This window comes from Misgurnus anguillicaudatus, chromosome 8, assembly GCF_027580225.2.
Source record: "Misgurnus anguillicaudatus chromosome 8, ASM2758022v2, whole genome shotgun sequence".
In the NCBI taxonomy this organism is placed as follows: domain Eukaryota; kingdom Metazoa; phylum Chordata; class Actinopteri; order Cypriniformes; family Cobitidae; genus Misgurnus; species Misgurnus anguillicaudatus.
The window spans coordinates 32,146,618-32,434,975 of NC_073344.2; the positions used below are offsets into that span (position 1 = coordinate 32,146,618).

Genomic DNA, 288,358 nt, shown 5'->3' on the forward strand with positions numbered 1-288,358 from the left:
TGCTCAATGGAGGGTGATCTGGGATGCATTTACAGATGCCCTTTCTTGCCTGACTGTAACCTTTCTTTCATGTTTATATTGTAATCTCAAGGCATTGTTTTATCTGAACTGAAGAGACTGCCTTATTCAAATGGCTTTAAATGTAATGCATGTACACTTTAAGTCAGACTTGACGAGTGCAGTGCCACTAGTATGCTTTGATTTGAAGACTTCTGCAATAAAGACTACTGCTCAAGGAAATCCAAGTCTCCTGGGTCTTTCTTAAAAAAGGTTTGCAACAGTGGTTGCCTTAAAATGTAGGTTAGCCTAATGAACAGTTAGTGACGTCATGAACACTACGTCCATGTTTTTACAGTCTATGTTTTTTTAACGTTTTTTGAGTTAAAGGTGCAATAAGGGAGTTTTAGTGCCATCTAGTGGTAAAACTGTGAATTGCAACCAATGGCTCAGCCCAAAGGTCGCCCACCCCACATAGTAAAGCTAGTAGCAGCCACAGGACAAACATGTCATCGCCTGAGACATAGTGAGAAATGCACTCTATACACTGTAAAAAGTAAATGTTGGATTAATCTTAAAAAATTACTTTGGCTAAAAATGTAAGATTTTTTCAACCTATATTTTCTCACTTTAAGTGAAAATATAAGTTGAAAATGTTTAAATATTTTAGGTGTTACCAATTGAAGTAATTAAAAAAATGTCACTTCAAATTTTCACATAAAGTTAGAAAATTATAAGTTGATAAATTTCAGATTTTAGACGTCACCAATTTAAGTTATTTTATAAGGTGATCCAAATTTTACTTTTTATTGTGTAGAATGGTTTAGGGCTTGAAACATGACGGCAATTTAAAGGATTAGTAAATTTTCTTAAAAAAAATTCAGATGATTTACTCACCATTGTTCAGTCGAGAAGAAATTGTTTTTTGAGGAAAACATTCCAGGATTTTTCTCTTTTTAATGGACTTTAATGGACCCCAACACTTAACAGTTTTAATGCAGTTTAAAATTGCAGTTTCAAAGGACTCTAAACGAGACATAAGGGTCTTATCTAGCGAAACGATTGTCATTTTTGGCAAGTAAAATAAAAATATGCACTTTTAAACCACAACTTCTCGTCTTCCTCCAGTCCTGTGACACGCCATCACGTCAAGAAGTCATGGATGACGCATGGGAAACTCCGCCCCAGTGTTTACAAGTGTGGAGAAAGAGGACCATTCTGACGTTGTTGTATGTGGAATGATACTAATTAATGTCTTTGTGTCAGTTTATTGTTTAAATGGTCCGCAAATGTGTGTTTCATATATGTAACACGTGACCTTTCCACGTAATTACGCAAATACATTAGGTTGCGCTGGCTCGTCACACAGCCGGAGGACCTTTTCATTCTCTCGCAAAACTTTTGCGTTACCTTTTGCGTCCCCCTGAGAAATTTTTGCGTCCCCCGAGAAACTTTTTGAGTTTGCTCGCAACACTCTAAAAATGGTTGGGTTGAAAACAACCCAATTGGCAACCCAGCGCTGGGTAAATATTGAACAGAACACATGCTGGGTTAAAGTAACCCAGCACGTTGGGTAACACATTTTAACCCAGCAGGTTGGGTTGTTGTAAAAACCCAACATGTAGTCATTTTAACCATTTATTGCTGGGTTATTTTTATCATGTGCTTTATTGTAAATCAAGACCATTGTGAACACCAAATAAATGTTTATTTGACTGCAAAATAACTACAAACTCTTACATTTTTACAGTTGGCAGTTGCAAAATCATTTAAAGGACTTACTGACATCAAGTACAAATATATTTATAAAATATCATAAATTATGCACATTGAAGTAAAAATGTAACAGGTTGAATCAATTTGTTTAAATTTGTGAAACAATGTAATTGTTAAATTAAAAGTAAAATCATTCATAGATGTGTAAAGTTTTTTAACAGAACAAATGTTTTAAGTTTCACAGTATGGAATGTATTTGACATTCACTTAATTTATTAAAGTTACTCCTCACAAAGAAAGATGTACAAAGGAAACGAACAGCAGAGATTTCATCCATTTGGAAAATGACAGACTACAGGAATTCCCATGCCCAGCCAGCAATGACATGTGGGGCCCAGATGAGGGCTTCATGGGTGGCAAATGTGGGTCCCATTATGGGCTTGCACCCGGGATCCACATTGGGGCAAGCTGTGGAAGCCCAGACGTACTAAAGTGGGACCTGTAAGGGTACTGCATGGGTCTTAACTGGGCAATTCATGTCAGAACCATTTGGGGCCCACCTGCCCAAAGGGGTTTAAAGTGGGCTTGCACCCGTGATCCAACCATGGCTACCCAGATGGGCTTTAAATGGGCTCTGTAAGAGTCTTATGTGGGTCCTAACTGGGCAATTCATCCCAGACCCATTGGGGCCCCACCTGCCCAAAGGGGTTTAAAGTGGGCTTGCACCCGGGATCCACATTGGGGAAAGCCGTGGAAGCCCAGACGTACTAAAAGTGGAACCTGTAAGGGTACTGCATGGGTCCTAACTGGGCAATTCATGCCAGACCCATTGGGGCCCCACCTGCTTAAAGGGCGTTTAAAAAGGGCTTGCACCCGGGATCCAGCCATGGATGCCCAGATGGGTTTTAAGTGGGACCTGTAAGAGTCTTATGTGGGTCCTAACTGGGTAATTCATGTCAGACCCATTTGGGCTCCACCTGCCTAAAGGGTTTTTAAGTGGGCTTGCACCAGGATTCAACCTTGAATGCCCCTATGGGCTTAAAGTGAGCTCTGTATGTGGGTCCTAACTGGGCAATTCATGCAAGACTTATCTAAGCCCAACCATGCCAAATGTGTCATAACTGAAAACAGGAAGCAAATGCGAGTTAATTTTTTTATTGCAAAGGGATTTAACAGAGTTCTGGAGCTGGGCTTGTGACACAGGGACCAAGATGATCAGCTAAGTGAAGAGTATGAATTGGGTGAGTCCGGATGGTGAGATAATCCACATAATATCCAACAGGAACAAGAGACACGAAAGGAGGTACGCGCTGACAGGAACAACACACCACAAAGCACGAGACTTCAAACAATGATCTGACAGGGAATATGAGAATCGGGTGAGTATAAAAGAGGGGGGAAATGACAGTTAATTATATAGACAATATAATGAAAATTATGTAAAAAAATCTGTAAGACTGTAATTGATTTCTAAATCGAAAGATGACTGAACTAAATGATAAAAATTTAATCCATCTCAAGAAATGGATGCATGTCAGTCAGTACCTGTCATTTCATCTGAAGGGGTATGTCCTTTATCCTTATCTTCTTTTAACATAGTAAATATTATATCCTAGAGAAAGATATAAATATTACTCCTGTTTTGCAGCATCCAAAATCTGAATCTGTATCGCCAGTACCTAATGGCTGCTGCATGCGCTTGGTGTCTGTCTGTCTGTCTGTCTGTCTGTCTGTCTGTCTGTCTGTCTGTCTGTCTGTCTGTCTGTCTGTCTGTCTGTCTGTCTGTCTGTCTGTCTGTGTGTGTGTGTGTGTCGCGCGCCAAGGGTATATTACATACAAGAATAGATAGATCCATCAATTTAGATAAATAAAAAGATACATTAAATACAAACAAACAAAAATAAATAAAATATAATAATAATGAAAATACAATAGTTAAAATAAAAAAATGAAAGGCCTTGCTGAATCACAATAACTTAAATGTATTAAACAAATACACAGTTATAACCGCTTTCTTGTTTGTACTCTCCTTAATAATGCTTATAAATATCACATTTTTAAGTACCATAGAGAAAAGTATAATTAAGAGATTGATAATTTAAAACTTATTTTCCAACTTCTTATCAAAAAGCCAAATATTACATATTACTTTCTTTTTTACAAAGAAAGTTGGACAACACATTTATAAATGTACAAACCTCCCACCAGTGGCGGCTGGTGACTTCTCTTCCAAAGGGAATTCATTGGAGTGCCATGTGTGTTGCTTGTCGTTTCAAAATATGTGTTCGTTGCATCATGTGAACCATGTGCATCATGCATGCGTCTTGTCAAAATACGTGCCTGCTGCACACGCGTCGAAAGTGATTATGTTAAAAGAGACGCTCACGTTAACAAAATACTCGCAAGACACTAACTTAACAGTAAACTCTGATTACACATGAGACTAAGCGAGTATCTGGGAAACGCGAGTGTCACTTTTGTCATAAACCCTTTAGACTGCAGCAGGCACTTGACAAGACACGTGATGCACATGACGGGCCAAACACACATTTTAAAATGCCACGCAAATGCACCGAGCCAAGAATGCCAGAAAATATGCTGTATTTTCTGTTTCTGGATGTAATGAACAAAATGAACCATTTACATCGATATCTGGGTCATCTTAACCTTATATTACCGATATACACTGCGGTGACGTCAACAAACATATATGTGTGTTTGTATTGGCCTTTTTGTGATTGCTTGCAGTGTGAATTTGGAGAGAGGTGTGGATCCAGAAACAGATTTTTAGCTATAGTCCTGATGTTTTAGTGAACTGCGCATGTTTTGTGAAAATGTTTTTAGCATGTGAAAATGCTTTTTTGTGGTCTAATTGGTTTAGGAACTGGTTTACAATGGGTTTGAGAACTTCGGCTTCATTTACATCCCTGTAGTGAGAAGTAGAATTTATATAATAACAAATGGTTCCTTTTGGTGGTGAGAATTCTTTTAATGTTAATTTAATGTTAATGTATGAATCAAAAGATAGAAAGAAAAAAATGTGCATGATGTAATTGCTTTTCCATAAAGGAATCTTAAGGCCTTAATGAATAGTTTTTGTAGAGTCAATCTTCTGAAACCACCTTATTATTTGTGCATGTAAGTAAATGGTAGTTCAGCTTCACAAAATCTTAAAGGTAGGGTGCATGATTTTTTTTGAAAAACACTTTGGAAAAGGAAGGCGGGCCAAGTACCAAAACACACATGTAGCCAATCAGCGAAAAGGGGCATGTCTACTAACCGACATTGTTGCCTGGAAGGTCCAGATTCTATTGGGTGATTTATAATATCAACACTGGCTTTCAGAGATCATGCACCCCGCCTTTAAGGCAAACATGGACAGTGGTATTTAAAAGTCTGACACCACCAATTCAAATTCATATTAAGTTTGGCATTAGAAATTTGGTTAAAACCTTCTGAGTGGAAGTTGAATTGAAAAAAATGCATTACAGCTTTCTAACATTATTACGTCATATTGCTTTAATGAGCATGCACTTAAGATGGCATGTTTGTGCAAAACATCATTGTGGCGATCCGTGTATGAAATGTGAAAGCGCCAGCGTATATACCCAACCCAGTAAATATAACACATGATCAGGGATTTCATATATATGCCAAAGCGTTCATATATGGGTGATTCTCACGAAAACTTGGTTTTAAAAATGTCAAGCATGAAAATGTAAAAATTGCTTAAATTTACTAATTTTCCCCACCAGACATTGAAAAACAAAGTCTGGAGTAAATGGGAACATTAATTTAAAAACGTTTACTTATCATTTAACACTTTTTGTAACATAATTTTAAAAAATTGTCCTAAAAAATCTCATTACCACAACAGTCAGAAAACATCAACACTGACATATTTTCAAAATGACATGACAAACCTGAAAGAACATAATTTGGAGATTCTGCATTTAAAATCAAAGTATTATGCTTATATTAATTAAATTAACATTTAATAAGCATCTGTTGCGGTAATGATAATCAAATGACAAGACAATATTTCAAATTAACTGTAAAAAAAATTATCTTACCTTGTAGCCATCTTGAAGTAACTGGTCCATGTGCTTCGTCACTCAAAATCAAACTTTATTAAAATTCTGTATGTGTGCTTAAACTGTTCTCAAAAAGTGTTGCGGAGGATGAGAACATCAGGCATGGACACATCATTTTCCTAATTTTTCTTCATTATTATTATACATGAATATTCAGTAAATATTTTTTCTGTCATCTAAAGTAGTCTAGCAAAACATCCATTTATTTTTTTTCATAATATTTTTGTGTTAATTTGATTAAATTACAACATAGCGCATGTTCAAACACAGCCGGACACATTGCGGTAATGAGAATTTCAGCAGAAAATGAGATCAAATTTCCAATTATAAATTCTTATGTTGAAATCACACATTGTGCAAGGTAGAACACAGTATTGTGTTAATTCTGATGCTTTTTAATGTTACTATATTACACATTTTAAAGCTAAAATCATTAGTGCCGTGGTGTTTCAATGGTTTCGTGAGAATCACCCATATATGAAATGTATTTATTGATGTATTTACTTTTTAACCCTAAAATGTTTTTTTTCACAGGTATAGTCAATGTGCCCTCAAACTTTTGGACCCCTGTGTATGCATTTATCCTTTTCACAGATTTTTTTTGTGTAAGAAAAGAGAAATCACACTTTTATGCTCCCCCTATATGTGCATTATTAAGTCACACGTGTCTTTGTCAGTCTGCAGCTGTGTTTCACACACGCTTTAGTTTCACTTTTACTTTCTTTTGACAGACTAGTACCCAAAGACACAGTCAACAGTGTAAAAAACTGAACAATGCACCATTGATATTGTGATTTACAATCTGAAAGGTCTAACTGGGCAACTGCTGCTTTCCTAAACTCTCAATAAGTGTTTTTTTCTGATCAGCTGTTTAATACGAGGAAATTATGGTAACCGAGACTAAAGTTATTTTAAAGCTGACAGCCTGTGCAATAAGTGCATTATATCTCTTATATCAATACTTTTTAACAGTCCGTCCGACCCATGTTGTGACACCACCCTCATCTGACCACTGACCCCTTATATTTTCCTATATGTAACTACTTAAGATATACTTAAGATCATTCTTGCATTTTTATTTGTTTTGTATGTGAACATTTGCTTTTAGTTATTTCAATGCTCTATATTAAACTGTGCTTTAGATAACATCTGTTTATAAATTTGTATGTTGTGCGTAATAATTTAAAATGATTGCGACATGAGGAAATGATTGTGGCCTGTAGAGTTTAAACAGAAGCTCGTGAGATCGTTCATCCATAACACCCCACCAAACACACACCCATACACATACATAACAAAGAGCAGAGCAGAACTGTATGCAAACAACACAATAATGTGAGAAATTCAGTGCTTGCATATGAACTTGAAAACTGATTTCTGATTGATTGTCCTGAAGGTTCTGCAGAAGAAGAACAATGGCAATGAACGCAGCATCACAGCCCAGCCGAATGGACCGCAACAGTAGCTACCTTCAGGTAAGCTGGTGTGTGTTTTAGTCATATTTGCTGGTTTTCAGATGGTGCAAATCAGACCAAATCATAAATTAGTACAATTGTGGACAACACGTTAAAAAGAAATTTTAAATAGATGGAGATCATTTTCACTGATGCAACAGGATCATTGCTACATTCGTGTAAATATTTCCAGTAATGTCACATGTTATGGGGTTCGTGTGTGTGTGTGTGTGTGTGTGTGTGTGTGTGTGTGTGTGTGTGTGTGTTGACTGCAGCAAGGCTTGCTGCCCAGACAAATCCATTCAAGTGTTCCATAATGTATGTCTCTCTCTCTCTCTCTCTCTCTCTCTCTTTCTCTCTCGTACTCTTTTTCCTTAAATAGTCTTTCCCCCTTCTTCTTCCTGCATTTATTAAATCATTCAATCTAAACAGTTGTGCACTTTGTTCCTTTCTAGTTCTCCAAGTTTATCTTACCTTAAAATTACATTTACTTGTTACTCTATAAAATGTCACTCTAAACAAAGAATTTATCCAGGATGTTGTCTGTTTATGTCTGTTTTGTTACCGTATCTAATGGCCTGCAATTTAGTTCAAAATAGTCCCCAATTGCAGGCAAACATTTTAAGCCCAGGAAGTGATTCAAAACATTGACACGTGTTCATGATGGTTACGTTCTATTGGTTTGAAAGTGGTTGTGGTTGAGTGGCACTAACAGACTGCCTGGCAGAGTTTGTTACAATCATTTGTATATCAACTCGACACACAAGTGTACTATGCAGCAATGTCAGATAATATTGCAATATTGCATTGAAGGTTTGGAAACCTGCATAGCTACTGTACACGCTGGCAACCACACAGCATGTCATGCAAATTAGGTAAACAAGCTTCAGCTGGTTTAAAATGCCGCTGCTAGAGTGCTAACTCGATCTAAGAGGAATACCACATAAGCCCAATTTTGGCATCTTTACACTGGTTACCAGTTAAATATCACATACATTTAAAAATATTGCTAATTACCTATAAATCCTTAAATAGCCTAGCACCTTCGTATCTTCGAGAACTTTTATCAGAATACAATCCATTGCGTACACTGCGGTTGCAGAATTCTGGTCACTTAATTATCCCTAAAATATCAAAAGTGTCTAAAGATGGTAGACTTTTTTCCTACTTAGCCCCTGAGCTCTGGAATTATTTACTAAATTTACTAAAGAATCAGACGCAGTTGATCAATTTAAGTCTAAATTAAAGACATATCTCTTTAACAAAGCAGTCACATAATTCGTCTGGAAAATATACTTATGCCGCAATAGTTAGCCTGTCTGGAACTAAGCAGATATTCAACCACAATACTGTATGACACTTGCTTTACATGTGAACGGCCCCTACGGACCTATACATTATTTTAAATGTTTTAATTCCTATAAAATTGTATAAAATAGTATCTATTATGTAGTATATCCTCTATAGAATCAGCTGTCTGGCTCTCTCTTAACTCTTTCCCCGCCATTGACGAGTTATCTCGTCAATCTGCAATACCGAACTTATAAAAACGGAAATATTGCCCTAGGGCAAACAGCTGTATGTCCGTGTATGTTTTAAAGATCGCTCTGCATCTGATCTCTATCAAAAGTCCTTCACAAAAATGTAATTATCTCAGCTTTTTGCTCAAAATTTGGTGTTTTTGATGAAACTTACACATATTTGAGAGGTGATAAAAACAGAACACATGAAGGTAGGATGAAACAGATTTTTTTGTTTGAAAGCAGAGGGTCTGTTCTATTATTTCATATATTGTATGTTTATATATTTAAAAAGAAGCATTTTATGGAAGGCATTAAACTTTTGTGAAAATAATGAAAAATGCTGGCGGTGAAAGAGTTAAGGTTTTTTTCATCCTAGGACTTTTTCCTCCTGACTAAAAAGTCAGTTTTTTTTCTACTAGGAGTTTTTTTCAACCCCTATGAAGTCAGCGGACATTGGCTTAACTTTGAACTCTTCTATATTTTACATTATTACTACGCTCACTAGTACAGTTTCATCTTAGACGCTGTACTCTGATTCTTATGTTGTCCACCGATATTTTGGTTTTCTCCTGCTTTTATTAATGTAAAGCTGCTTTGAAGCAATTAAACAATTGTGAAAAGCAATTGAATTGAATTGAATACACACACAGACACACACACACACACAAACAAACACTCATACACACAAAATAGTTTGGTTGTCCGTAGTGTAGTTTAGTTTCATTATTTAATAGCACATTTGCATGCTTAACAAAAACATTTATTTTTTTATCCGTTTTAAAAGTTTTTATCCGTAGTATTTTACATAGTTAGTGTAATTATTACCTGTTATTGGACCTTAATCTGGTAATTTTTTGTTATTGGTACATAAAACGTATCTGTCCATTTTGCATGAGTTTTCAGATATTGTAATGCTGCGTATATATCTTTTTTGTTTGTAAGTGTTTTTATTTAAAAAATTTATTTTAGATTTTTTTTTAAATTATTTATTTTTAAATTATTTATTTACATTTTATAATTTATTTATAATTTTTTGTCATATCACGAACCCCTTGCAATTTGCTGCGAGCCACTAGGTGCTCACAAATCCCAGTATGGAAAACTCTGGCATACAGTATTTAAAAATACAGTAACTCAATATTTACATTAATTCATAAAAAATGTGTAATAATAAAAACAAACAATCATGTTATTATTGTATGGCACAGGATGTGTTGTGTTGCCATGCTAAGTCCCATTTTCTGTCATAGAAAAAAAATGCAGGAAAGTGACTAACTGCTTCCTGTTTATGGGTGTATATCAGAGGCGCTTGACACTGTTATGTTTGCATACAAACCTCTTTCAACTTGTGATAGAAATAATTTTTAACCAGTTTTTAATCTTTTCCTTGCTGTTTCTTAGACTATATGTTATATATTAGCAAAATCTTACATATGCCTGTCAGTCAAACAAGATTTTGTGTTTCTCCATGCGCAGCTGGTGGATGCTTTCACATGGTCACTGGGATCACTGGAGCAGCAAATGGTTGATGCACAAGAAACAAATGATGATCCAGTCAAAGATACAAATCCCTCTTTACTCATAGAGTGAGTACACATATCACATTTTCTATTCTGTATATTGTTTACATTAAGACCATAATTATGCTTGAGGGCCTTACTCTTATTATACATAATACTAAAATCATTACAGAGTAAATGTAAACTAAACATAGGGTTTGTCTCATTTCCACTTCCAAGGCTATACTTACTTTAAGGCTATACTTAATTAAACTGCAATAACATACAGCTACAACAGATTAAGTCTGGGCCATACATAAGGATCATACTGTACAAATAATTAAAAGCACAACCTTTATACATTAGAAATTAAAGAAAAAAACACTTAAAGAGTCAGGTCAAAGTGTCTGAATATTTTTGGGTCCCAGTTTTACTGGTAGTCCACTCTATGAAGAATTTTGGGATATAATATGTCCCAGTTCACTTTATTTTGTCCTTCTATTGACTATAGTGTCCTGCCTAATTTTTGGTTTGACTGTAATATTTTACAGTAAACAGCAGAGGGCAATATTGCTTAGTGAATTAATGTGAGATGGCTGTTTATATCATTAAAGACATGAAATCTGTAAAAAATACTTTGCTGCCTTAAAATTATTTGTTAAATCAACTCAGATTTACAAGTCATGTCAACAGAGATGAGTTGTCACGTGTCAACTTAATTTTTTAAGTTATAACAACTCATCTCTAGTCAAGATAAATAATAGTAAGTCGAAATGACTTGTAAATCCTAGTTGATTAACTATAGTGTATAAACTAGGGCTGCAAAATATTGTTTCGCATCAACATCATAATGCACGCATTTTCAATATTCACATTCAGAGCATAAAACTGTTTTGGATGCCTTTGCCAGTGTTTCAAATGGCAGAGAAAAATCACAGATGTTAACAACTTCAAGTGAAGTCATCCAGTATTTATCCTATTTAAGCAATATCGCTCAAGTAGGAGTGTGATATAGCTCTATATTATCATGGCTGTGATTAGGCAAGAGGCACGAGGCCGCAGGCCGAGTGCCGGAGGCAATCACAGCCGTGATGATATAGAGCTATATCACACAACTCCGAGAGCGATATTGCTTTTATACAACAGTTCCCACGGCCCACGTTTGAAAAACGAAAACTAGAAAACAACAACAGAGTTATTTTAAAAGCCTCTTTGTTTGAGAACTACTTCTTCCGCCACGGATTTGAGGGCGGCCAGAATGACAGGTGACACTTTCGGCTGCTTTGAATCTCATAACAACTCAATGGACGGAAAAGCCGTTACTTTATATTACCATTTCTTGGTAGTGTAGTTTTAAGATTAGTTCAGTCGAGAATGTATATGTATTATATTTAAATCTGCAGTCGATTAGTAAAGATAGCGCCTGTTTGAACGTTTGCTTAGTGAGATTCGGTACGAATGAGAACCAAAGCATGAGCGGACGTCAGTGTTCACTCGCCCCGATGACCACCGCCCTCTCTGGGCTACATCTCTGACAGGGATTCCCTGGCTCTCATGTTGGCCTTGTTTGTTTATGATCGTCAAAATGAGATCAAATCAGCAGTATTTGGTGTCATGATCAAACTATTACTTGTTTTTTTATTCATATTTAGTGTCTTTTGTGTTGTTATTGTTTTGGCGCAAGGTAAAAGTTAATAAAACTATACTTGTATAACGTTACTTTTGCTTTCTCATTTATTCTTAACGTGATACGAGCACTCGATTATTATTATTAAACTTTGTTCTTGTCAGTACTATATAAAACGGTTTTTTATAAGTGTCAGAGAGATGTTTTTGCATGCTGCTTATAAATATATCAGTGGCGATATCTCATAACATGTTTTAATAGTCAGGTCACGATAAAGTAAATGATCAATGTCCACATTTAAAAGCTGCGGGGCTTACCTGCAGTTCCACGGTGTTTTCGCGTTCTGATAAGAGATATAGCTCCAGAAAAAAACGAGTGTTTATATTCCTCTTTCCAAGTGTTAATCGTCCACACGATGTGACAAGACATTACTCCCATTAACTTTAACGTAACATCCAAGAGCGCTGATCTTTGACGGAATAATAACTTCCGATTGGGGATTCACAGACTGATTTATGAGCTAGTAAAATAATGAGACACACAGAGAGTGTTTAAAAACAGGGCGTCTGTGTTTTTCCATTCAGAGATGAGCCTGTTTAGGACCTCCATTCACTAAGTGGCGGAAGGATACGAAAGGTGAGGCGGTTACAGTGCCGTTATCAGCACAATATCGCATAGCTCTTAGCCAATCAGATTCGAGAACCAGAAAGAACTGTTGTATAACGTAATATACATTGCAAAAAAATATATATGAAACTACAATGAACACTGCACTCATCTTTTTGTCTCTCTGTAGGATAGAGGGAGCGATGACCAGTGTGTGTCTACAGTATCCTGCTGCTGATGGTGATGGTGTGGGTACGAGTCTGAGTGTGTTGGATAAACTGATACACACACACCCCATCTGGCTTCTGCTTTCTATCGACCAGCACGAGGTCACTGACATCCTACTAAAGCAACCAGCTGGGGTACAACAGGAAGGGCTGCTCTTTACATCTCTACATAAAAATAAATATAAACACTAGATTTTTATAAAGCTCAAAAATATGTTATATAAAAGAACCTATGGTTATTCATCAGAAATTATGTGTGAAAACCAATCTTTAAAAAACATCCTAAATAATGTAAAGAACAGTCCGTAAAGATATAAACTTGACATCTTTAATATTAATCGAGTAAGGTGAGTGAAATCAAACTTTGATGCTCATAATATCATTATTCGAAGACTTTAGCCTGGATTTTACAGGGTAAGATAAAGTTAATGCATTACTGCAAAAAAATAATAAATATGTGATTGCAAAAAGTATTTGAACACCCAAGTGACACTTTAAATATATTAAAGTGCCTTATGACTACTTTTCCACAAGATAAATAGGTGTATGAGTTCCATAAAGCATGTTTCAAAAGTTGTTTGCTCAAAATAGCTTGTAGGAAAAGATTGTTACCCATCTCTAGGAGCCTCGTTTCAGTGCATTTCAGATTGTGCCGTTTTGAGCTAGTCATTACATATTTATGAGCTGCTGCTCCTTTGATCACGCCCCACTACTAACGTCATGTGCGCGTGCATAGTGATATCATGAGCAGTACAGACCATACTGTGTTATTATTTTATATATTATTATTATTAACGGTTTATGTTGCCAACAGACAAATCATGCAGAAAAGTATCACTAATAAGTACACTACAGGAGAAGAAACTCATGACACACAATGATTCCAGAGTCAATTGTGATGTAGCAGTCTCAACAATACACTCGTTTTCCCTGGACAATACTAACATATTCCCGTTATAAAGCATTTTCAAACGCATTATTTTCGCAAATTACAGAAATTAAGACCCGGCGGGGGATGTATACTGCTTGTGGATCGCGTGCTAATTGCTAGAAGCTAGCGGGAGGTCCGGACCGTAAAGTTATAAGAGGCTCGGGGGTTAGCCTTGTCAGAAAAGCCGGGGCAGTAAGGCCCGGTCTCGGTTAGTTTGGCAAAAACTTTTAGTTTGGCAAAGCACTATTACTTAGTTCTTGTAGAATTGTAAAATAAAGCCGTTAAATATTTTTTTTAACTTTCGAAACCACGCTGTAAACTATCTAGCCTGTAAAAATATCTATATAGCCTACTGCTACAAACAATTTTAACACCACTATACATTTAAAAGGTATAATTTACGGGATTAGCATCAATGTATGATCTCTGTTTTGAGATACTCTAGCATCATAAATGTAGTATTTTGTGACAGAAGATGACAACATGCAAAATATAACGTGACTTCTTAGCTTTTGTGTTGATACAACGATCGCGAATCGAATCCAGTCTGTTTCAGATGTGTGAATGATCCATTAAAGTCCAATAAAATACATCCAATGACCATTTTTGTCCACAAATGCGTATAATCCGTGAAATATAGATACATAGTCTGTTGTTTACATCAGATTTCGCATGAACGTGTTATCGCCTACAATCTGAGGACAATTTGCTTCGTAAAACACTGTATATGAGATCACATTTTATGTTTAAATAAACACGCGTTTAAACTTTGTTTTTAAAAGTAGGCGGGAGTATAATCCATAATATCCAAATAGCACTGTTATTTTCGTGGGCGGTTTAAATTAAAACGTAATGTGACGAAACGGCTAGTTACGTCACAATGGAGCTGAGTTTGAACTCGCCCAATCCGAGACTCATGGCAGAGGACATTCAGAAACCTGTATCTCACTCAAAACAGCATGGATGGATTTTTTTCCAAATTTGTATGCGTGTGGAAGCATCAGAGACACAAAATAACACCCCAAAACCCAGAAAAAGTGAGTTTTTCATAATATGGGCACTTTAATGTCATAGGGTAATATAATTAACATAAAAAATGTTAGTGGAGCATTCCATTGTTAATCTGCTGTTTGGTTTGATGTTTTGTTATCTATGCTATAACATTTTTTTTACTGTACAAGGTTCCAAAAATGTTCTTCCTGTTCAGGTATTTCTGGTGTGGAGGTCACCTGTCCTTCAGAAGAAAGTCTTATCTTTCCACATGGATGGAACTTCAGACTCCATCATTCACGTCCCAGTCAAGGAGAGCCAGTATAGTATGTTGTTATCATACCAAGAAATAAGCTGTCTCACAAATGATAAACTGCACACTATGCACTTAAAGTGCATTGTGTCATTTTTAGAAGGATGCCCTGACAACATTAGGATGACAGAATTTTCATTTTTGGGTGAACTATTCCTTAACGGTATACTCACACGGGACAGAAGCGTCAATGCTTGACGTAAGGCTTGTCTGAAGCGTGGCCAACAGCCAATCACAGTGGCCGCTACACATGCTCCGGTCTTCCATAAACGTAATTGGCTGGCTCTCCCTAGGTTATTTGCATAAGGCGATCTGATTGGCTGAGCACGTGTTGTCGCTTGAAAAGTTGAGAAATGTTCAATTTCTGCCATGAGCAACGGCAGTGACACGGCGCCGACGGATCCACAATTCAGTTCGGCAACGCATGACGTCACCTATTAAAAGTGAATGGGAGGCGTCAACGCTTACGCCCCGTGTGAATGTACCGTAACTCTTTCCCCGCCATTCCTTTAACTCTTTCACTTAACATAGTTCATTTACTAAGTGTACTGAAAAAAGTGTGTATTAGTGCACTTTTTTCAGATTCATTTGTTAACTCTTAACACCCCACCCTGGACCTCACTAATGTTCAAACCCTGGCTACGGCCATGATAACTCCTCAGTTTGATGGTGTCTGAGCTTATGCTGGACAAAACAGATAACACTGACATTTGCCCTCGACTTGGAAACCGCTTTCGGTTAGTAAAAAATCATTAAGCCTTCCATTTGTGGCGATACTACTCTTGTGCACAGTTACAGGTGGTGTGTGTGTAAATCTTAGCGACATCTATATGTGAGATTGCGAATTGCAAACAACAGCTCACCCAGCTCAGTTAACTTATGTTATCCCAGGTGAAAAAAGTGCACGAAAACACACATTTTTAGGTACACTTAGTAAATGTACTATTTTCTTGCACTAATTCTGTAGCTAATATACCAAATGTGTCTTTAGTATTTCTTAAGATTAACTTGGGATAGTTCACCAAATATGAAAATTCTGTCATAATTTTCTCACCCTCATGTTGTTCTAAACCTGTATGAATTTCTTTTTTCTGATGAACACAAAAGAAGATATTCTGATAAATGATGGAAAGCACACAGTTGATGGTACACATTGAATTCCATCATATTTGTTTTCCTACTATGGAAGTCAATGGTTACAATCATTTATCAAAATATTTTCTTTTGTGTTCATCAGAAAATATAAATTCATACAGGTTTAAAACAACATGAAGATGAGAAAATGATGACAGAATGAACTGTTACTTTAAGAACATCTAAGTTTATACAACTACGCTATTTTGAGACACCATTTATTTCAATACATGTAAAAATCTATTTAGGTATTACTGGTATTTAGTATACGCTTTCATGTGCACTGAAGTACTGCTAAAGTAGAACTTTACTTTTAATTAGTATATTGGTAGCATACTGTAACTTTACAACTTTACAAATGTACTTGCTCTTACTTAAGTGTAATTTTAGTACTTTCAAGTATTCTTTATTTTACCTGGGATGTAATGTATTCTCTCTTAACCTTTTTACCATTTTACACTTCGGGTATACACTCGGTCTGTTTGTTTTGGAGGATGGACTGTTGACTAAGGGTAAGCAGTAAGCAGTAACCTGCCTGCGCCTTATTTTATTACAGCTTAAGTGCTGGTCACCCAGTGTTGCCAGATATTAGTACGAAAAACAAACAAAAAATAGCCTACAAAGAACAAAGTTCAAACACTAACACTAAACTACATCTAATCATTACTTTAGAAATATTCCATTAATTGCTAAAACACTACATCTAAAGCGGATTTTTATTAATGGGATCTGGCAACAATGCGAGTTCTGCAGCACCCGCCCCTTCGCGGCCTATAAGTCAACCTCTGTCATTTTACACTTAACTATACAGTAAACTCATCTAAACTTAATGATATACACAGATGCCAATATGAGTCATTTTGAAAATTAGTCATTCAGAGACTTTCAAATTTTATTTTTTAATATGAAGAATGTACTGAGGTCCGGACCTCTGTGACCTCATACCTGGCTAGAGCCATGGGCGTAATGGTCTCTGCATGTAATAGGTCGACCCCAAAACTTCAAACGTTGAAAGTGTCTAGTGTCATTTTTTAATTGGGTACTACTTACAGTGCACTTTTTTATTTCAGTGTGAACACAAAATGACGTGGAATAGTGTGCAATTTGGGATGCACATTTAATAGTTATAAGTTTGTTCTAGAAGTACAGTATTTGCTGTTAAACGTCACAACAGTTACCTGACACCCGGCGTGTACAAGCAGTTCCAAAAATGTCCCCATCTGGATTATCAGACACACCCATGTTTTGGCATGGACACAACTGCCTGTGCTATAGTACAGGATGTGTTACAAAAGGTTTATGGGCGCCCTGCCTGCCAAACATAGCATGCCCAAACTAAAGGGATGCCTTAAACTCCATAGCTTTAATAGTGGACAGGATACTTTATACTGTACATATGATGATCTGGTTCTTTAAGCATTATTCTTTATTCCTAGCATTTTCTCTGGAGGAATCGGGAATTGGTTTTGCTGACCTCTTTCACCTTGTGGCCTTTTATTGTATAAGCAGGTAACACTTTTGAAAATGCAAAATCTTAGACAGTGGTTAGATTAACCCTTTCCCCACCATAAAGGTAACTCGTCAATTACAGTGCACCTATTTCATTGCTAAAAAACAATGTTATGTTGTGTATTTGGTATAGTACAATGTGTTCCCGTGGTTTATGGTTTAAAAAACACATTATTATCCACATACCATACATTTTTGTAGCTCCAGATTTCACTCTATTTCTGAAACGCACAGATTTGAAAAGCTTTGTGTGCTTGATTGGCCAGCTAATCTGTACGTTGTGATTGGCCTGAATACCTCGGACGTTATGTGATGCTACTTACCGTGTTTGAAAAATTCAGTCACAATGCAATGCTGACAGGAGTTAATTTACAGGCGTCCAAAGCGGGTGAATTATGATAATGTCAGTCTTTACTACATCACCAATCCCAGGAAGTAAACTGTTGCCTACAATCCATGTGTTTGTTGTAATCCTAGAAAAGAGATTTACGTTGGACATGATAACTTGCGTCATTGTTTACTTTGGGATTTGTACCTTTTGCATATCATTAACATGTACTAATACACACTTACACACCAAAGGAAATGTGAAAACGTGAATCGGACAATAGGTGCTCTTTCAGATAAAATGTTTTTACAGTAATCTATAAATTCGCTATTATCCACTAGGTGGCACTCTTACAGTACATTCACACGGGGCCCAGCGTTAACGCTTCTCATTTACTTTAAATGGTGACGTCATGCCGAACTGAATTGTGTATCGGCTGGTGTCGCATCATTGGCATTGCTCAACTTTTCATGCGCCAAACCAATGCGTCAACCAATCAGATCGATTGCTGGCCACTGTGATTGTATCTTTATATATTTATAGAAGAACATTCTGAAAGACATTAAACTTTGTGGAAATCATAAAAAGCTGCCTCTTACTGTCACCTTTTTAAAAAATGCTGGCGGGGAAAGAGTTAACTAGTCGTGTTTGCAAAGATATGCTTTATTTATTCCTATTTTCTTGCCATGCGTATCTTTTAACCTTTTTGACTGTGTTTGTTTCATGTTAGGGACATACTGCCGTGCACTCTGAAGCTTCCAGAAGCCGTTTGTTTAGCCGAAACACTATCTGATCTGAATGAGGTGACCCAGCGAGGGGCAGGTACAGTACTGACCTGCCTGACCCACTTTTATATAATATTTAACTATATTAAGTATAGTTTTAGAAAACACATGCTTAACATTTTTTATAGACTGTTCCCTGTAGATTCTGTAAATTGCTTTGGATACAAAATATAAATAAATAAATGAATATTTATATATCATTAAAATGGAATTTTTAAATATGTATATATGGGTGATTCTCAAGAAAACTTGGTTTTAAAAATGTCAAGCATGAAAACGTAAAAATTGCTTAAATTTACTTTTTTTCCCACCAGACATTAAAAAACAAAGTCTGGAGTAAATGGGAACATTCATTTAAAAACTTTTACTTATCATTTAACACTTTTTGTAACATAATTTAAAAAATTAGTCCTAACAAATCTCATTACCGCAACAGTCAGAAAACATCAACACTGACATATTTTCAAAATGACATGAAAACCTGAAAGAACATAATTTGGAGATTCTGCACATGCATTTAAAATCAAAGTATTATGCTTCTATTAATTAAATTAACATTTAATAAGCATCTGTTGCGGTAATGATAATCAAAATGTTTCAATATTTCAAATTAACTGTAAAAAAATGATCTTACCTGGTAGCCATCTTGAAGTAACTGGTCCATGTGCTTGGTCACTCAAAATCAACCTTTATTAAAATTCTGTATGTGTGCTTAAACTGTTCTCAAAAAGTGTTGTGGAGGATGAGAACATCAGGCATGGACACATCATTTTCCTAATTTTTCTTCATTATTATTATACATATTCAGTAAATATTTTTTCTGTCATCTAAAGTAGTCTAGCAAAACATCCATTTATTTTCTTAATATTTTTGTGTTAATTTGATTAAATTACAACATAACGCATGTTCAAACACAGCCGGACACATTGCGGTAATGAGAATTTCAGCAAAAAATGAGATAAAATTTACAATTATAAATTCTTATGTTGAAATCACACATTGTGCAAGGTAGAACACAGTATTGTGTTAATTCTGATGCTTTTTAATGTTACTCTATTACACATTTTAAAGCTAAAATTATTAGTGCCGTGGTGTTTCAATGGTTTCGTGAGAGTCACCCACATACTGACTTTCATTTTGACTTCATATTTAATCAATTAGCAATTTATCCAAAGATGATGATGAAAATTATACACCAACAGATCATGAAAACCCCAACCGATGTATTATAGAAAATCTGAAAATTTTTGCATGACTGAAGTCATGAATATTGAGCTGAACAGACAAAAGCCAAAGCAGAAGTGTAACTCAGGAAGAGAAATAAGAGACAGAAAGAACATATAGTTAAAAGGAAGTAGTAGGAATAGACATTTATGGTAATACTATATATATACAGTTGCACAACAATCTGAGATTAATAATGTATATGAGCTTTTATAGCTGGAATAAACATTTTTAAAACACAAACATTATGACATAACATATCTTAAAGAAATATGTCAGATTTTTCCTGGACTAATTAAACGTATGGGAATTTGTGATGTTGACAGCATGCGACCCTGTCTGTGAAATCAAGGCTAATGATGACGAAATAAACATACAAGTAAATAAAATAATGATTAAAATCTTGGAAAACTAGGAAGGATTCTCTCCTTTCAAATGCTGAGGGCGTGTTCTCTTCAAAACCACACCCACTTGTGGGAAAGCTGCCGTCTCTCTCAACTTTTAAATTCCGTTCCAACAGATACCAATCCTATTCTGCGAAATGGGGTTGTCCCTTTTTGACCCGATGCTGGGTTAAAAATAGCCCATCATTTTTATGAGTGTATATGATATAACACAGTGAAATGATGGTAGTGAGAAAAGGGTATTGTGTTTTCCACACAGATTTTTGGAGAACAACACTGTAAGTAAACTGTGTTTGACTATAAATTTCATTTGTCAGTCCATCACAGCTGTGGTCATGCAGGCCTGCTATCCTGTTCATGTTATTATTAGCCAGCTGACATTCCAGATAGTGTCAGACTGTGTGAGCCAATTGGAGCATAGAGGTTACTGAGGCAGAGTAATATGTGTGTTGTGGGTTTGACTGAGTTTGCAAATCGGTAGACACACACATATTCACTTTATAAAAATACAGACTAACAACTACTTGTGTTATCTCCACTGTGTCCTAGAATAACCAGAGTTTGACTTATGTGCAAAGTTATCAGCCATACCCAAGTAATGTTTTCTGCATTTGTTGTTAGAGTTTCAAGTCCATTGGAAATTTCATGACGACAGAGTCTATCCAAAAAGATTTAGTTCAAATAGAAACTGTGTAGATGCCAGAGAGCCGGAAAACAGTGTGAAATGGGTGGGGAAATGGAGAGAAAACAGGGGAGGAGAAAGAGGAGGGGTTCCCTGTGCTCTGTGAAGTCCACCTCCTTATGCACACTGTCTGTTTGGATAAAAGTGACTCACTGAGGCTTTGGCTTGCTCCGCTTGGGTGTGTTTGTATGGCATTTGTGAATCAGTCTTCTGACACGCAGAGAGTTTGCTAAACTTCTCTAAGAACTTCAGTGGACGTTAGGACGACAGAAATGAACAGCCTGGCTATAATCAGACGTCGTATACATTCATGGTGGTAGGAAGATTAACTGGGTATGTTTGCTGCTTTCGTATTTGTGATGTTTTAATCATTAACTACTTTTTTCCAGCATTCTGGAAGTCATCTCTCAACAATCAACACGGGACACTTGGTATTTCAGAAAGTCCTCTTGTTCAAGAGGAACCGCTGATCTCCTTGCCCGGCAACTGTCCTGAGGATCCATCTCACTCCTGCTCAAATACATCAAAAGGTGTGAAAAGTTGCTCCAGCAGTGCTTTGTCTTTTACCAACCCGGTCTTCCTTCAGACGCAACAAGTGATCGCAAAAGACCCAACAGCAGCCAACGGAAAATCACGTCCACCTCCTCCACCTAGACCTCCTCCACCTCACATTTTGATTGATACACCTACTGCACCTCCAAGTCCGAGGACTATGCCTTTAAGCATCGGCTTTAACAGACTAAGTCAGAGATCACAGGCTAGCACCATGTCCAAGGGATCCAAACAACCTTGTACCAAGAACCCTCCTCCGCGACCTCCTCAAGCGCCAGACATTGACAGTTACCGTTGCACTATCGCTTTGGATGATGATACCATCTCTAGAGCCCTATCTCGAGCCAATCTGCCCCATACTCCTTTAAACCAAACCAGCAACAACATCCTGCGACAATGGACAGGACTAGAAGAGAAAGGGCGAAGTTCAAGTGGCCGAAGTTTGTCCACGTCCTCGTCCGACTCCTTGGATTCTTCCCCACACCCTCTTCCTTTGAACCTGTCCCAGAGCACGGGTCAAAGGCTCTCCACGGACGACAGCAGTGATGAATACGACGAAGAAGAGGAAGACTACGGTGTTGGATTAGAGAGAGACTTACATCTCCGGCTACGTAGTTCCCACAAGTCAAGGAGACTCCTGGCGGTGGAATTAGCGGGGGCTCGTCCGAGATCGTTCGTCATCTTTCCTCGGGCATTAAGGGGACACTTCCGTAAGGTCAGAGGTGTCCTCAAAGTCTTGGCTACACCTGAGAGACGCATCTTGCTACAGATCATTGAGCTGGCCCAGGATAAAGGCTCCTACTTTGGTTGCCTGGTGCAGGACTACTTGAGCTATGTGCAGGAGAACAAAAACTGCCTCACGTCTTGTCAGGATCTTCTGCAGACGATTCGCCAGTTCATGACCCAGATGAAGGCCTATCTCATACAGAGCTCAGAGATAAACCCACCTATTGAATCTTACGTACCCGAGGACCAGATTGGTAAGATGATTTCGACTTTGTGTACAGTAAAAATTATCCAATCTAGTGCATGATGTAGTGAGATTTGTTAGGTTTTTTGGAAGTACAGTAAGTTGCAGATGGCTTGGGATTGTTTTACCTTTATTAGTTCCAAACAAGTCCTGGCATTGGAGGCATATCTAGAAAAAAGGCGTTGGAGTTATATTGCACAAAGGTTATTCTGTAAGGATTTTATGACACCTCAAACACATGTATGCTTCACTGTTGATAAAAAAACATTTCTTCAGAGCAACTGGGCAATGGCATGCAGACATCTTTGATGTGAAATACATCTGCATATAGATGTCTGCACACTGACATTTAGATGCATCTGAAATAGCTGTCAAGTTACTTAGATAACCACAGATATGTAAAGAGATCCTATAAGTCACCTGGTTTGCATGAACAAGTTTACGCTTGACAGCTGCTGTCGAAAAAAATTATAAAGAATAAAAAGCAGATATGCATTTGGCAGACATATTTTTCCAGTGACTCACAGTGGTATACATTTGATCCTTATACGTGTTTCCTGGAATTAAACCGCCAACTTTTGCTTTTTACCACTGAGCTACAGGAACATTAATCTCTCACACAAAAGAGAATTGTAATCTTTTCTTAAAATTAATGAATTTGGTATTAAAAGCTTCATATAATGTCTAACTGTGACTAGCTGTATCTTAAAAAAAAAGTTTAAAGGGAAAGTTTAACTTTTCTAAAGATTAACCTTCTCGGTGGTTAAGGGTGGTTATGAGGCAATAAACAAAGCTTGAAGGCATGAATTCTGATGCTTGAATGCAAGTTGAATCACATCACGGGTTATGCTTGAATAATTAAACCTAAGGTGAACCCTAAACCATACAAAGCTGTAGTTAGCAATGGCTCAATTCTTACATTCATTCCTCCATATTATGTTTGCATAATTTTAGCAAAAGTTGTCCTGTTAATGACACCTTTAGCATTAACTAACACAAACTAACAATGAACAATACTTCTCCAGCATTTATTAGTATTTGTTCATAATTTTGGCATTTACTAATACGTTTATAAAATTCAAGCCTTGTAACTGGTTAAATTAGGTAATGCACCATGAACTTAGATTACTAACTTTATTGACATTAACTAACATTAACAAACAAACCTATATTTTACATTGATTGTTCATGTTAGTTAATGCATTTATTAATGTTTACTAATACAACCTTATTTTAAAGTGTTTTACAATTTTTGTCTTTGTTTTGTAACTACAATTTTTGATCTACAATGTTGATAGATTTTTAGCAATGCGTGGTTACGCAATAGCAAAGGTTATTTTGAAGAACAAGGCCTGTTGAAAGTCTGTGTCAGTTGTATAGAAGTCATAAAGATGATAATATTTAATCTCAGTTACAATAGTGTAACACGGGAGTCAATGTGGGTGTGTTTGTAGGTTTAATGATTAAATCTGTATATGTTCGTTGGTAACCTTTGTAAGTTGTTGAATGTCTGCTTTAAAATATTATTAGGAATCATATTTTAATATGAACTAAAGCCTTATATAGCCTAACATCAACCCCTTGAGTCACCTTAGTACACCTTTGTACCTAAAGTATGCATATTAAGATCTTCAAGGCACATATTGGTACCGTAGGTAAATATTGGTACATACATACCTGTACCGAAATGGTATGACGACCTTTTAAAAAAATACTGTCCCATTTACAGCCTTTGTACCTTTTTCTGACAGTGTATACACTGAACATTGTATGCTCTAAGTACCGGTATATTTAGAATAAAAAATATTTGGTTATTTGTCTAATTTCTTACTTCAGCGTTCCCACAGATCATGGAATTTATGGAATATCAAGGAATGTTATAAAGTGTTTTCCACACATTGAAAGTCAGATTTTTTTGTCATGAAAGTCTTGAAATATCAGAGATTTAGTTTTTCGCTTCAAATTTTTGTTCAAAATGTAATCTGCTTGTTGTGACATGAGGAATGTCGTTTCCGGGTGTAAGCCCCCACGGATTTTAAGTGAAACTATTATCTAAACAGCTGTTTATTGAGGGTATGCATTGACGTCACTTTTCCACGTGACCATGCCGGAGAACGCCCTGTTGAGTGGCAAACGTTCAACAAAATGGCTAGTTTTTATAGCGGCTGCTGCGAAAATGCCAGTAAAACTGACTATTATCAGCTTAATTAAAATTTAGTTGGACTTAATAGCAGAAGTGGACAATACTTAGTTACATTAGTTACATTTTCCAAGCATCTGTGCTTTATTGGGGTGTTTGTATTGGGGAAAATGTTACTTTACTACATTCTAAAGAATATAATCATACTGTGTATTCTTTAAAATTGCATATTAAAATGTATTTAATACCTAATTACATTTAAAGGACAAGTTCGGTATTCTACACTTAAAGCCCTGTTTTCGGATTGTTTGTGGTGAAATAGAACGGTTTTGACTGAAATTTCGACATGTGCGGCTGCCCCGAGAGTTTTCGGGTGTTTGTGTTTCGCCTCCCACCTCTACAATGGGTTTAGTGGTGCACTGGAGCGGTCCTTCCTAGAATGCATTAAACTTTCGTTTACAAAGACGTGAAACTCACCGAGTGGTCAGGGGTGTTCAATGATATGCTCACACAAAAATCGCTACAAAAGATGCTTTCCAACAGGTGTTTTAGCATTCGATGTTAACTTGTGGACCTATTTTTCCAAACGCCTCACACCCGTATATTCTTCCACTGAGAGCTTGAATAATAGACACTCCAGCCCAGGTGGTGGCGCTAATCCGCCATTGCCAATTGCAAGAATACAAACAAAGTTCCCGGTGCGTAATACCGTACCTCACAGCACATCTAATACAAGTCAATGGAGTTGGCAAAAACTACGATAAAACCTGTTGGAATGTGTATTTTGCAGCGATTTTTGTATGAGCGTATCAGTGAACACCCCTGACCACTCTGTGAGTTTCACATCTTTGTAAACGAAAGTTTAATGCATTTTAGGAAGGATTGTTCCAGTGCACCTACAAACCCATCCCAGAGGTGGGAGGCGATAGAACAAACACCCGAAAATTCTCGGGGCAGCCGCACACGTACAAATTTCAGTCAAAACTGTTCTATTTCATCATAAACAATCTGAAAACAGGGCTTTACGTGTAAAATACCGAACTTGTCCTTTAAATTGTGTACTTTTACTCAAGTATATGTACTGTATGTACAGATAATGTACTTAAATATTAAATGTAAAACAAAAACTTGTATTTATGAAATGTAATAGAATAAAAATTATGATAATATGCTTTGGAATGTGTTTTCCAAAGAAAAAAACGGATAAAATACAAATACTTTTGTATCAAACCTCTGCTTGATAGTGACCCTAGCAACTTGTCAACCCGCCTGTGGTCTGTGGACATTGGCATGAACGATCTATTTACTTCTCCTTTCAGTGTTTTTTGGCAGTCTGATAGCTCTGAATTCTTGTTAATCTGTTAGTACAGTCTAACGCACAACAGCTTTTTCCAATTTAGACGCATTTTCCCCGTGTTTTCGCTGATATCACACTGTAGGCTACACAAATGCTGCCGCTCTGTCTTTTGCCACTCAGTGGGCGTAACCGCAGTCACTTTCGCCGAAGGTGACGTCACGTGCATACCCTCTATTGGCATTGTTTATTAATTTAAGAATATTTTTATAAATTTGCGTCATTTAGACATAGGTCATGAAAATTCAGCTTTTTAGTCTGTGAAAGTCAGGCAAAAGTCTAGGAATTTGACATTTGGTTGAGAGTAGGAACCAGTGGCGGCCGATGACTTCTTTTTCGTGAGCGCACGATGCGAAGCTCGTCACAACATGTATGTAGCCCGTCATGTGTGTGGTTCGTCATTTCAAAATATGTGTTTGGCATGTCAAGTGGACTTATGTGTATCACATGTCATGTCAAAATAAGTGCCTGCACTGCAAAAAATGACTTTCTTAGTTTTTTTGTCTTGTTTTTAGTGGAAATATCTAGGATTTCTTAGGTTGGGCTGCTTTTTTGTGATGAGCAAGGCGACCTGAGAAAATAAGTCTAGTTTATATACAAAATATACAGTTTAAGTGAATTTGTGGTTAACACAAGCAAAAAAAAATCTGCCAATAGGGTAAGCAAATTTTTCTTGAATTTGGTGTTTAAGAAAAATGTTTTTTGCTTACCCCATTGGCAGATCTTTTTGCTTGTTTTATTCACAAAATCACTTAAATTTGATATGTTTGGTCTAAAAACTAGACTTATTTTCGTTTTGCTCATCAAGAAAAGAAATCTTTATAGAAGAATTTTTAGATTTTTTTTACTAAAACCAAGACAAAAATACTAAAAACATTTTTTTTCTTGAAAATAATTTTTTGCAGTGTTGCTTTGGATAAAAGTTTCTATACACTGCAAAAAATGACTTTCTTACTTATTTTACGTATTTTTGTCTTGTTTTCAGTAAAAACATTATTGTATTTTCTTGGTAAGCAAAATGACCAAGAAAAATAATTCTAGGTTTTAGACAAAAAATATGAACTTTAAGCAAATTAGTGCTTAAAACAAGCAAAAAAGAATATGCCAATTGAATAAGAAAAATACTTATTAAGTTATTAAGAAGATCTTACTTATTCCATCGGCAGAATTTTTTGCTTGTTTTAAGCACAAATTTACTTAAATTTTATATTTTTTGTCTAAAATCTAGACTTATTTTCCTTGGTCATTTTGCTTATCAAGAAAATACATCTCAATTTAAGAAGTTTTAGATATTTTTGCTGAAAACAAGACAAAAATACTAAGTAAAAAAGTCATTTTTTGCAGTAAATGACCTGAAATAATTTTTTTAAATAATGGCCCACGCGGATAAATTGTTCCCCATGAACACTGCAATATTTTATTAAAAATAAGAATAGTCAGTTTTGATTTCATGGGACCTTTAAAGCTTTAAAACTCTTTTTCTCTTTATATCAGATGCAGTATTGGAAAAGGCAATGCATAAATGCGTGCTGAAACCTCTGTACGGTTCGGTGCAGTCGGCCCTGCATGATTGCCAGGTGTCCAGCGGGGAGTGGCGGAGACTGCAAGAAAATCTGGCCCTGGCCAAGACCAAACAGCCCAGAGAACTGGGGGCAAACGCAACAAGACCACCAGACACCCACGCCATTAACCGGATCCGCAGAAAACTGGCAGCCATGTGCAGGATGTACTCGCCCGAGCAAAAGATCGTGGTGCTGTTGAAAGTGTGCAAACTCATCTACAATATTATGCAAGATCACAAAGTGCGTACGGGTGGAGTTGTGTCTCGAGGGTTCATTTAATGGTTTATGGGCATGTGATCAGAGAAAATATGTGCGTCATGTAGAAGATACTTAATGAAATGATTTGGATGAAGATCACACACGAATGTTCTCTCTGTCTGTTTTCAGTGCGACTGTTCGGAGCGGATGATTTCCTGCCCATGTTGACGTATGTGTTGGTCCAGTGTGACATGCCTCAGTTGGACACAGAGATCTTGTACATGATGGAGCTGATAGATCCACCATTGCTACATGGAGAAGGTGCGTTCACGTGTTCCTCGTAGGAATGCATTAAAAAAAATGAGGGCTGTTGTTTGATAAAACATTTTCTAGTTTGCTTTCCTGGTTGTAATGAATTTCAGTATCCTATGTGACAGAACAATAGGTGGAATTTGACAAGCGATAAACTTTTCCCATATTTGATACACTTCCTAAGTTCAGTTCCCCACAAAGTAATTTCCTCTCGGGTGTGTTTGTCCTGTTTCCATAGACATCCGTACTGAAGCTATTGCTGTTGTTAAAAAGATGTATTGTTAAAGATGTAAATTAAAAATCTGCCAATGGGGTAAGCAAAAAAATTCTTGAACATTTTTCTTAAACACTAACTTCAAGAAAAATTCAAGAAAAATGTGCTTACCCCATTGGCAGATTTTTTTGCTTGTTTTATGCACAAAATCACTTAAATTTGATATTTTTGGTCTAAAAACAAGACTTATTTTCTTGGGTCGTTTTGCTCATCAAGAAAAAGCATCTTAATATAAGAAGTTTTTGATTTTTTGCTAAAAACAAGACAAAAATACTAAGATTTTTTTTCTTGAAAATAATTTTTTGCAGTGGTGTAAGCAATTTTTTCTTGAATTTCTCTTGAATTTAGTGTTTAAGAAAAATGTTCAAGATTTTTTTGCTTACCCCACTGGCAGATTTTTTTGCTTGTTTTATGCACAAAATCACTTAAATTTGATGTTTTTGGTCTAAAACCAGACTTATTTTCTTATAAGCATCTTAATTTTAAGGATTTTTATATATTTTTACTGAAAACAAGACAAAATATAAGAAAAAAAATAATTTTTGCAGTGTAGTCTTGGATTAATCTAATCCGCCCCATGAATTTATTCATTTAAATTATTTATTTTTAAATAATTTTTAATAAAAAATGTTTGCAGATACTTTTATTGAATGGAGTAAAAGTGGGAAATATTATGATCAACACTTTCAAATGCAATCTGGTATAGCCTTATTCACTACCATTCAAAAGTTTAGGGTCACTTGACTAAAAATGTTTTTTAAATCTTTTCAACATATGTTTTTTATATCTTAAAAATGTAATTAAAGGTCCACTGTGTAAAAATTAGCGGCATCTAGCTGTGAGATTGCGAATTGCAATCAACGGCTCAGTCCACAGCTCACCCCTCACTTTCGAAACGCATAGAGAAGCTACAGAAACCACTACAGGATAAACACGTCATCGTCCGAGACAACGTATTGACAAAACGTGCTCTATTAAACAGTTTGTCCATTTAGGGCTACTCTAGATACATGGCAGTGTAAAATGGTGACTTCCATGTAAGGAGACGCGCGGTATGTAGATAAAACGTCTCATTCTAAGGTAATAATAAGGTCTTTATACACCACTAATAATATAGTTATGTATCATATATTGCATTTTTGTCAAGAGATCCTGCTAAAAGTTACACAATGCACCTTTAAATGCATGGGTTACTATACACTGGCCATTACGTTTTACTTTCACAAATAATGAAGAGAAGCAGCCAATCAGAAATCAGAATAGATCTCCTTTAATATTGTTTAAAAAGCATCTCAGTATAAAACTTCTTGTAGCTGCTAAATAAAATGACATTTTAAAATGACAAAAGTACATTTTTGCAAACTCTAGACAAAGTTTTATAACTTATTTTATTTACTTGCCGTTTTTTTTAATCATTCAAATTAGTCTTTTTGACATTTTTCTGTGCTGTGACAAACTCAGAACTCATTTAATATTTGACGTTATACAGACTTTAACCTAGAAAATATATGACCCAACCATGGGTTGAAACAACCCAGCATTTTTTATACTTTGAAGACTTAATAAGTCTTTAATATATGTATACTTTATTTCTATATAGGAGGTTATTACCTCACCAGTGCATATGGAGCAATGTCACTGATTAAGAACTTCCAGGAAGACCAGGCTGCCCGAATCCTCAGCTCTACAACACGTGACACACTCCACCAATGGCACCAAAGACGTACCATGCAGAGAAATCTGCCCTCTGTGGACGACTTTCAGGTAAGAGTCTGACCTTCAGACAGTGGTGGCTCGTGACTTCTCTTCCGAGGGGCGCAAATTCAAAATATGTGCTCGGCGCATCATGTGAACCATGTGCATCACGTGTCTTGTCAAAATATGTGCCTTCTGCACACGCGTCGAAACCGTTTATGATAAAAGAGACGCTCGTGTTCACAAAATACTCACAAGACACTCCTTTAACAGTAAACTCTGATTACGCATGAGGTTATGCGAGTATCTGGCAAACGCGAGCGTCTCTTTTGTCATGGACCCTGTAGACGCGTCTGCGGCAGGCACAGCAGGACACGTGATGCACATAATGTTCACTTGACGCGCCGAACACATATTTTGAATTGACGAACCACCCACATGACGGACTACATCAGTGCTTCTCAAATAGTGGGGCGGGACCCCCAGGGGGGGCGCGCAAGACCCCGGGGAAAATACTTCTTCAGGAAGTGATTTTTCCCCCTTCACTTAAAGACATCACGCTGATAAGCCGCTTGTGTTTTTTATTATTATTTATTGATTATATTTAATTTAATATTTCAGTATCAAATGGTCAAAAAATATTATACTTTAAATAAGGATTGATTTTTTTATTTCAGGCAAATTGATGCATTTTAAGTCTTTTCTGTTACAGACTAAAAAACAATTTTAATAAAGTTATTCTTTGTTGTAAGTTGATCCGATATTTCCTTTTTTGTGTTTTCTTTTTGTGTTTTCTCAATGTTAATAATGATAAAATGATTTTCAGATGTGTAATTATATAGAAAAAATATACTATTTACAGTCGCGGCGGAGAGTTGGGGGGGCGCAAAATGTTTACCTCTTCCTAGGGGGAGCGTGACAGAAAATAATTGAGAAGCACTGGACCACATACATGTTGTGACGAACTTCGCATCGTGCGCCCTTAAAAAAGAAGTCACCGGCCGCCACTGCCTTCAGATGCTTATGCTTTTTATCTGAGGTCAACATCTGCATTTTTTCTGACTGTTTACAATCGTACATATAAGCTTGAATTTCTGCATGAATGAGATTTAACCGCACACAAAACAAAAAATGCATTTTAACTCTTTCCCTGCCATTGATGTGTTATCTCGTCAATTGAGAGAAAACGCTTCCCTGCCAATGATGCTTTCCTGACGAGTTTTTACCATAATTTATATTTCCGCTATTATCCACTAGGTGGCGCTCTTACACAGCTTATAAAGAACTGAAGCATTCACTTATCCTAAAACATAGAAAACTCTGTGTAAGTTATGATCATCGCTCTGAATCTGATCTCTAACAAAAGTCGTTTACAAGAATGCAATTATCTTAGGTTTTTTTTTTCCGTTTTTAAATCTACACATATTTAAGGTGTTATAAAGAGATTAAATAAACATAGGATGAAAGTTTTTCTGTTTTTTTTTTTTGTTTGAAAGCAGAGGGTCTGTTCTTTCATTTAATATATTGTATGTTTATATATTTATATAATTTTTTTTTCTGGAAGGCATTTTGTGAAACTTGTGAAAATCCCAAAAAATGCTGGCGGGCAGAGAAAGGGTTAAATGGAATATAGAGGTGCTCTATGTGTGCCACTTTATTCATTCGTATACAAAAATTCCTATTGGATTTTTTTTTATATTTGTGTTCCACAGAAAACGAGTCTACACTAAATATTTGTTGGTTCAACTTGAAAAAGGTTACCTGGTTGCCTTAAAATTTTGAGTTAATTTATTCAGAATAATTAAAGTGGGTAGTGGGTACTTTTTTCTTTTGACGATGTATGTCTCCCCTTTCTCTTTTTTTTAACAAACCCTGGTGTATTTTGTTGTACCCGTTTGATAAGGTATGCATTAATTAAATATAATAAAAAACACAAAAAATGAGTTAATTCAACTTAAAAATATTTGTTAACTCAAATAAATGTTGTGTCAACTAATATTTTTAAGTTGAATTAACTCAAAATTTTAAGGCAACGAGGTAACATACTTTTTAAATTATTTTTACAGTCTAATTTTATCTGTAATTCATGTTTGTGTATTTGTGTTCAGAATTACTTGCGTGTGGCTTTGCAAAAGGCAGACAGCGGCTGCACGGCTAAAACCCTGCAGGTACGGCCCTACACCACCACAGAAGAGATGTGTCGTCTTTGTGCCCACAAATTCGGCGTGTCCGATCCTGAAAACTACGGACTTTTTCTCTACACGGGCGACAGCAGCCAGCAGCTAGCCGCAGACACGTACCCTCAGAGGATTAAGGCAGAATTACACAGTCGGCCAAACCCTCCATCATTTCACTTTGTCTACAGAAAGACACAAACATAAAAGGCATTCCTGCCTAACAGCATCGTGGGAGCTGCCTTAAAGACCAAAGGTTTTGCCTTTTTGGCAAAACCAGAAAGACTTCGGTGTAGCGTAAATGCAAGACATTTTAGGAATGTGTAGTGCTAAATGAAAGAAAATAATTAGACTTAAAGTCTTTAAAAGAGTTGTTCAGGTAAGGTCAGAGGAGATAACTAATAGTTTATTGATTTGGGCCTTTTAATGCTTTATAAAAGTAATGATACACAAAGTGATACCAAATGTTTGAAAGAAATGTTTTGTAATAGATACAACCACTGAAAAATGTAAGAGACCCCAGTTTTGGAACGGTTCCTAAAATACATTATTGTTGTTTAGTATTGTATTTTAACTTTTTTGTCTGTTTTCAATTTTTTTTTTTTTTTTGGCAAATAAATGCAATAATACTTTTTTTATTTAATATTTGGTAGAAATGTTCACAGAGACAAAATTCCTTTTATCTAAACAAATACCTATAAATAGTAAATACAAAAAAACAGAAAACATTGTTGAAGTGGTCTCTTAATTTTTACATGGCTGTATATTATGTGTTTGGCATTGTCCGAAATATGGTATTGAATCCTGAGGGGAAGAAGAGTCTATTCAAACCTATTTTTTTCTGTATGTATTCAGTTTATTATGTACCTCTCTCCAAAAAAGTTTCTAATATATTTTTGGTTTCAATTATTATAAATGTATATATATATATATATATATATATATATATATATATATATATATATATATATATATATATATATATATATATATATATATATATATATATATATATATATATATATATATATATATATATATATATATATATATATGGTAAATGTTGCATTCTGGAGAGTCAATGACTTACATTAACAGAATGATGTGTGACTTTCTTAAGTACTGTAAGCAACATTTTTTAGATAAAGCTTGGTGATCATGTGATTTTTATTCTCTTTTTTTCACAACAGTGGGATTGTTTTATTGAATCTTTGCACTTTGCTCCTTAAAATGTAACTGTTGTTGAATAGCGTTTTCAGATTGTTTTATAGTGTTTTCAAAAGATAATATATATATATATATTAGTAATATCTATGATGCATTAGGTGCTGAGAACATGAATATTATATTTCACCTGCACTGTAAAAAATAAAGTTGGTACAACTTAAAAAAAGTAAGTTATTTGGTTGCCTTAAAAATTTTAGTTAAAGGTGCCGTTCTTTCTGTGTTTTTGAAGCTTTGATTGTGTTTACAGTGCGCAATATAACATGTGTTCATGTGTTTCACATGTAAAAAAGGCATTATTTTTCACACAATTTACTTATCTGTATAGTGCTGTTTTCACTGCCCTAAAAACGGTCTGATGTCTTACTTGTTCTATGAAGTCCCTCCTTCAGAAATACGTATCGAGTTCTGATTGTGTAGCTTGTTTACTGTGTTGTGATTCGATAGCAACTTAGCTAAGCAGAGCCGTTTGAGGCAAAGCTGGGCGACTGATATATTCATGTGGGCGGAGTTTAGTCAAATAACTCTTTTATTGTCATCATTCAATCGGGAAGTAGAGGACTGTTGTCCACACCGGCCTTTCGCTGTAGGCTTTGAAAGAGGAGTTCTGTTAAAGAAAATATATCACCTGCAGTGAACTTTGAGCTTTATCATTTTGCAGGTATTATTTATGCTCGTAACAGCAACATTACACACAAACTAAAGTTTGAAAATGGGATCAGGAAGAACGTGACCTTTTATTAATTCAAAAATAAAACAGAAGTGATTTAAACTGCAATTCATCGACTGGCCACTAGAGGCTGGCTCCAAAAGGGAGTCAATTCTCATAGATCCCTATGTTAAAATCCCCAAACTTTACAGCAGAAAATTGAAACCATCAGCTAACTCCAAAGGTCACCCGCAAAGTAAAGCTAGTAGCAGCCACAAGACAAACATTGGCCTCTATCATACATCCGGTGCAATGCAGCGCAAAGCGCGACGCAAGTGTATTTTGCTAGTTTCGACCTGGCGCAATTATAATTTTCACGTTTGCCATGTTGTTTAAATAGCAAATGCATTTGCGCCCATATTTGTGCCCATGGGCGTTCTGATTTAAAAACGAGATGTTTTACGGTGCTTTGTGGCGCGTTGCTATTTTGAGGCAACTAAAATGCAAGTCTACACTAGCATTTTTAGTAGCAGTCAAAAAATAAAAAATAAGTTAAAAAAATAAGCATAAAAATATTTTCGCTGCTGTCATTATTTCCAGACATTTTATGTCCAGACATTTTATATTTTATATGAAGATGATACTTAAATATTTTGCAATGTTGGAATAGTGGGTTAAGTAAAGGAAATTGGATCTTGCACACTGCAGGCTTTCAAGAAAAAGTAAAAAAAAAAATTGGGGGCCCGTGCCCCAGTAGAGCTTTATGGCTAGCAACGCCCCTGGGCGTTACCAAGTGAAGTTATTTTATAAGCTGATCCAACTTTTGCTTTTTATTGTGTGGAACGATTTGTCCGTTTAGGGCTTGAAACATGACAGCGACTGTGAATGTAGATAAAAATGGCTCATTCTAAGGTAAAAAAAAAACATCTGTTTATTATGTAAGGTCTTTACTAGGTGTGCAAAGGATCACAAAACTCACGGTTCGGATCACATTACGTTTTTTGAGGCACGGATCGGATCATTTTTCGGATCAGCAAAAAAAAGTATGGGAAAAATCTAATAACAAATCAAGAAATTACAAAAATTTATAAAAAAGAACAAAGTTGCACATTACGTAAGGTCTAAAATCATTAGGTACAGAAATCAAATAATTAATAACACTGCATTTATTGTATTAATTAAATGTAATTATTATTTTTTAAAGCTTCAGAAGTGATTTTCTCTTTGTCTTGGGTTGTTTGATTAACATTAATGACACAGACTTAAGTAGGTCAATTGAGGTTACTGTCTCTTTAAGACCAAATATGCACAGACTGCATATCTCTCCGTGTGTGCACTACTCAGTGCCCTTAAACGAGCGCACACACACAGACAGAGGGCGAATTACAAACGGTGCAGCATAACAGTCATCCCACATATAACGTTAAGTTGTTTTTCATTGCTCTATTAGCCAAATGTGTTTTAATACACTACAGTATGAGAGAGAGCAGCACAACTCTCTGAAGTTTAAACATCAAGAGTTCTGATCTTTAAGATGATTACGTCTGACTCAAGCTGGACCGGATGCATTTAACAGCACGTGCGTTTGTGTGTAAAGTAAACTGATCACTTTAGCACCTTTTTGCAGTTAAACTGTTCAAAATCACTTGAATGTTAACATTTGCAAACCTTTGAAACACTTACAAATGATAAACTTTCCCTATTTAAATGTGCGCATTAATCCGCAAATCACATGCGAGAGAAAACACACTCACATTTAAATAGAATATTTCAAAAACAGCAACAAAAACTTAGATGAAATGTTGCATACATTTTTTCTATGACGCTAAAATTGCGTTAAAAAGTTTATATTTGGTTGCTCCAACCAGGCAGCTAATGCGCATGTGCTCTTTTAATGTGTCTCTGGCTACCAGTCAGGAACTTCTGCAGTGAGACGCAATGACTTTACCTTTGACAATTGGCTCTTTTATTTAGAAGGCGGGACCCATTCCGCCGTACTGCGCATTTTGCACTGACTTCTCTCATTTTTATAATAATACCTATTATGAAATGACCATTTTGCTGTTATATCTAAAGTTTTCGCGATCTGCTCAAAGAGCACAGAGATGATGATAGCAAAGAAGTAAAGCTAACGAAAGCAGCCACTGAACGAGCAAACGTTATTATAATCCAAATGGGCAAACATTATTAAGCAAGTTGACCCGATACACAACAAATTAATGTAAAACTGCGTTATTAATCACCATGACTGTAAAGTGGACTTTTAAAGCTGGAATAAGCATTAAACATTTCAATCGTCAAGAGAGGAATAACATGATGGAACTTTCTTGGAAATAAGGATTGTGCATCACACAGTCAGATACAAGGAGGGAGAAGACTAACTTCTATGGGTAAGACAAAAAGTTTAATTTTCGCTACTTGTTTATTGACTTATTAATAACATTTAGCTAAAGAATATTTGCCGGTCAGGTCTGTGTCTTCCCGGACGGGTTCGGGTCCAGATTTTAAATAATAGACGGGTCCGCGTCGGATCCGGGTCCAGCTTTTAAATAATAGACGGGTCCGGGTCGGTTCCGGGTCCAGTTTTCAAAACAACAGACGGGTCCGGGTTGGTTCAGTGTAGCACATTTACGGGTCTGATCAGGCTCGGGTAGGAATTTTTGGACCTGTGTAGACCTCTAACCCTCTTGTTGTATTTGAACTGTTTTTTTTATTATTTTTATTGTTTTATTGATTTTTCTATTTCGCACCTTAGACAGAATTGTTCAGCGAAAAAAAATATTAAAAATACTTAAAGGAACAGTATGTAGGATTGTGGCCAAAACTGGTACTGCAATCACAAAACTTGTGGCTAAAACTGGTACTGCAATTACACAACTAGTGGCCAATACACAAAATGACAACATAAACATCAGTTGAGGGCTGCAACTCCACTTTTTAAATGACAATATCCTGGCCAGACCACTGTTGTCAGTGATATAAGTATTTGAAATGAAAATGATTTCTTAATGTCTAGTGAAATATCAGGGCCATTTGATTAATTGATATACATTTCTTACATACTGTTCCTTTAATATGACTGAATCAATACATTAGCTTACAGAATGCCATTTTAAAGTCGGATCCATAAGAAAACAGTTACCAAAATTAGTAGCCTACTCCGTATCAGTTATTTTTAAATCACAGTGTCACCCCCAGAGAGGGGAAGAAGGTGTCTTAGAGCTCCTAACTGTTACAACTTGATGCAGCATCCGCGCTTACTCCGTAACCATGGCACCCGCAACAGCACCACTGCTGTCGATACTCAAACAAACCCTTCATGCATTAATATCTCTCTGCCACAAACACTACAGGAACACACGTCACTAAGTTTCGTATCTAACGCGTTGTTATCAATCAAAACCTTCCCCGATGCGCGAAACGTTTACAATGCGAACGGACAGCTGCGGTTTGAAAGGTCGTTGTGCGTGGCGTAGTGACGACGCGCGCAGACGACGCGTCCACGCTACGGAGATCCAGTTGACGACAGAGGCAATGAGGGAGGGGAGGATCCCTGATGCTGATGCGCTTCATTCGAGGACATCTGCGATCCGAGACGCCCGAATCAAACCGGTGGAGCCGATGATGGTCGCGGTGCTCGCATCGGCGCATTCCGTGGCTTCCTCCGAGTGGATCATCTGCCTGGATAAGAGGTGAGAGAGACCAAAGCCTGTGTACATTTTTAATGTCTGCAGGGTCTGCAACAAGGTGACAGTAACCGAATGCCGAGAATTCCCATCTCGCATGAGTCACCTCCAATCCAAACGGCCATGCACAAATGTGCATTTCGCGCGAATGACATTTTAAAAGAGAAAATATGTATTTCTTCCAAAATGAGGATAATGTTGATCAGGTTTCAGTGAATGGCACGACTCGTCTCATACAACCATTTTGCCGGTTTGATCACGCGTGCGCATCTTTATGCAGTCTGCTATTGCGCGTGCTTTTATTCATTTCTGGGATGGCACAGGGATGTTGCATTACTGAAACTGACTCACTCTTTTGTTCAGTGTGTTTGTGGTTGTAAACCCAACGTGCTGCAGATTATTAAAGCCAGATGAGTTAACCTGTCAGGAAACTTATAACTGGCTTTTGTCGGATGCTTGCAAAGTTGTATTTTTATAAACATGCACAACTAGACCATTAGCTCACTGAGACAAGTAAAGCTATTGATTTTCACTGAGAATATGTGATACTTTGAATCACAGCCCCTCCTAGCCCAGACACATCCCTGCAGGTTACCATGGCGATGGGAGGAAAAGTGAGATCACCTTACTGGATGAATGGGTCTGCCAAGGGTGATGTTTTAATGGACTATTTAAATCTCATCAAGGAGAACGTCTTTATACGAATCAATGTAATGCTTCTTAAGGATATCTATGGTCCCACTGGCACGCATTTAACTCAAGACGATCCGACTTCAATAAAAGCGCACACACGTTCAAATACAGACTGCAATGTTTGATGATACTGCACAGCACTGTGCTGTCCAAGCAGTTTTTACACATCACTGACATCGTGATGTTGCATTCTTGAAATTGAAAATGAACAGTAATACACAAAATTTTCCTGACACACTATATGGTCCAAAAATGGTCCCAAGCTGTCACTGGGGCGGTATCCTCTCAAAAAGTATACCTGTGTACCTAAAAAGTTCATATTAGTACATCAGAGGTACAAAAGAGGTACCTAAATGGTGCATAGGACCTTTCTTAAGGGTACTGCACCATTGACAGCTTGGGATCAATTTTCTGATATTGCATATAAACTAATTTCATGGTTCTTTTACTGCTAGTTAGTTTTTGTCACTGTAGCTGCGTTTCCATTACAGATATGCACAACATTTTAGCATTATTTTCTAAATGTTGACGACAGACTATTGCGAAATGATGGCATTTCCATTAACCGATGATATGTAACATCGCGATAAGTCATTCCAAACACCCCTTCGACTGATGTTGGTAGGTTTACTAATATCACATCCACCACACTATAGGGCATTATTTTTAATCGAAGGAGGCGTAAGAGTATTATCCAAACTTTAATGCCAAGGAAAGCCCCTTATACTTAGGAGCGGCAACGTAGAGGTGTTTCTTGGAGCTAATAGTACATTATTTTAAACCATAAGAGATGCAGGAGTGTTATCCAGATATTATTGGCAAGGAAAGCCTTTTATACTTGGAAGCAGACACGTATTGAGGTGTTTCTGGGAGTTTTTAGTACATACAGAGTCATCTTCAAATAACTATTATGTGACTAACTTGCATCAGGTGACCTGAAAATGCAAATAAACTGTTGCCATTGCAGTTTTTCCAAATACATCTTTTCCGAATTGCCTGATAAACCACCTCATATGAGCGTAAAAACTTTTTTGCGATATATGGCAGTTTTTGCGAAATTGACGTGTTTCCATTGGCCATATTTTCAATGTCAATTCGCGCAATTTAAAGGGTAATGGAAATGCAGCTTGTGATCTTATTGTTACACTCTCACTGTACAGAAAAGAGCCACATGGAAATAATAAAAATGTCCCATCTTGGATTTCATGGGAAAAGAACAGCGTAGACCTTTTAAAATGACATTAAAGAGCAGCTATGGTCCGATTTTACATCTCCTTTGGTGTGTAAGTGTGTATTAGTACATGTTAATAATATGCAAAAGGTACAAACCCTAAAGTAAATGATGACGCAAGTTATCTTCTCCAACGTAATTCTCTTTTCTTGTACTACAAACACACAGATTGTAGGCAATAGTTTACTTCCTGTAATCGGTGATGTAGACAAGACCGACATTATCATAATTTCTCCCGCTTCTGACTCACAGCCTGTAAGTTAACTCCTGTTAGCATTGCATTATGAGCGAATCTTTCAAACATGATAAGGAGCGTCACATTTACGGCTGACGTCAGAGGTATTCAGGCCAATCACAACGTACAGATTAGCTGGCCAATCAGGGACAGTTTTGTACAAAATCCGTGCGCTTCAGGAAGAGAGTGAAATCTGGAGCTACAAAAATGTACGGTATGTGGAAAATAATGTATTTTTTAACAATAAACCACGCAAACACATTGTATTATACCAAATACACCAAATAACTTTGTTTCTTAGCAATGAAATAGGTGCACTTTAAGGCTTAGTTAGTTTTTACATTTTTACAAGATGTAATATAATGCTGTGTTCTCCCCAAAAGCAAAGCATTGTGTTCCTCGCTCCTTCGCCCAGTGCGAGTTTGCGTCTATTCGCATCTTTGCTTTGAATTTGTTTGTCATCTACTCGCCCAAATCGTTGAATTTGCATTTGGTGTGTACACCCAATAGGTGTCAGTTGTGCTTAGAATGTGCCTGTGAAGTTTCAGCTCAAAATACCCCCAGATCATTTGTTATAGCATCTCCAAAATGCCCCTACACTCTTAAAAATAAAGGTGCTTCACGATGCCATAGAAGAACCTTTTCTGTCTTAATGGTTCTTCAAAGCACCTTTAACATTTAAAGAACCTTTCTGCTTCACAAAAAGTTATTTAAGTTGAAAAAAGGGTTCTTCAGATTATAAAAATATATAAACAAAAATGGTTCTTTAAAGAACCTTTTACTAAATGTTTCTTTTGGAAACCAAAAAAGGTTCTTCTATGGCATCACTGTGAAAATCCTTTTATTAAGCACCTTTATTCTTAGAAGTGTATTTGGGTGGGAGCAAAATATGTGTGTACCTTTAAAGGCCAAGTTCGGTATTTTACACTTAAAGCCCTGTTTTCAGATTGTTTATGATGAAATAGAACGGTTTTGACTGAAATTTGTACATATGCGGCTGCCCCGAGAATTTTCTGATGTTTATTGTATCACTAATGGCTGTATAGGTGCACTGGAAAAATTCTTCCTAAAATGCATTAAACTTTCGTTTACAAAGACGTGAAACTCACCGAGTGGTCAGGCGTGTTCACTGATATGCTCACACAAAAATCGCTGCAAAGGACGCATTCCAACAGGTTTTATCGTAGTTTTTGTCCAACTCCATTGACTTGTATTAGATGTGCTGTGAGGTACGGTATTACTCCGCGCCGGGAACGTTGTTTGTATTCTTGCAATTGGCAAAGGCGGATTATCGCCACCAACTGGGTTGGAGTGTCTATTATTCAAGCTCTAAGCGGAAGAATATACGGGTGTGAGGCGTTTGGAAAAATAGATCCACAAGTTTTCAACGAATGCTAAAACACCTGTTGGAAAACATCTTTTGCAGCGATTTTTGTGTGAGCATATCAGTGAACACCCCTGACCACTCGGTGAGTTTCACGTCTTTGTAAACGAAAGTTTAATGCATTTTAGGAAGGATTGTTAAAGTGCACCTATACACCCATTGTAGAGGTGGGAGGTGATACAATAAACACCCGAAAATTCTCGGGCCAGCATCATATGTCCAAATTTCAGTCAAAACTGTTCTATTTCATCATAAACAATCTGAAAACAGGGCTTTAAGTGTAAAATACCGAACTTGTCCTTTAAGTGCAAATGAGCTACAGCTCCTCACTCCCTTATAAACAGACAGTCAGCTCTTTTGGTAAAAACAGTTCTGATTCCTGTGAATAAAGTCTGAGACAATAGTATATATATTTAGCCACATTAGTGCTACAATGTGCTAACAAACACATTTAGAAAAGCTTTTGGGTAAAATTAACCAGTCAGTCAGTGGTGGTCGGCGGCCTTTGTTAGTTTTAGAGAATTAAAAACAGTATGTCTACTGAGACTACTTTGGTTTAATAGGGATTAAAAAAGAAAGAGAAGGTGAATTTTTTTACATTGTAGTGGTGTTGTGTTCACACGCTGCCAACACACATTGATATCCAAACACTTTGTGAAAGTGGATTTTGCATAATAGGTGCCCTTTAAAGAATGTTGAAGGTTTCCTACAGAACCGAAGAAAACCAAAGTGCTTTTTCAAAAGACTCTATGAAAGCGGAAGGGAATCTTAACAATAGACTGGAGATGTAAAAATGTTAATGAAAAGCATAAAATAGTGAGGGAGACAGCTTTGCACTATATACTGTAAAACATTCTGAGTCCATTCTGTGCCATACTAGTAATGTATTTCCACTTCAGTAAATCTCAACACATCCAATTCCCACATCCATCAGAGCACAGACTGACCGCTCTGGATCCCATGACATCAGCCCGGTGTGGTTCAACATAACCTGCAGGCAGAGAAATAAATATAAATGCAACTGGTTTAACGGTAATTTAGTTGTGTATTTAATGTACATAATAATATGTGCAGTTCCCGAGTGAGCCGGTTATCATTGCTGATGTCATAGTGTTCGCGTGAGTTTCTCAGCTGACCTGCTTTGCTTGATAGTAGAAATGATGCCGATGGCTGTTTTTCTGTCATACATGGATACAACTGCATACACCAAACATCTAAATGCACACAGAAAAGCTGGCATTATGCTTTATGTTTTTGAAGTGTTCGAAAAAGTGAAATACAAAGATGGAGAAAAAATTTTAAGTCCTTAACCACAGTTTGATTCAGTTACTTCTTTGCTTCCATTTAGGCACAATGAGGTGCTTCAAAGATGCTCATTATCAAATCATTGGATTATATGACGGTAGCATACGTGTTTTTTGTTACCCTGACCCTAATGTTCTTTACATTATGTAGGAGGATTTTATGTTGGACTTATCATTTGATTTCTAATTCATTGCATATAAGGATGTAATATAAATGGAGTGCAGCTTTTTACGTTTATTCAAAAGCTGCCGCTGGTCTCTTGTATTCGGTTTTTTATGTGTGAGTCATGTAACTAGATTAGTTGTCTCACTACCTGGAAAAGGTTTATAAAATGATTAAATCTCGTCTTTTTGACGTTTTCATTTCCCCAAGTTATTATCTCCATAGCAACTAGAAATTCATACCCAAAAGGACTTCATTAAGCAGACTTCATTAAGCGAAAGCAATTTATTCACACAAATGCACGCACATGCACAAACATAGACACACACACACAATATGTTTAATGAGATCTTTTTAAAGCCATAATCCCATTTATCCTGTTTAAAAAAAAAATTATAAAATTTGTAGCATCTTTTGCAGGGATTTTTGTGTGAGCATATCAGTGAACACCCCTGACCACTTGGTGAGTTTCACGTCTTTGTAAACGAAAGTTCAATGCATTTTAGGAAGGACTGTTCCCGTGCACCTATACAGCCATTGTAAAGGTGGGAGGTGAAACAACAAACACCCGAAAATTCTCGGGACAGCATAATATGTCCAAATTTCAGTCAACTGTTCTATTTCATCATAAACAATCTGAAAACAGGGCTTTAACTCTTTCGCCGCCATTGACGAGAAGAGAAAACGCTTCCCTGCCAATGACGAGTATTTCCGGCTTTCCGCAATACCGCTATTATCCACTAGGCAACTTTTTAAAACCGGAAGTATTGCCCTAGGGCAAGCGGCTGCATAGCCGTTTCTCAATACCAAGTACGCCAAGTTCGGACTTGTGTCCTTCCTAGTTCGGACTTGCAAGTTCAGACTCGGAAGAACGAACTTCTGACGCGAAATGCATTCTGGGAAACTTCGCTGTCATAAGTCCACACAAGTCTCCTCTGATGCATCCTCGATAAAATGGGCGGATCAAGAACACATCCGGGGATTTAATGTGAACTTGGGCTTGATGCGAACTTTGAATTGGAACAGTACTTGGGCCGCGACTGATGACGTTTCACAAGTCCACAAGAACGCAAGTACAGACAAGAACGCATATTTAGAAACGGCTCATGTCTGTCCGTGTGTCTCAATTCGTTCCCTAGCTCCCGAGGTCGTGAATCAGTATATCGTGTACACAGGTTCGGGCACTGGTAAGGACCCTAGCTCACTTCACATTGGGACGATGTTCACTTATTTTTCTGTCACGGCTGCTTAAGCGCGTTGTAATCACTCACAGATGTTACTCATCAACAACCGGCAAAACCAACATCTTTCTGACTTAATTTTAAAAACAGTACAGTGTGAAAAATGCTGTCATTATTCTCTTACATATCTGTGCATAAAATTGGAGGCATATAATTACATTTTAAATGTAATAAATATATTTACAATTTTAAATAAATATTATTCTTTTAAATATTGAGTAGATTGTGGTCCCTTACTGTGTAGCAATGTGTGTTTATATTTACAACTAAAACAAACGTTTGTCTTTATAAAAGTTCTGTAACATTTCATAAAGTTTATTGAGTTGGATCACGTGATGTTCGGTTGGCGAGCTTCAGAAAAGGTCACGTGATTTCTGGTTAGGGAACATAGGGATCATCGATGCTCACTGGTTTTTGCGTTGCATTGTGGGAATTTTTAGGGAACGAACGTTCCAGTGCACTGAACGGATTTTGCGATTGAGACAGCCCTTAAAATGGCCGACTCCCTGATCAGTGCCCTGACTACTGAACAAGGGAGCTGATTGAGACACACGGTGTGTCTGTTTTAAAGATCGCTCTGAATGGGATCTCTATAAAAAGTCCGTCACAAAAATGGAATTATCTCAACTTTTTACTCAAAATGTGGTGTTTTTGCAGAAACCTACCCATATTCAAAAGCTGATTACAAAAGAACTACTAAGGTAGGATGAAACGTTTTTTTTTTTTTTTTTTTGAAAGCAGAGGATCTTTCATTTGGTATATTGTATGTTTATATATTTAAGAAGAACGTTTTCTGGAAGGCATTAAACTTTTGTGAAAAACGCTGGCGGCGAAAGAGTTAAGTGTAAAATACCAAAGTTGTCTTTTAACCCTAAAAGAAAACTTTATACATTTAAAAATTTTCATAAACATCATTTAGTTAGATTTATAAGCTGTTTTCCATATGGTGACCAAAAAAATGTCCCTGGTATTACATAAAAAACTACTGGGATTACTATTTTGTGGGTAAATCTGGTCCCCACACCCAAACGGTAAAAAATATATATTTTCAAATATAATTTTAAATATATTTTAAAATATACAAAAAATGGCCAGAAGTATATGTACTGAAATATATTTTAACTTAAGATATGTATAATATCTTTAAATGTTATTATATATATATATATATATATATATATATATATATATATATATATATATATATATATATATATATATATATATATATATATATATATATAACAGGTTTGAAAAGATTACAATTAAATATATTTTCAGCTGCAAAATTGCACTTAATTTTAGATAAGTTTTTATACATATTTATACATTTTTATACTTACACTTTATACATTTTACACAAACTTTTATATTTTGGTCAGGAGAAATATATTTTTTGCCATATGGGTTGTTAAATTAGAAATGACACATATATGTTAATATATGAAGGATATATGAATATATTTTTTAAATTTTAAATATATTTAATAAAGCTTCACCTTTCTAGAAAATGTATTAAGCATATATTTAAAACATATTTTTGGCCAAATAATTTTTTTTTTTTGCTGTATGGGTGGGATTAACAGGTGTAATAATATCATTAGCATTATTATACAGTGAGATGAGGAACAAACTCTATCATTATTTTTTTAATTATCGACAATTTCTCAACCTGTCATACACCATGAAAGAAAAATAACGTTGCTGCCTGGTTTTACCTATAATTCTTACCTAAATTACTAAACAACTCTTTCCCCACCATTGACGAGTTATCTCGTCAATTAAGAGAAACATTTTCCTGCCAATATTGCTTTCCTGACGAGTTTTTACTGTAATCTGTAATCCCACTAATATCCACTAGTTAGCGCTCTTACCCAGTTTAATAAAAACTGAAGCAAAAAGGAATTTAGTTAATTTTAAACTCTGTGTATGTTTTGATAATCGTTCTGATTCTGATCTTTAACAAAAATTTAAAAAAAAAGTTTGCTCAAAATGTGGTATTTTTGAAGAAACCTACCCATATTTAAGAGGTTATAAAAAAAGAACAAATAAAGATAGGATGAAAGTTTTTTTCCCCGTTTTGTTTGAAAGCAGAGGGTCTGTTCTTTCATTTGATATATTTGTAAGTTTATATATTTATAGAAGAACATTTTCCTGGAAGGCATATTGTGAAACTTTTGTGAAAATGCTGTCGGGGAATGAGTTAAAGGCTCCAAACTGCTTTATCAGTTCCTCTACACAGCTGGCTTGTCACCGAAATAAAAGAATCTTCTAAACACAAAACCTCTTGGCAATGACAAAAGACCTTTTCCTTTATTTTTATTCATTCTTCTATGCTTTTCTTTTGACGGTAAAGCACTGATAAAAATTGGTGCCACACATATGAAGACTAACACTTTGTCACAATGCACAATGTCCTTATTGGTGCATTCTATCTGACACAACATTGTTTCCACGAACGTCACGGTCACATGCATTGTCACACCTTCAAAATTTATCTTGTAGGTCACGTTGGCAATAAAGACTCTGTCTAGACCATAGCATTTATTTGTTTGTTTTGCAGGCCAGCAGAACGCTCGGGGGAGGACGTGGACATCATTCTGGCTCGGCTGAAGGGCGTGAAAGCCTTCGAGAAGTTTCATCCGAATCTTCTGCAGCAGATCTGCTTGTGTGGCTTCTATGAATACCTGGAGAAAGGCATCACATGTAAGAACCATGATTGTTATCTCTTATGAGAAAGCTTTGGATTAATCTACACTAAAAACATGCACATTTGTATTCGTCCACAGTATATCGGCAGGGCGATATCGGTACCAGCTGGTATGCTGTCCTGTCTGGTTCTCTGGATGTAAAAGTGTCAGAGACGGCAAACCATCAGGTAAGCAGAAATATATTCTGGATAATTTATAGTTAGAGAGACAGGCTCATCCGTTTAAATTATATTAAGCCTTGAAGTTCTGTATAATTAAGGGCGTTACCACTTGAGTGACCATTGCCGCTGCTGTCACTAGCTTCGAGCTATAGGCGGGCATGGTCACCAACCAGGCACCTTAGCTCCACCCACCTCTTTGCCCATTTTTGGTTATCAGGGTGACGTGCTGCCAAGATGGCAACTTTGAGCTTCAAAAATGCTCTTCAGAAATAGTTCATTGTGCATTTACTCATTTAATTAATTTTTAAACCCCATTCATTTAATTCATTTGACATTCATACAGTATATTAAAGAGGCTGGGTTGCACTTGCTTATACATACACAATTGTGCATAATGACTAACTCAAGGCTTCATGTTGTTTTACACTTTCACACTTCTGATCATGCTTGTCCTGCAGTGATGAATGTTGCACACAGATGAATCTCTGTGCATCTGCAAATTCCAGACTCCGGCTCAATGCAATATTAATGGTTGCTTATCAAGTTTCATGGTGTGATTCACTAGACAGCCTGCCATTGTCACGATGCTCTGATCAAATGAATGTCAAATGCCAGACAAAGAAAACAAATGTGTGCCTGTATGAAAACCTGGTGCAATGATCTGTTTAAACCTCACTCTTAAAGTATGCATAAATTTACATAAATTAGAAGAAGATCCATTAGCATTCTATAATTAGCTCACAAAGATGTAATGCCTCTTTTCTTCATAACTGGTAAAGCATGGACATGCATATTATTTTTAACCCAGCGTTGAGTCAAAAAGGGACAAACAAATTCAGCTGTTGGGTTAAATTAACCCTGAAAATGTATACATTTGACTCAATGGGCCCTATTTTAACGATCTAAGCGCATTGTCTAAAGCGCACGGTCTAAAGGGGCGTGTCCGATTCCACTTTTGCTAATTTAATGACCGGAAAATGGTTTATGCGCCAAGTGCATGGTCTAAAAGGGTTGTACCCATTCTTGTAATGAGTAATGGGTGTGCTTTGGACGTAACGTGCAATAAACCAATGAGAGTCTCAGCTCTCACCCCCTTTAAAAGCCAGTTGCGCCTGGCGCCATGCTTATTCCCTATTTAGAAAGCAGAATTTGTAAACTGAAAAACTAAGCTGAGGAAGAAGACCACAAGTTTAAGAATAATGTAAAAAATTGTGTTGTTTTCATTTTTTAATTACACATTACGCTGGGTGTATGATAGAGCCCTATGTGTTTAAACAACAAAGCACGTCGGGTTGAAACTACTCAGCGTAGGTTAAATTAAAACCCATGGGATGGGTTCATCTTTTTTTTACCCAATGCTGGGTTGAAAATAACCGAATGTGGGTTTAAATCTCAGGAAATGCACATAAAAATGTATACCTTAAGTTGCCTCTTAAATAAAAGTTTCTAACAAATGCATTCATGTAAAAACTATCTTCCTTCTCTTTCCTGGTCTCTAAAGTCCCTCTCTTTTCTTCGTTCTGCAGGATGCTGTAACAATCTGTACTTTAGGGGTCGGGACAGCGTTTGGAGAGTCGATTTTGGATAACACCCCTCGACATGCCACGATCGTCAGTCGAGAAAACAGCGAACTTCTGCGCATCGAACAGAGGGAGTTTAAGAGCCTATGGGAGGTTTGTGTGTGTGTGTGTTTATCAAAGGTGCTGTAAGTGATTCAATACCTGACAGACATTGACAAACAACAACAAACTGCCTGACAGATTTCAGTCAAATATGTGTGCTGAGAAATCACTCATCTCTATGGCAGCGTTAAAGGTCCACTGTGTAGATTTTTAGCAGCATCTAGTGGTAAGATTGTGAATTGCAACCAACGGCTCAGTCCACAGCTCCCACATCTGAGACAACGTAGTGACACAATGCGCTCTATAGAGCATTTTGTCTGTTTAGGGCTACTGTAGGAACATGATGGCACAAAATGGCGACTTTCATGTTAGGGGACCCACTGTGTATGTAGATAAAAATGATTCATAAAGGTAATAAAAACAATACAGCTCATTTTGTAAGGTCTCTATAAACAACTGATAATATAATTATGTATATTTCTGTCAAGAGATCCTTCTAAAAGTTACACAATGCACCTTTAAAGGTGTAGTTTAATAACTGTATGGATTATATTTTTTATAAATGAATGCGCTTTTTCCTTTAAAATTAGGGCACAATGCGTATGAGATTTTAAAGCTGAAGAATCAAGATTATTTAACTCTTTCCCTGCCATTGACGAGTTATGTCGGCATTTAAGAGAAAACGCTTTCCTGCCAATTTTTACGGCGATCCATATTTCCACTATTATCCACTAGGTGGCGCTCTAACCCAACTTTTAAAACATTAAAGGAATAGTCTACTCATTTTCAATATTAAAATATGTTATTACCTTAACTAAGAATTGTTGGTGCATCTCTCTATCATCTGTGTGCGTGGGCGTGGGCGCTGGAGCGCGCTGCGACACTTCGATGGCGTTTGGCTTGGCCCCATTCGTTCAATGGTACCAATCAGAGATAAAGTTAGAAGTGACCAAACACATCAACGTTTTTCCTGTTTGGGACGAGTGGTTGTGCGAGCAAGTTTGGTGGTACAAAATAAAACGTAGCGCTTTTTTTAAGCGGATTTAAAAGAGGAACTATATTTTATGGCGTAATAGCACTTTTGGGAGTACTTCGGCGCAGTAACACCCTCCCTCTCCCATTATGAGAGTGAGAAGGGGAGCGGACTTTTCAGGCGAGTCGAAGTACTCCCAAAAGTGCTATTACGCCATAAAATATAGTTCCTCTTTTAAATCCGCTTAGAAAAGCGCTACGTTTTATTTTGTACCACCAAACTTGCTCGTATAACGACCATTTTTCTATATTTTACTATGTTTTTACCTCAACTTAGATGAATTAATACATACCTATCTTTTTTCAATCCATGCACTTTGTACAGCGCGTCGTGAATGTGTTAGCATTTAGCCTAGCCCTATTCATTCCTATGGCTCCAAACAGGGATGAATTTAGAAGCCACCAAACATTTCCATGTTTTCCCCATTTAAAGACTTTTACATGAGTAGTTACAAGAGTAATATGGTGGTACAAAATAAAACTTTTGTTTGGAGCCATAGGAATGAATGGGGCTAGGCTAAATGCTAACACATTCAAGAAGCGCTGTACAAAGATTAAAAGTGCACAGGTAGGTATGTATTGATTCATCTGGGTTGAGGTGAGAACATAGTAAAATATAAAAAACGGTGGTGTTTTCCTTTAAAGGGTGGGGTTTTGGGGGAGGGTCTAATTTAGTGACATAGTCTGGCAGAAGGTGGCAAAACATCTCTTACAGCTCCTTTAAAATCAAGCATGTGTAGAATGTCATATGACCACACTACTATTATTGTTTTGCCAGTAATGTTCTGTATGCTGTATTCAATATTTTAAAAAGTGCCTGCTACACCTATTAAAACCAGGTCAAGCTGGTTTAAGCTGGTGAGTCAGATGGTCTCCCAGCCTGACCAGCTAAGACTAGATCGTGTGCAGCTGGCACATCGGGCCACTGGAGGGCGTCCTCTGATCTGATAACAGACAGCTGGTTTCTCTGAGCTGTATGGCAAATCTTTTCTCCTCAGACTTTCATTGAATCTTTATAAGAGCTGTTCTGTAATCTCCATTAAGTGTAAATGCTGTGCATGTATGCTGATGCTTTAGTCACAGATTTGTCATGGCATTGTTAATCTCAATACTATAATAGGGCAGGCTATCGTACAAAAGTGTTATGGATAATATGCTTTGTGGTATTAGAGTTTGTATGGCACTGTCTGTAATACTTTCAGCGCGTGGTTTCTGTGGAGATTGGGTGATCTGTGCGATAATGACTTGAATATGATGATTATTTGTGATCTGTTTATGGATTTAACAGGAAGTGACTGTGACTCATTGTGTGTATAGACACAGAGGGTGTCAGGCTTCTGTTATTAACACTGCTTGTGTAAATAGTATCACCCATCTCTCACAGCTTGCCAGTGACCATATGTGCTTTATATCTGTTTCATATCACACTCTCTCTCTCTCTCTCTCTCTCTCTCTCTCTCTCTCTCTCTCTCTCTCTCTCTCTCTCTCTCTCTCTCTCTCTCTCTCTCTCTCTCTCTCTGCATTAGACTGTGAGTCTGTTGTGTACTGTAATTGTAGCAGACACACTAAAGCCAACATGCAACATAAATTATGTATCATCGTCTGCAGCATCAGTGAAACAATGTGCGTGAAGAAGGTCTGTCTCTCTCTAAAAGTATCAGATCCATCATGAAATTTAACCCCAGGATTCGCTGAGGGGATTTTTTTCGAGTAGAAGTAAAAAATGGCTTTTTGTATTTCATTTTCTTTTCACCGTGGTTTTCATCTAGACAACATCAATGAATGGAAAGTGAAGGGTCGCACAAAGTAGACGGGAATATGTTTTCTTTTAAAAGTTGTTTTGAGACATAGGATAGCAAAGCCCACAGCTCGTGAATAAGTTCGGTTTCTGCTTTTTCATGCAAAAATGATTTACAGAAGAAGCACAGCAGTAATATAAGATTAACTATACATAACTTTTACATACAGACATGCAATACAGATATCAGAGAAAGGGTACAAAATGGTTATCAAGAAGTAAATTATAAAAAAATATAAATTATGATACATTTGTTTTATAAATGATGAATTATATATATATATATATTAATAAATTATGAAATTATACATCATTATATATGTGTTATTTATACTTATGTGTATATTATATAATCAAATAAATTTGTAAAATAATATATTTGATATAACATGATTAATAATATGAAGTAAACTATTTAAAGTGTATGAAGTAGGGGAACAAATGATGTTTCAAAAAATCTTTGAGGAATAGTAAATACTATAGTAAACTGCAGTATACTTTAGTATTTACTTTAATAAAACATATTAAACTGTAGAATATTATTGTAATTACTACACTTTTTTGTTAATGTATACTATAGTATTCATCTATACATTGATTGGGTGATTCTCACGAAAACTTGGTTTTAAAGATGTCAAGCATGAAAATCTAAAAATTGCTTAAATTTTACTTTTATTCCCACCAGACATTGAAAAACAAAGTGTGGAGTAAATGGGAACATTAATTTAAAAACTTTTACTTATCATTTAACACTTTTTGTAACATAATTTAAAAAATTAGTCCTAAAAAATCTCATTACCGCAACAGTCAGAAAACATCAACACTGACATATTTTCAAAATGACATGACAAACCTGAAAGAACAAAATTTGGAGATTCTGCACATGCATTTAAAATCAAAGTATTATGCTTCTATTAATTAAATTAACATTTAATAAGCATCTGTTGCGGTAATGATAATCAAAATGTCGTGTAAGCATTCCGACAAGACAATATTTCAAATTAACTGTAAAAAAAATGATCTTACCTGGTAGCCATCTTGAAGTAACTGGTCCATGTGCTTGGTCACTCAAAATCAAACTTTATTAAAATTCTGTATGTGTGCTTAAACTGTTCTCAAAAAGTGTTGCGGAGGATGAGAACATCAGGCATGGACACATCATTTTCCTAATTTTTCTTCATTATTATTATACATGAATATTCAGTAAATATTTCTGTCATCTAAAGTAGTCTAGCAAAACATCCATTTATTTTTTTTCTTAAAATTTTTGTGTTAATTTGATTAAATTACAACATAACGCATGTTCAAACACAGCCGGACACATTGCGGTAATGAGAATTTCAGCAAAAAATTAGATAAAATATATAAATTCTTATGTTGAAATCACACATTGTGCAAGGTAGAACACAGTATTGTGTTAATTCTGATGCTTTTTAATGTTACTATATTACACATTTCAAAGCTAAAATCATTAGTGCCGTGGTGTTTTAATGGTTTCGTGAGAATCACCCAATTAGGTGTAGTAAATACTGCAGTATACATTAATATTTATTTTAGTAAATCATAGTTACTGTACTACACTTATTTGTTAATGTATAGTATCCTGTAGTATTAATTAGTGAATGGATAAACTGTAGTAAACACCGTAGTATTCTTTAGTATTTACTCTAGTAAAGCCATAGTAAACTGTAGTATATTATAGTAATTACTGCACTCATTTTGTTAATGCATACTATAGTAGTCTGATATCTATAGTAAATTAATGAGCTGTAGTAAACACTGCAGTATACTTCAGTATTTACTCTAGTAAACAAGTAAATACAGTAGTATATTATAGTAATTACTACGCTTTTTGTCAATGTATACTATACGTAGTGACCTGTAGTATTACCTATAGTGAATTGATAAATTGTAGTAAATAGTGTAGTAGCCTATACCTTAGTATTTACTCTAGTAAAGCCATAGTAAAGTGTAGTATACTGTACTATATTATAGTATTTACTACACTTTGTTAGTATACTATACTATATTATAGTATAGTATTCTGTTAACTATAGTAAATTGATAAGCTGGGAGATACTTTAATACTTACTTTAGTAAACCATAGTAAACTGTGGTATATTATAATAATTACTACACTTTTTTGTTAATGTATCCTGTAGTATAAATATAGTGAATTGATCAACTGTAGTAAATAGTTTAGTAAACTTTAGTATTTACTCTTATATAGCCAGTGTTGGGGAAAGTTACATTTAAAAGTAATGCATTACAATATTAAGTTACTCCCAAAAAAGTAACTCATTGCGTTACTTAGTTACTTTTCATGTTAGTTGTGTTTACGTTACTTTTAAGTTACTTTTGCGTTACTTTTTCTTGGCTGATGCTTGATCTCTTTCAGGCCTTGCAGGTGTTTTTTTATGACTGAAAGTTCTGCATTTAGAAATTTCATATTTCATCACAAAAACATCGAGCTCGGGTCTGCCATCTCAGTTTCTGACTCATTTTAGTTTAATTCAGTAAATAAACTTTGTTTTATCAAATAAAAAAAAACTAAACAAGTAACTTGCATTACTTTTTTAAAAAAGTAACTCAAATATTAATGTGTAATTCGTTACTTTACTTGTTACTTCAGAAAAGTAATATTATTACGTAATGCACGTTACTTGTAATGCGTTACCCCAACACTGAATATAGCCATAGTCAACTGTAGTATACTTAAGTAAATTTTAGTAATTACTATACTTTGTTAATGAATATTATAATGTTTTGCAAATTGTAGCTGCAGTAAAAAGGCAGTATACTTTATATTATTTATGTACTTAATATATTTACTATACTAAACTGTATAATACTGTAGTATACTAAAGTAATTACTACACTTTGTTAATGTATACTATTGTAGTAACTATAGTAAATTGATAAGATATAGTAAATACTAAGTATATTTAAGTAGTTACTATAGTAAACAGTAGTACATTATAGTATATCATGGTAATTACTACACTGTGTTAATTTATTATACTACAGTATTCTGTAGTATTAACTACTATAGTGAATCAAAAAACTAGTAGCCTACTTGAATAATATCTACTAAAAAGTTTCAAAAAGCCCTATAGTAGCTAGGAATTTTACTGCAGTTTACCATAGTAAATAGTAAACTATACTACGGTATTTCTCAATGTGGGAAGTTTATATGCATGGGCTTGTCTGTAAAGTGCAAGTCATAATCCTGTATCAGTGTATACTGGACTTAAAAAGGTCTTGGAGCATCCGAACCGACTGATTCACAAAGACAGTCTGTCCACCTCTCTAATGTGATAAAGGTGATTTCCCTACAGCTGTAGAGCACAAACACAGCACACACCGCTGTCTGTTCAGTGTAAATACGATTTAACAACCTTAATAATTGATGAGGGCAGAAGCTTTTGAGAGCCTTTTAGCGGCCCATAGTCTCCCTCGCTCTCTCTATTAGATGGTACAGGGTGAATAGAGTGAATGCAGCTCTTTGATTGGCTACAGCTATTGCCTGGCAACGGCCACTGAAGTCCAGTCAGATGCTCGGCCGGACTCTGGATCACATCATCCATACGCCGAATTGTGTGCGCATAGTGCCAGATCGCATGGGTTTGTGTGCACCAGGCTGGAAAAGGTTAAAAGCTTTCTGGGTTTTGCTAGATGATGCTGGGAAGTTGGCTGACCTTAGGTAGTCAAGAATCACGTCTGAAGGGGTTTACTGTTGGAGACTCAAAACCAGGGTGAGTCTTGTAGGTTTACTATCTTTGATTTTTGCTAAATGCAATGTGGATATTTTTCATATTTTATACTTTAGATTTGTCTTTAGTAGGATATATAAGTGGATTTGTATTCAGGCAAATAGTTTAAAGGCAAAAGGTTGTTAAAGTTTGTGTGTATGTGTTATAAGCAAGGACCGCACAAAATTCTGTTACGTTTATGCTTCAAAAAAGCTTATTTTAAGTTTAAAAACTTGTTACATCTAATTCCTTACACTTTTCTCAACTTGAAAAGTTTACATTGAAAATAATTAATATTATCTTATTTAAGTTGAGAAAAATTTAAAGAAGTTAACGCAATTGTTCTACTTTGATCCAAAGACATATTTTTCAGTTTATTTTTCTCTGAAAATAAGTTTTATTTCCTTACACTCTTAAAAAGTGCTAGAAAGGGTTCTTCAGAGAGATGCCATATATAGAAGAACCTTTTTTGGTTCCCTAAAGAACTTCCACTTTCAGTCTTAAAATAAACATTTTTTTCTTATCTTAACATACAGTAGAAGCTTTTAAAGAGACACTGCGCTTTTTTGAAAATATGCTTACTTCCAGCTCACATAGAGTTAAACATTTGATTTTTACCATTTTGGAATCCATTCAGCTGATCTCCGGGTCTGGCGCTACCACTTTTAGCATAGCTTAGCATAATCCATTGAATCTGATTAGACCTTTAGCATCGCTCTCAAAAATAACCAAAAAGTTTCAATATTTTTCCTATTGTAAACTTGACTCTTCTGTAATTACATCGTGTAACTAGGACCGACAGAGAATTAAAAGTTATGATTTTCTAGGCAGATATGGTTAGGAACTATACTCTCACTTTGGCGTAATAATCAAGGTTGCTGCTGTAACATGGCTGCAGCAGGCGTAGTAATATTACGCAGCGCCTGAAAATAGTCCCCTGCTATAGAAAGTTATTAAGGGGACTATTTTCGGCTGCTGCGTAATATCATAACAAAATATCCTTGATTATTACGCAGAATGAGAGTATAGTTCCTAGCCATATCTGCCTAGAAAATCGCAACTTTTAATTTTCCGTCGGTCTTAGTACACATTCACAATACTAAGCGTCGCGAGCCTCTGCTGATCGCGTGCGTGTCTCAACAGACGAACGAGGCTTTTATAGTTGACTACAGAAGAGTCAAGTTTAAATAGGAAAAATATCCGAACTCTTCGGTTATTTTTAGCGTGATGCTAATGGTCTAATCAGATTCAATAGACCATGCTAAGCTATGCCAAAAGTGGTACCGAAAGACCCGGAGATCAGCTGAATGGATTCCAAAACGCTAAAAATTAAATGTTTAAAGCTTTGTTTACAGTTGCGCTTTGGTCCGCAACGCGAGTCTCCGCTGATTGCGCGCACATCTCAACAGACGGACGAGGCTTTTATAGTTGACACACTCGCTATTGCACTATTCTTTGAAACGCCAGGGGGCGACGCGAGCAATCAAGTCAAAAACTAACACAATGAAGAGGATTAGAAGAAGTCGTCCGCTGGAACAACCCTGGTGCTTCAAACATCAGAACTTAATATATAAACATGAGAACATGAATAAAACAACACTCTCTTAAATATGTCTTTATTATCATTTAATTAACATTTTTACTAAACAAGCAGTACAGACATCTTAAGGTTTGTATTTTATTCCTCGTCTAGTTGTTCATTCAATACAAATATAAGCCAAAATTCGCCTTGAGTTTGGGCATTTTCGGATGCAGAGCCGCCCACGCAGTTACAAAAATTGCCGTGCACACCTTCACGCGAAATGGGGTCTCGCCCACCCAACGCGCACGACCGCCCACTCCGCGTTGACATCATTTTTGCCACGCGCACCAACGACAGCCTAACTCTAGGGGAGCTGGAAAATGTGTATATATTCAAAAAAAAGTGAAGTACCACTTTAAGAAACAAAAAGTTCTTAGGATGTTCTAAGCATCATGAAGCACCTTTATTTTTAGGAGTGTAGGAGCCTTTTTTATTTTGCTTCTCAAATTATTTCTGTTTTGAGGATGTTTATGAAGTTCTACTAAAAATGAGACCGAAATCCTAATTCAGATTGCGATGCATTTTGCTATATCTGATAGATGTTAATGACGGACTAAAAAGTGCGAGGTGGACATCAGCTGTTGTGTGGTTGTGGATGTGAGATGAATATTAAGGGCTTTCTCGATCTCCGAGTCGGTTCTGTGCCAGGCGTTAGGAGACACCGCCTGACCTGGCGCCCGGAGAGGAAATACACTTGCACTGTGTGCTTATGTGCTGTTAATTACATAATCCTCACTGAATTGCTTAACCTATGTGAAAGCAGCCAGCTGGAAGGAAGAACAGTGTGTCACTTTTATCGTGTTTGTATGCATGTGTAGAGATGTCAGGGAAAAGTGAGTTGGCCTTTGTGTGAGTCTGAGGAAGCAGGAAGGAACAGGGTATACAAAGTGTAGTTGTGTGAATGGAACAAAGCCGGTCTGAAGGCGGCAAGAACCAGAGGTTGAAAGTCTACAAACTAGGATTTGTTTTAGACTAAAGATCATCTGGAATGTTTTTCTTTATCAAAGACATTTCTTTCTGCACAATATTATTTAAAAAAGAAAAATTGACCTTTCAATATTTTGTTTTTCCACAGTGTATATTGTGGTGAATAAAATACTGGATGACTTGGCCAGATGACTAAATAAAAATAATTGTGAAAGCATACAGACAGTATAGTAGTTGATGTTAAATTGATATATTGTGCAGCCATTCTGTCCTCAACCCTTATCAGTGTAGAGCGCACACTTTTTCTGAGCTGTACTGTGTTTGAAGCTGTTATTTTAGGTTCATTACATCTGCATTGTTTTAATCCACTCAGATGCCCTTAATCCTCCAGGCAGCATGTAGTGAAGGATCCTGCAGGGGTTACACAATTATCCATGTACTAAAGAAGCCTTACATACACTTTAAAGGGACAATATGTACGATTTATATGTCCAAAAATCACTATCACAGTGTTATGTTTTGCACGTGCATATCAACAATGTTTGCATTAAGATGATTTGACGTTTTAAACAGTAGGGGAGTGCGGGGTAAGTTGTCACAGTATTCATAACTCCAACACTAGAGGCACTTTCTCAAGAATCAAATAGCCACTTTGTGTGACGACTTCTTCTGTAGTCAACTTCGTGTTCACATGTGGTCAAGATCGCTCTAATCTGACGTTAGCACCAATTTATTTTATTTTTGGCCTAAAAAGTAAAAAAAAATTGCCCTTTATATTTTATGCAATACAACTTTGTTAGGTATCAATGTTAAAAATTATTATTTTGCACAAAATAGAGGAGACAATAATATGTCTTTTGATACTTCAGATTTTGCTATGTTGAGCTAACCCTGAGATTTAGCCAACATTAGCATACATGTCAGTTTGGGGCAAGTCGCCACATGCTTTTCACACTGGAAATAGTTAACCCTGGGTTATTCTAAACCCCGGGTTAATGGAATCCGGGGTTATCTGTTTCACACTGTTCGTACTTAACCAGGGGTTAAGAGATAACCATGGGTATTCTGACGTTTCACACTATGGATTCCTAAACCCTAGTTCAGGTGTCTTGATTAGCTGCTTCAGCTGTGTTTAATTAAGGTCATACCATTTTAACCCTGCAGGGCATGTATGCTTTTCTGGGGGTAAAGGCCCATAAAAGGATTATGGGGTCAATCAGTCGTTTGAAAAAAACTTTCCGAAACTTGTAGGAAAATACCGAGCCCCTAAGGTTTAGTTTAGTTTCATGTGCTCACGTGAACCTTTCGCATGCTCACGTGAAACTTTCGCTTGCTCACATGAAAAAAATTAAATAAAGTTTAGTTTCGCGTGAAACTATTGCGTTTAGTTTCGCGTTTAACTATCTCGCGTGCACGTGAAACTAAACTTTATTTATTTTTTCTCCATGTCTTAGGGGCTCCATAGAAAAGAAGACGTAAGTTTGGCACAGAAATACTACACCACAAGCGTAACTACTTTTTGTACAATTTACTTATGTTTAGCATCAGAGTTATAACTCCTAAACTGTGTAAATAAGTCAGAATGGAATATGTAATATGAATGTAATGAAATAGCATTTAACCCCCTTTAACTCCTTCACCGCCATTGATGAGTTATCTGGTCATTTATGAGTTCAGATTTAACTAATAAATATGCCTTTCTGGACAAATTTCAAAGTGAAAGTGTAATACCGCTTTTATCCAACAAACCGAATTTATCAAAAACGGAATGATTTATTTTAACTGCCTTTATGTTTGATAGTCATTCTGAGTCTGATGTCTAACATAAATTCCTTTACAAAAACGCAATTTTTTAAGCTTTTTGCTCAAAATGTTGTATTTTTGAAGAGAAATATCCATATTTCAGTGGTTAAATTAAGTGGAAAAATTAAATATATAATGAAACGTTTTTTCCCATTTTGTTTGTTTGTTTATAGACATTATTGTTTGTTTGAAAGCAGAGGGTGTGTTCTTTAATTTGATATAATTTGTATGTTTATATATTTATAGAAGATAATTTTTCCTGCAAGGAATTTTGTGAAACTTTTGTTAAAATCACAAAATGCCGGTGAGCAACTTTTCTCAAAAAGGCTGGCGGTGAATGAGTTAAGTTAAATTAACTCAAAATGTTAAGGCAACCAGGAAACTTTCTTTTTTAAGGTGAACCAACAAATCTTTCTTAAGGGCCGCGCAATATCGTGTCTTTTGCATGCCCAAGTTTGTTATTTCAAATGTAGGCGCGCGGTACCTGCACGCTATGCGCGCTCATAATGGAAGGGATGCGGCCGTGGGGCCCACGTGGTGCAACGCGCTCGTTTTTTCCAGGTGCGTCTGCACCGCATCGAGTTAAAAAATCGCAACTTTTCAGAATGCCGCAAGCATTGAATGACAAGAACCTACGCACATAGCGTTTTCCACGGAATATGGCGCCAATCAGTCGTTTGAAAAAAACTTGTAGGAAAAAGGACACCCAGTAAGTTTGGCCCAGAAATACTCCATCCCAAGCTCAACTGCTTTTTTGACACTTTGCTTATGTTTAGCATGAAAGTTACAACTCCTAAACTGTGTTAATAAGTCAGAATGCATGCAATACCATTAACCCCCCCCCCCCCTTAAGTTAAATCAACTCAAACTTTTAAGGCAACCAGGTAACTTGGTAGTAACGTCTAGTGCACATCGCTCTGTTGTTGATTTTGTCAAGCCACCCTGTAAGCTTACATATCAATGGACATGATTTTTATTTTTATTTCAAGATCATGATTTGTAAGTCCTGTCAGATCGATTCCCATCAACATTTAAAGGCGGAGTCCACGATGTTTGAAAAACGCTTGGGAAAAGGAGACGGGCCGACTACCAAAACACACTTATAGCCAATCAGCAGTAAGGAGCATGTCTACTAACCGACATCCTTGCCGGGTTGCGTATGTGTGGGGCGATCTATCAACAGAAGGTCCAGATTCTATTGGGGTAGGGGCGTGTTTGTTTAGGTGATTTCAAATATCAACATTGGCTTTCAAACATCGTGGACTCCGCCTTTAAGGTAAAGAATAGCCTAGGTGCCAGCCGAACTTAGCCCTGCCCACAACATTTCAGGTCGGGAATTGAGTATGATAACGTCAGGCTAAGTGAAGACTAAAACTCCCATCATTCCACACATTTTAATCATCATCAAGCTGGGGCCGTTATGGTTGTTTAGTGACAATATTAGTTTAGTGGTGAAAATTACATTATTATTGTGCCTTTAAAGTGTAAAAGCCCAACTTTTACTTAAATATAAATTCTGGTTTTAAATATAATGGAACCTTTCATACCTACTTAATTAAGAAATATATATTCTCGGAAAACTAGTTTTAATGTCACATGCAATTTTATTTAGCAGACACTTTCATCTAAAGCCCCTTACAGTGCATTTCAAGGTAACTAACCACCCATAAATCCTGGGGATCACACCAATAGATTTTCGCAGTTCATTTGATGCAAAAACACTGATTAGGTCATTGATCATTGGATTTGTTTTGTGCTGATAACAGCATCCACACAGAATGAATACATCAGCCATTTTGAGAAGCTGTGAAACAGCTGCATGCATTTGCAGGTGCATGATGATGTGTGTGTTTGAACTGTATGTGAGTTCTGACGGGTATCTGTGAATCTCATTCATTGAATGCTGCATGAATCCCCGTGTCACACATCACCATGGTGACAAGAAGGGAAAAAGAATAAAAAAAAACATGAATATTCATATTGTTGCCAAGGCGCAAAAGGCTTGAATCTGATTGGTGGAGCTGGGGTTTTACTACAAAGCTTTTGCCTTGATGTTTACCTGTGAAATGAATTAAGGTTTTGTTGTGTGTCTTGCAGAAATACAGACAGTGTATGGCAGCGCTTCTGGCCCCGCCGTACGGAGCGATGGATAGCGGAACAGCTAATGACAGTGAGTAATGCACACAAACATACATGACATGGCAACGTATGACATCATGATTCTTTCTCAGCTATTTCTTTCTGGTTCATACAGGAATGCCAGACAAGGACAACACAGACACACTCAATTTTATGTCCAAAAACCTCAACAAGGTATGACTTTCTGATTTCCAGTCATCCGTACTATCAGCATGACTAACATCTGATTTGATTAACACTACAGCTGCGAAAAAATAATTATGAGACCACTCCAGTTTTGCCTTTAATTATCAATAAGCAACAAAAGCAAACCTCAGAAGAGACATAAATTCACCCAACAAAAAATGTAAAAGACCAACAAAAAGTATCTTACAAAAGTTAAATCAATATACTGTTTAATGTAAATGAGTGGGTAAAATTGATTTTACATCTTTTTGTAACAAATTCTCAAGTCTTCAAGATACAGTATTTTCTTGGAATGCATTTTTTTAAACTTTTGTGAAAATCACAAAAAAATCTGGTGTGAAACTTTTTAAACAGTTAAAAATGGTTTAAATGAATTAAAACTATTTTAGCCTAGTCTACCTATTAAAATATTAAGATTAGATAAGTAAAATAAGAATTCTCATAGTTCTGTTTCATTTATAAAATACGTAATACATTTTTACAGATTTTTTTATCTAAGCACAAAGCATGAATATAAAGAGTTTTGTTGCAAAACGAGATAAATCCATTTTTAACATTTTTGTCAAAACATGTTTATTATTATGTTTTCATGTTATTATTTTGTTTTATGATGCTACATAGCTGTATTTTTTAAGTTATGAAGGTTTAAATCAAAACAAACCAACTGCAGTTGTATTGAAATTAATTGGAATGTACAACCAAAAAACGAGATTTCTGAACAATTAAAAAAACGGTGGTTATCTCGTTTTGCAACGAAACTCTTCATATATTGACTGTGAATAATGTGTTATAGTCAACCCAGTCTCACGAAATTTCGTTATATAGTCACATATTTTTTTTTTCTTTTTTCGTGCTATTATCACGAGTTTTCGTTTTTTTTCATGATAACGAGTTCCTGTTTTTGTGTGATTGTTACGTGTTGGTTACTCAACTGTTTTGTCCTATTTTCTTACCATTGTCGCTTCGGTCCAGGGCCAGATCTACTTAAAATGACATCCCTAACCAAATCCAACTCTAACCCTAACGCCAGGCGACATTTAAAAAAATAAATCAGAAAAAATAGTATAAACCAATATATAAAGTAACATTCTAATGCAAGCACCAAATCTAACCCTACACTGTCAAAAATAAAGGTACGAAGCCGTCACTGGGGCAGTACCCTTTAAAAAAGGCCCTAATATGTACCATTTAGGTACAAATATGTTCTTTTAAAGGTACATTTTGGCAGTTCAAAGTACTAATATGCACTCTTTGGGTACAAAGGTGTGCCTTTTTGGAGGGGTACTGTCCCAGTGACGGCTTTTGTACCTTTATTTCTGAGAGTGTAAACCGAAGCAACAATGGTTTAAAAATAGGAAAAAGCAGTTGAGTAACCAATAAGTGATAATCACACGAAAACAGGAATTCGTTATACGATCACGAAAAAACATGAAATTTCGTGATAATAGCACGAAAAAAGAACAAAAAAAACACGTGACCATATCACGAAACCCCGTGAGACTGGGTAGGTTATAGTACACGGGGCGAAAGCGCTAACGCTTGACGCTTGTCTGAAGTGTGGCCAACGGCCAATCACAGTGGCCGCAACACATGCTCCGGTCTTCCATAAACGTAATTGGCTGGCTCTGCCTAGATATTTGCATAAGGCGATCTGATTGGCTGACGCACGCGTTGCCGCTTGAAAAGTTGAAAAATGTTCAACTTCTGTCGCGAGCAACGGCAGTGACGCAGCGCCAACGGATCCACAATTCAGTTTGGCAATGCATGACGTCACGCATTAAAAGTGAATGGGGAGCATCAATGCTTGCGCCCCGTCTGAATGTACCGTGAAGCAATTCTAATAAATTCTAATTCATTCTAATATAATTGTAATTCTAAATTGGTATTGAGTTTTTTATTTTTTTTTATTTTGTGTATATACTATATTTTGACTTCTGTAAAGCTGCTTTGAACCATGTAAACTGTGAAAAGCGCTATACAAATTGATTTAAATTGAATCAAATCAAACAAAAGACTAGAAGCACGTAGAAGCACTAAAGCAAAACACGTTTTTTAAGAGAAATGTCATTTATCAGCGAACTGTTTGTTTTGATGATAATTTGATAGTAATTCTCATTTGCATGCACATAACTCAAGACTGCAGGCTGTCCTCACCTGTTCACACAGCGTTATGTATTCACTGAATTTAAAACGACATCTGCTGACAGAAGCTCCTTAATCTTATTTACACCGGCAAACTGATTGAAGGCGTCGTATCACAATGAACGTGTGTTGTTTAATGTATAACTGTTTGTTCTCTGTTCCTGTCTTGGATCTTAATTTAGGTCCCAACAGAAAAGATTCTGAGGGCAGAAAAAGTCTTGCGTAATGCTATCCTGGCCAGAGCTCCTCACATGATCAGAGACAGAAAATATCATCTGAAAACCTACAGGTGCATGCAATAATGAATAAATGAGATCTTGTTTGATAATCTATTCTTTTAATATTCTTTTTAAAATGTATAGACTATGCTTATTGTTTATTTCATTGACAAAATGTTAAATGCTTATATTGCTAAATTATTTAATGAATAGCTAGAAGTGTAGTTTTGGTTTTACGCATACAATTTTATTTTTGGATTTTTGTAACTGTGTAGGTCACGCTTGCATACATGTGAAATATCATTGATGTATTTATTGACTTTATATTTTGGGGTCTGATGGATAACACACGATTTGCGTTTGTGTTTACAGGCAGTGTTGTGTCGGCACTGAGCTGGTGGACTGGCTACTTCAGCAGAGCTCATGTGTTCACAGTCGAGGTCATGCTGTGGGAATGTGGCAGGTGCTTCTGGAGGAAGGGGTCCTAAACCACGGTACACAACAAACACAAGTGGGCTCTTTAAACAACAAAATTATACTCGTCTCTTATCTGTCATTTCTTTCTTGCGGACAGTCGACCACGAGCTGAACTTTCAGGATAAATACCTCTTTTACCGTTTCCTTGATGATGAGGAGGAGGATGCGGTGTTGCCTAGCGACGATGAGAAACGCGAAGCTGAGGAGGAGCTGCAGGAGACTCTCCTCTTCCTCTCTCAGATCGGTCCTGATGCACACATGCGAATGATCCTCAGGAAAACGTGAGTGACCAAGAGCGCCCCCTGCAGTATATCAGATATAGGATGTTTACTTGAATGTACAAGTCCGATACATTTGTCTTTTACCCCTCCATGAATTGTTCTTAAAATAAAGGTGCTTAAGTCATCGTGATTTATTTTTAAATGGGACATATCATGAAAATCAGACTTTTTCATGTTTAAGTGCTATAGTTGGGTCCCCAGTGCTTCTATCAACCTAGAAAATGTGAAAAAGAACAACTCATTAACTTAGTTTTGGTAAACCATTGTCTGCAAGCATGTGAAAAAATAGGTCAATGAAATTTGGCTCCCCTTGTGATGTCAGAAGGGGATAATACCGCCCCTTAATCTGCACTATCCAACCACAGCACTGCCATTAAATAGTGCAAAGATCAGCTCATTTGCATTTAAAAGGACACGCCCAAAACCCACATTTGTGCTCAAACCTACAAAGTGGCAATTTTAACATGCTATAATAAATTATCTATATGATATTTTGAGCTAAAACTTCACATACGCACTCTGGGGACAACAGAGAATTATTTGACATCTTAAAAAATGTCCCCTTAAAGTGTCTTGTAATTAAAGTAATATCACACACGTGTCTCATACAATCAGATTCAAGTACTGGATGGTCTAATGCATAATATTTCACATCTCTAATAATTTCGCTTTCTTCAGGCCAGGTCAAAGAACCGCTGAAGATCTGGAGATCATTTACGATGAACTGCTGCATATCAAAGCTCTCTCTCATCTCTCAAACACTGTAAGATCTCACATTTTCATTAAGAGTTTTGTTTGCATCAGTCTGCATGTTTACACAATGTCTCATGTGTGCTGATATAAATGTGAGCTGTGAATGTGCTGCCCCCTGCAGGTGAAGAGAGAGCTCGCTGGTGTCCTTATCTTCGAGTCACACGCCAAAGCAGGCACTGTCTGTAGGTTTGAATGTCTCTTTAAGAAAGTTTACAAATATGATTTGTACGATTTATGACCAGACCTTGTAATTTGGGGCTGTTTTGGTTGGGGGCTGTTACAAGCTGTGACCCCCAGATCGCTAATATTAATATTTTTTTCCTATTATCGAAAGCTCTGTACCTACAGGTGCTGATCATATAATTAGAATATCATAAAAATTGATTTATTTCACTAATTTCATTCAAAAAGTGAAACTTGTATATTATGTTCATTCATTACACACAGACTGATATATTTCAAATGTTTCTTTCTTTTAATTTTGATGATTATAACTGACAACCAAGGAAAATCCCAAATTCAGTATCTCAAGGGTGCGGTTATCCCTATTGCTTGTACACTTTTTTCTACCACATCTTTTCCTTCCCTTCGCCTCTCTATTAATGTGCTTGGACACAGAACTCTGTGTACAGCCAGCCTCTTTTGCAATGACCTCTTATGTCTTGCCCTCCTTGTGCAAGGTGTCAATGGTCGTCTTTTGGACAACTGTCAAGTCAGCAGTCTTCCCCATGATTGTGTAGCCAATAGAACTAGACTGAGAGACCATTAAAAGGCCTTTGCAGGTGTTTTGAGTTTATTAGCTGATTAGAGTGTGGCACCAGGTGTCTTTAATATTGAACCTTTTAACAATATTTTAATTTTCTGAGATACTGAATTTGGGATTTGAGTTGTCAGTTATAATTATCAAAATTAAAACAAATAAACATTTGAAATATATCAATCTGTGTGTAATAAATATAATATACAAGTTTCACAGTTAAATAAATCAACTTTTTGATGATATTCTAATTATATGACCAGCGCCGGTATTTATAAAGGATCTCAGTGTTTGTATTGTAAAACGTGAAAAATATTTTTGCATTTCTAAATACATAACCTCATGCTCTGAGTATGCTTGTTTTCTGTGTCTCAGTGTTTAATCAGGGGGAGGAAGGCACGTCTTGGTACATTATCCAGAAGGGATCTGTTAATGTTGTTATCTACGGCAAGGTGACGTGCATGAGCTTACATAGTGGATTTGCAACATGGGTGGGGTTCATCCCTTTTTAACCCAACCCAGACAGCAGATGACTCCGGGCCAGATCTGCACTGGAGCTGCTGACATGGGCGTGGATCCGGTGCGGATTCGACCCAGAGTCGACTGCTGTCTGGGAAGGGTTCAAAGTTTTTTGACTAGGTTGAAAGTAACCCATGATTTGGTTTGATATTTTGTAAATTTTTATCTAATGTAATGGCATTCATATATTTGTATGTGTGTATAAAGTCTAAATCTTTTTAATAACAGAAAACAATAAAATTCGAATAACATTGCAATATTGTGGTCTTTCTATTATATAATATATTTTTGCAGATACTGTAACATTATTTAGAGTTTGTCATACTGTCCCCTCCTGTCTGTATTTAGGGTGTAGTATGCACACTGCATGAAGGAGATGATTTTGGCAAACTGGCCCTGGTGAACGACGCCCCTCGCGCTGCTTCCATCGTCCTGAGAGAAGACAACTGCCACTTCCTGAGAGTGGACAAAGAAGATTTTAACCGTATACTCAGGGTACACCTACATACACAACATGTCTTACTTTACTTAGCACTTTAGTCATAATCTAGTTTACATTTAGGTTTCAGATCACTGCGTCTGTATGGAGGATGAAAAATGACAGTAGTATATACAAATACATAAGTGTATATAAATGAATAAATACATAAATGCAGGAATAAATCAATAAATGAAGAAATACATAAATAAATAAAGGAATAAATAAATAAATGCAGGAATAAATAAATAAATGAAGAAATACATAAATAAATAAAGGAATAAATAGATAAATGCAGGAATAAATAAGTAATTAATTAAATGCAGAAATAAATTAATTAATTAATGTAGAAATACATAAATAAATGCAGGAATAAATAAGTAACTAATTAAATGCAGAAATAAATAAATAAATGTAGAAAAACATAAATAAATGCAGGAATAAATAAATAAATGCAGGAATAAATAATTAATTAAATGCAGAAATAAATAAATGTAGAAATACATGAATGAATAAATAAATAAATGCAAAAATAAATAAATAAATGTAGAAATACAGAAATAAATATATAAATAAATACATAAATGCAGAAATAAATAAATAAATGAAGAAATACATAAATAAATAAAGGAATAAATAAATAAATGCAGAAATAAATAAGTAATTAATTAAATGCAGAGATAAATAAATAAATTAATTAATGTAGAAATACATAAATAAATAAGTAATTAATTAAATGCAGAAATAAATAAATAAATAAATAAATAAATGTAGAAAAACATAAATAAATGCAGGAATAAATAAATAAATGCAGGAATAAATAATTAATTAAATGCAGAGATAAATAAATGTAGAAATACATAAATAAATAAATGCAAAAATAAATAAATAAATGTAGAAATACAGAAATAAATAAATGAATAAATACATAAATGCAGAAATAAATAGGTAATTAATTAAATGGAGAAATAAATGCAAACATAAATAAATAAATATTTTGTTTTGTCAAAAGTATTAACTTTTAATTTTATTATTTTTGCACCACTACATTTATTTCTACATTTATTTATGTATTTCTACATTAATTTATTTATTAATTCCTGCATTTATGTATTTATTCATTTATTTATTTATATACACTTAAGCCATTTTTCGTCCTCCATACATCTGCATTATAAGGCCATTTTTTGTTAACAAAATGCAAAAAGTTTACTTTTCAGTGATTTTATCTGTGTGTGTGTAGGACGTTGAAGCAAACACAGTACGTCTGAAGGAACATGATCAGGATGTTCTGGTGTTGCAAAAGAGTCTTCGGCCCTCCAGCCATGGAAACATCCCCGTCCATTTCAAGTATTTATATGTCTCAATTCATCCTTAAATTTCTTTGCGATCTAATTCATCCACATTTGTATTAAATTGATTTTCTACGTCTGTATGTGTCACGCAGGTACACTGTGATGTCTGGCGCTCCAGAGAAGATCCTGGAGCATCTACTGGAGACAATGCGACTGGACATTCATTTCTCTGAACCAGGTACCGTAACTTAATTAAAAACCTTAAATTGTTTAATACCCCCTAATAGATTTTCAAATGAAGTTTTTTATTCCCACAGATCCGGCTCTTGATGACTTTGTGCTAATGCACTGTGTCTTCATGCCCCAAAGCCAGCTGTGCCCTGCCCTCCTCGCCCAATATCCTACTAATCAGTCTGTCTGTCAATAAATCAGTCAAATTTTGTGCAGTAGAATGTAAAACTGTATTTACCTAGATGAATAATAAGAGTTCTGTTCACGACTTCTAATGCAAACCTCTTCTTTGGCACCTTTAACAACTGAGCCTGATCCATTATTTTAAAATATTGCCATCTTTTTTCTTACTGTTTTCTGATGTATTCCCAGTGCACTTGTTCCTTAGCATGTGTGCACTTACCACTCTCAGGCGTCTCAAGGCTCAGAGCAGGAGCGTCTAGACTACGCCGTGGCCACCAAGAGACGGGTGCTCAGTCTGGCCCTGCGCTGGGCTACCCTGCAGGGCCACCATCTGCTGGAAGATGATACAGCGCTTAGTTTTCTGGAGGTCAGAAACACATGCAAACAGACGCCAGCATGTCCTCACTTATTGCCTGCCTACACTGACACGGCAGATTCACAGGATTTTAATCTAGTAGTTCATATGTGAAATCTAGCTAAAGTGACTTTTACATTAAATAATGTAAAGATATTTCTGTAGAAATATATTCTAAATTAATGTGAAATTAATTATTGAAATCAAACTTTGTAAATATCATTATTAGATTGTGATTATTCAACCTGGATTTCACAGACAATAGTCCCTTTCACACATACAGTCTTTACTGGTAATTTACTGGTAAATTGCCGTTAACATGTCATGTGTGAACAGAACCTTTCCGGTAAATCAGTGCTCCCAATTTACCAGTAAGACAGGTTGTAAGATTACCAGTAATTTACCGGTAAGCGCTATGTGTGAACGAAAATGATAGGATTACCGGCATTTAGAACGGACAACGTCAGACCGTGCTGACAGCTTCGGACCAATCATAGTGTTTTAATACAGATGACGCGTTTACCCCCGCACTGTTTACGGACGTTTCCACACACATGCTGCTTGAAAGTTGAGCACACCTGAAGTTTACGTCCACATTTTTTTCACCAAAGTTGTTTAAAACAGCTTACCGCCGAATTGCCGACGTCCTTAGCACGCCCTCTGTGAAGCCTAACGTGCAAACAGTAGTGTTGTTAAAAACGCATTTTCGGTTTGACGTCGTCTCATTCAATGTTGTTTGGTCGTGAATGATGTCTTACTGGTAAAATAACGGAACGCCACTGCGTGTGTGAACAGCACATTTTTGTATTTACTGGTAAATTCATTCTGGTAAATTCATGGTAATTTACCAGAATTACTGTGTGAAAGAGGCTATTGTCACATATGCGGTTGTATGTTTGTGCAGGAGCTGCATGGGTTCGTATCTAATGATGCGAGAGTTTTGCGTCCCCTGAAGGAGCTTCTGCCCGAGCTGGAGAGGATCGTAAAGCAGTAGTAAGTTTTTTGGCTGTGAAAGCATTAGTAACTCTTTCCCCGCCATTGACGAGTTATCTCGTCAATTAAGAGAAAATATTTGCATTAAAAAACCTTGTTCCTGATTAGTTTTTATGTTACTTTGCAATACGGCGATTATCCACTAGATACCCAATTTATGAAAAAACTAAAGCCAAAGCGTTATTTACTAATTTTAAACTCTGTGTATTTTTTGATAATCATTCTGAATCTGATCTCTAACAAAATTCCTTCACAAAAATGCAATTATTTCAGCGTTTGGCTAAAAACATGTATTTTTTAAGAAAAATACTCATATTTGAGAGTTTTTAATCAGAAAAAAAATATAGATATGAAACCCATTTTGTTGTTTTATTGTTTGTTTGAAAGCAGAGGGTCTTTTCTTTCATTTGATATATTTGTATGTTAACATATTTTTAGAAGAAAATTTTCCTGGAAGGCAACTCTTGTGAAAATCACAAAAAATGCTGGCGGGCAACTTTTAAAAAAAGTGTTGGCGGGGAATGAGTTAAAGTGCATTAAATAGCTGTTATCAGTGCCTGTGCATTTATGCATCTCTTCGTGTCTCTCTTTCTCTCAGTCCAGATGATGCGAGAACTTCTCAAAAAAAGGTAATTCAGCTCTGCTTCTTATTTATCACTGATGGCTGGAAAGCACATATTGTGATGAATTGGTTTAGGCGAAGCATACAGACGTTTGCTTTGATTGATGTTATTGTTTGACATCATATTTATGGCTGTTTTTTGTGTAATCTCTCAGCATAAAGTTCTCCTGCGACAGTTCAGCTCTGGGGAAGAGAGGCTTGCGAAAAAGCAACCAATCAGGAGCTTTGATGACAGTAAGGATCTGTGCTGTACATAACAGCATCAATTATTAGTTTAAATAAATTAAATAACTTACATGAGTAAGTATGGTGGTACAAAATAAAACGTGGCGATTTTTTTTTTAAGCGGATGACAATGAGAACTATATTGTATGGCGGAAGAGCACTTGGTTTGCGGCACTTCGACCTTGGCGTGCAGTAACATCATCACTCCTGACCAGTGTTGGGGAAAGTTACTTTTAAAAGTAATGCATTACAATATTAACTCATTCACCTCCATTGACGAGTTATCTCGTCATTTATGAGTTCATATTTAACTAATAAATATGCCTTTCTGGACGAATTTCAAAGTGAAAGTGTAATACCGCTTTTATCCACCAGATGGCCGAATTTATCAAAAACGGAAGTTAAAAAGATTTAATGATTTATTTTAACTGCCTTTATGTTTGATAGTCATTCTGAGTCTGATCTCTAAAATAAATTCCTTTACAAAAACGAAATTTTTTAAGCTTTTTGCTCAAAATGTTGTATTTTTGAAGATAAATATCCATATTTCAGTGGTTAAATTAAGTAGAAAAAGTAAATATATAATGAAACGTTTTTCCCCCATTTTGTTTGTTTGTTTGTTTGTTTATTGTTTGTTTGAAAGCAGAGGGTGTGTTCTTTAAGTAAGGGATAATGTAGAGGCAGCCGGTAGTTATTGGGAAATAAGCCCCGACAGTGTGATCAGGACCCGACGCGAAGCGGAGGGTCTTGTATCACACTGAAGGGGCTTATTTCCCAATAACTACCGGCTGCCTCTACATTATCCCGCTTATTACACGGCTACTTGCCACATAAGAAAAAAAACTGGACATGAATTTTAAACATTTTATTGGCATATTTGTTTTCAATTAACATTTTTATCCTTCCGCGAAACTTTGCACAGATGCATAAAATGATCGTAATACCTTATTAAGATCCGCTGCTTCATACTTGTGTGTCTCCATTTTTTCTCTTTTAGCCAGTCTTTGAGAAGTTTTAATCCCCATTCTGTATTTTTGTGTGTGTTGGCTTCGAAGCTGTCATGCTCTATTTTGTCAAGTTCAGTCTCAGTAAGCTGTCTGTGTCTTGTCGTGGTTGTCCAGTGTTTGTCACAAGATGGCGCCAAACAGACAGTAATCTTTATTGATCTTTATTGGCGCGGAGCGATTTCACTCGTGCAAGTAGTCCGGCTATGCGTTATTAATTTGGAGCGGTTATTATTTGAAAAGAACGAACCTGCAAATGTCTCAACTGACCAATCAGAATCAAGCATTCCAGAGAGCCGTGTAATAATTTGATATAATTTGTATGTTTATATATTTATAGAAAATAATTTTTCCTGCAAGGAATTTTGTGAAAATTTTGTTAAAATCACAAAAATGCAGGTGGACAACTTTTCTCAAAAAGGCTGGCGGTGAATGAGTTAAGTTACTCCCAAAACTAATTGCGTTACTTAGTTACTTTTCATGGAAAGTAATGCTTGCGTTACTTTTTAGTTACTTTTGCGTTACTTTTCTTGGCTGAAGCTTGATCTCTTTCAGGCCTTGCAGGTGTTTTTATGACTGAAAATTTCGGCATTCAGAAATTGCATATTTTATCACAAAAATGTCAAGCTCTGGCCTGCCATCTCAGTTTCTGACTTAAACTCTTCCCATACAGGCGTGTACGCATAGAGTGCATAATATGACTATGTTTTGTTTAATTTAGTACATAATTTTTTTATCTATTTAATTGAACTCAAAAAGTAACTTGCATTACTTTTTTAAAAAAGTAATTAAATATTAATGTGTAAATTTAAAAAGTAATGCATTACTTTACTCGTTACTTCAGAAAAGTAATATTATTACGTAATGCACGTTACTTGTAATGCGTTACCCCCAACACTGGTCCTGACTACTCCCCTTCTCGCTCAAACTTCTGTCAATATTGCTGCGCCCGAAGTCGAGGTGCTGCAAACTAGGTGCTCTCCACCATACAATAAAGTTCTCATGCCATGCTTTATTTTGTGCCATCATACTTACTTGTGTCTTTAAATAGGGAAAACATGGAAGTGTTTGGTGGCTTCTAAATTCATCCTTGTTTGGATCCTGGGGAATGAGTGGGGCTAGGCTAAATGCTAACACATTCACAACGCGCAGTACAAAGATTAAGTTCACGCATTGATAAAAGATAGGTATACATTCATTTGTCTAAGTTGAGGTAAGAACATAGTAAAATATTGAAAAATGGTGGTGTTTTCCTTTAAATGTGATGTTTTACTCAAGATGCCTTTGAAGAAGCACAACCATGTCCACCGCATATACAAATTGACCTAGACTAATAAGCCAAACCACTTTGTAACTTTTTTTTGTAACACTTTATCCAGTTATAATCCAGTTACCTCTACCCAGACTATTCCGACTATTCCCTCTCTCTTAATCTTTGTTTTATATGTGTATGTATGTTAATCTTTGTTTGTATGTGTGTGTAGTACTTTTGAAGGTTTACTGTAGCGATCACACTTACACCACCATCCGTGTTCCTGTGCTGGCCACGGGTAGAGAGGTCATCGCGGCAGTGGCGGATAAACTGGGATCCACGGAAGAGCTGCTCTTGATAAACCTCAGCGCGTCTGGAGGTGATCCACAATGCATCCCAAAACACACGTGCACATGCAGAAGCAGTAAATATTAGTTGCCTTTGGAGATAACACAAATAAATATATTGTACCAAACTTTGGTGGTGTTTTGTTGGTTTAGCAACACTTAGTTTTTTATTTTTTAAAGCAGATCTATTCCTGTAATATATGGCCAATCTCTTCTACTGATTGCAAATATCTTGTTTATTTATTTATTTATTTGGTGATGGTCAGGTCTTATCTCTGTCTGGTCCCGCCTTGATTTTGGTTAGGGTTACAACATACTCTGGTCTTGGTCTTAGTTTAGATGCACTGTAAAAAAAAATCGGTAAAAAATTACGGCAGCTGGGGTGCCGGAGAAATACTGTAAAATAACAGGCATAATAATCTACAGAAATTTTCCAAAATACAAAAATGTTTTTTTTTTTCTGTAATTTTACATGGTTTAGACTACAACACATGCAAATTCTATATTAGTTTAAAGTTTAGGTTGTCTGAATATACAAGATAGGAAACAAAGTTAATCAAACCTGTTGTACATTAATTGGCTCTGATTTCTGATCTTGCAATCTCACACTTATTTTTGTACAGAAAAGCAGATTTTAAAGCCCAATGATGTATCAGTGTTCCAGTCACTGGGAGTAAATGGACGATTGTTTGTCTGCTCCAGAGAACAGATTGACTTACTGGTAAGATCAAATATACAGTGAAACCAGAAATATTTGTGCATGTTTAAAAACGTATGTGACCACAAAACCAGTCATAAGTCGCACGGGTATATTTGTGGCAATAGCCAACAATACATTGTATGGGTCAAATTATAATTTTTTTTAAGGATATTATTAGGATATTAACTAATTTCCCACCAGCCATTTTTTGAAAAGTTGCCGGCCAGCATTTTTTGTGATTTTCACAAAATACCTTCCAGGAAAATTTTCTTCTAAAAATATAAAAACATACAAATGTTAAATGAAAGAACAGACCCTCTGATTTCAGACAAGCAATAAACAAGCAAACAAAACAGGAAAAAAAGTTTCATCCTATGTATATGTTTTTCTCTGCTTATAAACTCTTATATATAGGTATTTTTCTTTAAAAATAAAAAAATTGTAGCAAAAAGCTGAAATAATTGCATTTTTGTGAAGGACTTTTGATAGACATCAGATTCAGAACGATTCCCAAAACACAGACTTTAAAATTAGTAAATAACATTATGGCTTCAGTTTTTTTATAAATTGGGTAAGTGCGCCATCTAGTGGTATTGCAGATTAACAAAAAATTCATCAGGAACACTTTTTTATGCAAATGTTTTCTCTTAATTGACGAGATAATTTGTCAAAGGCGGGGAAAGAGTTAAGTATAGATCATGTTGCACAAAGATATTTTGTACATTTCTTATTATAATTTCTTTATATATATATGTATTTATCATACATTGTGTTGCTAAGGACTTAAAGGAATATTCCATTTTCTTAAAAGAAAAATCCAGATAATTTACTCACCACCATGTCATCCAAAATGTTGATGTCTTTCTTTGTTCAGTCGAGAAGAAATTATGTTTTTTGAGGAAAACATTGCTGGATTTTTCTCATTTTAATGGACTTTAATGAACACCAACACTTAACACTTAACTAAACACGTAACAGTTTTTTTCAACGGAGTTTCAAAGGACTATAAACAATCCCAAACGAGGCATAAGGATCTTATCTAGCAAAACGATTGTCATTTTTGACAAGAAAAACCACAACTTTTCGTCTAGGTCCGGTCCAGCGCGACCTAACGTTAATGCCTAGTGACGTAGGGAGGTCACGTGTCACATATATAAAACGCACATTTGCGGACCATTGTAAACAATAAACTGACACAAAGACATTCATTAGTATCAGTTGACATACAACAACGTCGGAACGGTCCTCTTTCAACACACTTGTAAACACTGGGGCGGAGTTTCGCGTTCGTCTTCTGTGACCTCTTGACGTCATGACGTATTGCGTGGGGTCACCTGGCGCATCACGACCAGATCTAGACGAGAAGTTGTGCTTTAAAAGTGTATTTTTGTTATTTTTCTTGTCAAAAATGACAATCTTTTCGCTAGATAAGACCCTTATGCCTCGTTTGGGATTGTTTATAGTCCTTTGAAACTCCGTTGGAGAAAACTGTTAAGTGTTGAGTTAAGTATTAAATGTTGGGCTCTATTAAAGTCCATTAAAATGAGAAAAATCCTGCAATGTTTTCCTTAAAAAACATAATTTCTTCTCGACTGAACAAAGAAAGACATCAACATTTTGGATGATTTGGTGGTGAGTAAATTATCTGGATTTTCTTTTAAGAAAATGGAATATTCCTTTAACGGTTTTCTCAATATTTGGATTTTCTGCACCTTCAAATTCCAGGTTTTCCATCTCAGCCAAATGTTATCGTATCTTAACAAACCATACATCAAGATATATACATTATAGGGTTTGTATTTGAGTGCATTTACTGACTCTATTTATGTGCATATAGACTCCTCTTCCAGAGCAGGAGGGTCCATCTACCGGGTCTATGTCCAGTTTTGAGCTAATGAGCTCTAAAGATCTGGCCTTCCAGATGACCCAGTACGACTGGGAGCTTTTCAGCTGTGTGCATGAGGTAGGCGCATGCACGCTTATATCTAATATGCACATACAAATGAGATTGCGAACCCACAGCGTAACTTGACCATGTGTGTGTGTGTGTGTGTGTTTGCAGTACGAGCTCGTGTATCACACGTTCGGTCGTCAGGCGTACAGACGTTCCACAGCGAATCTGGAGCTGTTCCTGAAACGCTTCAATCAAGTTCAGTTATGGGTGGTCACCGAGGTTTGTCTGTGTGGAACCCTAAGCAAACGCGTTCAACTGCTCAAGAAGTTCATCAAGATCGCCGCCCAGTGAGTTCTCCACCGCACAAACTCACCTGAGCACCTGATGAATAAGATATGATGTGATTTATTAACATGCAGGCTGCATTAACAAATACTTTGTTCCCTCAGCTGTAGAGAGTTTAGGAATCTAAACTCTTTTTTCGCCATTATCATGGGCATGTGCAACCCAGCTGTCAGCCGGCTCAGCCAAACATGGGAGGTCAGTGCGACGTAACATAATCAACGAAAGGAATTAACAATACGCAAATACGGAAATTGATGTATATTGATGTGCATGTTGTATTTCTTCTTTTGTGTTAGAAATTGCCCAGTAAATTTAAGAAGTTCTACGCAGAGTTTGAGAGTTTGTTGGTGAGTCTGTTTCAAACTGTTTCATTTTGAATTTCCACATAAATGTGCATAACTTTTAGAAGGATCTTTTGACAGAAATGCAATATAATATACATAACTATATTATCAGTGGTGTATAAAGACCTCACAAAATAAACTGTTATGTTTTTATTACCTTAGAATGAGTCGTCTTTATGTACATACATCGTGGGTCCCCTTACATGGAAGTCGCCATTTTACGCCGCCATGTTTCTACAGCAGGTCTAAACGGATAAAACTGTTCTTTAGAGCATGTTTTGTCACTACATTGTCTCAGATGATGACGTGTTTGTCCTGTGGTGGCTACCGTAGCTTCTCTATGAAAGGGAGGGATGAGCTGTGTAATGTTTGAGGCGTCTACATTGTGTGTGTACTCGCTTCATTTGCGTGTGAAAGCCGCACGTGAAATTCTAGTCATCGAGACATTCAACACGGAAATTTGCGTCATGGGAGGGGCTTCTGCGACTCTGCTCACTTCTTGTAATCACGTTACTACTAGAGCATGCTCCTGATTGGTTAACGCAGCGCATTTTTCGTCAAGGTTCAGATTTTTTAACTCGCGCGTTCCCGCGGCAATGCTCAATTTGCGGCATTCACACGAACTAGAAGCGTGAATGAGGCGAATCGCATCTACCGCGCTAAACGCCTCTTTCGACGCGTCTTCACATTGACTTAACATTAAAGTCACTCATACTTGATGCCTCTATCGCGGTTGGCAGCTCAAACATGCATTTAAGTCTGGGACTAGGATAAGCCCTGTGGGAGTTAACATGATTTTAGTGTGATGAAGTCACTTACTAACCTAAATTATGTGGCTATAATTTTGAAACGGTGTGTACTATCTTTACAGGCCCACTTAGATCCGAAACCCGAGGTCCGACACGAGACCCGAACGGGAACGCATAGATTCCAATATTCTCAGATTGGTTTCAAGCCTCAGGCCTATAATCTTTTATAATCACTCTGTCTATTGCATATCGTGACATTTTACTTCCTCTGTGGTTTAAGCTGTTCCAAGTCAGTATGTGTAGCTTGAATTGTTTTGCCAAGTGTTTAATGTAAATGCAAATATCAGATACGAGTCACTTTTAAAAGATGGTGTAAGCGGGTCATCAAAAAAATCGGATACAGGAAACAAATCGGGATCATGCATCAAGATTTGCAGTGTAAATCCAACCAAAGTTTCATGTGTGCCTCGGACATGGGCAGGGTATTATATTAGCGACCTCGGGTCTTGGGTAATTTAAAATGAATTTGTTTTTGCCAAACGGATCTGAGAAGACCAGGTGCGTGTGGGGAGGCAGACTGCATACACGCCGGTGAAAAAAAGGCCACTCGGTCGGACTCGGGTCTAATTTTTTCTGGTTTGTCTTGGGTCGGGTATTTCTTTACATTAAAAAAATATATATGTATTAATGCATGTCGGGTTCGAGTGAAAAGTGATTTGGGTCATTTTGGGTTGGGTACATTTTGAAAAGACCTCTAGTGTGTACTTTATCATGCATCTCCATTCACTTCCATTGTAATTACAATTGTTGCATTTCTTTAATAAACTAAGAAACATGTTTTGTATGTTTTATTTAAGTAACATAATGTTAATTGAGCTTAACTTTCATTGAAGTAATTTTTGCTTTAAAGCAATATTCCAAAAATGAAAATTGTCTTTATTTACTAACCTTCTTGTCTTTTCAAACCTCTATGAGTTTTATTTTTCATTTGAACACAAAGCACAACCTGCTTTTTTCACAGAATGAAAGTGAATAGGAACAGGGCACAATCTTGTCCGTATTTTACAATGTGGCTACTTGTATGACCACATTTGTACGTTTTTGTACGTTTTGTTTTTGCCTCTGTGACATTGGGGTTAGGGGTTGGATTTTAATTTTTTTTCTAATAATCATATATTTTGGTACAATTCACTTTGTATGAATTCAATAAGGGCTCTTGACTTTATTCACAATGATTGCATCCCAAAAAGGAACTTAATTTTTTATTAAATGTTTTAAACAAAATATATTTTGCTCTTAAGATGTTTGTTAATTGTTTGTTAATTGTCTGCGCTTCCAGGACCCATCCAGAAATCACCGCGCATACCGCCTCACTGTGGCTAAAATGGAGCCGCCAATCATTCCATTTATGCCCCTCCTCATTAAAGGTATGGGTGTGGCCTATTCTGAATGGTTGTCACAAGCATTATAATATAATATTGATAAATAAACATAACAAAATTCACAGTTAAGTATGCTCTCTTATCAGATATGACATTCACTAATGAAGGGAACAGGACCTTCATCGATGGCCTGGTGAACTTTGAGAAGATGGTGAGGTTTCTGCTATGATCTGAGACTTATGATCAGCACAAATGTGTTGGATGAGAGATTGTCTGAGCTAGAACACTGTGTTGATATATTGTTCTCTCCTCAGAGGTTGATTGCTAACACAGTCCGGGCGGTGAAGCACTGCAGGAGTCAACCCTTCAGTAAGTCAGATAAACATCAGTCTGTTGTGTCTTTACAGTCCAAACTATGTCTTGTAGCGAGCCTAGGTTGAGCATTTACTGTATTCACAAGGGCACATATTATGCATATTTTTACAAGATATAATATAAGTCTCGGGTGTGTCCAGAATGTGTCTGTAAAATTTTAAGTTCAAAATACCCCACAGATCATTTGTTATAGCATGTCTAAAATGCCTCTATTTGGGTGGGATCGAAATAGCGCTGTTTCAATGTAAGTAAGCGCTTTTGTTTAAAAATAGATCTGATTCCTGTGAATACAGTCTGAGACAATAACATATTTAGTGCTATAACATGCTAACAAACACATTTAGAAAAGCTCTTGAGTAAACTTAACCAGTCAGTCAGTGGCTGTGGGAAGGGTTGGTTTGTGTGACATCACATTAACAAAAGAATTTAAACAGCGTGTCCAATGAGACAGCTTTGGTTGAATGGGGATTAAAAAAGAAGGAGAGGGTGGATTTTTTTCATTTATGGTTTTTGGGTTCACACACTGCCAACACACATTTATGTCCAAACCTTGTAAAAGTGGATTTTGCATAATATGTGCCCTTTAAATTCACTAAAGAGGCTGTTATTAAAGCAATAAACCCCGAGAAGCAGTGGGTTACCAGTGCATTTTAAAACAGCTAAGGGGCGTTGTTAGGCACGACGCGAAGCGGAGTGCCTAAAACCCCCTTAGCTGTTATAAAATGCACTGGTAACCCAACGCTTCGAGGGGTTTATTGCGTTTATAAAACGGTTACTTCATATGCATAACGTTTATAAAATAAAACCCAAATAAGTTGTAATTATATTTGTCAGGAAATGGGGAACACAAAACACGAACCCAGATACGGACGTAACAACAAAGGGATTTATTATGAAAACAGGGGAAAAACAGGAAAACAAAACCCACGAGGGGGCAAAACAAGACTAGGGAAACACGACACTAAACTAATACTAAACTTGACAAAAACTAACAATAAACTCTACAACAGATTACACAGATCAGGACTAAGAACATCAAAAAACTCACAGGAACCGACAGGGCATGAGACAAGACGAACGTGCACTGGACAACAAACACAAGGACTCTTAAATAGGGAGAAAGTAAATTACAAACACCTGAAAATAATTACAAGTAAGGGATCGGGGAAAAAGTGACGAGACCCGGGAAATGCGTGGTCGGAATAAACCAATACTACAACCACACATTTCCCACATAGAACATATGTACTGTGAGAACCCTGCCATGCTAAACTAGATCTAAATACCAACAGGATCCGGCAGGATTCTGACAATATTAGTACAAATATTACTCTTCCGCCAAACAAAGTAGTTCCTCAGAATCAAGTGTGACTGAAACAGAGCGCAGTTCCCAACCAACCAACACAAACGCAGCAAAGACACAATGAAAATATGATTTAAGACTGTGGTGTTTATTTTTATAAATCAACATTCATCTAATTTATACATTAACATTTATATTAATGTACAAATTAGATGCAAGTGTTGAAGTGATGATCAAATATGCCTGGAAGCATGCTGAACTCTTTCCCCGTCAACGTTTTTTTTTTTTAAGTTGCCACCCAGTTTTAGTTTAATGCCTTGCAGAAAAACATAAAATATCAAATGAAAGAACAGACCATCCGCTTTCAAACAAATACAAACAAAAAAACATTTCATCCTACCTTTATTTGTTCTCTTATCACCTCTCAAATTTATGGAGATAATTCCATTTTTGTGAAGAACTTTAGTAAGAGATCAAATTCAGAGACATGAACAGTACTACACGGTGTTTTCAGTGAATGCGTCAGTGTTTAAGTTGGGTAAGATCGCCACCCAGTGGATAAAAGCAGACGTATGAACTTGAGTTATAAAATCCTCAGACAACGTTTTCTCTTTATCGACGAGATGACTCAACAATATTTATTGACATTCATCTGGATATCGCCATTAATTGTGCAATTGTAGACAAATTAAAAATATGATTAAAGACTGTGGTGTTTATTTTCATAAATCAGTACGCAGCAACAGTGGCGCAGTGATACTTATGTAATGTGGTCTGAACCGTGAGGTTACCGGTGTATTTTATCACGGCTTAGAACGCGTTTCAACCAATCAGAATCAAGAACCAGAACTGGCCGTTTTATAATAAAATATACGGAAGCCAAAAGTATTGGATATAACAAGATCCTTTTACTATGCATAGGGGACAATGCAATGTTCAATATGGCCGCTCTGGTGGTCCTTACAGTTAAAGGGGACATTTCACAAGACTTTTTTAAGATGTCAAATAAATCGTTGGTGTCCCCAGGGTACGTATGTGAACACCATATAGATAATTTATTACAGCATGTTAAAATTGCCACTTTGTAGATGTGAGCAAAAATGTGCTGTTTTGCAAATGATATAAATGGCAGTGCTGTGGTTGGATAGTGCAGATAAAGGCGCAGTATAATCCCCTTCTGACATCACAGGGGGAGCCAAATTTCAATTACCTATTTTTTCACATGCTTGCAGAGAATAGTTTACCAAAACTAAGTTACTGGGTTGATCTTTTTTTACATTTTCTAGGTTGATAGAAGCACTGGCGGCCTAATTACAACACTTAACCATTGAAAAAGTCAGACTTTCATGATTATGTCCCTTTTAAAGGGATAGTTCACCCAAAAATGAAAACTGTCATCATTTACTCACCTTCATGTTGTTCTAAACCTGTATAAGTTCCTTATTCTGTTGAACACAAAAGAGGATATTTTGATAAATCATGGTAACCACACAGTTGACGGTACCTATTGACTTCCATAGTAGGATAAACAAATACTATGGAAGTCAATGGGAACCGTCAGCACTGTACTTACAGGAATATTCCATTTTCTTGGAGGAAGAATCCAGATAGTTTACTCACCACCATGTCATCCAGGATGTTGGCGTCCTTCTTTGTTCAGTCGAGAAGAAGTCGTGTTTTTTGAGGAAAACATTGCAGGATTTTTTCTCATTTTAATGGACTTTGATGGAGCCCAACATTTAATACTTAACACGTGGCAGTTTTTTTCGGCGGAGTTTCAAAGGTCTATGAACGATCCCGGGGGAGGCATGGGGGTCTTGTCTAGCGAAACGATTGTCATTTTTGACAGGAAAAAGACAAAATATGCTCTTTTAAACCACAACTTTTCATCTAGGTCCGGTCCAGCGCGACCTAACGTAAATGCGTAGTGAGTAGGGAGGTCACGTGTTACATATATAAAACGCACATTTGCGGACCATTGTAAACAATAAACTGACACAAAGACATTCATTAGTATCAGTTGACATACAACAACGTCGGAACGGTCCTCTTTCTTAACACTTGTAAACACTGGGGCGGAGTTTCGCGTTCGTCCTCTGTGACCTTTTGACGTGATGACATATTGCGTGGGGTCACGCTAGCGCATCACGACCGGATATAGACGAGAAGTTGTGCTTTGAAGGTGGATGTTTTTTATTTTTCTTGTCAGGAATGACGGTCGTTTCGCTGGATGGGGCCCTTGTGCCTCGTTTGGGATCGTTTGTGGTCCTTTGAAGCTCCGTTGAAAAAACTGTTGATTGTTAAGTATTAAATGTTGGGCTTTATTAAAGTCCATTAAAATGAGAAAAATCCTGCAATGTTTTCCTCAAAAAACATAATTTCTTCTCGACTGAACAAAGAAAGACATCAACATTTTGGATGACATGGTGGTGAGTAAATTATCTGGATTTTTCCTTTGACATCATTATTCAAAATATCTTCTTTTTTGTTTAACAGAATAAAGAAACTGGAAAAGACAGAAATATCTACTCTTTCCTACAAATTTGCATAGTAAAGAGGGACTTTACTTAGAATTCTGGGTAACTTTAATATGGGAGAAAAGATGATAAAATTATGAAATACTTTAACTATTTTCTCTCTTGACCTCTGTCAGATGCTGAAGCATCTCCAGCGAGTAAGAATCCACATGAAGTGAGGAATTACGTGCGACAGTTAAACGTGATTGACAACCAGAGAAGCTTATCACAGATGTCCTTCAGACTGGAGCCAAGGCGGGGCTAAAGACCAATGCTCTCTCTCTCTCTCTCTCTCTCTCTCTCTCTCTCTCTCTCTCTCTCTCTCTCTCTCTCTCTCTCTCTCTACCAGTGTATATCCAGTTTACAACATCAAACTTGATTAAACCTTACATCTGTATGATGACTGTATGTGCTATCACTGCCAACTGAATCATATGTTAAGATGCATCCTCATGTGTATGCTTGATTGTGTGCCTGTATGATTTGCATGTTAAAGACTTGATCTGAAGGTCAGTTTGGCTTTGATAGCAGGCATTTGAGCATCCATAAGATGAATGCACTAAGTTGTAAGAGTTTGTGTTCTTCAATCAGTTTTAGGATAATGTGAGGCTCTTCATCTTGTTCAGTGTCTCTTGTGATAAAGCGTTTCATGACACTGTAAACCTGCTGCCTCTGTATTTCTATAAACCTGAACAATCCTACAAATAGCATAAAAGTGTAGTGCAAGGCACATGTGATTCATACAGATAGCAAAGACACAACAAGGTGTCGTTCGCCACAAAAAAACTCCAAAGCCTCAGTGTCCAATAGTATGTTATTTTACGTCTGTTATAAATGTCAGTATTCTGGCTCAAGGACTATTTTATACCACCGGTTAAATTGTGTGCTAGTAACTTACCTCCTGCCATAGCCTGTAGCATTATTGATGTCATTTTGTATATTGAGTTATATTTGTATATTTTTGGACCCATTTTGCTAAGTTATCATAATTGGTCTCACATGGCCTATACTGTATGTTTGTTCTCATCCCGCCTTTTGGAAAAAGTGAGACGCTGTCTGTGTAGGACACTTATTTTCTTTTAGGAAAATGCCTACGCCTACCTTGTAAATAGTATAAGCTAAATAAATGTATTGTTGAAGACTTTATGTTGCCGTGATTTGACTAAAGAGTAATAAGTTCAATATGCTATATGTTTTAAAATATGAATATATAAACATTAACTTATACATTTCTTAAATAAAATTATTATAAATATATATTTAATTTAAATAAAAAATATTATGTATATTTGTGTACTCCTAAAAAGTTGAATATGCCAATCTACATATATTATATGTTATATAGATAGATAGAGGATTATTAATAATTAATATGTATTATTATTTTAAAATATGGTAAATATTAAAAATAAATGTATGTTTTACTTCTAACAAGTTCAAAAAGCTAATGCTAATAAAGCATAATCAATTGTATTAATACATTATGATTATGTTAATATTAATTAAATTATAGATTTTTTGGTAACACTTACAATAAGGTTCATTAGTTAACATTAGTTAATGTATTACCTAACATGAACAAACCCTGAGCAATACATTTGTTACAGTATGTATTAATCTTTGTTAATGTTAGTTAATAGAAATAAAGCTTTTGTTTGTTCATGTTAGTTCACAGTGCATTAACGTTAACAAGATTTAAATAAAGTATTAGTAATTGTTGAAAATAACATTAACAAAGATGAACATGCTGTATAAGTGCATTTCATTATTAGTTCATATTAACGAATTAACTAATGTTAACAAATGAACCTTATTGTATATGTTAACGATTTTTTTTTAAATAAACTAAATATGTTGGTTAATGTTTTAATAAAAAATATTGTGTACGTATTTTCTGACCTTTTGGCTGGCTGGTTCAGTTTCTGTCCGTGTAGAGGCGCTATTGTCATTGTGGTAACTGTTTCGCAGTGATCATGGAAACTACGAATCCTAGTACGTTAGCTAAGCTTATTAATATTACTTGCATAACGCGTCGCCCGCCCTAGCGTGTCTGATTGGCCAGAATGCAGCCTTTGGTGGGTGGACGCAAGTCAGCCGACGAATCATCAAATCCTACTGTTGTAAGATTATGAATATTAAGTAGTCTGTATGACAAGGTGCTCTGGCAGTGTAACGGTTGCTTGTCTTAATAAATATTCATGAGCCAGGCCTTTACCATAGTAAGATTGATAATTTGGCCGCTATCTCCAAACGAGTGTCCTCTTATGGAAGTTCAGTAACAGGAGACGATGAGGCTCCGCGTTTTATCTCAATACCGGGATTGTTGAGAGAGCAACAGGCAACTGTTTTTTTACCGGACCGAACTGAAAACACGTCTTACAGGTAACGTTATGAACGCATGACTTTATATGAAAACACATGATGCTATCGGTGAGTTAATTAACAGTACAAAAAATAATTTTGTCATTACGTGCTATGAAGTTAACACAGCAGTTGATTTGTTTTCATGCTTATTCGGTGTAACATTATTCTAGTCACATTTGATCAGTAGCCTACAATAATAAAAACCTTTTTTTAAATGCATATTCAAATAATACTTTTGTTTGTTTGTTTGTGCATTTTCTTACACGTGTGCAATAACTGATGATGACGTCGATGTTGTGATAGGTTAATAATGCAAATGTATGTAGTAAACTGAAATTTTCCTTTGCTTATGACTTACTAGTAAAATGCTTTTTTATTAACTTTACTCAATTAATAATCGTTAAAAGAATATAATGCGTATTATAGTTAATGAGCTAGTTATTATTATTATATTACTAGTGTTTTGTGGATGTTTTTGGACATTGTGAAAATGAATGGAAGTTAATGGTATGAATGAGCTGTTTCTCGTCAAAAATAGTTGAACGTGTGACAGGTTTGCAATCTGTTGCCCCCTGATGTCACAGTCCACGGGCCACAGTGATGATATGTAGGTTGTTTTTAGAGACTGAGTGCTATATAGTGACACAGGTGGGTCACTCTTAACTGGGGAATCCACTCTGAGGTCATATATTTCAGGGAAGGGTGACGCATAATCTAGGAACTGTAGGAAGACATAGACACCGCACCACATTTCCCCAAACAAAAGTGGAAGTGAAAGAAAAGATAATGGAGCTTGTGCACAACTTTTTTTTAAAGAACACAAAAATGTAAAATAAATACAGTATAGGACTGTTTTTCTAAGTAACATTAGAAGAGGTAGTTAATCTTAAATGTTGATGTTTCTTTGTTAATAGTGTCACTTGCTGTGATAGGTTTATTTCAATGGGCAGTTTGGCCAGTCATATTTAAATTTATGCGTCTGCTTTATCACAGTGCATTTAAAGGGGACATTTCCCAAGACTTTTTTAAGATGTCAAATAAGTCTTGGTATCCCCAGAGTACACGTGTGAAGTTTTAGCTCGAAATACCATATAGATTATTTATTATAACATGTTAAAATTGCCACTTTTTTAAAATGCAAATGAGCTGATCTCTGCACTAAATGGCAGTGTCATGATTGGATACTGCAGATTAAAGGGCGGTATTATCCCCTTCTGATATCACAAGGGGAGCCAATTTCAATAACCTATTTTTTCACATGCTTGCAGAGAATGGATTATCAAAACTAACTTACTTGGGTTTATCTTTTTTAAGTTTTCTAGGTTGATAGAAGCACGGGGGGACCAATTTTAGCACTTAAACATGGAAAAAGTCAGATTTGTCCCCTTTAAGGTATCCATTTTATGTGTTCCCTGAAATTGAACCCCCAAATTTAGTTGTGCTGCTAATGCAATGCTTTATCAATTGAGCTACAAAAACACACAGGAAGACTAATTGTAGGATTTACACCTAACGGTTATATTGAGATCAAATGCCTTGACTTTAAACCTGATGTGCCCCCATGTATCCAACATAATCGTCTCTAGGATGAAGTTAGGCTCTTTTGACTTAAGATATTATACATGACATAACTGCTAGGTCAACATTGTGAGTTTTGCTGACACTTTTTGGCAGCAACAACAAATGATTGTAAAGCAATTCATCCTATAATCGCCATGAAACGGAAGTAGCAGTTGTCTTATTTTCCCTGTGGTGACGTGTATTTAAGTTAAATGGCTTGTGAAATGAAAAAAGGAGGGACGGGAGTATAGGGCTTGGGCGTCGTGACGTCATTACTTGTCGTGGCGGCCATGTTGGTTGCCTCCTTTACTGCTGCGCTCCATGCTGCGCTCTGTTTATAGACATACTTTCTCTCAATCGTGTGTCTTAATTTGATTAATTTGTCGTTATTTTTTCAACCATGGTAAACCGTTGCTGTATTAATAATAAAGTAACACATTAAAAGTAATTTACATTAAAAATGACAGATATGAACAAAACTTCATTATGTTTTATTCAATATCGGAAACCAAACATTAACCTCAACCCCTCAGTAATGTGTATACATGACATATAAATGACATTTATATATACGACAGTGAAGTATAACATCTGAATATTAATTTATATAGCTTAAGTCAACATTGAACATAAGGGAAATGTCCCGGTTTACTCGCCCAAAATACGGGAACATTTCAACATTCATCTTTCTGTTGCTATCCCTCTGCTGACAGCAAAAACTGCTGCATTAACTAAGCTAGTTGTGAAGCTAGGTCATACGTGACTTTGCTTACAGATTGGCGTGAAATCGTGCTCTTACAACAACCACGCTGTTATCTTAAATGACTCTTTTTTCATATGGATCCCAACCGTTAATAGTTCCGATTTTGTCCACATACCGGTCCCTGCTTCCCTGTTTAACGTATCCCAGTAAATTACACATACTTTTCCGGATTTTAACATCTTTTTTCTTTCTTTTAATTCTCCCAACTCTGCCGCTTCTCCTCGTTCAACTTGCTGTATGATTACATTCGCGAGGCCACCAACATGGCCGCCACGTCCCAGAATGCAACGCGGCGCCCAAGCCCTATTTGTCCATGGAGTGTTGGGTCATGTTGCTAATTGCTAAACGCTGTAGTCTTTTCTGGGCCCCACCCACCTGCAACACCATATGACCGGAAAAGAGAGACCATTTTGAGGAGGGGAGCAGGTTTGCATTTTTGATAAAAGATTATGAGGCCACATGAATTAAAAAAAAGAACCCTAACCCAAATTTAAGCCGTAGCTGTGTCCAATCTAGTCAGGACCACTGTTTTAATCCTAATCCTACCCACAAATTTAACCCTAATCTCAACATTTTACGAGGTTTAGGTCGTAGCATTATCCCATCTAGCCAGAACTGCTGTTTTAATCCTAATCCTAACCCCAAATTTAAACCCAACATCTCATGAGATTTAGGCCCTAGCTGTATCCCATCTAGCCATAACTGGTTTTTATTCTAATCCTACCCCCAAATTTAACCCCAAACCCAACATCCCACGAGATTTATGCTGTAGCTGTATCCCATCTAGACAGAACCACTGTTTAATCCTAATCCTACCCCCTAATTTAACTTTAAACTCAACATCTCACAAGTTTTAGGCCGTATCCCATCTAGCCAAAACCGCTTTTTAATCCTAATCCTACCCCCCAATTTAACCCTAAACCCAACATCTCACAAGATTTAGGCCGTAGCTGTATCCCATCTAGCCAGAACCGCTGTTTTAATCCTAATTCTACCCCCAAATTTAACGCTAAACCCAACATCTCACAAGATTTAGGCGGTAGATGTATCCAATCTAGCCAGAACCGCTGTTTTAATCCTAATCCTACCCCCAAATTTAAACCCAACATCTCACAAGATTTAAGCCGTAGCTGTATCCCATCTGGCCAGAACTGCTGTTTTAATCCTAATCCTACCCCCAAATTTAAACCCAACAACTCACGAGATTTAGGCCATAGCTGTATCCCATCTAGCCAGAACTGCTGTTTTAATCCTAATCTTATCCCAAAACCTAAACTGAACATCTCACGAGATTTAGGCCAAACTGTATCCCATCTAGCCAGAACCGCTGTTTTAATCCTAATCCTACCCCCAAATTTAAACCCAAACCCAACATTTCACGAGATTTAGGCTCTATCTGTATACCATCTAGCCATAACCGGTTTTAATACTAATACTACTCCCAAATTTAACCCCAAACCCAACATCTCACAAGTTTTAGGACATATCCCATCTAGCCAGAACCTCTGTTTAATCCTAATCCTACCCCCCGATTAAACCCTAAACCCAACATCTCACAAGTTTTAGGTCATATCCCATCTAGCCAGAACCACTGTTTAATCCTAATCTTACCCCCCGATTTAACCCTAAACCCAACATCTCACACGTTTTAGGTCGTAGCTGTATCCAATCTAGCCATAACCGCTGTTTTAATCCTAATCCTACTCCCGAATTTAACCCTAAACCCAACGGCTCACGAGATTTAGGCCGTAGCTGTGTCCTATTTAACCAAAACCATGCCACGCCCAGTTTATGAAGGAGGAAAATGTAGTAATAATTTAGCTTTTCAAAACTCTTAGCTCTCTATTAGAGTTTGGATTAACACTTAAAAAAGTCTGTTGATGCCACATAAACAAGTGGACAAAATTATTCAATGCTGGACTTCATTTCACAGTCTGTACAGTCTAGACAAAAGTGGCTGGAATCCACATCCAGATGTAGAAAAGTAAACAGAAGGAAGATACAAAGACATGGCAAGTCATTCTGGAGTTATAGGAACATGGTGAACCATCGCATTGTAAATCACACACGTAGGGTTGACATTTCACACAGACCTCTAATCTCTTCATGGCTGTTTAACTTTAACTTTAGCGGCGTGTGCTTAGGCTGATTATTATTGCTTACAATTTGGATTACGGATTTGAACAAACCCAATTTGGCATGCAAATCATCGCCTAGCATTTGTGCTACAGACATAAATGTACATCAGTACCATATAAGGAGGGAACTGAGCCATGTTTAGGGAGCCGACTCAAGAACCACATCAAGATGCATTAGCAATAACACAGGACACCAGAACAACCACATAGATGTGGAATAGTTTGGTATTTTGGAGGTGACATTTGCATGTGGCACAGACGCATTTTCCATGACCCAAGTTCGATTTCTGGCTCCTTCGACCCCTCTCTCTATGCTGTACTTTCCTGTGCTCTCCTAAACAGTCTGTTGAATAAAGGCGAAAATGTTCCCCCACCAAAATTATTTTGTATATTTATACTAATGGCAGCAAATGAGATTTGCTAAAAGTGAAGCGAGTTTTATACAAAATTTATGTAAACACTCTGACACTCTTCTTATAGGTTTGTGCTAAAAAAGTTGAATATCATTCTTCATCTTTCAAACTAAAATTTATTAAGGAATAATACAAATATATCCTATTCTATTTTTTAGGAGTTAATAATTAAGTTCCAGAGCAAAGACCTGTTACTGCAAAACTGATCCGTTAAGGAAAACCTTTCCTTTGAGGCTCGCCAACACAAGTTTGTATCAACAAAACTAAACAATATCTTTGGAAACTCAAATAAGAATTGGCAGCACAGTGATTCATTTTGAGCAGAAAACTTAATGAATTTATGTTTTTGATTTAGTACTTGAAGTTACTTTCAATACATTTGATAGCAACTTTAGAGGTGCAATGTGGGACTTGCAGTAATGGGACAGCTCACCCCCCTTCAAAATGCATAGAGAAGCTACGGTAGCCACCACGGGACAAACATGTCATCGTCTAAGACAACTTAGTGACAAAGCATGCTCTATAGAGCAGTTTATCCATTTAGGGCTACTGTAGAAACATGGCGGCAATTTTGGGGACCGGCGGTGTATGTAGATCAGCTTATTGTAAGGTAATAAAAACAATACATTTCATTTTGTAAGGTCTTTATACACCACTGATAATATACACTCACCTAAAGGATTATTAGGAACACCTGTTCAATTTCTCATTAATGCAATTATCTAATCAACCAATCACATGGCAGTTGCTTCAATGCATTAAGGGGTGTGGTCCTGGTCAAGACAATCTCCTGAACTCCAAACTGAATATCAGAATGGGAAAGAAAGGATGATTTAAGCAATTTTGAGCATGGCATGGTTGTTGGTGCCAGACGGGCCGGTCTGTGTATTTCACAGTCTGCTCAGTTACTGGGATTTTCACGCATAACCATTTCTAGCGTTTACAAAGAATGGTGTGAAAACATCCAGTATGCGGCAGTCCTGTGGGCAAAAATGCCTTGTTGATGCTAGAGGTCAGAGGAGAATGAGCCGACTGATTCAAACTGATAGAAGAGCAACTTTGACTGAAATAACCATTCGTTACAACCGAGGTATGAGGCAAAGGATTTGTGAAGCCACAACACGCGCAACCTTGAGGCTGAAGGGCTACAACAGCACAAGACCCCACGGGGTACCACTCATCTCCACTACAAATAGGAAAAAAGAGGCTACAGTTTGCACGAGCTCATCAAAATTGGACAGTTGAAGACTGGAAAAATGTTGCCTGGTCTAAAGAGTCTCGATTTATGTTGAGACATTCAGATGGTATAGTAAGAATTTGGCGTAAACAGAATGAGAACATGGATCCATCATGCCTTGTTACTGTGCAGGCTGCTGGTGGTGTAATGGTGTGGGGGATGTTTTCTTGGCACACTTTAGGCCCTTTTGTGCCAATTGGGCATCGTTTAAATGCCACGGCCTACCGGAGCATTGTTTCTGACCATGTCCATCCCTTTATGTCCACCATGTACCCATCCTCTGATGGCTACTTCCAGCAGGATAATGCATCATGTCACAAAGCTCGAATCAATTCAAATTGGTTTCTTGAACATGACAATGAGTTCACTGTGCTAAAATGGCCCCCACAGTCACCAGATCTCAACCCAATAGAGCATCTTTGGGATGTGGTGGAATGGGAGCTTCGTGCCCTGGATGTGCATCCCACAAATCTCCATCAACTGCAAGATGCTATCCTATCAATATGGGCCAAAATTTCTAAAGAATGCTTTCAGCACCTTGTTGAATCAATGCCATGTAGAATTAAGGCAGTTCTGAAGGCGAAAGGAGGCAAACACAGTATTAGTATGGTGTTCCTAATAATCCTTTAGGTGAGTGTAGATAATGTATATTATATTGCATTTCTGGCAAGAGATCCTTCGAAAGTTAAACATTGCACCTTTAATCATATTTAAGCTATACATTTTATTGGTATGCTTTGAGTTTAAACCTGCAACCTTGGTGTTGCAAACATTACACTCTTTCAGTGGAGCTACAACACCACAATGCATTTGTTGTTACAGGCATATACAGTATGACCATTGCTAAAAACCTAAAAATGACCAAATATCAGTCTACTTTTTCTTTGCTCTTTATCATGTTTATATAAATATTTCTGTCCTTTTTTTTACAGTTTGTCACAGCGTATGTCAGTATGAGATGTCGTCCTCCAGTGCTAGCTTCGTTCAGATCCGCTTCGATGACATTCGCTTCTTTGAGAACTGTGGCGGCGGGAGTTTCGGGTGCGTTTACCGGGCGCATTGGATCTCGCAGGACAAAGAAGTTGCAGTAAAAAAACTGCTTAAGATCGACGCAGAGGTACGATTAAATTCGCATAATTTAAATACCCCTTTTCCAGTGGGATTAATAACCAGAATGGCTATTAATTTGGTCAAATGCTGAAAACACATATTATGGGGAGATTTAAAGGACTTTGAGGTTTCTGTGTTTGCTTTGGGATATGACATCATTTCCTGTCTTGCTTCTGGTTCACTCATTAGACTTTTTATAGGTTAAGATAGATGTAGTGCCGTGCCTTTAAATGCTAAATACAGTTTTCCATCCCTCCCCCTGTGCCCTATTGCTTAATTCTCCATGTCTAAAGCAAATTCGATATACTGAAAGTGTAAAATGTAACATGTTAATGTGGGGTGAACGTTACTGTCAGTATTGATATGCATGCTCAGCATCTTTGCCGGATTCTCTTTCACTGTTTACCAGAATTTAGCAGAGCTACTCTGCTTTCCTGGCTTTAGCCATTCGGTTTGAATCTCACTGGACATGTCCCACAATACTGCTAATGGCTGCCTCTTCACACACATTTCTTCTGCAATATTTGACCTGACATACTGTAATGAAAAAATAGTTTTATGACATTGATGCAGCACTAATTTGAGTCTGAGTGTTTCAGCGTGGTGTTTGTCTTTCACCTCTGCGTGCGTGTGTGTGTTTTTTCCTTCACCCCATCCAGGCTGAGATCCTCAGCGTCCTGAGCCACAAAAATATTATTCAGTTCTATGGAGCCATTTTGGAAGAACCGAACTATGGCATCGTCACAGGTAATTTGCTTGATGTGTTTTGATGTATGTACATTTCTGCAGTGCAAAATCTAGCAATGTCACATGAGAAAGAGGGCATTATGTAAGAGATAATGTACATCATATGTATGTACTGTAATGCCAAAATAAACCGTGACAGGGTTATCAGGTCTTCTGTCACCTTGAAGGGGTTTATTTTGCGGTAACAACCGTCTGGAGGTACATTATCTGACTACTTGCCACATGAGGAAGAAATTGAATATAAAATTTTGCTTTGAAATATTTGATTAGCTCATTTGTAACAAATTGAAACAGTAGGGCCGGACTCACAGTACTCGCATGAGCGGTGTGTTATCAAGACTTTGAGAAGTTAAGACCAAGGAAGGGCACGAGAGAGTCAAGACCAGACCAGCACAACTTAAATTCACCTTAACCCTAAAAAGGCATAATAATAAAAAGAAAATGCAGAGGTTAATTTTATGTGTATGAATTTTCTTTGGTTTCTTTGAGCAAACAAATACAAATACTAAGGAGCCGGATATAAAAATTGTTTATGTAAAATCGCTGTCACATTTGCAATCTTGCTCATATTTTTAAGAACAACTCTCTTGCTCTTGTGATATTGCTTAATTATATCAGATATTATAATATCTTACACAAGTACTTTTTACAATCATATCTTTGGGTATTTATATACATTTTGTTGCAATTTTTGATCCCATTTTGATTCCTATTCATTTCTGCATGCAGTCGATACCGAGACTTAAAGGGATAGTTCACCCAAATATAAAAATTCTGTCATCATTTTCTCACCCTCAGGTTGTCCCAAACCTGTATTACTGTTTTTGTTCTGTTGAACAGAACTGAAGATTTTTTTTATAAATGTTTGGGGCACCATTGACTTCCATAGTATTATTTTTTTCTACTATGGAAGTCAATGGTGCCCCAGATCCGCTAACATTTATCAGAATTTTCATTTTTGGGTGAACTATTCCTTTAAGATCGGTCTGAAGACCCAGACTGGTCTCAAGTACTACAACACAAATTAAGGATAGAGTGAACATTTCTATGCAGATGTTTAGATTATAACTTGGTAATTCAAATAAAACTGTGATATCTTTCAAAATGAATCACTTCAAATGTCTGTTTAGCTGCAAAATACTATTGAAATAAATATTGTAGATGCATAGTTCTTATTCCATAAAGGTTTAGTGAACCATCATTTATACTAACTGTCTGATAATGGTTGTGATTCTAATATTAACACATTGTAATACCTTACTCTCCATGCTGTAGTGTTGTGATTATGAATAGATTAAATGCAGAGTGAATGCAGTTTAGGAGGGCACACAAACAGCTATTTTATAATCCTATTGTAGTATTTGTCTCCAGGGATGGAAATGTGCTTGCAAGCACATTTATGTGGCCAAATCATTTTCTGAATAATCACTAATGGGTGGTTTCCCAGACAGGGATTAGCTTAAACAAGAACTAGGCCTTAGCTTAATTAGGAAATATAACTAGTTTTAACAAACATGCCTTAAACATTACTTGTGTGCATTTTGAGGCAAAGATATGTCAGTGCAAGTTCTTAAATTTATTTTAGTCTAGGACTAGTCTAATCCCTGTCCAGAAAACCGCTCCAACATGTGTTTAGTAAATCTAATACTTGTGCATACTGCTAACCCTGTTGCTAATTTATGTCTTAATACACTCAATCATCTGTGATACTATAGGCATATGATAGATGTAAAAAATCCTGTTAAATTCGCTTTTCTTTCTCCTTGTCTATCTAAGATTGATTATTTGACATGTTTTTGGGACTTTGGCTTATCCACCGTATCCCCCAGAGTTAGATAAGTCCATACATATCTTTTTCATAACGCTGTATGACGCACCCACCGCTAGCCTAGCTTAGCACAAAGACTGGAAGTAAATGGCTCCAGCTAGCATACTGCTCCCAATAAGTGACAAAATAACGCCAATATTTTCCTATTTATATGTTGTGATTTGTATAGCCACAGCGTGTACAAATAACAAAGACACAGCCATCTTTTAACCGTACACATACTGGGAACTATATTCTCAGAAGGCGAAGCACTACTACTTGGGCGGAGTGATTGTATGGACTTATCTAACTCTGGGGGATACGGTGAATAAGCTAAAATCCCAAAAAGTTGGCGTGTTCTTTTAATAATTATTATATAGCCTACAGAGTCCAACATTTTCACACACCTACCAATAATGCAAATAGTGTTTTCAGGAGAGTAAGTCAGCATAAAGAGTTAATATGATATTGCTTCTGAAATGTATGTGTTATATTGTAGAATATGCCAGCAGAGGATCGCTGTATGATTATTTGTCCAGTACTGAGAGCGAGGAGATGGATATGGGTCAGGTGATGACATGGGCCATGGACATTGCTAAAGGTTAGTGCCTGTATAAGTGTTTGTGTTCATGTAATAAGATCGCTAGCATCTTCTTTAGAAGTAAATATGGTGTTTCATTGAATTTGTGTCTACTGACAATATCCAACAGTGGATAAACATGCATCACAGGAGAATTGTGACTCTGCTTGTGAAAGCCCAGCTAAGGTCATTTTTTGTGATTTACTGTTTAATGTAAAAATATAAAGAACATCCTGTGAAAAAACAACATTGTTATTTATTGCTTAATAATGAGATATAAAAATATCTAATGCAAGTACTTTTTTACAATCATATCTTTGGGCATTTGTATACATTTTGTCGCAATTTTGATCCCATTTGATAAATAAATCCCCTATTCTTTTCTGCATGCAGTCGAGACAAGACCAAGACCACCAAAAATGGTCTTAAAGGGATAATTCACCCAAAAATAAAAATTCTGTCATCATTTACTCACCCTCAGGTTGTCCCAAACCTGTATAATTGTTTATGTTCTGTCGAACAAAATAAACCTTGATGTTTTTAATATTGACTTAATAAGGTCATGTTTAAGATTGAAAACAATGTACTTTGATGCTCCGGATCTCATAATTAGCCTGAATTTCACAGACAGGGTTACAATTCTGATATATTTTAACATTTTCTAACATAATTTATTTTTTATGTCTTAAACATTTTTAAACAAAATGGCTTATTCATATATCTTGCTACAGCTAATCTCAGTGTTTTATGTATTGTAAATGTATACAAATAGATAATATTTATATTATATAATTTAATATTTATTTCAAACAACACGTTGCCTACCTCTACAAAATTATATTCCAACTTTATTGTAAATTGAAGCACAAAAAAATATATAATTGAGTGAATTAGCTATAATTCTTAAACGTAGTGATATACACATCAAATAAATATAGACGGTTTCATCGGATGCATGTGATACACGTCTGGATCCGAACCTTACTTCCGTGGCCGGTTGCATAAACATAGCCGTGACGTTAAGACTGCGTCTTAAGTATGATTCTGACTAACTAGCAATTAGTTGGGACTAATCAGTCTTATTATTTGGATTTAAATTAGACCAATCTACCTTTCTATGTAACATACTTAAAACAGTTATGATCAGTCTTGAAGAAAAAAATTCATGACTAACTTTTAAAGCTAGTCTTAAAGTTTTATGCAACCGGCCACTGGTTTCGTTTTTTTAAGATCTGACTAGTTGCTAAACTGATCTCTTGAACAAATGCCTCGTCGAAAATAACAAATGTTTTGGTTTCCTAGGTAATCTATGTGTTGTTTTTTTTGCTTGTTATATAAATAAACTACGTTTAAAGAACTTTGTTGTTTTTTATTCTTAGTGGAGTTTACCGGAAGTTACGTGCAGCCGCTTGTTTATGTTGTTACTGCTGAAACGGTCTATTAAAATTATATATTTAAAATTTTCCTCTCATCCATTTACATCACCATAGTTTTGTTTTACAATTGATTTTCATGGTTTAAAATATGCAATAAAATTTATACAGAAATCTTAAATTTATGCACAAAAGTGTATTATGAAGAAATGGTGAAACATTTCGAAAACGGTTTTATTATGAGCTATTATGTTAATTTGAATAAAAATCAACTTAGTTATGATCAAGAAAAGTGCACATTTAAAGAATCAAGCTGTGTGAATCTGTTTGTATGATTTGTATCTCTGTAGGCTTGCATTATTTACATGCAGAAGCCCCAATGAAAGTCATTCATCGAGACCTGAAGTCAAGAAATGGTGAGTTCTCAGCTGCGATGTGAACAGTTTTGCAAACGTCTTCGTCTTTTATAAAGATTTTCAAACCATTCTGTATTTCTTTTCTAGTTGTGTTAGCTGCAGACAATGTATTAAAGGTATTTATTCCTTTTTTTCCACTTGTCCAACTGATAAATGTGATATTCACTGTGTAATATACTTGTTGTCTGTGTCAGATCTGTGATTTTGGAGCATCTAAGTTGGTTTCTCACACAACGCACATGTCCCTGGTGGGCACCTTTCCTTGGATGGCACCTGAAGTGATCCAGAGTTTACCCGTCTCAGAAACCTGTGACACATACTCATACGGCGTGGTCAGTACTAATATATTCACATGAATATCTGAATATGTCCCATAAAAAATGACGATTAAAATTGAAGCACTTAAAATTGAATTGCTAAAAGGAATTTGTTTTAAAGAAATAATGAATCCAAAAGTAATAAAATATATTATTATTAACGCATACAGAGTAAACTTGTATTCCTGCTATAGTACAAAAAAATATGATTGTCAAAAGATTTGCACACTGTGTTTACTAACAAATGTAGTTTGCACTTTTGAAGATTTTTATAATCATAGACAGCAGACGACTTTGGACCAAATCCGCACCGGAGCCGGCTGCTGTCTGATGATTTTTGTGATGCAAAGAATTGTATTTAAGAGTTAAAGGGACACTCCACTTTTAAAAAAATATTCTCATTTTCCAGCTCCCCTAGAGTTAAATATTTCATTTTTATCGTTTTGGAATCCATTCAGCAGATCTCCGGGTCTGGCAGTACCACTTTTAGCATAGCTTAGCATAATCCATTGAATCTGATTAGACCATTAGCATTGACTCTTCTGTAGTTACATCGTGTGCTAAGACCGACAGAAAAATAAAAGTTGCGATTTTCTAGGCAATATGGATAGGAACTATACTCTCATTCTGGTGTAATAATCAAGGACTTTACTGCTGTAACATGGCTACAGGAGGCGCAATGATATTAAGCAGCAGCCGAAAATAGTCCCCTTAGTAACTTTCAATAGCAAGATATTTTCGGGCACTGGGTAGTGTCATTGCGCCTCCTGTAGCCATGTTGCGGCAGCAAAGTCCTGGATTATTACGCCGGAATGAGAGTATAGTTCCTAGCCATATCGGCCTACAAATTCGCAACGTTTAATTTTTTATCTGTCTTTGTACACGATGTAACTACAGAAGAGTCAAGATTTAAATCGAAACTTTGGTTATTTTTGAGCGCAATGCTAATGATCTAATCAGATTCAATGGCTTATGCTAAGCTATGCTAAAAGTGCCAGTGCCAGACCCGGAGATCGGCTGAATGGACACCAAAATGGCAAAAATCAAATGGTCAACTCCAGGGGAGCTGGACAATGGGTATATTTTCAAAAAAAGTGGATTGTCCCTTTAAGATTAGATTCAATTTATATATAGTTAAATATAATATTACTGTATGTGTTTCGACTGTTTAAATTGTTAATGTAAACGCAATCCAGTGTCATTCGCACCATATATGTTGACGTTGCTGTATGCCATCTTTGTTTACTCCTTTTACCGAGACATGTCTATGTGAACGTGTATTTATTTTCAGATTTATGGTTTGTGTTACAGGTATTGTGGGAGATGCTGACCAGAGAGGTGCCATTTAAAGGTTTTGAGGGATTGCAGGTGGCCTGGTTGGTGGTGGAAAAAAACGAGGTGCTGTAAAGTACAATCCCACAATCCTTCACTGTTCTTAACAGAGGAATCCTATGACCATACAACCACCACATGAATGTTTACAATATCTATGCGTTTACACTGGCATTGAAGTTACGCAGATCTTAACCTCATCGACCACCTTTGGGAGTAATTGCCCAACATTGGTGTCTTGACCTCCCTGATGCTTACCTATTGTAGTAAATACTGCGATATGCACAATATTTTTATCTTGTATACCTTTTATATATATTGAGCTTTTGTGCACATTTCTTTTAGTCAGTCTCATTCTTTTTACCAAGCTTATCACAGTGCATTTTGGGATTGCCACAAAGCATACATGTGATGATGGATGGCTTGCAAAAAGGTATCTTTGTAGGAAGCATCTTTTGGAAGAGCCTTCACATGGACATTTTAAAATGTTGTCCACATAGGGTTTCGCAACAGTCGGGTTTCTCGTTCTTTCTGTGGGCAACAGAACAGTGTGGTCATGGATTCCATTACAAGCTTTAGTGGGTTATTTATAGTGGCCTGAGCTAAAAGCTTTGCTCTGTGCACATACAAGAACCCATGCAAGTTTTACTGAGTGCCAACACACTTTACAGAGAGTAAAGCTACATTGGAGTATGCATTAGTATGTTGCCTTCATCTGAAGATCAGATTAGACCACAGTGATTTTAGTGGCGTAGGGAGAAGTGGGGAAATCTTTTTAGGTAAACATCCCAGTCCAGGAAAGAATGAGAAGGACTTATAAGAGATTTTGTTGGCAAGGCAGCAATGGGAGAGGTCAAAAGATGAATGAAACTGATGTTTTAGTTTATGTCAATTTCCCAGGAGGAAAGAGGAGTTTCCATGCTGTCATTGGCTTATGATTATGTGTATGTGTCAGATTTAACATAATAAATGTTATAATATATTTACATGATCTATTTGAGCAATTTTAGTTAGTTTATCGAATGGGTTTCAGTGATTTAACTCAAATCCTCTGGAGTGTGAATTTAAATGTATCACTTGATAGCCTTAAGCTTGACGTATAGTTCGGTTTTTAAACACATGCAAGGATGCAGTGAGCGTGAAGCCCAGAGTCTTTTTTTTGTGTGTGCGAACGTACGCGCGCAGTTGAACGCACAGCCTAGCAAAGTAACCTGTATTTATTTTTACGTGTACACAACGCATGCTCATTGCGACAAAATACAAAACATCTCCTGGTCTACATACTACTTCTCCTCTATGCGATTGCGTGACCTACAAGTACAATGTACGCAGGGTTTCCAAAAATTTCAAAAAATCATTCTTCTGATGAAAACTGTGCACGGCCACTGTACCATACTTTAACCTTGACGCAAATTTCGTCATCAGAATAGTACACGCGCACTGTACACACACACAGATTTTTGTAACTGCGCATACTTTGTACGCATAGGTTGCGCATGCGCAGACAGAAGAATGAAGTAGGTAGCCCAAGAGATGCACTGCATTTTCTGCATCTCGTGAACAACTTCTGTGTACACGTACGAGTCAAATAAACGATACTTTGCAAAGCTGTGCATTCAACTGCATGCGTACGTTTGCGTACACTTAAAAATAGACTAAACTGCAGACTTAAGGCCTAAGTTTAGTGCCGTATTTAAACATACGCGAGGGTCCGCGTATAGTGCGTATTGCGCAATTTTCATCATCAAAAGAGTGCGCGCGTATTGTTCACACAAGGCCGGATTTTTCAAACTTGCGTACATTGTTCAAGTCAAATTAAGGATGCTTCCAAGGCAAGGTTCGACTGTGCATACGTGCGTGTACACGTAAAAAAACGTACTATAGCCCGGGAGATGCATTGCATTTTGGCGCATGCGTCGAATGTCTGTATACACATACGAACCAAATAAACTATGCTTCGCAAGGCTGTACGTTTCGACCGTGCGCGTACATTTGCGTACACGTATGAGTCAAATAAACTATGCTTCGCAAGGCTGTGCATTTCAACTGTGCACATACGTTCGCGTACGCATAAAAAAACTGACTATACTCTGAGCTTAAACAGTGGTCATGTAAAAGTCTGTGTGCACGTTCGAGTCAAATAAACTTTCCCTTGGCAAGGCTGTGCGTTCGACTGTGCACTTAATAAAACAGACTATACTCTGTGCGTAACCAGGCGTATTTTGTCTGTGTAGGTCACACATGCGCGTACAGGAGAATGTATCATGTAGCCCAGGAGATGCATTGCATTTTGGCGAATCAAAGAAACTATCCTTCGCAAGGCTGTGCGTTTCGACTGTGTGCGTACGTTTGGGTACACGTAAATAAACAGACTATACTCCAGGCTTAAACAGTGGTCATGTAGAAGTCTCTGTACACGTTTGAGTCAAATAAACTTTGGCTTTGCAAGGCTGTGCGTTCGTCTGTGTGCGTACGTTTGCATACACGTAAAAAATAGACTATATCAAACTTGGTTACACACGCGTGTACAGGATAATTTAGTATGTAGCCCAGGAGATGCATTGCAATTTGTCACAATGAGCATGCGTCGAACGTCCAACACACAGATTTACACTTATCATTTAAGATGTGTAAATTTAACCCAGTGGAGCACTTAGCAGCAGTTGTTTTGGGAACTATAATTGGACTCGTGCTTTATGTAATGGCCTCTATAATGAGTTTTTGAAATGGATTCTAACGTGCCTGCTGTGTTTGTGCCATTTATGTGTTTCAGAGGCCGACCATTCCCAGCAGCTGCCCCGCCAGCTTCGCAAACCTGATGAGAGTGTGCTGGGTTGCCGAACCCAAGGTGCATGATGGGATAGAGCCAACATTGAGCTCATATACAGTATAGCAAAGGGGGGATGTCACTCAAAATCATGGAAACTATTTAAAGAAATTTAAAAGTCATAATTTTTAACAAAGAGAAACAAAAATATTTAATTGGTTTGTGATCTCTTCAGGAAAGGCCGCAGTTCAAACAGATCCTAAGCACGCTAGAGACCATGAGAAATGACAGCAAACTGCCAGACCAGTGCAACTCTTTCTTACATAACAAAGCGGAGTGGAGGTACGTACAGTGTGGACATACAGCATTGTTAAATGGTTATACAGTTTTATATGCCACAGGAACATCAAAGTGTTTTGCAGTGCACCAGGACACATTTGTTTTGAAAACATGGGACCCAAAACCTAAATGCATGCACTTGGTAACATAGCACAACAGGTAAGCAATGTGACCCTTAGCCGAAAGAACTTTGGAAAGAGGAAACAACTTGAGGAGGACTTCCACTCTAACAAAGCTAAACTGCATGAAGACAGATATCCCAGAAATGAACTGAGAGGAATGGAAAAAGAGAGGGAGAGAGAGAGTCAGGGTAGTGCAAGAGGGAGGGTGAGAAATTCTGGAAACGCTCGTCATGAGAGTGGTAGAGAAATCAATTCCAGCTGGAGGGAAGTTTTGAGAGTGTGTGTGGAGAGATTTTGGCAGGGGTTGATATGGCGGTTGGGGCAGAGGGGATGGGGACATTCTGGCCTTCCGTCACATACCTGTTTATAAATAGCTGCGTGTAGTTTTTTTGTGGGGGGTTTTATTGTTTAACATACACCCCCACCTGCTGGCACAATTAGAAAATGCAGGCATTTATGTTTCTGTGCCTTTAAATCCCCCTGTAGTCAATAATTTTATCATTTAAAACCCATCTTTGGGCATCATGACAGCATATGTAAACATTTTTCCTACGACAGTAATTTCTTCATTCTTTAAAACAGCTTGAATGTCACTCTACACCCTTGCCTCATTTAGTATACACAGAACTATGAATATGCGAATTAGTCCCCGCCTCACGCAGTCACACAGCTCGGACCATAGATATGAATATGCTACTTAGTCCCCGCCTCACTCAGTCGCAAAGCTCGGACCATAGATATGAATATGCTACTTAGTCCACGCCTCACTCAGTCGCAAAGCTCGGACCATAGATATGAATATGCTACTTAGTCCCCGCCTAACTTAGTCGCACAGCTCGGACCATAGATATGAATATGCAAATTAGTCCCCGCCTCACTCAGTCGCAGAGCTCGGACCATAGATATGAATATGCGAATTAGTCCCCGGCCCGCCTCACTCAGTCGCACAGCTCAGACCATAGATTTGAATATGCAAATAATTCCCCGCTTCACTCAGTCGCAGAGCTTGGACCATAGATATAAATATGTCAATTATCCCCTGCCTCACTCAGTCGCACAGCTTGGACCATAGATATAAATATGCAACTTAGTCATATGAATATGTGAATTAGTCCCCGCCTCACTCAGTTGCAGAGCTCGGACCATAGATATGAATATCGAAATTAGTCCTCGCATCTCTAAGTCACACAGCTCGAAACCATAGTTATGAATATGCAAATTAGTCCCTGCCTCACGCAGTCACACAGCTCGAAACCATAGTTATGAATATGCAAATTAGTCCCCGCCTCACGCAGTCACAAAGCTCGGACCATAGATATGAATATCCTACTTAGTCCCCCCCTCACTCAGTCACAAAGCTCAGACCATAGATATGAATATGCTGCTTAGGCCCCCCCTAACTTAGTCGCACAGCTCAGACCATAGATCTGAATATGCAAATAATTCCCCGCTTCACTCAGTCGCAGAGCTTGGACCATAGATATGAATATGTCAATTAGCCCCTGCCTCACTCAGTCGCACAGCTTGGACCATAGATATAAATATACAACTTAGTCATATGAATATGTGAATTAGTCCCCGCCTCACTCAGTTGCAGAGCTCGGACCATAGATATGAATATAGAAATTAGTCCTCGCCTCACTCAGTCACACAGCTCGAAACCATAGTTATGAATATGCAAATTAGTCCCTGCCTTACTCAGTAGCACAGCTCAGACCATAGATATGAATATGCCACGTTGTCCCCGCCTCTACTCTGTCGCACAGCTCGGACCATATGAATATTCAAATTAGTCCCACCTCTTTCAGTCGCAACTTAGGCATATGAATATGTGAATTAGTCCCCGCCTCACTCAGTTGCAGAGCTCGGACCATAGATATGAATATAGAAATTAGTCCTCGCCTCTCTCAGTCACACAGCTCAAAACCATAGTTATGAATATGCAAATTAGTCCCCGCCTCACGCAGTCACACAGCTCGGACCATAGATATGAATATGCTACTTAGGCCCCCCCTAACTTAGTGGCACAGCTCGGACCATAGATATGAATATGCAAATGAGTCCCCGCCTCACTCAGTCGCAGAGCTCGGACCATTGATATGAATATGCCACGTTGTCCCCGCCTCTACTCTGTCGCACAGCTCAGACCATATGAATATACAAATTAGTCCCACCTCTTTCAGTCGCAACTTAGTCATATGAATATGTGAATTAGTCCCCGCCTCACTCAGTTGCAGAGCTCGGACCATAGATATGAATATAGAAATTAGTCCTCGCCTCTCTCAGTCACACAGCTCAAAACCATAGATATGAATATGCTACTTAGTCCCCGCCTCACTCAGTCGCAAAGCTCGGACCATAGATATGAATATGCTACTTAGTCCCCGCCTCACTCAGTCGCAAAGCTCGGACCATAGATATGAATATGCTACTTAGGCCCCCCCTAACTTAGTCGCACAGCTCAGAGCATAGATTTGAATATGCAAATAATTCCCCGCTTCACTTAGTCGCATGGACCATAGATATGAATATGTCAATTAGCCCCTGCCTCACTCAGTCGCACAGCTTGGACCATTGATATAAATAAGCAACTTAATCATATGAATATGTGAATTAGTCCCTGCCTCACTCAGTTGCAGAGCTCGGACCATAGATATGAATATAGAAATTAGTCCTCGCCTCTCTCAGTCACACAGCTCGAAACCATAGTTATGAATATGCAAATTAGTCCCTGCCTTACTCAGTAGCACAGCTCAGACCATAGATATGAATATGCCATGTTGTCCCCGCCTCTACTCTGTCACACAGTTCAGACCATATGAATATACAAATTAGTCCCACCTCTTTCAGTCGCACAGCTCGGACCATAGATATGAATATGAAACTTAGTCCCTGTCTCTACTCAGTCGCACAGCTCGGACCATAGATATGAATATGCGAATTAGTCCCTGCCTCACTCAGTCTCACAGCTCGAACCATAGATATAAATATGCCACTTAGTTCCTGCCTCTACTCAGTCGCACAGCTCGCACCATAGATATGAATGCGAATTAGTCCCCGCCTCACTCAGTCGCACAGCTCGGACCATAGATATAGATATATGCCACGTAGTTCCCGCCTCCACTCAGTCGCACAGCACGGACCATAGGTATAGATATATGCCACGTAGTTCCCGCCTCTACTGAGACGCAGAGCTCGGACCATAGATATGAATATGCAAATTAGTCCTCGCCTCACTCAGTCGCACAGCTCGGACTATAGATATAAATATATGCCACGTAGTCCCCGCCTCTACTCAGTCGCAGAACTTAAACCATAGTTATGAATATGCAAATAAGTCCTAGACTCACTTAGTCGCACATCTCGGACCATAGATATGAATATGCGAATTAGTCCCCGCCTCTACTCAGTCACACAGCTCGGACCAGAGATATGAATATGCGAATTAGTCCCCGCCTCACTCACTCACACAGCTCGGACCATAGATAAGAATATGCGAATAATCCCCGCCTCAATCAGTCGCACATCTCGGACCATAGATATAAATATGCAAATAATCCTTGCCTCACTCAGTCGCACATCTCGGACCATAGATATAAATATGCAAATAATCCCTGCCTCACTCAGTCGCACATCTCAGACCATAGATATAAATATGTGAATTAGTCCCCACCTCTACTCAGTCACACAGCTCGGACCAGAGATATGAATATGCGAATTAGTCCCCGCCTCACTCACTCACACAGCTCGGACCATAGATAAGAATATGCGAATAATCCTCGGCTCAATCAGTCGCACATCACGGACCATAGATATAAATATGCAAATAATCCCTGCCTCACTCAGTCGCACATCTCGGACCATAGATATGAATATGCAAATTAGTCCTCGCCTCACTCAGTCGCACAGCTCGGACTATAGATATAAATATATGCCACGTAGTCCCCGCCTCTACTCAGTCGCAGAACTTAAACCATAGTTATGAATATGCAAATAAGTCCTAGACTCACTTAGTCGCACATCTCGGACCATAGATATGAATATGCGAATTAGTCCCCGCCTCTACTCAGTCACACAGCTCGGACCAGAGATATGAATATGCGAATTAGTCCCCGCCTCACTCACTCACACAGCTCGGACCATAGATAAGAATATGCGAATAATCCCCGCCTCAATCAGTCGCACATCTCGGACCATAGATATAAATATGCAAATAATCCTTGCCTCACTCAGTCGCACATCTCGGACCATAGATATAAATATGCAAATAATCCCTGCCTCACTCAGTCGCACATCTCAGACCATAGATATAAATATGTGAATTAGTCCCCACCTCTACTCAGTCACACAGCTCGGACCAGAGATATGAATATGCGAATTAGTCCCCGCCTCACTCACTCACACAGCTCGGACCATAGATAAGAATATGCGAATAATCCTCGGCTCAATCAGTCGCACATCACGGACCATAGATATAAATATGCAAATAATCCCTGCCTCACTCAGTCGCACATCTCGGACCATAGATATAAATATGCAAATAATCCCTGCCTCACTCAGTCGCACATCTCGGGCCATAGATATAAATATGCAAATAATCCCTGCCTCACTCAGTCGCACATCTCGGACCATAGATATAAATATGCAAATAATCCCCGCCTCACTCAATCGCACATCTCGGACCATAGATATGAATATGCGAATAAGTCCATGCCTCACTCAGTCGCACAGCTTGGACCATGGATATGAATATGCAAATTACGCACATCCACGCCTCCACTCCATATGTAAATAGATGCTATATTCAGAATGTAACTGCTAAGACACACAATGCATACGTAAGCTGCACGTTTGCAGCACTGATTTGTTTTAGCACTGATGTTAACAGGTTTGAGAATTCACACTGCAGGTGTGAGCATCACAGGAGAAGAGCAAAGCAGCTGTGCTGCGATCGTTTCAGAGTCGAGACTATATGTCATGCATACATAATATCTATGGCTTAAACTACTGATCCACCTGTTCAACTGTGATGATGTGATGGGTTACATCGAAAAAATGTTCATGCAACTTGAGCTGTATTTTCCAATGACATAGCAATTAAACCTGATCCATAATTTATTGAAAGTCTTGACCTGTGTCTCCTCTCTTTGTGTGAGCTTGTATGCTAACAATGCAGTTCACACCTCTACTCTCGTATGATAGATGTCGCTGTTGTTCCAACTGCTATGCATTATTTATTTGTAAACTATGCAGTTCAAGCACAGAGAATGTGCATAGAGAGGCACAGTTTATAACTTATATAAATATTATATATTAGTATGCTTTCACCTGTTTTGGGCCTTCGGGTCACTTAAAATATATACTCCCGAGTTATTTTTTAATGCTTTAGCATGCTTTTAAAGCATGAGAAGAGTTGATCAACATTTATTCCCCAATCTTAATGACAAGACATACGATAAGTGTTTTAGCATAGATTAAACTTTGCTACTTTGACAAAATAAGATTTAAAGCTTTATTATTGGTGTATTTGCATGCAAGCACGTCAGATGTTTATAAGTGTGTGCGTTACAATTTCTGTCTCTTGTCTCTGTAAGGTGTGAGATAGAGGAAACGCTGGAGCGATTGAAGCAGTTAGAGAGAGAGTTGACCTGTAAAGAGCAGGAGCTGGCAGAGAGAGAGAGGAGATTGACCGAGTGGGAAAACAGACTCATGGAAAGATCTCGATCCTGCACTCCGGTAAATCTCATCACGTTCAAATACTGCATACTGCCCAAATGGAGTATACACTTTTATAGTACAATGCATGAATTTCTGTATGTGATAAAGTAGGAACCTAAAAACTACATAACCATGAATTTTAAGGTACTACATTTACATAGCAAAAACAGTGACAAACAATTTCAGCTTGTTATTTGCTGTTTTAGTGACTTTGAACCACAAGGGGGAGACAAATCTATTATTTCTTTCTTAATGACCCTTTCTTTAACTCTTTCCCCACCAGCGTTTTTAAAAAAGTTGCCAGCCAACGCCAGCATTTTTTATGATTTGCACAATTTTAATGCCTTCCAGAAAATGTTCTTCTTTAAATATATAAACATACAATATATCAAATGAATGAACAGACCCTATCGTCCTATCTTCATTTGTTCTTTTTAACAAGGACTTTGTTAGAGATCAAATTCATCAAAACATACACTGAGTTTTTACTGTTTTTGGATCAGTGGATGCTTTAGTTGGGTGAATGCTTTTAGTCATCATTTGCATGGAAGCGTTTTCTCTTTATTGACGAGATAACTCGTCAATTGCGGGGAAAGAGTTAATGTAATATTCAGAAAGTAGCTTCCAGTCTCAATGACTTGTTTGTTTCGAGTTAAAATGACTATTTTCAAAATTGTTGACTAATCATAACTTTCCACAGATGTTTTCACACATTTCACCCATGGCGGCCACACTCAGTGCCGAGACCTTCTATGAGGCTCACGTGGAGGAGAGCAACAGCTCAGAGGTCAGCTGCCAAATTTCATCCAATGGAGATCTGGGCCAGGCAAGCCTTCAAAAGCTCATGCTGGGGTTCGGAGGTGTGTTTGACCTGGACATGGATGTTTCTGGCGGTAACCTCATCCGCCAGTCGGGAATGCAGGTGAACATGCAAGCTAAGACGAACTCCTCCAAGTCCTGCAGTGTTCGCGAGGGCCGCAAAATGAACATGGCTATTACCATGGATGACTTTGGCTGGTCCGACGACGATGACAGCGATTAGTGGAGGGCAGAAGGGGGCGATGGGGTGGGGGTCAGAACTGGTTAAACTAAGATGAGCTAGTTTAACTTTGGATTCCAATGATGGGAATTAGTTTAAATGAATAATAATCTAAATACTTTAAAGATTGATGCACCCAAATGCAGTATATTTAATTCAGACCAGAATGTTATGCTACTTTGGCAGAAAGGAAATTCTGATAATAACGTCTAACCAGTAGTGTGTGTTTTTTTTTTTATTGGGTACTACAGGGTACTGCATACTGTAGATGACCATATATGGCAGGATTTACCATGGTTAGGAAGGATTAGCTGAGATTTTCCCTGTGAGACGGATGACAGAGTTCATATTTGCAATATTTATGAAGTGTTAGGTCGGTGAAGTATAATGGGATTTGTGAAGCTGTGTTTTTGTAAAGCCCAAAAGTTTTTATAAAATAAAGGAAACATTTAAGAACGTGTGTGAAATGAGTCAAACTACAAATAAGTATTTTACCTATATTAATGCAATACAGTATTAAATATCAATTCAGTCTCTTGACTTTAAGAAATTATTTAATGTAAACATTATTGCTCATACTTATGGGTAGGGATACCCAGGTGAAAAAGTGCACAAGCATACACTTTATTTACACTCAGTAAATGTAGTACTTTCATGTCTTCTATAGTATAAATATAGTTTGAACTTAAAATAGACCACATACGTTTATGTTGGGTGAACTCCGATGTAATGTATTAAACAGCACACTTCTTGTTCGCCTGCAGGGTTTGTTTATTGACTGACTCTCTGCAGTCATGTGACACGTGTCCGTTGCATATGTGACTGATAAGTGCGCCATAAAAACGGACAGGTAGATGACATCAAAATACCGCGAGAGCGATTCGACAAATCATACGGAGAAGTCTGATTTCGAATCGCTCTCGCGGTACTGTGATGTCATCCGCCATGAAGTCAAACAAGCCTATTGCAAAGAGGCCACTTTGCGCCTGACATCTGTCCACACTTCAAAAGATAAGCGACATAAAGTGCTACTTTGCTGGTACACTTTATAATCCATAAATACTGAAAGGGCAAACCATTTAAGTTGCTGTTTAAACGCCTTAAGTTATTTGTAAAATGATGCGTAGAGGTAGAAACCGTGCTTAATGTCTTACGATAATTTCTCAAAAGCGCGTGTGTGATTCATAGAACGAATGTACGCACAAAAAACGCGCGTACGCCTCACTTCAGATCTCCGCCTTTAAACGAAGCATAATAATTGTAATTTACATATTAAAGAGCCCCTGTCACTATTTAAATCCTTTTCGAGCAGCAAAAATGGCTTTTATTTTCAAAAACTGCCACACTCAGACGAGCATGTCTGCTTAGACAGACCCGATTCTGACTAAAAGGTATAAAGCAACGGGCAAATCTCGCGAGATGTTGTGTTTAGGGGTTGGATTAGGATGGAAAAACAGTGGTTCTGGCTAGATAGGCTACAGCTACGGCCTAAATCCTTTGAAATGTTGGGAATAGGGAGGATGAAAACTGCATTCATCCGGCGAAATTTAGGCCGTAGCTGTATCCTTTCTAGCCTCAGACCCTGACATGAAGCTAATGTTATGTATACATGCTAAGGTAGTGAAAATTGTGCCCATGTATTTCCTAAAATCTGTAAAACAGGACCAGTTTATTGAGGTTTCGTCAGACCACAGAAAAGCTAATGCGGAGAACATCAAATGCATACCTATTTTGCATTTTTGTATTCCACTTTTTATTCATATAAAACATGCTTTACTTTAGATTAGCACTGCTATTATGGCCCTTAAATTCTGAAAATAGGCTTCATGTACTACCCCCCAAACTGTTCCTAAAGATTAATTTCATTTACATTGTGCAACCCACGCATGTGTAACATGCCAGTATTTTAGGACACATGCTTACCCTGCAGTTATTATGCTGATGCTCCATTTTTGGCACATGTATGGAAACCGCTTCTCCTTTCTTAGCAACACAAATGTACACTTTAGTTGCAAACATAATGCCACATAGAATTAAAAGGCCATCTATGAACTTATCAAAATTTTGCAACACTCAATGCCCCACCTTGTCTTATAAAAGGTAATTCAATTTTATTTGTATAGCACTTTTCACAATTAGTTAATTGTTTAAAACTTGAACTTCACTTATGCAAACTCAAAAGAAAAAACACAGCAAAGATTTACTCTTGTTTTGCATTTTTATTTTTGCAGGTGATACCATTGCATGGAATGTGACATTAAAAGTGAACTCCCATATTCAAGGTTTTATGTGTGAGAGACAAATAAAATCTTGAAAAACAGCAAATACCTTACATTTTTTAATTTTTTTGTAGGTGATAGCATTAAACACCATCGCACGGAATGTGACATTAAAAGTGAACAACATTAAGCTTTGATAGTTGTCTTGCTGGACTGGAGCAAGCACCTGCCAGGTGGTGACATCTTAATATTCCTCTCCTTCTTCATCCTCCTCTCCGACGCTGTCTGTGCCGACCTCTTCATAATCCTTCTCCAGAGCAGCCATGTCTTCTCTGGCCTCAGAGAATTCACCTTCCTCCATACCCTCACCCACATACCAGTGAACGAATGCTCTCTTGGCGTACATCAGATCGAACTTGTGATCCAGACGGGCCCAAGCTTCGGCGATGGCTGTAGTGTTGCTCAGCATACACACGGCTCGCTGCACCTTAGCCAGATCTCCACCAGGAACCACAGTTGGGGGCTGGTAGTTGATGCCCACCTTGAAACCAGTGGGACACCAGTCCACAAACTGGATGGTGCGCTTGGTCTTGATGGTGGCGATGGCAGAGTTGACATCTTTGGGTACGACGTCACCACGGTACAGCAGACAGCAAGCCATGTACTTGCCGTGACGTGGGTCGCATTTCACCATCTGATTGGCTGGCTCGAAGCAAGCATTGGTGATGTCAGCGACCGACAGCTGCTCGTGGTAGGCCTTCTCTGCGGAGATCACTGGGGCGTAGGTGGCCAGAGGGAAGTGGATACGTGGGTAAGGCACCAGGTTAGTTTGGAACTCGGTCAGATCAACATTCAGGGCTCCGTCGAAACGCAGAGATGCAGTGATGGAGGACACGATCTGCCCGATCAGCCTGTTGAGGTTTGTGTAGGTGGGGCGCTCGATGTCGAGGTTTCTACGGCAGATATCATAGATGGCCTCGTTGTCAACCATGAACGCACAGTCGGAGTGCTCGAGGGTGGTGTGGGTGGTAAGGATGGAGTTGTAGGGCTCGACCACAGCTGTGGAGACTTGTGGAGCTGGATAAACGGCAAACTCGAGCTTTGACTTCTTTCCGTAGTCGACAGAGAGTCGTTCCATGAGCAGGGAGGTGAAGCCAGAGCCGGTACCACCACCAAAACTGTGGAAGATCAGGAAGCCCTGGAGTCCAGTGCACTGATCAGCCTAAAAAACAAAATGGGGAACATTTTGTTAGGGAGAAATACCTAAAGTATTATCAACTAGAACCATCATATTATGCACATATAGAAGTACGGAATAAAATCATTGGTGCCTAACCAGTTTGCGTGTCCTGTCCAGCACCAGGTCAATGATTTCCTTGCCAATGGTGTAGTGGCCACGGGCATAATTGTTGGCAGCATCTTCCTTACCAGTGATCAGCTGTTCAGGGTGGAACAGTTGGCGGTAGGTACCAGTACGCACCTCATCTGCAAAAAAACAATCAGTTGTACGTTATACGTTATTATAAACGTCTTACAATTTCATGCTGGCAGTGACATCCCATGCACATTTGGCTACAAATAAGCATTTAAACGACAATTACCGATGACAGTGGGCTCCAGATCCACGAAGACGGCTCTTGGGACGTGTTTACCAGCTCCAGTCTCACTGAAGAAGGTGTTAAAAGAATCATCTCCTCCTCCAATGGTTTTGTCACTTGGCATCTGACCATCTGGCTGGATACCGTGCTCCAGGCAATACAACTCCCAGCATGCATTGCCCATCTGGGCGCCGGCTTGGCCAACGTGCATGGAAATACACTCACGCTGTTACGAGAAAAAGAGAAGTTAACATTACAAATGACAAACATCAGCAATCTGTATAAACATCTGATATAAAAAAAGATGTTTACAATATTTTACAAATTATAAAATGGACAAAAAAAGGATGCAAAATGGGATGTCAACATAAAAAAAGTGTCAGATTACCTAAATTAGATGCATAAAAATAAATTATGAATAAATTAGGTACATAAACAGGCCAGATGGGAACAGAGCATAACCTTAGCAAAGGACGTTTACTCTGTTTTCAGATGGAAGCTTGCGTGTGAATGGTGCTTTTGTTTGAATGCTGGGTGTCGGCATTATGGTTTTCCCTTTAACCATTCTTGACATGAGAAACAATGAACCTGATGGGTATCACAGTTACTAAACATTACGTCATTAAAAAAACCTTCTGAACTCAATGACATAGCCCGTTTCAGTGGATCAATACGTCATTTACAGCTGCATCAGATGACCAGGCCCGCAGCTCTACGTGCACGAGCTTCAATGCTGACCGAGCTCAAATATACGCCCTGAAACACGTGGACACTAAATTACAGCCGAGATGTGGTTTGGGGTAACAAAAACAGGGCAGTGCTCGTTTCACCCCCACCCATTTTTCTGTGTAATTAGACGAGGAAAAAACGGGAGCCGGGGGGAACTTGATATCTGACCGCGCCTTAACTGCGCGAGCCATTATTCCCGGCTTCGGACACGCGCTCTGATGCGCATCTAACAAAAGGCTTTTGAGCCTTCACAATTTATACGCGATTTGATTCATATATGTATATCACGATATGTACATCCACAAACGGTTGTTAGATTTAACCACAATCTTTATATTTTGCCCGTTCCTACAAAAGTGCGTCACTCAGACTTCCAAGAGCGCCCACCGTTGCTCGTGCGCGCGCCCGCGGGAGGGCGGTTAATTCGCGCGCGCCCATTGTTGTATAAACGGCCGATATCAAACATAACTAAACGTTTAAAATTTGATCAACGTTTAAAATCTATTAATACCGAAATTATACTTTGTTTAAAATAGGCTAATGTTCGAGAACACTTCGTTCGTGAGAACAACACATTCTCCGGCTGTTTAAAATAAAACTGACAGAGAAAATGAATAATCGTGCTATTTTTGTTGAAAAATTAATTATTAATACTCACCATTTTGTCAGATATTCCTTCACACCGACGTTAAGGGTTCGGAAATGGAAGGCAGTATAAGCGCGGAAGCGACCGGGCTGTGTTTATATAGACCCCGCGCGACCGGAAAAAGGGGGGTGGGACTATCGCATCCCCATTGGCGGGAGCGACAGTTGGAGAGGGAAAGAGGAGGGAAAAATATGGGCGGGGCTTCATTTGAACCGACCCCCATTCTTCAGACTGAGAAGGCGGCCTACTGTGGAAGGATGGAAAAAACTAAGGTAAAACAAGAGAAGTAATTCTTAAAAATAATGTTAAAAGAAGCACAAATATAGGAAAATACCACGCTCCCACATAAAAAAATATTGCAGTGTACTTTAGCGCCGACATTAGTAAACTAGTCAAATAGATACAATAAATATTTGGGAACCTTGCCATAGTAAAATATTAAAGTATACTACTACAGTATTACATAAATATACTACGCTTTTTAGTTGATACTACAGAATAGTGTAGTATACATTAAAAAGTGTTATAATAACTATAACACACTGGAGTATATTATGTTATTTATTTGAATAACTATCATAAACCCAGTCAATATACCAGACACATTAGTAAAAACTTAAATGTGGACAAAACTAAATATTTTAGAAGCATTTAGAAAATATGGTAGATCATTGCATTAGCATAAGGTCTTATGAGTTTTTGTGCTAATGCTATTAATAAAATGTATAGCCTACATTTTAATGCTCTGTAAGTCGCATCGCTAACTGCTTTGTATAAAAGTGTCTACAAAATGTAAATGTAAAAGGGGAGTTTTACGAAAGTGACATGGTATGGGTTTATAAGTTAAACATTTTAAATTGACAAGCTTTACAATTTATGAGCTAGCAAGGATGTAACCATTTAGGATCAACTAAGGCCCTGTAGATTTGTGCATGTGCACTGTTCAATGTCAACACTTGACCTAAATTTGAAAGGATCACTATTAAAGTTTTAGTGGGCCAAATACAAACTTGCTTCACGGAGGTAAAACAGGTCATCCGTTTTTAAACAGTGTTGCTAATGAAACTGTTACAGCATTACTGTAGCTTATTGGTTAAGCATTGAGTTAGCAGCACACAGGTTATGGGTTTGATTCCCAGGCAACACACAACTGGAGGAGAGTGTGTGTGCTGTGTAAAACAGTGGTTTTCAAACGGGGGCCGCGAGATGGTGCCAGGGGGGCCCCAGTTTTATGACATTTAATCAAATAAATTTATTTATCATGAATTCTGTGCAATTAAACCTCTAGAAATTAGGCTACTAACCAACAGCACTACTTTCTATCATTTAATATGTTTTGTTTAATTAAAAGTTAAGTTTTAGAACAGTTTTTTGTCATACATTTTCTTTGGGGGGCACGAAGGTATGCGCCGTACACAAGGGGGGCCGCACGCTAAAAAAATTTGAGAACCACTGGTGTAAAATATTAACATGTAAAACACATTGACACTCCCTCCTTACCCTTTTCATGCACAAAGATTTGCCGCTTGGATAAGTCCAAATGTTTAGAGATGGCCTCAATGGAGAATGTTTGGAATTTCGGGGCTGGCGGTGTTGTTAAGCAGAAGGGCATTATGTTAAAATTAGCATACAAAGGGAAATACACTAAAGAGAGAAAAGTTGATATTTATTCATATGCCTTATGTGACAAAAAGAGACCTTAAAAGCCATTTTATGTGGGTTAGGTGAAAAGGAAGCTTGCTTTGCATTCAAATAGATGATCCTCAATGTAAATTAGGCCATTGTTTGTGGAATTCACTTTTGTGTGTTTGCAACACATTGAAAAAAGCCTTTCTAGCATATAATTTGCTACACTATTTAAGGGTTCCCTTTACAAATTAAAGTCACCATGGAATTGAAATTAATAACTTAATATTTTATAGAATATTGTAGTGTTTTTTTCTTTTAGAAATTACTTATCTCTGATTTCATTTTTTTTATGCATGCGCCCTCATAATCTTTAATGAAAAACATTAACCTCCTCCGCTTCGCTCCTCGAAATGACTTTTCTTCACTTCCTGTCATGAGGAATGCCATGAGGGCGGGGCTATCAGAGACTTGCCCTACATTTTTATTTTGTTTTTAAAGCAATTTCATTTGGATATACGTCACGATGCAGAAGACAATTGCTAATTCTGTGTCATGGTGACTTTAAAGAATTACTCCACTTTCTAAAAAACAATCCAGACAATTCATTCACCCCATGTCATCCAAAATGTTGATGTCTTTCTTTGTTCAGTCGAGAAGAAATTAAGTTTTTTGAGGAAAACATTCCAGGATTTTTCTCAATTTAATGGACTTTATTGGACCCCAACAGTTCACAGCTTAAACGCAGTTTAAAATTGCAGTTGCAATGCAGCTTCTAAGGGCTTTAAACGATCCCAAACAAGGGTTGAGGGTTTAATCTAGCAAAACGATTGAACGGCAAGAAAAATAAAAAATATGTACTTTTAAACCACAACTTCTCGTCTCTGTCACTAGCCGTGTGACGCACCAGCCCAACCTCATGTAATCACGTCAAAAGGTCATGCATGCGAAACTACCGCTCCAGTGTTTACAAATGTGGAGAAAGAGGACCGTTCTGACGTTGTTGTATGTGGAATGATGATAATTAATGTCTTTGTGTCAGTTTATTGTTTAAAATGGTCTACAAGTGTGCATTTCACATATGACTTTTCATTTGACACGTGACCTTTCAACGTCATTGCGCATTACGTGAGGCCGCGCTGGCACCTCAAACGGCTGGTGCAAGACGAGAAGTTGTGGTTTAAAAGTGCATATTTTTAATTTTTCTTGCCTAAAATCTTTTTTCTTTCTTGCGTTTTGCTAAATAAGACTCTTATGCCAAGTTTGGGATCGTTTAAAAGCCATTTGAAGCTGCGTTGAAACTGCATTGAAACTGCAAACTGTTGGGGTTCAATAAAGACTATTTAATTGAGAAAAATCCTGGAATGTTTTCCTCAGAAAACTTAATTTCTTCTCAACCGAACAAAGAAAAACACCAACACCCCAAATGACATGGGGGTTAGTAAACCATCAGGATTTTTTAAAGAAAGTGGAGTAATCCTTTAAAGGGACACTCCACATTTTTGAAAATATTCTCAGTTTCCAGCTCCCCTAGAGTTAAACATTTGATTTTTACCGTTTTGGAATCCAATCAGACGATCTCCGGGTCTGGCGGTACCAATTTTAGGATAGCTTAGCACAATCCACCGAATCCGACCAGACCACTAGCATCACGCTCAAAAATAACCCAAGAGTTTCAATATTTTTCCTATTTTAAACTTGACTCAGTTTTTTTTGTTCTAAAAACGTTTCCCTAACGTTGTTTTCCAAGGTTTGTCTTTGCGAACATTAGGGGAACGTTAAACTAACCTAAAAATAACGTTCTATTTCTGTAAAGAAAACTTTCCTGGTTAACCAAATACAAACCTTGGAAAATAATATTCTATAAAAAAAACTAACGTTAGGAAAACGTTTTGGGAACCAAAAATTGTAAGCTGGGTATACTCGGATTCTGGCGTAATAATCAAGGACTTTGCTGCTGTACCATGGCTGCAGGAGGCGCAATGATATTACGCAGCATCCAAAACCAGTCCCCTTGGTAACTTTCAATAGCAGGGGAATATTTCTGGGCAGTGCATAATATCATTGCGCCTTCGTTTTAGTGTGATGCTAATGTAGGGTGACCATACGTGCCATTCTTCCCGGACGCGTCCTGGCCAGGATTTCGGGTTCGCCTTCCGGAAGTCGTAATTTTCGACCGCATACGTTATAGATGATTATTATTATTATAACAGAAAAGCAACCATTACATTTTAGGGTAAGAATGAAACTATGATTGTATGTCTTATGTTTTTAACTGAATGGCGTATGCTGTCAACAAATACGACTTCCGGAAGACGCACCGAAATCTTGGCCAGGACGGGAAGAATGTCACGTATGGTCACCCTATGCTAATGGTCTAATCAGATTCAATGAATTATGCTAAGCTATGCTAAAAGTGCCAGCGCCAGACCAGGAGATCAGCTGAATGGATTCCAAAAAGGCAAAAATCCAATGCCCAACTCTAGGGGAGCTGGAAAATGATTTTTTTTTTTTAAAGTGGAGGGTCCCTTTAAGTTTCCCAATTTGTTTATTGATTCACAGCTCATTGTTTTAAGGGCTTTGCCTTTGAATTTACTTTAAACTTGTGTTTTTGGCTATAGTTAAAAATAATTTCAATTGTTTTAGAAATTATGTCAATGTTACAGATAGGTAATTCATTAGAGGGCACTTTTAAGCAGATGCATTTTTTGACAAATTTCTGAACTTTAAGTCTGTTCAACTCAGACATGCTGAAAAAGACTTGCCTGACCCATCCTGTCTAAAGTCATGCAAATTTTGATAAAATGTAAAGCAGTTGTTAATTGTTTGCTTGGTGCTGTTTCAATGTGTAAACCTTAATTTGCATTCTCTTAGTGTTTAAGCAGTGGGAAGCATAGACTTTAAACGAGTCTTTTGGTGGCTCAGCAATGCCCACAATTTATTTCAATCCTAAAATACCCAAACAGCTTTTAGCACTGAAGTGGTTAGCACTGTAACAATTTTTAACATGTTTGTTACTATCCTAACCAGTGTTATTTGCTGGTGCAAAGTATTTTATATCATTAGAATATATTTAGTAAAAATCAAAGCAAACAAATAAAAAACAATTAAATGAGCATAGGGAACATAAAACAATATTTTATTCATCTGAAAATACTGTTTGTGAAACTTATGATTCACTTATTTCCTAACATATCAAAAATGTATTTAATATTCCTCCCCTTCCTCTTCTCCCTCCTCTCCGACGCTGTCTGTGGCCACCTCTTCATAATCCTTTTCCAGAGCAGCCATGTCTTCTCTGGCCTCAGAGAATTCACCTTCCTCCATACCCTCACCCACATACCAGTGAACGAAAGCTCTCTTGGCGTACATCAGATCGAACTTGTGATCCAGACGAGCCCAGGCCTCGGCAATAGCGGTAGTGTTGCTCAGCATACACACGGCTCGCTGCACCTTGGCCAGATCACCTCCCGGCACAACGGTTGGTGGCTGGTAGTTGATGCCGACCTTGAATCCAGTCGGACACCAGTCCACGAACTGGATCGTGCGCTTGGTCTTGATCGTGGCAATGGCCGCGTTGACATCCTTCGGCACGACATCACCACGGTACAGCATGCAGCAGGCCATGTACTTGCCGTGGCGCGGGTCGCACTTCACCATCTGATTGGCTGGCTCGAAGCAAGCGTTGGTGATCTCGGCAACGGTCAGCTGCTCGTGGTAAGCCTTCTCAGCCGAGATGACTGGAGCATACGTGGCCAGAGGGAAGTGGATACGTGGGTATGGCACCAGGTTAGTTTGGAACTCTGTCAGATCAACATTCAGGGCTCCGTCGAAACGCAGAGATGCAGTGATGGAGGACACGATCTGCCCGATCAACCTGTTGAGGTTTGTGTAGGTGGGGCGCTCGATGTCGAGGTTTCTACGACAGATATCATAGATGGCCTCGTTGTCAACCATGAACGCGCAGTCGGAGTGCTCGAGGGTGGTGTGGGTGGTAAGGATGGAGTTGTAGGGCTCCACCACAGCTGTGGAGACTTGTGGAGCTGGATAAATGGCAAATTCCAGTTTCGACTTCTTCCCGTAGTCGACAGAGAGTCGTTCCATGAGCAGGGAGGTGAAGCCAGAGCCGGTACCACCACCAAAACTGTGGAAGATCAGGAAACCCTGGAGTCCAGTGCACTGATCAGCCTGCATAATAAAGTCATGAGTTTGTGATATCTCTACTCAAAAAGCATTTTTTTTTGTCTGAATATCATGTTTTTTACTAATGTCTCACCAGTTTGCGTGTCCGGTCCAGCACCAGGTCAATAATCTCCTTGCCAATGGTGTAGTGGCCACGGGCGTAATTGTTGGCGGCATCTTCCTTACCAGTGATCAGCTGTTCAGGGTGGAACAGTTGGCGGTAGGTACCTGTGCGCACTTCATCTGCAAATAAACAATCATTTGTATTTCATAAACATTACAAATTACTTTTTTACTATGCACTGTTGAAACGGTTAATACACCGTGCACTTAACTGTGAAAAAGTACAGAATTGAAATTGAGTCATATAAACTGTTATTAAATTAGTGTCTATACCGATAACAGTTGGCTCCAAGTCAACAAAAACGGCTCTTGGCACATGTTTTCCAGCTCCAGTCTCACTGAAGAAGGTATTAAAGGAGTCATCTCCGCCTCCAATGGTTTTGTCACTTGGCATCTGACCATCTGGTTGGATCCCGTGCTCAAGGCAATACAACTCCCAGCATGCATTGCCCATTTGCACACCAGCCTGGCCAACATGAACTGAGATGCACTCACGCTGAGAGGTAAAAATTCAAGCATGTTTAAAAACGTTTCTTCTTAAAGGTATTTTGCTCTATTCAAATAACAAAAACATCAAATAACTTAAAAAGTTTCATAGTTATACCGACAGTCAAAAACAACATGTTTTACAAGCAAAATGAGTCATGAAGACTACAGTATGAATCAACAATAAAGTCAAGCTAAATCATTCACTGTTACAATTAAATGATTATTAATAAATGATTAAACTTAAAAATCCTACCATTGTGAAACTTTTCTTTAGCCGACGTCAGGAGATCGGTTGAGAAATCTTGTGTACGGTCTCTGTTAGGATGCTATCGCTTTATAAAGAGCAAACTGATGCCATGGTAACGTGGTTTGTTGTTGGCAACAAAGGGGTTAAGTCAAATTATGTGAACAGCTGCTGTTCCGATTTTGAGGTAAGCCAATCATAGACGAACGCGCTGACAAAACAGGCTCAGTCACATCCCAATGCTTCCAGTGTCAGGCAACGCACACATGGTAACGGCAACACTAAACCATCCATAGAGATTAATATTTAACCATGCACTGGTGGATCATAGATGTGAAGAATACAGTGTTGTTTCTGATGTAAACTTAATGTTTAGGAAGCAGTGTAAAATTCTCATGACAGATGATGAAATGCATAATAAAATCAATGGACATAGGTTATTTTAAACCTAGCATTGGGTCAAAAATATACAAACATAACCCTTTGGGTTGTACTTTAAACTATGCTGGGTTGTTTTAAATCACACTGTAAAAAATATTTGCTACCTTACATTTTTTGTGAAATCAACTCAGATTTACAAGTCATGTGAACTTACTATTATTTATCTTGAGATGAGTTGCTACAACTTAGAAAATTAAGTTGGCCTATATTTTATAACAACTCTCTAGTCAAGATAAATAATAGTACATTGAAATGACTTGTAAATCTGAGTTGATTCAACAAAAACAAAATTTAAGGCAGCAAATAATTTTTTTAAGTCCATTGTTGGGTCAATTATAAACATTTTCTGGGTTAATTTAAATGTTTGTCCCTTTTGCCCCAATGCTGGGTTAAAAAAATGTTTTTTTTACTTTTGTAAGCTGATTTGGATAAATGTCAATGTCATATTAAAATATTTAATAAAAATGACTCTTTATTGCAGATTTGGCAAATCTGAACATAGTTTGTTGAGATGTTTAAAATGCTGTGGAATTTTTGGTCTTTGTCTTAGAAGAAATATCTGTAATGCAGGAGACTTAAAGGGATAGTTCACCCAAAAAATGAAAATTCAGTCATCATTTACTCACCCTAAAGTTGTTTTTAAACCTGTATACATTTCTTTGTTCTTCTGAACACTAAGGAAGATGATTTGAAGAATGTTTGTAACCCAGCAGATCTGGGGCACCATTGAATTTAAAGGAAAACACCACCGTTTTAAAATATTTTACTATGTTTTTACCTCAACTTAGATAAATGAATGCAAACCTATCTTTATTCAATGCATGCACTTTTAATCTTTGTACAGTGCTTCGTGAATGTGTTAGGATTTAGCCTAGCCCCATTCATTCCTATGGCTCCAAACAAATGTTTTATTTTGTGCCACCATACTTACTCATGTAATTACTTATGTAACAGTCTTTAAATAGGGAAAACATGGAAGTGGCTTCTAAATTCATCCCTGTTTAGAGCCATAGAAATGAATGGGGCTAGGCTAAATGCTAACACATTCACGACGCGCTGTACAAAGATTAAGTGTACGCATTGAAAAAAGATAGGTATGTATTAATTAGTCTAAGTTGAGGTAAGAACATAATAAAATATTGTAAAACGGTGGTGTTTTTCTTTAATAGTAGGAAAAAAGAATACCATGGAAGTAAATGGTGCCCCATTTGGTTATTAACATGTCTTCATTTGTATTCAGCAAAACAATTGATTTGGAACAACTTGAGGGTGAGTAAATGATGACAGATTTTTCATTTTCAGTGAACTATCCTTTTAAACTAAATCTTACGGGAAGCTGTGCATATTTTATGAGGTGGCTATATTAATTCAAATGACCACATTCGTACGTTTTTGTATGACTCGCCACTGTGACTTGGAGTTAGGGGTGGGATTTTGTTGTTGTTGTTTTTTCTAATAATCGTACGTTTTTGTATGATTAACTTTGTACGAGTTAGCCAGCTCAAAGTTTCCGTTTGCTTTCCATTTAATATCATTACCTTTTAGAAGAAACCGTTGAGATTAAAGAGATGTCATCTGATCTTTTTCCTAATGAAATCATGATCTAGATCACCTCCCAGAACACCTTAGCAACCGATTAGCATGCAGCAAGCATCAATTACATTTTCCGTCTTTGCAGATTTTCTTTTCCTTGAACTCTCTATGTTCTCTTTTAGAATTCATTTCGGGTATGTAATACCTAGCAGTACATCTTATTATCCTATTTCTGTCTGTCCTAATACATACTTCAAGCTTGGCAAACTGTACCTAAAGCACAAGCTATGCATTTGTCTATTAAGCCTGTAAACTATACTATTGTTAACAGGTGGCCATGGAGCCCAAGAACAAACATTTCTCAACCGAGGACAAAATGTTCCCATGACAATAAATGCACATAGCATGTAATTATTTTAGAGCGTTGTTAAACCGTATAGGTGACTCCAACTCTTTTATGTTTGGCATCTAATAGATCCTAAAAGAATAGTCTATTCATAGCATGTTTTGCTGTTTCTTAGCAGTCATAATTGATAGACATATTAAGAAACAAGTAAGCTTTATGGACTAATTTGTGACTTTATTAAACAGTACATTGATGAACAAGAGGACGCTAGCTTCTCAATGGCTGCCAGAGAGGGTGTTACAGCAGCATGTTATAACATGGCATCACAAGCTACCAAAATGCCACAGGACATTATTTTTCCCTGTCTAAAAATGCTTACATGTCATTTCTGTGGTGCATCTTATAACTTTACATATTGTCCAATATGGCATGTTTTAAAATAAACTATGGAGCGGTTTCCCAGACAGGGCTTATCCTAGTCCCAGACTAAAATGCATGTTTGAGCTGGCGTAATTTAAAAACGCCTTGCATTGATATATCTTAACATATCAGTTGTTTGTCTCACACCTGTAATGTTTTTTGTAAGGTTTGCTTATTTCCTGATATAACTAAGGCCTAGTCCTGGATTAATCTAAACCCTTTCCGGGAAACTGCCCCAAAGACTTATAATCTGTCAATCTTATATAAGGGGTTGACTATTAGAAATATTGCTTCATATTTGTGACCCTGGACCACAAAAATAAGTGTCGTAAGTTTTTATGCCAAAAATCATTAGGGTATTAAGCTAAAAATCATGTTTCATGAAGATATTTTGTACATTTCCTACCGTAAATATATAACAAATGCATATATTTTAGGAATATGTGTTGCTAAAGACTTAAAGGAACAGTGTGTAAGAAATTTATATCAATTAATCATAAAATGGCCCTGATATGTCACTAGACATTAGTCCCTTTCACACATACAGTCTTTACTGGTAATTTACTGGTAAATTGCAGATGGGTTGCCGGTAATCCACAGCAGATCCAAACTTATGCTATCCACTGGAAACATTTTGTTCAAAGTTAAATGAACATCCAACATTTACAAGTCTTTGTCTTCACAGAACAAAACTAGAAAAACAGCATCAAGCAAAACATTCTGGGAAACAAAATCTGAAGCAAAAAAAACAGAATAAGTTTGATGATGATTTCTGGTTCCCAGAATGCTTTGCATGAGGCTGCTATTATATAGTTTTATTCTGTAAAGACAAAGACCTGTCAATATCCAAAATTCATTTAACTTTGAACAAACTCCTGCCAGTAAACAACATAAATCCAAATCCACGGCAAATTACCGGCAACCCAGCTGCAATAACATTGTAATTTCTACTGATTTTTTTTCACTGACAACAGTGGTCTGGCCAGGATATTGTCATTTAAAAAGTGGAGTTGCAGCCCTCAACTGATGTTTATGTTGTCATTTTGTGTATTGGCCACCAGTTGTGTGATTGCAGTACCAGTTTTAGCCACAAGTTTTGTGATTGCAATACCAGTTTTGGCCACAATCCTACATACTGTTCCTTTAATTCAAACAACTTTAAGGAAATTTTCTTAATAGTTTTTCAAATATCTCGCCAAATATTGTCCTATCCTAACAAACCATACATCAATGGAAAGTCGATTTATTATATTTATTTTTAAAAAATTGACCCTCAGGGTTTTGTGGTCCAGGGTCACATTTATTAACCACACGAGCCCAAGTTGCATTGAACTACGATGTGAATCGAAACTATAACAAACACTTCCTTGAGGTAAATGATCTGCAATTTTTGTAAAATGCAAAGTATGTCTGCAATTTGCCGTTCAAAGTAAAACATCCCTCTCACACCTCCTCATAGAAATCTGAGCCTAATCATCCAAAAAGGTCATTCAAGAACATTGATGTTAGAAAGAACAGTGAATAAATGTTCCCCGCAGCCATTATTTCAAAGGCCCTACAAGCATTTCAATATTCAAACTGGATTCAAATACAGAGCTTTGAGATGAATCAAATATGAAAATCACAGCTCTAATATGTAAACAGCTCAGAGGCAGTGAATGATATCTCTGGAAGTACAGACTGACAATTTCAGACTTTATAATAAACAAACAGCAGCAAAATATTTGTAAAAAAAAATCACCTCTAAGTGGGATTCAACACTCTTTTGGCATATCAGTATATTTGTCAGAAAAAATTTCAGGGCTCAGTGTTTCATAATACATTTTCCAGATCAACACCAAAAACACCAAAATAATTTAAATCTGTGAATTGTAATGAAAATACATTTTGAACAGTTCTGTAAATGGACAGCAGAAGATGGACTTATCTCCAGTTTAACAATAAAGCATTTATTCACCACTCCATAAAGATCTATGAAATACTCAAGACAAATGCAAAACAATGTTTATAAGCTCTTCAGTTTTACAGTACGTCACTAAAGGGTTGTCAAGTGAATCGCTTTGTATTTAGTGGTTTGTCCCAAAGTATACATTTAGTTTTCTATCCTTTGGTGTCTTATACCCGCAGACATCAATATTTAAACAAATATAGAATATAAATATGAAATGATTGATCGTGTCATATTCAGAAAAGTCAAAGAGAGTCGGTCAGACGTTCACATTCGCATTCATTCAAATGACCAGGAATTAAAATAAATAACCAAAAGTCAGATGATGATACCACTGACCCAAACAAAGCATAAGAACAAAGTTAGTGTGAAATAATGTGTTGCTCCAATGCCCTTAAAAATTCACTTTAATGTCAATAAATGGGACCACAGTATATAGAATAGATTGAGAAGCCCTTATTTTTGAAAAACCACGAGAAAATAAAGCGTGGAGATGATAGCGTTCGATTCTGAGGAGAGTCCGATGGTCGTTCCGCTTACAGTTTCTGGGTGAAGTTTTCAGGGAAGACGCCTTTAGCTAGCAGGTTTTTGTTCTGAAGCCAGTGTGACTCTTTTACGCCCATTAACCAGCCATCATCCTGTACTCACAAACAGAACAGAGAAAAGGTCATTCAGGTTGGTCTCAACGCATGTGTGTGTATTTATTGTAGATTTGATAATGCATGCATGTTTGCGTTGCTGACCTGTTCATCTGGGTTGGCGAAGGGAAGCACGAGCACAATGTCACCAGCTTTCAGATCGAGTTCATCGTTGTCTGTTGCTCCATAGTCATGCACTGCTTTCACCTAGCAAATATCACATTCATTTAAATCAGTTTGGGGACGTTAGGGATATGTAGTAAATTTACTTGAAGATATTTAGGAATATGTGTCTTAAAGGGAAATTCCACTTTTTTTGAAAATATGCTCATTTTCAAGCTCCAGCTATTTTATTTTTACAATTTTGAAATCCATTCAGCTGATCTTCCCGGGTCTGGCGCTAGCACTTTTAGCATAGCTTAGCATAATCGATTGAATCTGATTAGACCATTAGCATCGCACTAAAAAATAACTAAAGAGTTTCGATATTTTTCCTATTTAAAACTCCTCTGTAGTTACATTGTGTACTAAGACCGACAGAAAATTAAAAGATGCGATTTTCTAGGCAGATATGGATCAATACTCTCAAATTGGCGTAATAATCAAGGACTTTGCTGATGTAACATGGCTGCAGCAGGCGTAGTGATATTACACACTGCCCGAAAATAGTCCACTTGGTTACTTTCAATGGCAGGGGACTATTTTCGGGCACTGCGTAATATCTGCTAAAAGTGCTAGCGCCAGACCCGGAGATCAGCTGAATGGATTCCAAAATGGTAAGAATCAAATGTTTAACCCTAGGAGAGCTGGAAAATGAGCATATTTTCAAAAAAAGTGGAATGTAACAATGCACAGATAGATAATATACCGTATCTCTAAAAATAAAGCTGCAATCCTTAACTTTTTGGTTAAAAAATAAACAAAAATCAATTATTAAGCAAATACATTAAGCAGTCCTTCCAGAAAAACGCAGAGTTTTTTGTGATTGTTGCGGGCAAACATCCTCGATTTTGCGGCACGTTTTCTTAAAAAATGCGATGGAATATGCAGGATATTTATGCAATTTATGCGATGGAATTGCGGGAATTTGCAAAAATTGCGGAACTTGCAAAAACTGCGGAAACTTGCAAAAGCTGCAATATGACATTCACGTCACTTCATAACGTTCCCATGGCAATAGAGGACACGGCTGCGCTTTTGGGAAGTAAATGCAAAATTTTTCAACTTTCTGCTAATATATATGTGACTTTTTGCTACGAAAATGCGGAGATTATGAAATCATGCAAGCCCCGCATATTTTGTGCGCGGAAATATGCAAATAATTCTGCAAAAGTGCATCGTATTTGGAAAAATGCAGCCCCGCATAAATATGCGGACTTTGGCTGATTATGCAATATATCGTGTGACCGCGCAATATATCGCGCAATCGCGTTTTTCTGGAGGGACTGATTAAGGGGTGGTTCATATTTCAAGTCTTTTGCCTGTGCAAAATGTCATGGTTAATGTAGCCTCGTGGCAAGCGTGCTCAAATGGAGAGCGGCGTGGTTGCGACACGCTTGCAACATGCACACGCTTGCAATGCGTTCTTTTATCCAGCCGTGTCAGAGCAGCATCGAGTTAAAAATATTTATAAAATAGTTATAAAATAACTTTTCAGAATGTGCGTCCTCAACGCAGGTCATGTGACACGAACCAACCAATCAGAGCGCAACTGCCCAAGTGCGTTGGAAAGGAGGAAAACGGCACAGTTATGTTTTTAGACACAAAATGTGAACCGCCTCTAAAATTTGCAGATTCTCAACGGTAAACTTATAATACCGATTTATATGTTTGGCTGTCGGGTACGATTTTGTGGGAAATGTCAGTTTGATGTCATGTGACTTACTCGCACTAAACAAACCGGACAACACCCATGCGCTTGACCCCCAAAACACAAGTCGTTTGACAGCGTCCATGAGAAGTCGAGACGTTATGAGGCGTACACACCAAATACAAATTCAACGATTTGCGCGAGTAGATTACATACAAAGTCAATCAAAAAATGCTAATAGATGCAAACTCGCGCAGAGCGATGCGAATAGCGCGAAATTGGGCAGCAATCGCATCCTAATGACGAAATCGTGCTCTAGGCAATCGTAGTGAATGTGAGTCCCACAGAGTAACGTACGTAAAGCAACCTGCAATTTTATGTTTTAAACATAGATGGTGACAGAGAGGTAAAAGTTATAGATTGCAGCTTTGAACTACTGTCTGAAGAGAACATGAAATGATGACCTCGAATCATTTTGTAAGAAGCAACTAGCTACCTAACAAACATTATTCAAGGCCAGCAAAGTATGTTAGTAGTAAGACTAGGTTTTGGAACCAAGCAAATGTGTTGAGTTCACAACACACCTTAAACAAAACAGAGGGTGGCAGCTCAGCATCTGAAGAGCCATTTGTCACTGTTGGAGCTTCATTCTACAAAAAAAAGAAATAAAAGGAAAAGTTATGACACTTAAGCAACAAATCTGCCATATAAAGAGAAATAAATTCAGCTCCCTCACACAAAATTACCACAGTTGACAGCACATACATCATCCTAACACACCCTACACACATCCACGTTCCTAAAGCATCTTACACTCTGAGGCTCCTCCCACTGAGGTTGCTTAGACTCCGCCTCCCACACTTGGGCATTGCCATTGTGTCCTGCATCTGCGTGCTGCTCTTGCCCTACCTGAGACCCATCCTCATCCCAGAACTCCACGGCTCTGTCCCACTTTGTGTGTGTAGGAGCAGCCGTTTTATTATCCCAACCCTGCTGCTCATCCCAGCTAGGTGGTTCATAAGGATGCACGGCAGGAGCAGCATCAGCATCCCAGTTAGTGGCCTCGTAGGGCTGGCTGTACTTTTGCACAGGAGCTTCATCATGTGACTTCCACTGCTGAGATGAATCTGCAGTTGGTGTATGATAAGGCTGGTGTGGATGAAAGGGATCGTTTTTGGGATTTCGGGTGGTAAAATATGGGGCAAGAGGGCCAAAGGTTCACAAAAGGACAGGGCAAATTAAGGCGGGATGGGGAAGAGACGTCATTTCATCACCCAATCAAAACACTCTCCCTGTCTGCCTTTGGTTGGACAAACAGATAGCCCAGCCTACATCATGTTTATGTAATATCCTTCTTTGACCAAAATGTGTGGTCATATTTGTTGGTTTGAATCAATCAAATTAATCTAATCCAATGTGCTACTATAGTACATTTCGACAGTAAATTTTGAGTAACATGGGATCAAGTGCTTTGTTTGATTGGATTTGAACCAGATGGTAAACCACAAAGCTACCACACCCTCGTCATGTGACATTGAACGTGACATTATAATGGGCTTTGCTATGCAAATCCCCACTATTTACATACAGTCGATGTGTTCCCTTAGCTCAGTTGGTAGAGCACTATGTTGGCAGCACAAAAAAAATCATATAGGAACACATAATGATAACGTATACACAATAAATGTGCTATAAGTCGCTTTGCATAAAAGTGTTTGCCAAATGCATAAATTAAATGTAAATTTAAAGACAGCATAAACCCAGGGAAATTAAATGTAAACCTCCTCCTTGCATGTATTCTGCATTATATTGTATAGCTTGTTTCTAATATACTGGACTCGTCTATTAATTTTTGTCTAAATGTTGATGAAAGCAACATCAAATTGTTGTTTGTAGCTTAATGTATAGCAAATACGCCACCACCAAATCACGAACATCCGGCAAATGTAATTCGTCGCAAGTTCTTACCTCCCATGAATCCCATGAAGGCCCCTTTCACAATGCAGCACAAAATATAAACGCAAGATACATCTATTACCATGCCAAATACTACTAAAATCTCAACATCAGTATTAGTATTAATGATTATAAAAGTGTTGAACACTATTGACTGCACTAAACATGAAAGGGATCCATACATATCAAATATGTGACCCTGGACCACAAAACTAGTCATAAGGGTAAAATTTTTTACATTATCTGAAAGGTGAATAAATACACTTTCCATTGATGTATGGCTTGTTAGGATAGGATTTTGGCCAAATTTGTCCAAAATACAACTATTTTTTAACATTTGGAATCTGAAGCTGCAAAAAAATCGAAATATTGAGAAAATCATTTTTAAAGTTGTCCAAATTAAGTCTTTAGCAACACATATTACTAATGATAAATACAGTTTTTTGTATATATTTTACGTTAAGAAATTTACAAAATATCTTCATGGAACATTACTTAAAGGTGTAGTGTGTAACTTTTATAAGGATCTCTTGACAGAAATGCAATATAAAATACAAAACTATATTATCAGTGGTGTATAAAGACCTCTCATAATGAAGTGTTATGTTTTTATTACCTTAGAATGAGACGTTTTTATCTACATACACAGAGGGTCCCCTTACATGGAAGTCGCCATTTTGTTTCTACAAAAGCCCTTAACGGACAAACTTTTTTTACTAAGTTGTCTCCAACGATGACATGGTTTTCTGGTGGCGGCTACCGTAGCTTCTCTATGCGTTTCTGTGAACTGTGGACTGAAACGTTTGTTGCAATTTGCAACCTCATCACTAGATGTACTAAAATTACACACTGCACCTTTAAAGGCGGAGTCCACGATGTTTGAAAAATACTTTGGAAAAGGAGACGGGCCGACTACCAAAACACACTTATAGCCAATCAGCAGTAAGCAGCGTGTCTACTAACCGACATCCTTGCCGGGTTGCGTATGTGTGGGGTGGGTCTATCAACAGAAGGTCCAGATTCTATTGGGGTAGGGGCGTGTTTGTTTAGGTGATTTCAAATATCAATATTGGCAAACATCGTGGACTCCGCCTTTAATATCCTAATGATTTTTGTATGCCATACAATGTTTTGTTGGCTATTGCTACAAATATACCCAAGCTACTTATGACTGGTTTTGTGGTCCAGGGTCACATATTTCAGACAACATACATTACACACAAACTATAGGGTTGCAACAAAGTACAAGAATCCTAAATCAATTAGATACTTAGCAGGACAATATACGGGGTTGTGTAAAAGAAATTTGAACGTGGTCAAATGTGGTAGAAAGAGCTGAAGATAAAGTCAGTCAAAATGTAAAAACTTCTTACTGTTCTATTAGTATTGTCATTGGGAATTAGTGCAAAATCAGATGTCATGCGTCACTTGCAAGAAATAAATGCAGATTTTATTAACATTCAATTATTAATTTTAAAGTATAGTCCTTTGACAGCCACCTGGTGGGCTGGAGCAACACTTGCAAAACATTCTGATAAAATCTCCATGGTGCCAGTTCAAGAAAGCTTGAAAGCACTGGGATAAAACAATGTTTACTGGAATCCTTGGCATGCTGAAGAAGTCTGCATTGGTTTTTGTAGAGACTGGCTTTAAAGGAGCTGTATGTATGTTTTTGACTATTTATAGTCAAATATTTGAATATTTAGGAAACATGGTCAGTTATACTCCGTCACCAGAGGTCGCATTTATGGGCAATTGCGGTCTCATTTAAAGGGATAGTTCACCCAAAAATTAAAATTCTGTCATCATTTTCTCATCCTCATGTTGTTCTAAACCTGTATGAATTTATTTTTTTATGAACACAAAAAAATGATGGTAAGCACACAGCTGATTGCAACCACCGACTTCCAACAAATACGATGGAATTCAATGGGTACCATCAACTGTGTGCCCACCATCATTTATCAAAATATCTTCTTTATCATCATTTTTCACAATACTTCCAAAATATTTGTTTTCCTACTATGAAAGTCAATGGTTACAATCAGCTGTGTGCTTACCATCATTTCTTAAAATATCTTCTTTTGTGTTCATCACAAAATAAAAGAAAACCATACAGGTTTAGAACAACAAATAATGACAAAATGAGACCGCAATGGCCCATAAATGCGACCTCCGGAATGAGCCGCAGATTGACTTATAAAATTGTTTGTAATTTGCAGAAAACCAAAAACATTGCAAACACAAAAATGAGCAGATACACTTATGCTTTCCATCATCAGATATGCGTCTGGCAACCTGAGAGGTGGACTGGAAAAAACGTCTCCAGTATTATGAAATTAGACTGTGTGGTACCAAGTTTAACCGCTATTTAAAGGGTCCTTTAAAGTGGCCATGGCACAAGACTTTTTAAAGATGTCAAATAAATCTTTGGTGTCCCCAGAGCACATATGTGAAGTTATAGCTCAAAATACCATATAAATAATTTATTATAGCATGTTAAAATTGCCACTTTGTAAATGTGTTCAAAAATGTGCCGTTTTGGGTGTGTCCTTTAAGGGCGCACTCACACTATCCAAACCAAACCGCGCTCGGGCGCGTTTGACCCCCAAAGCCTGGTTCGTTTGACTAGTGTGAGTGCTCTGTTCCGCGCCCGGGCGCGGATTGGTTAATCGCGCCGCGGCCGGGTTGCAGAGGTGGGCCGGAGCGCGGTTCACTTGGGCTCAGGCGCGGAAGGCTGTGGTGTGAGCGCAATCGCGCCTGAGCGCGATTCAAAAGGTGAAGACGTCAGTTGCGTGACCACTCACCTTCATCTGCCTCCGTAAAAAACCTTTTGATGCGCGCAGCGGGGTTACGTGAATGTCCGCGCTGCGCACGTGACAGATCAACTAAGCAATATGATGACATGTGAGAGGACTGTCTGTAATCGCGCACCAAACGACTCCGAATAAAAAAACACAGACCTATCATTACGGTGGGTTCCAGTGTTCAGTGAGAGCTTTACTTCCTGCTTTTTTCAAAACAATCGCATCTTAATGACGTTAGCGCGCCCGGACTCGGATCGATAAAAGTACAGTGTGAGTGCGTGCTCATGGGGGAAGTAGGGAGGGGTGACATTCGCGCTGGGGCATGGTTTGGTTTGGTTTGGATAATGTGAGTGCGCCCTTAAATGCAAATGAGCTGAGGAAATTCAAACACTGATCACAATGATGGTGGTTTGTTGCAATTAAAACTCAATAGTGCTTTTCTCTGCACTAAATGGCAGTGCTGTGGCTGGATAGTGCAGATTAAAGGGTGATATTATTATAATAAGAGCTCCTTATGACATCATAAGGAGAGCCAAATATCAACAACCTTTTTCATATGCTTGTAGAGAATGGTTTAGCAAAACTAAAGTTACTGGGTTGATCTTTTTCACATTTTCTAGGTTGATAGAAGCACTGGGGACCCAATCATAGGACTTAAACATGACAAAAAAGTCAGATTTTCATGCCATGGCCTCTTTATCGTTAAAGATATAGGGTGGTGGAAACGGGTGAGTAATGTAGTGTTTAAAGGAAAAGCAGATCGCAATAGTTTGCAATAACTAAATTATTTTAATTCTTTAAAAAAGATTGGCACAAGAATGTTAATGCTCTTTATCATTTGTTATATGATTTGCAGTTTATAAATATTTCCCCCCAAACTGAAAGGATTACCGCGCCACAATATTTAGCAAGTTATCGCAGTTCCCTTCAAGATCGTGCAGCCCTAAAGTAGATGTATGGACAGGTGTAGAGGCAGGGACAAGTATGAGTTTATGAAGGAATGAACGGATATAGGAAGTGTTTAGATGAGAAAGAGAGGGAATGATTTGACCCCTGACCTGTGAAGGGGTTGTAATATTATTATCCAGAACAAGTGTATCTTCTATCAGGTCAATGATGTTGTCCTCTATCACCTCCTGAGATGAGGTCGGTCTGCTGGGCCGTGAAACCGGCGGGTCTTCTCTGGACTGTCACACAGCACACACATGCACATTCATGCGGATAGTGAAAAAAAAACACACGGCACACTGGGTTAAAACACACAAATATCGAGATTAAGGGTTGAAGCACCAATTGTTTTGTGCTTTCTTTGGCATTAATATAATTTTCCTTCATTCAGGATATTGAGATCTACTACATTTAAAGTTGTTAAACAAATAAAATAAAACACATAAGGGCATCAGAAACATTCATAAGCACAAACGCGCACATTACCTTTGGCGGGGATTTGGGGACGTCTGACCCAGAATCAGACCCAGAGAGATTGTGGTTGGGTGCCGTTTCACTGCATAAAAAGACAAAAAAAATCTATACTACAATTGAAACAAACTAATTCATAGGCGTCCTGTCTAAAATCAACCTCTAGGTGGAAGCACAGATCAACTTAAAAAGCCAGATAGGTTAAAATCATTACCATGCAACTCCACAAATGTTATGCCCATGCGATTATTTTACGTCTCAGCATTTACAAACGGTTTCACATGTGTTAGTATGTCTTGAATTCAATAAATGCTGAATAAACAAAGATGCACTAAAACAAAACGTGTAGTCACCTTTCCTCGGTGCTGGCTGCATTGACATCTTTTCTGTGGGGTTTTTCGGGGAGGGATTTGATTTAATTGAAAAGGAAACTTTACAGTGGTTTCTATAAAGAGAAGTAAAAACACGTGCACTCACTTCACTTGACGCTGCTCGTCCAGTTTGGTCATAATGTCGCTTAGATTCTGGTTCAGCTGCGAATAAGAGAAAAAGTTTGTGAAGTAAGCAGAAATAATCTTATTAGTGTTTTGTAAATAAGAAACTATTATTGGTTCAGTTTGCCCATGTCCGTGTGAAATTTCTCTTCCAGGCCAGCAACGCTCTGGAATGTGTTAACATAGAGGCCAACACGACTTTGGAAAAAGAAGGAGCTCAGTTTTATTCACTAGTTTAGGATAAAGGATAAGATGTTAAGATGGTTATTAATGTACCTGTTCCACAGGGTGGGAAGTTCCTCCTGAAGCTCATAGTTGATCTCTTCAAAGACCTTCTGAGCTCTCCCCAACTCTTCCTCAGCCTAAACACAAACAAACACACCAACACACACAGTTATTATCATAAATACACTATCATTTCCTGTGTTTACAGTATTTACAGTCCTACAGCTCAGCCCACAGAGCATGAAGCTGGATAAACAGCACTTCTATATTTTTTATGGTTTTATGCCTTTATGGTTCCTGTTTATGCTAATGTACATGTATTTTGCAATAATATTATGTTTTTTATATATTAATATGCATAGGCGCTGATTTCTTTTTCCGCCGGTGGGTGCTCTGCACAACATCGCGCAAAGCTTAGGTTGCTTAGCAACGGCAGATGCTAAAGGAGCACCCAAGCGCTTTCGTAAAGATGAGGAAAGCGGCACAGTCACGTTTTCCGCGTGGTTTTATGCACGAAATGTGAACCACTGTAGATATTACAACTTACAAGATCCACCAATCAGAGAAGTTCCTGAATTTTTAAAAGCGTTTTTGATTAAAATTAATTGAGGGGATCGGCGCCTATGCTAATGGGTACTTACTATACATGTAACAGTGCAAAATTGTGCTATAGAAATAAATTAGATTTGAATAAATTCAATTCTTATCAAATACAAAAAAATTAAAAGCACACATAAGGTCATATCTAAAAGCATATGAGTTTTTTTGTGATTGTTGCGGGCAAAAATCCTTGATCTTGCGGCACATTTTCCTAAAAAATGCGATGGAATATGCGGGATATTTATGCAATTTTATGCAATGAAATTGCGGGAACTTGCCAATTTTTTTGCATCTTTTCAATGACGTTCACGTCACATAATCACGTCACTTCATAACGTTCCCATGGCAACAGGGTTCCCACACCTTAGTTAATTTCAAATTCAAGGACCTTTCAAGGACTTTCCAGGTCCAATACCCTCAAATTCAAGGACTAAATATGGGGACACATTTCAAGTAAGAGCAAGGTTACATCGTGTTACATTTTAGGATACATTGTTACAATTCCCTTTCAAGGGAACTCATGCTGCGTCACTGCGGTGACACTTTGGAGACGCCTCCAGGGGTAAGTACGTCTGAATGTGTATATCAAATTCAACCAATGATGAGGCTTAACGACAAAGACAGGGTGATGCGGGAGCCAGGAAGTATATCACTATCTGAAATATTGCCAAAGACGGCTTTAAAGGGACGCAGGAGTATGGCAAGGGAGACGCAGGGTCTCGTTCCATTCTTAGGGAACAACAGTTACATACATAATCCGAGACGTTTTCATGTGTCAAACATAACTATGCAAAAAAGCATTTTGGTATAAATTAACATTCGCATACAGAAGATATAAGCATTTAAAGCGAACAGTTTAGCACGTGTGCTTAAAAAGTCTTAATTTTTTATGATATTATCCTACACTACACAGGGAATAATATGGATTTTTCCCCCCCAAAAAACTTCTTGCATAAAATATATTCAAGCACTTTCAATGACCTTTATCTATGTATGTATATTTTAAAAAACTTCCCAGGGCCCCCCAGATTTACAAACTTTCAAGGATTTTAAGGACCCGTGGGAACCCTGGACATGGCTGTGCTTGTGTGAAGTAAATGCAACATTTTTCAACTTTCTGCTAAGATATATGTGATTTTTGCTAAGAAAATGCAGGAATTATGAAATCATGCAAGCCACGCATATTTTGCACACGGAAATCTGCAATTTATGCTGCGAACGTGCGGCATATTTGAAAAAATGCGTCCCCCGCATATATATGCGGACTTTGGCTTATTATGCGTTAAATCATGCGGTTGCGTTTTTCTGGAGGGAATGCAATAGACAGAAATACACCTTAAGAATAATGCTATGTAAAAATATAATAATAATATTAAAAGACATCACATTAATTAGGTCTGGACTGTGAGTGGGTGGGCGGGGTTAGGCAGGTTAGGGGAGGGTTTACAGGCTGAGTGACAGACGGGTCACCTGGTTTCTCGAGAGGTTAGTTTGAGCGATTTGATGCGCTGTGATTATTCCCTGAGCCCAGCCAGGAGCTGCTTTTTCCACCAGAGCCAATGGCTAGACATGCATAAGAAAAGTAATATCCAGAGAAAAGTTAAAGAGAAACAAGCAAGGAGAGAAAAATAAAATAAACACAAAAACAATTAAAGGATTAGTCCATTTTCTTAAAAGAAAAATCCAGATAATTTACTCACCACCATGTCATCCAAAATGTTGATGTCTTTCTTTGTTCAGTCGAGAAGAAATTATGTTTTTTGAAGAAAACATAGCAAAATTTTTCTAATTTTAATGGACTTTAATAGAACCCAACATTTAATACTTAATTCAACACTTAACAGTTTTTTTCAACGGAGTTTCAAAGGACTATAAACAATGCCAAACGAGGCATAAGGGTCTTATCTAGCGAAACGATTGTCATATTTGACAATAAAAATAACAAATATGCACTTTTAAAGCACAACTTCTCGTCGTGTAGATCCGGTCGTGATGCGCCAGCTGACCCCACTACGTCACCGCAATACGTCATCACGTCAAGAGGTCACAGACGACGAACGCGAAACTCCGCCCCAGTGTTTACATGTGTTGAGAAAGAGGACCGTTCCTACGTTGTTGTATGTCAACTGATACTAATTAATGTCTTTGTGTCAGTGTATTGTTTAAAATGGTCCGCAAATGTGCGTTTTATATATGTAACACGTGACCTCCCTACGTCATACGCATTTACGTTAGATACCGCTGAACCGGACCTTGACGAAAAGTTGTGGTTTAAAAGTATATATTTTTTTATTTTTCTTGTCAAAAATGACAATCGTTTCGCTAGATAAGACCCTTATGCCTCGTTTGGGATTGTTTATAGTCCTTTGAATCTCCGTTGAAAAAAACTGTTACGTGTTGAGTTAAGTATTAAATGTTGGGTTCTATTAAAGTCCATTAAAATTAGAAAAATTCTGCAATGTTTTCTTCAAAAAACATAATTTCTTCTGGACTGAACAAAGAAAGACATCAACATTTTGGATGACATGGTGGTGAGTGGGTTGTCTGGATTTTTCTTTTAGGAAGGTGGACTAGTCCTTTAACCGTTTTGTTAGCTTGCGCAAATTTCATCATCAAGCAAGATAATGCAAAATGGAGACATAAATGTTTACAAAGCTTGTGCAATCACACAAATACTCAAGCATATTAAAGCCCTCACAGTTATAGTTAGTTACCAATATTAGCAGACAAAAGGGCAGATATGTTATGGAATAAATAAGGGGTGCATGAGATACAGCAAACGTGAGCAAAAAAGTGAGCATCTGGTACTTTGGCAATTTTGGCCTCATCCTTTTTCTTGGCTTTCTGTATGGAGGCAAAGTGATGCCTGGCACTGTCAAAGTCGACCAGCTTCCTTTCACGCTTTGCAATGCGAGCCTGCAGGGGAAGTCAGAGATATATAAAATATGATATGTCCAAACAAAGCCAGTGTAAGATAGCAGATTCACAGTTAATAAAAAGTCTAAGTGGTTCTTCAATGTGATTGACTGTGAGGTTGTGTGAGAGTTGCTGAATGGTTGCTTTAGTGTTCTGGGTGGTTTTCAGCATGTTGCTAAAGTATTTTGGGCAGGGCAGTAACCACCACAATAGACATTATATCAGAAACAGCCCAGCTGTACACCTAATGTTTGATTATTTTAATATGCATACATTTTAGTGGTTTGTTGGTGGTTTCTTATTACCCAGAAGCCCCCCTTTATATCTATATACCTTTCTGATACCTTGATATGATTTATGTGCTTTCTTACAAATGTAACAAACCTTTATATCTGGAAATTGAGCCAAGTATGTATCCATGGTAACGACGGCATTATCCAAAAGCTCCTGGTGAAACTCTTGCCACAGGTGGTCAGTGTTCTGTAAATGATAAACACAATCAGACATATTCACCTTCATACAGTATGTTACTACTTTCCCACATATTCACACGCGCACACACTGACAAACCACATGTGACATGCTACTCTATGTACCGCCTCTATTACTATATACAACAAGAAGTACTTTTAATATCACGTCTACTGTAAACTACACCAGGCATCCTTCTCTCTCTATATGGTCTATTTAAGGCAGTGGTTCTCAAACTTTTTGGCATGCCACCAACCCCATTTAGGGTGCATTGCTTCGCCCCCCCCCCTCCCCCCAAAGAAAATTTATGACATAAAACATTCTCAAACTTACAATTAAAATTAAACAAAACATATTAAATTATACAATGTAGCGCTGTTGGTAGAGGTTTTATTACACACACAATTTATAATAAATTAATGTCTATTAAAAAAATGTCATAAAACTCACGCCCCCCAGTTTGAGAACCACTGGTTTAAGTAATTTGTCATGTTTACCTCCAGATTATTATCCATTTCTCTCTCTATCATTTCCTTTATTCATGGAGAGATGGATGAACAGAAGGAAGGGACCAAAATTTTAGAAAATAGAATGAGTCGATAGGGATTTAATGCTACATTTAATTTTGATAATCCACTTTAGACATTCTACAAACTATGAGCAACTTTGCAACTACATATCAAATAACTCTCATTACATAAGTATAGTGTTAAGACCGAAGTATGGTCCATTTTTTACGTGAACAGTGCGTGTGAAGCAATTTTTCGTCGTCAGAAGAGTTTAGATTTTTAAATTTTTGAAACCCTGCGTACATTATATGTGTTGGTCGCGCATGCGTGTACAGCAGAATGTAGTATGTAGACCAGAAGATGCATTGCATTTTGTTGCAAGGCGCATGCGTCGAACATCAGCGTAAACGTACGAGTCAAATAAACTATGCTTTGCAAGGCTGTGCGTTCGACTGTGCGTGTACGTTCGCATACACGTAAAAACACTACACTGCCGGATTTAAGGGTGGGGATGAGGTTAAGGGAAGTATAATAAAGCTGCGATTACGCGACAATAATGTAGTTAAGGACGGAAACGTTTTTTCTTTGCGTTTTTAATTAATTCACGTACACACGACAACGCTGTAAAAAAGATCTGCGTTTACATAAATCTGCGAATGCGAATAAAAATGCTGTAATACAAGTACCAGCACAATAGTTGGTGATGTTACTTTGTAAAGAAACACTACACGCCTGCACACATCTAATAAATACAAATAATCAAGATGTCAAAAGCATCAAACAACTTTGTTTAGACGGACGATGAGGTAGGTTTATTACTACTAAGTGACCCTGGACAATAAAGCGGCAAAAACAGCCACTATTGTTACTTGTACTGATGTAGACTGATATTAACACATGCACATGAAGTCACCGCTATCACGTTTACACAAACACAACAAGGCGTAGTTTAAAAAAAAAACATGCACTTTGAAACCCGTCTTCAAAAGTTTGCCTTCATTGAAAATCTACTTACGGTATACTGTCCATGTCCAGAAAGGTAATAAAAACATCATCAAAGTAGTCCATGTGACATCATTGAGTCAGTTAGAATGTGTTGAAGCATCGAAAATAAATTTTTGGTCCAAAAATAACAAAAATGACGACTCTATTCAGCAATGTCTTCTTGTACGCGTCTGTTGCGAGACTAAAGTCACGTGACTGTATGACATGTTTGCGAAGTTTTTTTTCAAACTTACAGCGTGCGTCTCCCTCAGACTGTAAACGAAGCCCAGGGGCAAGAAAATAAAAAAACCCAGCTGGGGCGCAACAGATAACATGTCAGCCACGTCGTTATCCGCGTCACTGCAGTCGCATGACTTTAGTCTCGCGCATGCGCTTCATAACTGACGCAGAAGAGAAAAAATGCTGAAGAAAGTCGTAATTTTTGTTATTTTTGGACCAAATTGTATTTTCGATGCTTCAACACATTCTAACTGACCCACTGATGTCACATGGACTACTTTGATTATGTTTTTATTACCTTTCTAGAGATGGACAGTATACCGTACGTAGATTTTCAATGAAGGGTCAACAAGCTCTCGGACTAAATATAAAACATCTTAAAATGTGTTCTGAAGATGAATGGAGGTCTTACGAGTTTAAAACGACATGAAGGTGAGTCATTAATGGCATTATTTTCATTTTTGGGTGAACTATCATTTTAACACATGCACTAGGTTGCCCACACGGAGTCTGTGAGTTGCCCACCAAAACACATTCTACTAATAGCCTCAATTTTAATATTTATTTATTACATATTTTTTATATTAGCTTGGCTTCTTTTATGTATGTTTCAGTGTTTCCTCTAGGATTTTTTTCAGCTGTGGCGGCAGGGGGCGCCCATGATAATTATAAATGTACATTATTTTTTTTAAAGTAGAATATAGGCTACAGTAAACTAACATGTATTTTTTATCATTTTCATGCTGTCATTTACTTTTCCTTATATTTATAGCATATTGCTTTTCTATGTTTGATCTTAAATGTATTTTCTTAAAAAACGTTACATAGCTACGTATTTCATTGTAGTTTTAATGTAGTGTGCATTGCAAGTTGTGCTCGTATTTAGCGTTACAGAGCTGTTGCAAACTCTCGCACAGTCCTGTTTGATAATCCGCACCGCTGTGATTGACCGAACATCCATCAGCAGCAATTTTATTTCACACCCGGACCATTTGACATAAAGACCCCGAGCCGGTCACACCGCAAATCGCGCAGTTGAATAGAAACTTTTAACGGTCTTCAGACAGATCTTAAACACAAAGCACGGGGCCATTTAAAAACGAGTCGAATTTTGGTCTTGGATGTTAGACCCGCATTTCACTCTTGTCTATTGAGTCCCGACCTGCATCTACAACGCAAATGACGCACGAAAAGCCTATTATTACACCCGTTACATCAAATATTATGCGGTTCACCCGCGGGTACCCCGACCGTGCTGTCTGAAAACAGATAAAACAGTCTCACCGTCTGCCTCAAGTTTCTATTACCAACGTTCTTCTCTTCCACGGGAATAATGTAAGTTTCCTTACAAACAGATTCGACTATTAATGTCTTGCAGTCGCATATAAGTAGTATTCAGTATTTAGCCTTTTGTTTTTGGACAAATATCATATCATTTAATGTGAAACTTTGTGAGTGTCAATCTAAAGCACAGAAGATTGATTGACAGCTGATCGGTCAGCAGCGCGCTACTGCGCTTATAGTCTATATTCTGAATAACTAATGACCAGATAAGTTGATAATATGAGTACAGTGATTCCAAACGGATGTCCAAAAAACCGAAATCGAAAGTTTAATAATGTCTTTTCTCGCAGCCCTGCGCTGCGTCCGTGTATATGCGCCGGTGAACATCAAATGCGTGATGACCTTGCACCTTAAATTACCCTAAATTTATAGTCATAAAGATAAAAGAAAAATAATATTCGAAACTTCAAATTATGTATTTTATTTGTGTAAACTCACAATAAGGATAAAAGTTTGTGCTTATTTAAAATCATTAAAAACATGACGTGCTTTCTGCTGCTTTGGTCAGCGCGTCACAAAAAAACAGAAACTCAAATACTTTTTTATTCGTTTTGTCAATTTAATTATTATTTAAGTGTAACATATTTCGTATAGGCTTATTTATTTTATTATTATTTCTCAAAACAGAGACGTAGCCTAATCTGTTGATTTAAATCTATTTGTTCATTAAACTAAACCCATGGAAGAAATTATGATACTTTTTAGGAGATTTATTTATAAATGAGTTAACAACGCGAATCCAGAAAGGAATTTATTTCTAAGACAGCCAGTCTGGCAGGGCGGACATTTCTGTAGTTTTTTTGCGAGCTGCCGCCGTGGGTTTTGTCTAGAAGGGATACAGCAAATGCCGAAAAGTTAAGGATTAGATTTGGAGGTAGGATTTTTAGGATGAAAACAGCGGCTCTGGCTAAATGAGATACAAATACATCCTACAATCGTGTGAAATTTTGTGTTTAGAGTTGGGTTGGTTGAAGGATTAGGATAAAACAGTGGTCATCCAGTGAGATTTCGTTTGCTGTATCCCTTCTATCCACAACCGCAGGCGTTGCGGGGATGTTTTAGGCATGGCGGGCCGCCACGGTAGAATGTATATAGCGGAAACACTGTGTTTACATTTCAAACAATGATAAAATAAAGTAAAAAAAAAGTTTTGAGTAGACAATATCAAAAAAGTAGCCTTCTAGATCCATGTTTTATCCATTGTGGTAGCCCTTTCTCACAAAAAGGTTGGAGACCCCTGCTCTACAGGATATTGTTTGTCAAAAGTCAGAGGTTTTTTGCTTAAAAGTCTCAATTATGTATCATCTATGTATGTAGTCTTAGGCGTCTGTCTAAAATTAAAGAAATAAAAATGGACAAAGACAAAGTTTTACAGAGAGTATAGAGCCTAAATCAGTGTTGATAGAAAATTCAGATTTGCAAATTTGGACTTATGATCTTAAACATGACCATCAAAGATTTCATTAAAATCTAACGTTAACCGAAATGTCAACAAAATGACAGAAATGATTACCGGTGACTTTTTCACAGGAGCCAAATCTGAGACACAAGATTTATGGACTTGAGTAAAAGTGTCAGTTTGTTCTCCATTTCATTTCACTGATGTCTAGCAGAAACAATAGTGATATTGAGAAGATCTCGTTTTATTCCCTCTGTGACTTCTCACACACATCTCACACAACCCACACAGAGGTTCATTTCACACACAAAGTCTGTCTGTGATGTGCTTACACACCTCCACGAGGGAGTTGACCTCCTCTTTGCCAAACCACTCGGGGTCGTAAATGTCTGCCAGACAGTCGTGCAGACGCTTTGAACACTCGTGCATCGCTGCAGAAACAGAAAGTGGGTCAGACATTGACACGTTCACGCGGATATTGGCGAACAGTCAGTCGCTCAACTTTCAGAGAAGTGAGAGCTTTTGTGGGCACAGGAGGAAGTTCAGGGGCATCTGTTCCCCAGCATTACAGTTTTTAATGAGAATGCTCTGCATTCATTAGTTCTTAAAGGAATAGTTCACATAAAATGTTGTTTTGCTATACGTTTCTGTATGCTGTCTGTCTTTTTAAACCCATATGATATTCTTTCTTCCACAGAACACAAAATGCGAATGTTATGGCTGCTCTTTTCCAAACCTTGAAAGTGAATGGGTATTGCGACTCTCCGGTTCAAAAACAACATATCAGTATCATAAATGTAAACCATAACTAGTGCTCTGTATTTCACTGGTTGTCAAACTAAATTTAGCTTCGTTTAAGAACATACATGTCTTGTTTTGACATCAACATGAGATTTGATATTTGAGGCAGAAGTGTGTAAAGTTGTGTAACATTACAAAAAAGCAAAAGTTCAGTCTGTTAATCAGTGGAGTTTGGAGGGGGGCTTTGGGGGCTTAAAGGTGCAGTGTGTAATTTTTAGAAGGATCTCTTCACAGAAATGCAAAATAATATCCAAACTATATTATCAGGGGTGTATAAATACCTTTCATAATGAACCGTTCTGTGTTTATTACCTTAGAACGAGACCTTTTTATCTACATACACCGAGGGTCCCCTTACATGGAAGTCACCATTTTGTGCCGCCATTTTTCTACAGAAGCCCTTAAGTTGTCTCCGACGATGACATGTTTGTCTGGTGGCGGCTACCGTAGCTTCTCTATGTGTTTCAAAAGCGAGGGGTGAGCAGAGGATTGAGCCGTTGGTTGCAATTTGCAACCTCACCACTAGATGCCGCTAAAATTTACACACTGCACCTTTAAGCCCCTACACTGTAAAAAGTTGGGTCAACTTAATAAATTACTGCAATTGGTGACACCTAAAATTTGTTTAATGTCTAAATATTTGAGGTGTCATCAAAGAAAAAAATATTTTTATGAGTTTTTATACTTTACATTTTTAACTTAAACTAAGAAGTTACCAAATAATTTTTTTAAGTTGATCCACGTTTTACAGTGTACAAGTGTTTTGTCAAAAGCCCCTTTCAATCTTTTGAGGATTGGACATTTTTAAGGTTAAAAAAGTAATAGATACATTTTTAAATATTACTATTTCAATTTTTTTCCTAGTACACAAAAAATCTGTCTGTGGACTGCAGTACATCGGCGGTTATTTTACGTGTAGTTTATTCCGCTTAACCCAGCTGTGAAATTTGTTGTTGTGTCCATAGATATGTATTAAGGCTAGATGTGTTACGGCGGAGTCTCTAACGTCATCACCTGGCAGCCATCTTACCACAGGCAGCTCGTCACTCGTAGCATTAAGTTTTAATGGTGCAGGTACTTTTAAATGACCATAACTTGCTAAATTTTCTACCAATTTTCAAACAGTTTGGTTTCTTACAAATGTTATTAACGTGGCTATAATTCTGGATGCTTTAATGTTTCATAAATTATTTTTTTTTGTATAAGTATGCAGTGTCACAGGTACATCTTTGATGTTTATAACAAACCAAACCTTTGAAAATCGGTAGAAAATTGAGCAAGTTATGGTCATTTAAAAGTACCTGCACCATTAAAACTCAATGCTACGAGTGAGTGAGCTGCCTGTGGTAAGATGGCCGCCAAATGCGGACGTTCCACTCAATTGGCCAGCAGCGCGGGCGAGACATCTAGCCTTTATTCATATCTATGGTTGTGTCGAGTTGTTAAACAGTACGGTATCTGTTCAGGCGTGCAGGTGGCACTGTTGACAACACACAGTCATTGTAAATCATCTTTCATCATTTACAAAAAGTCATTATGGAATATACTAGTGATGCACCAAAATTAAAAACCTGGGCCGAAACCAATACCGAAAGGTCTGAATGCTCTTGGCCAAAACCCAAATATGACTTTATTTTTAAAAAAAAATTTAAGCTTTTGTAAAATTTTATTCTATTAGACATTCATTTAATGAATCTGAGTTGGACTACAAACCAATAAAATAATCAAACTTTTTTAAAAGTAACACAAAAAAATTGGATGAAAAATAACAATTAATTAATTTAAGAGTATAGTCTGTTTTTTACGTCTACGCCAACGTATGTGCATGGTCGAACGCACAGCGTTGCAAAGTCGTACTTCTACACATATGTTCACCGCATGCACATTGCGACAAAATGCAATGCATCTTCTGGCCTACATACTACATTCTCCTGTAGGCACATGCGCGACCCATGCGTGCAATGTAGGCAGAGATGTAAAAATCCGCCCGTTGCGTGTACAGTGCGCTTGCACTATTCTGATTGACTCTTCGGACCCTCGCCTACATGTACAAAATTTACCATATTCGGCCTTTAGTTATGCAACAGAATCCAATTTAACAGCTTCTTATCTAAATAATGTAAAGTAAAGTAATGTCAACGGCCTTGAAATGGGCTCCATTGATGTCATTACCTGCCACATAACAGCCCAGCATGAGTTACCGAAAACTGTGTAACTGTGTCATCATCAGTTACTGACAAATAACTAAATGAAATCTGAGAAGCTGATTTATTTTCAGATTATATTTTTAGCCGTTTATTTTCAGCTGTTCATTTTTAGCCGTAAAATATTCAGACTGAAAAAAAAAAGGCTAGATTTACTTAAAAATATAGTGCATCACTTTGCATCCATTTAAGTTTCACGTGGAATTTCAAGCAATTTATGTAATTGCCCAAAATTTCAAGTAAAACTTACTTAAAAAATGGATGCAAAAATGATGCACTATATTTCCAAGTAAATCCAGCGTATTATTTTTACAGTGTAGTGTCTGAAATTTCAGTGCATCCCTAGAATATACTGCATACACAGTATACCATGAGAAAAGCTACAAAATTTTGTCTGATATCACTTTTTGTGTTTCATGGAAGAAAATCTTTGTTTGGAACACCATGTGTGATTTTTACAATGGGGTGAACTTTTCCTTTAAGAGGAAGCCAAAAACGTAGAACAAAGCCAGAAAACACTTTCCACATGTTTATCGCCTAGAAATACCTCTGTTACAAATTGAAAAAGCCACAGCGAGATGGAAGATAAAGTATGTTTAGTTACAAAGTCATGTTTCATGTTTTGAAAGAAGTTCATGTATTTAAATGCTCATATAATGCATTCTGCAAAAGGCTGTAGTTAAATACAAAAGCACATGTGAACATACAAAAAATTAATGTTATCCATTTTCCACTTGATTGTTGTATTTGTATCTCTTTAAAATTGCATAATAAGCATTAATAATTAATAATACTTTACACAAGGGTATGTGTAAAGTAAATCAACTTAAATGAAATTATACACACACAGCTAAAAGTTGCTGCCACACAGCCTTACTTTTGACTGCCACCAAATACGCCTTTAAGTCTCTCTGGAGTTTGGTGCCGTCAGCCTGTGGATACATATCAAAGGCAAAATAAAGAAACCATCATCATTCAGATATTTAAGAAGTAATATAAAGGAAACCAGAGATGGGTCAAATGTCAAAGGAAAGCTGTATATTAAGCACGGGGGTCAGAGAGGGTAAACGTCAAGGGTCTTACCAGCTGCTTGTTAAAGTTCGCCACCTCCTCTTCGAAGGCCGTGTCTTTCGTCTCATCAGCCTTACCCAACTTCTGCAACACCTGTTTGAGAAAAAAGTCAACATCACAACTATGCTCACAGATTAACACAGAAACTCTGTATTACTAAGTTGACGGCTCAGTGCCATAACACTGTACATTAGCATGTGTACACATACAGTATGTTAATTAAGCTAGACACAAGATGTGTTATTTTAACACATTCGTTTTAATAGTGTGCAAAAGGACTACTAAGCTTTTCATCATGGTCACTGACAACGTTATTGTTAAAATTGTATTGTATATGACTTGTGTCTAGTTAAGGACAACACATCTTTGTGTTATTTTTGGAACAACACACTTTGTGTTGTTTTAACACATCTTTGTCATATACAATACAATTTTAACAATAACTTTGTCAGTGACCATGATGAAATGCTGTGAATTTGAGCTCTGTGTATATGAATTAATAGAATGTGCTTTGGTGGGCACCTCACAGACTCTGTGCGGTGACCACGTTGGAGACCATTGGTTTAGAGCAACACGAGAATGTGTAAATGAATGTGTAAATCATTTTTGGTTGAACTATCTCTTTAAGAAAAGATTTCTTAAGAAAAGTGTCTCGGATCACTTGTCACCACAACAGGCACAGAAAGTATCACTTCCACGTTCCTCTTCCCTATGATTAATGCTGACTTAAATTTGCAATAAAATGAAACCTAATCGAGGAAGTGTACAAGAATGTGAAGCTTATGAATATTGGATTTACGCTTGAATTTTTCAATACAGCCACTACAACTATTTCACATCAGTTTTAATATTATTACTTTAGTTTATAGCGCATTGCTCTTCTTTCTGTCTAGTGTGTCTATATCCTTTTCTGTTTCCTCAAAGATCATTTCCTTTTCCTTTTGAACTTCTAGCGGCATATTAAACAAGCTATGTCATATATGTGACCTAGATAGTGCTGGTGTTCCCCGGGCAAGTTTCTCATTATGTAACACCAATAAAAAGCTCCAAAGAGCTCTCAAAGCAGATCTTTAAAATTTAACCAAAGTTGTCAATAGTTTTGCTGTGTGCATACATCTAAAGGTTGTTGACCTTCTCTCTCTGTGGCAGAAAGCCCCTGATCATAGCCAACTCCTGTTCCAGGATTATCTGTATTAGGTGATAATGATATTTTGATATATACAGTGGGACTGAAGTTCATGTAGCACTCCAAGATACTTATTAATATACTAACATGGTGCAAGTGCAATCTACCCTGGTAGTACAATGGTACTATGTCAAAAACCCATAGTACTTTTTGATGTTACCTCGCAGTGCTACTTATGGAAGGTTATGCGAGAACAAAATTTTATCATAACTACAGTCAGCAAAAAAAAGGGATCATGTGATAATCGACTAGTCGACGATAGCCAGCTGCAGAGATGATGTATTTTTGTAGGCGAAACCCGAAAACTAGAAACGAGATAGCTTTATTTTGAACAGGGTTTTTGTTAAACACTTTAAATAAGATCTGTGGTTAACACAAGCTCAAGATATTTTCTCGTTTCGTTCTAGATATAACACACCAGTAACCACACTCGTAATTTTTTTAAAGTTTTACTGTTCTTGTTAACATGTTGCTGCATGTGATTCAACTTCATCATGCAGAACAATCTTATAGATAATGCGACATGGCCACAATTCCCAAAAAAAGATTATTTCCTTATCAATTCAATAAATATTAATAATTAATTTTAATAAACTTGACTTCGCTTATAGCCTAAGGTTAGCTTTTTAATTCTTTTAAATTTATAAAGGTTGTGTTTATTTGCAATGTTGGGGGTAACGCATTACAAGTAACGTGTATTACGTAATATTATACAACAGTTCTTTCTGGTTCTCGAATCTGATTGGCTAAGAGCTATGCGATATTGTGCTGATAACGGCACAGTAACCGCTTCACCTTTCGTATCATTCCGCCACCTAGTGAATGGAGGTCCTAAACAGGCTCATCTCTGAATGGAAAAACACAGAAGCCCTGTTTTTAAACACTCTCCGTGTGTCTCATTAGTTCACTAGCTCATAAATCAGTCGGTGAATCCCCAATCGGAAGTTATTATTCCGTCAAAGATCAGCGCTCTTGGATGTTACGTTAAAGTTAATGGGAGTAATGTCTTGTCACATCGTGTGGACGATTAACACTTGGAAAGAGGAATATAAACACTCATTTTTTTTCTGGAGCTATATCTCTTATGAGAATTCGAAAACACCGTGGAACTGCAGGTAGCACCGCAGCTTTTAAATGTGGACATTGATCATTTATTTAATCGCGACGTGACTATTAAAACATGTTGTGAGATATCGCCACTGGTATATTTATAAGCAGCATGCAAAAACATCTCTCTGACACTTTTATATAGTACTGACAAGAACGAAGTCTAATAATAACCGAGTGCTCGTATCGCATTAAGATGAAATGGTAAACCAATAGTAACATTATAGAAGTATAGTTTTATTAACTTTTACCTCGCGCCAAAACAATAACAACACAAAAGACACTAAATACGAATAAGAAAACAAGTAATAGTTTCATCATGACACCAAATACTGCTGATTTGATCTAATTTTTGACCATCAGGCCAGCATGAGAGCCAGGGAATCCCTGTCAGAGATGTAGCCCAGAGAGGGCGGTGGTCAGCGGGGCGAGTGAACACTGACGTCCGCTCATGCTTTGGTTCTCATACGTACCGAATCTCACTAAGCAAACGTTCAAACAGGCGCTATCTTTACTAATCGACTGTAGATTTAAATATAATACATATATATTCTCGACTGAACTAATCTTAAAACTACACTTTGTGACCAAGAAATTGTAATATTTAAAAACGGCGAATCCGTCCATTGAGTTAATATGATATTCAAAGCAGCCGAAAGTGTTACCTGTCATTCTGGCCGCCCTCAAATCCGTGGCAGAAGAAGTAGTTCTCAAACAAAGAGGCTTTTAAAATTACTCCGTTGTTGTTTTCTAGTTTTCGTTTTTCAAACGTGTGCCGTCGAACTGTTGTATAAAAGCAATATCGCTCTCGGAGTTGTGTTATATATATCACACTCCTACTCGAGCGATATTGCTTAAATATTACTTTTTTGAAGTAACGAGTAAAGTAACGCATTACTTTATAAATGTACACATTAATATTTGAGTTACTTTTTTAAAAAAGTAATGCAAGTTACTTTTCAGTTTAATTTGATAAAAAATATGTACTGTATTAAACTGAGCATAGTCACGTAGAATTACGCAGTTTGGGTCAGAAACAGAGATGCAGAGCTTGACATTTTTGCGATGAAAATATGCAATTTTTGAAGGCAGAACTTACTTTATGACTTAGTCATAAAAAACACCTGCAAGGCCTGAAAGAGATCAAACTTCAGCCAAGTAAAAAAGTATGCAAAAATAACTTAAAATTAACGTAAGTATTACTTTCCATGGAAAGTAACTAAGTAACGCAATTAGTTACATTTTTTGGGAAGTAACTTAATATTGTAATGCATTACTTTAAAAAGTAACTTTCCCCAACGCTGTTCATTTGTGAGGATTATATTGATGGACAAAATATGCTAGCATCATAACCTTTTGTTGATTATAGACGGTTTCAGCAATATCAACATAAACAAACGGCTAGACTTCCAGTTAACTCCACTAAGAATCAATAATAGTCAATAAGTCTTTTTAGAGTAGTTTATTTATGAAAACAAGTAAAATAAACAACAAGTAGTCAGACCATTAAACAAACAGAAAACGGAAGTAAAGTTCCGACGCACGTGCGTCCGATGAAACCATCTATACTTTGTTACTAGATTTGTTGCGACAATTCCAAAGCCTATAAAAAAACTATTGACTTTTGATCATCCTTACAGCTCTCTGTTCGTTTGTAGATGTGTGAAAGAGAAACAGCAATTGTCTGGAATTGTTTTAGGGACAGCTTAAGCCAAAACAATTCAATAAATTCGAATAAAAAACAACTTCTAGAGATATCACGGTAACCTCTAATGTCCCTGTGGCTTCCTCTTGGCCTACATTAATAAAATCATTGTCAGCTGCTCTCCTCTTGAGGAATGTATGAATGCATATTACTGTACAGGGAGCGTCTGAAAGCCAATCCAGAATGCATTACACCCCATCTTCTTAAAATACAGCGGCTTGGGTCTGTGTCATTATCAGATATGTTGGGATCAGATCTGGTTTGGTGGGTATGGTATGAGATCTTCCAGGAAGACTGGATATGACTGAACACCCAGACATGCAGTGAGCTGGTGGTTGGCCAGATATTTAGCAGATGCTAGCCAAGCCAATACGCCTTATTCAGTCTGCCGCCATGTTGATTTCAAAACGAGGCTCTGAGGGATGGACAACCAGAGTGTCTGCTTTAAATTATTGTTTTGTACCGTGATGCTGGTCATTCATCCATCAAAACACAGAAAATTCATCGTTTACAAATTTTCACAGGACAAAGAACCTCAGAAAACGTGGATTGTTCAAATTAGAAGGTACATATGATTTAATTTGAGATGAGAATAGCGCATCGTTTTGGATATTAGCCTGTTGGCTAATCACTAATTTTTCATGTTGTAAGCATGTTTACTTTTCTTTAAAACACCAGTAACAATGCAATATTTTATGAACTATCTCCAGTTTGTATAGAGCATATCAGTATGTCCCCTGTTTTTTCTCAGTTATATTTTTTTAAGACATGAACATTAACTTAATAACGTGTGATTGATTGATAACATTATTTAGTTCGTTGTAGGGGTGGGCCATAAACCAGTTGGTATGATTAACTGAAATTAGTCAACCGGTAGAGATTTTGGACTATCCTCTCTATCGAGGTTAGGGGTCCACGTCACGTTGCTGTGCGCATGTTGACGAAAACGTAACGTTTGTACACGTATTTAAGCACCGCAGTTTTAAAGCAAATGATTGAAACCATAGACTGTAAAAAAGATAGACGACATGAAGTAGCTTCCTTCTATTGTAATGAATTGAAGACAAAATATCAGACCATGGCCATGTTATGCAAAAACGTCAGTTTGGAGCCAGGGCATGTGCAGAAGGGATTGTTCGTGGAGCCGCGTTATCAAACTTCCACCCAAATGCTTGCGCACCCAACTCCACCATGCCCCTTGATCGTCTCATTTGACTGGCTTGCTAAAATAAAGTAAGTTAAAAACAACTCATTTGGTCGGTGTGAAATAACACAGGAATCGAAAATGAATAGTTAGTTATATCTTCAATCTTCCCTCCAAGCATCGAGAGTCCGCTCAGAAAAGCTGTCATTCACAAATGTCAATCATAAGACACGCCCCATTTCTATAGCATCAAATTACCAGCTAAAATGAAACTTATCACAAAAATTAACAATTGAACATATATTAGCGTGATAACAACCACCTTAAAGGAGCAAAACCATCTTTTGGAAAATTTTAAAAGTGTAATTAATTTTTTTATTTTGACCCGACTCGAGTTCGTTTGCACCAGGGGCCAATCAAAAAGCCAGCAGCTTCACTTCTTAAGATGTATGAGGCACACCCAGTGCTATATGCTCGCACTGTTTCTATGAGAGGAGCGCGAAAGCCGCACTTCTGCTGTTCATTAAAGGTACATTCGCATTATAAACAATTGTGTCGCTGTTTGTCGCTCATCTCTTTCAACGAGATCATAAGGGGGCATTTCTAAATCTGGTTGTTATAAACAAATGAGTAATGTCCACTCCAGTAACTGACAAGACATGGATGACGTGAATTGGTAGTTGCTCTGGAAAGTGCTTTTATCATTGGCATAAAGTTAAACTTTTCTCAACTTTTCCACGCGAATGGACACGTCCCATCCTGTCACCAATGGTCAGTGTCGCTCGTGTCCCTGGATGTTGCCAAGCTTTTATTAAAATTAATGAGATCGCGTCGCTCTGCTACTGCGAAGGCAGCTTAAGCTTGTGACCATTTTTGCCGCTTTATTGGCCTTAAATGCACATATGTGTCAAAAAGTATCCTCATAAATACAACGATTTAGGTTATCAGAGAAAGTAAACCGTTAAAAAAGTGAATACATGTGTCACAGTAAATTGGATCCGGAGTGACTTTGGTCTTAAAGGGGAAGTTACCTAATTTTATCTGTCACTGCTCTTGACTAAGTCACTTTTCTACCTTTAATGAGTTATCATGATATAGACCCCTTCACAGTTCACGTCACAGGCGGTTCCCACTGCGCATGTCGGGGTCAGAAAAGTCATTACAGCAGATTGAGTTGCGTATTATTCGGTATCGTCAAAAATGCCTACTTGTGTAGGCTGTGTTTGTAGTGCTCACTTCATTTCAGGTAAGTCATCACTTTTTCAGCTCTGTTAGATTACACTAGAAAGTAGGGCTGGGATAAACAATTATTTTTTAAACGATTAATCTAGCGATTAATTTTTCGATGCATCGATTAATCTAACGATTCATTTTATCAGTCCGATTCGACTTCGATTCGATTCGATTCTCGATTATCTCCCCATTAATTAACTAGTAGCAATTTATACATGTTGATTTACATATCTGAATGTAAACATTTCAATATATGTTCATTGCTCTTAAAATTTCAAAATAAAAAAAGACTATACAAGTGCAAAATACTGCATTCTTAGTCAGAGGTAGCATTCAATAAAGCGTTTGCAGCTCATACTGTGCAGTTTAGTAACAGTATAAAAATCTCAAGTTCAAATTACTTTATTTTACATGCATTTATGAGCAAAACCTCTTCAATGTGCCTTTTGATGGTCAGTAACTTTTATAACTTGATTTGTTTAATCCACATTGTTTTCGTGCTGTTCTAGTCCATTTAATGACAGATATAAACACAATTATAGACTTAAGAAGCACATATATTATTAAATCTCTTTCTCTTAAGTTTGTTAAGATAGACTAGGACTCATTTACTGCTGTACAGAGAGTGAATGACTAGGACTCATTTACTGCTGTACAGAGAGTGAATGAAAGCGCAGTCTTCTGGCAACAGTGACATATTTCATTGCTTTCTGTTACATTGCTCAAAGTCATGACTGTTTAAAACACACTTCACATTCATGATTTTAAGGTAAAATGACACTTTTTCGCGTCAATCAACGAGCATTTAAACCATAAACAAAGCACTTTCACTTTAATTGAGCATGAGCAGCGCAGCAGAACCGACGCAGAAACGATTGCAGCACTGTTGCTACAGAGCCGCGAGCCTGCGCTGCTCATGCGGCGGGGTGCACGCTTGTTAACATGGGTGCTGAAAAAAACACGCGCCGCACGTACTGCTACTTGCTGTGTGAAACCGGCTTGGACTGAAGCCACTCGCGTTGCTACTATTCTACGGCGCCGCCTTTTTGGATCTGACGTATTCTACGGCGCCGCCTTTTTGGGTCTGATGAATCGACGCGCATTTTTGCGTCGACGTATTTTTTGCGTCGACGTCGTCGATTACATCGACGCGTTGTCCCAGCCCTACTAGAAAGCCTAAATGGTATGAACAGTTTGACCCCATGCTGCGCGCGCACCCGATAGTCATTCAATGTTTACAAACCTTGAAGGGGTCTATAAAAGGAATTGTATTGTGATATAAGATTTTGGTCATATCGCTCACCACTAGTTTGTTGTGCAAATAGACCCCTTCACGGTTCACGTCACAGGCGGTTCCCACTGCGCATGTCGGGGTCAGAAAAGCCATTACAGCAGATTGAGTTGCGTATTTAAGCAATATCGCTCGAGTAGGAGTGTAATTTAGCTCTATATCATCACGGCTGTGATTAGGCCAGAGGCACGAGGCCGCAGGCAATCACAGCCGTGATGATATAGAGCTATATCACACGACTCCGAGAGCGATATTGCTTTTATACAACAGTTCGACGGCACACGTTTGAAAAACGAAAACTAGAAAACAACAACGGAGTTATTTTAAAAGCCTCTTTGTTTGAGAACTACTTCTTCTGCCACGGATTTGAGGGCGGCCAGAATGACAGGTAAAACTTTCGGCTGCTTTGAAGCTCATAACAACTCAATGGACGGAAAAGCCGTTTCTTTATATTACCGTTTCTTGGTCACAAAGTGTAGTTTTAAGATTAGTTCAGTCGAGAATGTATCTGTATTATATTTAAATCTGCAGTCGATTAGTAAAGATAGCGCCTGTTTGAACGTTTGCTTAGTGAGATTCGGTACGAATGAGAACCAAAGCATGAGCGGACGTCAGTGTTCACTCGCCCCGCTGACCACCGCCCTCTCTGGGCTGCATTTCTGAAAGGGATTCCCTGGCTCTCATGTTGGCCTTGTTTGATTATGATCGTCAAAATGAGATCAAAGCAGCAGTATTTGGTGTCATGATCAAACTAGTACTTGTTTTTTTATTCATATTTAGTGTCTTTTGTGTTGTTATTGTTTTGGCGCGAGGTAAAAGTTAATAAAACTATACTTGTGTAACGTTACTATTGCTTTCTCATTTATTCTTAACGCGATACGAGCACTCGATTATTATTGTTAAACTTTGTTCTTGTCAGTACTATACAAAACGGTTTTTTATAAGTGTCAGAGAGATGTTTTTGCATGCTGCTTATAAATATACCAGTGGCGATATCTCATAACATGTTTTAATAGTCACGTCACGATAAAGTAAATGATCAATGTCCACATTTAAAAGCTGCGGTGCTTACCTGCAGTTCCACGGTGTTTTCGCGTTCTGATAAGAAATATAGCTCCAGAAAAAAACGAGTGTTTATATTCCTCTTTCCAAGTGTTAATCGTCCACACGATGTGACAAGACATTTCTCCCATTAACTGTAACGTAACATCCAAGAGCGCTGATCTTTGACGGAATAATACTTCTGATTGGGGATTCACAGACTGATTTATGAGCTAGTAAACTAATGAGACACACGGAGAGTGATTCAAACAGCGCGTCTGTGTTTTTCCATTCAGAGATGAGCCTGCTTAGGACCTCCATTCACTAGGTGGCGGAATAATACGAAAGGTGAAGCGGTTACAGTGCCGTTATCAGCACAATATCGTATAGCTCTTAGCCAATCAGATTCGAGAACCAGAAAGAACTGTTGTATAATATTCGTTATCGTCAAAAATGCCTACTTATGTTGTGGGCTGTGAAAATCGCATCAGGTCTTCCGTTAAGTTTTCGCGATTCATGCACAAAAAAAAAAAACAACATCTGCGGCTCCAAGCAATTAACGTGCAGACTGGAACAATGCAAATATCAAAGAGGCTTGTGTTTGTAGTGCTCACTTCATTTGCGGTAAGTCATAATTTTTCAGCCTTGTTAGATTAAATTGGATGGTATGAACAGTTTGACCCCATGCTGCGCACGCACCCGATAGTCGTTCAATGTTTACAAACCTTGAAGGGGTCTATATTGTTAGAGGTAAAACCCCATTTGAACCCTCAAAGTTGTGTATTAATGTTATTTAGTTAGAAATTAATCCTGCTTCTGTTGATTCCAGAAAAACGTACTGGAGAAAAGTTTTTAACATATTCATGCCTTGTGTTTTTTATAATCTGTACAAACTGGAGATATGTACTTAGTTATAGGACTATCTTAGTGTTTTAAAGAAAAGTTAGCATGCTTACAACATTAAAAAATTAATGATTAATTAGCCAACATGCTAATAACAAAACAGATTGTATGTACAAATTGCACTGTTCTTATCACCAAATTCCATGATTTCTGAGGTTCTTTGTCCTGTGGAAATTTGTAAAACTATGTATTTTCATTGGCTGACTGAAGAGAACAAAACAATAGGTTTATAAAGTGCACACTCTGGAATGGATGTCCATCCCTCAGCCTCGTTTTGGAATCAACATGGCGGCAGGCTGAATAAGGCGTATTTACATTACATTTCAACAGGCATCTTCCATAAAAGCACTTCCTTCCTGGGTGAACTATTTCTTTAAATTAACAGTGTCGAGTTTAGGCTGATCCTGAGTCAGCTGTGTTGAATTTATCCAGCTCAGATCAGACCAAGCATTTGTCCAACAGCTGATAGATTCCTCAGTGTGTGTGAGGGCGCGACAGAGAAATCCAAACATTTCAACAACTGGCAAAAGGACGCATATTCAATTTCTATTGGTTTATATTTATGCATTTGGCAGACGCTTTTAGACTTACAGTGCATTGTTTTATCATGAAAATCGAACTTATTTTAATTGAGCTACAGGAACATGAATATATCATAGACTTTTCTTGTTCAGATATGAAATTAATTTCTATAGACTAACCCTAAATCTACATTTGTGTGTTAATATTGTCCCCAAAGTATACAGCTAAATAAAGCACACACACATACAAACGCCCATTGCCAGCGATTGGCCCCATTAGTCTGTTAAACGAGCTTACAACAGATTTACCAGGAGCCACCAAGATTTACCGACGCTGGTATAAGTGTGTCTCAGACAGCGTTTAACTACTCAGTGTGTTTCCCAAGATATAGAAGTCAAATGTCTCTTCAAATGTGTTTTATAGAGGCCCCTGGTCTTTAGTTCTGGTCGATGGGTGCTGGTGTTCAATTACAGACCCAAAAATACCCGAGACCACTGCGGCTGGCATTCACACACGTCGGGTTTGTCACACAAGAGCTTTCTGAGGATTAGCTCACAGCTACAGCCTGTCTGCTATACATAGCCCTTACCAAACACCGCTCAATAGCTCAATGAGGACGGACAGGTGTGCAGGAGGAGTGCGGAAGATTTTGATTGACATGTCGCCCAATCAGAGCAGAGGTCAGGGGACAATTCGTTTAGGTTCCTAATCTGGGAACAGGAATGTTCATGATAACACAGCAACTGGCCACGCTCATTTTGGGAATGTCAAGGAAGGAAATGAATGTGTGACTTACAGTAGAAAAAATCTGAAATAGCTTCAGACTGAGTATGAAGATGGACAGGTTGTATGAAAGAGAAGAGGAGAGGGCGATAAAGGAGGGCAGAAAACTCGGGCTGGTTGCCAGAAGAGGATCATATTTAACTCTCTTCTATTTGGCTGAAAGGCCAAAAGGAAACTGTGACCTTTTCAAAGCAATCATACAAATAGACTGTGTATCACTCGGGAGTCCATACCCATTCAAAAAAGCAAAATCAAAAAGTTGTAGGTACAGTATAGTCTAATGATGACATGACCTTACTTCACAGAATGTACCAGAGATGAAACCAAAAGACAAAATCACTAAAACAAAATTACTCTCAGTCACTCCCAACTTTCTCAAGGTCTTGCATGTATCAAACAAGAAGATATCAGTCATGTATCAGAGCGCTCGGTGCACAGAGCAATCCACGGAGGATAAACATTACAAGTCTAGCATGCAGGACAGATGAGAACCGGACTTACACAAAAACACAGATGCCGAGAAATAATCTCTTAACTCTTTACGCATCTATATGATTATCCAACTAATGACACCGCTTGGTTTATAGTAACAGGAAATGAACTATCAACTCTAAAAATCTCAAACCATTTCTTCTTCCTTCCTAATGTCAAATAAATAATTAAAAAACCTTGGCATGCAGTAGAGACATAAACAGTTGGGGGGATTACTAAGATGGTAACTGTCATAGAAGAAAAATAGAAACTAGTTGCTTTGTCAAATGAGGGGCTCTGGTGTCCAGCTGTGCATTTTGGAGGGGGCGTCATTTAGGTTGTTTAGGGTGGAAATGACACTTCCTGTGTTCAGCTGTGGGTCTGTTTGTGTTCAAGCAAAGTTTAATGCCCTGTGGCATAAACCTAAACTGTTACGACATCGCCATTTCCTACCTATCTCCATATCCTGCAGACAGCCGGTGATTCATTGTGTTCAATGTAGTGGACTTTACATCAGTGTTAAAGGGATAGTTCACCCAAAAATGAAAAATCGGTCATTATTTACTCACCATAATATTGTTTTAGACCTGGATGAATTTTGTTTTTCTGATGAACAGAAAAGAAGATATTTTGATAAATGATGGTATAAGCACACAGTTGACGGATCCCATTGAATTCCATAGGATTTGTTTTTCCTACTATAGAAGTTGATGGTTACCACCAGCTATGTGCTTATCATCATTTATCAAAATTTCTTATTTTGTGTTCATCAGGGAAAAAAATGAATATAGGTCTAGAATGATATAAGGGTGAATAAATAAGACAGAATTGTATCCCTTAAATAGAAGCCAGTTCCAATTGTGACAATTAACTCTAGTCTAAAATAATAATAGGATAATACTAAATGATGATGAAGATATTTTGATAAATGATGGTAAGCACACAGTTGACGGTTCCCATTGAATTCCATAGGATTTGTTTATCCTACTATGGAAGTCAATGGTTACCACCACCCTCAGTATGTGCTTATCGTCATTTATCAAAATTTCTTATTTTTTGTTCATCAGAAAATAAATGAAAATAGTTCTAGAACGATATAAGGGTGAGTAAATAATTTTCATTTTTGGGTGAACTATCCCTTTAAATAGAAGCCAGTTCCCATTGTGACAATTTACTCCATAGTGTCACAGCATTACCTGCTATAGGGGCATGTTGTCACAAACTTGTGATCAGCAAATTTTAATTTTTGTCCAAAATATGGCACCATTCTTTAGCCATAAAACTTTAATGTATGTTAAATATACCCTATCCCATCCCAAATTAAAACAAACCGATAAACAGTTAATGGAGTAACCGTGTGACAGCCACGATGTCCTTTTTTATATCCTGTGCACAACTACTTTGCTAACATAAAAATTAAATAAAAACCTTTTATATATTATGCCAATATGTATTATTAATAATGTGTTTATAAGCAAATATCTACACAATATGTACACAAAAACATCGTCTATGGATCGTGTGATCTGAGGTAAAGTTATACCATCATCGCCTTTCATCTCAAATTATCCAATCAGAATTCAGAAGCAGTTAATAAAAAAGTTTAAAAAAATGACTTCAACATAAAAATATGACCATAATTTTCTCTGCGCATGGCTGCGCGTGAGTAACTTAACACACGCGAGTGAGTAACTGTTATTTGTTTTAATGCGTTTCATATGTTGTCTTGTAACACTTAAGTTAACGTTACAGTCTCTACAGTAAACGGTGTACCTGATCATTGATATTTAACCATCTGATAGCACACTAGTTTAGCGTAAAGGTGCACATGTAAACGCATATAAAGGTAATAATTTGCTTACCTTCTCTTGCGCTCGGGTTATCCTCTTCTGTACATTACTCGCCAGTTTTCCAGGGCTCACCCCTTTCCCTATCTCTGCCATGTTTAGAGTACCTTCAAGTTTCCAACGTGAATAAATAAATAAATAAGAAGTCACGGATGAAGTAAAGCGCGCGCAGAAACAGCAGGACAGGCAAAAAAGTCACTTTTGGAGAACGCTTGGACAGGAGGTCGCGGGTGAAGCCTCTTAAAGAGACAGTACGTGGTTTAAGACGCGGTGAGACCGTTTACGGTTTCAAAGCCGAGCCGTATCACAAAGTTAACCTTGAAAATGGTTAAACAGCCTGAGGTCTATGGGATTTCGTTATGCGCCTGTGGCGACTAGAGAGAGAGAGAGAGAAAGAGAGAGAGAGATGGAGAGAGAGAGACCTTCTCCAAATCCGGATTATGTTTCCACTCCTTATTATAGACGCTCTCTTAAAGGCGCAGGTAAACACAACCGCCAGCTGGAAAGATGTTGGATGCCCCACTAAAAAGATCAGGTAAGACTAGCCTAAGCTGGTCTCCCAGCCTGGTTTTAGCTGGTTTAGATGGTGTAGTAGGCTGGTTTTAGAGGGGTATTAGACACTTTTTATCTTATCTGGTCAGGCTGAGAGACCAGCTGACAAACCAGCTTTGCCAAGCTAGGAGGACCAGCTAAGACCAGTCAGCCGGCTTAGCCAAGCTTCAAGCCTGATCAAGTTGGTTTAAGCTGGTGTGGCAAAAGGGTCCAAAACCCCTCTAACCCAGCCTGCTACTTAAGCTAAAACCAAGCTGGGAGACCAGATAAGACCAGTCAGCCAGCTTAGCCAAGCTTCCAGCCTGGTCAAGCTGGTGTGTCATAAGGGTTCAAACCCCCTCTAAAACCAGGCTGGGAGCCCAGCTAAAACCGACCAGCTTAGGCTGGTTTTAGCTGGTCTTTTCTGTAGGGTGGCTCCCACAAATTTCTTGCCAGGATGAATAAGTAGCTGGCTTAAGATGGTCCTCCCAGCCTGGCAAAGCTGGTCAAGCTGGTGGGTTAGCTGGTCTTCCAGCCTGACCAGCCAAGTCCAGCTAGACCAGCTTAAAAGGTGACCAAAACACAGCTAGACCAGCTTGCTACACCAGCAATACCAGCTAAAACCAAGATGGGAGACCAGCTAAAACCAGCTCACCAGCTTATGCTGTTCTTATCTGGATTTTTCAGTAGGGTGAATCATGCCTGTTAAAAAACAACAGCTAGGTTTTGATTTTAGCTGGTCTCCTAGCCTGCTATAGGTGGTTTTAAAGGGGTTTTGACCACTTTATAAACCGGTCTTAGACTGGAAGACCAGCTGACCCGGCAGTTTAAACCAGCTCTAGACAAGCTTTGCCAGGCTAGAAGGACCAGCTAAGACCACATACGGATAAGAATCCACATTGAATGCACTTTAAATCACTTTGGATACAAACATCTGCCAAATGCATGAACAAGGTTGACTAAACTTGGTAGTCTTCATCCAATTCGCCACCATGGCTTTTGAGGTCAGGTTAACTGGAAAGGTGACACTACCTGAACTGTCATGTTTGCATTGTGTTATTAGTAACAGGAGTTGTGTGTCTTTTGAATGGACTGATATATCGCATGTGTAGTAGAATTCCCATTACACCTGATTAAACTAATTTGATCGTCGCTGTACTGGGCTTCATCTACCAGCAGGGGGCGATAAAATCACATACATTTCCATAATAAATCTAAATACTTAAATAATTCTAAAAGATCAAAAAAGAGACAAAAGAAATCATTTGTGTAAACTTTAATTTCAAAAATATATATTTTAAATACTTTACTCGAATACCTCAATCATATCTTAATGATACATATCAGTACTTTATAAAAATGTTTTTAAATTAGTTGAACAGTCGAAAGAATCGAATAAGGAAAGACATTGGATTACGAGAATAGGGACACAAACATACATAAGACACAAAACAATAATTGGTCTCTTACAATTCCCGTAAGAAGCAAGACCAGAGGTCACTATGTAATCTTTTCCAGTTAAAATTGTAATTTTGTTTTATCTCTTATCGTAGCTTAACTTGCAGAGACATCTATAAATAACTTAATTGTAGCCGTGTTTTCCTCTGTGTGCTCTGTTTATTTGAGAGGCATCCTTCACGGCAACATTGGCTCAACCAATGGCATGCTTTTGTGGCTGGATTATCTTTTTTCCAACCAACAGAAGACAGGAAATGTTTGGGAACATATTCATTGCCAAACCATTCGGTGCCACTAGTAACGCAGAAATGACACCTTTTACATTGTTAAAAAATTGTCTTTGCTCACTTTTTCTAAACCCTGAGCTTCCAACATTTCAATGAAATTATTTTGTTTCAATCCATCATCTTTCATGATCTTCTAATGCCCACGAGTGAAACAGTTCTGGGTCTAGCACAAGTGATCCCACTCTCAGCAGTACTCGAGAGTACCAGTGTAAGCCCGTCTTATTGATATGATCAGGTCCGGTCCATTTGTACAGCAGACGGAGAGGAGCAAACGCCCAGTGAGCCAGCTGTTGTCTGTTTACCACTGCGTAACACGAGGTCATGACCCCATTCACCACCAAAGTGCCATGGGCAGTAAGCGGGGCATAAGCACCCTGGTCCTCGCCCACCTCCACTCGAGTGACACGTGAAATGCGCTTTTTGGGTTCTCCTACGTTTCGCTCGTCCACGGTGAGCAAGCACTGCCCTGGGTGCACGTCACTGGCGTAGGCCGTCCGGAGGTCTCCTTTTATTGGCTGGTCCCCTCCGGAGCAGTTCCCAAGCCACACAAACAGTAGATGAGCGGCCGTTAAAGAGACACTGACACCGTCCTCAGTGCTGATCACAAAAAAGGGCTTCTGGGTAACAGGGCTGCGGTCCAGGAAGGTGAGGACGTCGCTGTAGGTGAGGTCACCGGTCCCGTCGCTTTCTGTGGAGGCCAGGACACGGTCACCTGCTCGGAGCTCACGGATCGGCTTCTGGGTCCCATCCTCCATCGCCACCAATGCCCCGCCAGGAAAACAACCCCCTGTTTTTACTGCTACGGAGTGATCTGAATGAAGGACAGAGATAGCAGGACGAGGAAAGAAAGTGATGATGGAGGAAACAAAACATGTTTCATTTAAGGATATAAAGGATTGATACAATGCCCAAGGCCCGGTTTTCCAAAGCAGCTATCTTGATTGATTTAACATAACAGTTTTGACTAGCTGATATACCTCTGGCCTTTAAACTCTTCATTCATTGGTCAGTCCTATGGTGTCTTCCTCAGTGATTGGTTGAGGTGAGATTAGCCTGCGTGCCGATGTACCAAAGCCTTATCTGCCTCCTCAAAGGGATGTTGATGTTGGAGCGCCGCCTAGTGGACTTTATCTAACTTAACAGGCACTGCCTTTACATCTTTAAAATTACAATATATACATAACAATATACAATTTATGTATAAGCTATAAAACTGTATTCCTATCTGATCACGTCAGGGACTCGCGTAACGATCTGGGCAGGAAGAAAAGATGAAAGAAGATCGAAAGGAAAAAGAGAAAATAAAGATAATGAATGTTTATGAAACACAATGCAAATATATAAACAAAATGGTAAAGTACACTACTGTAAAGGGTGGGACAAATTAATTTCATAAGTTGGACTCTTAAGCCACACTTAAAACAAATGAATCACAATGCATTAGAATCAGGTCACATCTGTAAACACGAGGCTGGACTTTTCTTGCATTACCTTTTACAAACCTAAGAAACATTTTGTGAAATATTGTGCTTGTATTTCTTTACACTGGCTTATTTTCAACCCAGCGTTTGGTCAAAAACAGACAAACCCAGCTGTAGGGGTGAATTAACCCAGAAACGTTTAAATTTAACCCAGCAATGGGTTAAAACAACCCTGCTTGGGTTATAAATAGGGTTCGTCCTATTTTACCCAAAGCTGGGTTGAAAACAACCCATGTATGTTTCTTCTAGTGATGCACCGATGTATCGGCCGCCGATATTTATCAGACGATATTTGATGAATTTGAAACCATCGGCATATCGGCAATAGCACGTGAAAGGCCGATACCGATTGTTTATTAATTAACTGCATAAAGAAATCCATTATATGTAAAAAATGAATTAATGTTGTTAATAAAATAAATGCTGAATAGCAAAAACCACCTTTGAAGGTTGTCATGCTGTCTTATTATATTTGTTTTAGCTTAATTTGTGTTGGTCAGTTGAATGTTAATTAGATCCAATCCATGTTCAGTAAAAATAATTTGATGCAGAAATAAACTAGCTAATAGACCAACTGTATAGTATTGTATACAAGTGTTTAATATCGGTATCGGCCAGAAGTTGTATGTTTAAATCGGTATCGGACCAAAAAAATCCTATCGGTGCATCCCTAGTTTCTTCATATTGATTTGATGTTTTGGTTGTTATCTAATGCAATTCCTTCCATGCGGTGTGTGACTTAATAGTGCCCAAATCCAGTGGCGGCTCGTGACTGCTCATACGAGGGGCGCTAATTCAAAACAAGTGTTCGGAGTGTCGTGTGTGTTGCTTGCGTTTTCAAAATATGTGTTTGTTGCGTCATGTGCATCATGTGTTTTGTCAAAATAAGTGCCTGCTGCACACACGTCAAAACAGTTTATGACAAAAGAGATGCACACGTTCACAAAATACACGCAAGACACTCCCTTAACAGTAAACTCTGATTACGCATGAGATTATGCGAGTATCTGGCAAACACGAGCGTCTCTTTTATCCGTAAACCCTTCAGACGCATCTGCAGCAGGCACTTATTTTGACAAGACATGTGATGCACATAGGATCACTTGAAGCGCAGCGGCAGAACACATATTTTGAAAAAAAGGAACCACACACATGACGGGCTACATACACGTTGTGACGAACTTTGAATCGTGCGCCCTTGTAAAAAGAAGTCACCGGCCGCCACTGCCTAAATCATTCCTGGGGGCCACTATAGGAATATGGATCATTTGCTAATCCGTGCCTCATGTTTTTGTTTTTTTTTTGTTAAATAAAATGTTTATCTCTATAGCATGGATTAAAACAGCATAGTGCTAATGGTGAATGAAGCCTGAGACAGAAATGAAAGAAAGTCAAAGGAGAAGAAGAAATTGAGAGCAGATGAGATGTTATAAAAGTGCATTCAGTGCTGCCCAAGATTAGGATGCTTTCGAATAAGCAAAATATTTATCAGAAATACCGCTTGTGAATCAGACCTGGCTTACAAGGTGCTCAATAGCAGCCATCACACAACCAACATGCTCTTCAAGTGCACTGCTCTGTATCCACGCGTTATCTTACTCCAAGCTTCTTCGTTAGTTAAGGTTAGATTAATAAAAAACTGTGAAATATTAAGCTCATGCCCATCTTTTTGTTTTAACTTCGCTTCAGTTCCTCAACACAAACTTACCTGATTTGACGCTGCAGTGAATGTGGCCTTTGGATTCGTAGTAGACCCAGTCGAACCCGGCCTCCACGGCCAGACGGGCCAGCATGGCGTACTTGCTCCGGTCACGGTCCGAGGTAGTGATGTCAACCGCTCTGCCCTCGTAATGCAGAGACTCTTCAGAGTGATGCCCGTCCTCATCCCATCCCTCCGTGACACGTAGGCGTACACCCGGCCACACGTTCATGACTGAGATGGCCAGTGAGTTGAGTTTGTCCATACAACGCTACAAAAGAGTTGCCAAATACAAAACATAAGTCTAACTTGTAACTGTAAAAGTGATTGCATTGACAGTATGTTTAATGGGGACATATCATGAAAACCTGACTTTTTCTATGTACACTCACCTAAAGGATTATTAGGAACACCTGTTTAATTTCTCATTAATGCAATTATCTAATCAACCAATCACATGGCAGTTGCTTCAATGCATTTAGGGGTGTGGTCCTGCTCAAGACAATCTCCTGAACTCCAAACTGAATGTCAGAATGGGAAAGAAAGGTGATTTAAGCAATTTTGAGCGTGGCATTGTTGTTGGTGCCAGACGGGCCGGTCTGAGTATTTCACAATCTGCTCAGTTACTAGGGTAATTTCTAGGGTTTACAAAGAATGGTGTGAAAAGGGAAAAACATCCAGTATGCGGCAGTCTTGTGGGTGAAAATGTCTTGTTGATGTTAGAGGTCAGAGGAAAATGGGCCGACTGATTCAAGCTGATAGGAGAGCAACTTTAACTGAAATAACCACTCGTTACAACCAAGGTATGCAGCAAAGCATTTGTGAAGCTACAACACGCACAACATTGAGGCAGATGGGCTACAACAGCAGAAGACCCCACCGGGTACCACTCATCTCCACTACAAACAGGAAAAAGAGGCTAGAATTTGCACAAGCTCACCAAAATTGGACAGTTGAAGACTGGAAAAATGTTGCCTGGTCTAAAGAGTCTCGATTAATGTTGAGACATTCAGATGGTAGAGTCAGAATCTGGCGTAAACAGAATGAGAACATGGATCCATCATGCCTTGTTACTGTGCAGGCTGCTGGTGGTGTAATGGTGTGGGGAATGTTTTCTTGGCACACTTTAGGCCCCTTAGTGCCAATTGGGCATCGTTTGAATGCCACGGCCTACCTGAGCATTGTTTCTGACCATGTCCATCCCTTTATGACCACCATGTACCCATCTTTTGATGGCTACTTCCAGCAGGATAATGCACCATGTCACAAAGCTCGAATCATTTCAAATTGGTTTCTTGAACATGACAATGACTTCACTGTACTACAATGGCCCCCACAGTCACCAGATCTCAACCCAATAGAGCATCTTTGGGATGTGGTGGCCCTGGATGTGCATCCCACAAATCTCCATCAACTGCAAGATGCTATCCTATCAATATGGGCCAACATTTCTAAAGAATGTTTTCAGCACCTTGTTGAATCAATGCCACGTAGAATTAAGGCAGTTTGAAGGCGAAGGGGGGTCAAACACAGTATTAGTATGGTGTTCCTAATAATCCTTTAGGTGAGTGTATGTATAAGTGCTATAATTGGGTACCCAGTGCTTCTATCAAGCTAGATAATGTGAAAAAGAAGAACCCAGTAACTTAGTTTTGGTAAACCATTCTCTGCAAGCATGTGAAAAAATAGGTCATTTAAATTTGGCTCCCCTTGTGATGTCAGAAGGGGATCTTATTACAATAATACCCCTTAATCTGCAATATCCAACCAGGGCACTGCCATTTAGTGCAGAGAAAGAGTGAAAATAATTGAAAGCACAGTTGAGTTTCCAGTTTAACAAACTATGATTATGGCGATCAGTGTTTGCATTTCATTAGCTCACTTGCATTTAAAAGGACACATTTTTCCTCACATCCATAAAGTGGCCATTTTAACATGTTATAATAAATTATCTTTATGGTATTTTGAGCTAAAACTTCACTTACTCTGGGGAAACCAACTATATATTTTACATCTTAAAAAAGTCTTGTGAAATGTCAGCTCCGGGCCGGAGCCGCACCGGATCCGCTGACTCTATCCCGGATCCGGCCCCGAGTCGTCTGCTGTCTTAATTACATATAGTTACGGTGAAACACTTGTATATTGTCTGGGGTAAAGAGCGACTTAATTTATCATTGTGACACAAAAGGTTTACAGATAAACCACAATAGATATAAAATGACGGTGTTGACCCACTCAAATGCTGAACTGTGATACATAAGTTACCAATTAAAGAAACAGAGGAAGGCGTCTCATGCTTTGGTAAGTAAGAACACAAGGCCATTGTGGATTTCCTGCAAGAAATATGGATTTTAAAGAGCTCCTGTCGAAACCCCCGCGGCGACCGGTTGCTGGGTGAAAGACGCAGTGCTTACAGACAAATATAAACGTGAAAGCCATTTGTAGAACTGACGCAGTTGTGGTTCAGACATACACACTCGGCCCACAGGCTGATAAATCCCCGTCATAACTAGAGGCCGTGTGACATGCAAGGTCACTGGATAACCACCAACTAAGTGGTCACAAATTGCTCGACGACAGAAATGCTTTGATGGCGCTATTCTGGATCCTCGTGCCATCAAAAATCTATTTCTGTACTCAAACTGGAGTCCCACCTTTTCAACTTAATAGTTGCTGTTAAGGACCTCTGTTTAACCCATTTGATGTACAGAGTAGACACTGTCAGAATATACTCTCTACTTTCATACAGTATGGATATATCTGACTGCGAAAGTCCAGAAGGGGTTAACAGTGGGCAGAGACAAATAAAAAAACGGAGATATTGAAAATAAAAAGCCAGCGTGTTTTCATTGTTCTGTTGAGTCTTTCTGGCACTGAAACCAAAACATACAGAAGCAAATGCTGAGACTGTAGTCAACACAACAGCTATGATAATACATTCTCCCACACTAAAATATGCGTACATTACTAATAAATTATAAGGTCACCAAAAAAACCTTTCGGTCAACATTTATTCGCCCTCACGTTGTTTCAAATCTGTGTGATCCTTTTGAATCACTATAAAATGAATGTTCCTGTTAGGCTTATATTGAAACAAACCATACATGTACAGTATGCATTTGGTAGACGCTTATCCAAAGCGAGTGCATTTCTTTTATCAGTATCTGTGTTTTCTGGGATTGAACCCATGACCTTTATGCTCTACCTATTAAGGCACTGCCAAATGTATTTTTTGGAGAGATCCGTTCCAAGATATCAATACATACCTGCATACAATGAAATGGTATCTGATTGTAAAATAGTGGTGAAAGAGAGATACTGTGGTTTTAATGGCATTGATACGTCATGTACAATAGATTTCTGTTATTTCTGAGGTTTGCCATATGAATATTCTGAGAATAAAAAATAACTTCAAACGTCCTCGCCCTCTTTAGAAATTTAGAGATTATTAAAAAGTTTTTTCTCCCAATTGTTTCAGTAAAATGGGGCAAGACGATAAGACTGCAGAACCGGTTTATGCTGACCTGCAAAGGGAAACAGTAGTTTATGGTTAACTAGAACTATGCGCATTTGGCATAATTTCAGATCCCATATGCAAGATAATGTCTACTGTTTATGGATTATTTGTAATTATTAATTATTTGTGTATTTATAGATATGTAATATAAAAATATTAGTTTTTAATAAAGGAGCTCCAGACTGGCTGATAGGAATAGATTCACGCGGAGCTGTAATAGATGCCTATTCACATGGCGGTGTGGATTTCAGCTCCTATTTTTTTGTCGTTGCGGTTGCAAAAGTGAACTGGACTTCATAAATCAGCCCGTGAACTCTGTTAGTTTAGCTTTCAAAGCACAAAATCGACGGGTTTTCAGGAGGAGAGCTTTTACGCTGACCGCGGTCTACGCAAACATTCACCCCGCGCGCGAGCGCCTGTGAAAGCGCTCGCCGCCGACTCAAAAATAAGAGAAATATGTGTGCAATTAAGGCCCAAATGCTATTTTTACACAAAAACAAACAGAAAACAGGGAATTAAAAGGAAAAACAGAGCTGGGGTTGTCTCCGGCGGTCGCCCTCATAAATCGCGTGAAGGTCAGGTAAGCTCGCGCGCCGGTGAGGTGACAGGTAAAGACGCGGGGCGAGATGTACACGCGCACTGTTCGGTTCCCACGTGGGTCGGGCATTCAGGGGAAAGAGCTGATATAAATACTTCTGGTGAGGGGGTGACTGAGTCAAATACGTCGTAAAAAATACCTGACGGTTCAAAGAGTCGTTAATCACGCGCGGCCGCGTTTAAGCATAAGGGAAAACATTAAAACAGTTCGGGTCATGCTCGATCTCAAAGAAAAATGTTTTCTTTTCCGATCGCGCTTGAAACAGCGACGGCACTGTTTTAATTAAACGTTTCGGGTTTCGCTCGCATTTTATTGACAGTCGCCCCTTTGCGCTCATTCATTCACATAAATCGAGCGCGAGACCCGTGGGAGAAAGTTCAAATGTGCGGTTATAAAAAAAAACCCCGACGACTACTGTGTCTTTAATTTGACGAAACCTTCCCCCATTCTGTTATGAAAAGTGAAAGAGCAGAAACCTTGAATGAACTCAAGGACACTTGTAGTTTTCACAGAGGAAAAAAAATCAACTAGTACGCAACAATAGTAAAAGAAAAATGCCCAAAACAAATGCATAAGAAGACTTTACATTGTAGCCTTTAAGTCTGTATTTGTTACGTAAGTGTTGGAGGTTCGAAACCCATAACAATGAATGGATATTGTGAAACTGATCAAAACAAAATAATGCACTTTGGCGCGCTTTATGCTTCTAAAAGATTAAGATTTAAGTTTCACTAAATGTTCTTTAAATGTTTGACTAAAAAAGGTAAGAAAGAAGTAGCTGTTTTAATAACATTTGACCTAAAAGGTTCTTTGGAGAACCTAAAATGTTATTAAAAAACATCACCCGAGTTAATAAGCAAAGATTTCAGAAAATGGTTACCTGTAAATGGAAGCAAGTTCTTTGATCAATGACTTATCAACATAACCTGACCTAACCACATGCCGATCCGAGATAAGTTTATTGTCTCTCCCGATAACCTGAGACAGATTAATGATTTTCAGAACTTCCTTTTGCGCTTTGACGACCCGCATGGCGCATGTCTGCGTTTGTCTCACCTGCGTCATCATCCGGTCCGCACCTGTGTTCTCCTCATCCTTGAAGATGATGTCCGGATTGTAGTTGGGTTTTAGTTCTTTAAAGCGCTCGGAGTTCCGCGTTATCTTCCCTTCATATCTCCCGCTTGCCCCGAGCGTCTTTTCCGCAACGTTTGGGCTAAACTGCTTATAGGCGAGGGGCGTGAGCTTCCTAGGAGTCCGTCTCTTCCCATAACCTCTGCCCGGTCCACAGCTGTCATACACCGGCGAGAAAGACAAGATACACCCGGTGAGCAGCGCCACCGCTATGGAGAGTCTCATACCAACCAGTGCCAGCGGGCACTCCAAGAATCTGGAGTGTCAAAGATGGTAAAGATGATGACCTCCTCCCCCTATAATCTCAGCTTGTGTCCACACGCAAGATCACTGGAGGGGGAGGAGGACCAGTCTTTTAGGACGGTGATGTTGCGGGGCACCTAGCGCTCACCATCCTTTTGCGCACCCCGGGATTTGGAGACGCATGCGTTTTTGGTTGCTGCCCGTCCTCTCAGGTCTGTTAAAGTCGCTTTCTCTCAGTCCACGCGGAGACAGGGGGAATAAATAGAGAAGTTCCGTTTATCTTGGCAAGCACGTTGAGAGTCGTCTGCAGGCGGATCCTGGCTGCGCAGAGTCGCGGTCAGAGTGTGTCCCCGCAGTGGTTTCTGGCGCCCGGCTCGGCTTTTTGAATGCTGCGCTGTGGCGCACGGGTCTCAGTTGAGATGGAAATGGAAGTGACCCGAGATCAGATGCGACTGTAACAGACCGCACCCTGCCAGTCCTGCCCTCTGTCTGCCTCTGCCCTCCTCTCCACCCCTCCGGGCAGACGCGCTTTATCAGCTCCGCGCTCCCCCTGCACCGCAACCACCGGGTGCCAAGAGGCGACACAAACAGGAGGCGCATTACTGGACTCTCGGATCCTGATGTCTGTAGTCCTTTGAACCTTAGCAATAATTTACTGCCCGCCAACGGCACGTCAGAAGACACACAGACTTCAATGACCTCTGATAAAAGTCATGGTATTCATATTAACATAATGGTATTTACTATACTCCTTTCTTCCTACCCTCATACACAAACCTGTTATTAGAGTAAAAGCAAAACATGACCAATTTACATACATCATTATTTGGACATCCCCAGTCTGTCACATGCTAAAAAATTAGAAGAAATTATACAAGAATGAATGATTAAAAAATAAATGATTAAAATAATTTAGAAAAAATATTTCCTGCATATACATTTTGTTTTAAATATCGCTAATGTACATCTTTGTTTCTCCTTGTGTCTTCATATCTGTGTTGCAATAATGCAAACGTGTGAATGCTGTAGAATTTTTTTTAATTTAAAATATTTTTAATACATTTTTAATAGCAACCTACGGATGCACTGATTTATCAGCATATTAACAGTGTTTTTGTTAACATTAAACACCCAGCAACAGCCATCATGGCACACCGTCCCTCCTAAGAACTTTATTGTCTTTACTGAAAATACATTAACTACTGAAGACGACTCATAAGATAAAAGCCAGAACTATTACCAAATGATACTGGTAGGAAAATGATGACAGCTCTGTGTCTCTTTCAGTGGTGCAGGCATTTTTCTGGCCCAGCAGCGTGACCACAATGATGACAGCGTGAAGATGTTGCTGGGATTGAATACATTTTAATTAGAGAGTCTTTTGGCCAGTCATCAGAAAATGATTTGAAGACGGCAAAATCACTTCTTATTTAAACCCTTCTATCAACCTCAGCTAGATTTAAGGCATCATGTACTGCAACAGCAGAGCCAGACTTTTGTCATGAAGTCGTGGTGGACTTTACAGCCTGTTCCAACCAAAAACTGCCCAATTAGACAAGTCGGAGCCATCCGGATATACTCGCTGTGAAACTCGTCTGCATTATTTGCTCAGAGTGTAGAAAGTGGTTAGAATTTCGATCCATTGATTTCACGGAAGAAGAATTCACTCGTCCTCGAAGCTCGTCCCATTTACTCGCTCGATCGTGATTCAAACTAAATTCTGAATATCTGCTAAAGATTTAATGCAGGGGTGTCAAACTCATTTTAGGTTGAGGGCCGGATGGTAAATAACGTCACCATGTGAGGGTCGGATAACTTTTTCAAACTTTAGTGTGCTGATAAGTGTTTTAACTAAACAAACTACAAAATAATTAGGAAGAAGACTAGAAAAACACAGCTTTGTGAAAACAAAAATTTCATAAATCCTCACACTCAATACTCATATTGTACAATAACACAAGTTACATCTGTAAAAACCCACTGGTCTTAGATTGAAAAGCGTTAATTTAACTTCCTTTGTATGTGACCTCATCAAAATGATACCTTATGCTCTCTGTATTGCCAAAATCATTCATAAATCATGAACTTTTTTGGAATATATTTGTCATTTAGCAAAGAAAATGCTAGATTTGTAAAGTATTACAGTACCTAGTACAGTTTAAAGTAATAAAACACATGCATTATGCTTTTAAATCATTACATTTCTTCGACCACAAGATAAACATCACCAGTTTTGGGGCAGTTACTACACTTATTTCTAGACCTTTGTGTGCCTGACCAGCCACGACATTTAAAAGAAACCCACTGCTGTTCGTCGTGTCGCCATCGGGATGGTTAAAGGGATGGTTTACTTTCAAATGAAAATTCTGTCATCATTTACTCATCTTCATGTTGTTGAACACAAAAGAAGACACTCTGAGAAACTACGGTAAACACACAGCAGACAGTGACCACTGACTTCCATAGTAGGAATAAAAAAAAAATGATGGAATTTAATTAATACCGTCAACTGTGTGTTTACCATAATTCATCAAAATATTTTCTTCATCATTTATCACAATACTTCCAGAATATTTTTTCCTACTATGGAAGTCAATGGTCACTATCCGCTGTGTGTTTACCATCATTTCTCAAAATATCTTCTTTTGTGTTCATCAGAAAAAAGAAATTCATACAGGTTTAGGACAACACGAGGATGAGTAAATGATGACCGAACCCTCACTCCAAACTGAACCATCCTTTCAAAACTCATTCAGAACATCAGTGACTTTTTCACCCGTCTCTTTTAATGAGGCGTTTCTAAATCTGGTTGTCCTAAACAAATGAGTACCATCCACTCCAGTAACGGACGAGAGAAGGATGACGTGAACTCCACTGGAAGTCGCTCCCGAAAATCGCTCATCGTTTGCATCAAGTTAAACTTTTCTTAATTTTCTCGCATCGCTGGACATGCCCATCCGGTTACCAACGGTCACTTTTGCTCGTGTCGACGGAAGTCGGCAAGCTTCCATTGAAACGAATTAGATTGCGTTGCTCTGCTATTGGTCATTAACATTGCTAGTGGTCTGAATGGGGCTAAGGCAGAAACTGATTAATTCATACACGGTATGCGGTGTAACCATGCCCTCAGAAATGACAGAATGTTTGGGTGCACGAGGACCCCGTGATGTCCGCCTGTGAAACTGTTTTGCTGTTTTTCCACATATCTCCTATATAAAATGGACACACTCGACTTTTAAAATATGTATTCAATATTTAATAATAAATCATCATGCGGGCCAGATCAGACACCTTTGTGGGCCGTGTTCGACCCACGGGCCGTATATTTGACACCACTGATTTAATGCCACAAATTGTACTTTGCATTTTTAGCGGCTATGCATTTCAATTAGTTTAAAGAAATGCATTTAGTAGACGTTTTTATACGAAGCAACTTACAGTGCATTCAAGCTATACATTTTTATCAGTATGTGTGTTTTCCTTAAAGGGACAGTAAGTAGGATTTACCCCCATCTAGTGGTGAAATTGTATTTTGCATTCAAACGAATAGTGCTCTCTAGCACCTCGCTTTTCCAAATGCGTGTTGCAACTACGGTAGTCGTTATGTAATCACTGATCTCCTTGTGCGTTTCAGCTGGTTTGCGTGTCCTGAATGAAAACATGTTGTGGAAACGCGTTTGTAGGCTAGTGCTTTTTGTCCCTCTCTGCTATTATAGTTTATCAGTATGGCGAAACGACATGGAAGCCCGTTCAATGTAAGTAAAGAGAAAAAATTCTAAGCTTACAAAGAAAAGTAAGATCACTGGCAGAGGTCATTCGACACCAACGAGGACAGATTTATGAATAAAGACATTGATTTTGATTAAGAAAACACTTAAAAACTACTTACTGTCCCTTTAAGGATCAAACCGATCACCTTTGCTCTGCTAATGCTATGCACTACCACCAACTGAGTTATAGGAACTTAAATGCAGTATTTTATTTATGATGTTTAAGACACAAATTTTAAAAGAGCATACATAATAAAACCCATGATAAAAGTTTTAAATACCATAAAAGAACAACATAAAAGATCTATGTTAAAAAAGTGTCCATAAAAAGCATCGGAAGTTTAAATGGTCACCGAAAGAGTCCCACTGCTTTCTTTTTCTTCGGCCGTGAGGTCGTACGTTGCTCAGAACCAACAGCAGCAGCAGATGTTAGTGGTACAGTCTGAAAAACATTTTAAAAATGTTACTTTTCTCAGGTGTATGTTTCAGCCATTTTGTAGCTTGTTTAGATACACACTTAAATCTTTAAGAACAGCTATTTCATTGAATTTTCAGAACATGTTGGTTGATTAAAACGGTTATGTTTGGTTTACACATGGTTTATCACACTCTGGTTTTTCACAGGTAATAATCAAATATATTTCATAAAATTATTAAGCTCAGATGCAAAAGCCGCTAAATTCCACCTCCGATAATGATAGTAACCGAATGCTCTCGGTACATAAGTTCATCAAATATGTTTGCTTCAAATCCGATTAATTCTGAAATACCGGTTTGTTTGCAGAATTTATCAAGAGTGCACTTAAAGGGTTTGTCATCTGAGCTCTTCGATTGTAAAGCAGAAACAAAAAAAGATGACTGATTAAAGATCAAACCTGTTCACTGTCTGCCTCCCGAGTTCTTCCTGTTGCTCTTTTAACATCATTCGGTTCTCTGGAAGCTGATGGAGCTGCCGTACCTGCACAGGACAACAACCAAGATAAACATTTCAAAGCATAGTTTACCTCAAAATGAAAAATGTTGTTATAACCTTTATAACTAATTTCCTCTATAGAACACAAAATAAAACTTCTTTATGACTTCTGCACTAAAAAAAACATTGTGTTAGCAGCGCAAAGGCCATGGATTCATATCCACATGTATTAACGAATATATGTACCATTGAGAGTACTGCAAGTTGCTTTGGAGAGATGTAAAATGCGTTAAATGCACAATATGTAATTTTCGCCGCTAGAGGTCGTCATAAAAAAAAACTGCAGCTTAACTCTTTCCCAGCCATTGAGGAGATAACTCGTCAATTAAGAGGAAACGCTTCCCTGCCAATGACGAGAATTTCCGGCTTTCCGCAATACCGCTATTATCCACCAGGTGCAACTTATACAACCCGGAAGTAACGCCTCACTTGAAAGAGAAAGAACTCTGTGTATGTTTTAAAGAGCTAAAGATTTGATCTCTCTCAAAAGTCCTTTGCAAAAATAGAATTATCTTAGCTTTTTGCTCAAAATTGGGTGTTTTTGAAGAAACCTACTGGCTGTTTACACTTGGCATTAACATGTGTTTTCGTCGATCGGATCACAAGTGGACGACGTTAATGCCAGGTGTAAACGGTGTTCAAAACGTTTTGAGCTCGTCCACTTTCAACCACATCCAGAGGTGGTCGAAACCACTTTCGATCGGATCGCTTTGGAGTTGCGGAACGCACATGTGGTTGAATGCGTTCGAACAGCCACATGCGACCGCCTTCTCTCCGCCCATTTATCTAATCTGAGGTATTAAACACAAGTTTTACGTCTTTTTTGACTTCTGGCGTGAACATTCGGTGAACAGCGCTATTTTTAGCCTTTCATTGATAAAACTAAGCGGATCTCCGTAGTTTCGTTTTGAAAGCGTGTGAAAGTTGCGCGATCCTATTTCATCAATTGCGCTGAAAATTCAAAGAAAGCTCTTACATACTCATGTACAAAACACTGTGCAGCATGTTTACTTGCTAAACAAGCAGCGAACTCCGACAAAATATTAGTTTGCGTCCATATAAACTCATAATTACTCCCGCTCAGGTTTGAATGACAGCAGAGAGACTCGCCCACCGTCTCAAAGACCACCCCCTCATAGTATTCAGCACAGAAGCGGTCGAAAGTGGACAAAAGAGACGGATTTAAATACCAGGTGTAAACGTAATGTGTCTCTCTCGTCCACTTGTGATCCGATCGATGAAAACACATCTTAATACCAAGTGTAAACAGCCCCCTACCCATGTTTGAGAGGTGATAAAAAGAGAACTAATGAAGGTGGGATGAAACAGGTTTTTTGTTTGAAAGCAGAGGGTCTGTTTTTCTCATTATTAGATATTATTTGTGTGTGTGTATATATATATATATATTTTTTTTTTTTGGAAGGCATTAAACATTTGTGAAAATCATGAAAAATGCTGGCGCTGGCTGGCAACTTCTTTTAAAAACGCTGGCGGGGAAAGAGTTAATGATGCTATGAAGGAGTGTGGAATGATGGGACTTGTAGTCTGCCAATTGGAAATCAGTCCGACATCACTCATGACAAATCATGTGCATGGATGATGTAATGAAATAAAGATTTATAACCGCCAACAAAATGGCTCAATAGAAACAACATTAGAGTGCCGTGCTAGAAGCTACATTACTACTTCCAAATATGCTGCCTGGCAGATCAGTCGGCGTATGACATCTTGCAAGAGTGACTCGATAGTACAGTTTTCGGATCGCTTTCGCAATACTGTGATGTCATACCCCAATCAGCTGCATGAAGTCTAAGTGGGTGTACACACCAAACGCGAATTCAACGATTTGCGCGATAACATAAAAAATTAATGTAAAGACGTGAATATACGCAAACTCGCACGGGGCAATGCGAATGGCGTGAACTGGGTGGCGCGACTGACACGAAAACATATATTTGCCTCAAACGCTTCTTTGAGCAAGTTGAACATTTCTACTCGCGACTGACGCGAAAACGTATATTCGCCTCAAACGCTTCTTTGAGCAAGTTGAACATTTCTACTCAAGCGAAAAATTTGGATGACATAAAGTTAAATCCCACAAGTAATCTAGAGCGAGGAACATGATGCTTGGCGTTTGGTGTGTACGCAGCATAACACATGTATGATTTCTACTGCAGTAAAAGCGGAAAGCAAGGATAATGCGGTCAGTACAACACCGAGCGGTGACCCTATGAGCAAATTCAGAAGCTGTAAACATTTCACACATGTAGACATGGACAAAATATATGACACTGCGCTAGTAAGTTTGGAAATTTAAATGCAAAAGTCTAACATATTAACATAAATGAGGTCTTCTGATATAATAGAGAGCTTTGTGAGAGAAACATATAGATATGCACAATTTCATTTGTTTAAAATGGCATCATACAGGTGTGATTTCAGGGACAACTGGTAAAAAGTCCTGAAATTAAATATTTGACTTGTGTGTTTCCACAGTAAAAGACATACTGTATAGGCTTTTCATTTGAACTATTTCCCTTACCCGTGTAAATGTGTGCAAGATGAACACTTACAGTTAGTGTTTGCGTGGACATCATGATGATCTTCAGAGACGGCGATGTCCTCTGCAGCAGGACTGCTGTCACGTTTACGTTTCTGAGACGTTTTTACCGAGTTCACAGCCACATACAGCTCCTGTAACTCTGATTCGAAACCCAAACTGTCCAGCGACGCACTCATCTGTGAAATTGTCTGTGAGACAAACGAAAAAACTTGTGAAAATTCATTCAACATCAGTTCTTTATTTGTCTAGACATTTAAATGACTACTATTAAAAATACAGCTTGAAAGACAAAATAACAAAATCTTACTATTTGTCAAGCTTAAGTTTTATTGTCGGCACTGGTAACCGCATGGCCAGCGAGCTCACCCGAGGTCGATTTCGGTCTATGCGCTCCTTTGCCGATCCTGCTCCCCTATCGCCACCCTACACTTTGGTGTCATCACTCCACTATATTATCCAAATGAAGGTATAAACCCCCTAAAATATAACTTGAAAAAGAAAAGCTTATGTTTTAAGAACATGCCAAACCTAATGAGAACCTACGAGGGTACGACTTCCTCAAATACCTCCTCCAGAGAAGTATGAGACAGACTGCCCTCTTTTCCTGCTCTTTTACTGACTTTTGAGTCAACACAACTCAAAATAGACAATATTTACTTTATTAACACATGCACCTTGACTAATTATGCATAAATAATTTATACATGTTACTTCAAATACAGAAAATGTGTGTCATCGTAATCTTTCCTCAAATTTGCCCTGCCTCTTAAATATTTTTTATATAGGGCGAAAATCGAATCGAAAATTTGGTTCATTAGTTGTTGGTATTCAGGCCGTGAATAGTCATTGGAGATATTTTTGTCAAAAAAAGATATTTTGATAAATGATGGTAGGCACAGTTGATTGACATTTATAGTAGGAAAAACATACTATGGAAGTCAATGGGTACCATCAACTGTGTGCTTACCATCATTTATCAAAATATCTTCTTTTGTGTTCAACAGAAGAAAGAAACTCGAACAAGTTTAAAAAGTTGATTATGATAGAATTTCATTTTTGGGTGAACTATTCCTTTAAATCAATCCATCCCCCATTTTTTTCTTTGCATATTGTTAGATTATGTTAGCTAATACAGTGGTTCTCAAACTGGGGTCTGGGGCCCCCAGGGGGGCCACAATATGGTGCCAGGGGGGCCCCAGTTTTATGGCATTTTATAAAATACATTAATTTATCATAAATTCTGTTAAATTAAACCTGAAAAAAAATAAGGCAGCACTACTTTGTATAATTTAATGTTTTGTTTAATTAAAATATGAAGTTTTAGAACAGTTTTTGTCATAAATTTTCTTTGGGGGGGCCGCGAAGGAATGCACCGTACACAAAGGGGGCCGCACGCTGCAAAAGTTTGAGAACCACTGAGCTAATAGATTAACTAATATTAAAAAATACAACTTTATTGTTACTACCAAAAAGCCGAACATAGTAAAGTAAGTAAAGAGTAAAGAAAAGAGTTCAACAGGGTAACCGCATTGATGTTAAAACGATGACTGCATTCAAACATCCTCAAACACAATCTCTCTTTACAACACAGAGGACAAATTCTCAAAATTAGCAGCCCAAATATTGACTCGGTGAGATTGGTGACCACTGCCTGAATAAAGGGACCCCTAAATATGCGTGTAGACATTTGGGGTTTACGCTGATTTATTTTTATTATTTGCTTGTTTAAATAGCGTAAAAATAAATGTGTGCTTTGAGTTGCTCTTTGGGGACAGAGAGGGCAATGTGAAGAGAGCAGCCACAGTTCATGAGCCTGCACTTCCCGTCCTTATAATAAACTTAAAAAAATATATATTATTCACTTAAAACCTTTAGAACGGTCGGTAGGCCTACATTGCTCTGTATTTGTTCAAGGTTTTATTTGTGTTTTCACATAATACAGAACAAAGTATCACAAACGTTTAATCACCCTCAAAACATACATAGAAGTCAGTATACATAATAAAACATCTGTAACACATTGCTCCGTATTTCTAATAAAAATGTAAATAAATTATGCTAATTAAAACTATTGACAGAATTTTAATGTGTAAAAATACTATTTCCCATGAATTCTTACTTCTGGTAAAATACAATTTAATGTGTATGCTACATTATCGAATGCAAACACCAATGTCATTGGCTGTCACCTGTGTGCGTCACAGAGGAGGCGTGTCTAGAAGACAGAAAACAGCGGTTCACATGTGTTGGTGCATCATGTTGATACACCTATTCATAGCTGGTAAACAGCATTGGCTGGTTTTTAGTGGTTTGGGGATGAACAGTGTTGGCTTCATGCTAAACTTTCAACCAATGGAAGATTACAGAAAAGTCTCATGGCACCAGTGTGTGAACAAAGTTAATAAGACAGACTTTGATGCAAACTTTGCATTCAAGAATAAGTACATAATGTTAAATGTCAAGGCCGCCACACACTATAAGAGACTCGGACTGAATTTGGGCAGATTTTTTCCCTAACGACAATCTTAGAAGTCCAGATCGTCTTGGTGGTTGTAGCAATTCTTTTTTGTGATATTTCTGTGTTGTCGTTAAAGGACAAGTTTGGTATTTTACACTTAAAGCCCTGTTTTCAGATTGTTTATGATGAAATAGAATGGTTTTGACTGAAATTTGGACATATGATGCTGGCCCGAGAATTTCCAGGTGTTTGTTGTATCACCTCCCACCTCTACAATGGGTGTATAGGTGCACAGGAACAATCCTTCCTAAAATGCATTTAACTTTCGTTTACAAAGACGTGAAACTCACCGAGTGGTCAGGGGTGTTCACTGATATGCTCACACAAAAATCGCTGCAAAATACGCATTCCAACAGGTTTTATCGTAGTTTTTGTCAAACTCCATTGACTTGTATTAGATGTGCTGTGAGGTACGGTAGTACTCCGCCGCTGGAAACGGAAATGGAGATGTTTGTATTCTAGCAATAGTCAAAGGTGGATTATCACCACCAACTGGGCTGGAGTGTCTATTATTCAAGCTCTCAGCGGAAGAATGTACGGATGTGAGGCGTGTGGAAAAATAGGTCTACAAGTTTACAACGAATGCTAAAACACCTGTTGGAAAGCATCTTTTGCAGCGATTTTTGTGTGAGCATATCAGTGAACACCCCTGACCACTCGGTGAGTTTCACGTCTTTGTAAATGAAAGTGTAATGCATTTTAGGAAGGATTTTTTCAGTGCACCTATGCAGCCATTGTGAGGGTGGGGGGTCATACCACAGAAACCAAAAATTCTCGGACCAGCATCATATGTCCAAATTTCAGTCAAAACCGTTTTATTTCATCATAAACAATCTGAAAATAGGGCTTTAAGTGTAAAATATTGAACTTGTCCTTTAAGAGTGACTGAATTTGCTCGAATGTAAGAAAGAAAATAGTTTGACCACGAGACACTTTGTGAGATTTTCTGTGTTCTCATTCGAGACTCAGGTTGTTTGTGAAGGGAATCCTTTGGGGTGTAGTGTGCTGCCATGATCACATAGCGCCACTTCACACATTATAGGAACCAAATGTTGTTAAATCATCGTTTTTTTTAATTGATAAATTGATAAAATCTGATACGATTTTTAAAATCTTCTAGTGTGGCCTAGTCTTAAAGGTGCCATAGTATGTAAAACTGTATTTACGTAGGCATAGATGAATAATAAGAGTTCTGTACTTGGCACTGACATATCGTGAGCCTCAAACACGCCCCGTTTCCTCCTTATGTAAATCTTGTGCATGCAAAAGACCGCTGGAAACACGCCAATCTCAACTGTGACGTTACAGTCGAGATGTACGCCCCAAACATTAAATTAATTACAATGTTGTTACAATGCTAAAAACAAAGTTGTGACTGCTGAGTTAGCGCTATATGCTAGTTAGCGTTTTGGAGGTCCATACTAAAAAAACACACACTTATCACTTAGAAACGTTCATTAACAATCTAAAAACAATAAGTTATTCCTCAAATTCTGTGTCTTCGTCTGATGAAGGCTCGAACATAAGGTCTGTTTACACACACACAGAGCTACTAAAATGAGCCACTCTGAGAAACAGCCAATCAGAGAGGAGCTTAACATTATTATTCATGACTCTTTTAAATAAGGTAATAATAGACCATTTCATTCTAGGGGGAAATTTTAGGGCTGTAAATGGACATGTATAACCGTTTCTGGAAAATTTTTGCACTTAAAAGGTCCCGTTCTTTGTTTGATTTTGAAGCTTTGAGTGTGTTTACAGTGCGCAATATAACATGTGTCTATGTTTTGTGGTAAAAAAACACATTATTTTTCACAGAATTTACTTATCTGTATACCGCTGTCCTAAAAACGGGCTGATCTCTTCCTTGTTTTATGAAGTCCCTCCTTTAGAAATAGGTATCGAGTTCTGATTGTGTAGCTTGTTTAGTGTGTTGTGATTCGATAGCATCTTAACTTGTCATTAGCTTAGCTGGCGACTGATGTATTCCTGTGGGCGGAGTTTAGTCAAAAACTGTTCTACTCATGTCACTAAAACAAGGAAGTAGAGGGCTGTAGTCCAAACCGGCCGTTCGTTGTAGGCTTTGAAAGAGAAATTCTGTTAAAGAAAATATATCGCCTGGCCTACCCAGTCTCCTGAGGTTGCGTATAAATAGCACGAAGTGTAAAACTCGTGCAATACATACGCCAAATTCCACTTTGGCGTGCATATGATACGCAAGTCCTTCCCATTCACTTAAACGGGGCATCTTTTTTTGTCGTTTTGTTTATTGGTTTCTCAATTTTTTTCTGTTTTTTAAACCATTTTCGCTTGGGTTTAAGGTTAGATTTTAGATTTGCTTAATGAGGTTATTTAATATACAGGTTTCTCAATGTTTTTGTCCATATTTAAGCCATGGTCGCCTGGAGTTGGGGCTAGAGTTGGGGTTTAGGTTAGGATGTCATTTTTATATAACAAAAAGTTGTTCCAACCCCAAACCCAAGCGAAAATGGCAAAAAACAGCAAAAAAATTGAGAAACCAATAAACAAAACGACAAAAAAAGACGCCCCGCCCAAGTGAATGGGAAGGACTTGCGTATCATATGCACGCCAAAGTGGAATTTGGCGTATGTATTGCACGAGTTTTACACTTCGTGCTATTTATACGCATTTTCAGGAGACTGGGCTCCGCCTGGCAGTCAACTTTCAGCTTTATCATTTTACAGGTATTATTTATGCTATTATAGCAACATTACACACTGACTATGGGATCAGGAAGAACGTGATGTTTAATAAAGCCACATGTAGATATCAGAGAACAATATAACATTATTGCAATGCATTCTTTGGCACCTTTAAAGATATCGTTAACATGCTTCATCCAACAATATGTATTATGGCTCACATATTTGGTTGGTGCATGCTACAAAGCAATTTTTTTCATTATTTGCTTCATTGTATAATTTAATTTACATAAAGGATTATCTATATATTTATGAATCACAGCTTGATTTTCTGGATAACAAACAGCTTAACTACTTTTAATTTTAAACAATCTTGTTGTTGTCGGTAGTTAACAGTGATCACAACCATGCTGCTTTACGGTCATAACGCGATCTTGCTATTTATTATAACCTGACTTTGTGCCAAGAATACAAATAGACACTGCAACAGTCTCGCACACAGTCTAAACAAACAAAGGGCAGGTGAAGTCTTAAATGAGCGTAATGGATTAAACCCAGAAAAGCTTCAATTTACAGAGCTCCATAAATCTGCCACGACCCACCCCTCGAAATATCTATTACCTCTCTATCGTACTTCAGCTTCTCTCACTTCATGCAGTTGTCATTTTATCATTTAATTACTTTTAAAACCATCTCATGTTCTCCTTTTAATTCGATTTCAAGAGGAGTTTGTGTTTGATGGGACGTTTCTCCTGTCCTGACTGCTTTTCTTAGGGGTTAAAAGAAGATGGAGTAAACCACAGCCCTGCTACAGCTAACTAATTACAGATCAGAGCCGAGCCTGTGGAAAACTGGACTATGGCTATGGAGAGAGAGAGAGAGAGAGAGAGAGAGCGAGATTTGGCCTCTCAAAGTGGCTCTGAATGGGTTTCATGGTTATCAGTTCAGGGCGATTACGAAGAGCAGGAGCCAAGAGTTTCAGTTACGACAAAACATCTCAGGTTTTTATCTAGAGTTTAGGCATGAAGACCTGACAGTTTATAACCTCTAACTATAAAATACAGACGCATGGGTGGAGCAGTCATGTGCGATCCTGTCTGTGATATTCAGGCTAAAGTCTCATATTCTAATGATGAGATTAGGAGCATCAAGGTTTGATTTTCCATTGATTTCAATCTTTGACCTTACTCAGTCAATATTAATGATATCAAGGTTATATTTTCACAGAATGTTCTTTATGTAAATCATAAAAAATGACTTTACTGGGGTTTTCACAAGCAGGGTCATATTCGCACAATTTTAAAGGGGACATATCATGAAAATCTGCCTTTTCCATGTTTAATTCTTTCCCCGCCATTGACGAGTTATCTCGTCAATCCGCAATAGCGCTACTTATAAACCCTGCAACTTATAAAATGCGGAAGTATCGCACTAGGGCAAACAGCTGTAGTTATATATTTTTCTGGGAGGCATTAAACTTTTGTGAAAATCTCTGCAAGCATGTGAAAAAATACGTCATTGAGATTTGGCTCCCCTTGTGATGTCAGAAGGGGATAATACCGCCCCTTAATCTGCACTATCCAAACACGGCACTGCCATTTAGTGCAGAGATAAGCTCATTTGCATTTAAAAGGACACACCCAAAAACGCCACACCTACAAAGTGTTAATTTAAACATGCTATAATAAATGATCTATATGGTATTTTGAGCTTAAACTTCACTACTCTGGGGAAACAAGAGATTTATTTAACATCTTAAGAAAGTCGTGTGAAATGTCCTTTTTAAGAGAAAACAGGACGATTTGATAATAGTTTTCTATGATGAAATCAACACTGTGCATGAACTTGTCATCAGCATCATTACCATGACAACCAAGTCACACCCAAGCTGCATCATAGTGGTCGCAGATGCTCAAAGCATGACGATTTTAGTCTGTGTGGTTTCATAAAGAACCTTTAACATTCCATTTTTTTTATAAAAAATTTATTATAAAAATAAAAAAGACATTTTAAGAACCATTCACTGAATCCAACTTTTGGAATCCAACAATGGTTCTTCTATGGCATCACTGTGAAGAACTCTTTAATGGTCCAGTGTGTAGATGGTTAGCACATCTAGTGGTGAGATTGCGAATTGCAACCAACAGCTTACCCCTCCCTTTCGAAACGCATAAAGAAGCTACAAAAGCCACCACAGGACAAACATGTCCTCATCTGAAGGGGATCGCACACCGGCCGCGCAGCTCAGCGCTGCGCCGTTTAAAAAAAAATCGAACTCAAAAAAATCACGTTTTCTAAGAGTATACGCACACCGGCGCCGCCAGGTGGCGCGGAGCTGTGACTCAGGAAGTTGCTCAAATCCCTGTCGCGCCACACAGCGCCACTCACATCGTTTAACATTAAATAACATCATATTTGTCCCAAATCATTAACAATTAACATTGGCTGCTAACGTATATTTTGCATTTTAAAGTAGATGCTATCTGACAAAGCTCGCGATATTTAATGTGCACTTCCGGTTTACGATACCTCTGAGTTGTCCTAGACGCGAATCGACGTGGCGCGACGCTAAGCTGCGCGGCCGGTGTGCGACCCCCTTGAGACAATGTAGTGAAAAATTCACACTCTGTAGAGCAGTTTGTCCGTTTAGGGCTACTGTAGAAACATGACGGCACGAAATTACGAATTCCATGTTAGGGGAAAGTAGATTAAAAACGGCTCATTGTGAGGTAATACAAAATACAGTTCATTTTGTAAGGTCTTTATACACCACTGATAATATAAATATGTATATTATATAGTTCCTAAAAAGTAATTTACATATAAATGCTTATAGTTGGTTTTATGTCCAACCCACTTTATGAATTTACATATGGCGCTTTCCCATTGCATATTACCCCATAGTTTGGGTCGGGTCAGCTTACGTTTGGGGGCTTTTCCACTGGGTGCAGTAGTACCCAATATTTTTTTAGTACCACCTCGGCGGGGGTTCCAAGAGATACGAGCTGATACCAAAACGTGATGCGAAAACACTGTAGATCACTTGCAGATTGGTCTGAGAGAATCATCACTACATGCGTCATCACTACAATGTAAAAGATTAGCTTTACCTTCGTGCTAGCTTGCGCTGTCTCGAGTAAACCTGTTGTCATCTGTGCTTTCTGTAAGTTCCCAAACTCCCTTTTAGCAATAAAAAACATCCACATGTTGTGAATCGGGAACACCATAACAGTTTTTTTCCAGACTTGCAGTTTGCGGCGGCACATTCGCGACGGGCACGTCCGCATATATGCTTAAATGCAACTTTAATGAGGCTTAGCGGAGCGCGTCGACTGACGCCATGGGCGTTTGTACAGATACTGTCACATGAGACAGAGGTAGTAAAAAACACGATGTGCAAACATTTATTTGTGGTGGTCAATTTTTATTTTGTGGCGGACTGAGAAATAAATGAATGTATGGCAATGTACAACGACGCTCTCACAAGTATGATGTCACAGCAGTAAAACATAACGACACGCCTATAATCCCTCCCACTCGGAAATGTTACTAAATTCGATGGAAAAGCTAACCAAGCCAAAGTGAGGTGAGCTGACCCGACCTGACTCAAACCGTGAGGTACTATGCAATGGAGAAGCGCCACTACATTGATTACATTTATATTTAGATCTTGGTTTCTAAGATCATATCTAACATTATGTAAGTCCGAATGTTGATCTGTATGGTTCCTGTGGTCATAAATGACATATTAAATTGTACATTTTGTTATAGAGAGGTGCTGTTTATTTGTTTTTCAACAGGTAAAAATCAAAAAGTCAGAATAGGAGAAAAAAAAATCCATAGACTCGCATGAGAAGGATGGCCTAGACATATTTAAGGACAAGAATATCACAGACACGTTTTTACTTAGACCAGTAAGCAACCATCTAGCAGCGATGCCATAGCAACCACCCACCATCCATAACAATCCATGCACTGGCAACAGAATGTAAATAGTAAGTCTGCATTTTCTGTTGCTGATTCACTGTGATAATAACATGGTCCAGTGCAAGCGTCTTAAGAGGGAAATGCGTCTCTGGGATGTTCTGCTGGTCTTTAGTTCAGTAGGAGAGAGCAGGGTCACTGCCAAACCCAAACTGGTTTCTCAACTCACCCGGTAAAATTTTCATTTTTCCCCTCAGCCTCAAGAAAACCAACAGTGTGCGTCATTCGAACACACTCGCAAATACATCCAAATAACGCCACACAAACAAGAACTAATACGGACCATAAAACAAGTCTTTGTGTTAATCGCGCAAAAAAACACACACCCACTCGACACAAATTAAATGTTCACACTCTTCTCAAAACTCTTGAGTGTGTGTGGTTGACATCTGCTTTCAAACACAACTTTAGATGTCAAAACTCAACCATGGGCAGGATGGGTAATCATATCCACCCATGCATCTATTTATCAAACATCTCCATCCAGGCTTCCAGCCATTAGGAATCTCAAGAACAGGCTCCATTTTTCCAGAGACTTGTTATGTTTGTTTGGCATTTCATTGGGACATTTTTCCGAACATGGCTTTATTTCAATTCTGAATTGGGTCTTAAATGGTTCTTCTTAAATGGTGTGGAGTGGAATTCCCCATTGTCTTGCGAGACAGCGGCAATCAAAAGACTTTTAGATATTTTAGGAACATTTCAATAGACACACGGAAAGCATTAAAGCTGTCGGAGCCGAAGATTATGGTTTGCACGTGTGACTGTTTCAAAGGTTCAATTAGTTTGGGAGAACTGCAAAAATCAAATGTATTTGTTTTTAATAGACTATTTTTTCCCAATCATAATTTAATTAAATTCAAATAGTGTTCATTTGGACATCCATTGAACAACTGAATGCATAAAATACAAGTACCTTATACTTTATTAAGGGTAACATGCGGGACACAGTTTTAAATCCATTCAGCCGCAAATCTCCGCATCTGGCAGTACCACTTTTAGCATAGCTTAGCATAATCCATTGAATCTGATTAGACCATTAGCATCGCTCTCAAAAATGACGAAAGAGTTTTGATTTTTTCCTATTTAAAACTTTACTCTTCTGTAGTAACATTGTGTACTAAGACTGACGAAAAATTAAAAGGTGTGATTTTCTAGGCAAATATGGCTAGGAACTATACTCTCATTCTGGTGTAATAATAAAGGACTTTGCTGCTGTCCCATGGCTGCAGCAGGCCCAATGATATTTTGCAGCGCCCAAAAATAGTCACTTTGGTAACTTTCAATAGCATATGACTATTAGCTGAATGGATTCCAAAACTTTAAAAATCAAATGTTTAACGCTAGGGGAGCTAGAAAATTTGCCTATTTTCAAAAAGTGGAGTGTCCCTTTAACTACAATGAAACTTTACTGTACTTTACTGTACTGTAAAGTAGCAAGAATCTTGAAACTCATTTCCCAATTATTATCATGCTATAGATCAGGGGTCTTCAACGGGGGGCCGCGGCCAATTGGGGGTCCTCCAATATAGTTTAAATTAACTTTTTTTTACGAAATTAGGCATCCAACACGTATCCTTACGTATTGCTTAATCACATCAAAAGGTCATGCGTTACATATTTGAAATGCACACTTTAAACAATTTTAAATTAATTTAAACAATAAACTGACACAAAGACATTAATTAGTATCATTCCTCATACAACAACGTCAGAATGGTCCTCTTTCTCCACATTTGTAAACACTGGAGCAGTAGTTTCGCATCCATCATGCGTGACCTTTCGCCTTGATTACGTAATATGTAAGGTCACGCTGGGGTGTCATACAGCTAGTGCAAGACGAGAAGTTGTGGTTTAAAAGTACATAATTTTTTTTTGACGAAAATGACGATTGTTTTGCTAGATAAGACCCTTATGCCTTGGTTGGGAACTTTTATGACACTTTCCCATTGCATAGTACCCCACGGGTCGGCTTACTTTTGGGAGATTTTCACTGGGTGCAGTACGTAGTACCTGATACTTTTTAGTACCATCTCAATCAGGGTTCCAAGCGACCCGAGCTGATACCAATACGTGGCGCGAAAACACTGTAGATCACTGATTGGTCTGAGAGAATCGTCACTACCAGCGTCATCGCTATAATGTAAAAGATTAGCTTTACCTTAGTGCTAGCTTGCGCTGTCTCGAGTAAACCTGTTGTCATCTGTGCTTTCTGTAAATTCCCAACCTCGGTTTCAGCGATGAAAAGCATCCACAGGTTGTGAATCAGGAACACCACAACAGTTTTTTTCCAGACTTGCAGTTTGTGGCGGCACATTCGCGGCGTGCACGTCGCGTATACGCTTAAATGCAACCTAAATGAGGCTCCGCGGAGCGCGACGACTGACATCAGTTAGTGATAAACGCGATGTGCAAACATCTATTTGTGGTGTTCAATTAAAATTTTGTGGCGGACTGAGAAATAAATTAATGTATGGGAATGTACAACGACACTCTTAGGGCCCTATTTTAACGATCTAAGCGCATTGTCTAAAGCGCACAGCGCAACGTGTAAATGGGCGTGTCCGAATCCACTTTTGCTAATTTAACGACAGGAAAAATGGTTTGTGCGCCGAGCGCATGGCCGAAAAGGGTTGGTCCTATTGTAATGGGAGTATTTTGGGCGTAACGTGCAGTAAACCAATGAGAGACTCAGCTCTCATCCCCTTTAAAAGCAAGTTGCGCTGGCGCTATGTCTAATCCCTATTTAGATGACGAACTTTGCAAACTGAAAAACTAAGCGGAGGAAGAAGATCCCCAGTTTAAGATTAATGTTAAATAATTGTGTTGTTTTTCACTTGTATTGAAATTGTTATTTTTTTATTAAAACCTTTAAAACCCGTTTTCTTTTAGTCATGGAAGTAAAAAAGCAGGCGTGTAATTGCTTTAAATGTATGGCTTTCCAATATCATCAAAAAAATAATTTACAAGTATGTAAGATAAGGTTTGTACTCTAAAAATACTTTATTTGTAACAAACAGGAGATAAAGAATTTACAAACGGCTCTCTGCGCGTTTCAGCACTTTGGACAGCGTTTTTTTTAGCAAAGAGGTTTTTTTAAGCATTACTTAAAAATGTTTCTCATCTCACCATATCCGCAGGTACAGAGTCATCATATACAAACCCGTGAGGTAGCATTTAAAAAAAAACATTTAAAAACAGATGCATTTGTTAAAGCAAAGCATTTATTTACTTACCAGGCTGCAGGTGAAGCAGCTCTTTGCGCCTTCTAACGTCTCATAATTACTCCTCATTTATGTCCAAGAGACTCAATAATAATCTCTTAAATTCAATCCTTTAATCTTTCATATTTAAAAGCATTTTTGTGCTGCTGCGCATTCATGTACTTTGTGATAAGCAAACCCGCGTTGTCCTCCCGTTTATAGGCGCATATTACTAATGCGCTCTTTAAATAACATAAAACACATTGCGCCATTGACTTTAGACTTTAGACCAGGTTTTTGTTGGTCAATGGCGTAGTCTATTTTAGTTGCCTCAAAATAGCAACGCGCCAACAATGCGCCTGAACACACCTCGTTTTCAGACCAGAACGCCCATGGGCGCAAAAGGGGGCGCAAATGCATTTGCTATTTAAACAACGCGGCGCTAAACGTGAAAATTAGGGTGGAAACTAGCGAAAGACACTTGCGTCGCGCATTGCGCTGCATTGCGCTGCATTGCGCCGGGTGTAAGATAGAGCCCTTACTCATATGATGTAACAGCAGTAGGCAGTGCAAATATAACGACACAACTATAATCCCTCCCACTCCGAAGCGTTACTAAACTTGATGGAAAAGCTAACCAAGCCAAAGTGAGGTGAGCTGACCTGACCCAAACCAAACCGTGGGGTACTATGCAATGGAAAAGCACTCTGAGATCGTAAAGCTGCATTAAAACTATAAATTGTTGAGGTCCAATAAAGCCCACTACAGTATATGGAGGAAAATCTTGGAATGTTTTTCTTAAAAAACTTAATTTCTTCTTGACTGAACAAAGAAAGAGATCTTGGACTACATGGGGGTGGGTGAATTATCAGGATTTTTATGAAAGTGTAATATTCCCTTAATTAAGTATTTGTGAAAACCAAAAAATCATATTTTTAACATCTTTGTAACGTAACAGTCATAAAAAAGTATGCAAATCCATAATTTGATTTGATACATGTCCTGGGGGTCTCTGCTCCTCCTCTCTATCCATTAAGGAGGGGTCATTGGCCTGAAAAAGGTTGAACTTAAGAGCTCTGCTATAGATTGATACATAAATCTGTGTTACTCTGGTGTCACCGTGGGTTAAAATGGCACTAGTTTAAGGGGTGACTTTTATCTTAGTGTTGAATACAGTGGGCGAGTGGACTCATATCCTTTTTTCGCACCACCAAGTCAAGCCACACATATCTGACTGTGCATTCACTAAGCCAGTGAGAAATACCAATGAATTCACACAAACACACTGATGACAGATCAAAGGATTATCAAAGCACTCACCTCGCACAGAAAATATGCCTGCCAACACTGAAATCAAAGCAATCTAATAAATAACTCCGTGATTCAGACAAAAAAGCGTTTTACTCATCAAAAGATTAAAAAAAAGTACAACCACAAGGTTCTGGCTCCTCATTAGTCAAAAATATGTCCACTGGTTTGGCCCCTCCCATTCTTGGTGACCTAAGTGACTTATCTGTTTTTCATATCATCCTGCATTTCATCTATTCTGCGCTTGTACTTCATTTTATTGTTGCTTTTATGACAAACTACTTATAACGTTTCCTCATTTGTAAGTCACATAATCTAATAATGAGATGAGGAGCATCAAACTCAGTCAATATCAAATATATAAAAGGTTATATTTTTACTAAACGTTCTTTAGATTACCACAGTAAATCACTTTAGTTGAGTTTTTACAGGCAGGGTCACATACAGTATGTGTTTATGGATTACCATCACATGGCACGCATGCATACAGTCACACTGCCCAACCATAACCCCACTCATCACCAAAAAACAGGAAATACTCGAACATGTGCGCACGCATGCACGCACGCTCCTTCGATGGGAAAAGAAAGAAAACACGGTCCAGTCAACAGGCGGTTCAGTGTGAGGCAGCGCTACAACAGAGCTGTCAATGCAAACACTCTCCGGTCTCCACAAACCAAACCACAACCTAATTATACAGCGAGTGTGTATGTATGTATGCATGTATGTGTGTGTGTGCGGTGATCCTCAGGTCTGAGGCAAACAGAGATCCAGTCTCTCTCTTTCTGTCTGGCCTTGCGCTCCGTGTATTTCTCATCACCCTTCCTCCAGCTCTCTTGTGTAACGGTGTCTCCATCGTTTAATTAGGGAAAATTTGACTCCTTGTAATCTTGAATATAATTGATTATTAAAAAGGACATGTGGCTGGAGTCAGGAAAACATTGTTAAAGGGGACAGAGAATGAAAAAACATTTTTACCTTGTCTTTGTTGAATAATGGTAGTCTACCCACATTCACAAACATACAAAAAGTGCTAAACATGCTAAACATCTCAGTCTCATAGAAATTCCTCTTTTAGAAATGTCAGCCAGAAAACAGCCCAATCTGAAAAACTGATGCTTATGACATCACAGGCATCTAACTACCCCTCCACTTTAAAATAATTGGCTACATTTTTTGAGTGGCAGCAAAGTCAGCCAATTAGTAATGAGATTGCAAGTTAAGCCAGTAGGGGGAGCCAAATAGGTGCAAAACCACTTGTTTAAAATCCCCCACCCTAATAGAGCTATCTGAGAGAGGTTTTTAAGAAGCTTCTAAGGCATTACAGACCCAAACAAAATTGTTTTTGTCTACATCACAGAACAAGGATAAATACTCTGTTCAATCATTCTATGTCACCTGTAAGATAATTATAAGAAGATCGTAAGAAAATTCGTAATTCTTTCCCCGCCATTGACGAGTTATCTTGTCAATCAAAAGAAGACGCTTCCCTGCCAATGACGAGTTTTTACGGCATCCATATTTCTGCTATTATATCCACTAGGTGGCGCTCCAACCAAACTTTATCCAAATTTTGTATTTTAAAGAAACCTACCCATATTTGAGATGTGAACCGCCCTTAGCCTGATGTGCACCTTGCCAAAATTTTAACAGTGCGTGCATCCATTCTACGTGGACCGCAGGCGCTGTGATTGGTCCACTAGAACCCCTCCCGTCAGATAAAAAACTGCTTTGCATTTCTTCATAGGCATTTCTGTTTGCGACGATGAAAACAAAGTTGAGCCAAGTTGAGGAGTGATTTAACTCAAACTGCAACAAAAGTCACTGTCTATTAACCTCCATCAATGCTGGTCTTCGTCAAATCATTCACAACAAGTTTCTTCTTCGTTTGTGTGTTTACTCGCCAAGCTGCTGCTTCTTTGGCTGTTTCATTGCTACTGTGGTTACACATGTGGATACTGCCTACTAGTGGTCTGCATGTTTTATTGCATGTTCACGCGGACAACGACACAAAAGTATATATGAAAACCAACCCATAGCCTAAAGGGGGGGTCAACCACCAGACGCGCAGTTCAGCGCAGCGCCGCGTCGAGTTGCGTCAAGAACAACTTGGAGGTATCGTATACCGGAAGTGCACATTAAATAGCGCGAGCTTAGTCAGATAGCGTCTACTTGAAAATGAAAAATATACGTTAGCAGCCAATGTTAATCGTTAATGATTTGGGACAAATATGATGTTAATGTTAAACTATGTGAGTGGCGCTCTGTTGCGCAACAGGGATTTGAGCAACTTCCAGACTCATAACTGGGCGCCGCGGACAGGCGCCACCTGTCGACACCGGTGTGCATTTACTCATAGAAAACAATGTGTTCGATTTTTTAGAACGGCGTGGCGTTGCGTAGCGCAGCGCTGAGATGCGCGTCCGGTGTGCGACCCCCTTATGGCTTCAAGGCTACGCCATAGGACTTACACACAACTATAATGAAAAAAGTTTATCATTTATTTATGAAAAAAAATATTCTTGCTTTTTTAAGAACAACCTTAAAAAAAGAACTTTCTTAGGAAGCTTCCTAAAAATTTGAAAGCATAATTTACAATAAGGAGGCAAAAAAAGGTTTAGAGCTAATACATAAATTTACATTTTTTTTGTAAAATCATCCTAGTTAATGTCTTTATTTGTTCAGTCAAGAAGGAATTACATTTTATGAGGAAAACATTCCAAGATTTTTCTCAATTTAATAGACTTTATTTGACCCCAACAGTTTACAGCTTCAAAGGGCTCCAAACGAGGCATAAGGGTCTTATCTAGCAAAACGATTGTCATTTTTGACAAGAAAAAGTACAAGATAAGCACTTTTAAATCACAACTTCTCGTCTTGCACTAGCCACGAGACGCACCAGCATGACATATGCAAAACTACTGCCCCAGTGTTTACAAGTGTGGAGAAATAGGAACCGTTCTGACGTTGTTGTATTTGAAATGATATGTAATGTGTGACCTTTCGACATCATTACGCAATAACGTAAGGTCGCGCTGGCGTGTCACACAGCTAGTGCAAGACGAGAAGTCGTGGTTGAACGTGCTTATTTTGTAGTTTTCTTATAAAAAATGACAATCGTTTTGCAAGATAAGACCCTTATGCCTCGTTTGGGATCGTTTAGAGCCCTTTGAAACTTCGCTGAAACTGCGATTTTAAACTGCATTAAAACTGTAAACTGATGGGGTCCAATAAAGTCTATTAAAATCCTGGAATGTTTTCCTCAAAAAACAAAATTCCCTGTCGGAGCCGATGGTGTAGTGGGCAGCGCTACGACATATGGTGCAAACGCACTTCCGGCGACCCGAGTTCGAATCCCGGCTCGAGGTCCTTTGCCGATCCCATACCCCTCTCTCCACCCTCTACTTTCCTGTCGTCTCTAAAAGTCTACTGTCTATCAATAAAGGCAAAATGACCCAAAAAAATAATTATAAAAAAAAAAAAAATCCCTCTCGATTGAACAAAGAAAGACATAAACTTTTTGGAAAACCTGGGGGTGAATAAATTATCATGATTTCTTTTTATGAAAGTGGAGTAATCATTTAAGAATCACCCACATATGTGTGACTGCACAACCCGTGCATCCGTCATATACATGCTAGATTTGTCTGAGCTGGTTTCTCTAAATTTAGCAGTAGACTGAATATAAAATGTTTCACACCTGTGTGAAGAAGTTCTCCCTGTATCTGTGCACCTCAAATGGCTCCGTCTGTAGTCGGACTGTGAAAGAGTTTTAAACAAGTGTCAGTGACCTACAAATAAAAATATGCGGGCATGTCCGCATATAAGCAAAACCGCAAGCGTGATGTTACCTCTGCTGAGCACAGCGCCGTTCTCCTGATAGTCCTGTATCTCTGCATCTTTTCTGACCAACAGAGAAGTGAGCTCGTCGACTTGCCTCTGCAGAACCCTACTCACTGCCAGCAGGGGGCGCACCAGCTGCCGGCACACCTGACACACGGGTATAACAAAAATGCCACTTTAATACTTTGTTATCCAATGCATGACATCTTTTGTTATGTACAAATACGTATTTATGTCATTGAACTTAAAAAAAATCACACCATGGCTACAGGCGTCGGGGTGCATCGGAACTCCCAGTAAAACGGCAATCCGGACAGCTCACTTTTAAGTCTGATTGTTAAATTGTCGCCATGATGTTCCAGAAAGACATGTGCAGAAGTGGTGTGACCATCATCTGGGCTAGAGAAACAAGGACGTGCCACCGAGCACAGATGAGAGAAAAATGCCTGCGTTGGAGCCCTCAGACGCTTATTCAGATCCTTTCATTCCGAGAAAGATAAATAAAGAGAGATTAGGTTGGCACATCGGAATAAGGGTCAATGATGTGACGCTAATTATTTTGTGTCCGTATGGATAAATTACATGTAAAAGGGTTAAAATTTCAAAATAAATTAGCTGATTACTTGCATACATTCTCTTTTTGAGGACCAAATCTAAAATTTCTGGTTTTATTTAATTTTGAAAGAATATTTGGGGGATAATTGCAAAATGTGGTGTAACCCGTCTGTGTCAATTGGTGTCATTTTTTTTATTAAAATATAAATATATTCATAAAAAAAATATATATAATCATCTAGTTTAGTGTAATATAATTTTTTTGCATACATTTTTACATCATTTGTCAAAGATTATTTTGAAAACAGAGCAGTTTTCAGCATATGTCAGGACAAATATTAAAAAAACGCACTAAAATTTACATTTAGAAATAACTAATAAAATTATAAATTAAATTATATAATTATAAATTTTTTGTTATGATTATGCTTACATGTCTTTAAAGTGGATAAAATATTGAATATTTCTCATTCTTTGGCACAATTGGTGGTTACACCATTTGACATTTTCAGGTCCATAACTTTCATAAAAATGGTGCAAATGTAATTTTTATTGCATAAAATTAACATAAATACACTGTGCATTGAAATAAACTTGATGTATGGTAAAAAAAATTCTAATCTTGCCTAACCGTTTTTGTCACTGATCCATAAGCCATGGTAACAACTGATATAATGACAAACTGACATAATATGGTATATGATATGCAACAAGCTAAACTATGACCAAAAATATTGAATATAACCAGTGTTGCCAGTGTTGTGGCTAGAAGGGATACAGCAACTGACGAAATCTCATGAAATCTCACCAAATTAGTGCTGTTTTTATCCTAATCGTACCACTAAACATAACCCTAAACCCAACATTTTAAGGAATTTAGACCATACCTGTATTCCATCTTACCCCATCCCTGAGCCTAAACCCAATATCTCGTGAGGTTTAGGCCGTAGCTGTATCTCTTCTAGCCAAAACCAGAGATGGAAGACATGCGTAACATGCATTCAAGTTCTCCTCACAGCTAGATCAATGAGTATTGAAGCCCTATGATTTAAAGTGTGGCAAAATTTGGAAATTGTTGTATATTGTGTTTTTTATTATTGATCATGCATCGTACAGATGTCAAAATCATGGTACAAATATGATAATTATCATACATCTGGCACCCTGCTGTGCACTCCTAGCTATTACTATAAATTGAGGACAATTCAACAATCAATATGGCTGCTTTGGCGACGAAAGTCCCGCCTTCTTGTTAAAAGAACCAATCATTACTCGATAAAGACTGAAGGAGGGTCTCTATAAAGAGTCATGTGCACGGGTTGGCAAGCGCCTCGCAATTTGAGCTACAACTGAATTAGGCAAGTAGACAGGTAGTATTTGTTGTATATTCTTACCTGTGCTCGACTCTGGATGTCATCTGCGTTCATGTCCTCTTCCCATACGTTGCTCAGATCACTCAGCAGAACCCGGTACTGTGTGTCACCAAACCAAGCTTTGGCCAGCAGATCAGAACCACCCAGAGTTACTGGCACCCACGGCAGGGCAGACAGATCTGACTCCATGTCCACACACAACACCTCGACTGTAGAGTGAACTTCATATCAACATAACAGTTAAGAATGAGTGAACAAGAAAACTACAAGCATTCCAATACAACCCCTATAAAAAATATACAGTTGTGTTTTTAATATGTTTTTAAATCATCCCACATGAAAAATGGTGAAGCCCACTTAAGTATGTACTATGGTTAACCGTATAGCTCAGTAGTAGAGCAATGCGCAAGGGGCGCAGATAGTCATAGGTTCAAATCTCAGGGAACACACATCCTGATGAAGAAAATGTACATCTTGTAATGCATTGAAAGTTCCTTTGAATAAAAGTGTCTGCCAAATGCATACATGTAAAAAATCCATGATAGCTAGTTTTTGAACTTTGCCATAGTAGCTATTCAGTATTTAAAGGGGTCATAGATTGAAAATAAGACTTTTTTCATTTTTAAGTGCTATAATTGGGTCCCAAGTGCTTCTATCAACCTAGAAAATGTGATAAGGATCAACCCAGTAACTTTATTTGAGTAAGCATGTGAACAATTAGGTTGTTCAGATTTCGCCTGTTTTGTGAGATAGGTAGCAAGGCAAATTACAATAATACCGCCCCCTTTATCTGCACTATCCAACCACACCACTGCCATTTAGGGCAGAGAGAAAGAGAGAGAAAAGAAGGACTTGACAGCACAATTGAGTTTCAATTACAACAAACCACCATCATTGTGATCAGTGTTTGCATTTCATCCGCTCATTTGCATTTTAAAGGACATACCCAAAAACCGCACATGCACTTTTGCTCAGGCCTACAAATTAGCGATTTAAACATGCTATAATAAATTATCTGTGGAGTATCTGTGAGCTAAAACTTCACATATGCACTCTGGGGACACAAAAGATTTATTTTACATCTAAAAAATATCTCATAATATGGCCCCTTTAAAGGTGCAGTGTGTGGGTTTTAGCGGCATCTAGTGGTGAGGTTGCAAATTGCAACCAACGGCTCAGTCCACTGCTCACCTCTTGCTTTTGATACGCATAGAGAAGCTACGGTAGCCGCCACCGAAAAACATGTCATCGTTGGAGACAACTTAGTAAAAAAGTTTGTCTGTTAAGGGCTTCTGTAGAAACATGGCGGCACAAAATGGCGGCTTCCATGTAAGGGGACCCTCTGTGTATGTAGATAAAATGTCTCATTCTAAGGCAATAAACAAATAACAGTTCATTATAAAAAGGTCTTTATACACCCCTGATAATATAGTTTTGTATACTATTTTGCATTTCTGTCAAGAGATCCTTCTTAAAATTACACACTGCACCTTTAATATAGTTAATCAATTACAGTATACAACGGTTTACTATAAAAAAGAAGAATACTTCAGTATTTGCTAATGTGGGTTAAATTAAGTAAATTAATCATTACTATGGTAAGATGATAAACTATGTTTTTTTTTTTGTGAAACAAACTACGATGTTAAATATTAAATGTTTTATATTTAACACTTTTAAAAACTCGAAATCCCATTCATTTTAACTAAAACTTCTGTCAAAAACGTCATAGTCGTTCCAAGTTATGTTACTATGGTAAAACCATGGTAAATATTTGTATGAGAGTACAACTTTGCTTAAGGTTTTCCTTATCATATTAAATGTTGTTAGTAATAAACTTAGTTTACGTGTTTTCTATATTATTATCATTTTATGATTTAACTACAACGCTTTAAAACGTTTCACCGCTTGTCTAATGCCTAAAACGTTACACATTGTTCGATATCGACAACAGACACAGTACCATGGTGAATTATCCGTAGATACTTTTTGCAAAGTATCGGTTGATCAGATGTATTTGATATGTATTACTGTCAGTTTTTGAAGAATTGATCAGAATCAACTCACCAGCATAGACAGTAAAAGAAAGCTCACCAGTATGGGGACCGTTCCGACTGACGCACAGTCCCCTTGAAACAAACAGCGATTAAAACGTTCCGCGTTCCTCTACCGGGCGCTTTAGTACACATTATTGCAAATATAAGACAAAATTATATATTATGTTGCACTACACGTCATCTCTACTAAAAGCTTAAAAAGAGAAAGCTTCATCAGAAAGCCATGTAACAATGTAAACGTTAAGTATAAGATGAACAAATATGCAATGCTTTTTTATTAATGCAAAAATAGGTTTACTACAAAGAGATATATTCAAAACAAACCATGACCATACAATTACATCAAATCAGTGCTAGAGTATAAATAATAATAGCATATAAAATATAATAAAGAAAATAAACAAGGGTAAAACAAATACACAATGGTGACTTTACAATATGACTTCACTATTACATTGTGTTTGTTCACTGACTCTAATCCCAAATTATGTTTTCCACGAATAGTAAAAGTTAATCTTGTAGCTAGGGCTTCTTCATGACCAAACTTTCCAGAAACTCCACAACTTCTTTATTTGTTTTACAAAACCCTTGTTTTGACAATTATTGTTTTATTCAATAACAATATTCTGTCAATGTGTTATATATTCTGCTGGGCCATTCCACCAAATCGGTGCAATTTCTGTCCCCAGGACGTCTAAAAATGCAAGAAAACTATAATACATTTTATTATTAAGCAAAGTGTCCTGCAATGTTAATCTAACACAAAATTTAAAATTATAATTTAAAACATTCAAACAAAACTACAGAACACTGAAAATACTTTATCACACTCTATCCCTATACTTTACCTTTAAAGTAAAGCATAAACCTCTACATATATCTTTATTTTTTGCATGTGGGTCAATATCCCACCTTTGCTTTAAATATTTTTTTACCATTAAAAAATATTTTATATAAAATGCCCATTTTAGTCATGTCCCTAGGATTTCATTTACTCCTGTTACAACACATTTCCTCCTCTGACAATCTAAAAATATTCCATAAGTCACATTTTCAAGAGGAAGTTACATCATCTGGATCTTTTGAAGGCCACGTGAAGATCAAAAGTCACTTTTCTCATTTTCTTTTCTGTGTATTTGATGTTATTGATGCTATAAATGTCAATCTTAATGTTCAGTCCTGATATTATTTCTTTGATGGTATCAGTTTAATTTAAAATAAAAGTTTGTTAAATCACTAGAATTTGCTCAGTGTCTTCATGATATTAGCACATATTTAATAAAGCTATATTTCATGTTTTTGCTAAATCGATGCTAAAACTTTCAGTCCTGTTACCAAAATGCCTTCATGCTCCATTAAGAAACCATTAAAAAAAGTTACCTGAGATTTACCAAGAAAAGTAAAATATGTGTTTTATAGATTTAGTGTTCAAAAAAAACGATGTTACAACACGCAAATGGCACAGATTTGGTGGAATGGCCCAGCTACTGAATGATTTGAGCCGAAATGCCTCTTTTCTGTATTTGGTCCATTGCATTAATACATTTACTAGAATCTCTGTAGTTGTCTTTTTCTTTTTATAACGAGGAAATGTCATAAACTCCAAATCTGGAATAATTTTGTAGCCACCGCTGTTAATATTAAATTGTAAATACGTTAGAAATAATAAGTTAGAAATAAAACGATTATTATCGAAGTATTAATATATTTTAAATAATATTAAAGTTAATAAAATGGTAAAGTTAAATATATAAAATAATTACATAAAAATAAAAAACTTGATACTTTTGATACTCTTGATATTTGACGCGACCGTTTCTGAAACGGAAGGCTGCATCCTCCGGAGGTCGCATATGTAGGCAGCATACGTCATTTAGGCTGGTTTATTTTAGTTAACTGAGCATAACATTCGCAAACCATAAGCATAATACAACAATTTACGATTAACTAAGTATAATAGTAAACTTTACTATTCTGAAATAATGTCTGAAATTATGACGTATGCAGCCTACAAATGCGACCTCCGAAGGCCATTACGTTGCTCATCAAATGCTGCCCCCTAGCGGTATTTTACTCATCATATCATCTATATAATGTGCAGATAACAGCACACGTTCGTAGGTCAGTAAAAATAGTAAAGACGATTATAAAATGTTTTTATTAATAAATGTACATTTCTTATTTTGAGCACAGGGGCGTACAATTAGAATCATTAAAGTATTAGCAATCATTATGTGGCGCTGTTTACCTGTGGACCACATAAATAGATTACATCCAACAGATTAAATTATATGCATAACAGCCTTTTATCAATTATATTACTTTAACAATACAACGACACATAATAATTTTGGTATGCATTAACTCTATAGATGTAAATACGTTTTTCACAACACCGCCGTGGCTCCTATACAGTGGCTTTAACATTCAGAAAAACATCACGTTATGACAAGTGTCATACAAAAGCTCAGATCACATTAACAAAGTGACACTGATCATACACATAACACCAAAATATTTTGACAGCCATTTATTGTTTGCCATTAAAACTGAAAGAATGACTCTTGCATGTATAAAATAAAACATTGTTAAGAGCATCTGACTAATACGGAGAGGAAGCTGAAGAAGAATTGAGAGATGTGGATTTAAGCATGTCTGTCTGACACCCCCAGATTCCTTGAAATCAGTGTAGAGCTTTAAGTCTTTTCAGGACAGTTTTGTCACCGCAGTAACAGCCTCTATTCGAAAAAACACCCAAATATGTGGTCAAAGTCATGGGCAGCCGTTTGGCGAGTTACATGGTGAAGTGCCTCGTGTAATCGTATTCTATTGTGGGAATGACGGCCTGCACAAATTTCAAGAAAATCAGGAGATACCTGAAACAAAGAAGTTAAGGGGAAAAAAAAGGAACAAAGACATATTACATACTAATAGTTACAAACTAAATGTTGTTCATGCCTACAGGTAGAACATCTTTGTGAACTTGAGGGAAACAGACATTACGTAATAATATTACTTTTCTGAAGTAACGAGTAAAGTAACGCTTTACTTTATAAATGTACACATTAATATTTGAGTTACTTTTTTAAAAAAGGAATGCGAGTTACTTTTCAGTTGAATTAATTAGATGTAAAAAAAGCAATCTACTGCATTAAACTTAACGTATTAACGTAGAATTACACACTCTATGCGTGAACAGTTTGTCAGAAATGGAGATGGTAGACCAGAACTTGACATTTTTGCAATGGAAATAAGCAATTTCTGAATGCAGAATTTCTCAGTCAGAAAAAACACCTGCAAAGTAAGAAAAAGTAACGCAAAATAACTTAAAAGTAATGTAAGCATTACTTTCCATGAAAAGTAATTAAGTAATGCAATTAGTTAATTTTTTGGGGAGTAACTAATATTGTAATGCATTACTTTTAAAGGTAACTTTCCCCAACACTGTTCACAACAATGTACAAAGATTAAGTGCACGCATTGAATTAAGATGAGTATGTATTTATTTGTTTAAGTTAAGGTAAGAAAATAGTAAAATATTGAAAAACGGTGGTTTTCCTTTAAAGGTCCAGCGTGGGTTTTTATCGCCATCTAGTGATAAGTTTGCGAATTGCAACCAACGCCAATTTTGAAATGCATTGAGAAGCTACGGTAGCTGCCACACGATGTTTGTTTATGTTGTTACTGCTGAAACGGTCTATATGGAGGAAAAAATCTTAATTTCTTTTCAACGGAACAAAGAAAGACATAAACATCTTAGATAAAATGGGGGGTGAGTAAATGATTAGAATAAGTTTTTAATGAAAGTGGAATGTAAGTTAAGCATGGTCTAGCATCATTTTCAGGAGTGTCCAAATATTTTTTTGGATCGCTTTATGTATATATATGATCACGCAGTTGATCCGTGATCATGACCCACGGTTCGGCTCGCATGCGATTTGCGAATTAATAAGCAAATTTAAAGGAAAAGGAAAAGTTGATCATTTGCACGTGTTTCAAAGGGTTGCAAATGTTAACACTCAAGTAATTTTAAACAATTTAACAGCTAAAAGGTACTAAAGTGAGCAGTTTTCTGTACGCACATGCTGTTAAATGTGTCCGGTCCAACTCCAATAAGACGTGATCAATCCTATGCCCGTGTGTAAACTTTAGAGAGAGTTGAGCTACTGTGTCTCATACTGTAGTCGATTTAAAATACATTTGGCGTAATTTTTCTACTTTATGTGGAGCGACTGTTTATGCTGCATCTCCTTCCCGAACCTTGGTCTGTGTGTGCATGTGTTTAAGTGCACTCAAAAGTGCATACAAGGAGAGAAGAGTTTCAAAAAGCGAGCAAACATATAATTTTTCTGTTCTTTACAGGACACATACAAACAAAATTATCTCAAAATACCACAGTATTCTTTTTCTTATAAAAACATTTGTTTATGTCTTAAGTGTATGTATAGATTAGAGGCAGAACGCTTCTCTTAAAGAGACAGTAACCAATTTACATACTTAAGTCTGTGTCATTAAAGGAATAGTCTACTCATTTTCAACATCAAAATATGCCATTACCTTAACCAAGAATTGTTGATACATCCCTCTATCATCTGTGTGCGTGCACGTAAGCGCTGGAGCGCGCTGCGACGCTTCGATAGCATTTAGCTTAGCCCCATTCATTCAATGGTACCATTTAGAGATAAAGTTAAAAGTGACCAAACACATCAACGTTTTTCCTATTTAAGACGAGTAGTTATACGAGCAAGTTTGGTGGTACAAAATAAAACTTAGCGCTTTTCTAAGCGGATTTAAAAGAGGAACTATATTTTATGGCGTAATAGCACTTTTGGGAGTACTTCGACTCGCCTGAAAAGTCCGCTCCCCTTCTCACTCTCATCATGGGAGAGAGAGGGTGTTACTGCGCCGAGTCGAAGTACTCACAAAAGTGCCACCACGCCATAAAACACAGTTCCTCCCCCAAATCCGCCCAGAAAAGCGCTACGCTCCACTTTGTACCACCAAACTTGCCCATACAACCACTCGTCTCAAACAGGAAAAACGTTGATGTGTTTGGTCACTTCTAACTTTATCTCTAAATGGTACAATTGAATGAATAGGGCTAAGCTAAATGCTATCGAAGCGTCGCAGCGACTCCAGCGCCCACGCGCACGCACACAGACGACAGAGGGATGCATCAACAACTCCCAGCCAAGGCAACAACATTTCAACATTGAAAATGAGTAGACCATTCCTTTAATGTTAATCAAACAACCCAAGACAAAGAAAATCACTTCTGTAGCTCTAAAAATAACAATATTTAATTTATACAATAAAGACGAAGTGTTATTATTCATTTTATTCCATTTCCGTACCTAATGCTAATGTTAGACCTTACTTAATGTGCAACTTTGTTCTTTTTTATAAATGTTTGTAATTTCTATATTTGTTCTTATTAGATTTTTCCACCCTTTTTTTCCCAATCCGAAAAAATGATGCGATCCGTGACTCAAAAAGTGTAATGGGAGCCGATCCGTGAGTTTTGTGATCCATCACACCCCTAAGATGAATATTTTGGAAGGTTTTCTCCTGATTATGATTGAGTTTTGATTGTTCTATCCAATAACCTGATGATCACTGTCTCTGTCTATCTAGAAGATGCTGTCTATATCAAGTATGCAGTAGCGTGACTTCTTTCCAATAAAGGATACATATGGACCCCAAGTTCTCCTCCTCCTTCTGCCACAGTCTCGATAATCTTCTTCATCACCTCAGCATGTCTAACAAAGAACGGGAAGAGAACAATACTTTAATTCGTATTGACACAAAGAAATCTGATGATTGATTATGACTAATGGTAAATAGGAGGCCATGAATTAGTAAAAAAAAACATATGTCTGAGATTAGAAAGGGTTCGGGTTTAAAACACTAGATTATTAATATTAATATGTCTGTGACTTCTGTGACGTGTTAATGTTTGTATTGACCTGCATGGATGCACAGAGCACATAGCAGGTGGAGGAAGGTGAGGGTGATTCTCAATAGTGACGGTTTTCTTGACGTGATCCTGGCTGATATCTTCATACATCTGATCTACGGTCAAAGGCTGTCTGTCCTGAGAAAAAGCAAATCATGCAGAGTTCAAACAAACTGCAGAAAGCATTCAGACACAATATCAGACAAAATATCACTTAATACCTCATCATATCCAAATAGCCATAGTCTCGGTGTCTGATAATATTTGTCATATGTGATATAAAGATCATAAGTTCTAGTCTGTAGGACGCCGTCCTCTCCGCCAGCCTCTGCCTTGGTTTTACTCAAGTCTGCCGTCATTTTACTTGTATCAAGAGTGGCCTAAACAGAACAGAGATAACATGAATTCATATTCATATATTTGTGCTGTCTGTACTGCAAGAGTATAATTTCTCACATCATCTGTCTCCAAAAGTCCACTTTCTTCATATTCTGAAACACAAATACCAGGAATCAATCACGTACACTGGTAGCGTGTCATGATGAGTAAATAAAGCGATATACTCATGGCTACCTTCCATGTCTGCTGCTTCTCCTTCACCATCCTCATCGTCGTCATCACCGTTTCCACCCGCCTGCACGTTCATATTCATATTGTCCTTCACATGCACACAAACCAACACATCTATGATTTATGACAAAACTGAAATAATAACATTGGTAAAAGTAGCCAACATAGCGCCACCTTACCTTATTATCCAAAGAGATTTCCCGAACCGCTTCCGTCACCCCTGTGACATCTGGCAATGCAAAAAAATAAGGACGTCAAGATGAATGTTTTTGACACTTATTCTCATGTAATATGGATATGTTTGTAAAGGTCCCTTCATACACTTGGGTGATTCTCACGAAACCATTGAAACACCACGGCACTAATGATTTTAGCTTTAAAATGTGTAATATAGTAACATTAAAAAGCATCAGAATTAACACAATACTGTGTTCTACCTTGCACAATGTGTGATTTCAACATAAGAATTTATAATTGGAAATTTTATCTCATTTTCTGCTGAAATTCTTATTACCGCAATGTGTCCGGCTGTGTTTGAACATGCGTTATGTTGTAATTTAATCAAATTAACACAAAAATATTAAGAAATATTGATATGGATGTTTTGCTAGACTACTTTAGATGACAGAAAAAATATTTACTGAATATTCATGTATAATAATAATGAAGAAAAATTATGAAAATGATGTGTCCATGCCTGATGTTCTCATCCTCCGCAACACATTTAGAGAACAGTTTAAGCACACATACAGAATTTTAATAAAGTTTGATTTTGAGTGACCAAGCACATGGACCAGTTACTTCAAGATGGCTACCAGGTAAGATCATTTTTTTACAGTTAATTTGAAATATTGTCTTGTCAGAATGCTTACACGACATTTTGATTATCTTTACCGCAACAGATGCTTATTAAATGTTAATTTAATTAATAGAAGCATAATACTTTGATTTTAAATGCATGTGCAGAATCTCCAAATTATGTTCTTTCAGGTTTGTCATGTCATTTTGAAAATATGTCAGTGTTGATGTTTTCTGACTGTTGCGGTAATGAGATTTTTAGGACTAATTTTTTTAAATTATGTTACAAAAAGTGTTATATGATAAGTAAAAGTTTTTAAATTAATGTTCCCATTTACTCCAGACTTTGTTTTTCAATGTCTGGTGGGAAAAAAAGTAAATTTAAGCAATTTTTACATTTTCATGCTTGACATTTTTAAAACCAAGTTTTCGTGAGAATCACCCACTTAGAGTTGCGTTAGAAACCAGAGAAAAATATCAAATTGTACAGTAAGATTTTTGATGTATCTGACATAACCAAGCAATGCAATGACGCTTGATCATTTATGTTTCATACCAGCATTGTGATAAGTATCAACCCATCCTCCATCTCCGTCATCCTCTTCTATAATGGCCTCCAATTCATCAGAGTACTCCATCTGTTTACAGCGCTTGTAGCAGGGTACTGCACCGAACATTTACAGAACAGAAAAAACTGTTGTAAAATAATCTCGCCGTCACATCGCATACTTCTTAATGGTTTACTCTGTAGATTTGCTACGATTTTCACTTCCTTTACCATTTCGGGTTAATAGAAACTGCTTGTCTTTGGGCAGATAGGGCTTCACCTTTGCTTCTTCTCCTGATGACCTATAAGTAGGAAAAATATATTCTGAACACTGTAAAAGCCCATAGCTGGTCACAAGAAATACCTTAGTGACAACCCTTAGGGGCAGTTCACAAACCGCGAGGAAAACGTAACCGTCTGTTGGTTCTTGTCACATGACCTGCGGTGCACTTGCGGCATTCTAAAAAGTTGAAATGTTTTTAACTCAATGTGCTGCGGACGCGCCTGTCGCTTCCATTATGAGCTCCTACATTTGAAATAACAAACTTGAGCGTGCAAAAGATGCGAAATGTGAACCGCCCCTTACAAGGGTTTTTAGGGCTATGGCAGCATAAAATATTACTCTTACGAAACATTTCCTAAACGTTTTTTTTCAATGCAATCACTAAAAATAAACGTTTTGGGCACACCTTACCTGAGGCCCACTTTAATGAAGAGGTTCAACTAAATTAGAGGTAAAACTTGAACTTGAAGAGAGTTTCTCTCATTTCAGGGTTAACATACTCAGAGTTTTCACTAAACCCCAGACCTTTCTTATATAAAGGCTTCGGTTTTATTCGTAGATAACAATATTTAGTGTACATTTCTTTACATAACCAAGAAAAAGATGAGCTGAACTAGATTGTGGAGAAAAAGTATGAAATATGCAAAAAAAAAAAAATGAGTAGATGTGTCCAAACCTGGCATAAAAGTGCATAACCAGGTGTGTGTGTGTGTGTACTTGCCATTGCCATGTCGGGCAGTGATGAACCAAGTGATCTCCGGCTGCAACAAACTACAAAGACCAAAGTGTGTTTATGTTTTAATTCCCAATCAAATGAAGCAATGCATAATTAAAAAACCCAAAAACACACTCACCTCCTCTGGAGTTATGACCCCCGTTTCCTTAAACTTAGATTCCTAGTAAAGTAAACATACAGTAAAATGAACTGAACTGAACTACCATGAGGAATGCAAATGTATTAAAGGCATAATACAAGTAACCTTTCACGAGAGGGTAACACATTCCAGATGTGACAACGAGTTAGCAGTAGTCAACTTAACCTAGTCACATTTCTCTAGTGGATTACAATAATTATATTGACTATATTGACATATGAATATTAAATAATGACACATAATTACACTATGAAGAATATTATTAATGTTTAATGACTTAATATTCTTACATTGGAGGTCATATTCAACCAGCACAGACATCTACCTTTTATGTCATGTTGTTTATGCATGCTACCCACTAGAAAAAATACCGTAGTATACTTTAGGACTTACTATAGTAAACTGTATATTATACTATAATATTCTGTGATATTAAGAATAGTAAATTGATTGTCATCTACTTTAATATTTACTATACTAAGGTTTAAAAACACTATATTTTACTAGGAATTTTACTACAGTAAATACTAAAGTATACTACAGTATTTGACCATGTGTTGATACATGTGTTAATATACAGTATTTTGTAGTATTAATAATAGTGAATTGATAGAACTAGTAAACACTTCAGTATTAATAGAGAACTAATAGTATATTAATCACTTCACTTTATTATAGGAAGTGCTACTCTTTAAACTAAATGTCCAGGCTGACTTTTTGGTTCCGCTCAACGAAACTCAAGATTTCCTCAGGCAGCGTGCGATGTTGTTGAAAATAATTCTTCTGTTGGTTTGAGTTTTTATTGTTAACATTACCGGAAGAACCATAGGTACCTTCTCGTTTTCAGTCACCACCTTTCATGTTTAACTACTGGCCATGCGAGCTCGCCAAAGTCTGTTGTTTGTTAAATCGTTGTGTTTTTGCTGAAGTTGAGTAAAGACATTCTTGAAATTGTAATTTAATTGCTAAACTACAAGTGAACGAAATTTTAATAAATTTAAACGACGACCACGGGAGTTTTATCACCCCCAAAATCTGCTTGAATGGACAAAGAATGTGAAGCAGCCGTATAGCCATGTAGTAGATCTCTTTATATATTAGAATGTGTGCGAAATGTAAAGTAAAACAATAAAATAGTTATGAATTAATTTTTTTATTATCTAAAACTTGTTAAGGAGTTTAGATACGAAACCCTTTGGTTAAAAACAAATGAGATCTTGGAGCCAATCTTGGGGTTATTAGCTATATTCTGAATAAAGAGTGTTATTATTTAGTGTAATTAGTGGTTTGTTTGTTTTTTATACATCTGACTATTCAGAAGTAGAATATGTAGAGGAAATGGCAAACAGCTTATCCTAAAAAAATTCAGGTCAATCTCTCAAAAATTAAAATTTTTTTTTTTATAATTTTCATGATTCAGTCACAGATTTTCTTGAATTTTAATGGAAAACAGGGGACAAAATAAAGTGATGATTTTCGAGTTTCAAATGGACAGTATTTTGTTATTCCTGAACCCATAAATATGATCTTGGTCTCATTTAAAAGCTTTTTTCAAGCTCTTTCTATCTGATCAACTACTTTTAGCATTTAACCATTTTGAGAATTTTAGCAACATACCTAATACTATAGTATTAACTATATTGAATTGATAAAACTGTAGTCAATACTGTAGTTTACTTTACTGCAGTAAGGTTTAAAAATACAATATCTATGAATGTTATTACAGTTTACTATAGTAAATACTACTAATAGATAATAGTTCTTTCATATGGGTGATATTGATCTCACAGCCTGTCAGCTCATCAATTTCTGCTTACATGTTGATGGGAAGATGTCAAACACTTGGTAAACCTCATATATTTATTGCTTTATAAACACAGACTTCAAACCATGCTAATATTCCTCATCTTACCTTCAAAACTGGCGTTAAAAACTCTGCCACTCCCAGAGCTGTGCCTTTCACCGAGTTTATAACGTTCTGCATGCTGGATGAAATCACTCCAGGACAGAATAAATTGCTTGTGCTCAATGTATTAGACTTTGAAAAACCACTACACACAAACAGAGTCTGGTTCAAGAATTCCTTAGAACCGAGCTGAACCACACGACCTGAATCATCTGACACAGAAACTTCCGCATTTCAAATATCGCGATGCTACAAAGCACGCCTCGGTTAAAATTTACGAGGCTCTGCGCAGACCGGTTAGCGTATGACATTAAAGTACCGCGAGAGCAAATTTTGTGGTACAGCGTTTCAATCGATCTCGCGGTAATTTGATGTCAAATGCTGCATGAAGTCGAACAAACTAACTAATTATAAGCATACGACGTTTACGAAAATCAAAACAACATGTTTTTTGTATTAATGTGCCTTCTCTAAATAATGCTTTTCTGTGCTTTTTACTATCAAAATTTCATCTTGTGAAAACTGAATTATTTTCATTCATATACTTCTTTTCATTTACCTACATTTACATTTATTAATTATATATATCAGTATTATGTTTAATTTATTATGATGAAGTATCTACATTGCATTAGTTCTGTGTTTAACGTTTGCCAAACCAAAGGGAAAATGTATTAAAAATTAAAAATACAGAAAAACATAATGGTATGATCGCGGACGTAAGCCTTTCGCAAATGCCAGAGATATATCAAAGCTTGCAACTTTATCAAACACATAGGGGGCGAGGTTTAATGGCAGATTGGAAATGGTTATTGGCTAATCGTGGTCATGTGACGGAGGTGACGTCACCTGCGGGAATCTTTAATCGTCTTTGGTGGTCCAGCAGCGCTCTCCAGAACGACAAAAGAACATTGCAATGTTGCAAATATAAGTTAAACGATCACACATATGTTTAGAGTGCTTAAACACACTTGATTGTATTTACATAAAGACAAAAAATACGTGAACTTACACATTATTGTCATAATAAACTGACATTTTAAGTTTACTTTGTACCAGAAATTCGGTGTGCTTTTTTCTACCACGTTAAGGTAAATAAATCGGATTTAGCACTTGGAGAATTGTGTTTGAACTTTTTACAACTTATCATGTGAATATAAAGAGACAACTGCGAAAGTCGGGACCACACACAGACTAACATACAGGCTGGAGAGACGGGACAGAAAAGATCCGCCATTGCGGTGGCAGTTTCGTCTCTCTTTATCAGCAACAAACTACAAATACACCTCAAAATACCGACACGTCTCATTTCAAGCGACAATTCATACAAACGAATAAATTCGAGGTGAGTAAATATAATTCTTGAGAAGTAAACAGCGCACTAGCATCGTGAGTTCCTTTCAAAAGTCTCTCTGTTAAAGCAGAGTTGGGATATCTTTACATCTATCTGCGATTAAACCTCACCAACGATTTGATTTTTTTACTCTTAACTCTAACAATCCGGAGTTTCTTAAGTCAACAATGTAAGTTAGTTTTGTCAGATGATATTAAACGAGACTAAACAGTTAACATCGTTTCTTAACGTTTTAAGAGTTGCTTGCATGCAATGGATGATTTAATCATTCACTTTAATTTGAATTTAATGTTTAAAATAAGATGGCCTGGCATACGAAACGAAATAAAGTTAATGTAAGTTACCTCAATGGGCAGCTTATTGCGTCAGCAACGTAAACATCATATAGGCTGGATCAAGGGAATATTAATAAAATGTATAGATTGAGTTCACTATAAAAATAAAACGTATGTCTGTAAATAAAGCCTACATACTAAGTAAGAGGGAAGTTTTAATACAGGTAAACGCTTCATTTTAATTTATTTTAAAATAGCAGTGTTAGTATACTTCATTATATAAAATGTAGTATACTACAGGATAGTAATGAATACACTTTCTTAATGTATACTGTAGTGAATTCATAAACTGTAGGAAATACTGTTTTATACTTTTATAATATTACTATAGTAAACAGTAGTAAATTGTGGTTTGCTGTAGTATATTATAGTGATTACTAGCCTACACTTTGTTCATGTATACTATAATATTCTGTAGCATTAATTGCAGTGAATTAGTATATACTGTAGTATTATACTGTAGTATATTATAGTAATTGCTAAACTTTGGTAGTATACTATAAAAAAGTGTAAATACTGTAGTATACTTCGATAATAATTATGGTAAATTTCCAAAACACAGCACCTAAGAATTTTAACAGTTTATTGTAGTAAATACTAAAGTATACTACAGTATTTTTCATGTGATGTACTTGCTCACTGGAAATTTAATGTCACTCAATAGAAAAAAGAAGAAAGTAAGTTGGGTGAACCATTCCCTAAATTCTCCTTTTGTTTGCTCCAAGAAATCTCTGTGAGATGCCCAAGAAATGGATCAGCGTCCTGCGCAAACACACCTTTGGTCTCCATCTGGGTGATAGGGCATCTTTAACATGAACACAAACATCAATGAAACATGGCTGGGGAACGTCACAGACACAGGAGACGGCAGAACCTGGGTGATCGAGTCTGTCGTCATCATAGTCATCGCTCTGTTCGTCTGTTTGGGGAACCTGCTCATTGTGGTGACTCTGTATCGAAAGCCATACCTGCTTACTCCCAGCAACAAGTTTGTCTTCAGTCTGACCCTGTCAAACCTCCTGCTGTCCGTTCTGGTTCTGCCGTTTGTGGTCGCCAGTTCTCTTAATGGTGATTGGCTGTTTGGTGTGGTGTGGTGTAATTTCACAGCACTCTTGTATCTGCTCATCAGCTCTGCTAGCATGCTGACTTTGGGAGCCATTGCCATTGACAGGTGAAGAATATTTTAAGTGTTAATTTTCAGCGCTTTAGTATAGTTAAAGGTGGGGTGCATGATTTTTGAAAAACGCTTTGGAAAAGGATGTCGGGCGGAGTACCAAAACACACTTGTAGCCAATCAGCAGAAAGGGGTGTGTCTACTAACGGACATTGTTGCCTGGTTTGTGTGGGGCGGGTCTATCAAAAGAAGGTCCAGATTCTATTGGGGTAGGGGCGTGCGTTTGTTTAGGTGATTTCAAATATCAACATTGGCTTTCAGAGATCATGCACCCCGCCTTTAAGTATAGTAATCACTACACTTCATTAATGTATACTTACTATAGTATTCTATTGTAATGTTAACTATTGTGGATTAATTGATATACTGTAGTATTTAGTATCTACTTTAGTAAACATAGTATATATTATTGTAATTACTACATGTTTATGTTCACTACAGTATTCCGTAGTATTTACTATAGTGAATTGGTTAACTGTAGTGAATAATTAATTATAGTAAATTGATAAAAGTGTGGTGGTATGCTGTAGTTTTTACTATAGTAAACTGTAGTAAATTATTATTACATTTTTACACTTATACTGTAGTTAACTCATTCACCGCCAGCCAAAAGTTGCCCACACGCATTTTTGTGATTTTAACAAAAGTTTCACAAAATTCCTTGCAGGAAAAATTTTCTTCTATAAATATATAAACATACAAATATATCAAATGAAAGAACACACCCTCTGCTTTCAAACAAACAATAAACAAACAAACAAACAAACAAACTGGGGGAAAAAAACGTTTCATTATATATTTACTTTTCCACTTAATTTAACCACTGAAATATGGATATTGTATTTCTTAAAAATACAACATTTTGAGCAAAAAGCTTAAAAAATTGCGTTTTTGTAAAGGAATTAATGTTAGAGATCAGACTTAGAATGACTATCAAACATAAAGGCAGTTAAAATAAATAATTAAATCTTTTTAACTTCAGTTTTTTATGAATTCGGTTTGGCGCCATCTAGTGGATAAAAGCGGTATTACACTTTCACTTTGAAATTCGTCCAGAAAGGCATATTTATCAGTTAAATATGAACTCGTCAATGGCTGGGAAAGGGTTAATACTATAGTAAATTGTGGTATATTGTAGTATATTATATTAATCACTTGTTAATGTATACTTTAGTATTCTGTAATATTAAATATAGTGATAACTGTGGAAAATGCTTTTAATACAATTCTTTATTATTAACTACTGTAAACTGTAGTAAATTGTAGTATACTGTAGTATATTAATGACTACACTTTGTTCTTTGTTTATGTGTACTAGAGTATTCTGTAGTACTAACCATAGTAAATTGATAAAGTGTGGTAAATGCTGTGGTATGCCTTTTTTACTATAGTAAACAACTGTAGTAAATTATTTTCACACATTTAATTATTACACTTATACTAAACAGAAGTTTATACTATACTATTATTGCATACTGTAGTATATTATAGTAATTACTACACTTTGTAAATGTGTAATACAGTATTTTGTAGTATTAACTATAGTAAACTGATAAGGTATGGTGGATGCTGTGGTACAGTGTAGTTTTTTTACTATAGTAAATTATTTTCACACATTTAATTTTTACATTTACCTTAGTAAATTGTAGTATACTGTAGTATATTATATTAATAACTACACTTTGTTAATGTGTACTATAGTATTTTGTAGTACTAACCATAGTAAATTGATAAAGAGTGGTAGATGCTGTTGTATGTACATTATACTATAGTAAACTATTTTTAAATTACATTTGTACACTTATACTATAGTTGTTAATGTATAATTTAGTATTATGTAATAAATATAGTGATAAACTGTGGTAAATGCTTTACAATACTTTATTATTTACTACTGTAAAGTGTAGTAAATTGTAGCATACTGTAGTATATTATAGTAATTACTACAGTTTGTTAATGTATACTTTAGTATTTTGTAGTAATAAATATACTGATAACTGTGGTAAATTCTTCACGATATTTTATTATTTACTACTGTAAACTGTAGTAAATTATATTAATGACTCTTTATTAATGATATCCTGTACAGTAATTTATACTATAGTACATTATTGCATAAAGTAGTATATTATAGTAATTACTACAGTTTGTTTATGTCTACAGTATTTTTTAGTATTAACTATAGTGAATTGGTCAACTGTAGTAAATACTGTGGTTACTTTAGTTTTTACTATAGTATGATGTAGTAAATTGTAGTATGCAGTAGTATATTATAATAATTACTACACTTTATTAATGTGCACTATAGTATTCTTTAACCATAGTGAACTGATAGCTAAAACATGCAGATGCCCCCATGACCATGGTTGAACTTAAGTAAACTAATTGGGTGAGATTAAATGCTTACAAACATCTATACAAATTTTTCTGTGTTCTTTCAGATATTATGCAGTGCTGTTCCCTTTGGTTTACCCCATCAAGATCACAGGAAACCGTGCCGCAGTGGCCATCGTCTATCTGTGGTTGCATTCTCTGTTGGGCTGCCTTCCACCGCTGTTTGGGTGGTCCACGTTCGAGTTCGACCCTTATAAGAAGACATGCTCGGTGGCTTGGCATCGCGAAGTCGGCTACACTGTGTTTTGGGTCGCGTGGTGCTGCCTGATTCCGCTCTGTGCCATGCTGGTGTGTTACAGCCTCATCTTCCGCGTGGCACGGCACAAAGCCCGCAAGGTGCATTGTGGGACGGTTGTAGTAACCCAATCGCCCTCGTCATCCAATAGGAACGGAAGAAAGAACTCCACCGCCTCGGTTTCATCCGTCGGTAGCCGTAGAGGCGTGATTTATGCTGGCAGCCAGTGTAAAGCCCTGGTGACCATTTTAGTGGTGGTTGGCACCTTCTTGTTGACATGGGGGCCGTATGTTGTAGTCATCAGCACAGAAGCAATACGAGGGAAAGGAAGTGTGTCACCAGGATTGGAAACGTTGGTGACCTGGCTGTCATTTGTCAGCGCTGCATGTCATCCTCTCATATATGGGCTGTGGAATAAAACTGTTAGGAAGGAACTGCTTGCCATGTGCTGTGGTGACCACCACTACAGAGAATCATTCATCGGTCGTCACAGGAAGTCCCGCCTCTTTAGCATCTCCAATCGAATCACAGGTAAATGTTTTGCTGTAATGGGAAGGTTGTACTTGTGGTCTTATTATTTAACCAACAAAAATAACATGCATACAACGTTTAAATGCATCTTTCATCAAATATTTAAATAAAGTTTAGGACCCCTTTTGACCACTACTGGCATTTGAACCATACAGGACACCATGCAAGTAGTGTGCTGAATAAAAATCGTTGTTTTGCAGATCTTGGTATGTCTCCACATCTGACGGCCATGCTTGCTGGAGGAGGACAGCTTTTAGGTGCCGGAAGCAGCACAGGAGACACCGGATTCAGCTTTTCTCAGGACTCTGGTGTGTGATGATGCATTTTTTCAAATGTTGTCTTTGAAACCCACCTGTTTTTTCCTGAAGTGTTTTATGTTGTAAATGTGATCTTGCAGGTACAGACATCATGTTGCTGGATAACTGTTCTGAGTTCGCAGAAACCTCCCATTGCAGTGCTTCATTCAACAAGCGCAGGAGCTCCGTCAAGTTTGAGGATCAGGTGGAACATACCAAAGGTATAATAACCACGAATGTAAAGGTCTGATGTCAACGTAAAGGAAAAACATCAATGACGTCAACTTATACATTTTGCCAATTATCGGAATTGCCTCATGGTGTGCTCACCCTCGGGCAGTCCGAGATACATATGTCCATCATCTAATGGAGTTATTTTTGTGGAGGTCCTCGCTTCTCCAGGCTTATAACGGTAGAAAACAGGGATCAGGGAAACCCAAAAAAAGTGCATTCATCCTTCACAGAAATAATCCACACGGCTCCAAGGGGTTAATCCACACTACCTTACTCTAAAAATAACTTAAAGCCACGGTATGTATCAATATCTGCACTATCCTTAGTTTCCGCTGTAGAAACGATGGCAACACGAGTGGACAAACATACAGGTATAAACATTCACTCTCCTTCATAACTTTATTAAGCAACAAATAGCGTCCTCTAGTGGTGAAAACCGTACATGTGAGGTGAAAACCATACATGTGAAATAGCGACATCTTATGGTGAAAATCGTACATTTGAGGTGAAAACCGTACATGTGAAACAGCGACCTCTAGTGGTGAAAATCATACATGTGAGGTGAAAATCGTACATGTGAAATAGCGACATCTTATGGTGAAAATCGCACATGTGAGGTGAAAACCGTACATGTGAAACATCGACCTCTAGTGGTGAAAACCGTACATGTGAGGTGAAAACCGTACATGTGAAATAGCGACCTCCAGTGGTGAAAATCGTACATGTTAGGTGAAAACCGTACATGTGAAACAGCAACCTCTAGAGGTGCAAATCGTACATGTGAAATAGCAACCTCTAGTGGTGAAAACCGTACATGTGAGGTGAAAACCGTACATGTGAGGTGAAAACCGTACATGTGAAACAGCGACATCTAGTGGTGAAAACCGTACATGTGAGGTGAAAACCGTACATGTGAAACAGCGACATGTAGTGGTGAAAATCGTACATGTGAAACAGCGACATCTAGTGGTGAAAATCGTACATGTGAGGTGAAAATCGTACATGTGAAATAGCAACATGTAGTGGTGAAAATCGTACATGTGAGGTGAAAACCGTACATGTGAAACAGCGACATCTAGTGGTGAAAATCGTACATGTGAGGTGAAAATCGTACATGTGAAACAGCGACATGTAGTGGTGAAAATCGTACATGTGAGGTGAAAACCGTACATGTGAAACAGCGACCTCTAGTGGTGAAAAGTGTGCATGTGAGGTGAAAATCGTACATGTGCAATAGAGCTCTCCTGTGGTGATAATCGCACATGTGAGGTGAAAATCGTACATGTGAAACAGCGACATCTAGTGGTGAAAATCGTACATGTGAGGTGAAAATTGTACATGTGAAATAGCGTCCTGTAGTGGTGAAAATCGTACATGTGAGGTTAAAATTTGAAATAGCGTCCTCTTGTGGTGAGAATCATATGTGTGAAATAGCGACCTCTAGTAGTGAAAATAATACATGTGAAATAGCGTCCTCTTGTGGTGATAATCGTACATGTGAAACAGCGACATCTAGTCTTGAAAATCGTACATGTGAGGTGAAAATCGTACATGTGAAATAGCGTCCTCTTGTGGTGAAAATCGTACATGTGAGGTTAAAATTGTACATGTGAAATATCGTCCTCTTGTGGTGATAATCATACATGTGAAATAGCGACCTCTAGTGGTGAAAATCGTACATGTGAGGTAAAATCGTACATGTGAAACAGCGACCTCTTGTGTTGAAAAACCTACATATTGTGTCTTTAATTTTTCATCTTCGCTCACGTTACTGCAAACTCTGGTGTAGATGCAAATCACTTACAAGCTTACAATGATGCAAATCTCTGTACACAATTCCTCAAATAATTATTTATTTCTCTCTGCTGGTGTCAATAAAAAGGCAAGAAGGCCAACATAAAACCAATCATTTACAAAGTTGAACATCTGTTGACATCATTTTTTGTACTCATTTAAGATTCCTACCTTTTATTTTTGAGCAGGTGAAGATCAGTCCCAGCATCTGGTGAAGGCAGAGGTACACCAGGTGATTGACAGCTTTGCGTCCAGCATGGCTAAATCCATAGAAAGCGATGCCAAACTTCTGCTGTTTGGAGCTGAGTCTCTAATTGACAATATTTCATCGTGTCAGCCCATACAAAGATCCTCACGCTACCCAGACGGTCAGAGAGCTCGTCTGGAGAGTATCGATGAGGGAATTGTTTACGATGACAAAGACGAGGACGATGAAATCGAGGAAATATGTGCATAGAGTTGATAAATAACGCAGCTGCATATTGGCGACTGTAAATAACATGCATTGCAAAGATGATATTTATCAGGTCTGATCAGGTCTTCTAAAGCATATGAACATCAAATACTTGATTGATGGAGAACATTTTCCAGCGAAGTTGGAGTCAAAATGTGTGTAGTTTCTAAATAACATACAAAACCACTGCAAGAGAAAAGGGGACTTTACTCATATTTCCTATAGTTATGGAGGAATAGCCAATGTGATTTCATTTTTGTGATGTAAAATAAGTTGTGTTTGTACAAATGGATACCCACAGAAATTATCCGTTTTGGATCAAGGCTTTACTTACACATGTACAGATTTTTTAGTTTGCCTGCCCTTAAAATATTTTGTATTGCTGTATTTTACAATGCACTATCACCATGTGAGCAGTACTGCATGTTTAAATGGATTCATAAATAACATTTAAACCAGCCACAAGTGTATGAGATCAGTTTTGTATTATTCTGAAGCACTGTCTAAGCTTATAATTCATGAAAATGCATTGACAACATTCAGTTTTCTAATGAAAAGGTATTTATACCAACATTTGACATTTCTATAGTGAATGTTTTTGCCTTTTGTATGCTTAAAATAGCTAAATATTTATATTATACTTTAAGGTAGAAATTATTTTATGATAATATGATTTTTTACTATGCTATTTCAAGATGTAAACATTAAAAAGCTCCTATTACCTGTTATTTGTATTTATCATAGTGGCCAGTAATGTAATTTATCTTGTCTTATTCATTTTTGAAATTTTTATGGATTTGCATTCATAATTTTAACCAATCTTGAAATAAGACACACTTTCTTCGTTTTTTGTGCATCTTACTGACTGATGGTAATAAAAATGTTTTTGTTTTTTTTAAAGTTGCTCATATTCATTCATCATTTTCCTGCCCAAGGCCTTCTGACCGATCTTCAAATCGATCTGCAAATAGAAAAAAGTGAGGCTACAATGTAAGGATCAAAACACTGTAGTAGTAATGTTACTACAGTTTACTACACTGTAAAAAATAATATGCCCCATCTACCCAATAAAATTGTGGCAACAGATTACAAGCAATATCATTAATTACATTCAACAAATCAAAATTGATTTAGATTTACTCTATAAACTCCTTAATATTAACATATTCAAAAAGCCAAACTGCAATTTGCAATTAAAAATTTTATTAAAATTTAAACAAAAATATTGTGTATACTAGACAAAGATCTAGCACTATACAATAAAAAATAATATGCCATATCTACTCAATAAAAGTGTGGCAACAGATTACAAGCAATATTTTTTATTTAAAACAGCTGATTAATATTACGTTGGATTTATTCAGTATTCGCTACATGCGCAGATACACAATAAGAATAGCTAAATCCTTCATAAAAACAATAAGTTGTTTTTATTCCAGTCATTTTTAAAGAATTTTAACACACAAAAAAAAACCAAACTACATGAAATTAATTTTATTAAATAAAGTTTACATATTCAATTTCATCAAATCTACAAGCCTGCAGAATGACTTTTTACAGTGTATACAAAAATATCAAAATATTTCTTTCTTTTTTCATGTGGGTTTCTATTCCCTAACCCACACACCGAAACATGTGATTAACATTAAAGAACATGATTTGACCTGTATATCTAGTGAGAACTAGTACATATCCAGGCCAAGTTAGTTGTCATGATTTACTATGTAATGTTAGTGAGGACATTTGGTCCTTACAAATATGGGTAAACATGCAGTGATACATTTATTGTTATAATCTATATGGAAAACATCAGCCTTTGTAACTTACATTAAATCAAGCTGTGGATGACGTTCTTTATATCCAACAGCAATATTTCATTAGGATGAACGTAAAGCAAAAGAGTCATGACACATCGGAATATAAAAAAATAAAGCAAGATCTGCAGACGGACACCCAGTGACCCGAAGAGAGAAATATTATCCATATCAGTCAAAATCATATCAACTTTGACACTCGGTTGAACATCACACACACAGGGCCTGAAATGATGACTTTTGAGGTATTTTTTAACAGCTGTTCTCTTATGTGAGGAGAGTGACCTGTGAGGATTGTGGATCCTAATATTCCTGTCAGAATGAGAAATGATCGGTCTGTTCATCTTCATCCCTACTGACTCCTCATTCTTGATAAACTGAGAATGAGGCTGTACATTTTCTCCCTGCAACAGATTTATTACATTGATCTCCACTTAAGAGAGAAACAATATTGTGTCATCGTATGTTTTAACTCTCTATAGAATTAAAATCTTAACAGCGTCACAGAACTCTTAACTACTTGAAACTTGCAAAATGACACAAATAGCCTAATGATCTGTCTATACTTTTTATTTATTTATTTATTATGATTTATTTACGTACTTTATTCAGATATTTACTAACAAAAAAGTGATACTATCATTTTACCTGTAAAGTATTGAGGTCATGTTAAAATGTATCATGAAGTGACTGACTCTTGGTCAATAGCACCATCTAGTGGTCTCTGAACCGCGTTTAATTTTTAGTGTCTGTAAATGTTGTCAGTTTTTTCCCTTATTTTTCCTTTTAAGGTGGAAATGTAAAAATGTGTTCCTGTAGCTTATTGCGATACATTCACAAAAGTTTTGGTTTGATCCCAAGGAGCACATAATAATAAAAACAGTTTGGGATAAAAGCGTCTGTAAAATATAAATGTAAAATCAAAGCTATTATAAAATATAGAATCTGCAAGTGTTCTTTTGTATGCCCGTTATTAAAACGGGGGAAGGCAAACTTTTACTCCTTTGCTGAAACATTAAGCAAGACGACCTAAATAAATTTTGGTCAGTCAGTATGAATGGCTTAAAACCTCTTAAACCCTGAGGACCCTGTCCCGTGGCCAAAATTTCGTATTTTGACTTAATATAAAATATTCTTTTAATCTTTAATGGTCCGTCATGGACCCCAGTAACGCATATGAGATACTGTTTGAAAGCTTAGAGTCTCTACTTTCTGCAGATATGCATCACTTTGACATATCTTTTACTGTAAGAAAGTTATTTACACTTAATTTACACTATCACCCCCCCCCATATTTTTTGATATCATTTAATATTTACATATTTCATATTTTTCAAATATGACAAACATGGGCAAGTCTTATATCAAATGAAAGCTCTCACTCTCAGGAATAAGGCTACAGCGTTATTTTTGTTCTATTATCAACACATACCCAACAATCGTTGAATGAATAATAAGGTAAAAAATGGTCTTTTGTAAATTTATGTGAAATTTGAGCGTGAGCTGCCTCAGATAGCACATATAGCCACAAATGATACACCATCTTTTCTCTTAGGTCCTACTCTAAAAAATGAGTCCATTCACAGCATTTTCTTTGGTTGTGTGCATGAATAATCCCTTGCTATTTATTATATGTGCAAAACAAAAAATTAATATTTATATGAAAAATGTATTTTCGCACCCTTCAGTAAAATAAGAATAACTTTTGAATGCGACATGATAAAGAGATCATTCTTTTTTGGGGTGTTTACTGTCTGCTGCTGTTAACAACCACAACTGTTTGCAGTCTGCTAGAGCACACAGAACCAGAGTTATACACTATCAAAGACAGTGTTTACAACATAAAAAAGGAAATTTTGTGTTTTATCATATGAAAAACAACATAAATAACAATTTTTGTCACAAACAGCAGCTTTTTATGTAACTTCAAAGGGTTTTCTTTAAAATGATATAAAGAAATTGCATTTATTCCACTGTATGTGCTTATGGGAGCACTTCAAATATTTTTAGGCAGAAATCGTATACAAAAAGGGTATAAGGTACCTCCCTTCAGCTGGAGTAAAATAACTCTTGGACAGATTATGATAGAGAAAAAATTTTTTCCTCTGTAAGCTGACAATTGCTGGAATCAAACAAAACTGTCTGCAGGGAGCTGAGGCACTCAGGGCCAGAGTTATACACTTTCAAATAAAAACTTTAGAAAACAAAACATCAAAAAGCGCCTATTTATTTTTGTGTTTATTAGAGGACTGACATCACATACAACCATGTTTAGCACTTTCAACAGTGTTTTATGTAATTTCAAAGGGTTTCCTGTAAAATGATACCAAACTTTTGTATGTAAACCTCTGCATGTGGGTATGGGAAGCTTTTTGAAATTGGGTAGGCCAGATCCAGGCGAAAATCCCCAAAATAGCTTCAGGGTGTAAGAAGTTAAGACATAGGAGATGGATCAGGCAAGTCAATCGAATGAGACACTTAAGTGGACTCCATAAAGAGTTGTATCATAGGCTATAGAGAAGGGGTTCCCAAATGTATAATTTTGCGACCCATATAGGTATTATCTATGCCGGGACCCACCAAGAGAAACCTAAAATTTTTGGGTAAAATTCATTTTTAGGTAAAAGAAATATGATGAAATGCACTTGAAACAAAACTTTTATAATTGCATATTTTTATTTCCTTTGTCATTTATTAATCCTTATTCAGTGTTTGGGATCCCAGGGGACCCCACTGGACTTTTCCTTCATTTTTTAAAAGTGTAACCTTCATCTTAGGCGCATGAAACTTTGTGACTTTTCCTAAATAATCTATCTAAACATGGACAAAAAACTGGGCTTGATTTGGTTCTTCTAAAGGTGTATAAACAAAAATACCATTTAAGGTTTTTGGGGTCAAAATGACCTCACTTTAAAAATGAATGGGAAAAAAAAACGTTTTAACTGAACGGGAAAATGAAAAATATATTTCGCACCTACCCCATTCCCTAACCCCAACCATCACAGAAACCCTTCTTCTACTTCACATTTTCAAGAAATACCATTCTGTTTGATTTATAAGCTTTCATGGGGACATCTAAATGTCCCCACAAGGTCACAAAAACACTGGTATTCCTATCTTTGTGGGGACAATTGGTCCCCACAACGTGATAATTAAAAGGTACACACACAAAATACAGATTTTTGTATCTATATCAGAATGTTTAAATATATATTCGCAAAATATATATCATAAAGTTTTGAGGAGAAGTTTGTTTAAAAACTTTTTTTAAAAAGTCCCTATTGACCTCTATTGAATATATGTGGTCATTGCACTTTCTTTCTTTCTTTCTTTAATTATAATTTCCAAAGTTTTTCAACTAACCAGCAGATGTCAGTATTGTATCCCATTCTAACACACATAGTAATGTCCAAAAACAATTTGGGGCGGTTTCCCGGACAGGGATTAGACTAGTCCTAGACTTAAACACTTTTAAGAGCTCTCCAAACTGAAAACAACTTTCACTTACAGATCTTAAAATACATCAGGGCCCTTTGTTTTACTTCAAGATGCACACAGGTAATGTTTTTAGTAAGGCATGTTGTTTAAAACTAGTTATATTTCCTAATTAAACTAAGGCCTAGTCCTGGATTAAGCTAATCCTGGTCCGGGAAACCGCCCCTTTAGGTTTAATTAAGATCGACATTTAAGTGATTTTTTTCTTTAAAAAAAATAATTTTTCATGAGCCAATTTATGGCCTAGTTAAGTAATTGTGGAGTAAATAGGTAAAAAAAACTTTAAAATTTCCACAAAAACACAGCATAAATGTATAGTTGAGAAGTAAATTTTAAAAATGATATAAAGTTTTCCATATACAAAATGTATATTTCCTTATGCAATTGCTCTTTAAAAGTTTGGGGTCTATCACACCCAAAACGTTATCCTTTTTCAACACTGATTAATAGTTAATTAAATGTAAGTTTAATAATTGCAATATCAAAATACCTGAATGGTATTACATATTAAAATCATTTTCATTGCTTGGACTAAACCAGTGGTTCCCAAACTTTTTTAGCGTGCGTCCCCCTTGTGTACGGTGCATTCCTTAGTGGCCCCCCATAGAAAATTTGTGACAAAAAACTGTTCTAAAACTCAACATTTTAATAAAAAAACATTAAATGATACAAAAAAGTAGTTTAGTAGCCTTATTTTATTAGGTTTAATTACACAGAATTCATGATAAATTAATGTATTTCATAAAATGTCATAAAACTGGGGCCCCCTGGCACCATCTCGTGGCCCCCAGTTTGAAAACTCACCACTACAGCCAAGCGACCCACCTTATACGACCGTGCGACCCACAAGTGGGTCTCAACTAGGGCTGGGTATTGGCAAGGGCCTCACGATACGATACGTATCACAATACATGGGGCATGACACAATTTATCACGATACGATACAATACGTTGCATGTTGTGATACATTGCAATGCTTATTCTTTTTTTTATAAAAAGTAAAAAAAAGAGCTGATTTTTTTTACTTTTTTTTAGCCAAAGTGCGTCCATAAGAAAGCTGCAGGTGTCTTTAAATTTTCTGCCATTTTTTCACTCCCGCTAACTTCTGAGACATTGGCCGTATATGACAGACAACTGGACAGCGACAACTACAGCAGCGGTGGAGGAGGACGTTTGACGCACACAGAGGGATGACAGAATTTATTTTTTAAAATACCGATAGTAGAGATTAAAATATCGGCACACTATAGTGGAAAAAGTATCATGATAGTTAGCTGTATCGATATTTTTGCACATCCCTAGTTTTAAAACCCCCGCTATAGATAGAGTAGAGGGAAAAGATGTGTTTTTAAACACCAAAGACCTATGAAATTATTAAGGAGGTCAATATATTGAAAGCCGCCTTATTAAATGTATAATCTTCATGTTTTTAATAGATAAACTCAACAGGAATATAATGCAATTCGTAATTACTTGGGAAGTCTTATTTAAAGTTGAATAAATTAATCTTTCCCAAACCACTTACATATTTGGCGCACTATAATTTAAAACTGTTTCATTTCCGAATTTAGCTATGTTCATCCAACATTTCTAGTATCATTGAGTCTCAGTAAACAATCACCAGTCCCACATAATCGGAGATGGAAGAAATAAGGAGGCTATTTTAGTCGTCCCTGGAAGGTTGTTATCTTCTGCATCCATCTTTCTGAGCAGGTGAAATATTAATTAGGGACACGTGGCTGATGTTGATGGAAGCAGATGGTACGATGCATTGCAAACATCATCAGGATGGACAGCTGCCGGTCACCTGCACGAAAGTCACAGTGAGCTGCTCATTAATGGCATTTGCCAGGGGAATATGTCAAAGTGTGCGACGGTGTCGACCTGAATATGTTGTTCCCACAAACCGTCTGCACTTACTATATAATGGCTTAATTTTAACCCTGTCTGGGAAACTGCCCCATGATATTTAAAAGCCACTAATAGGTAGTGGAAGGTATAAGAAGTTTTGGATAGAAAAACTTTTCTGGGCAACTTGAGAAGTGTGCTGTTTCATAGGAGCCCTATTATAAATGTGACTTAACACAAAAATGAACATTCCTGTGTAGGAACTGCAAAGTCCTAGAGGAAATGGACTTATTAATGCACTAACCAATGCACATTTTACATACAGTAAGGTGGTAGAGGTGAGATATCACACAAAGCTTTTGGATTGACACGGTTGTTGGATTGCCTCATTCAGAATTTCGTTTTTCTTTCATCCGTCTTGATTTTATTTCAGGGCTCGCTTCTGTGGTCTATTTTGGGAGCTGGTTTCTTGAGGTTTTAGGAGATTATAGCTGCGAGTCTGGCAGCTCATGCAAAAGCTCAGCAGCTCGTCTGTACATAACCACATAGACTCACAAGAGAGCACATATAGCACCACATGCCCAAACTCTCTGCCTACACACACAAACACGTTGTTATAACAGGTTGATTGGAAACACAATTTCTTAATTACAAAATCTCACATTTCCTTCGATTTCGAATGCTACATTTCACAGAATTCAACCTGGCCCCCTTTAAAAAAAATGGACACCTCTGTGCCATGTAAATAGGTAATTTATTGCATGCACCCGCTTTAATGTGAATAAGTGATTTGGATCCATCCATCCAGATGGAGTAAATTCTGTAGAGGTCTATTTTTTGAAAGAGAAGTCAACAAGTCTTTTATCTTCATCTGTGCATGTGACTCAAATCATGTTTTGCTTTCAGTCACCATTATGATCGACAGCCTCATAAAGTTATGAATACACATTAATATGACCTCATTCTTATCTCGTAAGATCCTGAAATGACAGCTCCGGTGTAAAAGCACATCAAATGTGTTGTAAATAGTCCTACCCTGCAAAAAATTATTTTCAAGAAAAATGTCTTGTTTTCAGTAAAAATATCTAAAACTCTTAAAAGTAAGATGCTTTTTCTTGATGAGCAAAACGACCCAAGAAAATAAGGCTAGTTTTTAGACCAAAAATGTCACATTTAAGTAATTTTGTGCATAAAACAAGCAAAAATATCTGCCAATGGGGTAAGCAAAAAAATCTTGAACACTAAATTCAAGAAAAATCTGATTTTTTTTGCTTGTTTTATGAACAAAATCACTTAAATTTGGTATTTTTGGTCTGAAAACTAGACTTATTTGCTTGGGTCGTTTTGCTCATCAAGAAAAAGCATCTTAATTTAAGAATTTTTTAGATATTTTTTTACTGAAAACAAATATTTTTGTTCTTGAAAATAATTTTTAGCAGTTTTAAAGGACATGTTCGGTATTTTACACTTAAAGCCCTGTTTTTAGATTGTTTATGATGAAATAGAACGGTTTTGACTGAAATTTGGACATATATGATGCTGGACCGAGAATTTTTGGGTGTTTGTTGTATCAGCCCCCACCTCTACAATGGCTGCATAGGTGCACTGAAACAATCCTTCCTAAAATGCATTAAACTTTCGTTTACAAAGACGTGAAACTCACCGACCGAGTGGTCAGGGGTGTTCACTGATATGCTCACACAAAAATCGCTGCAAAAGATGTTTTCCAACAGGTGTTTTAGCATTCGTTGTTAACTTGTGGACCCATTTTTCCAAACGCCTCACACCCGTACATTGTTCCGCTGAGAGTTTGAATAATAGACACTCCAGCCCAGTTGGTGGCGATAATCCGCCATTGCCAATTGCAAGAATACAAACAAAGTTCCCGGCGCGGAGTAATACCGTACATCACAGCACATCTAATACAAGTCAATGGAGTTGGACAAAAACTACGATAAAACCTGTTGGAAAGCATCTTTTGCAGCGAATTTTGTGTGAGCATATCAGTGAACACTTCTGACCACTCGGTGAGTTTCACGTCTTTGTAAACAAAAGTTTAATGTATTTTATGAAGGATTGTTCCAGTGCACCTATGCAGCCATTCTAGAGGTGGGAGGTGATACAACAATCACCCAAAAATTCTCGGGCCAGCATCATATATTCAAATTTCAGTCAAAACCGCTCTATCCCATCACAAACAATCCGAAAACAGGGCTTTAAGTGTAAAATACCAAACTTGTCCTTTAATAAAATGTAAACTTGCTCCCTGTTCTGATAACAAAAATGCGGAACGCTAAAGTATTTCTACCTCATTTGTAGGGATGCACCGATGTATCGGCCTATAATTGGTATTAGGAAATAAAAGCAAATTTTCCCACTATCGGACATCGTCAATGAGAATGACAACAGAAATCCAGTTTGTACGCTCTGCATTTCTATGATTTCAAAATAAAAGTTTTAATAATAACTATCGATATCTGTAGATGTCATTCGAAGTAATTGAATACCAGGGTTGACAAATCTGTGGTTTTTCTGCTGAATTAGGCTACTTTAATATTGTTGCCACAAGCTGTTTTTTATGTCTGTGAAACCACCCCAATAATGTGTTATTTAGTCTCAGGAATGCAAATTTTAGCAAATGAACCCTGCAAAAACAGATTTTACCCCCAGAATGCGATTTTTACTGGAGACCCCCCCCCCCCCCCCCCTTGAAACATGATTGGGTAAATTTGGACTAATTTGAGTAGCAATTTGTTGGGTTTTGCTGTGAAAACCTGGCAACCTTGATCGGTATATTGTGCATCTCTATATAGACGGTTTCATCAGACGCACGTGCGCTGACGTGATACACGTCTGGATACAAACTTTACTTCCGGTTTAGTTTTTTTTTATGGTCTGACTAGTTGCTAAACTAATCTCTTGAACAAATGCATCGTCGACAATAAATGTTTTAGTTTCCTACAGGGCTCTGAAACGGTTCAAGGAACGAAAACGAAAACCGGAAACGAACGAAATTTTAACAGGAACAAAAACGAAAACGAAAACAAAATCAATTTTAATTGTTCTGAACAGAAACGTTTATTTAAAATTACCATTAACCGGTTAATAACGTTATTTTATCGTTTTCTTTAATATTGTACTTTATCAGTGACCAATCATGAATTGAACAGTACAACATGTGACTTTGACGAATCAAGCGTGAGTGACTTTGACACATAGCGTGAGTGAAATGCCCGCGCCGCAGTCATCGAGTCTCCGGCCCGATAGCATTTGTCTTAAACCACAAAGCTACCCATCAAATGTTCAGAGGTATGTTTAAGTTAAAACTTGCTTGGAAATATGAAGATGCAAACTGTAACTCAAAAAAGCCAGGGGACTTACCACTGTCAATTACTTTTTAGATGGGTCGCCACCAAGAAATTCCTTTTCGTTATTATTTTTCTTACGACAAGCTGTCTTAACAAGTCTGTCTGCAATATTAAAGGATGTGGGGGAGAAGTACAGTAGCCAGGATTCACTGAAGTAACTTACAGAGGCACATTTAACGTAAACATCCAGGAGAGTATGCTGCGGTTTCAACCAGTAAAAGACCGGTGTTGTGTCGAAGTCTGTTCCCCCTATGTTCCCCCTATTTTTCCCTTCAGTGTAGTGTTTTTATGGCGTTTTTATCACGTTATAGGTTTTATTATTTATATATTTAAAGTTTTAATGGCTACTGAGATGTATATGTGTGCATTTCTGTAATGTATCTGTATTGTTCTTAATGGTAAGTCAATTATTTTTACAGTATGAATCATATTATATGTATAATATTTATTTAATTATGTATGCAAAGATTACATTTTTAAAACAACCAGTAAAGGAAAAAAAAGAAAAAGACAGGCTATATTTTAAAAGAAATACTCTAATAGGAAACTATCAAATGTATGAAATATTTAATAAATTGTATTATAAAATACATGATATTATGCCTTTTTAGTATAACCAATTCAAATCTTTAATCTTTCTAAATGTAACGTGATAAAAACGCTATAAAAGCACTACACTAAAGGGAAACATAGGGGGAACTGAGTTCGACACAACACCGGCATAAAACGGGTCGTTTTTTCCGGCTGTTTATACTTTAAATTAATGCAGGTATTTCTTTTGTGGTTTTAACAATTAATGAAATGTTGAAGTTTAGTTATATCATGTGTTATGTTATTATTTTTGTGTGAAAATTAGTCTGTATGCATGCATTTGTTAAAGTATTAAAGTATTAAAGAATTAAAATAACGTTATTAACCGGTATTTTTTCTAAGTAAACCGTTTTCGGAACGTAAATGGTCAATGAGGAACGCAAAAACGGAAACGTTAAAATATCGATTCTGCTCGGAGTGAAACGATTGCTAATTTTTTTTCGTTTTTAAGCCCTGGTTTCCTAGGTAATCTATGTATTGTTTTTTGCTTGCTATATAGATAAACTACGTTTAAAAAACTTTGTTGTTATTTATTCTTAGCGGAGTTTACCGGAAGTTACGTGCGAACCACGACAGCCGCTTGTTTATGTTGTTACTGCTGAAACGTCTATGTGTATACGAAGCATTGCAAATAAAGGAATTGTTTAGTTTTGTAACAAGATGGTATCTCTGTGAAATAGAAACCTGGAGTTGCAAGAGTATTTAATAATCAATTAACTTTAAAACAGTTAAAGGAACACTCCACTTTTTTTGAAAATATGCTCATTTTCCAGCTCCCCTAGAGTTAAACATTTGATTTTTACCGTTTTGGAATCCATTCAGCCAATTTCTGGGTCTGGCGGTACCACTTTTAGCATAGCTTAGCATAATCCATTGAATATGATTAGACCAGTGGTTCCCAAACTTTTTCAGCGTGCGGCCCCCCCTTGTGTACGGTGCATTCCTTCATGGCCCCCCAAAGAAAACTTGTTCTAAAACTCAACATTTTAATAAAAAAACCATTAAATTATACAAAAAAGTAGTGATTTTGGTTAGTAGCCTTATTTTTTTTTAGGTTTAATTACACAGAATTCATGATAAATTTATTTATTTCATAAAATGTCATAAAACTGGGGCCCCCCGGGCACCATCTCGCGGCCCCCAGTTTGAAAATCACTGGATTAGACCATTAGCATCGCGCTAAAAATAACTAAAGAGTTTAGATATTTTTCCAATTTAAAACTTGACTCTTCTGTATTTACATCGTGTACTAAGACTGACGGAAAATTAAAAGCTTAGATTTTTTCTAGGCAGATATGGCTAGGAACTATACCGGTACTCTTATTCTGGCATTATAATCAAGGACTTTGTTGCCGTAACATGGCTGCAGGAGGCGCGATGATATTACGCAGTGCCCAAAAATAGCCCTCTGCTGTTGAAAGTAACCAAAGGGACTATTTTTGGGCAGCGCGTAATATCATTGCGCCTGCTGCATCCATGTTACGGCAACAAAGAATGAGAGTATAGTTCATAGCCATATCTGCCTAGAAAATCATAACTTTTAATTTTCTGTCATTCCTAGTACACAATGTAAATACAGAAGAGTCAAAGTTTTAAATAGGAAAAATATCCAAACTCTCTGGTTATTTTTAGCGCAATGCTAATGGTCTAATCAGATTCAATGGACCATGCTAAGACATGATAAAAGTGGCACCGCCAGACCCGGAGATCAGCCGAATGGATTCCAAAACTGCAAAAATCAAATGTTTAACTCTAGGGGAGCTGGAAAAGGAGCATATTTTTAAAAAAGTGGAGTGTCCCTTTAAAAGTTTTTTGGGATGTATTAAAGGAAATGGAAAACTGGAGATACTTTTTGATATATCATATGCATTTATTTGACTCAATAAGTACACTTGGAAAACAAATTGAATAAATTAAAATGAAACAAAATGCACCTGCTGACCATGCAAACCTCACTTCTCATTCTATGTAGTTTATTTGCTTCTCTCACTCTTTACAAACTTAAGACAACAAGCAAACATTCAAGTAGACAAATTGGTTTGTGTCATTCCGTCTGTATGTTCAGTGTCATTTATACACACTATTATTGTACCAATTACCCCAAAGGACAGTAGCAGTTGGTATTGCAATATTGTGATAAATCACAATGTCTGCAGTCAAATAACGTTTTTCAATATTAGGTCCTTTAATTGGCCGCTATTGTGTATTATACTGTTGAATAAGTCTCACATGAAAGTCTCAGATGAAAAACAGAAAAGTAGTGAAGACATTCCTGCCACCACACTGTAATGTGAAACTGAACCGAAGCTTTGAGGTGAAAAATATTCTTATCTCTTGAGATTAAAAGTGAGATATGACTGCTTTAAAACCTTACAACCACAGGTCTGATGGTGTTAGATGGATGGATTTCATCAACCATCTGAAAGGAGGACAGAAGGCCTTTGGGAGACCATGAAGAGGACAGTGTTTGAATTGCGAGAGTGGGTAAGTGACACTCTTGACAACAAATAAAACCTTATGATGTAGAAATAAAAACAAAACAAAAAAATAACAAATAAAAAACAAAATAAAAGCATTGCCCTTTAACTGTTTAATTGTTGATTTGTAAAAAGAGTTTATATCTAAAATGTGTGTTAAAGGAAAACACCACCGTTTTTCGGTATTTTACCATGTTCCCACCTCAACTTAGACGAATTAATACATACCTATTTTTTTTCAATGCGTGCACTTCATCTTTGTACTGCGCATTGTGAATGTGTTAGCATTTAGCCTAGTCCTATTCATTCCTTAGGATCCAAACAGGGATGAATTTAGAAGCCACCAAACACCTCCATGTTTTCCCTATTTAAAGGCTGTTACATGAGTAGTTACACAAGTAAGCATGGTGGCACAAAATAAAACGTGGCAAATTGTTTAAGTGGATAAAAATTGAGAACTATATTGTATGGCGGAAGAGCACTTAGTTTGCAGGACCTCGACCTCAGCGCGCAGTAACATCACCACTCCTGACTACTTCTCCTCTCGCTTAAACTTTTGTCAATATTAATGCGCGCCAAGGTCGAAGTGCCGCAAACCAAGTGCTCTTCTACCATACAATATAGTGCTCATTTTAATCCGCTTATAAAATCGCCACGTTTTATTTTGTGCCACCATACCTGTGCAACTACTCATGCCACAGTCCCCAAATAGGGAAAACATGGACGCGCCCGGCGGCTCCCAAACTCATCCCTGCCTGAATCCTAATGGTGAGTTCACAACAGCCACGGTACAGGTGGCAAAAACCCGCTTGAACATTTTGGGCCCTATCTTGCACCCAGCGCAATTGACTTTGTCAGTGACGCATGTATCATTCGTATTTTGCCTTCACAGACGCACGTCGGCAAACTATAGGAATGAACCTGCTCTCCCTGGGCGGTTCAGTGCAAAAAAGAAGGCGTGGTCCGACGCAAACCATCCCTGATGCTATTTTGCAGTTTCAAAAAACAAATGCGCCACTGACCAAAAAAAACTAGTCTAAAGTCAGTGGCGCGTTGTTCATTATGCTATTTTAAGGGCGCATGCTTGACCATAATGCATAGCGTGCACAACGCGCACACACTTTGCTTATCTAATCTACACAGATGCAACAGTTATTTTTGCAAATCATAAGTTGTAACAATAAAAAATATTAACACATGAGATAAGGAAAATCATTGTGGTGAGCATTGTGGTGATAGTTTTTATTTATTGTGTGGCTGCGTTAAAAAATTATCATGCAAATAACGATTAAAATATTTTCCTAAGTTTGTTGTGTGGCTGGATTACGTTTATTTTATGTAAATAATAATTCAAATGTTTTCATAAGAAACCTTAATGTATGTGAACTTGATTTTTAAGTGTACTTTGGGGTTGGACTGCTTGCGTTTCTTGGCTTTCAGCGGTGAGGGTGGACGCAGCGATGTCCTCTGCTGGCGTCAGGTCATGTGTAAAGGCAGATCCACCTCCCGTTACACGGCGTGCCCGATTTATGCTGGCAAGCTTGGGATTCCCTCATCTCCTGACATCATTGTAGCTTGCGGCGCAACGCCCTGGGGATGCCAGCTAATGAGACAATTGTGGGTATTTCCTCCCACGCCTGTTTAACCGACGCTGTTTTGGGAGGGTTTCTCCCATCCCCATACAAAACAACTTCTCTGTCTTTGACTGCTCTTACAAGAATGTCGGTCGGCTCCTGGCGTGCGCCTGGTAAATCCATCATAATAATAGCAACCCGCCATGGAACTTGCGCACTTGCGTTTAAGGGAATGTTGGATGACGTTCTGATTGGTTTATTTGAAGTTACGCCCAAACCACACCTATGAATAATGAACCAACCCCTTATTGATCTGCGCCTGGCGCAAGAGTTATTTCTCCCGTCGGGAAAATAGCAACAGCGCCCAAGATCCGCCCACAAAGTCACTTGCGCTTTGCGCTTGCGTTTCAGATCGTTAAAATAGGGCCCTTTGAGTTTACTTGCTTCATTTGCCCGTGAAAGCCGAGTGTGAAATTCTAGTCATTCCATACGTTCATGTGGAAATTCGCGTCATGGGAGGGGCTTCTGCGACTCTGTTGAGACTCCGCTCACTTCCTGTAATTACGTCACTACTACAGCAAGGTCCTGATTGGTTAACTCGTCAACGCTCAATTCGCAGGGAACGCGCCATCCGCAACGCGCCTTCCGCGCCGCAGGATGCCTATTCGCGTCTTTGCATTGACTTAACGTGCAAATCACTTGCGCTTGCCGCCTCTACCGCGTCTGGTGTGAATGCCCAGTAAGGAATGAATGAGGCTAGGCCAAATGCCAACACATCCACGACACGCCGCACAAAGACTGAGTGCACGCATTGAAAAAATACGTATTATGTATATGTATTAATTTGTCTAAGTTGAGGCACGAACATAGTAAAATATTCAAAAACGGTGGTGTTTTCCTTTAATTATATGTTAGTTTGAAGATTTATTTAATAAAAATTATACCTTAGAGATGTAGCTTTTTAACAATGTTTTAAACAATATAACAATATTATATAGACTTTCAAAAATGCTGGGCTATTTTCAACCCAGCGTTGGTTCAAAAAGCGACTAACCCAACCAGTTGAGAGTTGGGGGGCTCAGACTGTTGTATATATGTACTTGGGGGGCCCCAAGAAAAAAAGGTTGGGAACCTTTCACTTGATTTTTTGAAAGCACCCAAGACCTCTGACACAATTCAAACACTGAATGATGGCCTCACCATCTCACCACCTGACTACTGTAGTCTTCTGTCACACCTCTGACAGTTTTGATTTCCTCTTCCACATCTTCTCTTTCCCCTTCACCCGGCTTCGAAAACTGAGACGGTTTCTGCTCCTTAGTTTTCCTGCGTTGCTCTCGTCTCCTCTCTCTCACCTCCTGCCTCTCCTGCTGGTGGCAGTACTGCACCCGTCGCAAGAAAAGCTCCCGCGCATACTCGTACAGCTGCACGTCCAGAGCGTTCAGCTCCTCTATGCGCCTCCTGGTGGACGTCCCCACCGTGACGCCGGCCGCCCGTGTGCCGTTGATCTGAGTAAAAGCTGAGATGAAGTGTAAGCCGAACGTCCTCTCGAACAGAAACTGTGTCTTCCGCTGGAACTCCGTGAGGCCGAAAAAAGCCATGTGACGGAGGTTGCGTTTGGCACTGCTCAGGAGCAGTTCGGCACGACGCTCTTCGCTCATGGAAGATAGGTTGTAGCAGCCCACCAGGCTCAGGTCGGCCAGCATGCGAGTCTGACGGTTGTTGGCGAGGTTTGACTGGCAGGCCATGAACTCCTCTAAAGACACACCTGTCCAGTCTTCGCTGCTGTAGCAGGCCGGGAGTTCGTCGGGAGTGGGAGGACGGCCGTCACACATGTGCAGCGCTGTCTTCCACGTGGCTCCTCGCTGCACGTGCTTCCACTCGCTCAGGTAACGTGAAACAGGGTCCCGCAGAAGTGTGATGTAGTAGAAATTCCTGTGTAGATCAAACAGAGGATCAGTGACTTAATCCAGCACTATAAAAATAAAATTCACCACCAGCCAACTCCAGTACCATATCTAGAAACTACCTAAGATTCAACCTTTCTGGTGTCCTCGCAGACTTTTTAAAGTCCTTATCTTGTTACAAAAATAATAGGTTTAAAGATATTAAAGGAATAGTGTTTTCCATATGTAAAAATTCAGGAAACTTGCACACTTACGTCATTGCAAACATATATGCCGGGATTGGTTTCAGTGAAACACAAAAGACTGAAATCAGATTAGTTTTTGTTTATTAATAAAGTACAATTAATGAACAAATATGCTTCAATCTTATTTTTGCTTGACATGAGAAACAACATTCGGCAGTACTAGTAGTGATACTTTAAGGGGCCAGTCACACCAAAAGCGCTTTAAACGCTTGCAAATGCAGTGCGACGCGGCTTTTCATATTGCTAAGCAACCACCGAGTCAGCTGTCTTGTCAATCAAATATTGAAGCGTGAGCGCTCTTTTGCTGTTAACTGTCATATTAGCAGAAACTTTAAAAAGAGGGCGCTTGCTCTGACCTTGTTTGAGGGTGAGAGGTGCACAAACACAGAGGATAGAGTGAGAGAGTGGAGTCCGGTTCTTCAAAGCAACTGTAAACTTCACTCACCACAATGTAAGGCCCGCCTCTCCCCTCATTCGATTGCACAATGGAAAGACGCGAATGATGTCGAGCGCTTCTCCGCTCTCAGCGCTCCTTCAAAAACGCGTGTGTGGCAGATGGCAAAAAAACGCAAGGTGCTTGGCGTGCATAAACAGCGCGCAAACCACTGATCTGTATATGTGACTGGATTGCGCATAGAACGCTTATGTAACAGCGTGAGGTGAAGCCAGCGCAGAGTTCGAGCCGCCATCTTGGTATACCCAACCGGCAGACGGCGTCATTGACTTCCACTCAAAATCATGTTTTAAATTCACCCGCTTTACAGCGTATCAGTCACGCAAGATTATTTTTAGGATATGTGTACGTAAATTAACTGTTAATTCTGGTGTTATTTGCAATGTTTATGCTTTAATCGGGCAGGAAAATGGATTTATAAAAAACCGTTAAGGTGAGTGTGTCTGCTGCGTTCTGTTAATGACACGGGTATAAATAAAGTTTTGTTTGACATTCAGCTACACGGTCAGCGTTATTTCTCTAAATAAGTTGAGGTAACTTGTAAGTTTAGATAACATAAAACCAGCAAATTATTGCATGCACATACGGTACAAAGTATGGATATTTATTTAAATTTCAGAATGAGCACGTTTGTCATTAATACTAAATATGCTGCGGTCTGTCTGCTGTTCTGATACTGTAATGAAGATGAATGTATAACTGATTAAAAACGAAAATGTACAACTTTCAGTAAATAACTATTTACATGGTAAGGACGTTTGTGTTGTAATAATGTACAGGGTAACTTCAAATATAAAAACCAAGACTAGTAAAGTGATGTTTTATCATTAAAATCTGATCGCGTCAATTGATTTAATAGAATGTTTGGGTATACCAAGATGGCGGCGCGGTGGCTTCACAGTTGTGATGTCATGCGCAGTCCAGTCATTTATATGGATCAGTGGCGCAAACGCGCCCTGCCCATAGAATATCATTCAAAAAAGGCGCCTGCAACTACCATAAACACTTTTGGTGTGACTGGCCCCTAACACAACATAAAATGTAAAAAAATGCCTAACGTCGCATAAGTCGTGACTAATCGTTCGAGAATAAAAGTTTTAGTTTACATAATATATGTTGGTGTACTGTGTATAATAAGTAAGGGATATTGTAGAGGCAGCCGGTAGTTATCGGGAAATAAGCCCCGACAGTGTGATCAGGACACTGTTCACTTGTTCACATAAGGAAAAAAACGGACATGAATATGAATTTGAAACATTTTATTGGCATATTTGTTTTAAATTAAAAATTTTATCCTTCCGCGAAACTTTGCACAGATGCATAAAATGATCGTAATACCTTTTTAAGATCCTCTGCTTCATACTTGTCTGTCTCCATTTTTTCTCAGTGTCTTGTATCACACTGAAGGAGCTTATTTCCCGATAACTACCAGCTGCCTCTACATTATCCCGCTTATTACACGGCTACTTGTTCACATAAGAAAAAAAACAGACATGAAAATGAATTTGAAACATTTTATTGGCATATTTGTTTTAAATTAACATTTTTATCCTTCCGCGAAACTTTGCACAGATGCATAAAATGATCGTAATACCTTATTAAGATCCTCTGCTTCATACTTGTCTTTCTCCATTTTTTCTCTTTTAGCCAGTCTTTGAGAAGTTTTAATGCCATTCTGTATTTTTTTGTGTGTTGGCTTCGTAGCTGTCATGCTCTATTTTGTCAAGTTCAGTCTCAGTAAGCTGTCTGTGTCTTGTCGTGGTTGTCCAGTGTTTGTCACAATATGGCGCCAAACAGTAATCTTTATTGATCTTTATTGGCGCGGAGCGATTTTACTCGTACAAGTAGTACCGGCTATGCGTTATTACTTTGGAGCGGTTATTATTTGAAAAGAACGAACCTGCAAATGTCTCAACTGACCAATCAGAATCAAGCATTCCAGAGAGCCGTGTAATAACTATGTATAAACACACACACAAGCACGCACGCATGTATATGTTAAAGAAATATTTGCATGTTTATATACATGTTTATATTTAATATAAATATATATTTTTTCTCAAAATTATACATGTATGTGTGTTTTTACATAATTATCATACACAGTACACCCACATATATTATGTAAACAAAAACTTTTATTCTGCAAAAAAGTCGCGACTAGGAATTCCTAGTTCCACTTGACATAGAGCTGTCAATCCTATAGGGCAAAATAATAATTTATTTGGCCAAAAATATGTTTTAAATATATGCTACATTTGTAGAAAGTAAAGCTTAATTAAATATATTTTAAAATTAAAAAATATATTTAGTTTTATCCTTCATATTTTCATAAGTGGCAACAAATACATTTCTAATTATACAACCCATACAGCAAAAAAAAAGGTTACTGGCCAAAATATAAAAGTTTGTATAAGATGTATAAAGAATACGTATAAAATGTACAAGTATGTATAAAATCTAAAAGTATATTTTTGCAGTTGAAAATATATTTAATTTGAATCTATTCATAATTGTTATGTTTACAGTTTTGTAACATACAACGTTTTTATTCCAGTGTGACGTGAATATAAATGTTTTTTAAATATATTGCAAAACTGACAAAAATTGCCAAAAAATATATTACATTTTTGTAAACATATTTCAAAATATATTTCAGTACATATATTTTTTGGCAATTTTTTATATTTTGAAATATATTTAAAATGATATTTTTTGCCGAATGGGTATGGCTGCAAGATAAATTGAAATTATCTTGCAAACATGTATATCACAAGATGCATATGGTCAAGGTTTGCAATAACTGGATGATTTTAATACTGAAAAACGTTGTGTATATTATCAAACTTTTAGGTCAACACAAAAAACAAAGAGACTGAAAAGAGTGATGCCTTGTTCCAGAAAAAAATGAAATATGTTGGTTATATCATTTTCAGTTTTTAATTACAGTGCCCTCCAAAAGTACTGGTTCAGTAAGACAATATTGCTCTATTTGCTGTTAAGACATTTTTTTAATAAAATATGACATTCTGTATATTTTGTCTCATATTCACCATTTAATGTTTCAAAATTACTTGAGTCCACAGCAAACAGAGCAATTTTGCATTTATTGTCCCAATATTTGGAGGGCACTATATGTTATATCATTAACTGATTTTAAAAATGTAAGGAATTATTGCTAGCACTTTATTTTACAGTACATGTACTTACCTGGTACATATATGGTAAATAAATTGTACTTACAGACAAATGTGTGGTAACATAAGGTACTTACTTTTGACTATGTACAGTACATGGTAATTAAAAGGTATCATTACTGTACTTATCTGTGGTACATATATGGTAGTTATTTTGTAACTCTAGATAAGTACTGGGTAAAACCAGACATGTACTTATAGTCTATGTATACTGTAACTAACAAGAAACACTTATGTACTTACAAATGAATGTACAATATAAGTATTCAGTACTTACAGGCGTGTGGGTTAATGACAGACACTTACTTATTGTGTATGTATATGATAACTTATAACAAACACTACTACTGTACTTACCAGTTGTATGTACTTACAAGTTAATGACAGGCACTTATTATAGTGTACGTATGTATGTTATCATAAGTATGTACACTAATAATAAACACTACTGTTGTAGTGTGGATTTAGTTAAATAATGTTAAACATTCCAGTACTTACTAATAATTATTATAGTGTTCCTGTAGCTCAACTAGCAGAGCAATGCAATAGCAACACAAAGGTGGTTGGGTTTGATCCCCAGGCAGGGAACACATATACTAACAAAAAAATGTAAGATTTAATGCACAGTAAGTCTCCACCAAATATATAAATGTAAATGTAATCTAGTATGGTTTATTATAACAACAACACTAATCATAGTATTTTCACACAATCTGCAATAGAGAAATAAAAGCATCCACGGGTGATAGCCAAGAAACTTCTTCTGTTAATACTCCACAATCTAAAACAGAAAACAGGTTTCCAATATAGTGGTATTTATCACAAAATGAGAAAAGCAAGCGCAGTAAAACATCCAATTTCCTTGCTCGGCAATAAAATTGCTTTGCGCTCGGAATAGCGTGTTCATGCTGGAGTTCCTCATAATTTCTCTCATTTCCTCCGGGTGGAATTGTCACCTCCTGCGCAAGGTGCACATTATTTCCACTCGGCTCAACAAGAGAAGCGCTACTCAGTGTATCGCTAATGACAGCTGGATAGAAAAACGCGAACACAAATGTACATCCTAAAGAAATAATTACAAAAACAATGTGCAAAAATCCTAAAGGGGGTGAAAAGATGAGGAATGTGTTGTCACGACTTGAACTCCGTAGACGGTCTATTGAAAGATCTGCCACGTCGTGGTCAAATTACGGCCCTCAATGTCATACAGGCTGGGCATTATAATGTGCTGAAATCAATAGCGCTTTACTACAGTAATCCATCTAGTCTTCGACACTGACCTATGGAGATGCGCTGTCAAATGCTAACCTGTTCAATAAAGTCAAGCCGAGCATGATATGATATGATAATGAAGGTCAAATTCATGATCGCAGGCTGAATGGAGGTCAGTCTGATCCTAAACAATTGCGTGCAATAGAAAGCAGTGATATAAACTAGAGGAAACGCACATTTTCAACAAATAATTTCCATTACCTCACTTGTGATTACTGATTTGTACTTCATGTCCCAATCCTTGATTGATTTAAAAATAGAAACATTTACAATCTAGTGAGTGACAAAATGATGCTATCATGCTGTAAGCAAGTTTATCTCTACATAAGTACTAACAAGAGAGAGGAAGAGAGAGAGAGAGAGAGAGAGAGAGGGAGAGGGGGGGGGGTGTACTAATTAATCTAATGAAATTGTTTTTTAAGCACACATAATTAGTCAGCTCAAAGTCTATTAGCGTGGCTCACAGGAAAGCAGTCTTTTTTCATTACGGATACAGAGTAAACCCAAACAATACTCTCTATCTCTCTGGCACACCACCAAATTACAGGAACACATCAGCCTAATGAACATGCACTGATCTTCTTTCACATTTTTCGAATAAACTCCCATTTATAAAGGAGGCCGGGGCTAGTTGTCACACCTCGTATAAGTGAAAATTTCACTGGGCAGTTTATGTTTGAACATCGGCTTGATTATTGTTCAGGAAAAAAACACAGTTCATTTAACACACAATGGCCTTTTGTGACAACATGCCCCATAGTGGTGCATCATGCTTGCTCTCGCTATAAGGAATCAATTGGAACTGGAGTTACAGGTAAGCAAACTAATGTAGGATTTTTTTAGCTGGATAAACGGTATAAAGAGTTAAAATAACAGCTTAACAACTTAATTAATTGTGACATCTTGTCCATCTTGCTTGGTATAAGTTTTGTTATACATTAAATTTTAATAGTAGACTTATAATGGAGAAGAGAACATCATGTAGGTTTGAATTGATTTTGATCTTTTACACGACCTTATCCAGTTAATCTTAAAGATATCAAGGTTATATCTTTACATTATATCGAGAAAAAATTTTTTTTTTTTGGCCACCGTTTTCTTTTTTAAATGATTGAATTACTGTTTTAATACACAGTGTTTAAAATACCTTTCTTTCTCAAAAAAATATGCATAAATGTGACCCTGGACAAAAAAAGGGGATAGTTCACCCAAAAATTACAATTCTGTCATTATTTTCTCACTTTTATGTTGTTACAAAACTGTATAAATTTCTTTGTTTTGACGAACATGTCAAAAATGTTTGTAACCAAACCGATCATGAGCCCCATTCACTTTCTTAGTACACTTTAAAAAAATGCAGCATTTTTGTCAAATCAACATATATTTTTGTTATTTTAACTTAACAAATAAAGTTAAACAATTTCAACTTGTTTTTATAAGTTATGCCAACTTTTTAAAGGCAAAACTCAAAATAGTAGGTTGAATTGACTTGCAAAACCAAGTTGTTTTAACTTCATGCTGCACCTTTACCTTTAACTCTTTCCCCGCCATTGACGAGTTATCTCGTCAATTAAGAGAAAACATTTGCATGAAAAAAACGTGTTCCTGATTAATTTTTATGTTAATCTGCAATACCATGATTATCCATTATATGGTGCATCTACCCAATTTATGAAAAAACAATTTATGCCAAAACATAATTTACTAATTTTAAACTTTATGTATGTTTTGATAATCGTTCTGAATCTGATGTCTAACAAAATGTCTTCACAAAAATGCAATTATTTTAGATTTTTGCTCAAAAATTTGTATTTTTAAAGAAAAACGCCCATATTTAAGAGTTAATAAGCAGAGAAAAAAATATGGATATGATGAAAAGTTTTTTCCCCGTTTTGTTTGTTTTTTGTTTGTTTGAAAGCAGAGGGGCTGTTCTTTCATTTCATATATTTGTACGTTTATGTATTTCTAGAAGAAAATTTTCCTGAAAGGCATTTTGTTGAAGATTTTGTGAAAAGCAGAAAAATGCTGGCGGGCAACTTTTCAAAAAATTGCTTGCAGGTGAACGAGTTAAGTTGCACGGTATATTTGTAGCAATAGCCAAAAATACATTGCATGGGTCAAAATAATTTTTCTTTTGGCCCAAAAATCATTAGTATATTAAGTAAAGATCATGTTCCATGAAGAGATTTTGTAAATTTTCTACTGTAAATATTTCAAAAATCTATTTATTATTAGTAATATGTGTTGCTAAGGACTTTATTTGGACAACTTGAAAGGCAATTTTTGAGATGTAACTTTTTGAGATTCTCAGATTCCAGATTTTCCTAACAAACCACATCAATGGAAAGATTATTTATTTCAACTTTCAGATAATGTATCTCATTTTCAAAAATTGACCCTTACTGTCCAGGGTTACAACAAATATGTGTTTGAGCAACCTGATTCAAAGAAAATCTCAAAAATGGCAGCTATCCTAACAACATAATGAATCTGTGCATTTACTGTACATGTATTTATAAGTTTCTTGAACATGAAGAGATCGAGGGGTTATCATTGATTGACAGCGCATAATTCTGAGCGATTAGAAAGTGAAAGGCGAAGTAAATATCTAAAGTCCATTAGTTTGGCAGGATGAATGTTAGTGCTTTAAAGCAGAATGCTGATCTGGTTAGTGAGAGAAAGGTCTTTATGTACGTGGAGGCTGGCAGAAGAGCTAGCACATTAGAGCACTTACTGAAACACCAGAGGAGAGAGAGATAATGTACATCACGGCTGAAACGCCGCCTAATATCGGCTAGATTGAATTACTGGAGTTCGCAATGTGCTGGAATGCGGGCTGCACTTTTGCAACACATTTTGCAAACCCTGACAGAGATCCTCTTCGGTTGAACAATAAATCAAAAACCCCAGGAGTTTTCGTGACTTTATAATATTAAATAACTATCCTTGGATATATTGTTGTTACATGACATGGGAAATATGGAAATATATCAGGAATGTAGTGCTTCTCCTTCCGATTTCAATTTCACGTTTTAGCTGCTGTTTTTTTTTTTTTTTTGCAGCAATCCATAACTTTTGCTTCGCTAGCATCTCTGTCAAATATAAAATTGAAAACATACTTGCCAAGTTACTTTCTTTAGGATGGTTGAAGTCAAATCAAGTTAAACTGACATTACCTGTAAAATCATACCCGACATCTCAAACTATAAATTATCATCATAAGCTTACCACTGTAAATCGAAGATAGTTTTGAACACTGGCTATTTATGCACTTGCGAAATAGGCAATTAATCGTAAAAATCCCAAATTTGATATTATCAGGCGACTTGTTTGCGGATCGGAAGGTGTAAGATTTGAACATCGGTACCGATCAAGCAAATTTTCTCTTGTTAAATTCTGGGAAAAATTCGAGCCGAAAATCCTAAAGTGTACAGCATAACATAGTAACAGTTTTTAATTCATTTCAAGCAGAACATAATAATAATAACACTTTATTTTACAATGTCTTTGTTACACTTTAGATGTAATTACCACCCCCTAATACTATCGTGTTTTGCCGATATCACAGGCTGACGATAGGTTGATCTCACTATGGGTCATATCGCCCCACTAAAGACCATATTAACTCTTTCCCCGCCATAGACGAGTTATCTTGTCAATTAAGAGAAAACATTCGCATAAAAATGTGTTCCTGATGAATTTTTATGTTAATCCGCAATACCGTGATTATCCACTAGATGGCCCACTAAATTACCTGTGTAACATTACTCCGTGTTTTGATAATCGTTCTGAATCTGAATAAATGTCTTCACAAAAATGCAATTATTTCAGCTTTTTGCTAAAATAATTGTACTTTTAAAGAAAAATACCCATATTTAATAGTTTATTAGCAGAAAAAAAATAAAGATTGGATGAAACGTTCTATATATACGTTTATATATTTCTAGAAGAAAATTTTCCTGGAAGGCCTTTTGTGAAACTTTTGTGAAAAAATCACAAAAAATGCTGGCGGGCAACTTTTAAAAAAAATGGCTGGCGGGGAATGAGTTAATGCCTTAATTCTATCCAAAACCTAACTTAACAACTCCTTTATTGTGTTTTTTGAGGCAAAAGTGGTAGTTAATAATTCCCCAAACTAAATTGTTGTCCAAAATTGGTTGTCCACTTCCCCCGGAAAACCCCGCCCACCCGTCAATCAGCGGGAGACGCAAGAATTTACAAACATTACATCATGCGACAAGCTTTGTTTAATTTCAAAACTCAACAATGGCACAAAAGATGAAGTGTGTTTTTGGATGTAAGGAGAAAAAAGTCAGGAAACAATGGATATAGTTTATTATCCGGGGTAGCAGCGGAGTTTTGCGTGTGTGTTTGATGCACTGGATTTCATTGAAAATTCCCAACCGGGTCATGAGTTGCATGTGGTAAGTAAGACTTCTGTCTTATGTTGGAAATATGCGCGTGCATATTATATAAATGACACAAACATGTAGTGAATTATAAGTTAAACAGTGTTGTATAGTGTTGTATGACTCGTACTCGCTCCTCCCGCGGTAGTAACTCCTCCTTCATTTTTTTGTACGTTATCGGAAAAAATCGGTAAAGCTAATTTTTTTTATTAATCTGATTAAACTAAAGACTCTTCGGAGATATAAAGGATGTAATACTACTCTATGTACTCCAGATTAACATCAGAAATGCAGAAACAGCTTGTGTTATGTGAGCTTTAACTGCAGTAAGTAGTATTAGGACTGTCAATAGTTTTTTAACTGGTTCTTTGTTGCCAACTCGAGTCAAATGCTTAACAAGCCTCAAAGGCTACAGATATGCAAACTGAACCCTTTAATACATTTTTAATACTGTTCTTATCTTCACTCTCCCCTGCTGATGTCATTGCATTGAGACAGCTGTCGTTCTGCAGAAAATGTATCCAGAGAACAGTGTTACCAAACTCAGCGTCTCTCATGTCTCTGCTGTGTAAAAATATTTGATATCTGTCAGCATGATTCATATGACAGATAGGCTAATGTAACAGAAAAACATTTTTGTCTGAACACCAGCAGTATAGTGAACATGACAGAAATACAGTTAAAACAGCAAACTTGCACTCTTACAGTTCAAATAAAAAATCTTATTTTTTTATTGTAATATTGCAATGTTTATTGTAAACAATTTATCTGTGTAAAGGTGGTTGCACACCCGACGAGGAGCACAGCGCCGCGCCATGAATCTAAAAACAGATCACATTATTTTCTATGATTGTGCACACACCGGCGGTGCCTGGCGGCGGCTGTCCGCTGTGATTCAGGACACTGCTCAAATTCATGTCACGCCACAGAGCGCCACTAACATAGTTTAAGATGAAATAACATCATATTTCTCCCAAATCGTTAGCGATTAACATTGGCTGCTAACGTATGTTTTGCATTTTGAAGCAGACGCTATGTGACTAAGCTTGCGCTATTTAATGTGCGCTTCCGGTGTACGATACCTCCAAGCAGCGATGCGCTTCTTGTCCAGTGTGCGACCACCTTAAGTCTTATATTTCATTCATGTGCCCTCACAAACTTCAATCCAAATCTGAAAATGTACCTCTTGTGGCGAACATTCTCTGATGACGTCAGTTAGACGGTTTGGGCAGGAACATCCGTTATCTCCGTCCTCTCCAACTATCATGTTGCGTTCACACCAGACGTGAATGAAGCTTTAAGCGCAAGTGATTTGCATGTTAAGTCAATGCAAAGACGCGATACATCCTGCGCCGCAATTCGCGCAGATGACGTGGCGCAATTGAGCATTTTTTGGGTGTTTGATGCGCATAAGGCGCAAGTTGAAAAATCTGAACTTTGCCGAATATGTGTGACGCATTAACCAATCACCAATTATGATGTAGCGAGCTGAGGCAGGAATACGAAACAACAATAAAAGACATTTATAAAGTGTGCATACGCTCAGATTTGATATTAAAGTATATGCAAAATATAATGCGTTAATAAAAAACGTGGAAAAGTGATTAGCGCCACCTCAGGTCTGAACAGACGTACGTGCTTTTCCTTGTCTGATTGCTGCAGGTCTTACAAATATAACCCATTCTTGCTGCTCGAAAAGGGTTTAAATATCGACAAGCCCTCTTTTATATGACAATTAAATTAATTAGGCATCGTTTAAAGGCGAAGATCTAAAACTGCTCAGCTGCGCACAAGTTCAAAATAATTTGCAATTTATAGTTTTCCCTTCTGACAGAAAGGGGTACGCGCGTACATTCGTATTATGAATCAAACGTAGGATGTTTTTTACACAGCATTTTATAAATGAGGGCCCTATAGCTGTATCTTCATACTTTTATAGAAACAGGAATAAAAGGATCTTGCTTTGGAAGAAAGTGAGTGAGGAGGTCAGACAATCTGGTGATAAAAAAAACCTACAGGCTAGCTAAAGTCGACAAATTGAGTATATTCGCATGTGAATTTCACATACAAATAAAGTGAGTCAACTCAAAATATTCAAGCGTCCAACTACGCGTGTATAGCATGATTTATTCGCCTCTTTAGCTTCTAGTGTGAATCCACAGTCAGTCTGCTGCCAGTTACATTTCTGAATGAAACGCCTACTTAGACCGTTTCATTGGGCGCACATGCGGTGACGCGATAAGCGTCTGGTCCGAACTTTACTTCCGGTTTCTGTTTGTTTAATGGTCTGACTAGTTATTACTATTAAACAAATACCTTGTCGAAAATAACAAATGTTTTTGGTTCCTACATAATCTACGTATTGTTTATTTTGCTTGTTATATAAATAAACTACTTTAAAAGGACATTGTTGTTATTTATTCTTCGCAGAGTTTACCGGAAGTTACGTGACGACCATGAAAGCGGGGTGTTTATGTTGTTACTGCTGAAACTATATCCAATCAAAGCACAGTGGAAAACACAAGCCACACCCACTATTTTCCTCGCGTGATATTCTGTTTCACTTTGAAATACATCACAACCCAGAAGTAAGTCGATCGCGACTTCCGGTTCATGGGGACTTTAAAAATAAAGGTGCAATGCAATTCTAGTACTGAAAAGTGGCCGTCACATCCCCAAATCTAGCCAGGTAAGTGGTTGAAAAGTAAATTTATGGTCAATTTATATTTCATAATTATTTAAAACATAATTATAAATGAGTAGAAGTCTCAAAATATATTCAGATCTAGGTTCTGTAAGTGCTATTTCTGAACATATTTGGTCGCCGTATTGCATAAGGATCCTGGATTCGGAAGGTTACAGACCAAACAAACACTTACAAAGTTCATAAGACATGTTAAGCCATTTCCATTTGAGAAACAACTTATCACGAAATGGTCGGTTGACCTAATCAAGCTTCACCTCAGTCAGACGCACGCAACGGATTTATTGATCCAGGCGAATGCCGGCTAAACCTGAAGCTTCCTCTCCGTGTTAGATCCGTAGCGGAGCATCAAAGAGGAAATGAAGCAACATGTGCTTAAATTATTTTATTTTATTGACGTTAAAGGCAGAGGCAGAATTCAAAATGCATGCTTAGGTTTGGATCATTTCAATATTCCCTTCAGTGATATCAAGTGTCCCTGAGAAATTTAGTCACTTTAGTTCATTTAAGGACAGCTTTCAGAAACATCTGCCATGCTGCTTCATGCACTACAGGGTTAACAATCAATGATCTTCTGTTTGACTAAGGATGCACTCACATTTGGTACGGTTGCCTTGAACTGTGCCCGAGGGGGATTGTCCCGAATCCCCCACAAGCTTAAGGCAATATTGCTGTAAGTTGTAGGTCATCCGGTACTTTTCACCTGCTGTTTCACGAGTTTGCATTTAACATGTAATCAGATATGATAATAAAGCATGTTCGGCGTGCTGTCCAAAGGAAGGGCTCGGAGATCGGAATATTAGCCCGAACCCAGAGTACTCCCCCCCTTTAACTGGGATATATACCAGCAGAGATTGAGGCAATGGTGTGGAGGAGGGATGCTGCAAAAAACTCTCATGGGACAGAAGTGAGTGACGGCTTTATAGAGAGACCTCTTTGCGGTGACTGGTTGGATTACATGACCTTACTAATTTTTTGGACATACTACTCGCCTCGCCTACTGTAATGTATGGAAGTAGGCCACTTTGTAGCCTAAAAGCTTCAGCTCCTATATTAAACAAAATGCATGGACAACATAAAGGTGAAAATTGGACTGCTTTAAGGTTATGCAGTAAATACTGTAGTTATGCTCGACAGCCTCACTAATCGCTCTAACTGTGCTGTTTTCTGCATTTTCCCTACCGCAGCATATTTGTAAAGTGCACATTACTTTCAATTGTGTTTTCAATTAAGAAAAGCAGATGGCAGGTCTTGCAGTCCTCAGGCACGCCGTAGATTCGGTCATATCATCAATTGTAGAGGCTGTGGCAGAAACAGCTTGCCATTTCCATGCACACAGCAAAGCATTAACGCCCCAAAAGGCAGTTTCTGTCGCATTGTGCTGACTCATCCACCACAGTTAACGCCACGGCCCCCGGCTCTCACACACAAATGAGATCAGATGTGGATGGAGACGGATATAAAAATCAAAATGGATTTATATTTCTACCTTAAAGTCCCCGTGAACTCCGTAATTTCAAAACTAAGGAAAATAGTGGGCATGGCTTGTGTTTTCCACTGTGCTTTAATTGGATATAAAAGTAGGCGTTTAATTCAGAAATAAAACTGGCATAAGACTGACAGTGTGAGGGGTGGAGTTAACGGATGCTCCCACCCAAGCCGTCTAGTTGATGTCAAGCGTGCCGCACAAGCCCTGAAAAGGGAAGCCAAAACATCTTGATCGCCCCCCAGTGACTGGTCCTAGTATAGGTCATAAACCCAGCCTCCCACATGTTATTCAGTGGGACTTGAGACCAACTAAACACAAATAGAAACAGTGCAGCGTGTGATTGTGATTGATTATGCGCATTCTACGAGGGCGGGGCCTTGATTTTGCGGCTTTACTTCCTGCTCACTACTGCGCAGGACTGGTCCCGAAATCGCTACTGCGCAGACTCAAGACCCAAGATGTCAGCGCCGTATTGGGACACTGGCGGCTTTATTTTCACCAATGGAAGAGAGCGAACAGGCGTTGTCCCACTTTTTTACAGTCTATGGTTGATGTCATCAGAAAATGATCGCTACAAGAAGGCGGAAGTACATTTACAGATTGTAATTTAAAGGTGCAGTGTGTAATTTTTAGAAGGATCTCTTTTGACATAAATGCAAAATAATATACAAAATTAAATTATCAGGGGTGTATAAAGACCTTTCGTAATGAACCGTTATGTGTTTATTGCCTTAGAATGAGACGTTTTATCTACATACACTGCGGGTCCCTTTACATGGAAGCTGCCATTTTGTGCAGGCATGTTTCTACAGAAGCCTTTAACGGACAAACTTTTTTATTAATATGTCTCCAACGATGACATGTTTGTCCGGTGGCGGCTACAGTAGCTTCTCTATGTGTTTCAAAAGCAAGAGGTGAGCAGTGGACTGAGCCGTTGGTAGCAATTCGCAACCTCACCACTAGATGCCGCTAAAATTTACACACTGCACCTTTAAGTTTATGAGGGCACATTAATTAAAAATAAAAAAACCACCATGTCATCCAAAATGTTGATGTCTTTCTTTGTTCAGTCGAGAAGAAATTATGTTTTTTGAGGAAAACATTGCAGGATTTTTCTCATTTTAATGGACTTTAATAGACACCAACACTTAACACTTAACTAAACACGTAACAGTTTTTTTCAACAGAGTTTCAAAGGACTATAAACAATCCCAAATGAGGCATAGGGGTCTTGTCTAGCGAAACGATTGTCATTTTTGACAAGAGAAATGGAAAATATGCTCTTTTAAACCACAACTTTTCGTCTAGATCCGGTCAAGCGCGACCTAACGTAAATGCGTAGTGACGTAGGGAGGTCACGTGTTACATATATAAAACGCACATTTGCGGACATTGTAAACAATAAACTGACACAAAGACATTAATTAGTATCAGTTGACATACAACAACGTAGGAACAGTCCTCTTTAAACCACTTGTAAACACTGGGGCGGAGTTTCGCGTTCGTCTTCTGTGACCTCTTGACGTCATGACGTATTGCGTGGGGTCACCTGGCGTATCACGACCGGATCTAGACGAGAAGTTGTGCTTGTTCTAATTGTAATTAGAATCTTACAATTCTAAGATATGGCTGTGGGCTGAGTGGTTAGCGAGACTTGCTTGTAACCCAGAGATCGGTAGTTCGAATCCCACGGCTGGCAGGAAATGACTGAAGTGTTTCGGTGTTGCAATGAATGGGTGTGGTGCAGAGATAATCCTCTATTTTCGCTTTTTCCATGTCTGTTTTCCTTACACGGAGGTCCTACGGATGTTAACCTTTAGACGTGCAGAAGACGTCGAAAAAAAGACGTCGCCTAGCGTTACAAAACAACCCCTTTTATGGACCAGATTCGGACGTCCAAAAATGACATGAAAAAGACGTTATTCCGACGTCACTATGCGCAGTGGGAAGTGACCCTTTAATTGACGACATAACTCGTCAATGGTGGGGAAAGAGTTAAAATGACCCCATGACTCAATGGCTATGTTTACATGCACAACATTTTATCTATCCGACTGAATTTAATACAATTGAAGGTTACGACAATACAGTTTACATGCACCCTAAACATTGCAATCTGATTAAAATGTTTGTTTACATGTACATTCTATGTAATCCGAACCGAACATCTGCGCAAGCGAACAGCCAGGGTTGCCAGCTTCGTGTATAAAAACCATCCCCATGAACATTCAAAACTAGCCCAAAAGCATCCCAATGACTATTCAAAGTCCAAATACAATAACTAATAAACAAAATCCTTTCATCTTTAACTCGCAGGAAAAAATTAATTCGCTGAAACAGTTTAAACAATAGTCCAAATCTGAACTTGAAAAAAGCAGAGAACTTGGCAACGCCACCCAGTGCCTCTCGTCGAGTTCAAACTTTTATCTCTGGATAAACAGTGTTGGGGAAGGTTACTTTTAAAAGTAATGCATTACAATATTAAAGCAACACTATGTATTTTCCATGTAAAAATGATTTACAGATCCCCCATGTGGTTGAAAAGTGCAACAGTGCCTGTTATAAAACGGTTAGTTCCAATCCTTGATTCTGATTGGTCAATAGGTGTGCTTTATTCACGATAAAACACTGCTATGACTAGGGCTGGGTATTGTTAGGAATTTCACAATTCGATTCGATTCCGATTCTTGAGGCTTCGATTCAATTCTATTCGATTCGATATTGATTTGTTTGCTTCAATATCGATTCAATAATAAGTAGATACACAAGTAATTAAGTACCTGAGTAGCCTATATTTTAATTTTAGCTTTGCAGCTGCTGTTTGCCTTCTTGCTGTTTTGGTAAAGCGTGTTTTGGTAAAGCGTGTTTTGTACAATGCTGAACGCTCTCACTAGAGCAGGGCTATTCAGTTAGTTTGTCATGGGGGCCAGTTCATGAAAAGCATCTCATATAAGGGGCCGAAGATATATCAGTGATTATGACTACATTTTCCTATATTTAAATTGCATAACAACAAAATCAGTGCATTGTACAATAGGCTTTTTCTACAAACATGTATTTTCAAACTGCATAACAACATAAGTGCACTGTAAGATGCTTTAATTTACATTTAAAGGGGTAAATAAGAGCCATATCACACCCATTGAGAATTTAACTTATTTACTCACTTTAGTACACATAACAAAAAAAGTTTACAATATGTAACATAACATTGTTTTATGCTGTTTTTGTCAAAGCTAATTATTTCACTACCCCTATTTAAACTACAACAGCCATCTTAATAACTGGCAAACATTAGACTAGCTTCTGATAAGAGAAATTATACTTTTAGATTTCGCTAGAGCAGTAAAATCAGGTGTATGTTTGTCAGTAGATACGCGTTCAGTGGTGCAGGTGTTGGGCGCGATAGGTGATTAACTGTTACTAATCGTTTCAATGCGTTTCCTTTATTAAGAAATCTAATGTCATTGTGGATAAGCAAGTCATCATTGAGCCGACATATCAAACAACAACTGTCACAAAAGGCGGTTTTGTAAGATGGAAATCCAAGTTAAAACAGCCATAGAGTCCGTGGTCTCACCACTAGCCTCTTTCACACAGTAATTCTGGTAAATTACCATGAATTTACCAGAATGGATTTACCAGTAAATACAAAAATGTGCTGTTCACACATGCAGTGACGTTCCGTCTTTTTACCAGTAAGACATCATTCACACATCAGTATCAAAATACCGGTAAACTCGGAGAGAAAGCGGAAGTTACCTGTGGCGCGCGGCCGGCGAGCTCCGTCTGTGTCGTATTTGTAAACGGCGGGTTATGGCTTAATATCCACGGTCCGTATTTTGTTGTTTTCACATCTGTGGCAAGCGGTCGCGAAGTTGCTCGTGACCAAACAACATTGCGTTAGGCGGCGTCAAACGGATGCGCGTTTGCACGTTAGGCTTCACAGATGGTGTGCTAAGGACGTCTGCAATTTGGCAATTAGATGGTAAGCTGTTTTAAACAACTTTGTTGAAGAAATGTGGATGTTAACTTCAGGTGTGCTCGACTTTTAAGCAACATATGTGTGGAAACGTCCGTAAACAGTCTGGGGGAAACCGCGTCACCTGTATAAAAAACTTTCTGATTGGCCCGCCCGATCTGTCAGCGCGGTCTGACGTCATCTAAATGCCGGTAATGCTATATTTTTCGTTCACACACAGCGCTTACCGGCAAATTACCGTTAATCTTACAACCTGTCTTACTGGTAAATTGGGAGCACTGATTTACCGGAAAGGTTCTGTTCACACATGACATGTTAACAGCAATTTACCAGTAAATTACCAGTAAAGACTGTATGTGTGAAAGGGACTACTGTCAGTCATTGCGTCTTGATATGCGGGCGCGAGCGGCTCGCGTTGGACCAAAGCACGAATATATAAACACGTGACACAGCTGCTCGCGCCAGTCACGTGACTCGAGCTCTGCATCTCATGCTGTAACAGATGCACGCTCATCAACTCATAACTGTAGGGCCCGTTGTCCAACTACATTTATTTTAATTCTACATTTATTTATTCTAGAGATGTCTTTTTCACAGACTACATAAAGGGCCGGATCAAATTACCTCGGGGAGCGGGCGCTACAGTGTTGCCCACCCACAGCGCCGCCACTGGCCGGTAGACTGAATCGATTCATAGGATTTGATGAATCGATATTGAATTGAGGAACAAATAATTGCAATGCATTGATGAATCGATATTTTTACCCAGCCCTAGCTATGACCGCTTCACCCAACGGTTCTATTTAATATCACTGCGCCCTTAGCAACACCCTTAGCAACACATAAACATATAATGAGACAAAGTCTGAGAACAGTTTGTTGTTTTTATTTGAGCTTTCATGTTGTTGTTCGCAGTCAGGGACTATTTTTTCTAGCAGAAGGAATGCTTTTATTGATTTAACTTCATGAAAGTTGCACTAATATTTTTTTTACTTTAATATTCTGTGGTAACCGTTTTATAAAAGCAATAAGGTACTCGAGGCAAGTGCTGTATCATGAATAAGTAACGGCTGAAGGGGTTGCAGGCACTCCGCTTCGCGATACAGCACAGCCTCTCGTACCTTATTGCTTACATATCAGACACTCTTCTGCAGGCAGAGGGAGGGGCGGGGCTGCTTTAAGTTACTCACAAAAAAGTATTTACTTGCGTTACATAGTTACTTTTCAGGAAAAGTAATACTCGCGTTACTTTTTAGTTACTTTTGCGTTACTTTTTCTTGGCAGAGGCTTGATCCCTTTCAGGCCTTGCAGGTGTTTTTATGACTGAAAAGTTCTGCATTGAGAAATAGCATATTTTATTGCATATTAATCACAAAAATGTCGAGCTCTAGCCTGCCATCTCAGTTTCTGACTCAAACTGTTTCCACACAGACGTGAACGCATAGAGTGCATAACGTGACTTCGTTTAGTTTAATTCAGTACATATATTTTTTTGTCGAATTAAATAAACTAAAAAAGTAACTTGCATTACTTTAAAAAAATATATATATATTAATTTGTAAATTTAAATAGTAATGCGTTACTTTACTCGTTACTTCAGAAAAGTAATATTATTGCATAATGCACGTTACTTGTAATGCGTTACCCCCTAAACTGTGGATAAATGTACGAAGTTGAGGTGGAGAAAGTTGTTCTTGAAAACACAATTTTTAAAAGCCACAACGTTATTTTATTGCTTTATGTGCTGATGTTAAAGCAACACTATGTAGTTTTTTACGATTAAATAATGTCTCTAAAATTATTTCAGTGATAGAACAACTTTTAACTGGACAAATTGTACTGTTGCTGCAACCTGAGCAGCCTCCTAGCTGCTACAAGCACACTCTGAAAGTAGCGGTGGAGGGTAGAGCACACAGCCCCACCCCTCCCCCTGCCTGGAGAAGAGTGTCTGATATCAGGAACTGTTGCACTTTTCAACCACATGGGGGAGCTGTAAGTCATTTTTACATGGAAACTACATAGTGTTGCTTTAAGAAAGTACACATGACAGCGCGTGACCCCATTACCTTAATAATGCATTGCCATTGCTTTGCTATTGCATGTTTCTGTGACGAGAATTATGCGAGACGTTAATTAGAGGTAAATAAAAGACGTGAACTTAAGCATAATTCTTCTGCGCATGTGCACAATGTATTTTTGCATCCAATTAAAAAAATACTACGATTCACGCGTTTACATGCATAGCCTACTTTTCACCCGATGATCGGATCACAGATCGGAGTACACCACCCCCTTCAATACGATCAAAATTTGCATCCGATCGACCTCAATCGTATCGATACATGAAGGTTTTAAATACGATTGAGCCATCAATATTATACGAATACAAACAGATTATTTGGTTGCATGTAAACGTACCTATTGTTTTGCTTGTTCATGGTGCATCTATGCATTTTATATTTAGGCTTATTGCAACATTAAGTGGATCTGTTTGCTACAAATTTTTTGCAATATCTTCAATTATATGTCAAACACAATCCGATAACGAACAATCCAATGAGGGAACATAACTAGCTCAAGAGGATAATGTGCTTACATACATGCTAAAATAATTGGAAAAGGGAAGATAAGGCCAGTTTACTCATTCAGCTCATTTTGGCAACAAAAGGCTTTGATGGGGGAGAGGTTTGCTTTGATCTCTTATCATTAAGCTTGAGCCTCTAACAAGGCTTACTGCTGTGATCCACCCGCTGTGAGTCCACATTAAACAAATGATGTCTACTCATCGCTATGTGGGCACAACCAATGCAGTTTTGCATCTATCCAGCATCTTATTTTACATCTAAACCTGAGCTATGTGCGAGCACACATTTTGTATAGATAATTATAAAAATTCTGTTAAATGCTTTATTCTGATTGGTTGAGAAATGTTTCACTGGTGTTAATTCGTTTTCTGTAAAATGCAAATGTTTGTGGTAACCGTGGTATAAGCTCAATAATTGACTCCGGTCCTTTGAATTATTTGAAAATAATGCATACCCACGGTATTAAAGAACTGAGTTTCACTTTGTGCCGCCTTACCACCCGTGCATTAATTCGAATAATTCAACGGCCTGTTGTCAATTATTCCTTACGTGTTTCTAGTATTATCAACCTTTTTGGAACCAATGACATCCCTCCATTGGTTAGCAGTGCAAATGTGCAAATGTTAATGGGTTCGATCCCCAGGGAACACACATACTGATAAAATGTATAGCTATGATGCACTGTAAGTCGCTTTGGATAAAAGTGTCTGCAAAATGCATGCATGTTAATGTAATTCACTGATCAGTGAAGTTTAAATGTGCAAAGATAGTGAAGCACGACATAGGATATAATACTGGCAAGATATAAAACGGATTCTCTCTCTCCTTAACTGTCTCTCAGTCGCCCGTCCACCCACACATAGACCGTGTCTCTTTCTGCTTCTCTGATAAAGAAAACTGCAAATGAAGTAATTTCTCATGGCAGATGCCAACTGCTTGGCACTGGATTTTTGGGACTGACTCTTCGGTATTAAAGCTCAACAAAGATGCTGACAGCTTCACTGCTGCCAGATTTGATCTGCGATACTATTAGAAAAACAAGACACGACCAAACCTTTAGAAAAGGCCAGTCTGGCACTAACTACTGAGTATTTTTACTGTATGAATTACACGATAATAAAAGGGACGTAAACGATTGGCAAAATAAACTATATTTTAAAATATATTCTGAGCGAACAAATCTTATGAAGGGACTTTTCTCAAAGATTATAGTTAATTTCTGTGTTTTCTTAAAAGTCGACTGCTATTTAGTGGAAAAGAGGTCACTACTTTGAGCCGTGTGTCTGTGTGTGTGTGTGAGAGAGAGAGAACGAGAGAGAGAGAGAGCAAGACACAAAGACTATGTAATACACACATATCAGTTTCACCGCAGCCCGTACAGTGCTGCTCATTGCTGATCCCAGATCAGAGTGCAGTCTATTCTTGGAATACGATGGAAACCCCAGGGGATGCAAGACTGGAAACTGAGTAAAAGGAGAATTTAACAAAGGGAGTGAGAGAGATGATGTGTGTGTGGGTGTGTGTGTGTGTGTGTGAGTAAATGCAGTGTGTTCATGCATAAATCTTCGAGACTTTGCATACCCAAGGACTCTGAAACTGGATAGCGTTTAAAAGCTCCAGCATCAAACCCCAAAGGCTCTTGGACCAGATTCAGTTCTGCCATCCAGTTCTACATACTGCACTCACCGCATATCTCTCATGCACCGCCTCTTAGGTTGATTGGTGACCACAACGCCGTGTCTCAAAGTTTGTAATTTATAACTTGTCCTAAGTGCAAAAGTATGTTGCGAAAGTAGCCTTTTTCATTCCGCAATGAAGCAACAATTGGCTAGTCAGTTTTTGCAGTGCATAACCTTCTCAGGGTATGTTTACATGACAATGTCCATTAAAGGAATAGTCTACTCATTTTCAATATTAAAATATGTTATTACCTTAACTAAGAATTGTTGATACATCCATCTATCATCTGTGTGCGTGCACGTAAGCGCTGGAGCGCGCTGCGACGCTTCGATACCATTTAGCTTAGCCCCATTCATTCAATGGTACCATTTAGAGATAAAGTTAGAAGTGACCAAACACATCAACGTTTTTCCTATTTAAGACTAGTAGTTATACAAGCAAGTTTGGTGGTACAAAATAAAACATAGCGCTTTTCTAAGCGGATTTAAAAGAGGAACTATATTTTATGGCGTAATAGCACTTATGGGAGTACTTCGGCGCAGTAACACCCTCCCTCTCCCATTATGAGAGTGAGAAGGGGAGCGGACTTTTCAGGCGAGTCGAAGTACTCCCAAAAGTGCTATTACGCCATAAAATATAGTTCCTCTTTTAAATCCGCTTAGAAAAGCGCTACGTTTTATTTTGTACCACCAAACTTGCTCATATAACTACTCATCTTAAATAGGAAAAACGTTGATGTGTTTGGTCACTTCTAACTTTATCTCTAAATGGTACCATTGAATGAATGGGGCTAAGCGAAATGCTATCGAAGCGTCGCAGCGCGCTCCAGCGCTTACGTCCACGCACACAGATGATAGAGGGATGTATCAACAATTCTTAGTTAAGGTAATAACATATTTTAATATTGAAAATGAGTAGACTATTCCTTTAAGGGTTAAAGGTGCATTGTATACATTTTTAGCAGAAACTCAATAAACTAATATACATAACTAACTATATTATCAGTAGTGTATAAAGACCTTACAAAATGAACTGTATTGTTTTTATTAACTTAGAATGAGCCGTTTTTATCTTGCCTACATACACAGCAGGTCCCCTAACATGGAAGTCGCCATTTCGTCCTGTCATGTTTCTTCAGTAAGCTCTATAGAGCATGTTTTGTCACTACATGACGTGTTTGTCTTGTGGCGGTTACCGTAGCTTCTCTATGCGCTACGAAAAGGCAAGGTGAGCTGTGGACTGAGCAGTTGGTTGCAATTCACAGTCTCACCACTAGATGCTGCTAAAAATCTACACAGTGCACCTTTAAATCATATTGTAAAAAAAATATGGACGTAGTGTCCGTGACGTCACCCATTGGTTTGTGTTTTTGAAGCTTAAAGTAGGCGTTGCCTGCCGTCGCCATCTTGGCCGCGCGTCACCGCGAATCACCGAAAATGGGTAAAGAGGCGGGACATGGGTAAAGCTGAGGTGGCTGGTTGCTCAAACCACGCTCACCTAGCTCGATTCTAGTGACAGCAGTGGCAGTTCACCCCTCACTCAAGTGGCCACGCCCTTAACCTTTGTGACCCCACCCTATTGAGTTAAATCTACACTCTTGGAGCTTTCAAACAATATACAGTTTGTCATGATTAGATAAGAATTCATATGCAAACATTGAAGTAAATGTAGTCGTCCTGCTGGTGGGACAGTGACATTTAGCAGAAAATAAATGTTTTGAGGCACACTCTCTTCATAAATGAATCAATTACTCTCCCTACATAATTTATTTTATAAAACACTGTTGGAATTTCTATTCTGGAGGCTTAGACCTTTCCAACGATATATAGTTTGTAGTGATAGATTAAAATTTACATGAACAATATTAATGCAAACTTAGGTGTCCCATATTTGGGACGGCGACGCTTAACAGTTTAATTATGCAGAAGTTTAAGGTTTAATATAATTTAAACGGATGAGTTACAAAAAAATTCACCCCTCTCACAGTTGTCATGGAGGGCAAAATTAGTTATACAGACCTAAAACACATTTTGTACCAGGCTATAAAAGTATTATTTTCTACTGTAAGGTCGGGCATTTTAACATAGAGGTCTATGGGAATTGACTCCCTTATGGAGCCAGCCTCAAGTGGCCAGTCAATAAATTGCAGTTTAAGGCACTTCCGTATTGGCTTTATCAGAGGGACCTATTTTGAGATCGTCCTATCGTCAGCCTGTGCGATTGCAGATTTATTTATTTGTTAAATTTTTACCCATTTCTGAAAAATCACTTGATTGGTGGGCAAAAAAGAAGCTGACTTACTCTAAGGGCAACACTATCATGACCTATCCCAACCTTCTTAAAACCCAGGGAGGGGGAACAACACACTCACTGGTTTTAACCCTCTGCGTGCCTAACAACCTCTCTAGTGCAAAGAAATGGCAGAGATGCGTGTATTACAAGCTAATGTGCGAAGAAGAGTGTGAGTCATGCGTATTACAAGTTCAGGTCCGAGCAAGAGTCCAAGACACGCACGTTAAGTCCAGATGTGTGCTAAAAGGAATCTGTGCGCGTTACAAGCTCTCTTGCGCAAAGTGAAGCCCACAAACCCTCTCATGCGAGGAAAAGCACGCAATGCGCATGATAATATGAAACTATGATGATAAAAATAATAACCATAGCCAACTATCGCCATGACAGCCTACTATCGACAATATGTCTGACGATCGTCAATACACAATATTTCGTGTACAACCCTTATGTATAGCTTGAATTTCACAAAGGGTTAGGATTGTTGCTAAAGCATAACAAATGTTTCTCTGGATAAAAGTGAAGAATTTTAAAATGGTCATTTTTTTAACACTTTTGAAAGGAAAAACAATTTCTGAAAGGCAGTGCCCCCAATGGTATCAACTCAGTCTTATTTCCATTACAAAACTCTATGCTCTGAACTGTGTGAAAGGCCATGTCACAAAAACACATTAGGAATAAAACCACAGGAAGTGATGGCAGTGACCCTTCGGAGCAGAGGGGGATGCACTACTCATACTAAGCCAGAGATTTTTGCATAAATCTGGATGGTAATCTCTCACTCAGATGATAAGATTGAAGCTCTCGCTTGCACTAATCTTCCTGAAGGAATCTGAAGATTACACACGACTGAAGGATACCCGGCTCAGAGCGACCATCTCTGATTGCTGTTTGAACACAACTGGGGGGCATAAATATAAGTTTGATGTATAAAATGAAATTTAGCCATACAAATAGAGAGTGAGGGTCCACATACAATCATATTATGGTGCAATTTGTTTAAACGGTCAAAATCACTGATGATACTTTTCTAGGAATGAAGCAAGCGAATTTCAGGAGTTGCAAGACAAGACAAATTGACGTGCTCTCTTAAAAAAAATAATGGTTCCTAAAATGTCTTTGTTTGGCTGCCTAAAGAACCTTCAATAATCTTCAATGGAAGGACATGTAAAAACACAGAAAGTCGCCCTGACCCATATCCAGGGCTCGAATCAGAGACCTTATTTCTGTGAGGCAACAGTGCTACTATGCCTCCCCAATTTCATATTATAGAAAAGTAGCGGGCAGCGGCCTGTGAAATTATTTATTTCCACTTTATACAGACACATTTTTGGTCAAATGTGCACCTCACCAAAGCATTCTTGCAGCAATACACGCAAAAATAAATAAATAACATAAAGCGAGTGACAACACAGTGAATGTTCGAAATTATCCAGAAGCGGTCAGAATAATGGGTGACACAAACAGAATAGACTTATTTTGTGAGAATGCCAAGCACTTGATATAAAAGATTGTTATTCTATCGGTGCACGTGGGATGTGCTGGGCTCCTTCATGCATTGCTAATGTAATACCGGTAGTGCTCTACTTCCAAACATACTTGACGCCTGCCCTATGCATACAAACATACAAGGACCCATCTCTTCTCCATGTAACGGGTCAAGTGCAAGGACACTTTCTACACTCTTAAAAATAAAGGTGCCACACAATGGCATAGAAAAATTTTTTGGCTTTAACTTTAAAGGGCACATATTATGCAAAATCCACTTTTGCATAGTGTTTGGACATAAATTTTAGGGGTGTCACAATTAATCGATTGTGCGATGCATCGCGATGTAGTCTTGGACGATTGTGCATCGATGCAGTAATGGCCCACAATCGAGTATAAACTACTGATGTTTTGCAGAAGTAATTCGTCGCGTATGCGCTTGTCGCATTAGAGAAAAAGCAGACCCAACTCAGTCATAAACTGATCAAACATTATCAACTTTGCCGCTGAACTCTGAGAAAGCGAAGAGAATAAACAGATCTGTGTAGTGCTGTGACGGATCTCAGTTGATCCGTATTCGGATCACGGCATAAGGTTCGGCTCGCATTAAATTTGTGGATTAATACGCAAATTTAAATAAGTTTATCATCAATAAGTTTATCATTTGCACATTTTTCAAAGCCTTGCAAATGTTAACATTTAAGTGATTTTAAACAATTTAACTGCAAAAGGGCGCTAAAGCGAGCAGCTTACGGTTGAATGTGTCCGGTCCAGCTCCAGTCAGACGTGATCATCCCTATGCCATTCAAAGATCAGAACTCTTGATGTTTAAACTTTAGAGAGAGTTGCGCTACGGTGTCTCATATTGTAGTCCATTAAAATACATTATGCGACATAAAACAACATAACGTTATTATGTGGAGCGACTGTTTATGTGCGCCGTTTGAAATTTGCCATCAGTCTGTGTGTGCACGCACGTTTATGTGCACTCAAAAGTGCACATACGGAGAGACGTGTTTCAAAAAGCTAGCAAACATAAAATCTTTCTGTTCTTGACAGGGCACATACATACAAACTTATAATAGATATAAATGTAGCAATGTGCGATCATTTTAAAAACAGGATGCAACGCATCGTGATGCATCATGATATTGAATTAAATCATTAACATAATAATCGCAATCAAATCGAATCGAGGAACCTGTGAAGATCCCACCTGTAATAAATTTGCATAAAATTTTGCAAAAAAATTCAATCACTTCTTATTAGACATGCAGTTTTAATAATCTTGTTAATGTGACATCACACAAACAAAGCCCCGACAACAGATACTGACTGTCTGGTTAATTTTACCCAAAAGCTTTTCGAAATGTGTTTGTTAGCACATTGTAGTGCTAAAGCAGCTAAAGATACTATTGTTCTGACAGGAACCAGACTATTTTAACTGAAAACACTCATGCTGCGTCCGAAATCGCCTACTACCATACTATATAGTATGCAAAGCACTACTTTGCCTACTATATAGTATGGAAGTAGGCGGTTTCGGACGCAGCGTCACTGTCCCAGATAGCAATGAGTCGGCGGACCACCGGCGGTGCTCTGAAGGCAGTAAGCGTCATAAGGGCGTAACCGCTTTTGCATTTAAAGGTACACACACGAAAATATCGCTTTTTTGCTCCCACCCAAATAGGGGCATTTTGGACATGCTATAACAAATCATCTGTGGGGTATTTTGAGCCGAAACTTCACAGACACATTCTAAGCACACCTAAGACTTTTGTTACATCTTGTAAAAATGGCCATAATATGTGCCCTTTAACATCCAACATACATTTTGCAACCTTTGACTGAATGGTTCAAAAATGGTTCTTCTACGTGAAGAATCTTGTGTAGCACCTTTATTTTTAAGTGTGCACAGTCCTGCAGTTTTACTTGCCAGACGCATCTCAAATGCCAACATAATAATACAAGATTATAAGCGAAGTGCATTGGAAAGCACTTGGCTTCTCACAGTAACCCAATAAAATGCTATCAGTGTACTTTAAGTTGGGTCTCAGAGTATCAGATCTTGCTTCGCCTTCACCCTCTTGAACGCCTGAGTGCTTGCTTGACAAGGCATCGCGGGCAAGGACGGATTTAGATGATGAGAGATTCAGCGTGCGGCGGGATTAATATCCTGAAGCGGAGCAGCAGATGGGAGATTTTTCACTATTGTCTGCTCAATGTAACGTGATCATGTATAGGAAACCGCATCCATTGTTGCATACAGCAAAGTGAGAAGCTGCGGTGCGATATATGCAGTGTTCATTTGCGCCATGCACTGAGCATCGCCAAGTTTGCTATTGCAATTAGGTGGCAGCTTTTGCATCATATTTACTAATAAACTACCAAGCGGAAATTTACAATAAACAGCAATTCGGATGTCTTATCAATTAAAATCTTGATCAATATGAGATATTTGGATGACATAGTGCCCATTGCTATAGATCAACAGCTCTGACACATTTAGTTAAGAGTATCGATTTATCTTCAGTGGTGAGCAGACCCTCCATCCGAGGATCATAAACATGGACATATGAAGAAGCTCTGACTGTAAGGCCAGTTGGATAAGAGAGGCTTACAGAAATGAGGAATATTCATGTCCCAAAGCGGGTTGAGAGAGCATGTGCACACCTCTTGCACAAATGACTATTAATATCCCACAGCCCAGTAAATTTAAAGAGCTGGGAACCTGAATGTTCAGCGTGAATCTATTTCCTATGAAATGAAAGTAAATTATGCTGTAATAGTCTTTACTGGATCATTAAGTACAATCATACAGTATTGGTCCAGCTTCAGGAGAGCAGCGTTTTATGCCCTGTCTATATCTTTGCCATAAGCTGCACTATATTTACACACACGTGCATATAACAAAAACTGCATGACTCACAGATGTAGATCAGTTCAGAGAAAACTCTTGATTTTAGCTAAAATGTTTGGAAATCTATTAGGGTCTTTTAAACATTCACCATAAATTCCCCACTGGAAACTGAACGACTGCAAGTTGTAATGAATATCATTAATACAAATATAATGGAGTATGTAATGTAAATAATAAACAAACGGTTTTATATACATAAAATTTTAAATGTACACAAGCTACTGAATTCATTCGTACAGATATGAGATTTCAAATGAGTCCACAAAATACTTTAATTCACATGAGAATTTAGTATACTCTATTTATAGTAAACTTTAGTAGATTCTATGGTGCATTTGAACCTTACTATAGTAAATATCAAAGTGAAAGTAGTTACTATCAATTCACTATAGAACAGAATACTGTAGTATACCACATTAACAAAGTGTAGAAACTGCTTTAATGCACTACAGTGCATTACTGTAGTTTCAATACAAAAGTATACAATAGGATTTACAGGAAAGTGTGTTTATCAATTCACTATAATTAACGCCACAGAATACTGTAAGTGTACATTACTGTGTACCGTGTTGCAATTACTATAACATACTAAAGTTTACTATAGTAAATACTCAAGCGTACTTAGTTATAATACTATAATTGCACTAGTTGTCACGACAGAATACAAGTTTAGTAATGTGTACTATTATGATTTACTACAGTTTACTATACTTAAAGTAGCCTACACTGCAAAAAAATTATGTGTTAATTTTTTACACATTGTGTGTGTCATGCCATTTAATACGTTATTTCATGTTAAAATAAATGAAAGGGACAACACAAGTTGTGTTAAAAACAGTGATGGGAGTAACGCGTTACAATTAATTCTGTTACGGTAATTCCACTAATTTTAGCGGTAATAAACATGTAACAAAGTATTTTTTTTAAAACAAGTAACGCAGTTACAATTAGTGAAATGTAAATGAGTTGGTTACTCACGTTACTCTATTTTGTGATAAATGAACACTTGCAGACAAGACATTTCTGATCTAACGTCGCAGGACCATGGGGGGCGCCACAATGAATAATAACACAGAAGGTGTGTTAGTATAAGGACAACAAATTTAATGCGACGTTAGATCAGAAATGTCTTGTCTGCAAGTGTTCATTTATCACAAAATAGAGTAACGTGAGTAACCAACTTACTTAAATTTCACTAATTGTAACTGCGTTACTTGATTTAAAAAAAATACTTCGTTACATGTTTATTACCGCTAAAGTCAGGTTGGCTAAAAGTAGTAGAATTACAGTAACAGAATTAATTGTAACGCGTTACTCCCATCACTGTTTTTAACACAACTTGTGTTGTCCCTTTCATTTATTTTAACATCATTTTTTGCAGTGTACAGTATTTTTTTCATGTGAGTAGTATTTTATCATTCAGTGTTTATTTTATAAGTTCTTGATCATGAATGTAATATATCCACCCACATAATAAATAAAATATATAATTTAATACTTCGCATTAACTATAGAAAACTGTGGTAAAGGTCATAGTGGTACCTTACTATAGTAAATATTAGTATAAGTATATACTGTCAATTTAGTTAATACCTCAAAATACTTATACATTAATAGTATACATTTACAAAGTATAGTAATTGCTATAATATTTATTATAGTTTACTGTAGTTCACTATAGTCAATACAAAAGTATACAACAGAGTAGTAAAAACTACAGTTTATTAATTCACTATAGTTAACACTACTTAATACTTTAGTATACATTACAGTGTTGCAATGGCTATAGTATACTACAGTTTACTAAATACTCAAGTAAAGTTTACTAAATACTCAAGTAAATACTCAAGCATATTGGGACAACGGATGAAAAATAGCATTTTGGCTAATTCTGGTGCATTTACAGTAATAATATAATACCTCAAATAAATATAATACTATAAATTCACTGGCAGAATACAGTAGACAGAATACTAGGCTACTATACTACAGTTTATTACTATACTAGTAATTAGTAATTTCTATACTACGATTTACTGTAAGTATTCTACAGTATTTTTCAATGTATACTTTATAAGTTCTTGAGTATGGATCTCATACCCACCCACCCACATGGTAAGTAATGTAGAGTTAATACTTTCGCATTTACTATAGAAAACTGAGGTAAAATTCATAGATACTGTCGTGTTTTCAAACCTGCCTAGAGTAAATATTAAAGTTTAAGTAGTTAATGTCAATTCACTAGCCTATAGATACATTGCTACAATATACAGTGCTTTACAGTTTACTGCAGAGTAAATACAAAAGCAGTATTTTTTTTCATGTCGAAACTTACCTTCGTTTCGAGTCTTTCTTCTGCTTTTTGTTCATGACAGCAGGTACACAGTTCGTGAGCTCCGTCCAGTCCGCGTGCAGACCGCAGCTCCAGCCCGTCGAGAAGCGCGAGAAGAGCCACGAGTCCGCTTTACCGGGCCGGTGGCACGAGCATTTCTTCAGTCCGGTGCGGCAGTCGCACGGTCGCTGCAGGCGGATGTTGCGCACGAGATGTCTGCCGAACGTGGTTCCTCCGGTCTTCTGGATATGAAGGAACACGATCACGTCTTCCCCCTTCATGTCAAAATCCACGTGGCGCTCGAGATCCTCGCGCGTGAAGTTGAATTTGGAGCGAAACCCGTCCGGAGACTCCAACGCTGGATGTTTGGATAACGGGAAACTCTCTCCGGTCCCGAACCGACACGACGTGCTACCCGCCGGGCAGATGTACTGATAGCCGATCATGACAAATAAAACGGTTAAAATGGGAACTAAAAGGAGCTTGTTGGATTTATCATCCATTGCATAAACAACGAACAGGGTGGTCACGCCATTGGTGATGCATTCAGTGCGCTCTCCATGATGATGCGCGGAGGAAAAGTCATTTTATATCTCAAAGCATTGAGCTAGCAACGCACAGGTCATGAGTTCGAACCCCGAAGGAACACACATACTGATTAAAATAAATGTATTGAATGCACTGTAAGTTTTGGATAAAAGCCTGATGCGTAGGCTACATGAAAGGTCTGTTACAGTAAAAGTGACCCTTGTAGTTTAAACCTTAAAAATCGTCACACCCCTTATGTTAAATCATCTAGAAAAGAAACAAACAGCTGTACGTTTCCTCGTGGTACTAAACTTGGAAATAACGCCTGCGCTCCAATGATTTTCCATTCAACTATCTCACCGATCTATCGGAGCCCGTCTTTGGAAAGCCACGTGCACTCAAGTCCCTAATTGTTTCGGTCTTTGTCCCATATTCTTGCCGGTGTTGTCCTCTTCTGATAGATTGTGGTCTGAGGTAGGGCTGGATTTTTGCACCGGTTCTTGAATACAGCTCTTGGAGATTATATTGAAGTTCCTGCTGCAACTTGCTTGTCGTGTCTGCGTCCGTGCTTGTGTATGTGTGCGAGGAGAGAGAGAGAGAGAGAGAGAGAGAGAGAGAGAGAGAGAGAGAGAGAGAGAGAGAGAGAGAGAGAGAGAGAGAGATGGGGGGAGAGCTAGCAGTCCCAAAAAGCCATTGAGAAAAACTGAGTCCATTTATTAAGCCTTCATATCAGTATTGCAGACAGACACATTTAAACCAATTGTGTCCATAAGCCTCATGTGTAAAAATGTGTACTATAGTAAACTGTGCTATAATGCTATAACTACATTTTGTTACATACACTCTCTAAAAAATGCTGGGTGGTTGGTTATTTTTAACCCAGCATTAGGTCAAAAAGGGACAAACCCAGTCGTTGGGTTCAATTAATTTAGAAATAATTTATATTTGACCCAACAATGAGTTAAAACAACCCAGCATTGTCGGTTGAAACAACCCATCATAGGTTAAATAACAATACAACAGGTTCGACTTATCCTTTTTGACACCAGGCTGGGTTAGAAATAACCAACATTTTTACATCTTTTAGTGTGTAATGATACAAAACATAAATGTAATGTCATGATTACTGGCCACTTTATTGTTTCACATTGAACTTTGACTAAATGGTTAAAGGTCAACATTGCGGCTTATTGGCCAAAACCTGATACCATTTGACTGGCTTGTAAAGCAATTCAACCACAATTTATTTTGTTTTACATGCAGTGTAGTGGGAGTTTATAATTTCTACTGTCGCAATAAAAGACAAACATGTAATAATATAGCACAGTAGTGCCTGGATTGTGCAAAACGTAAAGACAATAGCAGAAAATTGCCTCAATCAAAAACTTTTTCAAGCGTATGTTAAAACTAACCTGTGAAATGGTGATTGGCAAATCAAGCACTAAGGTGCCTTTTCCTGCCAATCTGGTTGACAGATTTAGAAAATACTTTTAGACAGTCAGTATTGGTTTTACATTTTAGGATCATAGAAACAAATAAACACATGTTCTCTAAAGGGATAAAGATGCTTTGCCATTAAAAACAATAAAAAAACAGTAATATTTATATAGTTTTGCAAAATGATCAAGAAAGGCAAAGGAAGATAATGATGCAATCATCCAAAACTACGTGAACGTGCAAAACTAAGGGGTAGGGGTAAGGGGAAGGGGTAAGACAGAGAAATGGGATTGGCCCTAAGACTATAATTTCTAGCCATTAACTAGGCAGTGTTTCAGCACCACGGACAGCTCAAATGAAAACTACTATTTTAAGTTTTGACTTGTGATAAATTGACATAACTTATATGAAATTATTGTTTAACTTAATTTGTTAAGTTAAAGTAACATACAATTATGTGTTTTTACACTGTGTTTTGAAGGGCACCTATTTTATTGGTAAAAAACAACGTTATTTTGTGTATTTGGTATAATAATGTGTTTGCATGCACTATAAAAAAAATACTTTGCTGCCTGAAAATATTTTGTTAAATCAACTCAGATTTACAAGTCATGTCAACAGAGATGAGTTGTCACAACTTATAAAATATAGGTGAGGAAAGTCAACTTAATTTTATAAGTTATAACAACTCACCTGTAGTTATTACAACTTATCTCTAGTCAAGGTAAATAATAGTAAGTTGAAATGACTTGTAAATTTGAGCTGATTCAACAAATAATTTTAAGGCAGCGAAGTATTTTTACAGTGTGGTTTATGGTTAAAAAACACATTATTTTCCACATATCGTACATTTTTGTAGCTCCAGATTTCACTCTCTTCCTGAAACGCACTGACTTTGTACAAAACTCAACGATTTGAAAAGCGCTGTGTCCCTGATTGGCCAGCTATTCTGTACGTTGTGATTGGCCTGAAAACCTCTGACATCACCCGGAAATGTGACGCTCTTTACCATGTTTGAAAGATTCACTCACAATGCAATAGAGACAGAGCGCAGCGCGTCATAACCTGAAAACCACGCCCACTGGGGGGGAAAGCAATCCAACCGTCTCCATTGACTTTGTATTGCGAGAGGCCACCTCCTTGTCATTTCTGGCTTATAACAAAAAACTGAATAATGCCTAAAAGCTGCTGTGTGACAATATGTACAGCTAACAAGCCAAAGAACCCAGAAATAAGTATTTATAAGCTGTCGAGCCGTAAAACCCAGCCTTTAAGGAGAATAAAGTGGATCGCCGACTACGTTTCCCCCATTGGACGCAGTTTTACTAATAGGAGTACTATGAAAAGTTGCCTGTTTCCATTTCTGTGTCTTTAAACGCTCGTTTTTTGAAGTCGACAGCTTATAAAAACGTTTTTTTTTTTTTTTTTTTGGCTTGTTAGATGTACACCTTGTCACACAGCAGCTTTTAGGTATTATTCTGTTTTTAAGTTAAATCTGTAAATACGTTTTTATAAGCTGTCGACCCCAAAAAACGAGCGTTTAAAGACACAGAAATGGATACAGGCAACTTTTCATAGTACTTCTATTAGTAGAACTGCGTCCAATAGGGGGAAACGTAGTCGGCAATCCACTTTATTCTCCTTAAAATCTGGGTTTTACGGCTCGACAGCTTATAAAAACGTATTTCTGGGTTCTTTGGCTTGTTAGCTGTACATATTGTCACACAGCAGCTTTTAGGCATTATTCAGTTTTTTGTTATAAGCCAGAAATAAAAAGGAGGCGGCTTCTGGAATACAAAGTCAATGGAGACGGTTGGATTGCGTTCCCCCCCGGTGGGCGTGGTTTTCAAATTTGCATAACTGCGCTCTCTCTATACTAACAGGACATACAGGCTGTGAGTCCGAAGTGGGAGGAGTTATGATAATGTCGTTCTTGTCTCACCAATCCTAGGAAGTAAACTATTGCCTACAATTTGTGTGTTTGTTGTAGTCCAAGAAAACAGATTTAAGTTGGAGACGATAACTTGCGTCATCGTTTACTTGGTTTGTACCTTTTGTATTGTTAACATGTACTAATAAACACCTACACATCAAAGAAAGTGTAAAATCATGAATCAGACCCCTTTAATACACACTTAATACAAGCTTTAAATAAAACAACATTTTTAGCTATGAATTGCAGTGATGTGTGAAGATCATGTAGAGCCAGGCTTAATAATGTTAATGACTTGTAAATGACTTGACTAAGTAACGATACAGTGAGTAAGACAAGAACCAATGTGATTGATTCAGTAAGAGAGTCATTTGACTGATTCAATTTGACAATAATGTAATTAACCATTTTATGATGTGATATTTATGTTTTTCTGTAAAATATTTGCTCTCTGATGCAGTTTTTATGTTAAAAATTTGTATGGTAAAATACAACCAATACAGATAAAGCAATAGTACATTGTCTTTAGATTTTTAAATGGTCTTATCACATTCAATTCAGAATGCAAGCTGATGATTTATTTCATTTGTGCTATAACAACAAAAACACTCTATTTTAGTATTCCACTGTGCATGCAGACCATTAAAAAATGTCATACTTGTGAATACTTGACAGGTAAATGCTGGCTGCTCTTCTATTTATAAAAAAACAACCCTCTCTCTCAGCAGGTATTGTTTTGGCTTTGTAAAACTAGTAACTTGGTATAAGCACTTCTTCTATTATTTCCTCGCTATGATAAATCGCTTTATTGTTTCCTAAATTTTGTAAGGTGCTTTGGATAAAGCAAGAGGCTTTCTGCTAAATGTCTAAATGTAAATGTTATGAAAATCATTCGGTTTCATTATTTTTTTTTACTTGAGGTTTTAGTAATGCAAATAATCACATCGATCCTGGATACAAATGAAGAAGATTTTTTTATTGAGGATGAACTATCAAACATCATGTTGACAAGTTTAAGACTCTAAGATAGTGTATGGCTTTTGCTGTATAGAATTAAGGAGCAGCTATCTTTACAATGATAAACATGTCATAAACACACAGCGTGTCATCTTTCGGTTGAGTGCATTTACATGCATTAGTCACCAAGCACCACAGGAGCCTTGACAACAAGATGGGCGAAATTATTTTGTATGACAGTCTGGCTGTTATTAAAGGTTAGATGTCTTCGGTGTCACATCTGTCTTCTTACATTACAAAACAGCATTTTAAAACTCAAATTTGTACATAAAGAAGTAGTTTGTGTGGGTGCCTTAAAAATTGAGTTTTTCTATGAAGGAATGCTGGGTTGTTTCAACACATGGTTGGGTAATCCAGCATTTTTTATTTAAACAACCCAACGTAGATTAATATTAGGGCTGTCAATCGATTAAAATATTTAAAGGGAAAAATTTTTTATAAGACTTTTTTAAGATGTCAAATAATTTTTTGGTGTCCCCAGAGTACATATGTCAAGTTCTAACTCAAAACACCATATAGATAATTTATTATAGTATGTTAAAATTGCCACTTTGTAGGTGTGAGCAAAAATGTGAAGTTTTGTGTGTGTCCTTTTAAATGCAAATGAGCTGATCTCTTCACTAAATGGCAGTGCTGTGGTTGGATAGTGCAGATTAAGGGGCGGTATTATCCCCTTTTGACATCAAAACGAGAGCCAAATTACATGACCTATTTTTTCACATGCTTGCAGAGAATGGTTTACCAAAACTAAGTTACTGATATGTTTCCCAAAAACGTCTGGACATAGGTTGCACATGATTAAATTAGGTTTTCTTAAAATGAAATAAACATTAATTAAAATACATTTCATTTTAAGAAAAGTTGATTCAAACATGTTGAACTGGTGTACAAAATTAAATTACAAAGACCCAAATTTTTTTTAAGAAAAGTCATTTTAAGAAAACTTTATCATGTGCAACCGGAGATTTTTTCAGTGTAGGTTAATAGAAGCACTAGGGACCCAATTATAACACTTAAACATGCATTTTAATCGCATTTTTGTCATGAGCAGTGTTGAAAGTTACTTTTAAAAGTAATGCATTACAATATTAAGTTACTCCCCAAAAAAGTAACTAATTGCGTTAGTTACTTTTCATGGAAAGTTATGCTTACGTTACTTTTAAGTTACTTTTGTGTTACTTTTTCTTACTTGGCTGAGGCTTGATCTATTTCAGGCCTTGCAGGTGGTTCTGCCCTGCCATCTCCGTTTCTGACTCAAACTGTTCCCGCTCAAGGCGCACAGAGTGCGTAATTCTACGTTAATATGTTCAGTTTAATTCAGTACATTATTTAATTTTAAAATTGAATTTATTAAACTGAAAAGTAACTCGCATTACTTTTTAAAAAAAGTAACTCAAATATTATTTTTTTCTAATTCCTGCACGTTTTAAAACCGAAACCAAAATCTCAGATGCGCAAGTGGATAGACAACCATCCTTTATATTTGTCAAGCGTTTAGGATGGTACACCACTCAGAAAACGTACAAATAAAGATCATTTTAGACGTTTATTGACTATTAAGCATTTTGCTGCATTCTCAATTTATCCAAACAATGTGCTAGGCCAAGGGTCAGAAATTGCGCATTGTGTTTTTGGCACGTTTAATAAAATTAGTGTTAACCTCCTAAAATAAATTTGCGTTAACCTCCTACGACCCGAGCTTTGGTTTGGCTTGCATTTAAGATTTCTTCCAGCTATTTTGGGTTAGGAAGAACCAATAAATATAATTAATACATGTAAAAAACACAAAGCAGTGTAATTGTCCACGTTTGTGTACAAAAGGTTCCAGTTACACAGAATTGAGTATTATGGTGCAAACAACAAAAAATGTGATGTCCGCGTATCTGGATGGTGAACGTGATATCACCAAGTAAGATGTGATCCTGGATCAACATCATTGTTGGTCCTGGACCAACATTTTCATTAACCAATCAGATTGCAGGATTAGGATTACTGTGTATGTTAGATTTAGGTTTAGGATTGGGTTAGGGGCTTTTAAGAAATACTCCTCAAACTACTCTTTCACACTTTTTTGTGGGTTTAAAAATGGTTAGGGTTTGAGTTAAGGGTAGGTTGGGGTATCTTTGACTAAAACGTTGATCCAGGATCAACTAAATTTTTTATCCAGGATCACATCTTACTTGGTGAAATCACGGCGACCTATGTGGACACACCAGGTCTTAGCAGGTTAATGCGATATTGGATATAACAAGACTGAGCAGGGAACAATGCATCACTTTACATTGCCACATTGGCAACAGAAATCCCACATTCCAGTAAAAAGAACCAATCATCAATTGATAAAGAATGACGATCTTCTAGGGGAGGAGCTCTGTACAGAGTCACGTGAGGTGCTTGCCAACCTGTGCACATGTGCGGTAGCTGAAACGTCTCCAAAAATATTAAGCAATTTGAGCTTAAGAAACAAAAGATATGGTACAGTTGATGTCAGGTTCAATATGTTGTTTAATTGATTTTAGCATGTTTGATTTTAAAGATAGGCCTTTCCCCATTCAAGTAGATAGGACTTTATGATTGTATGACATGGACCCAACGGTTGGGTTTGTCCATATTTTACCCAAGCATGGACTGAAACCACCCATCATTTTTTACATAGCAGGAAGAGGGGAAATTCTCAAACTCAGCTATTCCTGCTTTGTAAATCTTTTAAATATCCATGCTTTATTCAAAAGGTTCGAATAATTATATTCATGAACTGACAAACCCCAAATTGATGAATTGCTCCTGCAAAACCACCGCATGCATTTGTGAGAGAAGAACAGGTGACTTTACTCGTGTAATTATAGGCTGTAAAAATAGATACGTGTATGATAACACCGAAACGAAGCTGTTTTTCTCACAGCGTGCACGGCCCCCAAGCATCATCCAGCAAACATGTAGGACTGTTAGGGTGAGAGAAATCCATACAGGACTTTGATTAATGCAGTGAGCTCGGTCCTGCATTCCCCCGACTGTGAGAAGTAATCAGTGTTCTTGTCCTGCTCGCACAAAGAGAGAGAGAGAGAGAGAGAGAGAGAGAGAGAGACTGGCGAGATAAGGGGGCATTAACAGCGGTCCCTGTATACATAACCGTGATGTTTTCCTTGTTTGTTTGATTATGTGGTCTGATAATGCAGACTATTAGACCTCTCAGGGGGTCTCGAGGAAGTGATTGAAAAAGTGAGGTTGCTCGAGGCGGGAGGGGTTGCCGACTTACTGCAAAAGCCACACTTTTAACACTTCAGTTCCTTAAGAATTATACAGTCTTAAAAATAACTGCATGATTTAATCAAACCTTAACTTGAGATTTCAACAGTTTCCACAAAAGCAATACATCTTGCAGTGTATGTGGGTCAAAAAAAAAAACTCCATCTTGGCTTCTCTCCTCTTCTCTGACAGTTTGAAAAGGATCACACACTTGCACTGTTGCTAAGGAATGATGGAGTGCTACCGCAGGTTCTGCTGTTTGCCCACTCCGGTAATGCACCATGATGCTCTCCACTTTGCTGCGTTTTTTATGGTGCTATCGGCCAAGATGAGAAACGCTCACCAAGGATCACTGAGTCAGCGTCTCTCGCTGTTGCAGCACCGAAAAGGCCGAGCTTGAGATCCTGGAGAAATTAAATCACCTTGCTGGGTTCGGAGGGCGTGAATATCTGCTTTTTCCTTTCGCCTCTGTTTGATTTCCTGCTCGGGAGCGGAGCAGTAACCTTTCGAAATGCATTTCTTCTTTCCATTATGCTGTCAAATATACCCAACACTTTTCTAATTATTCTCATACCCAGTTTGGAAATGAGAACATAAAATTTCATCTAATACCTGGCAAATGCTCAAAATGACTGTATGTGACCCTGTCTGTAAAAACCCAGCTGTAAAGTCATTTCATTGGGATATAAAATCATAATGTAAAGACCATTCTGTGAAAATATAACTTTGATATTTTTAAGTAAGGCTACCTTTTCTTGAGTCACTGCAAAACCCCATCAATCCCCTTATAAGTCATGTTCTGACCTTTCAACCCGTCACCCGTTAGAAATCTCCAGCTAAGAGCCATGATAAAGACTTACTCATGTCTATACTGTTAACTCTTATTGTACTTACTGGTAAAGGGGACATATTATCATAAGTGCTATGATTGGGTCCCCAGTGCTTCAATCAACCTAGAAATGTGAAAAAGGACAACCCAGTAACTTAGTTTTGGTAAACCATTCATTGCAAGCATGTAAAAATAGGTCATGGGCATTTGGCTCCCCTTGTGATGTCAGAAGGGGATAATACTGCACCTTAATCTGCACTATCCAACCACGCCCTGCCATTTAGTGCAGAGATCAGCTCATTTGCATTTAAAAGGACACACCCAAAAGCGGCACATTTTTGCTCACACCTACAAAGTGGCAATTTTAACATGCTATAATAAATTATCTAGATGGTATTTTGAGCTAGAACTTCACATATGTACTCTGGGGACACCAAACATTTACATTTAGTCTTGTGTAACAACCATGGCAGCAACTTGCTGTACAAGGGCAACTATATGCAAGGGTCCTTCCCATGAATAAAGTTTTTGGTGGGTAATTTTTGCGGATAGACAGTATGTACAGAGAGGACAGGAAAGTACAGGGTGGAGAGTCGTCGAAAGGGCGTCTGCACCATATGTTGAAGCACTGCCCACTACACTATTGGCTGCAACACCATGTAAGCACACAGACTTTTTTTTACAATAAAATATTAACTTATGTCTATACTTTTTGTGTTTGCAATCCCATTCATGGGATGCTGTTGCTGTTTTATTACATTATTTACAAAGTGTGCGTTATTGTATTGTCCCTATAACTGTCACTGTCCCACAGGTGGGACGTTTGGCATTACATATTTAAAACAATAATTACATAGTCTAAACCTGCAATCTTGACAAACTATATACCGTTGGAAAGCTCTAAGAATGTAGTTTTAATATATCAACACCATTTTGAAAAAAAAGTATGTAGTAAGAGTCATTTTCTAAAATGTCGCAGACCAACAGTTGGGCCCAAAATGTTATTACATATTTATTTGTAAATATCCCATTAACCTGAAAAAACCTCGACAAACTATATATTGTTGGAAAGCTCAGGGAATGTAGTTTTCATATTTCAAGGCCATTTGATGATGGAAATTTAGTAGGGACAGTCATTTTGTTATTTGTCACTGACCCAGTAGGAGTCCATATGAATTCGTATATATTCATAATTCTAATATTCTTCAAAATGAATATATGAATCTTCAAAAATCTTGACAAACTATATATCGTTGGAAAGCTCTAAGAATGTAATTTTCATATTTCAAAACCTTTTTGCATTAAACACAATGCAGAGACAGTAATTTATCAACTTTTGACAAGATATTGCAACTAACCGTTAACACCTAGTGGCCTTGGTTGGTAAAACCACTAAAAGTGTGACAGAAACTTCATTTTTTGTTATTTTCACCTAAAATTTGGTTCGGAACTAGTTGAGACTTGTGTCTTTATTGGTGTGGTGTTTTGAGAGTAAAACATTTTAATTTTTATATACATTGGATTAGAGAGTATATACTTTATTGCATTATTTTTATTATTGAAAATAAATTTAAACGGGTATAACTTTTTTGTCATTTAATATTTACAACTTTAAACACCTCAGTGTAAAACTATAAATTGTCTTCTTAAAAAAGAGACCAAGATTTTGCTTCTAAACCAAAGAATGCCAGAGTTATAGTCATTTTAACGTGCAGATCACCTTTTCACCCCCCCACTCAAAAGAGGCAGTGACAGTTATAGGGTTAAATTAATCCAGAAAATGTTTATATTTGACCCATCAATGGGTTAAAACAACACAGCATTTTAGGTTGAAACAACCCAATGTCTGGGTTCGTCCTTTTTGACGCAAAGGTTTGAAAATAACCCAGCAATTTTTTTTGTGTATAGACGGTTTCATCGGATGCACGTGCGCTGACACGATACCCGTCTGGATCCGAACTTTACTTCCGGTTTCATTTTTTTTAATCGTCTGACTAGTTGCTAAACTGATCTCTTGAACAAATGCCTCGTCGAAAATAACAAATGTTTTGGTTTCCTAGGTAATCTATGTGTTGTTTTTGTGCTTGTTATATAAATAAACTACGTTTAAATAACTTTGTTATTTATTCTTAGCGGAGTTTCCCGTAAGTTACGTACGGACCACGACATCCGCTTGTTTATGTTGTTACTGCTGAAACCGTCTATACACTGATATTTTTATGCTAAGACCCCTTTATCATGTAGATGTTAATACGTTAAAGGTCACGTTCTTCCTGATCCCATTTTTCAAACTTTTGTTAGTGTGTAATGTTGCTGTTAGAGCTAAATAATACCTGCAAAATAATAAAGCTCAAAGTTCACTGCCAGGCGATATATATTTTCTTTAACAGAATTTGCCTTTCAAAGCCTACAGCAAACGGACGGTTTATACCAGTGGTTCTTAAACTGGGGGCCGCGAGATGGTGCCAGAGGGGCCCCAGTTTTATGACATTTTATAAAATACATTAATTTATCATGAATTCTGTGTAATTAAAACTAAAAAATGATAAGCCAACTAACCAACAGCACTACTAGGTATAATTTAATATGTTTTGTTTAATTAAAGTATTACATTTTAAAACTGTTTGTCATAAATTTTCTTTCGGGGGGCCGCAAAAAAATGCACTGTACACAAGGGGGGCCACAGGCTGATAAAGTTTGAGAACCACTGGTTTAGACTCTATTTCCAGATTTAATGATGTCAATAAAACAGTTTTTGACTAAACTCTGCCCACAAGAATACGTCTGTTGCCAGCTTTCAAACGCCTCTGCTAAGCTAAGCTGCTATCGAATCACACCACACTAAACAAACTACAAAATCAGAACTCGATATGTATTTCTGAAGGAGGGAATTCATAAAACTAGGAAGACATCAGCCCATTTTTAGGACAGTGAAACAGCATCATACAGATAAGTAAATTGCGTGAAAAATACAGCGTTTTTTCACATGAAACATGAATGTTATATTGTTCACTGTAAACACAAGCAAAGCTTTAAAAACACAGAAAGAACGGGACCTTTAAACTGAAAAATGTGTCCTATAGTCTATTGAAAATTCTGTAATTTCCTTTCACATCCATAACACATTCCTATTTGCATTTTTTTTGGATATTGTAACCAAAGCAAACTTTGTGAAAGAAATGAAAATCCAGGAGATATGAGCACCAGAGGAATTTTTGGCTGCTGGACCACCAAGGTTTTCTGCAGAAGCAATTTACTGTGACACCATACAGGTGTAATGCAATGACTGATTGCCTCGTGCGAGCTTGACAGAGATCAGTGCTGACTTTGGATTGTGATCCGGATCCAATAAGCCGTAACCTGGACTTCTGAATTATATGTTTTGTATAGGCGCTCCATGGGTGATTGCAGGATCTTAGTCTTAGGGGGGTTTAGCCCCTATTTGACCTGAAGTGGCTCAGATTTTTTGCATTATCTGCAAGAGACGTAGTTTGAATCTTGCTTGCTTGACATTTTTTTAATGAATTGAAATTACATGTGTTTGTCGAGAGAGAGAGAGAGAGAGAGAGAGAGAGAGAGAGAGAGGGGCACTTTCTCTCTTTTTTGTAAAACTTTAAAATATAAGGTAAAAATTTAATTTTTATTGTGAATTTTGTCTGTTGTTTTATGTGATTTGTGATATGTATGCTGTAACAAAAATTGCCTTAAAAAATTAATAAAGTTGAACTGAACTGATATTTTAAGATTCAGAAACATTTAAAAAACACTTGGAGTGAAAAACTCCGATGACTAAATCTAATATCACTGTAAAATCAGTTTGTTGGTTAACTTACGGTAAAAACGCAAGTTACCTGATTGCCTTTAAATTTTGAGTTAATTCAGCTTCAACAATTTTTTGAGTCAACTAATATTTTTAAGTTGGCTCAACTCAGAATTTTATCGCAACAGGGTAACTTTGAACCGACAAATCGTTTTTACAGTGTATATGTTTGACACTCAAAAAAATGAACTTTCACTTTTGCCAATTTTACTTAATTCTTTCATGTTCTGATACTTACTAAATCAATTTAACAAACTTAATTTAATCTAATTCATAAAACAAAAAAGTGTGTCTTGTCAGATTTACTTATTTGTTCAGCCAACATAACATTGTTGCATAAAAGTTACAGATTAATACAACCAATACAGACCTGCATCTCATTGGCTGAGGATTTTTCAGTATAATATGGATAATTGTTTTTCTGGCACACGCTTCCAGAAGTGTAGCACCATTAGATACATGAGTCATAAGTGGCCAAGTATGAGTCAATTAACTTGTTCTAATATAACCTATTTTAGAACAAAACAAACAAACAAATGGTTTGGAATGTAACATGCATTTCAAATATGTTTGTGATATGTTTGATAAACTGTATTAAAAAATGTCTATATGATGAGTTGTGTTAAGCAGCTGCACTTTGAATGATTGATTCGGTTTTTCGGTTACTTATTAAATTCGAATTAAAGGGTGGTGGAGTTCATAAAGCTATTAAAAAATGTTGTTATCATTAATTAAATAATTTAATAATTTTCATGTACAATTAACTACATTTTTATTTGTTGACTCTACTAAGGTTTGTTGGGTTTACTTAAACTTCTTTTGTAAAATGAACAAAATTATTGTTTGTAGAGATTACTTAAACAAATTGCGTGGAACCTGTTGACATAATATTTTTAATTAAACACAACATTATATTTTTATACTGAAGACACTGGGTTAAATTGCACAGCAGAACTATGAATATGATCTTGGCACCAGGCTGCTATCGCATGGGTTTGTCCCTGGCCTTGCTCTTTTTATCTCTTAGGCTTTTGTGCCCCCTTCCAGTCTCACAGAATAAGCTTTCCGCCACCGCTGGCCTGGTTTCGTGCCAGATCCATCTCCTCTAGTGGTCTTGGCATGGCATTAAAGCGCTCTCACACAGCATGCCGAACTATCATGGCCCTAAGCCGGAACTCGGACGGGCCAGAGTTCTGTGAGTGCCCTGTTTATTGGACCCATGATGCAAGACCAGGCTTGGACATAAAGAGTAATTAATCTGAAGCAATGTGCTAAAAATGAAGATAGTCCAGTACTTAAAGGATTAGTCCATTTTCTTTAAAAAAATCCAGATAATTTACTCGCCACCATGTCATCCAAAATGTTGATGTCTTTCTTTGTTTAGTAGAGAAGAAATTATGTTTTGTGAGGAAAACATTTCAGGATTTTTCTCTTTTTAATGGACTTTAATGGACACCAACACGTAACAGATTTAATGCAGTTAAAACTTGTTTCAAAGTTTCAAAGGACTCTAAATGATCCCAAACGAGGCATGAGGGTCTTATCTAGCGAAACAATTGTCATTTTTGACAAGAAAAATAAAAAATATGCACTCTTAAACCACAACTTTTCGTCTGTCTCCGGTCCTGTGACAAGCCAAGGCAAGGCAAGGCAAGTTTATTTGTATAGCACATTTCATACACAAAGGTCATTCAAAGTGCTTTACATAGAAATGAGAAAACAAAAAATCAAAGATACATGATAATTTAAAATATCAATTAAAAGAAAATAAATGTGATTTTAATAAAAACAGTTTAACTGTGTGAAAAAGAATAAAACAGGAATAAAAGTATAAAACCGTTAAAAATAAGAATAACATCAAGAGAAATAAAAAATAATTAAAATAGTGCATATATACAGTAATATAGTGCAATCAGTTGGACGCAGCATAGTGCTCATTCAGTAAATGCATAGCTAAACAGATGTGTTTTGAGTCTGGATTTGAATGTGACTACTGTTGGAGCACATCTGATCTCTTCTGGAAGCTGGTTCCAGCTGCGACTGGCATAATAGCCAAAAGCTGACTCTCCTTGCTTTGAGTGAACCCTTGGTATTTCTAGCTGATGTGATCCTAATGATCAGAGTGATCTGATGGGTTTATATTCAATGAGCATATCAGCAATGTATTTAGGTCCTAGTCCACTGAGTGATTTATATACCATTAATAATACTTTAAAATCAATCCTAAATGTAACTGGTAGCCAGTGTAGCGCCCTGAGGACCGGTGTGATATGTTCATATTTTCTGGTTCTGCTCAGAATCCTGGCAGCAGCCTTCTGAATGAGCTGGAGCTGTCTAATGGTCTTTTTGGGAAGGCCAGTGAGGAGGCCATTACAATAATCCACCCTGCTGGTGATGAAAGCATGCACAAGTTTCTCTAAGTCTTGTTTGGAAACAAAGCATCTAATTCTTGCGATATTTTTGAGATGATAGTATGCTGATTTAGTTATTGCTTTGACATGACTACTGAAACTAAGGTCAGACTCCAGAATCACACCAAGATTCCTGACTTGATTTTTAGTTGTTTGTCCCCTAGCATCAAGGTATGCATTCACCTTGAGAACTTCATCTTTGTTTCCAAACGCAATGACTTCAGTTTTCTCTTTGTTTAACTGAAGAAAGTTTTGGCACATCCAACTGTTAACTTCATCAATGCATTTGCACAGGGAGTCAATGGGACTGTAGTCATTAGGGGATAGAGCTAAGTAGATCTGAGTGTCGTCTGCATAACTGTGATAGGCAATTTTGTTCTCTCTCATTATTTGGCTTAGTGGGAGCATATACAGGTTGAACAGGAGTGGCGCAAGAATTGAGCCTTGCGGGACTCCGCATGTCATGGATGTCCACTCAGATTTATGGCCACCTATACTTACATAATAACCTCTCCCTTCTAAGTATGACTTGAACCATTTCAGGACCACCCCAGAAAGCCCGACCCAGTTTTCCAGCCTGTCAAGAAGTATGTTGTGATCGACAGTGTCAAAAGCAGCACTGAGGTCGAGTAGCACCAGCACTGATAGTTTGCCTGTGTCTGTGTTGAGGCGAATATCATTTATTATCTTTATGAGCGCTGTCTCTGTACTGTGGTGTGGTCTGAAACCAGATTGAAAAATGTCAAAGTAACCATTAGAAATTAAGAATTTGTTCAGCTGATTGAAAACAACTTTTTCAATGATCTTGCCTATGAAAGGAAGATTTGAGATTGGTCTGTAGTTGCTCAATACAGTGTTATCTAGGTTGCTCTTTTTCAGGAGGGGCTTAACAACTGCAGTTTTAAGGGACTTTGGAAGAGTCCCAGAGTGAAGTGATGAATTTACCACTTTTAGGAGATCTGCTTCTAAACAGTTAAAGACACTTTTGAAAAAAGATGTTGGGAGTGTGTCAAGGGCACAGGTTGATGTTTTAAGATGCTGTACTGTTTCTTCCAAAATTTTACCATCAACTGCTTCGAAATCAGACATCGTAACTACTTTCTGATGTTGTGGTCTGATTTGTCTGACCCCGGCGCAGCTCAAGGATGTGCTGATCACCTTTCTGATATTATTGATTTTCTCAGAGAAGAAGTTAGCAAACTCACTACATTTGCTGTCTGAGAGCATTTCACTTGGAATGTGACTTGGGGGGGTTGTTAGTCTCTCTATAGTAGCAAAAAGAGTGCGTGTGTTATTTATGTTTTTGTTTATAATATTTGAAAAGAAAGTCTGTCTAGCTTTGCCTAGTTCCACACTGAAAGCACGAAGGCTGTCTTTATAGATATTATAATGGACTACAAGTTTTGTCTTCCGCCACATGCGCTCAGCTTTTCTGCATTGTCTCTTCATATTCTGCACCTCTGTTGAGTTTCTCCAAGGTGATTTTTGCCTGCCATTCTTCTTCCTGACTTTTACAGGAGCAATATCATCAATTACACTCTTAACTTTCGAATTAAAGGAATCAAGGAGAAAATCAACAGAGTCTGCAGATATGCTTGGTGTTAAAGATATAGCCTTCATAAATAGCACACTGGTGTTCTCATTTAAGGATCTCTTTTTGACAGACACAGATCTAGTTTCAATAGTAGGAGAGATTAATATATCAAAGAAAATACAGAAATGATCAGACAGTGCTACATCCTTAATAACAACTGATGAAATGTTTACACCCTTACTGATAATTAAATCTAGAGTGTGTCCACGATTGTGTGTGGGTCCATGTACATGTTGAGTCAGATCAAAAGTATTTAAAACAGCTGTGACATCTTTTGTCATAATGCTTTCTGGCTTATCTATGTGAATGTTAAAATCTCCAGCAATAGCAAAACAGTCAAACTCTGAGGAAATCGTTGATAACAGTTCTGTAAAGTCCTCAACAAATGCTGGAGAGTATTTTGGGGGCCTGTAAATAATGATCAGTAGAATGCGTGGGGTACCTTTCAACACAATACCTAGATGTTCAAAAGACGGGTAATTCCCAAATGACACTTGCCTTACATTGATAGACATCTTTAAAAAGAGCAGCAAGACCTCCACCCCTCCTAGCAGTTCTGCAGAAACTCAAATAGGTAAAGTTAGGAGGGGCTGTTTCATTAAGGACTGTTGCACTGTAGCTTTCTTCTAGCCATGTTTCATTTAGAAACATAAAATCCAGGTTGTTTGTGGCTATTAAGTCGCTGACTAGAAGTGATTTGTTTTTAAGTGAACAGATATTTAAAAGTGCTAACTTAATAGTACAATTTTTTTCCCTAACAGAGATCTTAGTTTGACAAGTCACAGGCAGCAGATTAGATTGATTTGCCACACGATTTGATCTAGCCTTACACTTTCTATCATGTACTAAAACAGAAATAGAGAAAGATATAGGCACACTGAGTTCCTGCTTTTGTAAACATTTGATAAAAGTATTAGTATTTTCATAGCAGGAACCCGACACACATCACTGAGAGCCATTATCAGTTGTTTTTGGTTCACCTACAGCAGATGGAGGAGGGTGTGTGCCTTGGCGTTGTGTCAGAGACCGAAGAGCTCTCACAGGACGAGGAGGGGGAACTGGGCCCACTGGCTTTGGTGGTTTTGGGGCTTGCTGTTTTCTGGTTGAAATCTGTGGTCTTGCAGCAATAGAGTGGGATAGTTTAGTTCCAGAATAAACCAGTTCCTCCATTTTTCCAGATAAGGTCAAAAGCGGGGATCCTGGAGAGAGGAATGACATATCTAGTGAGGAGTCCTGTTGTTCTGATGTGACCGGAGGCGGTGATATGTTGTCCTGGTTTCCCTGGCTGTTTTCCAGAAAGTCGTCCTTGGGTGCTGAATCTTGGAGCCGTTCTAATCTGACACAGTCTGACTGTAGTAAGCTCTGTGGGCAGGACTCAGCTGAGATTGTGTCCATGAGCAGTGGTTGTTGTGGCTGAGTGGTGTTATCTCTGTCCTTGTGGGATATGTCAACGTCATGTCCATTCAGGTGCTGGAAAGAAGTCCTGTGGTCATTCATACTCTGTCCAGGTGTGTGTGTGCCATTCAGGTTGAGTGGATTGGCACACACTGCTGAAGGATGATGAAGGGAGAAATAGATATTGTCCTTTAGAACTCTTGCACCCAGTCTGTTTGGGTGGATGCCATCCTGTTTAAATAGTTGTCTCTGACTCCAGAAAAGATTGAAGTTGTTGATAAAGTTCAATCCTTTTATGTTGCAGGTTTTTTGCAGCCATGTATTAAGTCCAAGCAAACGTGAAAACCTATTTGTTCCTCTTGCTGGAAGTGGTCCACTGATGAACGGCTGAGCTTTTACTGTTCTGAGTGTTTCAAAAAGTTTGTTGAAATCCCTCTTAAGGAGTTCAGATTGCTCTTTGTGAATATCATTCTTCCCCACATGAATGACAACTCGATTTACAGTCTTATGTTTCATCAGAATGTTCTTAAGTTCCCTGTTTACATCAGAAACGGTTGCTTGTGGAAGGCAGCACGTAGTTGAGTCTCTGTTGCTATAGTTTCTGATTATTGAGTCACCCAATATCAGAGTTCTGGGCTCGGATGCGCTCTGCGCTGAGTGCCGCTGTCTGCTCGATCTTGAGCGGCAGTTAGCATCAGTGTTAGCTGCTGGCTGATTTGATCGGTGTTTAGTCACATTTATCACATTTGGGGATTCCTCACTCATATTCATTAATACTTCAAATCTGTTCTCAAGATGTATAGGTGGTGGTAGAAAGTCAGTGTTTGCAATCCTTGTCCTAGCTGTATCTGGCGTAGAGGAAGCTATTGCGGCAAAATGTGATGCTCGTGACAGTCTGATTTCTCGAGTGATTTTGGGTCTTGCTCCCTGTTTGTACCATTGATTAGTGTGTTGATCATTAGATTCATTGGACTCACCGGCTGTTTGCTGAGGGCGTCCATGATGACGAAGCTCTGTTGTGTGTTCCGTCTGGTTTTGTAGTCCTGTAAGTAACTTTGTTTCAAGAACAGCAATCCTTTGTAAAAGTCTGTGGCAGTTTGTGCAGCAAGTAGATTGTTGATGAGGCATTCCTTTTTCTTATCCTTTTCAATGAAGGCAGCTGTGTTTTTCCTTCTGGAATGTAAGCTGATGGC

General features: G+C 37.5%; 11 protein-coding genes across 18 annotated transcripts; 4 read left to right on the forward strand and 7 right to left on the reverse strand.

Moving 5' to 3' along the window:
* The first annotated feature begins 7,134 nt into the window (after nt 1-7,134).
* LOC129450126 (ras and Rab interactor 2) lies at nt 7,135-32,912 on the forward strand. The gene is made up of 11 exons (XM_073870708.1): nt 7,135-7,282; nt 10,261-10,370; nt 12,707-12,878; nt 14,882-14,990; nt 17,548-17,620; nt 18,679-18,770; nt 21,433-22,575; nt 27,554-27,860; nt 28,007-28,140; nt 30,006-30,169; nt 32,209-32,912. Exons 1-11 carry the CDS (start codon nt 7,223-7,225, stop codon nt 32,479-32,481), a joined length of 2,637 nt encoding a protein of 878 aa, XP_073726809.1. The 5' UTR covers nt 7,135-7,222; the 3' UTR covers nt 32,482-32,912.
* A 4,481-nt stretch (nt 32,913-37,393) lies between these two features.
* On the forward strand, nt 37,394-84,678 carry LOC129450276 (rap guanine nucleotide exchange factor 4). Of its 3 annotated transcripts, XM_055212925.2 has the most exons (30): nt 37,401-37,839; nt 46,648-46,790; nt 46,874-46,962; nt 48,483-48,629; nt 61,570-61,642; nt 61,727-61,785; nt 64,122-64,228; nt 64,530-64,651; nt 64,732-64,915; nt 65,594-65,678; nt 65,790-65,850; nt 66,801-66,877; nt 67,293-67,439; nt 68,666-68,772; nt 68,870-68,955; nt 69,035-69,113; nt 69,348-69,498; nt 70,391-70,479; nt 71,078-71,108; nt 71,257-71,335; nt 73,815-73,961; nt 74,553-74,650; nt 76,467-76,592; nt 76,692-76,870; nt 76,973-77,063; nt 77,165-77,215; nt 79,301-79,388; nt 79,490-79,554; nt 79,658-79,712; nt 83,675-84,678. In XM_055212925.2, the coding sequence occupies exons 1-30, from the start codon at nt 37,559-37,561 to the stop codon at nt 83,800-83,802; spliced, it is 3,225 nt and encodes a 1,074-aa protein (XP_055068900.1). In that variant the 5' UTR covers nt 37,401-37,558; the 3' UTR covers nt 83,803-84,678. The 3 variants fall into 3 exon arrangements, 2 of the variants coding, with proteins under 2 accessions (XP_055068900.1, XP_055068901.1); XM_055212926.2 differs by lacking the exons at nt 37,401-37,839; nt 46,648-46,790; nt 46,874-46,962; nt 48,483-48,629 and adding an exon at nt 54,966-55,163; XR_008646296.2 differs by lacking the exons at nt 74,553-74,650; nt 76,467-76,592; nt 76,692-76,870; ... (4 more) ...; nt 79,658-79,712; nt 83,675-84,678 and having other exon boundaries at nt 37,394-37,839; nt 71,078-71,107; nt 71,255-71,335; nt 73,815-73,860.
* Nucleotides 84,679-85,709: 1,031 nt separating this feature from the next.
* map3k20b (mitogen-activated protein kinase kinase kinase 20b) lies at nt 85,710-110,135 on the forward strand. The gene is made up of 13 exons (XM_073870709.1): nt 85,710-85,919; nt 90,934-91,021; nt 92,943-93,129; nt 93,782-93,869; nt 96,176-96,277; nt 97,980-98,045; nt 98,133-98,161; nt 98,240-98,377; nt 99,674-99,760; nt 102,468-102,542; nt 102,697-102,803; nt 108,517-108,658; nt 109,341-110,135. Exons 3-13 carry the CDS (start codon nt 92,971-92,973, stop codon nt 109,680-109,682), a joined length of 1,335 nt encoding a protein of 444 aa, XP_073726810.1. The 5' UTR covers nt 85,710-85,919; nt 90,934-91,021; nt 92,943-92,970; the 3' UTR covers nt 109,683-110,135.
* A 1,743-nt stretch (nt 110,136-111,878) lies between these two features.
* LOC129450503 (tubulin alpha chain) lies at nt 111,879-115,043 on the reverse strand. The gene is made up of 4 exons (XM_055213324.2): nt 114,884-115,043; nt 113,500-113,722; nt 113,235-113,383; nt 111,879-113,120 (listed from the first exon to the last, which is right to left on the reverse strand). Exons 1-4 carry the CDS (start codon nt 114,884-114,886, stop codon nt 112,143-112,145), a joined length of 1,353 nt encoding a protein of 450 aa, XP_055069299.1. The 5' UTR covers nt 114,887-115,043; the 3' UTR covers nt 111,879-112,142.
* Nucleotides 115,044-119,417: 4,374 nt separating this feature from the next.
* On the reverse strand, nt 119,418-121,680 carry LOC129451089 (tubulin alpha-1A chain). Its single transcript, XM_055214142.2, has 4 exons — nt 121,545-121,680; nt 121,076-121,298; nt 120,774-120,922; nt 119,418-120,685 (listed from the first exon to the last, which is right to left on the reverse strand). Exons 1-4 carry the CDS (start codon nt 121,545-121,547, stop codon nt 119,705-119,707), a joined length of 1,356 nt encoding a protein of 451 aa, XP_055070117.2. The 5' UTR covers nt 121,548-121,680; the 3' UTR covers nt 119,418-119,704.
* gpr161a (G protein-coupled receptor 161a) lies at nt 121,172-221,680 on the forward strand. Of its 2 annotated transcripts, none has more exons than XM_055214141.2 (6): nt 121,172-121,305; nt 214,449-214,894; nt 217,339-218,057; nt 218,258-218,365; nt 218,455-218,574; nt 220,570-221,680. In XM_055214141.2, the coding sequence occupies exons 2-6, from the start codon at nt 214,536-214,538 to the stop codon at nt 220,836-220,838; spliced, it is 1,575 nt and encodes a 524-aa protein (XP_055070116.2). In that variant the 5' UTR covers nt 121,172-121,305; nt 214,449-214,535; the 3' UTR covers nt 220,839-221,680. The 2 variants fall into 2 exon arrangements, with proteins under 2 accessions (XP_055070116.2, XP_055070115.2); XM_055214140.2 differs by lacking the exon at nt 121,172-121,305 and adding an exon at nt 212,941-213,379 and having other exon boundaries at nt 220,570-221,679.
* bin1b (bridging integrator 1b) lies at nt 125,455-161,734 on the reverse strand. 5 transcript variants are annotated; one of them, XM_073870710.1, is made up of 16 exons: nt 161,360-161,734; nt 148,124-148,204; nt 147,918-147,972; nt 144,372-144,466; nt 139,473-139,568; nt 138,981-139,088; nt 137,643-137,735; nt 135,624-135,709; nt 135,462-135,545; nt 135,331-135,378; nt 135,207-135,239; nt 134,869-134,938; nt 134,493-134,621; nt 129,256-129,321; nt 126,967-127,068; nt 125,455-126,861 (listed from the first exon to the last, which is right to left on the reverse strand). In XM_073870710.1, exons 1-16 carry the CDS (start codon nt 161,438-161,440, stop codon nt 126,760-126,762), a joined length of 1,329 nt encoding a protein of 442 aa, XP_073726811.1. In that variant the 5' UTR covers nt 161,441-161,734; the 3' UTR covers nt 125,455-126,759. The 5 variants fall into 5 exon arrangements, with proteins under 5 accessions (XP_073726811.1, XP_073726812.1, XP_073726813.1 ...); XM_073870711.1 differs by lacking the exon at nt 135,207-135,239; XM_073870712.1 differs by lacking the exon at nt 137,643-137,735 and having other exon boundaries at nt 161,360-161,733.
* Nucleotides 163,137-172,822, reverse strand: ihhb (Indian hedgehog signaling molecule b). Its single transcript, XM_055214149.2, has 3 exons — nt 171,972-172,822; nt 166,810-167,071; nt 163,137-164,431 (listed from the first exon to the last, which is right to left on the reverse strand). Exons 1-3 carry the CDS (start codon nt 172,269-172,271, stop codon nt 163,737-163,739), a joined length of 1,257 nt encoding a protein of 418 aa, XP_055070124.2. The 5' UTR covers nt 172,272-172,822; the 3' UTR covers nt 163,137-163,736.
* Nucleotides 176,256-201,222, reverse strand: nhej1 (nonhomologous end-joining factor 1). Its single transcript, XM_055214151.2, has 8 exons — nt 201,137-201,222; nt 199,064-199,263; nt 197,375-197,593; nt 197,123-197,261; nt 196,972-197,030; nt 179,606-179,783; nt 176,935-177,017; nt 176,256-176,501 (listed from the first exon to the last, which is right to left on the reverse strand). Exons 2-8 carry the CDS (start codon nt 199,229-199,231, stop codon nt 176,409-176,411), a joined length of 939 nt encoding a protein of 312 aa, XP_055070126.2. The 5' UTR covers nt 199,232-199,263; nt 201,137-201,222; the 3' UTR covers nt 176,256-176,408.
* atg3 (autophagy related 3) lies at nt 203,239-212,277 on the reverse strand. The gene is made up of 12 exons (XM_055214150.2): nt 212,041-212,277; nt 210,108-210,149; nt 209,975-210,024; nt 209,202-209,272; nt 208,980-209,087; nt 207,805-207,854; nt 207,629-207,713; nt 207,512-207,546; nt 207,277-207,435; nt 207,066-207,193; nt 206,790-206,858; nt 203,239-203,975 (listed from the first exon to the last, which is right to left on the reverse strand). Exons 1-12 carry the CDS (start codon nt 212,110-212,112, stop codon nt 203,894-203,896), a joined length of 951 nt encoding a protein of 316 aa, XP_055070125.1. The 5' UTR covers nt 212,113-212,277; the 3' UTR covers nt 203,239-203,893.
* A 14,483-nt stretch (nt 221,681-236,163) lies between the features above and the next one.
* Nucleotides 236,164-270,045, reverse strand: hs6st3a (heparan sulfate 6-O-sulfotransferase 3a). Its single transcript, XM_055214264.2, has 2 exons — nt 268,959-270,045; nt 236,164-237,937 (listed from the first exon to the last, which is right to left on the reverse strand). Exons 1-2 carry the CDS (start codon nt 269,456-269,458, stop codon nt 237,199-237,201), a joined length of 1,239 nt encoding a protein of 412 aa, XP_055070239.2. The 5' UTR covers nt 269,459-270,045; the 3' UTR covers nt 236,164-237,198.
* Nucleotides 270,046-288,358: the final 18,313 nt, after the last annotated feature.

Bases quoted from the DNA above. Each gene is read 5' to 3' on its own strand.
- LOC129451089 (XM_055214142.2), bottom strand. The intron at 120,923-121,075 runs GTATAGACACTA...GTTTATTTGCAG, and splicing joins CTTGGAGCCAACTGTTATCG to ATGAAGTGCGCACAGGTACC. The intron at 120,686-120,773 runs GTGAGACATTAG...TTTATTATGCAG, and splicing joins TGGACCGGACACGCAAACTG to GCTGATCAGTGCACTGGACT.
- hs6st3a (XM_055214264.2), bottom strand. From the start codon at position 269,458: ATGGATGATAAATCCAACAAGCTCCTTTTAGTTCCCATTTTAACCGTT. The intron at 237,938-268,958 runs GTAAGTTTCGAC...TGATCTACACAG, and splicing joins AAGAAAGACTCGAAACGAAG to GAATTTCTACTACATCACAC.
- LOC129450276 (XM_055212925.2), top strand. From the start codon at position 37,559: ATGCGCGAAACGTTTACAATGCGAACGGACAGCTGCGGTTTGAAAGGT. The intron at 61,786-64,121 runs GTATGACTTTCT...ATCTTAATTTAG, and splicing joins TGTCCAAAAACCTCAACAAG to GTCCCAACAGAAAAGATTCT. The intron at 71,336-73,814 runs GTAAGGATCTGT...ATGTGTGTGTAG, and splicing joins AATCAGGAGCTTTGATGACA to TACTTTTGAAGGTTTACTGT.
- LOC129450503 (XM_055213324.2), bottom strand. The intron at 113,384-113,499 runs GTAATTGTCGTT...GTTTTTTTGCAG, and splicing joins TCTGGAGCCCACTGTCATCG to ATGAGGTGCGTACTGGTACC. The intron at 113,121-113,234 runs GTTAGGCACCAA...TTTGTTTTTTAG, and splicing joins TGGACAGGACACGCAAACTG to GCTGATCAGTGCACTGGACT.
- nhej1 (XM_055214151.2), bottom strand. From the start codon at position 199,231: ATGGAGTCAGATCTGTCTGCCCTGCCGTGGGTGCCAGTAACTCTGGGT. The intron at 197,031-197,122 runs GTAACATCACGC...ACTCTTTCACAG, and splicing joins CGGCGCTGTGCTCAGCAGAG to TCCGACTACAGACGGAGCCA. The intron at 179,784-196,971 runs GTGTGAAACATT...TTTGTCTCACAG, and splicing joins GGGAGAACTTCTTCACACAG to ACAATTTCACAGATGAGTGC.
- map3k20b (XM_073870709.1), top strand. From the start codon at position 92,971: ATGTCGTCCTCCAGTGCTAGCTTCGTTCAGATCCGCTTCGATGACATT. The intron at 99,761-102,467 runs GTGCTGTAAAGT...TATGTGTTTCAG, and splicing joins TGGTGGTGGAAAAAAACGAG to AGGCCGACCATTCCCAGCAG. The intron at 102,804-108,516 runs GTACGTACAGTG...TGTCTCTGTAAG, and splicing joins CATAACAAAGCGGAGTGGAG to GTGTGAGATAGAGGAAACGC.
- bin1b (XM_073870710.1), bottom strand. From the start codon at position 161,440: ATGGCAGAGATAGGGAAAGGGGTGAGCCCTGGAAAACTGGCGAGTAAT. The intron at 137,736-138,980 runs GTACCAGATGCT...ATGCATGTCTAG, and splicing joins ATGAGGCCAAAATTGCCAAA to CCATTGGCTCTGGTGGAAAA. The intron at 126,862-126,966 runs GTCAGCAACGCA...TTGTGAGTACAG, and splicing joins TCGCCAACCCAGATGAACAG to GATGATGGCTGGTTAATGGG.
- gpr161a (XM_055214141.2), top strand. From the start codon at position 214,536: ATGAACACAAACATCAATGAAACATGGCTGGGGAACGTCACAGACACA. The intron at 214,895-217,338 runs GTGAAGAATATT...GTGTTCTTTCAG, and splicing joins GGAGCCATTGCCATTGACAG to ATATTATGCAGTGCTGTTCC. The intron at 218,575-220,569 runs GTATAATAACCA...ATTTTTGAGCAG, and splicing joins TCAGGTGGAACATACCAAAG to GTGAAGATCAGTCCCAGCAT.
- LOC129450126 (XM_073870708.1), top strand. From the start codon at position 7,223: ATGGCAATGAACGCAGCATCACAGCCCAGCCGAATGGACCGCAACAGT. The intron at 14,991-17,547 runs GTATGTTGTTAT...CTTTATTCCTAG, and splicing joins AGTCAAGGAGAGCCAGTATA to CATTTTCTCTGGAGGAATCG. The intron at 27,861-28,006 runs AGTGCGTACGGG...CTGTCTGTTTTC, and splicing joins AATATTATGCAAGATCACAA to AGTGCGACTGTTCGGAGCGG.
- ihhb (XM_055214149.2), bottom strand. From the start codon at position 172,271: ATGAGACTCTCCATAGCGGTGGCGCTGCTCACCGGGTGTATCTTGTCT. The intron at 167,072-171,971 runs GTGAGACAAACG...ACTCTTTTGTAG, and splicing joins CGGACCGGATGATGACGCAG to CGTTGTATGGACAAACTCAA. The intron at 164,432-166,809 runs GTAAGTTTGTGT...TCCTTCATTCAG, and splicing joins TCACTGCAGCGTCAAATCAG to ATCACTCCGTAGCAGTAAAA.
- atg3 (XM_055214150.2), bottom strand. From the start codon at position 212,112: ATGCAGAACGTTATAAACTCGGTGAAAGGCACAGCTCTGGGAGTGGCA. The intron at 207,714-207,804 runs GTAAGGTGGCGC...GTGCATGTGAAG, and splicing joins AAATCTCTTTGGATAATAAG to GACAATATGAATATGAACGT. The intron at 206,859-207,065 runs GTCAATACAAAC...GTTCTTTGTTAG, and splicing joins TGCTCTGTGCATCCATGCAG to ACATGCTGAGGTGATGAAGA.